Here is a 288358-nt window from a genome sequence, read left to right as displayed (position 1 = left end):
TTGATTGTCTTCTAAAAGAACGGTGTCGTATCCAGCTTTTCGTACTTCTAATGTCTTAAGATTCTTCTGTGGTGTAATCCATGAATATAAAGCTCACTGTACAACATGTTTCCAGCAGATTCGTGTTCGGAAAGCTCATGTCTGATCTTTAACTCTCACCATGACAATCATGACAGATCTCAGCGTTCAGTCCAGACACATTTCTCTCTTTTGCTGATTTATATCATTTGAAAGATGAAGAACAATGTGAAAATAAACAAAGAAGCAATTTAAGTGAATAGTTATCAAGAATATATTTGTAAAGAATGTCCTGTAGGCGAGTTGAACTGAACCCAAGTGCAGATTTACTGAATCCAAAAGTGAACAGACACAAAATAAAGAGCCGACATGGTTTGACTTGATTTAGAAATATGAACTCATGGACATGAACAAATTAAAACATGAACTCATGGACATATGAAAACATGAACAATGAAACATGGGGCTGTTGATACACAAAAAGCTGCACTGAAACTCACATCTGGACCTTCAACCCGTTGGACCCCATTGAAGATCCTGGAACGTTTTCCTCAAAAACCTTCATTTCTTTATGACTGAAGAAAGACAGACATGAACATCTTGGATGACGAGGAGGAGAGAAAATTATCAGGAAATATTAATTCTGGAGTGAACTAATGCTTTAAGTAGGGGCCATTTAATGCAATCCTATATTTGTCCATTGGGTGGCGCTCTCACGTGGTGAATTAGGGCACTTGGTTAATGAGACACAGGTGTGTGTGTGTGTGTGTGTGTGTAGCTCACAGTTTTTGACTGTACAGGATCGTGCTTCATCATGATATAACATTGATTAGTTTTATGTACATTTGCTCACCTGTCTAATAAAGTACATGCAAGAGCGGCGTCTCTGTCAAGAGGAAGCTGCAAAGCTCTCGGCATCTCGAAAACGCCTTTTCTCCTTTTGTCCCAAAGTCTGCTTGCCATGATCCATAATATTTGAACGAAACAACAACAATGAAACAACAACATTGTGTGCCGCTAGACGTTACGCGGTTGTCCATGTCTGTCGTCATGGTTACTATGGCAGTACAAGCGGAAACCAGGGATAACGCGGATATTACGTCATTGGCAGGCGACAAGTGAACAGGGACGGGCACTACTAAAATTGTGAATTTCTCAGAATTTACTAATTCTTGGAAATATTTAAGATCAGGCCCGGGGTGGGTAATCGGGAGAATCGGGAGAATTCCCGGTGGGCCGCTTCACTTTTGGGCCGGTCAAGGATTTTTTTTTCACATTTGTCACGTTAGCTACATTAGGCTACACACATTCCGCATTCTGATACCGCAGCGCGCAGCCTCTGCATGGGTTGTACCATGTGAGGGAGTTCTCCCCTCCCCTCCTATAGGCTACAGTTGGTTGGGTCCATAGCCCGTCTTTTCGAAAACGTTTTCTCAGGTAGGCTACCGCGGCCGCGGCACCGCCGGCGCCTACCGATAGCTGGGCCGGCCCTACCGCAACGGTGCGCGTCAGGGAGGATATGGGAGGAAGAGGCCAGGAGGTATGGAAGCTTGTTTCCGTCACAGAATAAAACATTTTAAAAGATAATTGCGACTTTTTATCTCACAATTGCGAGTTTACATCTCGCAATTCTGAATTTATTTATCAGAATTGCGAGATATAAAGTCAGAATTGCGTGAAATAAATTCACAATTGCGTGTTATAAAGTCAGAATTGCGTGAAATAAAGTCGCAATTGCTTCTTATAGAGTCTAAGTGAATTATTATTTGTGACCCTGGACCACAAAACCAGTCTTATGGGTATTTTTTTTTTTAAATTGAGATTTATTCATCATCTGAAAGCTGAATACATAATATTTCCATTGATGTATGGTTTGTTAGGATAGGACAATATTTGGCCGAGATACAACTATTGAAAATCTAGAATCTGAGGGTGCAGAAAAATCAAAATATTGAGAAAATCGCCTTTAAAGTTGTCCATTTCTATTAACGATAGTGCTGTATCCATTCACAAACAATAAATGTTTTATATATTTAAGATGGGAAATTTACAAAATATCTTCATGGAACATGATACTTACTTAATATCCTAATGATTTTTGGCATAAAAGAAAAATCTATCATTTTGACCCATACAATGTTTTGTTGGCTATTGCCACAAATATACCCGTGTGACATAAGACTGGTTTTGTGATCCAGGGTCACATTTAACCTTTACATTATTTGTTGAATCATGGTATTAATACAAACTACACAATAGTAAGAGCTGAACTGTTGCTTCATTTATCCAATTTGGAAAAAGTGCTGGAATTCCACCATTGAAAAAGTGGGCCGGAAACTCCCGGGCTGAAAAGTGGCCCCACTCCGGCCCTGTTTAAGATAATGTAAGCACACAATTGCAAGAAATGTATAACACTGTGTAAGTAGTTTTGGGATATTTTGATACAAAATGCTTACATATTGTACCTTTAAAAGCTCCAAAAGATTATCAGTCATTTCCAACAGAAGAACACAATATTAATGATGATAAATGCTGGTCTTGCACTGGCTGTGATGGGTCACACATTACATAATCACGCTGAAAGGTCACGCGTGACGGAGGCGGAAGAACCGACCCAGTGTTTACAAAGCCAACGTGCAAAGACTAAGTCAAACATCGATGTCATCAGAGAAAATTATTTAATTTAACGTGATTACATAATGCGTTAATTCGTGGACGTGCAAGACGAGCATTTGTGGTTAAAAGTATATAAATGTTTATTTTGTTATAAAATGTCCGCTGGTTTGTCTAGATAAGACTCTTATTCCTCGGCTGGATCGTGTTGAGACTTTGAAGCTGCACTGAAACTCACATTTGGGCCTTCGACCTGTTGGACCCTAGCCTACGTCAGACTTCGTACTTCCGCTCAATATCATTTCGCTTCTGTACTCAGTCTGAGACAGCGTAATAGCTTTCCGTTTTCCTCCGGCCTGAAAACAGCCGGCCAATCAAGAACAGAGGGCGGGCTGAGAGCCGTGACGTAGACGCTGATTGTACCGTGGATGCGTAGATTTACTTCACATAATCTGCAAAAGTCGTTCACAGCCATGTTCACTCCGGTATTTCGCTCGATGGTTTTGTTTTCGCATCATACATGTGTTTACAGTGGAAGTTAGATGCGGCTGAGCATGCGCATAACACACGCCATAACCAAACGTTATGTGATTGGCTTGTGAAAAATGTGAAATACCTTCATTTGTTTTCCACTGTAGAAAGACAGACATGAACATCTTGGACGGCGTGGGGGAGAGTAAATTATCAGGAAATTATAATTCTGAAGTGAACTAATCCTTTAAGTAGGGGCCATTTTATGCAATTCTATATTTGTCCATTGGGTGGCGCTCTGGCATGGTGTATTAGGGCACTTGGTTAATGAGACACAGGTGTGTGTGTGTGTGTGTGTGTGTGTGTTTCATCATGATCATGCTTATGGGATTATAAATTGTGTCTCAATGTGGCGCGATGACGGCCTTCAAATACGACCTTCCAAGGATGCAGCCTTTGAATTGGGACGTCCTTCGTTACGCCGCTGTGACGCAATCAGCCTTCAAATACGGCCTTCGGAGGATGCAGCCTTCACATTGGGACACAACTTGTTTGTGAATCTCTGAGCAGTGTGTGTGAATCTCTGAGCAGTGTGTGTGAATCTCTGAGCAGTGTGTATTGTTGTGTGTGTTTGACCTTTAACACTTAGTTTGAGTCATAAGGAGATTATTTATTTTATTTATTATGTCTAATTATATTTACATGTGTCTTTATAAGTTTTTAATTACTTAAATGTGTTGCAGTGAGGGTTTATTGGGCTGTATTTTCCTGATATTTGTAGGCAGTTGAAGATTAAGTTTAGCAGGAAAACTGTGACATGAAACAACAGATGAAAAGTCCTGACACATCTTTTCCCTCTTCACTCCTCCTCTCCTCTCCTCTCCTCTCCTCTCCTCTCCTCTCCTCTCCTCTCCTCTCCTCCTCTCCTCTCCTCTCCTACTCCTCTCCCCTCCCCAGGCAAATCTCCATCAGCTCCTGATTCAACAATATGACAAACTCAGATCACTCATACATGCATTACAATCATGAGTCTCAGTAGAATATGTTTTCCTCATTTAAAAGCTCCTGAAAGATGTCATTTCTCTAGAAGATGAAAATAAATCCACACATTCATTCACACAGAACATACCTTAGTACTTCTTCAGAACAATATCTCCTCTGAATATCTGATGTGAGACGCAGCCGTATTGTTTCCTGAAGAGTTTCAAGAGTCTGAATGTTAAATGTAAAACTCAGATCTGATAAACTCCATCAGCTGCTCATTTAATCATCTCTGATTTATTAACACTGATTTCCATCAGCAGAACATTAGTGACTTTAACAGACGAACTGAAGCTGTTCAGAACAACAACAGATCAACACTTACTCAATACTCAATATCTACTGTTCACAAACACATCATAGTATACATTAAAGCAGAAGTTGCTAGAAGTTCAGTCATTCACACAAAATGTAAAATCACATTATTATTTGTGAGTTGATAATGAATGTCATTCAGTGAATTAAACTGAGAGAATGTCACTTGTTTAAAATAGAAATGAAGGCATTGTAAATAAATCTGTATGAGTGTGTGTTTTCTATTCCTCCTAACACACAGAATATGATCTGCAGTTTTCATCTTTGTCCACTAGATGTCAGAAGTAGATTTGAGGTGAAACTCAAAGGCCTTTAGTTTCAGGATCAGAGACAGTGAAGAGAAATCAGAGAATCTGATCTGAAGCTCAATGAGGATCATCATGTGTCTCATATGAAGCAGAAAGAGACTCTCATCTGATCAGATTATATTACAGGATCAGAGACAGTGAAGAGAAATCAGAGAATCTGATCTGAAGCTCAATGAGGATCATCATGTGTCTCATATGAAGCAGAAAGAGACTCTCATCTGATGTGAATCTGGAGGACAAAGTGTCCCAGTAACGGAGGATAAACAGTCTGAGGATCATATCTAGATCTCTTCTTCTAAGCTTAAAGAACAGAAACGACCTTCAAACTTCAGCGTATCAGCAAATCACTTTAGAGATTAGAATGGCCTCTTGATTTCAAGTCTCTTTATAAACCTCCCTTTTTTCTTTAGTATATTCATTCTTTTCTTTGGTTGGTTTTACTCATTTATATTTGAGTCTTATATTTGCTACTCCTGTTTAATTGCTGTTATTTTTTTAATTTATTTGTCGTTATGCATGTTATATCTTCTTCTAACCTTGTTCTTCTGTAAAGCACTTTGGTCAGCCTAAAAGAAGCTTCCTACTAAAGTCTCTTATAATGAGACGCTGCCCCAAAGTGATCATACAGGAGCGTATATTCCTGTTTCTTAAAGGACCCACACAGAGGAGGAACAAGCTCAGCCTATAGAGACATAAACTGAGACATAATCTGAAGAGCACGTCCACCGGGGGGGAACAATCCAACCCAGCGAGCAAACAGTTGTCTATTAGACGCTGAATAGACGTAAATCTTCAACGTCTAATTACGACTTTTCAACGTTGAAAACAGGCCAATCTTCAACGTCTTGATGGAATATGTAAAACTCTTTAAATTTATTTGAGATAATAATGAACATGGTTTGGTAGTTTGTTTTTCTCAGTTATTTTAGCATGTATAACAGACTTATCCTGTCTTAGATGATCAGATGAAGACATGTAGTCAAACAGTCCAGCCGAAACTACTTAGTTGAAATCACGTCGTGAACCAGTCCAAGGCGGACCGACTTATTTTCAACCATATTTCAACGTTGAAAGACGGTAATCGTTTACTGGGAACCGTCTCCATTGACTTTATATTGTGTGAAGCTTCCTTCTTGTCATTTCTGACTTATAACAGAATTTACACACAGTCTAAAAGGTGTACAGCAAACAAGCTAAAAACAAAACAGAAATAAGTTTTTGTAAGCTGTAGACCCCAAAAACACGAGCGTTTAAGGAGACAAAAGTGGATCCAGGCAATAAGACGTGAAGCATCAGCTGGAACGAATGGGTATAATTGTGGGAAACTCAGTATGCACTAAAAATACACGTGTGCAGAAAACATTTTGTCACTAGTAAGTAAATATCTGAATGTCAGTTTTATATATTATATTTCTGTAAGATTAGCTAACCCTGTCCCTGATTATGTTCCCCTCAGTGGTGTAAGTCAGTTCTCAGAGTAATATGACACTGTCCCAATTGCCTGTATCCACTTTTGTGTTCTTAAATGCTTGTTTTGGGGGTTATTTCTAGTTTTTTAGCTTGTTTTCTGTACACCTCGTCACATAGCAGCTTTTAGACATTGTTTTGTTTTTTGTTCTAAGTCAGAAATGTCAAGGAGGAGCTTCACACAATACAGAGTCAATGGAGAGGGTTGGATTGTTTATTTCCCCCGGTGTGGCCTAAATGTGGTCTCTATCTTCGAGATCTTAGAGAGCGATGTTGCTGATATGAAGCTCAGGTGAGCGGACGCCTCAGAAGAACGAGTATCTGTAGTGAGAGGAGGACAAACAGGAGCATCTTAAAGACATCTATAATACATCTCATCACTGCAGAGAGAAACCCCCTTCATATCTCTGTCTAGCTGGAGCTCTACTGTACAGATACAGTAAACAGCAAAAGCACAAAAGATCAATGAAAACTGTAAGACTGCAGAATCAAAGTGTGTGAGAGGTTGATGATCAGAGTCACGTCTTCATGTTGGTCCTCAGGACTCGCTCCACAATGTCACGAATGACACACAACGGCTCAAAAGTGTTCACACTTGATTCTAATGATGTGATCAAACCAACTGTGCAGAATATGAGCCGTTCAGAAAAGCTCACAGTGTCATTGTTAATAAGAGCATCATTGACCAGTGAGCATTGTGAGAACTCATGACTGGAATATTTGTGGAAGAGTTGTAGAAAGGCTCGGGTTGAAACGGATAAAGTGCTGGTTCACTATAATGAACAGAAACCCTTGGCAGTGTTTGAGACTCTTGGGCTTCAGGCTTTATTCCACATGGATCTTGATGGATGAATTATGCATATTGATAATGAAGCTTTGGCGAATGTTTTTGCTGTCAGAAAGTTTCACCAGTATCTCGCCGGCGCATTTCGTGATTTTTACGAACTATAAACCCTGAGACTCCTGCACTATTCCCAGCCAATGCCATCCTTTCAACACAGATCATTAGAGTTTGATCACTTACGACTATATGATTCCATCACCCTGTTTTCAAGCGCATTCTGAAGTATCGCATCAGAAATAAGTGATGCAAATGTCAAATTTCTTTTTCACAAAAAGTTTTTACGTTTTGACTTGTGTGAAAAAGAGTTAATGGGAATAATGGGAGATGGAAACGCATTTGCCAAATAAATTCTGATAACGGATAGCCGGTTCAGTATCTTACAATGCCTACCCTAGAATACAGACAATATATTTTATAACAATTTATAACCCTCATTTTTATTCATAACCACTGACAACCCCTCCCCTATTGTAGAAATGCTAGTATCACACAATAGAAATGCACAATGTCCCCTTACTTCAGTCTGTATAGAACAGATAAAAGTGTTGATCTCTAGAAGGATTGTGTGAAGATAGAAGATCAGAAGAGCTGCAAAGTTATTCAAACACTTGTGAACTAATAAAAGAATGTTCAAATCGACTGTCAGCCAAAGAGTTGATGCCAAGATTGGGGATTTATGATCATGTCTTCAGGTTATCAGGTCTGGTATTCAGGGTGTAACTCTGGCAGTGAAACTAAACTTGCTGAGCATGAACAATCTTGATCCATGTTGCAGGTTTAAACACACACACACACACACACACACACACACACACACACTGCACAGAAATACACCAGGGGTTCATATCAGGGTTAGTAGAAGCACTGGGAGCCGATTATAGCACTTACACACGGGAGAAGTCTGAGTTTCATGATATGTCACTTGTAATGACAGATGCAGACGTGTGTTTGGCTTCTTCAGAAAGCAAGACAGTATTGCACTATTGCACTATGAACAGAGTAAAGTTGAGTCTGTTAAACTGCCTCCTTGTTTTATTAGTTACCTGTAGCATTACAGAATTCATTAATGAACGTATTATTAAGGACAATATAGACTAAAAACCTCAAATAGTGTTCAGTGCTCGTCTTGCAGCGACGACAGGACCGTTTACATGCTTTGTTTGAACTTTTGAAAACCAAATAACGTCACCGTGAGCAGAAACCTGCAGAAACGTGCAATCCTATTCATTTCCTGATTCTTCAGCCTCTGGGAATCACCCGCCAATCTCAAAATCAAAGCTACGCCTTGAATTGGAGAGGGAGAAGAATACGTGTGTGTTTTCTGCCCCGGTGATCTTGACTTTGAGCTCATTGAGTCAGAGGAGAATCTCTGCAACTCTTCCTGACTCTGGGATTCTCACTCTGGACTTTTCCTTTATATATATTCAGGGATTTTATTAACAAATCATTCCACATCTCTCTTCTTCTCACAGGTGAGATATATGTTTGGTTTTGAATAGGCTACATAATTTAATGATTAATTTTAGCCTACTTAATTGAAGAGTTTCATTTTCATATATGGATGACTGGATTATTTGCCATTTTATCACACAATGTTTTAATTGCTTAAACATTTGTCTCAGGTTCACAGTTTAGATTATGAAGAAATGCATGAAAACACAACGAGTGAAAACATGAATCTTGAGAAGTTCAGACGGAGCAGCTGCAGTGATAAAGACTGTGAGTAGATTAATATCAGTCATTCATATCATCATATTTCATCAGTCAAGATACAAACAAGGAATATTTCAGGGAATCTTCTGCACATCACTAGTGTTTGTGTTGATGATGCAAATGCCATTGAATTTGTCCTTATTTGTAGATTTTACTAGTGGAAACTGGAAATGACTTTTATTACAGAATGAATGCTGATGTTGGTGATTAATGTTGTGGTGAACAATTTCACTCTGATAAGAACAATTCTGACTAACTCAACCCTATCTTGATCTACTTTAATGGTGTATTAAAGGCTTTAAAAGCTGAAAAACATTTTACAACAATAACATGAACTAATCTATATCATCAGTTCAGTCACTGTATTATAATTATGATGATAACGGGTTGTTTTCTTCATTTCCAGTCTCTGTTGATCCAGTCGGAGCTGTAAAGTGTCGTTCTGATGAATCAAATATGATCAAACATGAGGTGAGAAGAGTAAGATCTACTGAACAGATTCAGATGGAGATTATAAATGAAATCACACATCCAGAAAACTGCAGGAGCCTCAGAAATCACAGATCAGCAGAAAACAAGAAGACTGAGAGAAAAATGGAGGACAGAAATGAGACACAAACCAGTGAATCACCAGAGGAAAGAGGACAGAGACGTGATAAACGTGACAGTATGAAGAGACTAAAGCCATTCTGTGAGTGTTTGGTTATTCTTGAACTTAATTTAATCTTTCATCACATTTTAGTCGGTTTTAAATTATCACATAAATTTATGGAACATAATCCAAACAACATATGAGGATAATCTAATATGTATATTTCTAGTGTCCTGTGATCCAGACGAGCCTGTAAAGTTTGATTCTGATGTCAAAACTGAGGAGAGATTCTCATCAAACCCTTCATCATCATCATCTTCATCATGTTCACTCCTGGACTCTTTTAGTCTCATCTGATCACACACACACACACTCATGAACAGTGTATTTCTCAGATTCTCCTGATGTTGCTCTGCTAATGAACTTCACTGACAACAGTTTCACACCATGGACATTTCATCTTCATCTTCATCTTCATCTTCATCTTCATCACACACTGACTCGATGCACACAATATTTCGCTGCTCATATATTTAAGACTGAATAATTCTGCATTTCTAGTGCTCATTGTTGACAGCAGTGTTTTCCAGCATGATTGTGGCGAGCAGGACGAGGCGAGGGCCGTGAGAGAGCGGCGTGAGGCCGGTGGTGTGATCACTGATGAGCGACTCCTGTGAGACGCACCGCTCTCGTATCTCTCACGGAGGAGCGACGACAGTGGAGATCGAGAGAGGACAGGCCTGGACTTATGTTGTGTTTTTTATGTTTTATTATATGTGACTGCAGTCGTCTGTGAGAGGCTGCTGTCTCTTACTTTCATTTTGTATTCGTTTAATTTATTGTATTAAAGTCTTTGAATGTGCGCCGGTTCCCGCCTCCTTCTTCCCACAATAATGAAGTTTGCTACAATGTTGATCTACAGGTTTTGTAAACTCAGTGTGGAAGGTTTTGGCTGTTGATCAGTACATCTTTCATACATTTGTGTGTGTGTGTGTGTGTGTGTGTGTGTTTGCTCTTTTACTGTCAGATGTTGGCACACACATCATAAAGATAAAATTTCTTCCACAATTACAAAATGTAAAAATACAATAGAGTTAAATGTATTTAAAACTAAAATTAAAGATCAGCTATGAATACAAATGTAGGCTATGTAATCCTTGAGATATTTATATAAAGAAACATCATTCAGTCTTTATATTGATTGTGAAAGTATTTTTAAATAAGACAAAAGAGTGTCTGAGAAGTGCTTCTGTTTTTAACCTGTTAATAACCTTTCTAGATGTTTGACACTGAAACACAAGAGATGAATCTGGATCATCACTTCCAGTCCAGAACCGCATTACCACATGTATTTATCACAAAGCTCATAGATCATTGTAAACTCACAGTTCTGATGCACAAACACACTGTAATCCCACAAGCTTGCTTCCACCTGCACATGTCCTGACACGGTCCAACATTTACGTGCGTCCCTCCATTACACACCTGACTTCTCTTCCTCTCTGGTTACCTTTATATTAAAGCTGCAGTCGGCAAGTCTGGCAGATTGAGTGGACTTAGCCAAAATTTTGAATGTTTACAACTCTCATGCCCCTCCCCCACTACCAACGAGCACCCGCCCATCGTCAGTGCGTGTGTACCTGATTTTCTGTGAACGCGTCCGTCTCTTCAGCATCGATCAACACCATGGACTCGGAGGTAGGCTGCCCTGGCTAATCTATCCATAGATAGCAATAACCGAGGAATTGGAAGCTTGTTAGTAGATTTTCTCTCCGCCATCACGCTTCGTACAATCTTCAGGCGAACTTCAGGCGTGTCGTGTGCATGTGATATTGTAATGTGCGCGTCAGAGCGAGGGAGAGGGGATCTGTGGCGTGCGTGTGCATGACCTGTGATTGACAGTCAGATCTCACACCCCCCTGCGCTGATTGGACCTGATGAAGCGGGAGCGGTGGATTTTTGCAAAACAAATAACACGCTCCAGGTGGAGTTAGAAGCTCGGTTTTTTTTCTAAAACCACCTTATTTATGTTGTTCTGTCGGATTATAGTGTCGATTTCACTGAATATGATAAAAAAAATGTTGCCGACGGCAGCTTTAATTAGACTCAAACTCCACCCGGTGTCCAACAGTGGAACTACAACAGACATTCAATAGAGCATAGTGGCTCCTACAAGTATAAAGTAGACAGGCAGTCATTTATGTTTCTGGAAACCGGTTTGCTTTGAGCTCATACTTGCAGATATTTTCAGACATATTCACTGAAAAAACAAACAAACAAACAAACAAAACAAAAAAAACACAGGGAATGTTGCACATCTTTCCTCAACAGAGGAGAACTGGAGAGATGAGGAGTTGAGTCAGCACTTTTACATCTGTTGTTCTCGACTGCAAACACATATTTAGAAAAATGCACTACAAATATCCAATACACCCTCATTACAACATATTTAACTAATAAAAAAATTTATAAGGATACATTCAAATATAATTAGATATAATAAATTAATAAAATTACTGGATCTCAAGTCAACACACAAAACTACAACATAATGCTCAGACATGAACAACATTTCTGTAGTTCTTATTATTAAACAAATACCTTAATCTATCTTTCTACCTAATGGTACACACACACACACACACGGGGTGAGAATCAGAATTCGGTACAGAGGAATATCAGATTAGGAAGCTGCTCTTACAGTGACGTAAAACACTTCATAGAATATAAGTTTGGGTGGTTTAAAGGACAATGACCACTTTGTAATTCATTAAACTCTAACAAGCTGGGTGTCTGAAAAACATGACACACAACAAACAAACAACAACAAGATAGCAAATAGTTACATTTGGCTTATTAAATCTTTGTCCAACTGTAATCACTTGACATCAACACAAAATATATGGGCAGAATTTGAGGAAAGGCGGAACGTTTTCTACTGCCGGGTGGACGACTAGATGATAATCACTCAAAAGACAGAAAGCACGGCTGTGCATCGACTCTGTTCTCAGTCTCTGTGTGCGCTCTCAGGAGCCTAATGAGAAGCCTTTTATAGCGCAGGTAGGCTTCGCTCAGGTGTGGCTCGTCATCTGTAATTAAGACAAGGGGAAGAGACATTGCACTCATACATGTGTAGGAACAAACACCAGGGCTGAGGGACGTAACACCTACCAACAGATGCCTCGATCGTCCGATTGCGGCAGCCGTCTGTTTGGTGGCCTGGGTCAACTCAGCCACCGCGTCTGGGGTTAGACCCTGACCCTGGTCCAGGTCCCTCAGCAGGTCAGCCTGGTACGCCTGCAACACTTGTGTGCAGCACAGCACCAGCCTGACCTGTCACCGCGTATCCATACTCAACGTCTGCCGGGTCAACTCAGTGAGTGCTCAGCTCGGCCCTTCTCGTGTCTGTCCTTGGTTGAGCTTGGCATTGCTTCAGTTGTTTGAGTCACGAGCCAGTTATGCCATCTGTATACAAATCTTTGATCGGGGGAATGCACGTTTTAAATTGTTTCTGTACAAATGATTTACCGTCATACATAAACAGTAGGTTGCACGTTACGTGCAGATTGCTCACAGAATCATTAAGAACCTATCGTTAACACTGTCCTGCAATTTATCTTCAAAATCGTGTAGAATCTATATTTAAAAAAAAAAATAAAAAAAAAATTTGTACTTCACTAAATGAACTTCAGACAATCAAAATTGTTCTAAACGCAAACTGTTATCTTTGCTCGGTCACTTAAACTTCAATGTGCATAATCCTGCAAGGATTTCATCTCACCTCCTTTTCCTCGCGTCTTTGATTTAACCCTCTGGAGTCTGAGGGGTTTTTGGGGTCCTTGAGATGTTCTGACATGCCCTGACATTTGTGCTTTTTTCAGTTGCTTATAAACATATTAATGGCAAAGGTGTAAATTCACTCTATTTAGCACAAACAGGGCTACCATAATATGTGAACAACTTGCATGTACATGTTTGTATTTTTGATAGAATAATGTTTATGCATGGTTTTTTAAAAAACAAAAAAATAAAGTTTCTGAAATAAGGCCATAAAACACATTCTAAATATATGTAAATAAGACTTTTGACTAATGGATGTCGTTGCCTAGTATTTTTTCTTCAAAATTATGTGAAAATCGTCCTGCCTAATCATTCCCATAACACAATACATTGATTTAAATCTTGTAAAACACTTTTTGTTTGGAAAGGCCATATGCGGGTGGGCGTGATTCACACCTATGGAGTCAATGGGGCCGCATAATGAGGCTGCATAGGTAATGAGCCTTTCATTCAGGTGTGTGAATGAGCCACAAGAATGCAAGGACAATATATAACTGGTTTGTTGTTTTTTCCACAAATTTTGCTTGCAAATTGTACAATATCCAAGGTAAACATTTCTAGTAATTGTGCAGTTAATTGTTCTCATACTGTATTTTCAGATTTGGAATATATTCTCTTCCCAAATGTGTCACTAATAAAGCATAATAAAATTATTTAAAGATAAGGCTTATAATGACCTTTTAAGATTTTGTTTACATCTATCCTTATATATATATATATATAATTTTTTTTTTTAAGGTTATACAATTACAACAACATTTATAATTGTAACAATATTTCCAGTGTAATCTTTCTTTGTATTCGCGATTCATATTAAAACAGTATTTTTGCCAGCTGTAGTAACTCCACAACAGCACGCATCTTTGCGTTCATTCATTCATAGTAACGCGATTCATATTAAAACAGTATTTTTGCCAGCTGTAGTAGCTCCACAACAGCACGCATCTTTGCGTTCATTCATTCATAGTAACGCGATTCATATTTAAACAGTATTTTTGCCAGCTGTAGTAGCTCCACAACAGCACGCATCTTTGCGTTCATTCATTCCGATTAGAACAAAGCAAACAGAACTGACCTAATTCCTCAGCGGGATCCGTTTGCTCCTCGAAATGATACTTCCAGAACTTCTGAGGTAAATTTTTGCAGGATTATTATCAAGACAGTATTATTCCTCACAGCATCGTAAAGTACATAAGTCTGAAAGTGAACTCGCGGTGTGTGTTATCCAGCTGATGGGCGTTTTACAGGTTTGTTTGGATCGGCTCACATTTGCGTTTGAATAGCGCGTGCTCTCCGTGGGCGGAGCACATTAAAACTTAATTAGCTGAGATGAGAACGACTGACATCTCTCTCTTTGCATACATATTACATAAACTGTGAATATTTGTTTTTTATAAAAATTACTTCGTTTAAAAGATGAGAATTCAAGCTTCATGCCGGTATGTCTGAATGCCTGTTTGACTGAGTATTCACTGAGTTATGGTTCATTTTCGGACGCGTTTCAGAATGGACTACACTGACAGAGAGGAGGCAGAACTCGCTTCGTGTTTATTTTTCTTTATTTGGCAAAAAGCACAACACTTTGTTTTTATTGTGAGTATACACAAAAATAATACACATTTAACAGAATCGATTGATGTATGAAACTCCAATGGAAAATCAAAGTCAACCGAGTATTTTTGAGTTTCTTTTACACTGCTAAAAAAAAAGCGAGCTGGTATCGCCGGCGATACCGTCGACCTCTGGGGGTTAAAGCACAAGAAGACGAGCATCGGCCCACTAAGCCCCACTCTCCTCCTCCCTTTGTTCAGCCACACACCGCAGGAGCTCAGTTTCTCCAGGTAAGTTTATCCACTGTCACAGCAGTGATGTCTCCTCTGGTCCTGGAGGAGCTCAATTTCTCTGGCTAATTTTTCTCTAATATTGCAACAGTGATGTCTCCTCTGCTCCCACAGGAGCTCTGTTTCTCCAGCTAATCTTCTCCACTGCCACAGCAGTGATGTCTCTTCTGTAGTACTTCTCTATTCATAATTAAAGAGCACTCAATCTCCTCTTTCTCCTCTTTCCTGTCTCCTCTTTCTGTCCAGTGAGCATTGGTCTCACAGCGGACGGAGTGAGAACTTTCCCGGTAGAGCACTTACGTTTTCTCTTTCATCCAGCGAGCATTTGGTCTCACAAAGGATGCAGTGTGAGAAAATTGGGTTTTTGCCACTCAAGTGTACCGTTTCAATAAACTCAACAAAAAAGGAACAGTTCTTGACATAACATGCATTTTTATTTTAGTGGCGGAAATTGAGAGAGGATTGGAGTCACTGCACAAGCCTAGGGAGCAGATCCGGCAGGCCTATGCAGACGGTGATCCAGAGTTAGCAGAGTTGCTGAGGGAGGATGCTGATGCTGTAATTAACATCGGTGTCTCTTCTGATGGCACCTGGCAAAAAAGAGGCTTCACTTCCCATTATGGCATTGGCATTTGCATTAATATTCTAACAGGACTGGTCATTGACTTTGAGGTATTATCCTCTTACTGTCATGCTTGTGTCCTAAAGCAAAGTGCCAAGAATGAGGGGAAGATTACTGTGGAGGAATCTGACAGCTGGAGGGAGACGCACACTGACTGTGCCAAGAATTTCACAGGGTCTAGTAAGGCAATGGAGCAGGAGGCAGCAAAGAGGATGTGGGGTAGATCAGTCGCCACCAGCTGCGGTACACCGAGATGCTCTCAGATGGGGATAGCTCTGCTTTCAAGGAAGTACTGTCACTGAACCCATACCCTGGGCATGAGATTGTAAAGCTGGAATGCATAAACCATGCTCACAAGCGAATGGGCACAGCGCTCAGAAAATTTAGTGCCGAGCGCAAATTGGGAGGCAAGAGTTTGGGGAAACTGACCGCAAATAAATGCAAAACACTGCAAAATTATTACAGGGGGGCAATTTTGAATAACCAGGGGTCACTGGATACAATGAAAGCAGAGATATGGGCAGGCCTTCTCCACTGCATGTCAACAGACGAAACACCATTGCATACTAGGTGCAATCCATCTTGGTGTTGGTATCGGAGGGCAGAAGACAAAGATGAGACCCCTGAAAGCCACACTCGACATGCTGCAAATTACCTATCCCATGAGGTGGGCCAGAAACTTCTCCCCATCTATCACCGCATGTCAAGCGACAGAATGCAGCATGGTGGCACGCAAAATGCAAACGAGTGCCTTAATTCAGTGATATGGGCTCGCTGCCAGAAAACTGTTTTTGTGGGCAAGAACTGGGTCAAGGCAGCGGCAAGCATGGCCATCTCCTCTTTTAATGAGGGTGCCTCAGCTATGCTTAATGTGATGGCAAACTTATGGCTGGAGAGCACACTTATTACAGTGAACACCATTAAAGCAGGCAGACCTGCTCAGGGTGTCCAAAGCAAACGCCATTCAGTCCGCAAGTGCAAAACGCAAACGAAAACTTGTGAGTACAGACAAGAAAGTGAAAAGGCACCAGCAAGAGATGTCAGAGGGACCTACATATGGTGCTGGAAGGGATAATTAGAGTTTATAAAGCTGTGACAGCTACTGTTGGTCTTGTTCTGTGTACATACAACTGTCTAGCGTGGGTTTTGTTGGCAAATTTGTGCATGATACGCCAATGTTAATTAATTGAGTTACTGCAGTTGTAGGCCTTATATGCCTGCCATGTTATTAAATAATCAGTTTTCATGAGCTTGTAATATTATATATTATTATTACTAAAGGCCTGAGAATTTATTCTGTTTTTGAGCAATTTTTTCCAATAGAAATGTATTAAATTCCCCTATTTAAATCTTTAAATGCCGTTTTCTCAAAATAATTTTTTTGTCATTCTTCAGTACAAATATCTCAGCCTATGTAGCACCTGTGTACACCAAACTCTCCAGTTATACACTTAGCAGTATTCTGAAGATATTTTCAGAGGGATTTGTTAATAAATCATTCCTGGCCTGATTTATGTGACATTTTAATCAAAAAAATATTGCGATAATCGATTTTTTAAGGCTATGGACAGTATATTTTGATTTCCTAGGTAATGAAAGCATATATCCTGATATCCCTCTGAGTTTTAATTTTCATCTTGTGTGTAAACAAAATGAAAAAAGAATTTTGCACCTGGCTTTATCATATGTTCAGATCTATCTACCGAAAATATATGTAAAATCATGCATATTTAATTAGATAATGCCTAATTTGCATAATTAAACATACAAATTTCAAAAACTTGTAATACATTTTTTTTTTATATACTTGTGTAAGTAATCAACTGAGGAAGTTTCATGGTGATATCTATTATTTTAAAATGTTACCCTATTCACCTGTAGTGTCTCGCCTTAACAGGTTAAAGACTGTATGCTCCAACATCAGATAGCGCCCTAGGCAAGATAAGGGCTCCTCTGGCAGCGATGGAGCAACCCAGACAGCACTCCAGGCCACCGGGCGCGCCTGTGCAGTTCCTCTGGCACCGTGGGACAGTCCTAACATCAAGTCTGTACACTGAGATATGTTGATTACACTGGAAATCAAATGTTTGAAGTTATCTATCCCTTCAGAGTGATGATCCGACAGAAAGGTGAGATCTTTTACTCCACTCCAGTCAAAGGGGGGTGGAGATGTTTGGTCTCACTATTCCTCCAGAGTGTACCTTCGTGATGAAAGCCTATTGATAAGATGGATGGTCTATATAGGCCATGATTGATAGATAATAGAGAGAGGTTTATTCATGAAGAGACATTCTGGGATAAAAGTGAAGGTGGGACTACAGTTGGTCCCAAAGAGGGGATGTGTTGGAGAATTTCCCTGTCTCATGTAAAGGTCTGAATGCTGTAATGCCCAGCAGAAAACAGGTCACAAGGATAAGAGAATGGAAAAGTACCCAAAAACCTGTAGGAGGGATGCAGGTGTTGGGAGGCACTGGAAGAAAAATGTGTTATATAAGATGTTTTGAGATGTTCCACCAATAGAAGAAGGTCTAGAGGAAGATGTTTCTAATGGTGGCAAGGACACAAGGAGTGACACAGAAGAAGAGATAGATATGAGGGTGCAGTTTGGGCATCTAGCGATAAGAAAGAGGTATAAGACATGAGGACTGGGAATGATATCCTCAGATGTCCAGCTGGCTTCTCACTTTGTTGCTTGTCAATAAAGTTAATTCTTTTGACCTGGAACTTCGACTCTGAGAGCTTTTTTGAGACCTAAACTAAAAATGACTTTTTGCCACAACATGATCAGCTGCTGGTTTGAGGTTCGAGTTTTCCCGGGGGTCTGCTAGCGCTATAAGTGGCAATATGCTAATGTTTCCTCTTGACGTCACAACGAAACGGCTTTTAACTCGTTTGAAAAACTATTCATTTCATTGACTCAGAGTCGACTCTTACTTTTGAAAGACAATAACTTTATATATGGTGCATTTTCAGATTTAAAACTTTGCAGGAAGTTTTCATTCACTCAGAGCTGTGTTACACACTACACGAAAGGCCATTTTCAAATATCCATAATAGGGGCCCTTTAAGGACAAAAATGTCCCCATTGAAACACATTAAAACTCACATTATTAATCCCAGGGCCATTTAACTATAAAATGATGCAATCTTTGTTTAAGAGGCTTTCATTATGTTGGCAAATTCTTCAAAATTTACATTTTTACTATTTACCAGATGATGCCATTTTCTCAGATTTGCTCAGAGCCTATAAGCAAACACTCGCTTTATTCCTGTTTTCTGTTTCTGGATATTCAAACTCCTCCTCAAACTCCATCTTTCAGTCGTTTCTCCTGTGGGAAGATGGGAATAATCCCAGGATTTAATCTCTCATGGCTTCACTGACTGAAGGAGTGAACATCACACAATCCTCTCAGTTATCCAGCTTTAAGTGTTTCACTCAAACAGTCATTTACAAACTATTTCATTATTTCAGTTTCTAACTCATCTAGTGTCGCTTTTACATCATATTTATCATAGACTGATTCAGTTAAAGAAATAGGGAGATTTATGCTTCAACAAATAAACATTATTGAACTCAAAATGTCTTAATTATATGGTATTTCTGAAATAACAAATTCTTCAGTTGCTCATATTGTGTTACATCTTGTCTATCAGGTTTCATTTATTTATGATTGAAATATTGAAATAAAGTGAAAATAAGGTGCGCTGCTGCCATCTCGTGGTTTAAAGTGGCACTACATCCCTAAATATCAGATTCTCTTTGAACAGATCTCTCACAATTTTTTTAATGTAAATGAATATATTTCGAACATTTTAGATTGTATTATATGTAGGCTGTTTCTAAAGATCCTATTAGATTAATACATGTCCATTATGTCTTGATAAACTTTCCTGTAGTTTCCATGTTCACCACACGATGGCGCATCACACACGGGTTCAGTGTAACGAAAGACGTGAAAATATATTTATAAACGATTTATTTATACGAGTTCACTTTCCTCACATTTTTTTGAACATACATAGCTCAATGACGTAATGGATATTAAAAAAAAAGTGAGCAGAGCACAACCTAACACTTTTTAACTTTCTCAGTTTGTGTAGGCTAAATCTACTTAGGGTTCAGACTATTTATTTTCCCCACATTAATTTCCCACATGTCTAGTACACTTCTGTGGTTTAAATCTCTTATGTGGGACACGCATGTTAATTGGGTGTGTGAAAGACTTCAGCAGAGATTGTATTTTTTACGAATAGCCTATTTATGGAGTAAAACACAACCTAACACAGGGCTCGCTGTAACACACTTGTTTTAAATACTTCCACACATGCTAGCATGACGAAGCCGACATGTCCGTTTAGGTTAAGTTCTTCTGTGTGTGGGATGTTGTTGGTTTCAGAATCTCTGTTTCTCTTCCTCCTCATACGCTGGTAGCCTACTATGTTATACGTCTTGTCCTGTGTTACCAGCCTCATTGCCATTATTCTGTCTGATTTCCTGGTTGTTTCTATCACTTTATCCTGCCATTCCTCACTCAAGCATATTCCCACGCCGTTCCATGGTCTTAGCCCTCCACTAGTACAATGTGTGCCCTTCTCCTAGATTACTCGCTTTTCCTCCTGACTTCCCTCTTTTCCATCTCGTCTCTTGAAGGCAGAGGATATCGATGTTCCTCCTCTGCCTCACATCTGCTATCTCTCTGCTCTTTCCAGTGAGCGTCCCGATATTCAGGGTTGCCACTCTAAGTGTTGTCTGCCTCGCTCGCTTACTTCTCACAGCGCCTGCACGTCGCTTAACATGGGGGACGCTCTAGCATGCTCTGATTGTCATTGAATATCATGCATAATTATCTATGTGGCATAGGTTTTACAGGCCTGATGCTCTTCCTGACGCCCAACCCTCTGTCTTTACCCGGGCTTGGGACCGGCAGGAGACTGTGCTGGCTTGCACAGGACAAAAAAGAAAAGAAGAAAAAAGTAGCCTATACACTGTATTAATTAAACAACACCATATAATTGTACTAGACATGTGTGAAATTAATATGGGGAAAATAAATACTCTGAACCCTAAGTAGATTTACACAAACTGAGAAAGTCTAAAAGCGTTTGGTTGTGTCCCGCTCTCCTCTAGAAAGTGTTATTAGATATGGCTTGTCCAGCTGGGAATCTTTCTGTAAAATCTAAATCACAGATACTGTATATTGTTTGAACTATGAAAATGATTATCACATCAGTGTATGAATATTCTGTGTAATTTTTAATGTATCAGGATCTGTTGAAATGCTGGCGAGTCCATTACACATTTCCCTATCAGGGACAATAAAGTATATTTCATATTTCAAAATGCTTAATCTCACTATTTCCCATATTCTGAAGACTAGGGCTAGACTCTTTTACTGCAGTGAATATCCCAATGAAGTCAGTTTATGCACACACTCAAATATTACAGTCTTGACAAATAAATATGAAAATAAATTAAATAACAATTTTGACCAAAATAGTATATAGAAGGAGGTTTAGCCGGTGCATAGATTTGAGATGAATTATACGCTATTTATAATTCCATGAGAGTTTAGTTTCTGCTGTACGAAGCTCTCAGTAACAGTAGATGGAGCCAGAGGGAAAGCTGAAGATAAAAAGCTCAGCACTGGAAGTCTCTTCATCTTAACAGTGTCCATCATGAAGAGCCGAGCTGAGACCAACACAGAAGATTACTCAATCTGATCCAGAAGAGACTGTAGTTCCACTGAGAAATGCGAGATAATGAAGAAAAAACTCTAATCCCAAGATAATGAAACTGGTCTCTGACTGGAATCGCAGTGGGAAAGCCTGAGTCTCTGATTTAGCAGCTGTTCCTGAGCTGAGTTAAGGGCAGAGGTACGGATAACTTTAACTCCTGTTGCGGGGCATGTTGTCACACTATGAGCCTCATGTTTATTGATACTGATTGATAGAATGATATCTAAAAAACATCTTTCTCAACATATTTGTATTTAATGTATTACGGGCTATTTAATGGCTTTTCAGTGAAGTTTAAACAGAAAAACAATTACGAAACAAAACAGCAAAAATATAACAAATGATTTATGTATTTTATGAGTTATGGTATGTGTATGCGATGTAGATATTTTTTATTTTTGACTGTGCAATGAATTTGTTTTTAAATGTGGTGTTGTAATGATTTATGATTGTATTTACAGTATGTGAGTGTTTTGAGCCCAAGACAAATTTCCCTCATTGGGACAATAAAGTAAACCTGAACTTTAACCTTAAAAATACAAAACGATAATTTTGTCCAAATACAAATTGTATATTTTATTGTAAAAAAAACAAAACAACAAAATAAAAAATAAAAACTTTTAATGTGCTTTGTGTTCACTTGTTACCCAACAGATATCACAAAAAAGTATGATACTGGATTTAAATTTTTGATAGAAATCACATAAAACCTCTCCTCTACATTATTCTGTAATCTCTGATATGATGTTGGCAGTAAATTGAACTGAAACCAGGCACTAGTGCTTAAAAGTATTAAAATATACAGTGAGGAAAATAAGTATTTGAACACCCTGCTATTTTGCAAGTTCTCCCACTTAGAAATCATGGAGGGGTCTGAAATTGTCATCGTAGGTGCATGTCCACTGTGAGAGACATAATCTAAAAAACAAAATCCAGAAATCACAATGTATGATTTTTTAACTATTTATTTGTATGATACAACTGCAAATAAGTATTTGAACACCTGAGAAAATCAATGTTAATATTTGGTACAGTAGCCTTTGTTTGCAATTACAGAGGTCAAACGTTTCCTGTAGTTTTTCACCAGGTTTGCACACACTGCAGGAGGGATTTTGGCCCACTCCTCCACACAGATCTTCTCTAGATCAGTCAGGTTTCTGGGCTGTCGCTGAGAAACACGGAGTTTGAGCTCCCTCCAAAGATTCTCTATTGGGTTTAGGTCTGGAGACTGGCTAGGCCACGCCAGAACCTTGATATGCTTCTTACAGAGCCACTCCTTGGTTATCCTGGCTGTGGAATCTGTGGCTCTGTTATCCTCATTGTCATGTTGGAAGACCCAGCCTCGACCCATCTTCAATGCTCTAACTGAGGGAAGGAGGTTGTTCCCCAAAATCTCGCAATACATGGCCCCGGTCATCCTCTCCTTAATACAGTGCAGTCGCCCTGTCCCATGTGCAGAAAAACACCCCCAAAGCATGATGCTACCACCCCCATGCTTCACAGTAGGGATGGTGTTCTTGGGATGGTTCTCATCATTCTTCTTCCTCCAAACACGTTTAGTGGAATTATGACCAAAAAGTTCTATTTTGGTCTCATCTGACCACATGACTTTCTCCCATGACTCCTCTGGATCATCCAAATGGTCATTGGCAAACTTAAGACGGGCCTTGACATGTGCTGGTTTAAGCAGGGGAACCTTCCGTGCCATGCATGATTTCAAACCATGACGTCTTAGTGTATTACCAACAGTAACCTTGGAAACGGTGGTCCCAGCTCTTTTCAGGTCATTGACCAGCTCCTCCCGTGTAGTTCTGGGCTGATTTCTCACCTTTCTTAGGATCATTGAGACCCCACGAGGTGAGATCTTGCATGGAGCCCCAGTCCGAGGGAGATTGACAGTCATGTTTAGCTTCTTCCATTTTCTAATGATTGCTCCAACAGTGGACCTTTTTTCACCAAGCTGCTTGGCAATTTCCCCGTAGCCCTTTCCAGCCTTGTGGAGGTGTACAATTTTGTCTCTAGTGTCTTTGGACAGCTCTTTGGTCTTGGCCATGTTAGTAGTTGGATTCTTACTGATTGTATGGGGTGGACAGGTGTCTTTATGCAGCTAACGACCTCAAACAGGTGCATCTAATTTAGGATAATAAATGGAGTGGAGGTGGACATTTTAAAGGCAGACTAACAGGTCTTTGAGGGTCAGAATTCTAGCTGATAGACAGGTGTTCAAATACTTATTTGCAGCTGTATCATACAAATAAATAGTTAAAAAATCATATATTGTGATTTCTGGATTTTTTTTTTTAGATTATGTCTCTCACAGTGGACATGCACCTACGATGACAATTTCAGACCCCTCCATGATTTCCAAGTGGGAGAACTTGCAAAATAGCAGGGTGTTCAAATACTTATTTTCCTCACTGTATATATAAACGGTTGTCTTTCTCTTTGTTTGTAAAGGGATCTTTGACCCATAAATGATCATTCTGTCCTCATACTCGCCCTCATGTTCAAAACCTGTGTGATTTTCTCTCTTCAGTGAAGCATAAAATATGTTTTGAAGATTCTTCTTTTGTGGACAGCAGAACAAATACATGCATGGGACGTCCCTTAAAAGAGCAGATGATATCCGGCAGAGCGTTTGAGCATTTGGCAGAGCATTTGTCATAGATTACAATGTGTGAGTTAGTGCTCTGGTTATGAGTCAGACTCTCTCACTCTTAGCCCACGACTGAATGACAGAAACTGGAGAACACACAAAGGTGTCACTGCAACTGACAGGAATAAACCAAACTCCACTGAGTAACACTTCATTTGTATTGTTCATAGACATTATACTAACTATAAGTAACGGTAACACTTTACTTGAAGGGGTGTGCATAAGACTGACATGACACCTTCATAATCATGACATGACACATGTCATGAATATGAAGGAGGTTTTATGCATCTTTATGACAACTGTCATTAAGTGTCATTCGCTCAATTATGACATTTTTAATGCAAATATGACATTGTTTGAGATGTCTTTGTTATGACAACTTGACATAAACCAATACATCATAACCTGTCAGTGTCTTGGTAATGACAACTTGGCATTACCAAGACAACATAAATTGTCTTGTCCTCAACTACAGTGGTACAAATTGAATTTGTCATTAAAATGTCACTTTAATGACAAATTCAATTTGTACCACTGTAGTTGAGGTCAAGAAAAGTATACATGACACTGACTGTTATAAAATAATTTGACAGAGTATTAACACTTAATGATATTTTAATGACAAATTAAATTTGTACCACTGTAGTTGAGGTCAAGAAAAACATTCATGACACAGTTATAATGGCCTCATGACAGCCAATGTCAAAACCAATCACATGACAGTTTAATGTAATGTTAACCCATAAAGCTAAGTGGTTTCTTAAGTTTGATAATTAATCTGCTATGTCATGTTTATGACATATTTATGACAATTTATGTTGTCTTGGTAATGCCAAGTTGTCATTACCAAGACACTGACAGGTTATGATGTATTGGTTTATGTCAAGTTGTCATAACAAAGACATCTCAAACAATGTCATATTTGCATTAAAAATGTCATAATTGAGCGAATGACACTTAATGACAGTTGTCATAAACATGCATAAAACCTCCTTCATATTCATGACATGTGTCATGTCATCAGGGACGGATTATGGTGATGATGTGGGCACAGATGTCTCAAAGGCCCCCTTCACCAATTTTTTGGGCAACAGTGTGGCACCTGTATGCACAGGCGCGCAATAGGGCAGGCAAGCCAGGCATTTTAAGGGGGCTGATCATTTAAACAATCAGAAATGTTAATATAAAGACGCAGCAACATCTCTGCATCCCCCTTAGTGGAGCCCCTCTCTCGTTACGCTCGTTATGCTTTTACCTTTTTCAGACTGGTGCAGCGCTTACTCGCGGTAGGTAGAAAATGCATGATTTGATTTGTTAAACATAGGGTTGGGAATCGTAAGACATTTTCCGGTTCCGGTTCCGATTCCGCAAAACGATTCCGGTTTCGGTTCCGGTTCCCATTCAATGCAAATTATTAAAACAACTAATAAAAAAATTGTAGTAAGAAAAAAATCCTTTTTGTGTTTATTTCTTGTACTTGTCAAATGAGTTTAACAGACTGGTAATGTCAACAAATTCAACATATTATTTAGCAATTTTGGCAAAAATAATTAATTTTTCTGAAGGAAAATAAATATTTCTGCATTCTCTAGGATAATTTGGGACCTCTCCTATAGCTTAAGCCTTATTGTATCTCCAGCAGTGGAGAATACCCTCTCAGAAGGGGTAGAATATGATTGAACACACATGTAAGATCTAGACAGGTGAAACATAATATTTCGATTTGAATGATTGATTCATAAAGACTTCACTTCATTACTGGATGAATCAGCGCTCTAGCAGTTAAATAAACAGAACGTGCGGAAGAACATTGTAGCCGGAGCTACTTCTCTGTGTTTATTTCTATGACGCGGGTGAGTCACTCAGGCACTGTGCTACTCCGCAGCGGAACCGGTGTAAAGTAGTCCGAGTATAAACGCTTATTACAGGCTTGCTGTAGTGATTCAAGATAAGACAAAAACACGGTTTGAAAAAAGGCATTCATGATGTACTCGCTCATTATATACATTTAAATTCTGAAGCGTATTTTCGCTATTTGAAGCGACTTTCAAAAGGTGATTTACTCAGTTTTGGTTGCTACCGTAGATATCAGTGTTTATTCTCGAACTATAAACTTTTATTTCAGTACTTCTGTGGTCATTTGAATATTTGTAACACCGAAATACCGATACTGTGTTGTTGAAAAGATTGTGAAAGTAAAGCTGTTTCATATTGGCAACTGCTCTCTCAGCGACAGCGCAAACAGATTTGAATGTTCCAGTGTTAAGTTTTTGTCATTTAGGAATAAGATCGCGTGAGTGTTTGAATCGAGATCGTCTCTCTCTCTCTCTCTCTCTCTCTCTCTCTCTCTCTCTCTCTCTCTCTCTCTCTCTCTCTCTCTCTCAAAACGTATATGAGTAGCGCGAGTGCTTTCATTACTATTTTAATATTCATGAGGTGAGTGTGAGACGTCGCTGAAGGATAAGCTCCCAGCACTTCGCCCACACATCGGCCCAGAACCGTTTTTGGAACTGAAACTTAGGAATTTCGCACGGTTCCGGTATTTTTCAAAAAACACTACCGGTTCTGGATAAGAACCGGTTTTCGGTTCCCAACCCTAGTTAAACATGAAAAGGACTTATCCATCTGGCATGGCAGCTCGCTCTAACTTTAACCTAGATAAATGCATATCCAAAGTGTTTGTGCGGAGTGTGCAGCGTGCACTGCATGGCAGGCGTCGGCGCGAACACTTGCATTTTCCTATCAACAGTGGAAACAACTTGAAATACTTCTGGTCATATACAGAAAAGAATAATGCATCAGTCGCAAGTAGCTACTTTTATTTTTGTAAACTCACAATAACAAGAAAACGTTGTGCTTTTGTAAAATAAAAGAAAACAAACAGGGCGCGCTTTCATGGTCTCCGTGGCGTGAACTGGAGCGTGTCTCAAAATATTAACTGAAACACAGTGTATAGCCTCACAGATATGATGAATATTTCTATATAAAGCTTGAAATGTCCACTTTTAATCGAAAAAATTCGAATCGAAAGCAAATACCGGCTGATATGATATGAAAGGTGCATTTCTCTCTAAAGGTGCATCCACTTTACAGTGGAGATATAGATATGTTTGCAGCCGACACTGATTATATAATCTATCTATATTTCTCCTCTGCTCTTGCTTGTCTCCTAATCTAGCTTTCTAAAGTTACTTATAGTTAGTAGAATGTCTAAAGTGGACTATTGAAATAAAGTGTTACCATGAATCCTAATCATTCAAGTAAACAGAATATTGACCTGATTCTGTCTTGAGTCGTGAGTCCTGCAGTGAATGCAACATATTACCAGATAACGGAGTCATTCCTGTCTCTAACACTAACAGTAAATCTCTGGGCTGGGTTTCCCGAAACCTTCTTAAAGGGACTGTAAGTAGGAATTTCTCCCATCTAGTGGTGAAATTGTATTTTGCATTCAAACGAATAATGCTCTCCAGCGCCTCACTTTTTCAAATGCGCGTTGCATCTACGGTAGCCGTTATGTACCAAAAAGCTATGACAGGATGTCTTATAATAGCACTTCGAGTTTTTCTTCGGGTGAACATGTTTGTTATTTAAAACAAACTGAAACTTGAAACAATGAAATAAAGAATGCTACAGTATGAATTACTGACTGTGAAAAACATTAACTATGGTAGTTAGTAGTAATGCCGCCTTTATTCGTTATATTTTTGAAGTACGTGCATTGTTAGATATCATCATCCGTGCCTTCTCTAACGATACTTTACTCAATAGCTGCTATTCATCAAAGAGCCTGTTTAACTTACTATGAATGGAATAGATAAATAGATATAACTATAAATGTTCTACTGTCTATAATAATAAAGTTCACAACCAAGCAATGAAAAATAAGCTTGTAATTAAGACCGTAACATTGACTTACCTGTCAAAAAGAAAGCAGGCAACTTCAGCGTCTCTTTTGAAAGCTTTCTCCTGCATTAGCTATCCCGACATTAACCCTTGTTTTTGTAATCTCCGGTCACGTTTCCTTTTACAGTCTATTTTGGACTTTTTCGATGACGAGGACTCCTTGTCCTGTGACTCAGCATATGTATGAATGAACGGTGTATAAATAACTGTGCAGTGCAGCCTTTTAAACTTGCCGCGGCAGTGACAAGCGCCTCTCTCTGCTCTGCTTCTCTGCTTCTGCTGGCTTCAGTCACGTGATGCTGGCTCTGAACGAAACGCGTTGTGGAAACGCGTTGGCCTAGTACTTTTTGTCCCTCTCTGCTATTATAGTTTTTCAAGATGGCGGAACTACATGGAAGCCTCCGTGGACCTACCCGTCCCATGTATATAAAGATAATAAATTCTTCGTTTACGAGGATTAGTCTGATCATTGGCATAGGTATTTGTACACCATTGAGGGCATATTTATGAATAAAAATATTGATTTTAGATAATAAAATACCTAAAAAGCTACATATTGTCCCTTTAACGCTACGTCGTTCTTAAGTTGCACCTTAAGCTGTACCTTTTATCGTTAATACTTGTTTCCCGAAACGTTCTAAGTTAAGTATACCTTCTGTAAGTCACACTTTCGTAAGGTTGGTCTGGACCGCTCTTAGCTTTACCTTATCACTGTTGCAGGGCTATACGAATATAACTCTGAAGCTTTAATACACCCAGACAGTGTTCAATTAGGCTAATTCAAGTGTTTTCATGGAAAGAATAAAATTGTCATTACACTGATTGTTGTTAGATTTTTAATTACATTATTATATATAATAAATTTTTATAGATTTATTTTAATTAAAGAGCGCTTTTAAAGGCCAGTGAAAGCATAGGCTACTGTCCGTTAAGTCTAATTCGGATGCTAATATTGTTTCTCATGGGCTCGTACAGTATTTTAAACATTTATAGTGGTGAGTCTGTGATTTTAGTGCCGTCCGAATCAATATCAGTGTTTTTCTCACCCAACCCGCGTAAAAATCCCTGGCCAAACTAGTACCTACTGTTTTTTGACAAACAGGTAATTGGTGTGGTAATTTAACTGCCGTCTGAATCCACATCTCTGAGTTTACAAGAGATTCAAAATTCACTGTTTAAACCCTTTTTGATCACTGCCGAGCACCGTACGTGACGTACACTTTTATTACTAAAATGCTGGAAAGTATTTACAAGAACAATATTTCATCGCAGCTCCACCCCAGCGAACAAAAATAGGAAAGAGAAGAAAGCACATAAAACATTTAAATGGTTATTGTGGCAGCAATATATGATACAATTTTAAAATATGTAGGCAATGCTATTTATAGGCTATTATAGTTTGGATTATTTTTTATAATATCCAACAATCATAATAAATGTAATTTCAACTATTTCTGAAGTGCTTCTTTAAAGGGGCTATATGCATCTTTTTCCCCAAAATAAACGTAACAATAGCCTTTTTATTTGACCATTTATGACTCAAACATCTCCTGATGAGCATACTGACACCTTGTCAGCTCACAGTGGGTGCACCTATAAGCCTGTATCCTATTTTTCCTATTTTCTGTCGGGTCGGATTTTTCGCGCGCTGTCTGCGGATGTGACGTCAAGCGCGTTCATGTTAAACGTTTCAGATCACTCTGCCACCACCGCTAGTCAGCAATTAGCCTTAGTTTCTCAAACAATATATGTATTTGACTGTTCTTACCTCTGTAAACATAATGTTGACTTCTTTGCAGCGGATGACTTGTGAAGTGTGCACGTACGAGAGCGAGCAGAAAGGAAGAGCAGTTCCGTTTTTTGACCACAGGTGTCAGTCGCGAGTTTAAATTTCAGAAAAACGCATATAGGCCCTTTAATAAAGAACAGCTCTTTCTCAGATAAACAGCCCCTGCACGAGAGAATAACTGATTCTCGAGTCATCGATATCAGCAGATTCAGCAGCATCGCCACGGACAGCGCCGGGTAACGTCGCACGTAAGAAGGAATATCTTAAGCAGCTTCCTAAGGGATAGATCGGGGAACACACCTAGAAATGGTATACCTTCAGTTAAGTTATACCTTAAGAGTCTTCGTAGCGCGCTAAGAGACAACGTTATCGGGAAACTCAGCCCTGGTTACTACCCGAACCCCGAAGTTACATAGTGCCAGTAAAAGCGATACAGACCCCGTCAGGCTATGGCAGACGTGTCATTCAACCTATTGTAAGTCGATGTACCATCACAAGGATCTTGGAAATATATTATGAAGGTTGAAAAGTTCCATGTTGTTGCTTTAAAAGAAGATAAGGTTGGACAGTATTAAAAGCAGACGAGAAATCCATGAAGAGTATTCGAACTCTTCGAACAGAAATTAGTGTCTCTAAAGGACACGCAAGTTCGTTCATCAAATAAGAGCTCAGAGACGTGGGTAACAGTAAAAAAAACAAAAACAATTATCTTTAGTAATAATATTTTATCACCATGTCAATCTGGCTTTATGTCCAATCATTCTACAACTACTGCATTACTTATGTGTTTTATGTGATGTGCTTTGAGCTGCAGCTGATGGTAAACTCACAGATGCAGTTTTTCTTGATTTATCTAAAGCTTTTGATTTAGTTGATCGATATTTACTTTGGACAAACTCCATGCCATTGGTCTTTCTAAAAATTCAGTTATGTGGTTTAATTCATACCTGCATAATAGAAAACAATGTGTAGTATTATATGGGAATAAATCAGATTTTCTGGTTTAATCAAGAGGTGTGCCCCAAGGCTCAGTATTGGGACCACTTCTTTTTTCATTTATGTCAATAATTTACCGTTCATTTTCAAAAACTGTGATGTTCAACTTTATGCTGATGATACCGTCATATATGTATCTAATTCTGATATTTCACAAATTCGACTATCTCTTCAGTATGATTTTAATATTTTACAAGATTGGCTTTTGGATAATAAATTAGTGTTTAATAAAACTAAGTCTTATATTATGATTTTAAATTTAAATATTTATTTGCAAATTACATATTAATCATATTTTACATAAAGTCAATTTTTGAATTAGTATTTTACATCGATCTCGAAATTGTTTCTCATACAGTGTTCGTAAGAAAGTTGTTTCTCAACTCATATGTCTAATCATTGATTATTGTGATCAAAATCAGATCTTGCTCCACTTAATACGGTATATAATAGACTTTGCAGTTTTGGAATGCTCTTTTTTAACTCATCACTGTACAATGTATTATGCACTTCAGTGGCCATCTTTGCATTTTAGACTACATTGGCTTTTTATTTATATTAAAATGTATTTATTTTAAATATCCTAATTATTTACAACAATATTTAGTACCTTTCTCTTTAAATTATCAAACGAGACAGTCTGTCCAGACTTATTTTTTTGTTCCTCGTGTGAAAAGAACAATTGGTAAAATAGCTTTTATGTTCAAAGCACCAATAGACTGGAATAATTGACAGATATTCGATCTATTACATCATTTTGGATGTTTAAACAAACTCTCGTTTTGCGGTGGACTGTACATGCTATCATTGAAGGTGACTGTTTAGTTCTCTTACGAGAGGTTCTCTCGTATTGCGTAAGCTGTGCTTACGCAGCGGGAAAAGCCTTCTTTTCTCGAGATACTGAAACCAAAAATTATCCTTAATTTCATATATTGTCAACGCAGTGCGGCTGCAGGCAGCTGAGCTAGAGCGGCATACTGCGCGCTCATTGGCTGCCGCGCGGCAACTGCTTAAGCCTACCAGTGAGCCTGGCGTGACGTCACGCCCAATGAGGGCGCGCGCGACCTCGCGCGTCACAGCCCGCCAGAATGGGCGGCGTCAGAGCGTATATAAGGAAGGCTCGTAGGCTATATTCTCTGATTTCTGTCTTTTCAGCGAAGCACTCGCATCGCTGATCTCTGAGAGGAAACCGTCGCCGTGGCCTTCTTGGATCAAGCTAACGAGCCAGCTTAGGACAGCCTGAGGAAGCCGGACGATCTCTTCGCCGCCTTCAGCCTGCCGTGCCAGCTCAGCTATCCGGCGATACATATCCTTCATTAATAAGCTCTTTTTGTGTGTGTTTGCCTTTTCTCCGCAGCACTCTAAAAGAGCACGAGGCGTTGTTACAAATGCCTCGCACCACGTGCGGCTCATGCCGCTCGCCGCTCAGCGACAGAGACCGCCATCTCCTCTGCGCTCTCTGCCTGGGACGGGACCATGCAGCCGTCGCGTTTTCCTCGGGCGGCTCCGAATTCTGCGAAGAGCTGCAGATGTCGACCCTGCGGGCTCGACTCGCCCTCTTCACAGACACCGCTCCTGCCGTTGCTGGGCCGCGTAAAAAGAAACGCCGCTCACAACGCCCTCCGGAGCCTGAGACACGAGCCAAGGCCTCGCCGGAGCCTCTCCCGCGAGCCTCGCTCTCTCCCTCTCCGCCCCTGCTCCCCGACGCGCAGCCGACGGCTCTCGCCCTCGATGCCGTCGACACAGCGGATGAAGCGGATGACAATGATCGACTGGACACGTGCTCTTTGATGGCGTCGGACAGCGAGGTGTGGTCCGGCTCCGCCCGATCTGCTTCACACAGAAATAGCGAATTTGCTGCACAAAGGGGCGATAGAACGGGTTCTCCCTCTGGGTTCCGAGGCAGGCGTATACAGCCGCTATTTCCTCGTACCCAAGAAGGGCGGAGCACTCAGACCTATATTGGATCTGAGATATTTGAACAAAACGCTTATGAAACGGCCGTTCAAAATGCTCACAACCAGTCAAATCCTCGCGCAGATTCGCCCGGGGGACTGGTTCATATCTCTCGACCTGAAAGACGCGTACTTTCAGATTCAGATTATACCCCGTCACAGGCCATTCTTGAGATTCGCCTTCGACGGCCAGGTATATCAGTACACCGTCCTGCCGTTCGGCCTATCCCTGGCACCCCGTACATTTACGAAGTGCATGGATGCGGCTCTCGCACCCCTGAGATCGAGGGGAATGCGAATCCTGAACTATCTGGACGATTGGCTCATTATAGCGCACTCAGCGGAGGAACTAGTTTCCCACAGAGAAGCGCTTCTCGGTCACCTGCAAAGCTTGGGTCTTTCCGTGAACTGGGACAAGAGCTCTTTAGCCCCCAGCCAGTCTATCACTTTTCTGGGTATAGATCTGGACTCGGCGGCGATGACGGCCAGACTGTCCGCACAGCGCGCGCGCTGTGTTCGACACCTCGCCGCCTCCTTTCAGGAGGGAAAAGTTTTTCCATTGAAAACTTTTCAGAGGATGCTGGGCCACATGGCATCAGCAGCAGCTGTCCTGCGGTTGGGTTTACTCCGAATGCGTCCGCTTCAACGCTGGCTAAAAACGGAAATGCCCCGCAAAGCATGGATTTCAGGCCGTGCTCCAATCAGAGTGACTCAGCGCTGTGTTACAGCCCTGCAGCCCTGGCTGGCGGCCGAATGGTATCAGCGGGGAGTGTCGATGGGAACCATCGCACACCGCAAAGTGATCTCGACAGACGCGTCCAACATGGGTTGGGGAGCGACTCACGAAGGCAGTCCGATTTGCGGCCCGTGGTCGAATACGGAGAAAGACCTTTACATAAACTGTCTAGAGATGCTGGCGGTCGAGAAAGCGCTGAAGCACTTTCTACCGCTTCTACGGGGACACCATGTGCTAGTTCGCTCGGACAACATGTCAGTGGTGTCGTACGTGAACCGCCAGGGCGGAATCAAATCCAGAACCCTGTGCGCGCTCGCAGAGCGCCTCCTATCCTGGGCTCAAGGCCCGTTGCGCTCCCTAAGGGCAGCTCATGTACCCGGTCGTTTGAACGACGGCCCGGACAGACTGTCCAGGGACAACGTTCCCCCAGGGGAATGGTCTTTACACCGCCAGACGATACAGACGCTTTGGCGTCGTTTCGGCGAAGCGGAGATCGACATTTTCGCCACGAGCGAGAACGCTCAGTGCCAGAGGTTTTTCTCGAAACAGGAGGACGCGCTGGCCCAGACCTGGCCCAGCGCTCCGCTGTACGCGTTCCCACCGATCTCGATGCTACCTCAAGTGCTAGCGAGGATCAGGGAGGCGAACTGCGCAGTGCTCCTCATAGCCCCGCGCTGGGTAAACCAACCATGGTTCCCCGAGCTAATGAGACTGGCAGACACAGCCCCATGGCCGATTCCGGTGAGGAGAGATCTCCTCTCTCAAGCCCGAGGCTCGATTCTGCATCCCCATCCAGAGCACTGGTCTCTGCATGCGTGGATAATCAACGATTACTCGTTGGCCTGCCAGAAGGGGTAATTAACACGATCACGCAGTCCAGAGCCCCCTCGACGAGGCGGCTCTATGCGTCTAAATGGTCAGTGTTTAACAAGTGGTGTGTGAATATGGGTTCTAATGCTCGGACCTGTGGAGTTCCACAGGTATTGAAATTTCTCCAAGAGATGTTGGACGCGGGCAGGTCCCCCTCCACGCTCAAGGTTTATGTCGCGGCCATAGCAGCGTTCGCTGAGTCGGCGCGCGGCCGTGCACTGGGCAGAAATGAACTCATTACCCGCTTTCTACGCGGGGCCAGGAGAATGAACCCTCCGCAGCCCCCGTCGGTTCCTATTTGGGACCTGTCTCTGGTCCTGGAGTCCTTAAAAGCGCATCCCTTTGAGCCTTTGGACTCTGTGGAGTTGAAATACTTAACGCTTAAGACCGTTTTTCTGCTAGCTCTGGCTTCAGTTAAACGTGTGGGAGATTTACATGCGCTGTCCGTCAGCGCGTCGTGCCTCGAGTTTGGACCTAACGACTCGTTAGCCATTCTCAAACCGAAGCACGGCTATGTCCCCAAAGTGTTAGGCACTCCCTTCAGGACTCAGGTCGTTACCCTATCGGCCCTGCCGTCCTCCAGCAGTGAGGAAGGGGTTAACCGCCTTTGCCCGGTCAGGGCGTTAAGGTGTTATGTGACGCGCTCTGCAGCCTTCAGGTTCTCAGAGCAGCTTTTCGTTTCGTTTGGCGGGCGCACCAAGGGTCGCGCCGCTTCGAAACAGACACTATCCAGATGGATAGTAGACGCGATTGCAGCAGCTTATGCGTCCAAAGACCTGCAATGTCCGTTAGGCATACGGGCTCATTCCACCAGAGGCATGGCCTCATCGTGGGCATGGTCCAGTGGGGTTTCCATTGACGACATTTGTAGGGCGGCGGGCTGGGCGTCCCCCTCCACATTTGTTAGGTTTTATAACCTGGAAGTTCCCGCTATGCAGGCTAAACTTCTGTCAGTCTAGTCGTGTTTCATGTCCTGCCCAAGGGTCAGGCTGTATTACCGATTAGCTTGTCTGTTGAGCTGCACGCTCAGGGTATCAGTTACATGAACCGGCAGTGCTGTTCTGTGTTTTTTCCCTATGTGTGCTTATGAACATGCGCTGGCCCGCACCGCTGGCCACCTGTTTTAATCACCTCTATGTTTTTTCTATGAGTCATATGTGATTGTTAGGCTCGCACGGCGTGGACAAAGGGTTCCCGCTGCGTAAGCACAGCTTACGCAATACGAGAGAACCTCTCGTAAGAGAACGATACTTGGTTACTCACGTAACCTCGGTTCTCTCTAGAGAGGGAACGAGTATTGCGTTCCCTGACCGTGCTGAGCCTATCGCTCGTGTCGCTTCAGTCGACAGAAAACAGAGAATATAGCCTACGAGCCTTCCTTATATACGCTCTGACGCCGCCCATTCTGGCGGGCTGTGACGCGCGAGGTCGCGCGCGCCCTCATTGGGCGTGACGTCACGCCAGGCTCACTGGTAGGCTTAAGCAGTTGCCGCGCGGCAGCCAATGAGCGCGCAGTATGCCGCTCTAGCTCAGCTGCCTGCAGCCGCACTGCGTTGACAATATATGAAATTAAGGATAATTTTTGGTTTCAGTATCTCGAGAAAAGAAGGCTTTTCCCGCTGCGTAAGCACAGCTTACGCAATACTCGTTCCCTCTCTAGAGAGAACCGAGGTTACGTGAGTAACCAAGTATCGTTTTCTTTATATATTTTTGGTTTATATCGGATGTTTATTTATTATTAGATTAATTGATGAATATACTTTATTGTACATTTATTATTTGTTATTATTTCGACTTTGTGGTTTTATTTTTCAATTAATGTTTGTGTTTTGTTGTTTGTTGATGTATTGTTAATTTGTATTTTGTTAAATTTTAGTTTATGTTGTGTTTTTGAAATAGTGACTGTTATACACTGTGTGGGACCCCCTCGAAAACGAGATGATTAAGGGGTTAATCTTAATAAATGAATTTCTAATAAATACATTTCTAATGTGTAACTGCATTACTCATCACACATGTATTGGAGTAAAAAGTACATTTACTTATTCAAATTTGTAGTCAAGAGAGTAAAAGTTGCTAATTTATTTGATACTCAGTAAAACTACAAAGTAGCCAAAAAGAGACTTAAGTAGAATTACTAATTACATTTACTCCAATACTTTACATATTACAGAACACTCCGAACATGCAACATGAAATAATGCTTGAAAGAGGATTGAGTAGTAAAAAGGAAGCAGACTGTTGTATGAACCTGGCTCGTACACACACACACACACACACACACCGCCCGTCACTCTCCCCTGCCAAAGTGAAGAAAAGAGGAAAGTTCAAGATTACCAGAAGTAAGATTAAGCTCAGTTGACAAACCCACTCACACCGCGAACATGATCACTAGTCGTAATGAAACATAACTGAACACTAAAAACTTAATCATTTGTTTCTCAGAGTATGGGAAGCTTCAAGCCTTGGATTCCCCAAAAGTCTTTTAGCGTTGTGGTTCAAGCATCTACCCTTCTGTCCTTCAAAAACCTCTTAGAAACACATTTTATCCCTGTATATTACTCTTTATTAATTAAATTACCTTGTTATGGATATGTTATGATATGATATGACCTCTGTATTACTTTCTGCCCTTGGTATCAGTATTGTGCTTTAAAGGTGATGTTCATTTTGTTCTATTCCTGAACCCATCTTTGTAAAACGACCTTGGATGTTGGAAAAGCGATATATAAATATAAATTATTATTATTATTATTATTAATAACCACCCAAACACAATTTAACACAAACTACAGGATACCAGTGCTCTGTGAAAAAGTCAGTAATTATTTAATGCCAATATTAAAAGGTTGAGGCATTCTTACAACATATTGCACAAACTTTCCATTTGCATTTGAAACTGAACTCAAACTGTTCTTCTTCTTCTTCTTCTTCTTCTTCTTCTTCTTTTCTATTGGCGGTAGGTATCTAACAATTTAGAACTGATAAAAATAAATAAGTAATAATAAATAAATAAATAAAATGTATTTCTTTTAGAAAAATAAATACAGCTTTATTTATCTATTCTTCATTAAGTATATTCTTGAGATTTAATATTGATAGTTTAAATTGATTGTTTAAATTACAGTAGATGGAAACTAGGGGTAACACATAGAGAGAGAGAGAGAGAGAGAGAGAGCGAGAGAGCGAGAGAGAGCGAGAGAGAGAGATGAAGACACAAACCACTGAAAACATGAAGCTTGTGAAGATTGTCAGATGGAGAAGCTTGAATGATTTTAGACCGACCTGTGAGTAAAACAATCACTCATAATTCAATCAGTAAATGTTTGAGGGAATCATCTGTGTTTCTGAACTATATATGCCATTGAATGTGTCCATATTTGTGTTAATTCGAATGCACTATTAAAGCTTGTGATGAATGATTTCACGTGTTCTCCTGATATATGATAATTCCTTGACTTTAATTAAACTGACTTGATGATAATGACTAATGATTTCATGATAAACCAGTGGCGAGGACACAGAAGGGCCAGAGAAACTGCCAGAATATAATGGTCTGAAAATAAAACTGCAAATAAATAATCATATCTGTTGTGTATATATAATTTGTAAACAGCCTGTTATTAAAAATACATAGCGCCTATCCACCTTATTCACGATCTGCGTGTTGAATTATCTGAGGCACTTATGGTTCGGGAACTTCCATTTAAAAAGACTGAAACTAATCATTTCAAATCATAAGTTTTCCGTCATTTGACTGATTGAGCTGTCAATTTTCCTTCATGTTTTATTTAAGTATAACATGAGAATAACGTAACACTTGGTATTTTAACATGATATGGTATAACAAGAATATCTAAGAGCTCTTTTTCAGTCACTTTATTCTTTCCTCAGGATTATTTTCTTTTTTCCTTTTGCTTTCAGCTGTAATATTATGATAAAGGACAACATATACTGCACATCTGTGCTCTGTTCTCCCGATTTAATTTATGATATACATTGGTGGTCAGAATCAATGGCACCCCTGGTAAATATGATCAAAAATGACTGTAAAAAATAAATGTGAGCTGCATCTGGATCAACTTTTGTGGTGATCGCATAAAGTACTCAAAAGTTACAGCATTTGGAACAAACGTAGCCTTTTTGTTTAGTCCTCACACATTGAACATGAAGACTAAAATGTCTTCTTTTATATAATTTCATTATTTTATTATCAAATATTATGTATCTGTACTATTATTCTTTATTAATATTCATAATCAGTTGTATTATCTTATGGAGTTTTATATGCATGTGTTGAATGCATGCGGAGACTATAGATAGCATGGATCCATGTGAGGATCATATGTCAGACAGAGGAAGCTCCTGCCGAGAAACTGCTGATAAAGACAAAAAATATATGTAATTTTTATTATGATTTTGCATATATTTTCTTATTTGTCATGGAATAACTCAGGAAGGAAATAAGGTAGGAGGAAAAGTATTTTTTGGTGAAGTCCCTTTTCATGTGAGCTGCATCTGGATAACATTGTGGTGATTGGATAAAGGAATCAAAAGTTACAGCATTTGGAACAGAGATAGCCTTTTTGTTCAGTCCTTGACGGTCCATTTTTAAAATTGTTTCTCCATGAAGAATATCTTCTCATAAAAGCAATAGATTATGTTCATTTTGGGCTCATTTTAATTGTAATAATATGCTGTAAAAAATGAAGTACCATTTTCAACGATCTGTGAATGTTTCATGAGATGTATGATGTTTTTGACACATTGCAGTAAATAGTACAAAAAAAATATTTTATAGATTATGAAAAAAAAATTCTATTTATCAGCAAATAAGTCAGCAATACTTTTTTCAAATTGGCTACATTTCATTGTAATTTTCAGACTAAGCTTTCAAATGACACTTATTTTAAGTTGATCAAGGTAAGATTTTTGAAAAATATTATGATTATTTTTTTAAGGGGTTAAGGAGTTAATTGTATTCTTACCAAAAAAAGACTTCATTCAGAGTGATCTGACTTTACCACCGGCACTTCATATATATTTCCCTCTTGAGCTGTAGAGAGAACGGAGAAGCATATCAAACAATAGTCCAAAACAGATGAATGAACTTTACACTGCAGTGTGTAGATCCAAAAATAACTCAAATCAAAAAATGACAAGATCTGCACATGAAAAATAGGCCAAAAATCTCACATTAATTTATCGTCCAAGGCCCGGTTTCCCAAAGCGTTCTTATCTCTAAGTAGTTCTTGACCTATTCCTTAACCTCTCTCTTAACCTTATGGCACGATTCCCGACACGTTCGTACGCTAAGTATATCTTCTGTAAGTCACACTTTCGTAAGGTTGGTCTGGACGACTCTTAGCTTTACCTTATCACTGTTGCAGGGCTATATGTTGCAGGGCTATATGTTGCAGGGCTATACGTAAAAATCCCTGGCCAAATTAGTACCTACTGTTTTTTGACAAGCAGGTCGTGTGGTGATTTAATTGCCGTCTGAATCCACATCTCTGAGTTTACAAGAAGAGATTCAAAATCCACTGTTTAAATCCTTTTTGATCACTGCCGAGCACCGTACGTAAGATGTAAACTTTTATTACTGAAACGCTGGAAAGTATTTACAAGAACAATATTTCATCGCAGCTCCACCTCAGAGAACACAAATGGGAAAGAGAAGAAAGCACATACATTTTTGAAAAGGTTATTGTGGCAGCAATATATGATACAATTTTAAAATATGTAGGCAATGCTATTTATAGGCTATTATAGTTTGGATTATTTTTTATAATATCCAATAATCATAATAAATTGCAATTTCAACTATTTCTGAAGTGCTTCATTTATAAAGATCACCGCTTTCTCAGATAAACAGCCCCTGCACGAGAGAATAACTGATTCTCGAGTCATCGATATCAGCAGATTCAGCAGCATCGCCACGGACAGCACCGGGTAACGTCGCACGTAAGAAGGAATATCTTAAGCGGCTTCCTAAGGTATGGTTCAGGGAACACACTTAGGAACATAAACAACTTTGGTAAGATATATCTTTCGAGCTTTCTTTGCGCGCTAAGAGTGAGTGTTATCGGGGAACCGGGCCCAGAGCACAAAAAGAACTACAAAATTCGACCGCTTTACGGCATACGTCACTTCCCCCACCACTTCCTCAAATGTGGACGTGAGAGGCCAACCACAGCGTTTGTTTTCGGCTTTCGTGCGTATGTTTTTGTCATGGGGGCTGTTTACACCTGGCCACTTCATGCGTTTTCTCAGATCGGATAGCTATCCGATCGTGAAAAGACCAGGTGTAAATGCCCTCCGAAACGCATTCGAGAGACAGCGTCGTCTGATATCCCTCAGGACTACGTGAGAAATACACCTCACAACACCTGAGTTCAGCTGGCAAACTAATTCGTGAGGCATAGCTATCTGATTTATCAAAACGATTCCATTTACACCTGGTCACATAAATGTATTTTTGCGAAACGGATTTAAATCCGATCTTCAATTCTCGCGCTATATGCAGATTTAATGGAGTGCACGTCACCGAAAGCAACATATGAGCTGCATTTCATAGATCATCAGCTAAAATTTCAAAGTCAAAGACCGCAATAGCCTAAGAGAGAGCAGTAAGCCTGGTAAGATCATTTCATTTCATTACTTTTAATCAGAGGTGGAAAGAGTACTGAAAATTTGTACTCAAGTACAAGTACCGTTACATTGCTGAAACAATACTCAATTACAAGTAAAAGTACTGGTGTCAAAAAAGTACTTAAGTAAAAGTACAAATTACTCTTCTCAAAAACTACTCAGAGTACTAGTTACTAGTTACTTTTTAGCTGGCGATAGTTAATGTATTACCAATAAATATTCAACCAAATCATAGATTTATGTAGAAAATAGCTACTTTTAACATGTTTTACCTTATTGTCGAAGGACATTAGTGGTCATGATACTGGAATTTCTAACTTCAATATGACACCTTGAAATATGTCAGTATTCAGTAGGCCTAGCCTATAATTTTTAATACCATCGGGAAAACTACCACATACTAAATATTTTAATATATACATTTTTGTCCATCCATTTTGTCAAGGCAATCATTATTTTCAAGCATCGAAAAACACAACACTCATTGTAACAGTAATCTATTTGAATGGAAAAGTTTAATTCAAGTCTTCTGAAGAGACGCGTCCACTTTATACGGTGAGATTTTAATTCAGGCTTTTGTTTACATATTTAAACATTGATCAATAACCATTACAATAATCTAACTTAAATATTTACTCACTCAGTGTATTTGTCTTTACAATAGGGTAACGTTCACTGTTGCAATAGCTCACACACAGCACAAGGAAGCTTGATTTCAAACTGAATTTAATTGGCAAAAAAGACTAGATTTTTAGATTCGCGACTGCACATGATATGACACAGTCCGAGAGCGCACACGCAATATCCGAGTCCAGTTCATTCATATATTTGAGAGCTCGCGTCCAGTTTTCTGCGATTACATGAATGTACCCTCGCGTTACAATATTGCACTCGTGACATTTGCCATTAAAAAATGCCATAGAAACTTGCAGGTATTTATAAAATTATGCGTAATAGGCCTACCTGCAATCCCGCGCTGAGAGGAGGCGGGTGTGTCAAACTCGCTGTCGTTGAGATGAGAGAATGCGAACGCGCAGCTGGTATCGTATCGGTGTATAGGCCTATACGCCTATACTGCAGAAAATGAGTATTGACTGACAGATATTTAAGTATTGATATGTATCAAAATATAGATATTTTGACAATACTACTATGTAGTTTGTTGTTTCTCCAAATGTTCAGTCCAGCCATTAATCACTCTGAGCTCCTCGCCTCCTTCACTTATGATCAGCTCTTCAAAACCTGCTGCGACTGCGGCGGTTTTAATTCAGTCCAAATATCAGGGGTTTTATTGGTCCGTTTACGATCAAATATTTTTATTGGCTACCGAAATGCCGGTCTAAGATTTGAATATCAATTCAAATAGTAGGCCTACTCAGTAACGAAATGTGATTTTACAAGTAACGAAGTAGATTACTTAGCTTAATATGAGTACAAGTAAAATTACAGATTTAAAAATATACTCAAAAAAGTACAAGTACCCAAAAAAAACGACTTAATTACAGTAACGTGAGTAGTTGTAATTCGTTACATTTTAACCTCTGCTTTTAATGATGAAGATTGTGTGTTAAGCGTCTGCGACTTACTTTCACTTTGATTTGCGATAGTTTGCACGTTGGCTTGATGCAGTTGCTCATCTGCGGTGATGCGTGTTCCAGCACATCGTCATATCTGGCTATAACATATAGCCTATAACACGCTCTCACACGTTTTTATTTTTATTTTTTTTAGCATTTTTGGGAGGAGTACAATATACATAAGTGGTTTCTTTCAATATGCATTTACACTTGTCCAGTTTCGTCTGGGATGCGTCTCAGATCTCCTCCTGAAGTGGTTTGAGGAATCGGATTCAAATCCGTACGTTGATTTCTGCGATTATCATGAGAACAGTTTTCAATATCTCACATAATTATCAGGACATAAATAAGCCTATTTGCAAACTATTATGATAAATTGCAATAATCATGTCTAATGACATCATAACGGCCAATGTTATGAAATAATGCGACATACATTTAACTTAATTGATGTTATCTGGCATTTTGTAATGTTTACATTCCAATAAAAACAACACAAATTAAATTATACAGTAGGCCTAGACTATAGACTATTTACTTTTGATTTAGTTGCAATCATGTAAAAACGTTATAATATAGGCTAATATATTTACGACAGTGCAAGTACTCCACAGCGACTCTAGGGGTCGCTGTTTGACAAAAACACAATTTCTACTTAGTGTGGCTTTAAAGCGCCTCTACGATCCATAAAAAGGCACGACAACGTTTGGGTCTCCTTAGGAAATTGAGAAGTTTTAACAATAGCATATCGATCAATGATTGAGAGTATTCTCACATATAATGTTGTTTCATGGTACGGCAATCTAACATTAAAACAAAAGAACAAACTCTCACAAATTATTAATCAAGCAAATAAGATTATTGGACACAAACAACAGCCACTTCAGGGCTTGTTTGATAATTTTATGGGAAAATGGCAATTACAGTTTTTAAAGATAATACTCACACTCTTCACTCTACTTTTGAATTGCTCCCATCTGGGCGAAGACTCAAAATTCCCTTGGCTAGAAGAAACGTGTATAAAAAAACATTTTATCACCATGTCAATCTGGCAATTTATGTCCAATCATTCTACAACTACTGATTATCTTAAATCGTATAGCTTTCTAAAGTGATTCAATAGAACGGCTGGCATTATAGCGTGTGTTTTTTTTTTGTTTTTTTTTAAATTTTGTATCTGTGTTGTTAATGTGTGATGTGTTTTTAAGCAGTAATGTGAATGCATCTATGTCACCAGTGTCAAAGATACATTTCCGCTCTGTGACAAACAGACTGGACAATAAAGTTCAAGTTCTCTGAGTGGAATTCCCAGAGTGGCGTAGTTGTGGGAAATTATCTTTTAAACTCGCCTGTGGGTTTCTGGATCGACACAAGAGAGCTCTTCTCATCATTGCCTGTGATGTAAATAAAGTGACAGTAGTGTGTAGGAGTTTAAACACCTCATTAGTTCTGATTAGACATCAAAATTGGATTGTGATCCAATCGACCAAAGCGAATCTTACAGTTTTTTGTTTTTTTTTATCCTTACACACAATTTCTGAAACAATGGCTCCTCTTGTCAAAACTACAGAGCCCCACACATGCAGGAAAGAGTAGTAGGCTAAATCATGCGCACGATTTACTTTTTTTTCTTGCATGTCACGTCCAGGGCTTCGTATAAAACTCTACACACACACCACATGATCAGACACATACACACCAAACTACACACTGATGTGAATCATGTAAAACACTTCTCTCTCGTGTCTTTAGCTTGTTCAGTGCAGTGGAGTTTCTCAAAGCACTCACTCGTACATGTGCACAAATACACTGTATATACAGTATGTGACTGATGAATTTTACAGTTATGGAGCTGAACTGAATCAACACTGAACTGACTTGAATTGAATGGCTTGTTTGAGCTGCTTTAGCAGAATCTGAATTTGTTACTATTGTGAAGCTGCTGCGAAACAATCTATATCGTATAAAGCACTATATAAATAAAGCTGACTTTACTTGTAATATTTAGTATATATTTTTGATTTCTTAGTGATTAATTTAGGTATACTTACACTATAAATCAGAAGTACAAGAAGGTAAAAATGTTTTTTGTTTTCTTCTGAAAACATTGACTTTTTCTTTCTAAGTTACTGATTTATGTACAAATCAACGGTTGTGATTGTCCACATTTGACTCTCAAACATCAGTTGAAAGAACAGCATGTTTAGAGTGTATTAACTATTGACTATGAACAGTGTTTAAACAGTGCTTAAAATGACTACTTACAATATTTGTAAATGTAAAAAAGTGCATTAGGTAATGTATGATTTTAATGACACATGTTAGCATTCAAATGTAGATTTTATTCATCAATCTGTTTAAATCATGTAGATTTTTAAGAACTACATGATCATATGAATTGAAAGTTTAATGACATTTGTAAGCATAGCAATTTACATTAAATAATGATCTGTTAATGATCATGATAAATAATCTAATGTTTAATAAGTTCATTAGTAAACATTATGTCACATTTCTAGCCTGTAAATATAGATTATAGTTTTTCAGCCGGTCACGTGATTATCACTTTCAGCGGAGATGCAAAGCTCTTGCCCGCGCACAATATAACAAACTGTGCAGTGTATTTCTCAATAAAAAAATTTTTTTTTTTAATTTTGACCACATCAGTTAGCCTATTTTTGCTACTTTTGTTTTGCTTTTCTTTGCTTTACCCCGGGCTTAAAGTAAAAATATGATGTGAAAAATAGTAGTATAATTTAATTAAATGCATTTATGGTGAGATTACTACATTTTCATGTCTGTCTGTGTTAATTGAGCACGAACCATGCGCTGTCACTGTAATTCAGCACAGCAGAAATAGACGATCGCTGTAAATGCACTAAAGCTCTAACCTAAACATGGGTACGGGAAAAACACACACCACATATGGCCTACACACTGCAGACAGAGTGTGTGGGAAACAGGCGTAAGTGTATTTGTGCCAGAAATCACTGTGTACTTTACATTTGTCCGTACAGTCATTGCCTAGTTGTTCATATGTTGGTGTGTATGTTCTCTGTTTATATCGTCTTGTTCTGTCGTCCTTGCTGGAGTTTTGATCTGTTATCTTGCTCTGTAATCCTTACTATCATTCATGTCCTTACCTCACACAAAGCTGTCAGAATAAAAGCAAAGTAGGTTTACAAAATAATTCCACTGATGTGAGAAGGTTATGAGTAGCAGGGGAATACCTCTAGCTCTAACAAGACGACAGGGCCGGTGACACACTGGCTGCGTGGCGTGAGCGTGGCGTTTCTGTTGCGTGTCAGCTGCGTGGCGTTTTCCATGTCTTTGCACACCAGAAGCGTGTCAGCTGCTGCTGCTAGGTGACATATGATAAGCCTCATTGGTGATATATTTGACATATGGGGAGAGAGTTGTGGAAGGCCTATACTTCGTGTTAAACATAAATATATAGCAGCAAAGACAACGTCGGCAGTGTTGACGGCAAAATAGGCTACAGAATAACCCCTCATTTACACTGCACACATGTGCGGTGCATTACGTCTGCGACAAGGTTTTATTCCGTCCTCCACGCGGTGCCAACTCACACCAGGAGCATTTCAGAAGCGGAGCGACTGGATGCGCGAGACCACGTGATTTGCCTGTCCAACGTGTTTTTTCTTGATTTTTGGGTTTCTACCATACAGTCTATGGTTTCTACCAAGGATATTGGTGTGTAATACGTTTGGGTTGTTGCACAGGGTGTTTATTTTGAAATTGACAGGATTTTTTTTGACTTTTATTTTGTATTCCCGGTGCGACTTGGACGCGCGTCCGTCAAAAATAGACTAGGCGCCTATATTTAGCGAAGCGGCGCGGAGAGCCGCTTCTGGGAAGCTTCTGAAACGTGCCGCGTCGCGGCCGGTGTAAACACAAGCATTGACTAGAATGGGCGCGATCAGCTCCGGTAGCCGTGTCGCAGCCGTAATGCGCCGCAGACGTGTTCAGTGTAAATGAGGGGTAAGGACAACAGAGCTGGGGTGCGTTTCCCGTACGTACAACGTAACTTGATGCTTCACTACCATAGTACGATGCATCGTTGAAGAAATCAACTAGCTAGTCACGACTGTTTCCCGAAACCTATTGTCGCAAAGTGGTCGTTCAACCACGTTGGTTTATGACGTCTCGCACATGGTGGAGTAATAACTTATTTTAATGAATCTGTTTGAGATCGAATCAATGCTAGATGTTTTGATATAAATTACAGACATGGCATCTGAGGACTATTTCTCATTTTTCTCAGTTATTTTGTTTTATTTACAGATTTGTTCATTGGCTCGTAGTGCACTTAGTAGAGCTCGTTCGGGCAGTCTTCAAAGACGGTGATTTAAATCTCTTGACAAACTCAAAGACGTAAATGACATTTGTATGTATTCTAAATAAAAGACAGTACTGAATGTCAGCTTGCTTATTTTACTCAAGATTATGATTTATTAAGTCCACATGTCATGCAATCTAGAAACTACTTCTAACCACAGGACGAGATCTAGATCTGTCGTTCCAACTACTAATTTATGAGTTATATTATGAGTAGCTGGGGAATACCTCTAGCTGTAACAAGATGACAAGCAAGATCACAGAACGAATCGACATAAACCAAGAACATACACATGAACATATTAATTTATATGAAAAAGTAGGTACAATACAGTAAAGACAACAGAACAATAGACTATAAACATGGAACATGAACATATTAATTTATTTGAACAACTAGGCAATGACTGTTGACAAGGATAAATGTAAAGCACAAAGCAGTGACTCATTTCTGAAGATACAGGCAAATTATCAGTGCAGGAGTTTACAAGTGAGAGGCGTGGTCTACATGTGAGGGGAGGAGTTTACAAGTGAGAGGCGTGGTCTACATGTGAGGAGAGGAGTTTACAAGTGAGAGGTGTGGTCTACATATGAGGGGAGGAGTTTACAAGTGAGAGGCGTGGTCTACATGTGAGGGGAGGAGTTTAGAACTGAAGATTTGCCACTCTGAACACTCTGATCTCTCAGCGCTGCGCTGGATGTTTCCTCTTATCTGCTCATCACAAGGTCAGTAAAACACTTTCTTTTTTGTTTTGTGAAGATATTTTATTTATTTATTTAAATCTGGACATTTATCTTTCTATTTTAGTGAAACTGAAGTGGAATTTTTAACGAGAAATTAATGCATTTGAGAATATAGGCTATAAAACCCATATATCACAAACTATTAAACATACAGACAAACAGATGAGAGAAAGAGAAAAATGGCAAGCAAAAAAGACTAAATATGCTAAATAGCTAAATATGATCTAATACAATATGTGTATATATGTATAATGACTGTATATATATATAATAACTGTGTGTATATATATATACATACAAATCCAGAAATCACAATGTATGATTTTTTAACTATTTATTTGTATGATACAGCTGCAAATAAGTCTTTGAACACCTGAGAAAATCAATGTTAATATTTGGTACAGTAGCCTTTGTTTGCAATTACAGAGGTCAAACGTTTCCTGTAGTTTTTCACCAGGTTTGCACACACTGCAGGAGGGATTTTGGCCCACTCCTCCACACAGATCTTCTCTAGATCAGTCAGGTTTCTGGGCTGTTGCTGAGAAACACGGAGTTTGAGCTCCCTCCAAAGATTCTCTATTGGGTTTAGGTCTGGAGACTGGCTAGGCCACGCCAGAACCTTGATATGCTTCTTACAGAGCCACTCCTTGGTTATCCTGGCTGTGTGCTTCGGGTCATTGTCATGTTGGAAGACCCAGCCTCGACCCATCTTCAATGCTCTAACTGAGGGAAGGAGGTTGTTCCCCAAAATCTCGCAATACATGGCCCCGGTCATCCTCTCCTTAATACAGTGCAGTCGCCCTGTCCCATGTGCAGAAAAACACCCCCAAAGCATGATGCTACCACCCCCATGCTTCACAGTAGGGATGGTGTTCTTGGGATGGTACTCATCATTCTTCTTCCTCCAAACACGTTTAGTGGAATTATGACCAAAAAGTTCTATTTTGGTCTCATCTGACCACATGACTTTCTCCCATGACTCCTCTGGATCATCCAAATGGTCATTGGCAAACTTAAGACGGGCCTTGACATGTGCTGGTTTAAGCAGGGGAACCTTCCGTGCCATGCATGATTTCAAACCATGACGTCTTAGTGTATTACCAACAGTAAACTTGGAAACGGTGGTCCCAGCTCTTTTCAGGTCATTGACCAGCTCCTCCCGTGTAGTTCTGGGCTGATTTCTCACCTTTCTTAGGATCATTGAGACCCCACGAGGTGAGATCTTGCATGGAGCCCCAGTCCGAGGGAGATTGACAGTCATGTTTAGCTTCTTCCATTTTCTAATGATTGCTCCAACAGTGGACCTTTTTTCACCAAGCTGCTTGGCAATTTCCCCGTAGCCCTTTCCAGCCTTGTGGAGGTGTACAATTTTGTCTCTAGTGTCTTTGGACAGCTCTTTGGTCTTGGCCATGTTATTAGTTGGATTCTTACTGATTGTATGGGGTGGACAGGTGTCTTTATGCAGCTAACGACCTCAAACAGGTGCATCTAATTTAGGATAATAAATGGAGTGGAGGTGGACATTTTAAAGGCAGACTAACAGGTCTTTGAGGGTCAGAATTCTAGCTGATAGACAGGTGTTCAAATACTTATTTGCAGCTGTATCATACAAATAAATAGTTAAAAAATCATATATTGTGATTTCTGGATTTTTTTTTTTTTTTTAGATTATGTCTCACAGTGGACATGCACCTACGATGACAATTTCAGACAATCCTAGAGATTGGCATGGTTTTATTTCAGTTAGCCTAAAAGCTAGTTTGATTTGCATTGAGAGATGATCTTATGGAAAGTACCCCATGCCAATCTCTAGGTATGGTGAATGCTATGTGATGATGTGGGGCTATTTTAATTCCAAAGGCCAAGGGAACTTTATCAGGATGCATAGTATCCTAAAAATTAATTAAAAAAAATACTTAAACATAAAAATCTGCCTGCCTCTATGGGAATTTAACATAGGGGTGTACACACTTATGCACCATGTATTTTAAGGAAGAACATTTATTTATTTAAGATACATTATTCATTCACAAAGAAAATTGGTGTCCTAAAAGGTTGGATTTTTCCTAATTTTTTAAATTAAGGCATTAAGTTCAATTTCCAAAATATGATTTTTTATTCCTCTTTTTAGTCAACTTTAGCATGGGTGTATTAACTTATGCATTGCACTGTATATATATATATATATATATATATATATATATATATATATATATATATATATATATATATATATATATATACAGTCATTATACATATATACAGTCGTTATACATATATATATATATATATATATATATATATATATATATATATATATATATATATATAGACTAAGTTAATTCAGTCTGTTAGGAGTAGCACCCATAAATATGCTACTCTGACTCATACATACACATATATATATACACATTTACATATATAGTTTGGTCAAACCTATGGGGAAGGTCCTGACCCCTATATAGCCTATATAGCACAATAATCTACACTGAGACTCTGAGCCTCTATAGCTTGAGTTCACCTGTCCTGACTTGATGTAACACAAACATACAGGCTTGTACACTTGCACCGCACATGATGAGAGATAAATCTCTAATGGACTTTAAAATACGTATTTGTAAGAGAAGTTTCTTTCATCTCTGACATCTCTTGTCATACGTCTTTAACAACTAGTTTGTTTCGTATACAAAGCGTAGAGTTCTTGTAAATGCAGTTGTCCCCTGCTTTTTTTGGGAGTTAATTCGGTTTTCACTCTTGTAAATGACTGAATTGTGTGTGTGTGTGTGTGTGTGTGTGTGTGTCAACACCTCAGTAGGATCAGTAGTACATGAACTGTAGGTTAATTTTATTTTAGTGCCTAAGAATCAGAAACGTTCATCAAGCCATAGAGTCCTCATTAAACACACACACACACACACACACACACACACACACACAGTACTGTATTCTTCTCAACAAGAAAAGGTGTTGTTTTTCTAGAACATCAGTTTTCCCGACACCGACAGGATCAATGTTAAAAAGACAAAGATCAAAACGGTTATTTAACTCCGAGTGAAGGAGTTTGGAGTCGAGCTGGCGGGGGAAGAGTGTATCCTACATGTGTTTGTTAATGGTTTGTTAACAGTTGCTCAGGCTAGATGATTAAAGAATGACACTTCATCAAAAGCTTTCCTCTGATTCTCTGGGCTCGCACACAAAAACCTCTCATACTGATTTTAGTGTATATACATTTGTCTTTACTTTTGTTATTTCAGTATTTTTTAAAGAAATGTTTTAGTTTTTACCCCAACCCATAGTGTGTGTAAATAGTTGTGCTAAAATCTTTGTGCGTATTTTACACTCAAAACAACTAGTCTACACCTGTTTCTTGTTTCTGTTTTCCTGTGTGGTTTCCAGCGCCTTTTTAAGAAAGTTGCAGGTTAACTTTGCTCATTCTTGTCTATTGCATAATAAGTGCTCACTAAGGTTTGGTTGAAAGTGATTCATTCGGATGTTTCAGAAATGAAGTGAGACTCACACATCATATACAGAGACTAATAAGGCTAGTTCTTGTGACACTGTTTTCTGTGTTTCTATGACCGAAACTCAGTGAGAAACATTCGTTTTTTCATCAATGAAGCCCGGTGGTGTGTCGGCTGCTCGTCTTGCTCAGTTTGCTTTATTGTTTTTACTTTTTATTTTATATAACATGCAGACCCCACAACAAGAGATGAAAGACACAGAGAGAAACACAGAGACTCGTTTCCTTAAAGAACTTCCTGTGTGGTTTCTGTATATTCGCTCAATATCATGCACTCTTTTTACAAATCTCTACACACGTTCTTACTCACTAAACTTTGCACTGCAATGCACTTGTGCTGCAAACCTGTAAATACAACTACAGCACAACTAGAGTTAAATACAACTACAACAAGCGTCATCATTTACACACAATGGCTCAAAATTATTCACAATTGTTTCTAATGATGTAATCAAACCAACTGTAGAAACTATGAAGTTTCAGAAGAGATCAGAAGAGTTCAGAAGAAGGGTAAAGGTGGCACCCGGTGGTGTGTCGGCTGCTCGTCTTGCTCAGTTTGCTTTATTGTTTTTACTTTTTATGTTGTTTGCTAAAAACCCGCCGCGTGAGCTTTTTGCTGTTATCAATAGACTGCTTTGTCCAAGTACAAAACTTAGCTTTACTTCATCATCAGCAACGTGCGATTTATTTTTTACGTTTTTTGTTGAGAAAATAAATGGAATCAGAGCAAGTGTTTCATCTATGGTTGCAAACCCAGTGCTAACAGATTTAACTGGAATGTATTCTTTTAGTCAGTTTGTCACTCTCTGACATTAGAGATGCAGTTGCACCATCCATTCTTAAGGAAGGTGCTGATATATAGTCGGCTCAAGTATCTTATCTATTATTATTAGTGGTCTACAGAATGGCATTGTACTACTTTGCCTAAAGCAAGCTGCCCTATCTTCTAAGTCTGGACCCACATGATTAAAAAAATTATCTACCAATTTCAAAATTGCCTGGCTTGTCTAAGGTACTTGAAAATGTTAATAAAAGTACCTTAAAAAGAATAATATTTTGGATAAATTTCAGTCTGGTTTTAGGGGTGGACACAGTACAGAATCAGCCCTTTTGAGAGTTGTTGGTGATCTTCTTTTAATTACGGATGCAGGTGATCATGCAGCATTCATTTAATTGGATTTGTCAGCAGCCTTTGACACCATTGATCACCGGATCCTTATGATTCACTTAAAGCAGTATGTGGGTATTCAGGGGACGGTCCTAAAAATGTAGATCCTTCTTAGTGAAGATTGGTAACTACTTCTCTGCTCCATCACCTATTTCCTATGGGGTCATCCTGTTCTCATTGTATATGCTACCGTTGGGAATAATTTCCCATTCATTCATTCTAAATACTCATGTTTAACTGTTGTGCTCGTGTCTCGCGCATGACACAGCATTCTCAAAACGCAGCCCTCAAGTTAAAATAAGATCAACTAAAACGCGCCTCGAGACCTTGCGTTTTCCCCCGTTCCACTGCCTGTGTTTGGCGTCTTGCGTTTTCGCTTTGAAAGATTATGCTTTCTGTGTGAACCGGCACTGAGTGAGTATCATAAGGTAATATGCAGATTTGTGTGCTGTGCTTTTTAAAATGTATCATGAGTTCGAGCGTTCTCACAACTCTGTACTCATTCATTTGTATGTTCATCTTTTTGTTTGGGCTGTTTAATATTAGGATTTTGTTTAAAAATAAACTCTACCATAGCTCCGCCCCACAATATCAAGCCCTGCCCATTAATCCCGCCCCCAGCACCCCCCTGGTAAAATATGTTCCCGCGGCTGGCGTGCGTCTGGCAAATCCGCCGTTATAATAGCAATCCGCCATGGAACAAGCGCGCCTGCTCTTAAAGGGAATGTGAGATGTCGCTCTGATTGGTTTATTTCACGTTACGCCCAAACCACACCTATGAGTAATGAAGCGACTTCAGACCAACACATTTTAGATTTTCGCAAGACCCGCCCACAAAGTTACTTGCGTTTCGGGCTTGATACTTGCGTTTCAGATCGTTAAAATAGGGCCCAGAGTGTGTGTAAGAGGAGGAAGAGGATGATGAGGAAGAGTGTGTGTAAGAGGAGGAAGAGGATGATGAGGAAGAGTGTGCGTAAGAGGAGGAAGAGTGTGTGTAATAGGAGGAAGAGGATGATGAGGAAGAGTGTGTGTAAGAGGAAAAAGATTGTGTGTAAGAGGAGGAAGAGTATGATGAGGTGTCCTTCACCATGTGTCGTGCTCTTCACAGACATTAGTGTGTGTGTGTGTGTGTGCACTGTGATTGTAGTGATTTCCTAAGGCTGATTATCCTGAGACTGAGAAGATGAGAAGAGTGTGGCTGCATTTTAACGCCTTCTTTCTGTCGGTAAAAGTGTTGTTGTGTGATTACCTATGTCTCTGACTCTCATGGTGTTACACCCAGTGGTGTAGTGGTAAAAAAAGAGGTGGGTAAACTATAAATTCTGGTGGACCACGACGTGGTCACCCGGTAAGGTGGGCCACTGCCTTCCGGTGTATGTGTATCCTGATGACATCGCTATAGGCTATCATTTGATGGTACTACCAAGGGTATCACTGGTTGTTCCCTCATCATAGGTCACACAATCACTATTCAATTCATACATTAATCTAAGTTCTTGTTAAAGAGACTCAAAAAGGAATAATATGGTTGAAATTGAAGTTTACTAAATGACAAAACAGAGAGAACAAAAATATTTAAGAGAGATTGAGAGGGAGCCTTTTATCCAGGGCTTCCAATGCAATGCACTTGTGCATAATGATTAGGGATTTGGGATTATTTTCATAGTTGATTAATCTGTTGAATATTTCCTCGATTAATTGATTGTTTGGTCTATCAGAAAAATGTGGATCAGTGTTTCCCTGTAGAGGGAAAAGTCTTAAACCTGGTGCAGGCTTGACTCCCTCTGAATCTCTTGAACAGTTGGGTTTTGACATGCTCCCTACATTAAACCAGCTGCCTGTAATGAATAAAAAACAACAACTTTTTTTGCATCATTTTAATGATTTCTTGTTGCGGCTGCGATCAAGTTTCATTCTCGCGCAGCTTGTTTAGTAACTTCACGAGCGTGTGTTTTCTGCTACGTGTGTGCGCCGTTCTCTTTGTTCCGTGTGTGTGTGTCGGCGCGCTGCCCTCTCTGCTCCGTGTTTGCGCGCTGAGCATTCTGCTCTGTAGTTAACGGCTCAAATGCTCGAATCATGTGCCGATCGGCGATCACGCACTGGAAAAGCAAAGTCCGCTCACATAACGTGAAATTCAGAGGTGGATAAACGCAATGTAGAGGTGGATAAACGCACTTTGGAGGTGGGCAAACGCTATTTCCAAATTTTGGGAGGTGCGTAAACAGCGTTTACGTGCGTTTAGCCTCCACTACATCCCTGGTTACACCTGTGTGTGCCTTTAGAGGGCTGAGGGCTTAATTCTGTGGGTGAAATTCCCAAGGTGGCGTAGTCGGAAAGTAATATCAAACTGTTTATGTTGTCTGTGTGATTCAACAGATTCAAATGGAGTGGAGAAAGAAAATCACCGGCAGGAGCCTCAGAAGTCACAGATCAGCAGAAAACAAGAAGACTGAGAGAAAAATGGAGGACAGAAATGAGACACAAACCAGTGAATCACCTGAGAAAAGAGGAGAGACACGTGTTAGATGTGAGAGTATGGAGAGAATAAAGCCACTCTGTGAGTGCTGTTATAGTCTTGCTAGATTTACTATTATTGTCTTCACACATACCAGATGTGTGATTGTGTTTAATATGTTTTATAGATTGAGAATATAAAAACAAATACAAGACAATATGAATAGTCTGATATATATTTGTGATTTCTAGTCTCCTGTGATCCAGACGAGCCTGTAAAGTTTGATTCTGGTGTCAAAACTGAGGAGAGATTCTCATCAAACCCTTCATCATGTTCTGAAGATCACACAACATCAGTGACGTCCAGATACCAGAAGACCTGAACATCTTCATCATCTTCTTCATCATCATCATCAATCTGTGATGCAGAAAAAAACTGCATATTTGTATTTTAACCCTGTTCTTGCTGCTTCACTGACACACTAGTGTTTCCTACCTCTGATAGTGTGTATAGCGAACACTTGCACATGCTTATATATATATATATATATATATATATATATATATATATATATAAATATAGGCCTACCTCATCCAGGTCTTACTCGAACCAGGGCCCAGTTCCCCGATAACGCTCACTCTTAGCGCGCTAAGAAGACTCGAAAGATATATCTTACCAAAGTTGTTTATGTTCCTAAGTGTGTTCCCAGAACCATACCTTAGGAAGCCGCTTAAGATATTCCTTCTTACATGCGACGTTACCCGGTGCTGTCCGTGGCGATGCTGCTGAATCTGCTGATATCAACGACTCGAGAATCAATTATTCTCTCGTGCAGGGGCTGTTTATGTGAGAAAGAGGTGATCTTTATAAAAGAAGCACTTCAGAAATAGTTGAAATTACATTTATTAGGACTATTGGATATCATAAAAAAATAATCCAAACTATAATAGCCTATAATAGCCTAGCCTACATATTTTAAAATTGTATCATATATTGCTGCTATAATAACCATTTCAAAAATTTTACATGCTTTCTTCTCTTTCCCATTTTTGTTCTCTGAGGTGGAGCTGCGATGAAATATTGTTCTTGTAAATACTTTCCAGCATTTCAGTAATAAAAGTTTACATCTTACGTACGGTGCTCGGCAGTGATCAAAAAGGATTTAAACAGTGGAGTTTGAATCTCTTCTTGTAAACTCAGAGATGTGGATTCAGACGGCAATTAAATCACCACACGACCTGCTTGTCAAAAAACAGTAGGTACTAATTTGGCCAGGGATTTTTACGCGGGTTGGGTGAGAATTATATAATTATATTCGTATAGACCTGCAACAGTGATAAGGTAAAGCTAAGAGTGGTCCAGACCAACCTTACGAAAGTGTGACTTACAGAAGATATACTTAGCGTACGAACGTGTCGGGAATCGTGCCATAACGTTAAGAGAGAGGTTAAGGAATAGGTTAAGAACTACTTAGCGATAAGAGCGTTTTGGGGAACCGGGCCCTGGTACTTGTCCCCCAGGGTTGGGATGTCTGTGTGTGTGGTTGTTTTGCCACATCACTACATCACATCATGCAGTAATTCAGAATTCGGCTTCACTACGGATGCCTGGCTTCTACTTTACACTCCTTTTGTATACGTTTCCTTTTGATAATAAATATTTTACTTTAAATGTTTGACTTTCTTGTGTCTCAATTTTGTTGCTCCCTCCTGAGCCAAGTAACAAAACTGAATTTACCTTTAGAACTCCGGATTTCACTGCAGCAACTGCAGCAAACGTGCGTGTCCGAGTTTCTTAATTAGTGATTTGTAGAACAGGATTAGTCATCTGTGCTCCTGCAATGAAGAACTGTTGTGTTTGTGGGAGAGAGAAAAAAATCTTCAAGTTCTCTGTGACTTCAGATGTACTGATACACATGTGTGGCTCTTCTCTACAACTACACATTCCTACGGTGGCCCAGTAGTCCACAACACAACGAATTTTAAAAAGCAAACATAAGTTCACAACACAACGAAATGAATCCACAACTCGTCGGAGTCGGCAGTCTTAATATATCAATACCACGATTAGTTTTAACAGTATGTAACCATTGTATATCAACATAAAATATACTTCAAAATCACCTACATGAATTATAGCTGCATATTTATACTGGAGAATGCTTTGACGCGCTACCACAGCGTATCCCTAAGGGAACGTCTGGCAATTCCACCAAGTGGTTAAGAGGCTTATCTTCAGATCTGTCTCCAGCATGTTAACCATTCCTCTATTGATACTGTATTCTGACGAACTGTACATGAAGCGAACAGCCTTAAAAATTAATCATCTGTTCATCTCAGCTGTAAGGTAAATCACATTTTTATTTTGGTAGCAGTTTTCATGAGGTCTTTGAGATAAACTCAATCTGTTCAGCTTGAACCACTACTGGTGTTTGTCAAAGACCTGATCTGTGATATAAAGGGAGATAGCTCATAAAACTGCTGATAATCATCTGTCTGTTTCTGTAACACACACACAATGAAGAGAAACTCTCTTTTCTGCACTCAATGAAGAGGATTCCCTCAGTGTTTGTCATTCGAAGGTGATGAGAATCAGATGCTCCTTGTTCTTGTTATGATTGTATGTGTCAGAAGTTTTTTTTGGACTGACGATTTTTGAGCTTTTTTGAACTCTTTTTTTCACAGAAGAAACATTTTTGGTTCCTCAAAGAACCTGTCAGTGATTTTTCTTAGTTTGAAGAACGTTTTAATAATCTGAAGAACTCCTTCAGCTTTTGTGGAATGAAAAACCTTTATTTTTAAGAGAGTATCTTGTAACATAAATCAAATAAATGTTACATGTTTCCACGATTTTATATATAAATACTGTTTATGGAAATCTTTCACAAACCGCCTGAAGCCAGTGCAGATATATTTAATGTAATTTCACCTGTCTTAAAAAGTCAAATAGACCTTTTCTATTGAACTTACTCTGAAGTGCAGCAAGTTTTCTATAATGAGTCAACTTTAATCATCATAACCAGCTGAAATAGAAGATTAACATCATAGTTTGATAATAGTGACTACTGGACACCAATACTAACATTTTCTAAATGTCATAATCATTTGTTAATAAACAAGTATTCATTACTTCAATGAGCTCATTGTTTCTGCTTTAAATTATTACATAGTTTCAAGTCAAGTCAAGTCAAATTTTATTTCTATAGCAAATAAAATTTGCTATAGTAAACTGTTCCAGAGTTTAGGTGCCACAGCAGAGAAGGCCCGACCACCCTTGGTTTTACAGCGAAAGCGTGGGACAGTTAAAAGAAGCTGATTACAAGACCTGAGAGTTCTTTGGGGAGTGTACAAAGTCAGAAGGTCAGATAAGTATTTTGGTGCAACACCGGATAGCGCCTTGTACACAAAAACTGCAATTTTAAAATCGATTCTGAACTTAACCGGAAGCCAATGTAAAATTTCTAGGATAGGTGAAATGTGATCTCTCTTTTTTGTACCGGTCAGAAGTCTCGCTGCAGCATTTTGAACAACTTGCAGGCGAGAGATTGTAGTTTGAGGCAGACCACAGTACAGGGAATTACAGTAGTCCAGCCGTGATGTAATGAAGGCGTGGATTACAATCTCTAATTCTTTCCGAGACAAGAAATGTTTTACTTTTGCAATCGATCTCAAGTGAAAGAAACTGCCTTTTACCACTGAGCTGACTTGTTTTTCAAAATTAAGTGCCGAATCCAATGTAAATCCGAGATTCCTTACATGAGGTCGAGCACTGACAGGGAAGGAACCGAAATTAGAAGTAGATGAGAAACTAGATGGGCCTAAGATCAAAATTTCGCTCTTACTTTCATTTAATTGTAAGAAATTATTTGCCATCCAACATTTGATCTCCTCAAAACAGTCACACAGTGCTTCCAGGGGATAGGACATATCAGTTTTTGCCGGTAGATAAAACTGTGTATCGTCAGCGTAACAGTGATAGCATATCCTATGTTTCTCAAAAATGGCACCCAGTGGCAACATATAGAGTGAAAAGAGGAGCGGGCTTAAAATGGACCCTTGGGGCACACCACAAAGTAGGGGAACAGATGTAGAAGTAAATTTCCCCATATTTACTGAGAAGGTTCTGTCTTTGAGATACGAGGCTAACCACTGCAAGGCAACGCCCTGAATGCCCACCACTTTTTCCAACCGATGCAGCAAGGTACTATGGTCGATCGTATCAAAAGCAGCGCTTAAATCTAGTAAGACAAGTACTGCGTGCGATCCGGTGTCGAGGATTTGCAAAAGGTCATTGTTGACCTTCAACAAAGCAGTTTCTGTACTGTGCATAGATCTAAAACCAGACTGAAAAGTATCAGAAATATTGGATGTACTGAGGTAGGTATTCAACTGGCTATGCACAACTCTCTCTAAAAGTTTAGAAATAAAAGGCAACTTAGATATAGGTCTAAAATTATTGAGGAGAGATGGATCCAAATGGGGTTTCTTAAGCAGAGGGTGAACTACAGCATGTTTAAAACTAGCAGGGACAATTCCGGTCGCTAGAGAACTGTTAATAATATCTGTTACAGCTGGGCACAAAGTTTCGAACACTTCCTTAAAGAGACGAGTAGGAACAACATCAGACTCACAACTGGAACATTTTGCCCTAGAAACAATATCAGCCAGCTGAGAAGAGGAAACAGGGTGAAAACAAGTTAGTGAATCGATTGGTGAACAGGTCAAAGGTGGAGTATATATTACTGGCTTAATGGAACCCTTGATCGTCAGAACTTTTTCATTAAAAAACTGTGAAAAGTTCTCACATGTTTCTCGAGATAGAACAAGAGTAGGGGCTGGTAAGGGTTTTAGCACAGAATCAATTGTCTTAAACAGCATTCTCGGCCGATTTGCATTTTCTGTGATGAGTTTTGAGAGGAATTTGGACTTTTCCTCTTTCACTGATTTTTGGTAAGTGATTAAGCATGCAGTTAAACATTCATATGAAATTTGAAGTTTATCTTCTTCTGTAGTTTGTGATGGTCCAGATATATTCCTGTCATGCATTCATTTCTCTTGTGTTCAGATTCTGTGCAAGTTCAGTTTCACTACAATACTTTGTACACTAACATCTCTGTTCATAATTAATATCTAAAAATACTCTTACAAAATGTTTAAAGATGGAAGTGTTTAATTACCTTGTGATGATCTGGACAGAGAGAAGCTCCAGTGTTACTGAGAGTCTGAGGAGCAGGACTGACTTTATACACTTACACACGCCACTCCTCCTGAGATATTACCGCATTATATCTGACATTCCACAGGGAGACTTTAAAATAGACACCTAACAGGTTTTTTAACACCTACTCCACCCACTCCTGCTGAAATATATTTTTACGTCACTTATCCAACTACACACTAAATATCAAAGGCTCAGAGTTCACACATTTGTTCAGTTCTCTCTGTTGCACATTTCTCTATAAATGCTTGTTTCACACATCAGTAGTTTAACAGATTCCCAGTGTAGAGATGGTGAAACTGGTGTTATATGATGATATTGTCTTGATCTGGTAATAACTCTAGCTGCTGTATTTTGCACTATAACTGTAGTTTGTTGATTGATAATGATCAGGATAATCTAGTAATGCATTACAGTAATCCAGTCATGAACGCTTTATGAGCTTTTCTGCCTCAGAAACATGTTCTGTATTTTGGTGTTTCTGAGGTGAATAACGCTGAAGGATCAGCCAGATCTTTAACTGGACATGATGAAGAAACACACACTGATGCAGATTGTTTACAAGAGATTCTGTGGACAGGATTATGGCCAATCAATAATATCATGTTATTTATGATTATCATCATTTATTATAAGAACATTTCATCCATATCTTTAACACACTCTGGCAACTTGAATAATATAGAAATGTAATTTTGTCTGTAAGAAATATATAGTTGATTATTAATAAGCATAACAGGATAAACTAATCTCATGTTTTCTAATAATTTTACAGACCCACATTTGACACACAATAACACTTTACATTCAAACACAAGCTCTTCTTTCTGCTCAATCTTTATCAGCAGGAAATATTTACACATCAGAGTAAAGTTGTAAGTTTTTACTGTATTATTCACAGTTTTCATGAATCTTTTATTATTCAGTCAGATTTGTGTCATCAGCTCTTCCTCTGCTCTAAAATCATTTTACTCATTTTATCCTCATGAAGTTGATCATGTAGAGAATAACACTGGATCATCTGAGCCTCATTCAGACACATCAGATCCTAAACTTGTTTTACAACAACTCTTTCCTCTCAATTACAGTTCCATTCAATCTCTCTCTTGATTCTTGAATAATGAAATGCCTCGAGTAAGACACACACAACATTGTATGAACATCAGAACGAACGGGGGAATAAAGGATGTTTAAGTAACTGTGCTTGAGTCATTATTGTTGAGTTCAGAAACTCTTGATCTACTGGGAGTTTCACAAACAACATCTCTAGAGTTTACAGAGTAAAAGTGTGTTACTGTAACTGTGTGTGTTATTGTATGTTCTGTATTATATGAGGTATTATTTCTATATGTTGACCAATTGGCCTGTGTTTCAGTGACCGACACAGAAACGCCTGATGTAATGATGAATTAATGATGACATCAAATGACGGAAATATAATTTGTACAGACAGTTGAATATTTGATATATAATATATATCTATTTGAATATTAATATAATAGTTGAATTTAGATCTGATTAGAGGGAATTACAGGATTTAATGTTGCTTGTGTGACTGCAAAGTTACTTATAGTTAGTATAATGTCTATGGGCAATACGAATGAAGTGATACTCAGCAGAGTTTGGTTTGTTCCTGTCAGTTGCAGAAACACCTTTGTATGTTTTTCAGTTTCATATCATTCAGTCGTGGCCTAAGAGTTAGAGAGCCTGACTCAAATTCAGAGTATATGAGACATAGGGTTGTGCCGATAGACGATAGTATCGTGTATCGACGATAGACAGAGATATCGCCGATGGCAGATGCCTTTGACGATATCAATACGATAATTGGCTCGTTTTTCCATTAATGTATTAAATCATTATTATTATTATGAAGCTAGTATAGTTATTAAATTAATTAGGAACTACAATTATATTTGCCTTGCCTAAATTCATAACGACATCACCACATAACCACACTTGCGCCATATCACGCGCGTATGAGGACTCCTCAAAGAAAATGTTTTTAAAACAGACAAAACAAAAACTACATCCCACAACGAAATTTCATTGCAAGGTGATCCATTCACAAATTGTCAAGAGTGCTTTAACAGACGCATCATTTTTATACAGAGCCTAGATGAAGACGCGGCATCGTTGTTCGTCAGTATTTTGTTTCCATAGCACATTAACAAAATATTTAATGACACTAATAACACTAAAAACAATACAATTACAAAATATGAATTATAATAATAATATCAATAAAATGATATAGGCCGCCTAGGCCTAATAAAAGTCTTTAGTTCACGAAGCATCTGTGAAACTCTGCCATCTGTGAAAATCACAAGCAACTTCAAACTTGTTTAACAAGAAATATTCTTCTAATTTTTTCGCTGTCAATAATGTAAGTCCACAAGAGAAATATTCAGCCAGTAAATTAAGATAGTTGCTGTAGCCTACCGTTATCCACCGTCGTCTCTGAGAGAACGCGCCGTTAATGCAGCGAAAGCTCAGTCCGTTTCTGCTTTCGTTTTCAGGGATTGAGCACGTTTACATGCACGTTATTAACTCGATTATGCTGAATAAACTGACAATGCATGTGGTCATGTAAACGGATTAACCCGTTTTCCTTTATCAGAGTCAAGTCATAAGTTTAAGTCGGCGTATAACCGATCGACTTTTAGATTGTTGCCTCTGATTTCTCCTGGCATTTAAAACACCTGCGTTATTGAAGTGCGGTGCGCATGTGAAGTGCATCCAGACAGAGAGAGCACTGGTAGGAGGACATATATCGCAGACTCCGACTCTTTCTTGAATCAAGAAATTAAAACGTGTTCACATCTCGTCAAACAGTCAAAATGCTGCATCTGTAACGGCATGAGAGGATAATGTGTGTCCGTAAATTTCCCGCTGACATGTTGAAATAGCCTACTCCGAATCAGATACAAGAATGATTAGGATCGTTTTTTTACCTCACTATACCAGGAAATAACCTGATTTAGCCTATTAATAAACACTCCACCTTTGCTAGCAAAATAGAAAAAAGATTCTCATTTAAAACGAAGTAATAAAACAAGCAAATTTATGAGTAAATAAGCAAGTTAATAATCAAATAAGTAAGCCCCGCCCCCTCACGATAATATCGTGTATCGCCGATCTCACAGGCTGACGATAGGACGATATGAAAATGGAGCATATCGCGCAACCCTAATGAGACACATTGTAATCTATGACAAATGCTCTGCCAAACACCCGTGTGCATTTGTTCTGCTGCACAAAAGAAGAATCTTCAAAACATCTTTTATGCTTCACTCACTGAAGAGAGAAAATCATACAGGTTTTGAACAATATGAGGGTGAGTATACTGACAGAATCATCATTTTTGGGTCAAAGATCCCTTTACAACAAAGAGAAAAACAATCATTTATATTTATTTATTTTGAATACTTTTAAGCACTAGTGCCTGATTTCAGTTCAAGTTACGGCCAACACCATATCAGAGATTACAGAATAATATAGAGGAGAGGTTTTAGGTGATTTCTATCAAAATTTTAAATCCAGTATCATATTTTTGTGATATCTGTTGGGTAACTAGTGAACACAAATCACACTAAAAGTATATATTTTTTTATATATACTTGATATATAAAATGATTGTTTTATATTTTTAAGGTTAAAGTTCAGGTTTACTTTATTGTCCCAGAGGGAAATTTGTCTTGGGCTCAAAATACTCACATACTGTAAATACAATCATAAATCATTACAACAACAAAATCTCATACACATATCATAACTCATAAAATACATAAACCATGTTACATTTTTGCTGTTTTGTTTCATAATTGTTTTTCTGTTTAAACTTCACTGAAAAGCCATTAAATAGCCCGTAATACATATTAAATACAAATATGTTGAGAAAGATGTTTTTTAGATATCATTCCATCATCAATATCAATAAACATGAGGCTCATAGTACATTTACATTTACATTTAGTCATTTAACAGACGCTTTTATCCAAAGCGACTTACAGATTAGGACTAAGTTAAGCGAGTCATCATGAAGAGGCAAAAACAACGCAAGAAGTGCTCAAAATACGAAGTTCAGGCATTATTCAGAGTAGCATAAGCCTGATAAGCGAGGTTTTTAAAGGGAAAGGGAAGGGGTTTTTTTTTTTTTTTTTTATGAGGTTAAGTGCTCACAGAAGAGATGGGTTTTCAGTTGTCTTTTGAATGTTGTCAGGGATTCTGCGTTCCGGATGAGGGTGGGGAGAGCGTTCCACCAGCATGGAACTGTGAATGAGAATGTTCTGGAAAGTGATTTTGTGGCTTTCTGTGATGGAACCACGAGACGTCGCTCGTTGACCGATCGTAGGCTTCTGGTAGGGACGTAGACTCGTAGGAGTGAGTGAAAGTAGGAGGGAGCTGAGCCTGTGATAGATCTGTAAGCAAGCGTCAATGCCTTGAACTTGATGCGAGTGGTAGCCAGTGCAGAGAGATGAACAGAGGAGTGACGTGGGCCCTCTTGGGCTTGTTGAAGACAAGACGAGCTGCAGCATTCTGGATCATCTGTAGGGGTTTAGTTGCACATGATGGAAGTCCAGCCAGAAGAGCATTACAGTAGTCAAGCCTAGAGATGACCAGGGCCTGGACGAGAGGTTGTGTTGCATGCTCAGTAAGGAAAGGCCTGATCTTCCTGATGTTGTGCAGTGCAAACCTGCATGATCGAGCTGTCTTTGAAATGTGATTTGTAAAAGTCAACTGGTCATCAAACGTTACTCCAAGATTTCTGGCCGACCTTGATGGGGTGATTGATGATGACTCTAGCTGGATAGTGAAGTCGTGCTGTAGAGATGGATTGGCAGGGAGGACGAGAAGCTCAGTCTTTGCCAGGTTGAGCTGCAGGTGATGTTCCTTCATCCATGTCGAGATGTCCGCCAGACAGCTTGAGATCCGTGCAGCCACTGTGGGATCATCTGGTTGAAATGAGAGGAAGAGCTGTGTGTCATCAGCATAGCAGTGGTAGGAGAAACCGTGTGCCTGTATGATGTGTCCCAGTGATATGGTGTAGATGGAGAAGAGGAGGGGACCAAGAACTGAACCCTGGGGAACCCCTGTGGTCAGCTGATGTGCTCTGGATACCTCGCCTCTCCATGCGACCCTGAAGGACCTACCTGTGAGATAGGACTCAAACCAGTGGAGAGGAGTTCCTGTGATGCCCAGTGATGAGAGGCTGGACAGAAGGATCTGATGATTCACAGTGTCGAAGGCAGCAGACAGATCCAGGAGGATGAGTACTGAAGATTTGGAAGCAGCTTTTGCGATCTGTAGGGCTTCTGTGACTGACAGTAATGCAGTCTCAGTTGAATGCCCTTTCTTGAAGCCGGATTGGTTGACATCTAGCTGGTTGTTTAGAGACAAGAAGGATGTTACTTGGTTGAAAACCGCTCTTTCAAGTGTTTTCGCAATGAATGGTAGGAGAGAGATAGGTCTGTAATTCTCTACAGATGATGTGTTTAGTGTTGGTTTTTTAAGCAGTGGAGTAACCCGAGCCTGCTTGAATGCTGTAGGGAAAGTGCCAGTATGGAGGGATGAGTTGAAGATGTGTGTGAGTGCTGGTAGAAGTGTGGGAGAGATGGCTTGTAGAAGGTGTGAGGGGATGGGGTCTAGAGGACAGGTGGTAGGGTGACTGGAGAGGAGAAGTGTAGATACTTCTTCCTCGGTTAGCGGAGAAAAGGAGAACAGAGGGATATTGGCTGTGGAAGGGGTCAGTCTGGGTTCCTGTGTGTGTGGAGCTGAGAACTGACTGCTGATAGATGTTGTTTTGTTGGTGAAGAAGTTCGCAAAATCATCAGCAGTTAAAGAGGAGGTGGGTGGTGGTGGAGGTGGACAGAGGAGAGAGTTGAATGTCTTGAAGAGTAATCATGTGTTGGAGGAGCTGTTGATCTTGTTGTGGAAGTATGAAGATTTTGCAGCATGAACATCCACAGAAAAGGAAGAGAGGAGAGATTTATACGTACTCAGGTCGGATGTGTCTTTTGATTTGCGCCATTTCCTCTCCGCTGCCCTGAGTTCGGTCCGGTGTTCCCGAAGAACCTCAGATAACCAGGGGTTAGAGGGAGTAGCGCGTGCAGGCCTGGAGGAGAGAGGGCAGATATTGTCTAGAGAAGAGGTTAGAATGGAGCATAAGGTGTCCGTTGCGGTATTCACATCCAGAGATGAGAATTGTGAGGGTGGGGGAAGAGAAGATGACACGGCAGAGGAAAGGTGGGAGGGAGAAAGTGAGCACAGGTTTCGTCTGAAAGTGACTGGTGGTGGGGTTGGAGGTGCAGGGGTAGAGAGATGTAGACTGAAAGTAATGAGGAAATGATCTGAAACATGGAGAGGTCTCACCAAAATGTTGTCTGTGATGCAGTTGCGTGTGTAAACCAGGTCCAGTTGGTTGCCTGATTTGTGAGTTCCTGTGGTGATGAGTCGTTTGAGATCGAAAGAGGCTAGGAGAGAGATGAAGTCTGTTGCATGCGGCTTTTCAAGATGAATGTTGAAAAGTGTTGTCATAGTGTGACAACATGCCCCACAACAGGGGTTAAAGTTATCCGTACCTCAGCCCTTAAGAGCTTCGTACAGCACTAACAAAACTCTCATGGAATTATAAATAGCGGATAATTCGTCTCAAATCTATGCACCGGTTAAACCTCATTCTATATATTGTTTTGGTCAAAATATTAATTTATTTTATTGTCATATTTATTTTATTTTATTTATTTTCATTTAGTCTTATGGTTTTGGGCGGATCTTGGGCTTTGTTGTAAATAGTTATACACATAAAATGTTTAATAAATAAAGAATCACAATAATAATAATAATAATAATAATAAATAGGTTAAAGTGTTCCCCCTAGGCAATAATTGAAAATGTTCAATACATATTTGTTGTCAAGACTGTAATATTTGAGTGTGTGCATAAACTGACTTCATTGGGATATTCACTGCAGTAAAAGAGTCTAGCCCTAGTCTTCAGGATATGGGAAATAGTGAGATTAAGCATTTTGAAATATGAAATATACTTGATTGTCCCTGATAGGGAAATGTGTAATGGACTCGATAGCCAGCATTTCAACAGAACCTGATACATTAAAAATTACACAGAATATTCATACTCTGATGTGATAATCATTTTCATAGTTCAAACAATATACAGTATCTTTGATTTAGATTTTACAGAAAGATTCCCAGCTGGACAAGCCATATCTAATAACACTTTCTAGAGGAGAGCGGGACACAACCAAACGCTTTTAGACTTTCTCAGTTTGTGTAAATCTACTTAGGGTTCAGAGTATTTATTTTCCCCACATTAATTGCACGCATGTCTAGTACACTTATATGGTGTTGTTTAATTAATACAGTGTATAGGCTACTTTTTTTTTTTTTTTCAAGCCAGCACAGTCCCCTGCCGGTCCCAAGCCCGGTAAAACCTATGCCACATAGATAATTATGCCAGATTTTCAACGACAATCAGAGCATGCTAGGGTGTCCCCCATGTTAAGCGACGTGCAGACGCTGTGAGAAGTAAGCGAGCGAGGAAGACAACACTTAGAGTGGCAACCCTGAATATCGGGACGCTCACTGGAAAGAGCAGAGAGATAGCTGATGTGAGGCAGAGGAACATCGATATCCTCTGCCTTCAAGAGACGAGATGGAAAGGAGGGAAGTCAGGAGGAAAAGCGAGTAATCTAGGAGAAGGGCACACATTGTACTAGTAGAGGGCTAAGACCACAGAGGCGGCGTGGGAATATGCTTGAGTGAGAAATGGCAGGATAAAGTGATGGAAACAACCAGGAAATCAGACAGAATAATGGCAATGAGGCTGGTAACACAGGACAAGACGTATAACATAGTACCAGTGTATGAGGAGGAAGAGAAACAGAGATTCTGGAACCAACAACATCCCACACACAGAAGAACTTATCCTGGAAGGTGACCTAAACGGACATGTCGGCACAGATAGAGAGGTGTATGTAAGATGGCACGGAGGAAAGACAGGAGGACAGAGAAATGAAGAGGGAAAGACAATATCGGACTTTATGAGAACAACAGACCTTGCGTTGGTGAACGCCTTCTTCGCCCATGGAGAAGAGCAGACCTACACATTCAAGAGCGGACCAAATCAAACCGTGATTGACTACATAACTGTGAGAAGAGAAAACATGAGCACCATCAACAACTGCAAAGTGAAACCCGGGGAGCCAATAGCTCCACAACACCGACTGCTAGTCATGGACATGTGTACGGCATAGGAAGAGGAGAAGAAGGAAAAGAACAAAGAAAACGAACTGGTGGAAACTAAAGATAGAGGAGGGTGGCGAACTGACAGCGAAGTTATCGGAGATGTTAGAGGAGAAGATGACCGATGGCGATTTGAGATGGGAGGACATGTATCCCGAGGTAATGGAAATGGCAAAGGAGGTACTTGGAGAGAGCCGAGGAGGGCAGTATCTGGAGAAAGAGTCGTGGTGGAGGAACGAAGAGGTACAAGTAGCGGTGAAGAACAAAAAGGAAGCATTCAAGCTGTGGAAAAGAACTAGAGATGAGCAGGATAGGGAGGAGTATAACAACCTGAACAAGATATCAAAATTAGAAGTATCTAAGACAAAAGACAAAGCGTACGAACAGCTTTATAGAGATATCGAAGAGAACAGGCCGAAGAAGATCTAGAAACTGGCAAAGACTAGACAGAGGAGGGCAAAGGATATCGATCGGCTAAACTTCATTAAGGACAAGGAGGGAAAGATCATGTGTGAAGATGTCAAGATCAAGGAGAGGTGGAAAGAGTACTTCAACACCCGACTAAAGACAAAGAACGACAGGAATGAACTGCCACAGACGGATCCTGTCCGAGGACCGACTGAGAACATCACAGACGCAGAGGTTAGCTCACAACTGGAAAAGATGGCAGCTAACAAGGCACGAGGACCAGATGAACTATAGAGCTAGTAAAAATGATGAAAGAAACAGGGATTAAATGGATGACATCTTGTTTGAGGGAATTTGGAAAGGCAGGCATACCATCTGAATGGAGGAAAAGCAAGATCACACCCATATACAAGGAGAAAGGAGACTCGCGAAGCTGTGGAAACTGCAGAGGAATTAAGCTCTCTCAAGCTGGAGAAGCGAGAATAAGACGTGTAGTCCAGGGGTGCGTTTCCCGAAAGCATCGTTGGCCAACTATGGTCGCAAGTTCATCGCAATGTCCATTGAACTCTATTGGTAACGAGGGAACTTGCGACCATAGTTGGCTAACGATGCTTTCGGGAAACGCACCCCAGATCAGCGACAACCAATACGCATTTGAGAAAGAAAAATCGGCCACCGAGCCCATGTTCTGCCTGAGGATGTTCCCGGAGAAATATAGAGAATTTAACAAGGAGCTACACATGGTGTTCATAGACCTGGAGAAAGCACATGACACTATACCAAGAGACCTGATTTGGCCCTGCCTACGGGAAAGAGATATACACTGATATCATCAAAGATTTGTGCAAGGACTCACGACGCAGGTTATTACCAGTGTTGGAGACACAGAGGAGATGGAGACTGAAGATGGACTACAGCAAGGTTCAGCACTCAGCCCACTACTATAATCATGGATGTGATCACGGAAGATATCCGAGAGGAGACACCCTGGGCAATGCAGTCTGCGGATGACGGTGTTATAAGTGATGAGGATAGAGAGGAATCAGAGAGGAGATTGGAGATATGGAGGGAAATCTAGAAGGAGCTGGACTGAAGCTAAGCAGAAGCAAGACCGAACACCTGCCACCTGAAGAGAAGAGAGTATAAGATGGAGAGAGACAGCACAGAGAACACGAATCTCCCCAACAAATAGCCTTCAGATATCTGGGATCCACCATCCACCAAGATGGAGGCTGCGGGAAAGAGGAAGAGTTGAGAATAAGAAAAGCATGGAGTAGATGGAGGAGCTGACAGGAGTTCTGTGCGATAAGAAAATACCAACAAAGTTAAAAACACTCATCTATAGGACAGCTTTAAGAGCGGCCCTACTGTACAGAAGTGAGACATGGCCCATAGCAGGAAACCTGGCAGACAAGATAGGATCCTGTGGGATGTGGATGCTGAGGGACTGTCCTGAAGTCTAGAGGAACACCAAACTAATGAAGAGATAAGGAAGCAAGCACAAGTAATGCCAATACAAGATCTGATGAGGAAAGGAAGGTTTGGACACGTGTGCCGGAGAGATGAAGAGGCGGACATGAGGAGATGCCAGTCGGAGGAAAGAGAAAGAGGGGAAAGACACCGCTGGAAAGACACCATCAGGACAGACGTGGAGTGGTGTGGCGTAGAGAAGATGCAGACGATCGTGACAGATGGAGGAGTCTGGATGAGATCAAGATCAGGCAGAAACCCGCGACCCGAAAGGAGGAAAGCGGCGAAAGGGGAGAAATAGGCCACTTTTTTCTTGATATTCCCCGAAGTGAAATGTGACAACATGGTTCATAGACCAGATTAAAATGCTATCTGATCTAATAAAAAAAACAAAAACAAGACAAACTAAACTATTTTATCAATAAAATACAATTATTAACTTTTTAATATAAAATAATGGCATTTTTTAATAATTCAAAATAAAATAATTTTTGAGTTGAATGAACACATGGGAAACACAGATATACAGCCATTCAGAACACAATAATACCTGCACAACTGGGGTTTAAACCCAGCTAGTGTCTTCTGCTAGTTAGTGAAGCTTTAAAGAACTAGCTCAACTGTTAAATAACATATCAGAGATTAAAATAATATCAGATTTGTCTAATTTAAAATAAACACCAAATATAGAGATGAAAAATTACATAAAATATAAGAAATTTACTTTTGCTATGGTTAAATAAATGTTCGGTGATATCTTCCAAAGATTTCTGATTTTTTTTCCTCTAAATAGTGTTGAAATGGCATCTAGTAAATACACTAGGTTTCGTCATGCTAGCATGTGTGGAAGTATTTAAAACAAGTGTGTTACAGCGAGCCCTGTGTGTTAGGTTGTGTTTTACTCCATAAATAGGCTATTCGTCAAAAATACAATCTCTGCTGAAGTCTTTCACACACCCAATTAACATGCATGTCCCACATAAGAGATTTAAACCACAGAAGTGTACTAGACATGTGGGAAATTAATGTGGGAAAAATAAATACTCTGAACCCTATAAGTAGATTTACACAAACTGAGAAAGTTAAAAAGTGTTAGGTTGTGCTCCGTTATTTATTTAAACTTTATTTTTTTAATATCATTAGGTCATTGAGCTATGTATGTTCAAAAAAATATGAGGAAAGTGAACTCGTATAAATAAATCGTTAATAAATATATTTTCATGTCTTTTGTTACACTGAACCTGTGTGTGATGCGCCATCGTGTGGTGAACATGGAAACTACAGGAAAGTTTATCAAGACATAATGGACATGTATTAATCTAAAAGGATCTTTAGAAACAGCCTACATATAATCTAATATAAAATGTTCGAAATATATTCATTTACATAAAATTTCTTTGAAAGATCTGTTCAAAGAGAATCTGATCTTTAGGAATGTAGTGCCACTTTCAACCACGAGATGGCAGCACACTTTATTTTCACTTTATTTCAACTTTATTCCATTTAACTTAGTTAATGGCAGCAACATTAATCACACTGGTTAAGTTTTTTATACTACAAACAGTATTTTAATTTGGAACCTGAAATCTAGTGTAGCTCATATTAAATCAGTGTGTGTTAATGAGTTTGTCCACAAGGTGTCGACACTGACCCGAGCCGCTGCTTTCATTCACAGTCAGAGGAGACTGGGGGACAAGAACACATAGACAGTAAAAGAAGCCCGTTGATGCAGGCTCTAAGCAAAGCAAGTGTGAGCGATACACAGAAAGTGCTGTAAACATTATTCGAACAGGAAGATGTGCACTAAAAACACCATACTATTGGTGATGGAAAAGTATTAATTTGTTCATCCTCCTTCTCACAAGAGCCCCTGTTACTTTCTCAGTTTCTCGCCTTGCCAAATGATGAAGGCGTATCTTGCAGTACATGGAGGCTGCCATCTTAACCAAGGTGTGAACATGATTGTCCTCAACACTGGTCTCAAACATGTGGTTGTGCAACTCTGAAAAAATATTCTTGTCAGCACAATCACTCAGAACCTGAATTATAATGGCAGCTGTCACTCCTTTTCCTTGAGGAAGCTTTCCTCCACTGGTGTTCAGAAGTCTTTGAAAGCACTTTTCAGAGGCTTTACACACCTCCACAATGCTTGTTGATGGATTCTGTAAGCCTCCCCTGTTTTTCAGGGCAATAAAAGCATGCATGCTGGAATCTGAACTCAGTGCAAGAGAACAGGGCATGCACAATATTTTCTCCTTCATCTTTTTCACCACAAATCCAGCAATGTAATGGATAGCAGCATCCTTGAACTCGGATATTGAATCGACATAAAGAAGGATGCTGTAGTCGTGGTCAGAATCCAGAGGGAGTGCTGGTGTGACATCAAATTGACGAGAAGCTGGAACAACTGTCACTGCCAACATGTTGGTTCCACCTCTAATGAGACAGTTCCCTGTTCCATTTTTCACTTGATGTCTCACTAGGAGGCGTTTGTATGCAGCTTTGAACTGTCGGGCAGTTGGGTTGTTGTTGTAGCCTCCGCGTGCCCTAACTGCAGAAAAGAACAGCTCAAGATGATCCTGACTGAGTTTGTAAGTAAGGAGATACTTACAAGGGGCCTCCTGTGCTTCAACCAGCTCTTTAAAAATGTTGGAAATGCTTCTGGAGCTGGCAACAAATCCAATGGGACCCGTTTTCTTAGGACCTGCATGAAGATGTCTCCCAGAGCTATCTCTGAGCTGCAGAAGGAAATTTTCAGCTCTCTCCAACAGACTCAGCATGTGAAGTTTATTACAACTTCTCAAAGGAGCTTTGGAACCCTTTGCCAGAGGGTTCCTGCTGTTGAGAACATCAAAAGCTAAATCGATTGTTCTCAGAAATTCAACGGTTTCCTCAGAACCATGAAACTGAGGCAAGTGGAGCTCCTTGTTGCAGAATTCAAGGGCATCTGCAACACTGCTGCTGAAAACTTGAGCGGCAAGATTTACCTTCATCTTCTGATTCCTCCACTGAATATGTGCCATTTTCAGCTTATTACCCAGCCTCAAGCCCTCCGTCTCCTGAAGTTTGTTGAGGTCTTCTAGGTATTGCCACCTAATCTTTTTGCCACTGCCTGTCTGGAAAACACGTCCATCAGCAAAAGCGTTCCTCAAGAGTTTCATCATGTGGCACACGTCAAAAACCACATGTACAGCCTGCATTGGATTTGCAGGGTGAGGAAAAAATGGCCTCATGTTTCCAACTGTGATATTGGCTCCAAGAGCCTGCATCATGGTGAAGTGACAAGACGGTCCATCACATGTCAGGGAAACAACGCACACTCCAATGTCATGCAGCTTGTAAAGACACTGTGTGACAATATTTGCTCTCTCTTGTCCGCTTAACCCATCAAGCATCCTTGACCAATGTAGCATGACCAATGCATCCTTGGCTACTGGTAAAGAGTCATCAACTTTGCCACATCCTACATCAACATACCCATGGAATTTCCCTTCAGCATATTCAACATGCTTTCTGATGGCCATCTCATCCATCATAAGGGCACAAACAGTCTCCTTACCATCTTTCCTTCCGTCCTCCACATGGGATTGTAGGGCAGCGAATGATGCCTCTGTAAAGCCTGGGTCTGCAGGAATACTGCTGTACCAAGACCTGATTGTTTGAGGATGAGGCAGAACACAATCAAAGCTTTCACAAACAAACTGATAAGCTTTTGGAGAGTAGAAATGGAGAGTTATGGCAAAAGATCTCAAATTATCAGAGATTCTTTGAGATTTAGTCTTGCACTTGGCCCTTGTAAGAATTTCTTTAGCAACACCGCTAAAGGATGCCTCCAGCATATCAGCACAGCTGGTGGAAATAAGCAGCTTCTCTTTCAGATCAGTGACAACTAGGGTTGGGAATCGTAAGAAATTTTCCGGTTCCGGTTCCGATTCCGGTTCCGCCAAACGATTCCGGTTCCGGTTCCGGTTCCCATTCAATAAAAAATATTAAAACAACTAATAAAAAATAGTAGTAAGGGAAAAATCCACAATCCTTTTTGTGTTTATTTCTTATACTTGTCAAATGAGTTTAACAGACTGGTAATGTCAACAAATTATATTATTTAAGCAATTTTTGCAAAAAAAAATATTATTTTTTCTGAAGGAAAATAAAAATGTCTGCATTCTCTAGAATAATTTGGGACCTCTCCTAGCTTATTGTTTCTCCAGCAGTGGAGAATACTCTCAGAAGGGGTAGAATATGCTTGAACATCCATGTAAGATGTGTGTACAACAGATTATTTTTAAAATCGTTTTGAATGATTGATTCATAAAGACTTTACTTGTTTCATTAGTGGATAAATCAGCACTCTAGCAGTTAATAAACAGAACTGCACGCGTCTTGCGGAAGAACATTGTTGCCGGAGCTACTTCTCTCTATTTATGTCTATGGCGAGTCACGCAGGTACTGGGCTACTCCGCAGCGGCTGCGATCCGCCAGTCTAAAGTATAGTCCGAGTATAAACGCTTATTGCAGGCTTAACGTAGTAATTCAGGATAAGACAAAAACACGGTTTGAAAAGAAAGGCATTCATGATGCACTCGCTCATTGTATACATTTTGTAAATTCTGAACACAAAGAAGTTACGGACTGAGTCTTTATGAATGTTTGGAAGCATCAGATGTAATCGATACACTCGTTATCTGAAGGCAGCGACTTTCAAAAGGTGATTTACAATATTTTGGTTGCTACCGTAGACATCAGTGTTTATACTCGAATTATAAACTTTTATCTCAGTACTTCTGTGATCATTTGAATATTTGTAACAGAAATATCTGTGTGATTGTAAAACTGTTTCATATTGACAACTGCTGTCTCTCGGTAAACGAAAGCGCAAACAGATTAGAATGTTCAGGGGTGAGATTTTTGTAATTTAGGAATAAGATCGCGTGGGTGTTTGAATCGAGATCTTTTAAAGATTAATCGTGCAGTAGAGGTGGGCGGATCGATCCTAAAATATCGATACTTCGATACTGACGTGGTATCGGAAAGGATCGATCCTCACTTAAAAATATCGATCCAAATGTGTGGTTTTTTTTACCAGTAATTTTTATTAATTTAGCACGCAATTCAGTGCGTAAAATAAGCTTCTAAGTGGAAAAATAAGCGAATGTTAGCGGATAATTGTGTAGGATAGAACTTTTTCTCCTAGTCATCTGGATACAAGACGAAACCAATCAATCACAGAGAGCGTTCGATGCTGGTGCTTCACTGAGCTCACAGGCACGTTTGGGAAACGAAGCCTTGCTTAGATGACAGAGAAACAATCGGGAGTTATTTTGCAATAAACAAAGCAAAAGTGTATATAACGGTTAAAAATGTTGAGGACAGTAAGATTTTTTTTAATGAAATTAATATTTTTATTCAACAAGGATCGATGCATTAAATTGATCAAAAGTGACAGTCAAGGGTTCCCTTTCAAGGGAACTCCCGTTGCGTCGAGAATGACGCTATGGGGAACGCTTTGCGTGATGACGTCTTGAAGCACATGTAAAATCAGTCCAATGGTGTGGCGGAACGTCAGAGGCGGGTGACGTCACGTACCAGGAAACTATAAAAGCCGGCCCGAAACAGAAAACGAAAGCTTTCTGAGTCTTCAGTCGCGCTCTGTGTTGAAATCTGTCCTTGTTATTTGGTGTTGTCTGTCTATATATATATATATTTATTCAGATATGGCGAGCAAACAGCAGTATCGAGTGTGTGTCCATCCCTGCCCGCGTTATTTAACGGGAGGTGACACACACACTCTTTGTGTTGTTTGTTTGGGAGAGGAGCATGCCCAGTCAGCACTCGAGGGTGGTGACTGTGTGCATTGCTGTGCGCTTCCATTGCGGACGCTCCGATCCCGGTTGGCTCGGTTCAATCCCGACGATCTCAGACCTGGGGTTCGCAAATGGATCTGTCAGTGGATGTTGAGACGGGCTCTGCCTTATCTCAGCCTCTTACTGACAGATCCAGTGCCTCTCATCAGGGTGTGGAAGCACGCGCTGCGGTTTCTTCCCCCCCGATAGAGGCACCAATACTGCAACTATCCAGCTCTGAGGAGTTGGATGTTGTGAGTATTGAAGCTGAGTCTGAGGATTCGCCACCTCAGTCTTATGCATTCGAAGAACTGCTCGATGTAGTTACAAGAGCAGTTGACAGACTTTCTCTTGAGTGGCCAGAGGATAGGCAGGACGTTCGTTCGAAAAGCAAGCTCGACGAACGCTTCCTGCCATCTCGTACACAGCCTCAGCGTAGGAGTCTTCCGTTTTTCCCCGATCTCCACACCGAGGTGTCGAGATCGTGGGGAAAACCTATGTCATACAGAGTATATACACCTCAAACATCACATTACTCTTCCATCTACAAATATAAAGAGTATGGTTATGGGGAGATGCCGAAGGTGGAAGAGACGCTTGCGAGCTATCTCTCTCCAGCAACGGCATCTTCCCTGAAGGCTCCTACACTTCCCACCAAACCAGTTCAATTCACTTCCTCCCTGATTCATAAATCGTATGCAGCCGCTGGTCAAGCTGCAGCGTGTCTGCATACGATGTCCCTTATGCAAGCATATCAGGCAGAATTACTGGGTGATTTAGAGGAGGGCGGGGGTATTGGTCCCGACACAGTAGCCGAACTGCGTAGAGCCACAGATTTGTCTCTCAGGGCCACCAAGGAGACCGCTAAATCAATCGGGCGGTCTATGGCAGCCCTTGTGGCCACTGAGAGGCATCTGTGGCTCAATCTGAGTGACATCAAAGATAGAGAAAAACATGTTCTTTTAGATGCTCCGGTTTCTACTGTTGGGCTATTTGGAGATGCAGTGAACAGTGCGGTAGCTAAATCGCAAGAAGCTTCAAAACAGGCTGCTGCACTCCAGAAACTTCTCCCCCGCCGCTCATTCATTGAGGCTGCTGAGCGGGAGCAGCCTCACTCCTCTAAAAAGAGCGCTGATCATCGTGCCACTCAAAAGCAGAGTGTGTCCTCCCGTGCTCCCCCACAAAAATCTCGGGGACACGGAGGGCGCGCTCAAACCCAGCAGTCTTCGAGGGGTAGAGCGGATCTGCGGACCGTTATTACTGCCAAGAAGGCTGCTGGGAAGAAATCCTGACGTCCGAGGGCTCAGGACAAATGAGGGTAGTCCCCCCCGAAGCAGAGCGGTTAACACCTCTTTTTACGGTGCCCGTCTCTCTTCGGTACCCTCAGGGGACCGTTCTGCTAACCCTGCCGCCTCCGGTGTTACAGGGTGCAGCGGTCTCCGGCGAGCACATATCTCAAGGACCACCCGGAAACGTAGTGGCCTCGGGATGCCGCCCCCTCCGAGGAGGGTGTTAGAGCAGTCTGTTCGATCGTTCCCTGCCGGTGCGCCGTTACAGGGCGACGAATTGACTGCTCAACAACAACAAAATCCAGAAACCAGTCTCGAGAGGCTGGTACCTCTAGTAGAATCTTTGACAGCGTGGAAGCTACTGTCAAATGTTTCTCGTTGGGTCCTGCAGACCGTGGAAAAAGGGTATCAGATACAATTCAAAAAACGCCCACCTCGGTTTATGGGGGTCCTGCCCACAGTGGTGGGCCCCGAGCAGGTTCTGGTCATGGAACAGGAAGTGAACACTCTGTTAGAGAAAGGGGCCATAGAATATGTACCTCCCTCCGACAGGGAAACCGGGTTTTACAGCCGGTACTTCATAGTTCCAAAGAAGGACGGGGGATTGCGTCCCATTTTAGATCTTCGAGTTCTGAACGAGTCAGTCATGCAGCTCAAGTTCAAAATGTTAACATTGAGACAGATCGTGCCACAGATCAGGTCCGAGGACTGGTTTGTCACGATAGACCTCAAGGACGCATATTTCCATATTTCCATCCGTCCGTGTCATTGGAAGTTCCTGAGGTTTGCTTTCGGGGGCAAAGCATACCAATATCGTGTTCTTCCATTCGGCCTAGCTTTATCACCCCGCACTTTCACCAAATGCATGGATGCAGCTCTGGCGCCGCTGCGCCTCCAGGGTATTCGCATCATGAACTACATCGACGATTGGTTGATTTTAGCTCAGTCGCATCAGTTGGCGGTTCAACATCGAGATGTTGTTCTCGCCCACATGAAAGAGCTGGGGTTACGGCTGAACGCCAAGAAGAGTGTGCTTTCTCCTCTCCAGAGGACCACTTTTTTAGGCGTGGTTTGGGACTCAGTGTCGATGCAGGCGCGCCTGTCACCGCCACGTATAGAGTCCATCCTTGCAGCTGTGAAAAGTGTAAAGCTAGGCCAGCTACTCACTGTCAAACAGTTCCAGAGACTGTTGGGTCTCATGGCAGCAGCTTCCAACGTGATACCTTTTGGACTGCTGCACATGAGGCCCCTGCAGTGGTGGCTCAGGACCAGGGGGTTTTCCCCGAGGGGCAACCCATTTCGCACAATCAGGGTCACGCGGCGATGCTTACGTGCCCTGGTTATGTGGAAGAAACCTTGGTTCCTGTCCCAGGGCCCAGTGTTGGGAGCTCCTTGTCGTCGCAAACTGCTAACGACGGATGCTTCCCTCACGGGTTGGGGAGCGATCCTGGAGGGTCGCTCATCTCAAGGTCTGTGGGAAGACCATCATCGTTCCTGGCATATCAATCGCCTAGAGATGTTAGCTGTCTTCCGGGCTCTGAGGAGCTTTATCACAGATCTCAGGGGACACCATGTGTTAGTACACACGGACAACACGTCGGTAGTCGCCTATATCAACCACCAAGGGGGTTTGCGCTCGCGCCCGTTATCCAACTTGGCACGCCATATCCTCTTGTGGTCCCAGGGGAAGTTACTGTCACTCAGGGCAGCTTACATCCCCGGGGTCCAGAATATAGGAGCAGACACTCTGTCGAGGCAGGGGCCGAGGCCCGGGGAATGGAGGCTCCACCCCGAGGTGGTGGAGCTGATATGGAGGGAGTTCGGCCAAGCACAAGTGGATCTGTTTGCGTCTCGAGAGACGTCTCACTGTCCACTTTGGTTCTCCCTCACGCATCCAGCTCCTCTGGGACTGGATGCTATGGTGCAGACGTGGCCGAGGCTACGTCTGTACGCTTTTCCCCCAGTTGCTCTGCTCCCGGGAGTTCTGGAGAGAGTTCGCAGGGACCGGGTTTGCCTGCTTCTTATAGCCCCGCGCTGGCCGGGCAGAGTATGGTTTCCCGATCTTGTGTCGCTCCTCGACGGGCCTCCTCTGGAGCTACCCGTCAGGAGGGACCTTCTGTCCCAGGCGGAGGGCTCGATATTTCACCCCCGCCCAGAACTGTGGAACCTGTGGGCTTGGCCTCTGAGGGGGCCCAGCTCATAGAGTCAGGTCTCTCAACTGAGGTTGTGGAGACCATTCTACAGTCCAGAGCTCCCTCCACGAGGAAACTTTATGCCCTGAAGTGGAGAGTCTTCACTTCTTGGTGTAGTGACCGTCGGTTGGATCCAGTCAACTGCCCAATTGGTACAGTTCTGGAGTTCCTGCAGGACCGGTTCACTGCAGGTCTGACCCCGTCCACCTTAAAGGTTTATGTGGCGGCCATAGGTGCTTACCACATTCCTTTGGGTGGAATGTCTGTGGGGAAAGACCCTTTGGTATCTCGTTTCCTTCGTGGCACTTGGAGGCTGAGGCCTGCAGTTCGCTCTAGGGTGCCACCTTGGGACTTGTCCATTGCACTTCAAGGCCTGTCCCTGGCCCCCTTTGAGCCCATTGAGGAGGTTCCTGAGAAGTTTCTAACTTTGAAAGCTCTTTTTCTTCTGGCTATCTCTTCTCTCAAGAGAATTGGGGATCTTCAAGCATTGTCGGTTGCTCCGTCATGCTTAGAGTTTGCTCCGGGTATGGTGAAAGCTTTTCTACATCTGAGACCGGGTTATATCCCCAAGGTCCCCACTAATGTGGTCAGACCTATTGTCCTGCAGGCCTTCTGTCCTCCTCCCTTTCAAAATGCTGACCAGGAGGCTAATAATTTGCTTTGCCCTGTGCGGGCGTTAGACGCGTATGTCCACAGAGCTGCCCTGTGGCGTAAAAGTGATCAATTATTTGTGTGCTTTGGGTCCCCTAACAAAGGAGGTCCAGTGTCTAAGCAAAGGATGAGCAAGTGGGTGGTCGAGGCTATCTCACTTGCTTATGAGGCGGCTGGGCAGCCTTCTCCTTTGGCTGTCCGGTCGCACTCAACGAGGAGTATGGCGGCCTCTAAGGCCCTTATTTCAGGAGTTTCTTTACAGGACGTCTGTGATGCGGCAGGCTGGTCCTCACCGCACACTTTCGTCAGGTTTTACTCTCTGGATCTAGACTCTGCTCCAGGGTCTCATGTTTTGTCTTCCTAGTGCTGCTCTCCAGATTACACACAGGACAGACATTCGTAGCTATGGAGGCGTTGGTATAGACGTTCCCCATAGCGTCATTCTCGACGCAACGGGAGTTCCCTTGAAAGGGAACGCCTCGGTTACGACTGTAACCTCGGTTCCCTGAAGAGGGAACGAGCGTTGCGTCGCCTTGCCATATCTCCTTCATGCCTGTCAGCTCGACTTCAGACTTTTACGAAGCTTTCGTTTTCTGTTTCGGGCCGGCTTTTATAGTTTCCTGGTACGTGACGTCACCCGCCTCTGACGTTCCGCCACACCATTGGACTGATTTTACATGTGCTTCAAGACGTCATCACGCAAAGCGTTCCCCATAGCGTCATTCTCGACGCAACGCTCGTTCCCTCTTCAGGGAACCGAGGTTACAGTCGTAACCGAGGCGTTTTTCACTGTTAAAAAAATCTACTTCATATAAATGCTGTTCTTTCAACTTGGTTCATCAAATAATTCTGCATCATGGTTTCCACAAAAAAATATGAAACTGTTTTCAACATTGATAATAATAAGAAATGTTTTCTGAGCTGTAAATCAGCATATTAAAATGAATTATCATCATGACTGGAGTAATGATGCCGAAAATTACGCTTTGATCAATTGAATAAATTACAGTTTAGTATGACATAGAAAACAGATAGCCTATGTTAAATTGTAATATTACAGTTTTTACTGTATTTTTGATCAAATAAATGCAGAAGAGAATTAAAAATCTTACAGACCCCAAACTTTTGAACAGTAGGCTAGTGTACAATAGTACTTTTACTATAATTAGGGTAGTTTTGTAAAAGTCACTGACTAATAATTACAGGCGAGTTGAGAGCACAAATCACAAAATATTTAGTAGTAATGAAAACGTTTTCAGATTTAGCATATTAATGATGCATTCACCTCATAAATCATGACACACTGCTCTAGCACAGGAAAGTGCATATAAGTTCAAGTGCATGCTTTTAAAATTAAAAAGTATTGGTATCGGTATCGATATCGGCGATACTGGCCCTGTATTTACTTGGTATCGGATCGATACCAAAATTTGGAGTATCGCCCACCTCTATCGTGCAGCTCTACTGTCTTTAATTCTCTCTCTCTCTCTCTCTCTCTCTCTCTCTATGCGTTGATATCTGACGCAAAACGTATTTGAGTAGCGCGAGGGCTTTTCAGTGCATTCATTAGGCTACTATTTTAATATGAGGTGAGACGTCGCTATTAAAGGATAAGCTTCCAGCACTTCACCCAACAGAACCGTTTTCGGAACCGAAACTTAGGAATTTCACAGGTTCCGGTATTTTTTCAAAAACAGTACCGGTTCTGAATAAGAACCGGTTCTCGGTTCCCAACCCTAGTGACAACTGAAGAGAGAGACTTCACTTTCCGTTTCAGTCTTCTGACTCTCTGCGTTTGAAGCTTCAATTTTTTCTTGTAAGGACGCAAGCTACTTTGACCAAATGACACCTTCCTCTTTAGAGGACTGTGGGATTTTTGCTCTGTGTATGCACCATGATCTGCAGAATGGCTATGGCTGCAGCTGGCTACACTCATCTCGACTGTCAGTGGTTCACTGCGAGTGCAACTGATGTAATCATGGTCATGACTGAAGTTCCTGCATTTAACAGCTTGTGTGTCAGAGTCAGTCTTACTTACCGTTGTGTTCTTACTGACTCTGGTGTGCCTCATCTTGACCTTTGCCTGGCAATGGGGGTAGAAGATGGTTGGCACCGCATCTGCTTTAAGGGTGTTTCGTCCCTGGACAGGGATGAAACAGTCCTGTGTGAAGTGAAGGGAGCAGAGGCGAGAATACTTCTTTGGTGTCCAGTTCTTTCTCTTAACATTGTGTATCCACTGCTGCAACCTGTCTTTATCATTGAAGGGGAACCTGACAAGAAAAAAGCATATCACATTGTTCAAGAAAAAGAATTAAATGGAAATTAATGTCATTTACATTTAATGAATGTTATATCATTCATTTCATCCAATGAATTTAATGGAAATTAAACCAAAAGGATGAGGAGTGATGGATTTTTTTTTTTTTTTTCATAAAATATCTGCATGCCAGGCTACCCAAAAATTATCTCACTACCCCCCACCCCAGTTGAGAATCAATTGCAGTGACAATGCAAAAGCTGATCTGTCACTCACAACCAACCAAAACAATAAAATGTGGCTGTGGTGGTATATTAAAATTGATAGAAAGCATTCAACTGGGCACTATAGGCTATTGTATGACACACACACACACCCATATGAATGTGCACGTACAGACATGTGCATGCACAAACACACACATTATGCACATACACTCCCTATATTAACAAATATTTGATTGTTGCAGCCATTCATTTAAAATAAACCTGTTGTTGTGGCATATCACTTGGAGTACAATTAGTTTTTGTGCTTGGTTTCTGAATTGCAGGTATTTGATTTTGGAGATGAGTTCATGACCTATGGTCATGACTGCAGCTGGCTGCTGATGAGGCCGAAACCAGCACATTCAGTGCAAGCAGACTTTGACTAGTTAATTTTAATTTACACTATTTTATATATCCTCTATATTGACAAGGCCTTTTTGAAGGATGATGGTTTACTTATAGCATTTTATAGAAAATAAACATGATTGAAATCAGATACTCTAACTGTACTTTTACTTAAGTATGGTTTTCAGGTAACGTTACTCTTTACACCTCTGCTTAGGCCTATATAATGATGATTTAAAAAATCATAATCTTGCATTATACAGATGGAGACAGTGTACTTACCTGAAAAAGCTTAACTCGGAAGAAGAGCCTTGCCTCTTAGAACACATGTATGCTACACAGCAAGACATTTTCGCACAAGGGACAATATGCTAGCAACAAGTAAATTGAAGTAAATGGGAAGATGAAATCACGAAAAAAAAGGCAACAAACAGTTAACACTGAATTAACAAAATACCACCTATAACACAATACTTAGATGTCTTGAATGATGATCAGAAGTTTCCAAGGTCGAAGAATCAGGTGTAGGCCTATACGTTAAGTGCAAGCAAACTGAACTCGAACGGTCAATGACGCATCAGAGTAAACTCACATGTCTGTGTGTGTGTGTGTGTGTTTTGGAAATCAAATCGTATACTATAGTAATAACATAATATAACATAATATAATAATTATATATATATATATATATATATATATATATATATATATATATATATATATATATATATATACATATATAATATCTTACGCTATATATAATTACAATATGACATCTTACATTAAAACATTATAGGCCTGACAAAAGAAGTGGCTAAAATCGACTTTTATTATCAACGTACTCTTAAATATAAGTTATTTTATTATCGATGATCTTAAATTATAATTATAACAGATAATAAAGTAATAAAGAACATGTACAATCATCCAAAATTATTAAAAGTAATTCAAATAGCACATGCACACATACATGCATAAACGCACACATAAAAAAAAACAAAAAAAAAACGTCCTTCTTCGTTTCCTTCTATCTACATCAAACCGAATAGTAACCCATCCAAAACAGACATAAGCCCAAGAACCATACTGTCAGTATACAATATCCCTTCGAGTCATTTTCGTATCTATTCAATATAGGCTATTCATTTACAGTCTCTTAAAATTGCTTATTGTTCTTTCATCTCTTCACGTAAAACATTTGCCCATAGGCTAATATTCAAATATAGGCTATAAATAATTGTGAGCTAGGTGATAAATCATGCAGTTTTGGCTAATAAATCATGGTCAAAAACACTTGAACAAAAAAACATTTTTCTTTATTTCACGTTATGTAGGCTATGACATTTTGTAGATGGCTTCCGACCAGGATGAAAGGGATCACATTCATCTTCAAGCGTAGATCTGTAAATAAATAAAGGAACGTTAACCGCGATTGACATTGAGATTGTTTTCATTTCTTACATTGCCTGTATAATTTCCAGATAATTTCTTCTTTCCATTGTCAATATACCAGCCGTTACCCATTATTTAATGAAGTAGATAAATTATTAAAGTTCATGGATAAATGTTACTTAATATGTATTTACTTGCCACATACCGAATTATTTCCAATTCCCCAAAAACGTTGTTGAAATATTTTGTCTCGTTGCTTTTATGGACTTTATATCTATGGGCTTCTCCCTTGACGTCCCCCCGACTGCCTGCGAGCTTCTCCTCCTGTCTGTACGGTAATTTCTGTACTGTGCGACAGAGAGTCGAGTGGTTATGACGCAATTGTTAGCCTATTTTTACAAAAACTGTTTCTACAGGGCCATAATGTAACATAGAAGGTAATGGAGCCTTTTATACATTGTCGTGTTTCTTTAGAAATAAATAATGGACAAATAGAGTCTTTAAACGCCTCAGATGTAAAGTTATTCGCTGTCAAAGTGACGCCAAAATGAACGGGAGTCAATGGGAATGCTAACGCAAGTGAAGTTCTGCTACAAGATGGCGGCACGCGGCCGGCTTCAACTTCCGGTCGACTTCCTTCCCGCTTGCAAGAACATCACGCTGCTGTAAATCTGCTGTTTCAAACTGTTAGTACATTCATTGTGTTAATTATATTAATTACCAGGTAAAATATAAATATCAAATGTTTGGTCAAACTCTGAGTTAATCAGAATCAGAGTTTAAAAACGAATTATTTTCTTTAGTCGTCATGTCCGATTTAGATTTACGCGCGTAAACTCAGCTCTGACTGGATGATCACATCACAAATTTGTGAAGGTTATGAATTGTGTTGAGCAATAATAAATTAATGAAACCTGATAGACAAGATGTCACACAATATGAGCAACTGAAGAATTTGTTATTTCAGAAATACCATATAATAAAGACATTTTGAGTTCAATAATGTATTGTTCTAGCAGAAAACTCCCTATTTCTTTAACTGAATCAGTCTATGATAAATATGATGTAAAAGCGACACTAGATGAGTTAGAAACTGAAATAATGAAATTGTTTGTAAATGACTGTTTGAGTGAAACACTTAAAGCTGGATAACTGAGAGGATTGTGTGATGTTCACTCCTTCAGTCAGTGAAGCCATGAGAGATTAAATCCTGGGATTATTCCCATCTTCCCACAGGAGAAATGACTGAAAGATGGAGTTTGAGGAGGAATCCTGCAGAATCAGAGATGAAGATACAGAGGAACAAACAGGTTGGTCGGGTTCGAAATTACTTAGGACTCTTGGGGGGTCCCCTAAAATTTAATTATTAAATTATTAAAAATTGTACCTTGCTACACTATATACTGTAGGCAAAATTATATGGACCAATGGTGAAGGTGGGATAATGGTCTTGGGATGTTTTTCATGGTTTGGGCTAGGCCCAGTATTGTAGTGGTGTCTGGAGAAGTGGCTATAATCTAACAGGTAAACCTCTAACTCTGGAGCAACAAAGTTACAGCACCTCATATAAATCTAATCCCTGACATGACAAAGTGAATAACAGGTCATTCTGTCCTTGAGCAAGGAAGTTAACTCTAAATCCACCAGGTGTACTCATTATGGCAGCACCATGCACCTGCAAGGGGTTTGATCAAATACAAAAGGTAAGGTAAAACTTTATTGTCCCACATGGGGAATTTTTTCTTGGGCCATCACCCATGCTGCAGTCAGTACACAATTAACACACAGTAATCAACAGACCAGACAATAATAATAAAAAAAATAAATAAATATATATATATATATATATATATATATATATATATATATTTATATATATATATATATTTATTTACAATTACAGCTCCATACACCCATTATTTAACATCTTTACAGGAACAGGGATAAATTAATTGTTAAATCTGTTCAATCTGCAGCGACGGGCCCTAAACCTCCTCCCAGAAGGCAGCAACTCATACTCTAAGTACAAGACATGAGATGGATCACATACAATCTTTTTAGCTTTTGTTAGAGTAGCCTGTTCATAAATAGTCTGCAATGATGTCTGTTCTTTCACATCAATAATTTTCCAAGCAGTGTGGATCATCCTGAACAGTTTAGTTCTACGTTGTACAGACAAATGACCAAACCAGACTGTAATACTGTATCTAATTAAGCTCTCAAAGACTGCCTGATAGAAGATTAGCATAAACTTTTGATTGACACCAAAAAGTCTCAGACGACGTAAGAAATGCAACCGTTGTTGTAACCTACTACAGAGATTATCTACATGGATAGTCCATGTCAGTGAATTATCAAAAAAGACACCAAGATATTTATATGAAGGGACCTGTGTGATGGTTTCATTATGGATGATCACCGGCCTGTGATCCCCAACTCCTCTAGGGTCAAACACATCTCCTTTGTCTTATTGACATTCAGAGCTAGGTGGTTGTCCTCACACCAATTCACAAACCTTCCAATCTCTGAAAGATATTCAGACAAGTCCTCTTCCTTTTCCAATAAACCTAAAGTTGCAGTGTCGTCTGAGAATTGAAAGATGTGATTATTAGAGTAACGCCTTCTGCACTCATCTGTATACAAAGTAAACAAACCCGGTGAACTAACACAGCCCTGAGGGATGCGGATGGTGTTCCATTAATACTGACCGCCTACGATTGGTCAAAAAAGAATAATACCATTTTATAATAAATGGATGAACTTTAAAATCATTCAGTCTTGCAATTAAGAGATGCGTCTGCAACACATTAAAAGCAGAACTAAAATCTACAAATAAGAGACGTGCATAAGAGCTAGAATTCTCTAAATGCCTATTTATAAAATGTGTTATGGCTATAACAGCATCATCTGTACTTCTATTACTCCTATATGCAAATTAAAATGGGTCTAATAGACCGCTGACCTCTGTTTTTACAAAATTAATCATAATTTGATTATGATTAATTATCACGAGCGAGGGCGGGTCTGTGTTGAAACGCTGCTGTCAATCAACAATCGTGGGCGGGGCGTCCGATCGTGTGATGTCACAAAATCGAACGGCTTGATTTGAGACAGGGGGAAACATACAAGGAGATTAAAAATAAAACCACTGGATGGATTTTTATCATTTTATGATGGTTGTGTACAGGCACTGCCAACACACACTTCAGTACAATCAACTTGTAAAAGTGCATGTACCATTATATGACCCCTTTAACATGCAATATAAAAATATCTGTGGGGTAAGTCTGTCTGTAATAAATATATAGCTGATTATTAATAAGCATAACAGTGGAAACTAATCTCATGTTTTCTAATAATTTTACAGACCCACATTTGACACACAATAACACTTTACACTCAAACACAAGCTCTTCTTTCTGCTCAATCTTTATCAGCAGGAAATATTTACACATCATACTAAAGTTGTAAGTTGTTGCTGTATTATTCAGTTTTCATGTAATAGATTCATGTATCCTGTGACAAACAACATCTCTCGGGTTTACAGAGTAAAGGAGGTGCTGATGTGTCCTGACATGCTCAGACAGTCATGGTACAGCAGTGAGAGCTTTGAATCAATAATGTCACATGGTTGCACAGTGCTTTCCCACAGAGCAGAGACACACATCTCAGTAGGCTATATCTCAGTAGCACAGGAACCTCTTTAGCATGACCTGTGACCTGATAATAGAAACATGAAAATAAGTCTTTGCTGCACAACAATTTTACATTTCATTGTTGTAATTGAACAAACTTAAGGATTAAAGTAAGTCTATGAACTTTGAACACCAACTTTATTTTAACTTCTCACACAGAATATTTCTCAGGCTTCATTGTTCCCAAACGACCTCTTCTGTTTTTACATGTAAGGTTGTCATCTAGAGTTCAGCGCCACACACTCACTGACATCAGGCTGAGAAACACACTGAACCACAGTGGACTTTACAAACTCTCTGCAACCGCAGCAGAACATGAACATCCTCAGTTTAGCTCACAGAGACTGACTGACCAAAGTATTGAGAAATGTGTTGAGAAAACTGTAATTCGAGACATGGAAGATTAAAGTGTGTTACTGTGTTTGACCACTAGACGGTGCAACTAGATTTTCACTGCAAACTCAAAAGCTTTTAGTTCAGATCAGAGACAGAGGAGAAATAGATCTGATATGAAGATGAGGAATCTAGTGAATTTAGGAGGCCGGGGAAACACCTTGAACTCTTCATCATGTTGCTGATCAGTGTGTGTGTGTGTGTGTGTGTGTGTCGTGTGTGTGTGTGTGTGTGTGTGGCGCTTTATCTTGCTATAAGATCCACTTCACCTGTGAACACACTGCTGTTGCTCTGGCCTCTGAATACCTCAGATCACAGTCTAACTGAGCTTCTGTAAGAAGTGCTGGACATCATGATCCACAGCTCCACCTCACGACCTGAAGCTCTGAGGATCTGAGGATCTGAGGATCTGCTGCTCACGTCACGGTGACGTCAGTAACCGAATATTCTCCACTGGGAAAATGATTTTAATGATAACTTTAAAACTTTTAAACTAAAGACAGTCCTACTGTGAGCTACGAGCTTGTTAATCGATAGTCATTGCTTTTGTTGAAGCTGTTAGCCTGCATTATTTCAACTTAGTTTTAAAATAATTGTTTAACATATACATAGGCCTACACACACATATATATATATATATTTTGCACACACACATGTACTCTGCAACCGCAGCAGAACATGAACATCAGGAACACCTGAAGGCGACGAGCCTCCTCTCCTTCTAAACATATTAAAGTCATGCAGAAAGATTAGAAATAAATATCACCAGTGAGTCTCAGTGAGTTTTGCTGGATAGTCAAGCGAAAAATATATATATATTTTTTTTTTTTGTCTCAAACCTTCCTGGATAAACAGGTTTTCTCAGACATGCTTCAGAGACTTTGTTTTCTAACACATAAATGTCTTAGAAATGTTTCCTGAATGCATTACATTACACATTATTATTATTTTAATGCTTGACTCTGATTAGTCTCTGTCTTTTCTGCAGCGCATGAACAATAGTCTGATCAGAAACTTCTCAGATTTCATCAAAAATATCTTCACTTGAGATCCGAAGATTAACTAATATCTTACAGGTTTGGAACGACATGATGGAGAGTAATTACTGACAGAAACTTCATTAATGGGTGAACACACACTTTAAATAATCTGTGAGATTAGACTGTAAATTATACTCAGATCTCTTTAGTACAAACACACAACTGATCATGTTATGCATTTTATTTATAATAGTGTGTTTGTATCTGGACTTTTACTGCCATGATTAATTCAGTTTTTAGTTTACTCTTACAGTAAATGTGTCAAAGACATGAAGAACTTGATTTAAAGAATATTCTTAAACAGGGAAAACAAAATGACACATAATGCAGATAATGACAGAAACAGCAGGAGTAAATGATGCAAACGTGTGTGTGTGTGTGTGTGTGTGTGTGTATCAGAGAAACTCACATGAGGAGGATCATATTTAACATGGAAAACACAATACTGTCACAACCAGATGAAAATGCAGTATTTCACTGATAAATAAACGTATAAATTAATTACATAAATAGATTGTTTTAACTATAAGAAAATATAATAGCATTTACACACTTATAATATTTACACTTATTCCAAAGCCTACTAACGGACACAGTTGATTTCTCCCGCTGGTTTGTTTTCGAGGAAGATTTAAGGTCTGGAAACATTAGTTCATCATGTTCTGTTATGAATGAAGATGCTGTCCGGATCTCCAGAGTCCAGAAGAAACTTTATAAAGAGACACATGCCGTGTTCATCATCATCTTCATCAATATTCACTGAAATATGAATAAAATATTGCTCATCTGATCATCAGAGCTGCAGTGATCTCAGAAATGATGGCCAAACATGATCGTACATTAGTTTCAGGCGTCCTCACATCATTGATTCAGATATCATGATCTCAGCTCATGTTTGATCTTCTCTGATGATTCAGATCCACTCTTTACAGGTGTGTGTGGATCCACAGAAACTGTCCATGAAGAAACATAATATTATCTTCAGTTTAAAGAGGGACAGAACAAACACATACAACACTAAAACTGCACACGATAATAATAATGATGATGATAAAGCTGATAATCTGTTGATGACAGGCAAATGAAGATTTACTTCTGATGAAACGAGACACTGACACTGTTTTCATCTTTAATACTGTAAAGCTGCTATAAAATAATAGTGACGTGTTCAGATGCTTTTCTTCTGGTTTATTAAAAAAGCTTGCAGTTTTCTCATTTTTGTTGTGTATTTATTCAGTTATTGAGAGGAAAGCGCAGCACATATTCACATATTCATCTAAACATCACTCTCAGCGGTCTGGATGTTGTGTACTGTACAAAAGGCCCTCAGTGAGTTGAGTATGCACTAGGTGGCAGCTTACTCTCACTCATCGCTGTGTCTGGTGTTATTGGGTAACTTATTGGTAATTTGGTTTCTTTGCGGTTAATAGAAATCCAGCACAACACCAGCACAGTATTATATGAAACAGTATGTTATAGGCGCTATGTATTTTTAATAATAGGCTACACTTTACAAATTATATATACACAACAGATATGATTATTTTGCAGTTTTGTTTTATATTCAGAGCATTAGTTTTATATTCTGGCAGTTTCTCTGGCCATTATGTGTCCTCGCCACTGGTTTATCATATCAACCATTACAAGTCAGTTTAATAAAAGTTGAGGGATTATCATATATCAGGAGACCACGTATGAAATTATTAATCACAATATTAATCAGAGCAACTTCCATTTGCAGAATTAACACAAATATGGACACATTCAATGGCATATAGTTCAGAAACACAGATGATTCCCTCAAACATTTACTGATTGAATTATGAGTGATTGTTTTACTCACACTTCGGTCTTATATCATTCAAGCTTCTCCATCTGACAATCTTCTCAAGCTTCATGTTTTCAGTGGTTTGTGTCTTCATCTCTCTCTCTCTCTTCGTGTGTTTACTCCTGGTTTCCATCTACTGTAATTTAAACACACAAAATAAAACAAAGAAAAAGAAAAACGATCAATATTAATCTGTTCTCTCACGGAGAAATAAAGACAGTGTAAAGTCACGTTTAGTGCAGCTCATGCTTGAGGGATTGGCCACACACTCCTGCTGGAACGCCTCATGCAAACTTTCACTTTCGTTTTTTTTTTTTCTATTGACTTCAGCATTGAGAAGATCCCTGTTGCTCTCTCTAATGTCCACAAACAAGCACTATTAGAGAGGTCTATGACTTTCAAACAGAATTGTTCTCCAACCAATTACTTCATTTGGAATAATAAGAATATTTGTTATAAACATGAGTTCTTATTTTTTGAAAACTGGTTTAAGAATGGGATAAATTTTCTTTAGCGGAAGCAATACAATCGTTTATAAATCAATAAACTCCTTTTTAAATCAATATTTTGTGTCAAATTATTGATTTATTTGGTAAGTAGCCATGTAATAAGCGGGATAATGTAGAGCGAGGCGGTTGTTATAGCGAATACAGTAGCTCCGCTTCACATCGGGGTCCTGATCAGCCTGTCGGGGTTGTATTCGCTAATAACAACCGCCTCGCTATACAGTATCCCTTACATAACTTCTGACTAGCTTGTATGAAAATGTGAGATGAATTTAGTGAACATGGTCAAAAAAACTGCAAAAACAAAACATCTTTTGGATATATCAGTTTAAAAATACTGGTCTCTCTCTAGTCTTAACTATGGCATGCATCAGATTATTTCACTAATATAAATGTCCTACATTAGAAGAGAATGAGTTGCTGGCTCACAGGATTATATTATAACTCTGTGAGAAAAGCTCATGTGAGTTCTGACTGCAAACACACTCAGGGCAATTGACTTTATACACAACGCATGTATCATTCCTATCATTCCTATCATTCCACAGCGGACTTTTCCCTCGCACGTCGGTAAACTAGGGAATGAACTTGCGCTCCCAGGGGCGGTTCAGCGAAAAGAGGAGGCGTGTTCCAGCGCAAACGTTCCCTCATGCTATTTTACAGGTTTAGAAAACAATTCCGCCACAGACCAGGAGAAACCTAGTTTAGTCAGTGGCACGTTGCGCATGTTATTCAGATGCTATTTTAAGGGCACTAACTTGGCCATTATGTAGCATGTGCACAACGCGCATACACTTTGCTTCTCTCATCTACACACAGACGCAGCAGTTTTCATTTTTGCAAACCATACATAATTACAAGGAAAAATATTAACACGAGGGAAATCATTGTGGTGTCCATGAAGATGTGAAAACACACCTATGAGTAATGAAGCTACTGACCAACCCATTTTAGATTTGCAAGCTCCGCCCACAAAGTGTTTGATACTTGCATTTCAGATTGTTAAAATAGGGCCCCATATGTTATGATGAGCTTGAGATGTAGAGACACACAGTTCAGTGTATCAGTGTCTCTCTCTACTGGAGATCTTCAGTATTACAGCAGATCAACAGAAGATCACATGATCATCCACACAAGGGTTTTCAAAGTGTGAGGCGTGCCAGAGCATGAGTGGTAAAAAATATAGCCTAATAATTAGTTTAAATTAATACATTTAAAAAGTTAAATTGTTATCATTCTGAAAATAGGCCTCGTTTACACTGTCAGTGAAATGTGACCCAATTCCGATTTTGTGTGACACAGATCAGATGTGTATGACAGAGTAAACAGGAAAAGAAACGCATGCATTCAGATATTTCGAGATCGGTTTCAGGCCTCATTCATATGTGGAAATAAATCAGATATAAATCAGATATGTGCCAATATGACTGGCATGTAAACAGGCAGATCGGATTTTCTGAGGCATTAGGTGACGTCTCCGCGGTTTAATGACGAGAGAAACCCCGACGCGCTTCTGCAAAGGGACGGATGGCCTGTCGAAATGTTGTGTTGTCGTAGGAGAGGAATGTGGACACACGCTGACACAACATATCAAAGGTTGGCTTGCTCATCCTAACATTTCAGACCCACTGCTCTTAAAGCCCGCCACAATATTCTCCCACCGGTCCTGAGATCTCTCTCGCACACAATAACTGAAGCATATGTGCAATGATGCACTCTTCGTCGACCTTCGCCTCATAATCATGGTGATGTTTGGCGAACTTTGCATATATCGCAGAGCTAGCATCAAGCATATTTCGTGTTAAGAGAATTTAACCCTTTAAGCATGTGCAACGTTTCAGATAGTATAGCAAGTGTAAACACATGAATCGGATACAGTTGAAAGAACGTGTAAACAGACGGTCAAAAAAATCGGATAAACGTAAAAAAACTGAAATTGGGCATCAAGACCTGCAGTGTAAACGAGGCCAACCTTTCATGTCAACACAAACAATGATAAAAGTGAGGAGTTAAGAGTCTGACATTGCTATGTGTGTGTGCGCCATTGGGTAAGTTGTGTCAAAAGGGAGGCCCACTCTCTTAGACTTTGAAAACCCCTGATCTACACCATATTTTTTTATTTATCCTTTATTTTTCCAGGAAGGTCCCATTGAAATTGAGAAATCTCTTCTTCCAGGGACTTCTGGTTAGCCATACTAAAAATATTCTAAAATAATTCACTAAACAATTTCTAAGATTTAAATAGAGTTTAAGAAGTTTATCTACATGAAAACTAAATTACTTGGAGTGCAGGAGTAACTTTATATTTTGATCAGCCTCAATTTCTTTTTTAAATGAAGTTTTATGAAACAAAATTCGGGAGGAGCATGTTCAGGTAATCATCCAATCAGCACAAGAAGAAGCCAGTATAAATGAAGCCTTCCCTTCCCTCCTGTCTCATGACTAATTTCTCAGCATCCCGGCACCACCCCATCACCTCACACTCGTCTGGGTCTGCTCATAGATACCTATGATCTATACATTCATAGGGGGGAGTACTCTGGGGTCCCCCCGGACAGCAAGCCAAATACGCATTATAATATTACATCAGATTTCATTAACATGTGAACTCGTGAAACAATACTAAAGTGATCATTCATCACACAGTATTATGATCTCCCTTTAATTTGTGCTGATTTTAATAAAACTTTTTTTGTAGAAAAACAACAACAACTATATTCCTATGACTATATAAAATATAAAACCTGTGGACACAGTAGCTACAGTAATGAGAATATGGAGGCCAGTATTCATATATTCAATATTCATAGTAAATCATACAGCAGATGGTGATTAATATTCAGTGCTGGCAAGGGTTATTATTCCCTGTGAGCAGAAGGAGGGATTATGGGAAATGTAGTGTTTATGATTGACTGAGCAGCTGACCATGACAATTATATTTTCAGTGAATAAATTGGGTGTTTATGAAATGCCTTTTAAATTTTTGGATGCGTCCCTCACATGAGAATGATATTTGGGGATACGTGGCATCTAAAAGACTGAAAAGCCCTGAGATGGTGCATGTTCTTATGGTTGAATGGTTGTCAATGAATGGTAATTATTATTATAGATTATTAGATTAATGGATAACAGCAGAGCACTACAGTATTGGTTACCAAACTTTTTGAAATCAAGGTATCACTTCAGAGTGTTTTTTTTTTCCCATGGTACAACAAACCCAAATAAATAAAAAATAAAAAAAAATCCACATCATCTTTTTGTAGCATTATTCTCTATAGTTTTTAAGTGAATTGTGACTACATTCTTCCTTTTTATATATAAATATATTTTCATATGATGTTGTTTCTTTCTATCATTTTCTGGGAGTTGTGTTTGTCTGATTTTTTCTGTCCTCTTTCAGTTTTTCCGCTCTTTTCTTCTCTGGTATTTCAGAGGCTTATCTTCAGTGATCTGTCTCCAGCATTTTAACCACTTTCTCTATTGATACTGTATTCTGACGAACTGTACATGAAGCGAACAGCCTTAAAAATTAATCATCTGTTCATCTCAGCTGTAAGGTAAATCACATTTTTATTTTGTTAGCAGTTTTCATGAGGTCTTTGAGATATCTGTTCAGCTTGAACCACTACTGGTGTTTGGAAAAAGGGAGATAGCTCACAAAACACGATAACATCTGCTGTATCTGTAACCCACACACAACTGAGAGGGATTTCCTCAGTGTTTGTGACCTGATGGCGATGATAAGCTGTTGCTAATTGTTCATGAGGTTATGATTGAGTGAATAATAAGTCTTTTGGACTGATAATAAACTGTGATGTTACAGAAGAACTTTTCAGTGATTTTTCTTAGTTTTTTTAAGCTTTTGTGGAATGGAAAGATGTTAAAGATTCAAGCATCATCAATGCCAACAAAGAACCTTTATTTTTAAGAGTTGTACCATAAATCAAATGCTACATATATCACCCCGTTTTTTTGTTTGTTTAGATGTATAAATACTGTTTATGGAAATCTTTCACAAACCTCCTGAAGTCAGTGGAGATATATTTAATTTGATTTCAAATAGATATTTTCTCTTGAAGTTACTCTGAAGTGCAGCAACTTATGCAGTTTTATTTATTGAGTTTGTTTAAACGTCATCCTCTGTGAAACACATCACTTCTGATAAAACTGTACAGGAAACATAATGACAGAAATCATACAGACATAAGAAGAAATAAAACATCTGGTGAAGAAACAGGGAACACACCTGAGCCTCTAGATTCATGTTTAAGTATTTATTGCATGACTGGTTAGGGCTAAGACAAATTTCCCAGGGAAGGGACAATAAAGTAAGTAAGTAAGTAAAGTAATATAGTCAGTAGCTCTTGTAACTGCGCTTATTTCCGTCATTGGTGAGTAGCAGTGGGTGATGATAGACAAGAACTGTACAGTTTTCTACCATCTTGCTAATAACGTTTCTGAATATCTGCTGGAAATCTGCCCTTACAACAGCTTATCTTATAAGTGAAATATCTGCTGGAAATCCACCCTTACAACAGCTTATCTTGTAAGTGAATGTAGAGAATGTGAAAACTAAACACAGCAGCTGTAGGTGTGTCTCATTCAATGTGTGCAGCAGTGCATTAAAGTGCCTGAGTGTTGACACAAATATTGACATAGGTCATAGATTGTAAACACTTTAACATCTCTATTACATTCAGCACAGTTATGTTCAGTTTATAAGCTGACCAAACATGATGTAGTTCCATGTTAGAAACACAAGTAGATGAACAGTAAAGCAGATCATGTTTGCTGTGAAGTAAATGATAGACGTGTGTGTGTGTGAGGAGTAAGAGACTCCAGACAGAATCAATAGACCCAATGGTCCTCAGTCAGCTTTTTGATTATTCCTGTGTATTAGATAAACATTACTGTGATGATGAAGACTGTTGTTAAAGATATTACTGATAAACTGATGTAAGTATTCGCTCAGAGTGAATCTGGAACGAAACACTACAGAAACACTACAGGAACACTACAGGAACACTACAGGAACACTACAGGAACACTGCAGGAACACTACAGAAACACTGCAGGAACACTACAGGAACACTACAGGAACACTACAGGAACACTACAGGAACACTACAGAAACACTACAGGAACACTACAGGAACACTACAGGAACACTACAGGAACACTAAAGAAACACTACAGGAACACTGCAGAAACACTACAGGAACACTACAGGAACACTGCAGGAACACTACAGGAACACTGCAGAAACACTACAGGAACACTACAGGAACACTACAGGAACACTGCAGGAACACTACAGGAACACTACAGAAACACTGCAGGAACACTATAGGAACACTACAGAAACACTGCAGGAACACTACAGGAACACTGCAGAAACACTAGAGGAACACTAGAGGAACACTGCACGAACACTGCAGGAACACTGCAGAAACACTGCAGAAACACTGCAGGAAAACTGCAGGAACACTACAGGAACACTACAGGAACACTGCACGAACACTGCAGGAACACTGCAGAAACACTGCAGGAACACTACAGGAACACTACAGGAACACTACAGGAACACTGCAGAAACACTGCAGGAAAACTGCAGGAACACTACAGGAACACTACAGGAACACTGCAGAAACACTACAGGAACACTACAGGAACACTACAGGAACACTACAGAAACACTACAGAAACACTGCAGAAACACTACAGGAACACTGCAGAAACACTGCAGAAACACTACAGAAACACTACAGGAACACTGCAGAAAAACTACAGGAAAACTGCAGGAACACTACAGAAACACTGCACGAACACTGCAGGAACACTGCAGAAACACTGCAGGAACACTACAGGAACACTGCAGAAACACTACAGGAAAACTGCAGGAACACTACAGGAACACTACAGGAACACTACAGAAACACTACAGAAACACTACAGGAACACTGCAGGAACACTGCAGGAACACTGCAGGAACACTGCAGAAACACTGCAGAAACACTACAGGAACACTACAGGAACACTGCAGAAACACTGCAGGAACACTACAGGAACACTACAGAAACACTACAGGAACACTACAGAAACACTACAGGAACACTACAGGAACACTGCAGAAACACTACAGGAACACTACAGGAACACTGCAGAAACACTGCAGGAACACTGCAGGAACACTACAGAAACACTACAGGAACACTACAGGAACACTACAGGAACACTACAGAAACACTACAGGAACACAGGAACACTGCAGGAACACTACAGGATCACTACAGAAACACTACAGAAACACTACAGGAACACTGCAGAAACACTGCAGAAACACTACAGGAACACTACAGGAACACTGCAGAAACACTACAGGAACACTACAGAAACACTACAGGAACACTACAGGAACACTGCAGAAACACTACAGGAAAACTGCAGGAACACTACAGAAACACTACAGAAACACTACAGGAACACAGGAACACTGCAGGAACACTACAGGAACACTACAGAAACACTACAGGAACACAGGAACACTGCAGGAACACTACAGGAACACTGCAGGAACACTACAGGAACACTGCAGGAACACTACAGGAACACTGCAGAAACACTGCAGAAACACTACAGGAACACTACAGAAACACTACAGGAACACTACAGGAACACTACAGGAACACTACAGGAACACAGGAACACTGCAGGAACACTACAGAAACCATCGTTTAAACCAGTCTCTGGTTTGTTGTCATCTTGATCAGATGATGCTGATCTGCACAATAAAGAGAAGCAATTATTAAAATAATAATAATACACTTGTGATATATTGTGCTTAGAAGGGTATAAGACGCTAAAATTTTACAGGTTACAAAAATGAATATGAACAAATCTGTTGAGTGTGAACAGTGTAAAAGGTTGGTGATTTAAATCCGACACTACAAGTAAAGTAAATAAAGAACAAATAATAAAATACTGCACAGACTGTATAAAGTAAGATCAAGGTGATTATGATGATTTGAGTATACAGTGACTGTATGAAATAATAACTGATAAATCAGCTGATATTTGCCTATTTAAGTCAAGTCAAGTCAAGTAAGTCAAGTGTATTTATATAGCGCTTTTCACAATACAGATTGCATCAAAGCAGCTTCACAGCATTAAACCAAAATAACACAACAAGGTTGTTTCTAGTGTAAATTTATTGATTGATAAAATTAAATTAATATCCCCAAAATATCCCCAACTGAGCAAGCCAAAGGCAACAGTGGCAAGGAACCGAAAACTCCATCAAGTGACCTAATGGTGTCCTAAAACTCCATCAGGTGACCCAATGGAGAAAAAAAACCTTGGGAGAACCCAGGCTCAGTCGGGGGCCAGTTCTCCTCTGGCATTTATGAACTAGAGGCCAGATTGTAGTTTGAACAGTAAGATTTAAAATGTTATATGAATGCCTGGCTGAAGAGATGCGTCTTTAATCTAGTTTTAAACTGGGAGAGCGAGTCTGAGCAACGAACAGTATCAGGAAGACTATTCCAGAGTTTCGGAGCTAAATGTGAAAATGCTCTCCCTCCTTTGGTTGATCTGGATATCCTAGGTATGACCAAAAGCCTCGAATTTATTGATCTTAAAGAGCGCGATGGGTTATAGGGTGATAGAAGATCCGTTAAATAGACTGGAGCTAAGCCGTTTAGGGCTTTATAAGTCAGTAGCAATACCTTGTAATTGATACGGAACTTTATAGGTAACCAATGCAGTGATGATAAAATCGGTGTTATATGATCATATTTTCTTGATCTAGTAAGAACTCTAGCGGCTGCATTTTGGACTAACTGTAGCTTGTTTATTGAGGATGCAGGACAACCAGCTAATAAAGCATTACAGTAATCTAGTCTCGAGGTCATGAATGCATGAACTAACTTTTCTGCATCGGAAACTGATCGCATATTACGTAGCTTAGCAATGTTTCTAAGGTGGAAAAAGGCTGTTCTTGTAACATATGAAATATGATTTTCAAAAGACAGGTTGCAATCGAGTATAACACCCAGGTCTTTTACTGTAGAGGATAAAGTAACAGGACATCCTACGATGTTAAAATTGTATTGTGAGAGGTTTTGTGGGTGGTTTTTTGAACCGATAAGTATTACCTCTGTCTTGTCTGGATTTAATAAAAGAAAATTACGCGTCATCCAATCTTTGATATCTTTAACACATTCTGTCAATTTGGATAATTTAGCGTTTTCATCCAGCCGTGATGAAATATATATTTGAGTGTCATCAGCATAACAATGGAAACTAATTCCATGTTTCCTTATAATATTTCCAAGTGGCAGCATATATATTGAGAATAACAGAGGGCCTAACACAGATCCCTGCGGCACTCCATAGTTTACTGGAGTTATGATCGATTTTTCTCCATTTAAAGAGACAAAATGGTAGCGGTCAGATAGGTATGATTTGAACCAGCTTAATGCTTGTCCTTGAACACCAGTATAATTTTGTAGTCGATCTAAGAGTATTGTGTGATCTATAGTATCGAACGCAGCACTTAGATCAAGTAAAACTAGTATTGAGAAACAGCCTTGGTCAGAAGCTAAAAGTAAATAATTTGTGATTTTAACGAGCGCAGTTTCAGTGCTGTGATGCGGTCTGAATCCTGACAGAAACTTTTCATAGATATCATTTTCTTGTAAGAAAGAGCCCAGTTGAGCGGACACAACTTTTTCTAATATTTTAGACATAAATGGAAGATTTGAAATGGGTCTATAATTTGCTAGATTTTTAAGATCTAATTGTGGTTTCTTAATGAGAGGTTTTATAACTGCCAGTTTAAATGTTCTAGGAACATGACCTAAAGATAAAGACGAGTTAATAATATTGAGGAGAGGCTCTTCCACTACAGGTAACACTTCTTTCAGTAATTTAGTTGGTATAGGATCTAATAAACATGTTGTTGTTTTAGATGAAGTGATAAGTTTATTTAACTCTTTTTGTTCTATAGTTGTAAAGCACTGTAATTGTTCTTGCGGGGGGATAATTGAGGCTGAATTATAAGGTGCGATTGAGGATTGAACGTTTACAATTGTGGTTCTGATGCTTTCTATTTTCTCAGTGAAGAAGTTCATGAAATCATTACTACTGAACTGTAACGGAATATTTTGTTCAGGTGACGTCTGTTTATTTGTTAGTCTAGCCACGGTGTTAAATAAAAACCTAGGATTATTTTGATTATTTTCTAATAGTTTGCGGAGGTGCTCAGCCCTGGCCGCTTTTAGGGCCTCTTTATAACGTGACATACTGTCTTTCCACGCGATTCTAAAGACCTCTAAATTAGTTTGTTTCCATTTACGCTCTAAATGACGGGTTTCTCTCTTTAGAACATGCGTAGTATTGTTGTACCATGGTGCTTTAATTTTCTCTCTGACCTTTTTTAATTTAATAGGTGCAACAACATCCAATGTTCTAGAGAGAATGGTGCTCATAGTGCTAGTTAGTTCTTTTAGTTCATCTGTTTGTTTGGGTTCAGGCAGCAGCTGAGACAGATTAGATAAGCAATTTGAGAAATTATCTATGGTGGATGGAAGGATTGTTCTACCAAAAAGACTCAGAAGGATTCTCGAATGACAGAATTTATTTTATGAAAGGATTATACAGACAAAGTAGATGCCCGACAAGCTCCGTCTCAGAGTTCTTTGGCGTAGGCCCCGTCCTCCGTCCGGGTCTGAAAGTTAGCTTGTAGGTCCTGCCTGATGATAGAGGCAGGGGCGGAGCCTACCCCCAAAAAGTAAGGAATATGAGATGAATTCCGTACATACCTATAAGGATTCTGAAAAGCATGCAGGAGAATTAGTAAAAATAGGAAAGACAATTTAGACGACTTCTTTATTGCTTATCTAAAGTGAGTATCCGTATGTGAGAGATTGAAATTACGAGATATACTGAGATAAAGATAATTGATTAGAAACTTAAACAAGATTGAGTGTGGGAATGTCACTATATATGTGAACTGAGCTTATCTTTTAAACATGAACAGAAGCCACGTCTGGCCGCGAAACTTGAGGTGGAGATTTTAAACGAAGCCTCGATAGGCTGAGATTTTAAGATGCATACATCCGGGGTTTGAAGATAGAGAGAAAATAAAATATAAATAAGAACAAAATGAAATAGCATATGCATCAGTCCCCGTCTTTCTTAAAATTAGGACCGCAATTGACCTTATATTTATAAATAAGGCTGTCGCACGGCGACTTTTCCTAGTAGCCACGATAGGCCGAGATAACATATTGGGATGATGGCAATTGGGATGATGGCAATCAGGGAAGCTACGATGTGCGTTAATGTAAAAGCCGCGATTGGCCATGAATATTTGACTTTGAAGTACAATCATAAAGCTTGTTCAATAGTGATGCCACGATAGGCTAATGCCTCGATAGGCTGATGCCTCGATAGGCTGATGCCTCGTTAGGCTGAGTTCATGCGTCAGAACCAAGATTAAATGTAATTTGCATTAATGAAATAGGCCACGATTGGCCGTAAAAATGGCTGTGATCGTAGGGTTTCAGAAGTCACGATAGGCTTATTGACATATAGACATATTGCAGCTATCAAAAATGAAAGTCAAGATAGACATAAGCGAGCAGGGATACGAATAACCTTGAAGCGTTAAATATGGTATTTTCATCAAAGCTATTCTACATTAATCAGCTATGGGCTGAGTTGACGTAAAGATCGAAATAAAGCAAGAAAGCCACGATTGACTGCGATGATCATGAAAGCTTGTTCAATAGTGATGCCTCGATAGGCTGATGCCTCGATAGGCTGATGCCTCGATAGGCTGAGTTCATGCATCAGAACCGAGATTAGTCGAAAGCTTCGATAGCATTAATATAATAGGCTACGTTTAGCCATAAAACAATGACAGTGATCATAAAATAGGTTCGTGATTGACCATATATCTATAAATGATGAGGGCTGTTGCCAGGGCGACTTTTCAAGGAGCCACGAGAGGCAGAGATAAGACATTGAGATGATAACATTCAGGAAAGCTACGATTTGCGTTTATGAATGAAGGCCGCGATCAGCATGAAATATTTGGCTTTAGGGTACGATCATGAAAGCTTGTTCAATAGTGATGCCTCGCTAGTCTGATGCCTCTCTAGGCTGAGTACATGCATCAGAACCGAGATTAGTCGGAAGCTTTGATAGCATTAATATAATAGGCTACGTTTAGCCATGAAACAATACCAGTGATCGTAAAATAGGCCCATGATTGACCTTACATTTATAATGATAAAGGCTGAAGCCAGGGCGACTTTTCCGAGGAGCCACGATAGGCAGAGATATGACATTAAGATGATTACAATCAGGAAAGCTACGATATGCGTTTATGAACTAAGGTTGCGATCGACCATGAAATATTTGCCTTTAGAGTACAATCATGAAAGCTCATACAAGTGATGCCTCGATAGGCAGAGTTCATGCGTCGAGAACAAAATTAAGTCGAAAGCTTCGATAGCATTAATGAAATAGGCCACGATTGGCCATAAAAAAAATGGCAGTAATCATAGAATTTCAGAAGCCACGATAGGCTTAGAATTATTGCAGCTATCAGAAACGAAAGTCAAGTCAAGTATATTTGTATAGCGCTTTTCACAATACAGATTGTATCAAAGCAGCTTCACAGTATTAAATTAAAATAATACAACTAGGTTTGTTTCTAGAGGAATTTATAGATTGATAAAATTTAATTAAATATCCCCAAAATATCCCCAACTGAGCGAGCCAAAGGCTTGCCAAAGCCAAAGAAAGAAAGCAAGCCAAAGAAAGCCAAAGAAAGAAAGCAAGCAAAAGAAAGTCACGATAGACATAAGCAAGCAGGGATACGAATAACCTTGGAAAGTTGTTATTATGGTATTTTCACAAAGCTTTGCTTCATTAATCAATTATGGGCTGAGTTGACGGTAAAGAACGAGATAAAGAAATTGACTGCGTGTATAACTAAACAGATTTAGCAGCGAAAAGCAGACGTATGATAGATGTATGGATCGTTAACCACCACCAGGAGCTAGCGAAGAAAATTACCTCGATTATGGGTTGAGAGGGCTTGTTGAGCATTTAGTAGGCTACAATCTGAATATGAAAATAGGAAGAGTAGAGACCACTACGGATGGGAAGTCATAAAAGAAGGGTTAAATGGATTTAACTTTTCTGTAATGTTGCTGTTAAAGCATAAACAACATCTGCAAAGTTACAACGCACAAACTCAAGCATGGAAGACTTAATTTAAAGAGAATGCTTTTTAAGGACTGCAACAACGCTGAGAGGGACTGCGCGGCACTCCCTCTGGATTAGTGGCATCACAAACCCCAAAGTCACATAAATCCAGCCCCCGAAATATGATCTATAGCATATCAAGACAGAATGAGCCAATTAATGACTTGAAGACAACCACATAATTCATCAACCAACCATCCGGAAATGGGGTCTACATTTTGACGCTTCTTGAGTCTCTCCATCCTTGTCCAACTCGGGTTTGAACAAAGCTAAAAGTTTTGAAATGGTCTGTGAGAGGTAATCGAAGCTACAAAACGAGCTGTTGAAACTTCAGCCCTGTGCCGGGAGCAGCAGCCCGACTGCATCCAAAGGGGCAGACAAAAACTATGCGCTTTACTCACCCTCAATGACAATTCCAGCATAGTATATGAAAATATATTTACGACATTCCAAGCCAAACCCCTAACACACCATGGGGACACTGTAGACCCACCACACATTTCGTAATTGTAGACGAGGAAGGAACAACAGGCCGTGATCAGGATGGGAAATAAAGAAATCTGAAAAGAAAAGCGAAACATTATAAACAAATACTGCAGAAATATAAGCTTTTAAGGTGTAGGGAGCCACGCCTTCAGTGATATACAGTCTATCTGGATTGAGCAGAGCGACTAATTTACATGATCACTGTTAGAGGAGGGCAGGATGATGGATAAGGGTTGCTGAAGGGCAGAGCCACCTGAAGACTAAAGTGCGTAGCTATAGCAATGCAGTTTTTCAGGAATGTTCTCACGCGACCTTAATCATGAAATTGGAGACTACTGATTGCCAGATAAACGTCTCAAGAATAGCATGATCATCTAACAAGATCTGCCTTAGTGATGGACCTAGCTTCGTTAGCACATACAACATAAGTTTTGCCACCACTTCGAACCCAAAAGGATGTTAGCAGCCGCTATAGGATAATTTCTGTGAAGCGTGATTTTTTTTTTTATTTTTTTATTATTATTATTATTATATATATATATAAAAAACTACTAAATCTTAATCTTATTAATCTTAGTACAATACTTACCTGAAGTAAGGTGACGGCATACCGATAAGATACAACCTCAATCATGCTTGATATTCTGTTGTTAACTTTTGAGCGTAGAATCTATTTCTCAGCTGCACGGCGAACACCTGACATTACTCTCGAGTTGATCTTGTAGAAATGAAGTTTATTCACGGCCGAGAGATCGCTGGCCATGCAACCAAGTAAGTCCCTTGAGTAGAAAAATATGTGAACATTTAAATCATACAGATGAGTAAATATAATGTCACTCGAGTCTTCTTGACTGTGATTTGTCTGGTGATTGGTTTGAATTATATAATCTAAACTTATAACTGTTAGTTCTACTGTGTGAAGCACATTTTGGCAAAGTCTGTGACCTTTGACCTGAGCATCCTTAGTCTGCCTTGTACATTTAATATCGAATACCCATTACATAAATATTTCTAAGACACATATTGGTGGATTAAAGTAGCCGCCAAGAACATTTGTGTTACAGTGATTGTACCATATTTCTGTTACTGAAGAACTTAGATGTAAGTATAAAAGGATCTTGATGATATGAAGAAAAAAAATAAATAAATATATGGAGTGTGGAACGGTTTATAGAGAATTATCAGCACTGTAAATGTATCATTTACTTCCTTTTTATTGTATACTCCTGCTACATATACCCATATAAGCTACATATACCCTTCATAACCATGTCTACTACGGCAAACGCATAACGTCCAACGACCAACTTGCTTCCTTTAAGGTCAGCTTCTTACTTTATGATATGGTCATATTTACATGTATCATTTACAATTTTTTTTTTTTTTTTTTTTTTTTGTAAAGTTATAATTTAACGGTATTAATTGCTGTTGTTTTATGTTTGAAAAATAGATAGTTATATTACAGAAAACGAGCTGAGATATAGGCCTACGTAAAATATATGCCCCCTTTGATTGGTCGAAGTCTGTATAAATCGAGATCTTCCCGGCGGTCGGGAAGTGAATGACAAAAACATCTCCGTAAATGCCGAAACAATAACGAATTCAGAGAAGGGCGTAAAACAAGTTGAATAGGTAGGCTACTGCTCCTTTAAGATGGAAGGCACTCTCACAATGGTGAGTGAGCAGATGAGGAGCGCGAGCTGTAATATATGGCATAACATATAAAGCCGATTTAATATCTTAATTGCACTTATTTTGTTTTAATTCTATTCAGTAACCCAGTTGTTAGTTTTTTGCAACTGCCCATGAGTGCGTGGGATCGACGACTCTGAAAATAGATTACCACTGCGCTGTGGGATATCAGTTACGTGAATCTTTGTATACACTTGCTACAATCATTTCAGCGAGCTATCCGGCCCCGTTTAAAAAGCGTTACAATGTTGCGTTGCAGACTGCAGTATGTATCGGGAATTTTTTTTTTTTTTTTTAAACAGTAGAGTAGCAAGTTAATATACTTACCTGAATGAAGTTTATTCATAGTAAAAAAGGGACATGTAAGCAGTGGCCGCTGGAAACGCGTACCTACGTAAAAGCCTTGAAAGTGGAACTTGAACTTGAAAGAAACGCTGTATGGAGATCGACTCTCATGAGATTTAAAGCTGCCACAGTCACACGCTTGTTTCTTACACGAGTGTGTCGCACTCGTGCATCGCGAAAGTTGCTGAGATCAAATCGACGATGTGACTTTTGTTGTTATGTTTGGAATCGAAACGCGAGTAAGTGAACGCCGGCGTCTGTTTCTGCGAACTGAAAGGAAGCGTAAATGGCAGCTAAAACTTTACTACGACACCTGCAGGCAATAAAATGGAACGGTAAGATCAGTCTTTTATATTTGATGTCAGGCTGTGATTGGAAGCGTGGAATTGTAAATTAATGACGTGGCAGAGAAGTCTTTCCGGTAGAACTTTCGCTTACGCTTTCATTTCTGCCTGGTTGATAACGCGGCGCTATTAAGAGCAGGCGCGCTCAACTCGCAAAATAGTTTATGGGTGCGAGTAATAAAAAACGTTTATCAAAAGTAAAGATGAAATGGCTTAGGCCGAAACGCGTTTGTGAGGACATAGTAATAATAAATGTATGAAAATAGAACCTGAGAGTGCGGTTTTTCATCTTTACTTTTGATAAACGTTTTTTATTACTCGCACCCATAAACTATTTTGCGAGTTGAGCGCGCCTGCTCTTAATACTATTTGAAGACTTTTCGTCGTTTGACGCTGCTCCTCCATAGTTAATCACCATGTCCTATGAAGATATAGACAAACTTACAGACACAAGAGCTTCCACTCTGGCCTTCTCCGAATTAGATTCCGAAAGGATTCTATTTCCACCGGATTCGACACTTTCTACTGACTTCCTTGGGTCTTTATCCCAGCGTTTGGAATTTCTGAAGAAGAAGGAAATCCGCAATTCGCTTCATGGCTCAACCCTTTCGCAATATTGGAGGAATAAACGTATTCCAAGGGGACTTAGAATCAACAAGGAACCTACTATAGGACGACTCAATGAGAGATTTTGTAAAAAGTGGTGTGATATCTTGAACAAATGCTCACTGGACCTTATGCTTTTGGTCATTGAACACGCGAATGAAGAAATCTCAAAGGTGCGGGTGGAAATTACCGACGTCCAAAATGAAATGAAAAGTAAGTTTGACACTCAGCAACTAAAAGATATTGATGATCGTTGCACCGCTCTTTTGGATAGCTACAGAAAGGAAATATCTGATGTGAAAATACGGAAATACCGCCGAGACACCTTGGATTATAAAAATGATCGGGTCTACCAGTGGCTGTCTAACCCTGTTCATGTGCGGAAAATGCGTTCTTCACGCCAAATGACTGACTCCCTTTCCAGTGGTCTTTCTACCGATGAATCTGGAAGCGACAATGCATTAACAGGTACTGCATATCGTTTTTTATCTCAAGGGGGGAGACAGGGACTTCGGTCGCAAAACAGAAGAGGAGACCTACACGGAGGGGCGGTAAGAAACACAGAGCCTGCAGCACGAAGGGGGCGGACACAGAGGTATCCAATGTAGTAAATTTGTCTAAAAGACCACTTAGTGTCGAAGAGACCGACGTTCTGTCAAAGGGTCTTTCCTTTGTTCCCTCGAAATATACTGATCCCTTTTTGACAAAAATTGAACTTTTCAAATTTTTCAGGTTAATAAAATTGAAGTCCTTTTTTTCCTGTGGAACTAGTCCTTTGCTTTCAGTTCAGCCTATAGTTAGAACTCATCCTAAGGTACATTTGGAGAAGAGCCGTTTCCGGCCTAAAAGTACATTTATGCCCCCTGTATCAAACCCTTCTGTCCAGACTTTTTGCCGGCTGGTTGATCAGGATGTTTTTCACCTATTCACAAGAGATCGACATTTCTTCCCGACCCTTTCGATCAGAGAACGTGAAGCTTTGGGGGCTCTTAGTGAAGACGTTTCAATTGTGATCAAGCCTGCCGACAAAGGTGGTGCTGTTGTAATACAAGACAAAGATTCATATCGTAATGAAATTTTTAATCAACTTGGAGACCAGGAATTCTACTCCTCCCTGAGTTGCGATCCCACGAGTCGCTTCTTTAATATGATAAAAAAAACTTTGATTGGTGGCGAATCAGACAATTACATCACTAAGGAGGAATCTGACTTTTTATTACAAACTCATCCAGTACGACCGGTTTTTTACACCTTGCCGAAAATCCACAAAAAATGCGAGGGAACTATTCCAGGCCGTCCAATCGTGGCCGGTTGCCAGTCCTTAACTGAGCCTATCTCTCAGTATGTAGACTGGCACATTAAGCCAATTGTCTGGACATTACCCTCATATTTAAGGGACACTACTGATTTTTTGAGTAAACTGATGAATGTCAATGTATCAGATGATGATTTGTTATGCACTATGGATGTAACTAGCCTATATACTAATATTCCACATGATTTAGGTTTATGTGCTTTAGAACATTATTTAAAATCTAGAGATGTTGACAAGCCTCCAACAAAGTTCTTATGGGATCTGGCACATACGGTGCTGACCATGAACTATTTCAAATTTGAAAACGGTTTTTATCATCAAGTGAAAGGTACGGCTATGGGTTCTCCATTTGCCCCTAATTATGCAAACTTGTTCATGGGCAAATTTGAAGCAGACTTTGTGTATTCTTCAAGTAACATTTTTCATCACTGTTTGAAGTGTTGGTTTCGATATATTGACGATGTGTTTTTCGTTTTTAGTGGAACAGTTGAAGAACTTAATCAATTTCACGAATTCTTAAATTCCAGACTTGACTCCATACGATTTTCATTGGAATACAGTATGTCTTCTATATCGTTTCTTGATGTTAAGGTTTTTAGATCTACTGGACAGACTCTTCAGACGACAGTATATCGTAAATCCACAGATAAGAATAATTTTTTACATTCTAAAAGTTATCACCCTCCATCTATGAAAAAAAGCCTCCCGTATAGTCAGTTTTTGCGTATAAGAAGGATTTGTAGTACTGATGAAGAATTTGAAAACCAGGTGAAAGTAGTATATAACCGGTTCCTTTCAAAAGGTTACGATAATATGAATCTCGACTCGAGTTTGGACAGGGTACGTGGTATTGAACGTGAATCACTTTTTAAGAAAAAAACAGTCATTTCAGATAATCGAGTTGTCTTATCTACGACATTTTCTCCCCTTTCGGGCAAAATCAAATCAATAGTGAATAAACATTGGCATATTTTATCGAGTGACACACAGATCGGCCAGACTTTTCAAAACCCTCCGCTTTTTGCTTATAAGAGATCACGTAATTTGAGAGATATGCTGGTTAGAGCTGATTCTTACACTTCGCCTACCAATTGGCTTACAGCCCTAGATCCGGGCAATTTCCCTTGTAGGAGTTGCATTAATTGTAATGCGATGATTATGGGTAATTCCTTTTCACATCCACGGACCGGCAAGACATATTCTGTGAGAGGGAGAATTTCTTGCCGTACGTCCTTTGTTGTTTACTTGCTTAAATGCCCATGTGGGCTTTGTTATGTTGGTAAAACAAAAAGAGAGTTAAGAACAAGATTACACGAACACAAAAGTAACATACGCAATCACGATATTAAGTCACCCGTGGCGAGACATTTTAATGAGTTTGGACATGATATCTGTACTTTGAAATTTCAAGGCATTGAGTTAGTTAAACCTTTTCAACGGGGTGGAGATAGGGAGCGTTACCTTCTTCAGCGAGAGGCATTTTGGATTTTTACACTTCAAACAGTATACCCTAATGGTTTAAATGAAGAATTGCCTTTGAATTGTTTTTTATGAAATCATGTAATTTGTCATTGAGATCATGTAAAAATGTATTTACCATGTATTTTGAAATTAATTTGTTTATACAGTTCAAATAGTATACCCTAATGGTCTAAATGAAGAATTGCCTTTGAATTGTTTATGTAATCATGTAATTTGAAATTATTTTTTATATATAATTTTTTTTTTTTTTTTTTTTCTTGTATAACTTGTTCATAAGGGTCACATGGACATTACATATGGTATGTTGTGTTATTCCTGGTGTTTCCATAATGTTGGTAACTTGATGCACCTGAAGGTGCTGATGATTTGCGGAATGAGGTTCACCTGCGATGTGTTTCTTTTAAAAAACTATTTTTTCGGTGTTTCATAGTACACACTGATGATGGCTTAGGCCGAAACGCGTTTGTGAGGACATAGTAATAATAAATGTATGAAAATAGAACCTGAGAGTGCGGTTTTTCATCTTTACTTTTGATAACGCGGCGCCGCATGACATATTACAGCAGTACGTAATATGCAAGTTACCATGTAATGGTCAGTGACATCATCACTTTGTGGAATGATATCTATATCAGTTGGATCGGTTCCATATGATATAATTAAATCGAGTGTATGATTAAGACGATGAGTTGGTCCGGTGACGTTTTGCTTGACCCCAAAGGAGTTTAATAAATCTGTAAACGCAGCCCCTAACGCATCATTTGGATTGTCTACATGTATGTTAAAATCTCCAACAATTAATGCTTTATCGACATTGACTAATAGGTCTGAGAGAAAATCTGCAAACTCTTTTAGGAAATCAGCGTAAGGCCCAGGCGGTCTATATACGGTAGCCAAGGCTAGAGATAATAGGGATGTTTTTCTAACATCTAAGAGCGTAACATTTAGTACAAGTACTTCAAACGAAATAAACTTATAACCCGTTTTCTGAGTAACATTGAGAATATCTCTATAGATTGTTGCAACACCGCCGCCACGACCAATCAGACGGGGCTCATGCTTATAGGAGTATCCAGATGGAGTAGACTCATTTAGACCGAAATAATCATTTGGTTTAAGCCAGGTTTCAGTAAGGCAAAGTACATCGAAGCTATTATCTGTGACTATTTCATTTACAATAACTGCCTTAGGTGCGAGTGATCTAATGTTTAGAAGACCTAGCTTTAAAAATTGTTTTTGTTTACTAATAGCAACATTTTCTGGTTTAATAACAATTAGATTGTTCCTAGATCCTGCAGTAGATTTATTATTTGGTCTCACTAAACGAGGAATAGACACAGTTTCTATGCAATGTTCAACACTAGTATTTATATCAGTTAAATTGGTGCAGCAGAGACTATGATTTGGACTTTTGGTTACTAGTCAAAAGGTATTTAACATTTTGGAGATGTTATCCGACAAAAGATCTGCTCCGAATCTGCTTGGGTGTAGGCCATCAGCACGGAAAAGCCTAGGACGCTCCCAAAACAGATTCCAATTATTTAGAAAGAGCAGTTTCTGCTCACTGCACCATGACATTAACCATTCATTTAGCGCGAACAATCTACTCAACTTTTCATGTCCTAGTCAGTACGTGGGAAGCGGTCCTGACACAATGATCGTTGTTTCGGGCGATGTGCTGCGTACCGTATCGATGAGTAGTATGAAGCTGCAGACTCGGAGCCTGCATCTACAGTCCCGCACCCAGAGTCCCGCATTCTCAGACCCCTCGTTTTTCGAGACAGCGCCTCCTATCAAATTGGATCGGATAAACATTTGAAGAACTTAAGCCGAAACGTGAGTATCGTCAATTTTATTTAGCGAATCATACTCATTCGATTTCTTTTTTAATCAAACTACTTTATAGCTCAACGATACACCAACATATGAATAGTCCATTTAATATTTAGTTTGTAACAAAATTTGAGCCGTTAATGTAGGCTATGTTTTTTCGCCGAAAATATTTTGATAGCTAACGTTAGCCTTTAACCTTGGACTTTTTGTAGACAAGCCATTGTAAAAATTTGATTAAAATTAGTTGATATAAAGTAGACCAATTAAATACATTAAGTGTGTTAATATTAATTATTTTACTTTATATAATTTATGTAGACTACTTAAATTAGTTTTTATTAAACGTAAGTATTAAAATTAATCAATATTAATTTAACTGTGATATGAAGTTGTTGCCAGCCATTTACAACTCATACAATTGCCTAATAATCAAATTTACTATGCCTTCACTATGTATTAACCAGTATATATTAACATGTGAGCTAGAATGTGTCATTTGGTCTTTTGTTTGGGTTCCTTCTTTTAATTTGTATTGACTGAAATGTTTTATATATTAATTAATTTATTTATATGGACAGGCCATCATTCATGGCCTATATGAGATGCAGGCATTATCCTGGCAAGAGGCTGAGGAGGTGTTCCTCTGTGGCCCTATTCACACTAGGTATGCTTGTAATTTGCATTTGCAAAAAAATATATTATTTATTATTACACAATATTTTTGACAATGGCATTCATCTTTTATTTTAGTGAAGTCGAGGAATTTGACAGTGATTGCAAAAAAAGGAAAAAAGAAGGAGCATTCGCCCACCAGAAAGTAATTATTATGCATTTACATTACATTTTACATTTATTCATTTAGCAGAAGCTTTTATCCAAAGCGACTTATAAATGAGGAGGTTTTTTTATGCAATTAAAGACGAAAAGTAAAGTCACTAACACAAGTCTTTCTTCCTTTTTTCTTTGCTTTGTCCTGTTTACAGCAAGATGATGTTTAGGTGATCGTTAAATAAAGTACAGAATTGTTTATTATTGGTGTTTTGTCTGTTCTTATTTGAGTTTTGCTTTGCATTCAAAATATCAAAAATGTTAGCAATGTTAGGTTTTGTAATGTTAGCAAGGTATAATGTTAATTAGACCATTATAGGTTGAACTGAAAGAAAAATTCGAATTTGAATAAAAAAAAAACATTGTAGCAATATTGTAGCAATATAATATCACATAATATTTTTCAGAAGATACTTCAATCTGTAATTGTATCACTTCCATCAGTAATTTTCTTTCAATTTCACCCACGCTCAAAAAATAACTAAGGGGTAATTTGTTAGTCAGAGAACACAATGAGTTTTTTTGGCACATGCATTAAGCAGGGAACGCAAATATTTATTTGGATAACTTTAAATAAAACGAGACCGTAATATAATATTGCATCCTATTGTTTTCAATGGCATTTGGATTAGGGTGTTATACGATCTTCGGAACAGCAGGAGGCGCTGTCTCGAAAAACGAGGGGTCTGAGAATGCGGGACTCTGGGTGCGGGACTGTAGATGCAGGCTCTGAGTCTGCAGCTTCATAATGTTGGTATCGATCAGATTCCTGAAGTCTTTTTTCAGAATCTCCGTCTGGCGCAGCCTGATGTCGGCCCCTCCCGCGTGCAGGACCACAGTTCCGACGCGCTCGTCATCGTTCAGAATCTCGGGAACGCGAGCAGCGATTTCAGAAACACGAGCACCAGGAAAGCAGTGACTGTGCACCTTACTTTTACCTAACGTAGCATGTACTTAACTATCTATTCAACTGTCTGTACAAATTATATTTCCGTCATTTGATGTTATTATTAAATCATCATTATATCAGTTGTCAGCTCTGGATCTCTACATAACAGTTTCTGTGTCGGTCACTGAAACACATCTATTGGTCGAGATATAGAAATAATACCTCATATAATACAGAACATACAATAACACACACAGTTACACTGACACACTTCTACTCTGTAAACTCTAGATCAGTAGATCAAGAGTTTCTGAACTCAACAATAATGCCTTAAGCAAAGCAATAAAAGCAAAGCAAAGGTTTAAATAAACCCCATTTCTTCCCCATTCTGACGTCTTTACAAATCTGTGCGTGTTTTGAATAACAGAATATGAAATATACGAAACTGGTTTGGCAGGACTGATGTGTCTGAATCTGGCTCAGATCCAGTGTTATTCTCTACATGATCAACTTCATGAAGATAAAAATGAGTAAAATGATTTTAGAGCAGAGGAAGAGCTGATGACACAAATCTGACTAAAAAAAAAATGATTCATGAAAACTGTGAATAATACAGTAACAACTTTACTATGATGTGTAAATATTTACTGCTGATAAAGATTGAGCAGAAAGAAGAGCTTGTGTTTGAATGTAAAGTGTTATTGTGTGTCAAATGTGGGTCTGTAAAATTATTAGAAAACATGAGATTAGTTTCCACTGTTATGCTTATTAATAATCAGACGAATGACATTTATATCCAAGTTGCCAGAGTGTGTTAAAGATATGGATGACCAGTAATGTTCTTATAATAAATGCTGATAATCATAAATAACATGATATTATTGATTGGCCATAATCCTGTCCACAGAATCTCTTGTAAACAATCTGCATCAGTGTGTGTTTCTTCATCATGTCCAGTTAAAGATCTGGCTGATCCTTCAGCGTTATTCACCTCAGAAACACCAAAATACAGAACATGTTTCTGATGCAGAAAAGCTCATAAAGCGTTCATGACTGGATTACTGTAATGCATTACTAGATTATCCTGATCATTATCAATCAACAAACTACAGTTATAGTGCAAAATACAGCAGCTAGAGTTATTACCAGATCAAGACAATATCATCATATAACACCAGTTTTACCATCTCTACACTGGGAATCTGTTAAACTACTTAATTATTTGAGAAATACACTAATTTATAGATGAAAACAATGCTGAAACAACACAGAGAACGAAACCAGTCTGTGTTCTGTTGATACACGCCTATAATGATAGTACATGACAATACATGTCATGCTGTCAGTTTAGCTAGTGTGTTAGCAGCCCAATAACAACAAGTTTAATATCCAAATTGCAATGATCATGTTTGTTTTTTCAAATTTGTAATTGTGCAAAACACATTGTGAATAGAACACAATTTATAGTTGTTTGTGCTACATGTGCACATAGGCTAATTACGTTTATTCTTTAAGACACATGATTGCTTTACTGTAAGTGTTGTATGAAACACTTAGGTTAAAAGGTTGTAGATAATATGCATTCTAGGCCATGTATCTTGTGTAAACTGGAATAATTGTTTTACATAGCAATTTCAAGTTGCATGTGTGACTATGTTAAATTTGTTTGTCTCCACTCTGCTATTTTCCATATAGCTGCAGTAAAACCACGTAAAGGAACAGAGAATTACCATGTGGCTACAGTGTGATTCACAATTGCATTAACCACGAAAATGTTTTCCTCACAACAGGATTCAGTAACTCTGAACTTTGCACTTTATCATTCCCCTTAACTGAAACATTGGTGTTGGAGATTGAGCCAGATCACGCCTCATACTCATTCTCAGGCTGGCTCCGTTACAACCACAGGACCACATCTGCATCACAGTTGTAAAACCTCCTCACCTCTGGTTCTGGGGAATGATGAATTTACACACAGCCACAGCTAAATGCAGCCGTATAGATGACACATCTTCACACAAAGTCAAATCTGCATCTGATTCTGACTCACAAAATTAATGCATACAATAAAATTTAAGTCTTTACATCTAGACTGAATTATAACTGTCAATATCATCCAGTAATTGTTTGTTTTGTTTTTCTTTGGATTTACTTTATCACTTAAGTAATCATTTGTCTCACCAAGTTAAATTTTAAAATGTATGTCAGTTTTTCTCATTTTTATCCAAGTACAAATATTTGTATTCCCATTAATGCTTTTGAAACATTTCTGAAACTGATATGATTTCTGCGTATTTGTATTTTGTCCATTTGACTTGTTTTTGGACATTAATTCAATTGAATCTCTGTGTTTGGTTACACTGAATATTTTGCTGATACTCTTCATGAAAGGGAAGTTGTAATTTTCTGATTGGTCAGTTTGAACTTCTTACATTTGGGGTTTTAGTCACATGGTCAGAAAAGGATAAAAGAAGATTGTGACTGTTGCTCTCTCTCTCTCTCTCTCTCTGGTAAGATTTTTCATATATGCTGGGTAAGATTATTGGTATAAGTTATCGTCATCTCATACATCTATTTTGTAACTATTTTAAGTGTAACCATAACCATATTTTGTCCATAATAACCATAATGTGCTAACTAGTTTTGATTTGGTATTGACTTTGAAGTGCTACCTTGCAATGCAATATCGTCACTCTCTATAGCAGCGCTCTCCCACATATTTAGCTCTTGTAACTGCACTTATTTCCGTCGTTGGTATAAGTGGCGGTGGGTGGAATAGACAAGAAATGTGCAGTTTTTAAAGATTTTGTCAGGTTTTGGTCACTTCTGGGTACAAATTTGTCCCCAAAATATAGTACACACACACCGGGCGCCAACTGTCAGATGTGCTGATGACACTGTGGTCCATGTTTCCACTAAAACACCCAGTCTGCAGATGAACACCTGACAAAGGCATTACAGAAGATCTCTAAATGGCTTGAGTTATCTCATTTATCTCTTAATGTTAAGAAAACAGTTTCCATGTGTTTCTCCAAAGGAAATAGGCCTGTAAGCGATATATTTGAGGTGCAGATCAAAAATGAAGTAACAGAAGCAGTGAATGAAGTCAAGTACCTTGGGATTATTCTGGATGCGAATTTCAAATTTGATAATCATGTTAAGTACATCAGAAGGTTAAACCAAACATAAATTATTTTCGTTTTATAAGAATGGATTTGCACTCAAAAAAATGAACTAGGAAGGTTGTGCACTTTACATAATATATTTATGTTTAGTTTACTTATAATAATTGTGTTTGTTGACTTGAAATGTTTTTTTCTATTAAGGTCCACGTAATTATGTCTCAACTTAACAGTACAAAATCCTAACGTGTTGTCTAAACACAAACCATTTATGTTAAGTAAAAATTTCTTACATGGCAGTATAGTGCGACGCCAGCTGCCATTTTGCCCTAACTTAATTTGATTGTGTTCAATCTGCTTAATATGTAAAATTTAAGTTTACTTAATCCGTTTGTGTTGGATTACATGAATGATTTGTGTTGCATTAACTGAAACTGGGCAGTGCTTGTTAGTTCCCAGCATGCTTTGCATATGGTTGAATTAAGGTTAAAAATTAAGTGTTATTTTATGTTTTTTTGAGAAAATGAGAAAAGGGAAGACTTGATAGTGTGTAATTGTGTTTAATGTTCAATTACATTGGAATTATTAGAACCATTTAAATTACAGTGGGTTACCATTGTGGAGTAGTGTGGAGCATTTTGTTTGGCTGTGGACTGATATGGTTAATTTTAACTGCTTTGGTTGAAGGAGCATGTAAATCTTAGCATTTAAAATGCTAATATGTGCTGCTGTTAGCAAATAGCTAGCTATAGTCTATCAATTTAATTATGTGTCACTAAAATAAATGAAATATTAATGGATGAATGAAAATAACAAACACATAAGTTGAATGCAAATTAAGTAAATTAGTTGGTCCAAAACATTGCAAATTAGTTGGGCTAACACTATTAAATTAAGCTGTGTCCAACCATAGTAAATAAGTTGAATCAACCTTAATAAATTCATTTGACCCAATGTAAGTACATTAAATTGGAATAACAGAATTGGATAATGCTGAAATGAAGCAAGTTCATCATGTGGGAATCATTTCCATGATTTTTTTATGTTCATTCAAAGAGTTATTTTTTTGAGTGTGTCATGTGACACTGCAAAACTATACATGCATGCAATGATATTTTCACATCTATCATATTGCGTCACATCACGGTGTAAGGGTGGATCTCCTGCAGGGTTTCAGTCTACAAGACTGATGAATGACTAAAGAAACGTTATCAGCAAGATGGTAGAAACCCTCCAGTTAGGAACGTCCTCATTTGTAAATCTGGTATAAAAAAAAAGTAATTAAAGGTTTTTTGAAAATGTAAAAACAGAAAGTTGTGTGTGATAGGTAGGTTTAGGGGTCGGATTAGTGTGTGTGTGTGTGTGTGTGTGTGTGTGATGGGTAGGTTTAGGGGTCTGTTCACCCATGAAGCTTTAAGAGCTGACAAAGAGAAAGACTCACACTAACACACACACACACACACACACACACACACACACTAACAGCACTGGACTGAAAACTGCACTAACATGTTAATAATGCATTCTGAAGATACACTTTCACTCTGTTTTTTTCAAATATAATCCAATAAAGAATGATCTCATGTTTCTCTTTGTCTTTTGTGATCAGACCGTGTGTGTGGATCAGTGGACTGATCTAGAATCAGTGTTCATCTGAATCTTAATCCTTCTAATATTCATTATGGTAAATCACTTTTGGAAAAACGGACAGGGCTGATTATGTAAAATTAGTGAATTATGTTGTTCATATGGAGAGAATTTTAGGCTCAAATGAATCCTTTGAACACCAACATTAATGATTAATGTCTGAATAAGAAATTCAATTTCAATAAATGTATCTGCAATATAAATTCTCAGATTACAGGTTACGAAATATATAAAACAGGCATTCTGGAATATTTAATATTTTGTCAGACATTATTTTAAGAGCTGTCACTTAAAAAGTTATAAATTGCTTTTATGTTGTAATGTCGTTTAGACGAGATTATCATGAAGATCTCATGAACACATGAAGAAAAGAGATTTTCTAGCGAAGAGGTGATTATATTAAAGTTATACAATCCAAACTGTGCATTCATCACTGTAGTTTCTCTATGTTAGAAGACGCTTCAGTGAAATTACTAACATGTTTCACATGCTTTCAAAAGTCCTTGAGTCAGTTTGGCAAATAACAAACAATACGACCTGGAAAGTTGTCAGACTTTTGCATATAATGTTCATGTTTCAGTTAATCAGAGTAAAACTGTCATCTTTACTCTCCTCTGGTCTTGAGTGTCAGTCCATCTACTGTAATAACTGATGAAGATAATAACCAGATCTGTGTGTTTCTTGATTTACAGTCTCTCGTGATTCACACAGAGTTCAGAAGAGTTGATCTGAGGAATCAGAGACGAGCAAACCTCTCGATCAGACACTAAATGAAGACAAATTCATTTCAACTTCATTATAGTCATTATGTTTAAGATGATGAATAGAGTTGAAATATTTTGCATCAGCTGATCATTTATTTAATATCATAGCTTGCACTTTTCTGAAAGATGCATGAAACTTTATATTATCTGTTTATTTCCTCTTCATTCCTCTCGAATTTAATTCTGTTTGCATCATAGATCTTCACTGGTTACTGTAACGCTGCTTTATCAGTCTGTATTGTATAAAGCGCTAGAGAAATAAAGCTGATTGACTTGTATTCATTTCTGCGTCTGCTAAATAAATGTAAAGTAAATGCCAATGGTTTTAAAAACAAAAATGATAACATTCGATAACTTCTGTCTAGCTTGTCTGAAAATGTGAGAGGGATTTAGTGAACATCGTTGTCAGAAAATTGTGAAAACACTAGTGAGATTCCAGCATTTTTATAATGATAAATCCTAAAGATGTTTTGTTCTGCTGTCTATGGCATATCATATGATTTCACTGATATAAATGTCCTACATTAGAAGAGAATGAGATGCTGGCTCACAGGAGGATATTATAACTCTGTGAGAAAAGCTCATGTGAGTTCTGACTGCAAACACACTCAATGTTATGATGAGATTGAGATGTAGAGACACACAGTTCAGTGTATCAGTGTCTCTCTCTACTGGAGATCTTCAGTATTACAGCAGATCAACACAAGATCACATGATCATCCATATTTATTTTATTTTTATTTATCCTTTATTTTTCCAGGAAGGTCCCATTGAGATTAAACTAAATCTCTTCTTCCAGAGAGTCCTGGATAGCCTTTCAAACTATTTCACATGAACATAATAACACACAAAACAGATTCTAAACAGTCAAAGAAGAAGAAGAAAAGTTCAGATTGAGATTTAAATATCAGAGTTTGAGAAGAGTAACTTTAGCCTATATGTTTTGACCAGCCTCATTTTTTTAAAACAATACTAAAGTTATTATTCATCAAACATGATCTCCCTTTAATTTTTGCTGCTTTTAATACAACCTTTTTTGTAGAAAACCAACAATAAATAAATAAATAAATAAATAAAAATTATATATATATATATATATATATATATATATATATATATATATATATATATTCCTATTACTATCTATATCAAAAATAAAATTTGCGCACACAGTAGCTATATGGAGGCCAAAATTAATTAGCATGAATTAATGTCACAATTAAAACAAATGAAATCGATTATTTATGGCTACTGAAAATACCAACAAAGTTAAAAACACTCATCTATAGGACAGCTATAAGAGCAGCCCTACTGTACAGAAGTGAGACATGGCCCATAGCAGGAAACCTGGCAGACAAGATAGGATCCTGTGGGATGCGGATGCTGAGGGACTGTCCTGAAGTCTAGAGGAACACCAGACTAATGAAGAGATAAGGAAGCAAGCACAAGTAATGCCAATACAAGATCTGATGAGGAAAAGAAGGTTTGGACACGTGTGCCGGAGAGATGAAGAGGCGGACATGAGGAGATGCCAGTCGGAGGAAAGAGAAAGAGGGGAAAGACACCGCTGGAAAGACACCATCAGGACAGACGTGGAGTGGTGTGGCGTAGAGAAGATGCAGACGATCGTGACAGATGGAGGAGTCTGGATGAGATCAAGATCAGGCAGAAACCCGCGACCCGAAAGGAGGAAAGCGGCGAAAGGGGAGAAATAGGCCACTTTTGTCTTGATATTCCCCGAAAGACTGGAAGTGAAATGTGACAACATGGTTCATAACATTAAAATGCTGTCTGATCTTATATAAAAAAATACAAGACAAACTAAACTATTTTATCAATAAAATACAATTATTAACTTTTTAATATAAAATAATGACATTTTTTAATAATTAAAAATAAAATAATTTTTGAGTTGAATGAACACATGGGAAACACAGATATACAGCCGTTCAGAACACAATAATACCTGCACAACTGCGGTTTAAACCCAGCTAGTGTCTTCTGCTAGTTAGTGAAGCTTTAAAGAACTAGCTCAACTAACATATCAGAGATTAAAATAATATCAGATTTGTCTAATTTAAAATAAACACCAAATATAGAGATGAAAAATTACCACAAGTAAGAAATTTACTTTTGCTATGTTTAAATAAATGTTCGGTGATATCTTCAAAAGATTTCTGATTTTCTTTCTCTAAATAGTGTTGAAATGGCATCTAGTAAGTACACTAGGTTTCGTCATGCTAGCATGTGTGGAAGTATTTAAAACAAGTGTGTTACAGCGAGCCCTGTGTTAGGTTGTGTTTTACTCCATAAATAGGCTATTCGTCAAAAATACAATCTCTGCTGAAGTCTTTCACACACCCAATTAACATGCATGTCCCACATAAGAGATTTAAACCACATAAGTGTAATATACATGTGGGAAATGAATGTGGGAAAAATAAATACTCTGAACCATACCCAGCAGGCAATAGCCGTCATTTCAACGTCTGGGTTAAATATAGACCCGATATAGTCCGGCTATGTGTAACCCACTTTAAGCCCAAATAACATTTAATCTGGATAAATGTATTTTTTTCCAAAATAACTTGTGAGATGTATGATATTCCATCATGTAAGCAAAGTCAACTGTGATTACAAGTTGTTTAGTTTGCTTTATTTTACACGTTATATGTGTAGTGTAGGCTGTGCGTAGCCACGATTTAGCTCGTATTCAGACCCGGCTAATTGTAGCCCACTATTATTCAAAACTGATTAATTATAGTTTTTTGCCAGGAAGTGCATGAAATGGTTGATATTTCATCACGTTCGCATTGGTAATGATATCTACAAGGTTCAATGTGTCATTTCACGACATGGTCGATCTGTAGTCACGATTTAGCTCTGAATTGGACGGGCTATATGCGGTCTGCTTTAGCCCACCTGGCGAAATCAAAGCAATAGACCTATAGACCTGATTCAGACCAGCGAGCTAGTATAAGAATATTAGTCTTAAAAATGTTTTCGCTCACACAGCTTAATGTTTGTTGTCACACATAAACATAGGCTAACATAATCAATCTACGATATGACTGTCTATCATTTCAAATTAAATCAAATGCAATGGCATTTCTCAACCGCTAGATGGCACAATCGAAACACTACTGAGACATGACTACTGGGACTACTGGCATTGCGCGACTAGATCACTTTAGCAGATCTCGCGATACACATTTCCTCCATTTTCATTTTTATTTTACACGAGGCTCAGGCTGCTGTCAGAGAGCAACGGGCGAGCAACACTCTGAAAACCTTCAAATTTCTACTTCGATCTTGTAAGTATGCGTGTTATTTTTGTTATGTTCATTGTTTAAATTAGTTAGTTGTTATAATGTGTAGAAACCGTGACATTTTAACATTACCGTTGCAGAGTACTATTTTTCTCCAACAAGTTAACGTTACCTGCTGCACGTGTTATTGCAACTGTGTGCTCATATCTAAATTCAAGGTGGTAAGCATGAAACTATGAATATTATCATTACTATTTTTTATTATTATTAAAGCTACCAATATATTTTTGTTTTTAGATTAGAGTAAGAAATAATAGTTTTTGATTTAATGCAAATTTTCAAAGTAGCCTACTTTACATAAATCTTAACAGCAACATAGTGCAACATGAAAAGAAATTATAAAAAAATATTTTTTTCCTTTCCAATTAATAAAAGGTAGTGGCAAACAGTAAAGTCTTTAAACTTGATTTAAAAGAATTAAAATATGCAGCATACATTCAGTTTCCAGTGAATTTGTTTCAGAAATGGTGCATAAAAACTGAATGCTGCTTCTCCATGTTTTGTATTTTGACTTATAAATTTGATATAAAAGTAGCTGGCTACTGTCCCAGATGACCTGAGAGGTCTGCTCTGGATGGTTCATAATGCATCAGAAGATTAGAAATTTACTTTGGCCTTAAAATGTTAATTAATTTAATAACCAGCTGTAGTATTTTGATATGAATTCTTTGACAGACAGATAACCAGTGTAAAAACCTCACAACTGGAGTGATGTAATCCACTTTATTTGATTTAAAGACACTGTTTATTGCAAATTATCCAGCAATCAGTCAACAAAGTACAGCAATTGAATATACAGAAGACTTGTCACTGACTACCATTAAATGTCTTGTTACCAACATTCTTCAAAATATATATTTTTTGTGTGTGTTCAACAGAAGAAAGCCATACAGGTTTGGAACCAAGTGAAAGTGAGTAAATGCTTACATGATTTTTTTTAAAGTGAACTACCCCTATAAGTATCTTTTTATGTTCATTAGAGTTATATGAGTAAGTGATAAAGAATGATTTATAGGGATAGTTCACTTTTTTTTGGCATGTTTTATCTTACCTTAAGGGAATCCAAGATGTAGGTGTCTTTGTTTCTGAAGTAGTTTCAATTTTGATATTTTTAAGTCAAACTGTTCTTGTCTGTCAGTCAGTCATATAATGCAGGTCTATATGGTCACTACCTGAAAGAGCACGATTGTTGTCACGATTTGTTATGATTTCTCTTACATTTGAGCGCGCTTTTTGACGTGCCTACATTTGTAATTAAAAATTTTTGGTCAGCAGTAAAAATTGTCTAACGAACAGTTCTGTTTAAAAATCCGTACTGAAATCGAACCGAAAGCCTCGTACAGAATGGCTCAATACGTGTATCGTTACACCCCTAAAATATATGTATGTGTATATATATATGTATGTATGTATATGTGTATGTGTATATATATATAATTAGTGCATCACCATTATGCAGGCAAAATTTTTCAAATATTGTTATTAATTTATTAATAATATTGATATAAATTATTGTCTATATTGATATAAATTATATAGTCTCAATCTATATTCCGTTAACTCTATATTGGTCAGCTCTAGTGTGCATCCTAGCAAAAGTGAATGACTGTAATTAGTTCAACATGATTGTCATCAATGCTTTTCTTGAGCAATAATTTTTTTCTTTTTCTCATTTGGCAGACGCAGTGATGACCAACTTTCCTTCGGCGACTGAATGGGAAATAAAAAATGCAATTTCTGGTCATTTTAAACAAGCACCAGGGAGAGCAGGCGGTGGTGGTTATGGATATAAAGCTAACAATTAATTCTTAAAAATGTTAGTATCTTAAGTTGTTTTACATATTTTCCAATATTTTTTTTGTTCATTTTTATGTTTGAATGTTGTCTAAGTTGTTAATATAATTGTTCTAAATAAATCCTTTATATTCAATTAGTTTGGATGGATTTTCATTTATGAGAACCTGTTATATTTGAGTGAAAAGAATCCTTATGCCTCATTTTGTTGTCTATTACATGTATATGTAGTGTAATTGATGACTAGTCTATTCTTGGGCTATGGCTAGACGTCTATTAGATTTTCACTGACAGCCCAAAATCAGCCTTGTTTTAGCCTAGACCCATATTGCCTGTCTATTAGACGTATATATGTAGTCGTTTAATAGCTGTCAAATTGATGACTGGTCTATTTTTGGGCTATGGTTAGACGTCTATTAGACGTATAAATATAGTCATTCGATAGCTGTCTATTCTTGGGCTATGGTTAGACGTCTATTTGACGTATATATGTGGTCATTCAATAGCTGTCTATTCTTGGGCTATGTTTAGACGTCTATTAGATTTTCACTGACAGCCCAAAATTAGCCTCGTTTTAGCCTAGACGTCTGGGCTGTGTTTTGACGGCTATTAGACGTCTATTAGACGAAAAATTGCTTGCTGGGTAAGTAGGCCTAGATTTGCACAAACTGAGAAAGTCAAAAAGTGTTAGGTTGTGCTCCGCTATTTATATTAACTTTATTTTTTTAATATCATTAGGTCATTGAGCTATGTATGTTCAAAATATGAGGAAAGTGAACTTGTATAAATAAATCGTTTATAAATATATTTTCACGTCTTTCGTTACACTGAACCTGTGTGTGATGCGCCATCGTGTGGTGAACATGGAAACTACAGGAAGGTTTATCAAGACATAATGGACATGTATTAATCTAATAGGATCTTTAGAAACAGCCTACATATAATCTAATCTAAAATGTTTGAAATATATTCATTTACATTAAAAAAAATTGTGAGAGATCTGTTCAAAGAGAAACCTTTTAACCACGAGATGGCAGCAGCGCACCTTATTTTCACTTTATTTCAACTTTACTCCATTTAACTTAGTAAATGATAGCAACGTTAATCACATTGGTTAAGTTTTTTTTACTACAAACAGTATTTTAATTTGGAACCTGAAAACTAGTGTAGCTCATATTAAATCAGTGTGTGTTAATGAGTTTGTCCACAAGGTGTCGACACTGACCCGAGCCGCTGCTTTCAGTCACAGTCAGAGGAGAAACGGAGGAGACTGGAGGACAAGAACAACACGCTGCTGGAAATCTGCTGTTTCAAACTGTTAGTACATTTATTGTATTAATTATATTAATTACCAGGTAAAATATAAATATCAAATGTTTGGTCAAACTCTGAATTAATCCGAATCAGAGTTTAAAAACGAATTATTTCCTTTAGTCATCATGTCCAATTTAGATTTACGCGTGTAAACACATGACACATTTGTGAAGGTTATGAATTGTGTTGAGCAATATTTTATGTAATAAGTTAATGAAACCTGATAGACAAGATGTAACACAATATGAGCAACTGAAGAATTTGTTATTTCAGAAATACCATATAATAAAGACATTTTGAGTTCAAGAATGTTTATTTGTTGAAGCATAAAACTCCCTAATTCTTTAACTGAATCAGTCTATGATAAATATGATGTAAAAGCGACACTAGATGAGTTAGAAACTGAAATAATGAAATTGTTTGTAAATGACTGTTTGAGCGAAACACTTAAAGCTGGATAACTGAGAGGATTGTGTGATGACAGTTCACTCCTTCAGTCAGTGAAGCCATGAGAGATTAAATCCTGGGATTATTCCCATCTTCCCACAGGAGAAACGACTGAAAGATGGAGTTTGAGGAGGAATCCTGCAGAATCAGAGATGAAGATACAGAGGAACAAACAGGTTGGTCGGGTTCGAAATTACTTAGGACTCTTGGGGGGTCCCCTAAAATTTAATTAATCCCCTTAAATTATTAAAAATTGTACCTTGCTACACTATATACTGTAGGCAAAATTATATGGACCAATGGTGAAGGTGGGATAATGGTCTTGGGATGTTTTTCATGGTTTGGGCTAGGCCCAGTACTGGAGAAGTTGCTATAGTCTAACAGGTAAACCTCTAACTCTGGAGCAACAAAGTTACAGCACCTCATATAAATCTAATCCCTGACATGACAAAGTGAATAACAGGTCATTCTGTCCTTGAGCAAGGAAGTTAACTCTAAATCCACCAGGTGTACTCATTATGGCAGCACCATGCACCTGCAAGGGGTTTGATCAAATACAAAAGGCAAGGTAAAACTTTATTGTCCCACATGGGGAATTTTTTCTTGGGCCATCACCCATGCTGCAGTCAGTACACAATTAACACACAGTAATCAACAGACCAGACAATAATAAAAAAAAAAAAAAAAAAAAAATATATATATATATATTGATTATATTATATTTATAATATAATGATTATATTTATTTATTTACAATTACAGCTCCATACCCCCATTATTTAACATCTTTACAGGAACAGGGATAAATGAATTTTTAAATCTGTTCAATCTGCAGCGACGGGCCCTAAACCTCCTCCCAGAAGGCAGCAACTCATACTCTAAGTACAAGACATGAGATGGATCACATACAATCTTTTTAGCTTTTGTTAGAGTAGCCTGTTCATAGATAGTCTGCAATGATGTCTGTTCTTTCACATCAATAATTTTCCAAGCAGTGTGGATCATCCTGAACAGTTTAGTTCTACGTTGTACAGACAAATGACCAAACCAGACTGTAATACTGTATCTAATTAAGCTCTCAAAGACTGCCTGATAGAAGATTAGCATAAACTTTTGATTGACACCAAAAAGTCTCAGACGACGTAAGAAATGCAACCGTTGTTGTAACCTACTACAGAGATTATCTACATGGATAGTCCATGTCAGTGAATTATCAAAAAAGACACCAGATATTTATATGAAGGGACCTGTGTGATGGTTTCATTATGGATGATCACCGGCCTGTGATCCCCAACTCCTCTAGGGTCAAACACATCTCCTTTGTCTTATTGACATTCAGAGCTAGGTGGTTGTCCTCACACCAATTCACAAACCTTCCAATCTCTGAAAGATATTCAGACAAGTCCTCTTCCTTTTCCAATAAACCTAAAGTTGCAGTGTCGTCTGAGAATTGAAAGATGTGATTATTAGAGTAACGCCTTCTGCACTCATCTGTATACAAAGTAAACAAACCCGGTGAACTAACACAGCCCTGAGGGATGCGGATGGTGTTCCATTAATACTGACCCGCCGCCTACGATTGGTCAAAAAAGAATAATACCATTTTAGAATAAATGGATGAACTTTAAAATCATTCAGTCTTGCAATTAAGAGATGCGTCTGCAACATATTAAAAGCAGAACTAAAATCTACAAATAAGAGACGTGCATAAGAGCTAGAATTCTCTAAATGCCTATTTATAAAATGTGTTATGGCTATAACAGCATCATCTGTACTTCTATTACTCCTATATGCAAATTGAAATGGGTCTAATAGACCGCTGACCTCTGTTTTTACAAAATTAATCATAATTTGATTATGATTAATTATCACGAGCGAGGGCGGGTCTGTGTTGAAACGCTGCTGTCAATCAACAATCGTGGGAGGGGCGTCCGATCGTGTGATGTCACAAAATCGAACGGCTTGATTTGAGACAGGGGGAAACATACAAGGAGATTAAAAATAAAAGCACTGGATGGATTTTTATCATTTTATGATGGTTGTGTACAGGCACTGCCAACACACATTTCAGTACAATCAACTTGTAAAAGTGCATGTACCATTATATGACCCCTTTAACATGCAATATAAAAATATCTGTGGGGTAAGTCTGTCTGTAATAAATATATAGCTGATCATTAATAAGCATAACAGTGGAAACTAATCTCATGTTTTCTAATAATTTTACAGACCCACATTTGACACACAATAACACTTTACATTCAAACACAAGCTCTTCTTTCTGCTCAATCTTTATCAGCAGGAAATATTTACACATCATAGTAAAGGTGTAAGTTGTTACTGTATTAATCAGTTTTCATGTAATAGATTCATGTATCCTGTGACAAACAACATCTCTCGGGTTTACAGAGTAAAGGAGGTGCTGATGTGTCCTGACATGCTGAGACAGTCATGGTACAGCAGTGAGAGCTTTGAATCAATAATGTCACATGGTTGCACAGTACTTTCCCACAGAGCAGAGACGTAGGCTATATCTCAGTAACACAGGAACCTCTTTAGCATGACCTGTCACCTGATAATAGAAACATGAAAATAAGTCTTTGCTGCACAACAATTTTACATTTCATTGTTGTAATTGAACAAACTTAAGGATTAAAGTAAGTCTATGAACTTTGAACACCAACTTTATTTTAACTTATCACACAGAATATTTCTCAGGCTTCATTGTTCCCAAACAACCTCTTCTGTTATTAAATGTCAGGTTGTCTTCTAGAGTTCGGCGCCACACACTCATTGACATCAGAAACACACTGAACCACAGTGGACTCTACAAACTCTCTGCAATCGCAGCAGAACATGAACATCCTCAGTTTAGCTCACAGAGACTGACTGACCAAAGTATTGAGAAATGTGTTGAGAAAACTGTAATTCGAGACATGGAAGATTAAAGTGTGTTACCGTGTTTGACCACTAGACGGTGCAACTAGATTTTCACTGCAAACTCAAAAGCTTCAGTTCAGATCAGAGTATGAGGAGAAATATAGATCTGATATGAAGATGAGGAATCTAGTGAATTTAGGAGGCCAGGGAAACACCTTGAACTCTTCATCATGTTGCTGATCAGTGTGTGTGTGTGTGTGTGTGTGTGTGTGTGTGTGTGTTTTGGTTTATATTACATTATGGGAACCAAATGTCCCCACAAGGATAGTAAAACCTGAGATCACCTCCATTGTGGGGACCAGCCAGCGGTCCCCATGAGGAAAATGGGTAAATAAACATACTAAATTATATTTTTTTGAAAATGTAAAAATGCAGAAAGTTTCCTGTGATGGGTAGGTTTAGGGGTAGGTTTAGTGTAAGGGGATAGAATGTACAGTTTGTACGGTATAAAAACCATTACGTCTATGGAGAGTCCCCACAAAGATGTGTGCGCCTGTTTGTGTGTATGTGTGTGTGTGTGTGTGTGTGTGTGTGTGTGTGGTGCTTTATCTTGCTATAAGATCCACTTCCACCTGTGAACACGATGCTGTTGCTCCAGCCTCTGAATACCTCAGATCTCAGTCTAACTGAGCTTCTGTAAGATGTGCTGGACATCATGATCCACAGCTCCACCTCACAACCTGAAGCTCTGAGGATCTGCAGGATCTGAGGATCAGAGGATCTGCTGCTCACGTCACGGTGACGTCAGTAACCGAATATTCTCCACTGGGAAAATGATTTTTAATGATAACATTTAAACCTTTAAACTAAAGACAGTCTTACTGTGAGCAACGAGCTTGTTAATCGATAGTAATTGCTTTTGTTGAAGCTGTTAGCCTGCATTATTTCAACTTAGTTTTAAAATAATTGTTTAACATATACATAGGCCTACACACACACACACACATATATATTTATATATATATATATATATATATATATATATATATATATATATATATATATATATACATATACAGTGAGGAAAATAAGTATTTGAACACCCTGCTATTTTGCAAGTTCTCCCACTTGGAAATCATGGAGGGGTCTGAAATTGTCATCGTAGGTGCATGTCCACTGTGAGAGACATAATCTAAAAAAAAATAATCCAGAAATCACAATATATGATTTTTTAACTATTTATTTGTATGATACAGCTGCAAATAAGTATTTGAACACCTGTCTATCAGCTAGAATTCTGACCCTCAAAGACCTGTTAGTCTGCCTTTAAAATGTCCACCTCCACTCCATTTATTATCCTAAATTAGATGCACCTGTTTGAGGTCGTTAGCTGCATAAAGACACCTGTCCACCCCATACAATCAGTAAGAATCCAACTACTAACATGGCCAAGACCAAAGAGCTGTCCAAAGACACTAGAGACAAAATTGTACACCTCCACAAGGCTGGAAAGGGCTACGGGGAAATTGCCAAGCAGCTTGGTGAAAAAAGGTCCACTGTTGGAGCAATCATTAGAAAATGGAAGAAGCTAAACATGACTGTCAATCTCCCTCGGACTGGGGCTCCATGCAAGATCTCACCTCGTGGGGTCTCAATGATCCTAAGAAAGGTGAGAAATCAGCCCAGAACTACACGGGAGGAGCTGGTCAATGACCTGAAAAGAGCTGGGACCACCGTTTCCAAGGTTACTGTTGGTAATACACTAAGACGTCATGGTTTGAAATCATGCATGGCACGGAAGGTTCCCCTGCTTAAACCAGCACATGTCAAGGCCCGTCTTAAGTTTGCCAATGACCATTTGGATGATCCAGAGGAGTCATGGGAGAAAGTCATGTGGTCAGATGAGACCAAAATAGAACTTTTTGGTCATAATTCCACTAAACGTGTTTGGAGGAAGAAGAATGATGAGTACCATCCCAAGAACACCATCCCTACTGTGAAGCATGGGGGTGGTAGCATCATGCTTTGGGGGTGTTTTTCTGCACATGGGACAGGGCGACTGCACTGTATTAAGGAGAGGATGACCGGGGCCATGTATTGCGAGATTTTGGGGAACAACCTCCTTCCCTCAGTTAGAGCATTGAAGATGGGTCGAGGCTGGGTCTTCCAACATGACAATGACCCGAAGCACACAGCCAGGATAACCAAGGAGTGGCTCTGTAAGAAGCATATCAAGGTTCTGGCGTGGCCTAGCCAGTCTCCAGACCTAAACCCAATAGAGAATCTTTGGAGGGAGCTCAAACTCCGTGTTTCTCAGCGACAGCCCAGAAACCTGACTGATCTAGAGAAGATCTGTGTGGAGGAGTGGGCCAAAATCCCTCCTGCAGTGTGTGCAAACCTGGTGAAAAACTACAGGAAACGTTTGACCTCTGTAATTGCAAACAAAGGCTACTGTACCAAATATTAACATTGATTTTCTCAGGTGTTCAAATACTTATTTGCAGCTGTATCATACAAATAAATAGTTAAAAAAATCATATATTGTGATTTCTGGATTTTTTTTTTTAGATTATGTCTCTCACAGTGGACATGCACCTACGATGACAATTTCAGACCCCTCCATGATTTCTAAGTGGGAGAACTTGCAAAATAGCAGGGTGTTCAAATACTTATTTTCCTCACTGTATATATTGCACACACACATACATATGTACTCTGCAACCGCAGCAGAACATGAACATCAGGAACACCTGAAGGCGACGAGCCTCCTCCTCCTTCTAAACATATTAAAGTCATGCAGAAAGATTAGAAATAAATATCCACAGTGAGTCTCAGTGAGTTTTGCTGGATAGTCAAGCGAAAAATATATATATATTTTTTGTCTCAAACCCTCCTGGATAAACAGGTTTTCTCAGACATGCTTCAGAGACTTTGTTTTCTAACACATACATTTCTTAGAAATGTTTCCTGAATGCATTACATTACACATTATTATTATTTTAATGCTTGGCCTCTGATTAGTCTCTCTGTCTTTTCTGCAGCGCATGAACAATAGTCTGATCAGAAACCTCTCAGATTTCATCAACAATATCTTCACTTGAGATCCGAAGATGAGCGAATATCTTACAGGTTTGGAACGACATGATGGAGAGTAATTACTGACAGAAACTTCATTAATGGGTGAACACACACTTTAAATAATCTGTGAGATTAGACTGTAAATTATACTCAGATCTCTTTAATACAAACACACAACTGATCATTTTATGCATTTTATTTATAATAGTGTGTTTGTCTCTGGACTTTTACTGCCATGATTAATTCAGTTTTTAGTTTACTCTTACAGTAAATGTGTCAAAGAAATGGAAAAACTTGATTTAGACAAAGAATCTTAAACGGGGAAAACACAATGACAGAAAACAGCAGGAGTAAATGATGCAAACGTGTGCGTGTGTGTGTGTGTGTGTGTGTGTGTGTATGTGTGTGTGTATCAGAGAAACTCACATGAGGAGGATCATATTTAACATGGAAAACACAAAACTGTCACAACCAGATGAAAATGCAGTATTTCACTTATAAATAAACGTATAAATTAATTACATAAATAGATTGTTTTAACTATATGAAAATATAATAGCATTTACACACTTATAATATTTACACTTATTCCAAAGCCTAATAAACGGACACAGTTGATTTCTCCCGCTGGTTTGTTCTCGAGGAAGATTTAAGGTCTGGAAACATTAGTTCATCATGTTCTGTTATGAATGAAGATGCTGTCCGGATCTCCAGAGTCCAGAAGAAACTTTATAAAGACACACATGCCGTGTTCATCATCATCTTCATCAATATTCACTGAAATATGAATAAAATATTGATCATCTGATCATCAGAGCTGCAGTGATCTCAGAAATGATGGCCAAACATGATCCAAATCATGATTAGTTTCAGGCGTCCTCACATCATTTATTCAGATATCATGATCTCAGCTCATGTTTGATCTTCTCTGATGATTCAGATCCACTCTTTACAGGTGTGTGTGGATCCACAGAAACTGTCCATGAAGAAACATAATATTATCTTCAGTTTAAAGAGGGACAGAACAAACACATACAACACTAAAACTGCACAAGATAATAATAATGATGATGATAAAGCTGATAATCTGTTGATGACACGCAAATGAAGTTTTACTTCTGATGAAACGAGACACTGACACTGTTTTCATCTTTAATACTGTAAAGCTGATATAAAATAATAGTGACGTGTTCAGATGCTTTTCTTATGGTTTATTAAAAAAAACTTGCAGTTTTCTCATTTTTGTTGTGTTTATAGTTATTGAGAGGAAAGCGCAGCACATATTCACATATTCATCTACACATCACTCTCAGCGGTCTGGATGCTGTGTACTGTACAAAAGGCCCTCGGTGAGTCGAGTATGTACTTTACTATAGTAAACTATGTCCACTAGGTGGCAGCTTACTCTCACTCATCGCTGTGTCTGGTGTTATTGGGTGTTATTGGGTGTTAATTGGTTTCTTTGCTGTTAATAGAAATCCAGCACAGCACCAGCACAGTATTATATGAAAGAGTATGTTATAGGCGCTATGTATTTGTAATAATAGGCTACACTTTACAAATTATATATACACAACAGATATGATTATTTTGCATGTTCGTTTTATTTTCAGAGCATTAGTATTATATGTTCTGGCATCTAGCCCTTATTTGTCCTCGCCACTGGTTTGCCACATCAACCATTACAAGTCAGTTTAATAAAAGTAAAGGAATAATCATATATCAGGAGAACACATATGAAAACATTAATCACAATATTAATCAGATCAACTTCCATTTACAGAATTAACACAAATATGGACACATTCAGTGGCATATTTCAGAAACACAGATGATTCCCTCAAACATTTGATTGAATTATGAGTGATTGTTTTACTCACAGGTCGGTCTAAAATCATTCAAGCTGCTCCATCTGACAATCTTCACAAGCTTCATGTTTTCAGTGGTTTGTGTCTTCATCTCTCTCTCTCTCTTCAAGCGTTTACTCCTGGTTTCCATCTACTGTAATTTAAACATACAAAATAAAACAAAGAAAAACGATCAATATGAATCTGTTCTCTCGCGGAGAAATAAAGACAGTGTAAAGTCACGTTTAGTGCAGCTCATGCTTGAGGGATTGGCCACACACTCCTGCTGGAACGCCACATGCAAACTTTCACTTTCGATATCAAGAATTTCTCTCTCAGTAAATATTCCTGTTACTCCAAAGCAGTTTGCCACTGTATTTGGCGCTCTCCCTAATGGTATCCTTCTGCTATAAGGGCCATAATAGTTTAATGCCTCTCCCAGACCCGGCTGACACGTGTGTAGGCAGGATGTGTTTTAAATCTACATTAAAAAATAATAGAGATATTCATTTTCTTTTTCTCAATGATTGTTACAAAATTGAACACATTAGTGGAAAATATTTCATGAAGAAGGTTTGGACTGTCCCTCACAAGTACCTAATGGAAAATAAGGTCAATGAGATTTCTTTTAAGCGTATTCATCGATATTATCCTGTCAAAACGCTCATGGTGTCAACATTTAAATTAAGTAGATACAAATTACCAGAAACTATCTTACATCTTATCATCTTTTTTTTTTTTTTTTTTTTTTTTGGCTTTGTGATCATACATAAAAACTCTGACAATGCATTTGCCAGTTCATTGTAAAATATAATATATATATATATATATTTTTTTTTTTTTATTATTTTTTTATTATTTTATTTTATGTTTTGTGGGGAGAATTGTTTTTAATTGATACTTCCTCATTTATTTATTTTTCTTTCTTTCTCTGAATTCTAATGTGATGTAATATTTATCGGTCCCTGAACCTCTGGCTCTCTGGCTTATGGCTCTTCACTTTTGTATTTTGTAAGTACATTTTTAATTAAAAAAGAAAACTTTTGTTATTTCTTCACCAGAGAACACATTCATATTGATAGTTTTTCATTTAATTGGTTTTATTTTTTGTTTAAATGAAGCTCAACTGCCTGTAACGCAGTGCTGGTCTTGTGGAAACACTGCAGATGTTGTTCCACATATTACACAGTTTTCTTTCAGTTTTTCCGCTCTTTTCTTCTCTGGTATTTAAGAGGCTTATCTTCAGTGATCTGTCTCCAGCATGTTAAGCACTTTCTCTATTGATACTGTATTCTGACATACTGTACATGAAGCGAACAGCCTTAAAAATTAATCATCTTCTCAGCTGTAAGGTAAATCACAGTTTTATTTTGTTAGCAGTTTTCATGAGGTCTTTGAGATAAACTCAATCTGTTCAGCTTGAACCACTATTGGTGTTTGGAAAAAGGGAGATAGCTCACAAACACGATAACATCTGCTGTATCTGTAACCCACACACAACTGAGAGGGATTTCCTCAGTGTTTGTAACTTGATGGTGATGAGAAGCTGCTGCTAACTGATCATGAGGTTATGATTGAGTGAATGATAACTCTTTTGGACTGATAATAAACTGTGATGTTACAGAAGAACTTTTCAGTGATTTTTCTTAGTTTGAAGAACATTTTAATAATCTTATTATATAAACTATATGTTTATTTTTCCATTTTTTTCTTTTTCCACTAAAAAGAAGCTTTTGTGGAATGGAAAGATGTTAAAGATTCTTCAAGCATCATCAATGCCAATAAAGAACCTTTATTTTTAAGAGTGTATTTGTACCGTAAATCAAATATCACCGTTTGTTTGTTTGTTTGTTTGTTTTTTATATAAATACTGTTTATGGAAATCTTTCACAAACCTCCTGAAGCCAGTGCAGATATATTTCATTTTATTTCACCTGTCTTAAAAAGTCTAATAGATCTTTTCTCTTGAAGTTACTCTGAAGTGCAGAAACTTTTGCAGTTTTATTGAGTTTGTTTAAATGTCATCTTCTGTGAAACACATCACTTCTGATAAAACTACAGGAAACATAATGACAGAAATCATACAGACATACGAAGAAATAAAACATCTGGTGAAGAAACAGGGAACACACCTGAGCCACCAGATTCATGTTTAAGTTTTTATTGCATGACTGCTGAGGGCTAAGACAAATTTCCCAGAGATCGGACAATAAAGTCAATATCATCAATATCTGTTGTAACTGCGCTTATTTCCGTCATTGGTGAGTAGCAGTGGGTGATGATAGACAAGAACTGTACAGTTTTCTACCATCTTGCTAATAAATTTTCTTTAGTCATTTGACAGTCATTCAGCCTGAATATATGTTGGAAATCCACCCTTACAACAGCTTATCTTGTGAAAGTGGAGAATGTAAACACTAAACACACCAGCTGTGGGTGTGTCTCATTCAGTGTGTGTAGGAGTGAATGAAAGTGCCTGAGTGTTGACACAAATACTGACATCGTTCATAGATTGTAGGCTATACATCTCTACTACATTCAGCACAGTTATGTTCAGTTTATAAGCTGACCAATGACTGTATGAAATAATGACTGATAAATCAGCTGATATTTGCTTATTTAACTGTCTGTACAAATTATATTTAATTTATTATATGTCATTAAATCATCATTATATCAGTCGTCAGCTCTGGATCTCTAGATAACAGTTTCTGTGTCGGTCACTGAAACACAGGCCTATTGGACAACATATAGAAATAATACCTCATATAATACAGAACATACAATAACACACACAGTTACAGTAACACACTTTTACTCTGTAAACTCTAGATCAGTAGATCAAGAGTTTCTGAACCCAACAATAATGACTCAAGCTAAGTTACTTAAACCACCTTTCTTCCTAATGTAAAAACTCAAGAAACACTAGAGAGAGAATGAACTGATTTAGTGAGTTTTTCACAAATCAAATTTGATGTGTCTAAATCTGGCTCAGATCCAGTGTTATTCTCTACATGATCAACTTCATGAGGATAAAATGAGTAAAATGATTTTAGAGCAGAGGAAGAGCTGATGACACAAATCTGACTAAATAATAAAAGATTCATGAAAACTGTGAATAATACAGTAACAACTTACAACTTTACTATGATGTGTAAATATTTACTGCTGATAAAGATTGAGCAGAAAGAAGAGCTTGTGTTTGAATGTAAAGTGTTATTGTGTGTCAAATGTGGCTCTGTAAAAGTCTTCATCATGTCCAGTTAAAGATCTGGCTGATCCTTCAGCGTTATTCACCTCAGAAACACCAAAATACAGAACATGTTTCTGATGCAGAAAAGCTCATAAAGCGTTCATGACTGGATTACTGTAATGCATTACTAGATTATCCTGATCATTATCAATGAACAAACTACAGTTATAGTGCAAAATACAGCAGCTAGAGTTATTACCAGATCAAGACAATATCAAGACAACAAAGCTTGCCTATTTCCAAATGTAATGGCGTGCATCTCTGATGATTATATTTACTGTTTTTTTTGTTGTTTTTTTACAGTCTATGGTTGAAAACAACAGATTAAACACTCACTACACACACACACACACACACACACACACACACACACACACTACAGCACATCGAGCTCTGGGTGGGTGGAGTTAGAGTGTGTCTAGACAAGGCTAGTTTACCCTGGCAGAGCTACAGCCACAGCGACGGTGCTTCACCTGAGCCTAGAGATCCAGTTATCTAGAGATCCAGAGCTGACGACTGATATAATGATGATTTAATGACATATAATAAATTAAATATAATTTGTACAGACAGTTAAATAAGCAAATATCAGCTGATTTATCAGTCATTATTTCATACAGTCATTGGTCAGCTTATAAACTGAACATAACTGTGCTGAATGTAGTAGAGATGTATAGCCTACAATCTATGAACGATGTCAGTATTTGTGTCAACACTCAGGCTCTTTCATTCACTCCTACACACACTGTCATAGCAGCACATTCTGCTGAAACAGGAACTGCGATTGGAATGTGAGCTTCACACAGAACTGTCATTGGCCAAGGGCTCTAATGACGAGAATATGTAGGCTATATATGCTGTGAAAACCCCAGCGGAATGAATCACTTTTGTGGAGCTCATTAACTTTGACTTTTCACTTTCTTTATTTCTTTTCTTTATTTACAGTAGATGGAAACTAGGAGTAAACGCTTGAAGAGAGAGAGAGAGATGAAGACACAAACCACTGAAAACATGAAGCTTGTGAAGATTGTCAGATGGAGCAGCTTGAATGATTTTAGACCGACCTGTGAGTAAAACAATCACTCATAATTCAATCAGTAAATGTTTGAGGGAATCATCTGTGTTTCTGAACTATATATGCCACTGAATGTGTCCATATTTGTGTTAATTCTGCAAATGGAAGTTGCTCTGATTAATATTGTGATGAATGATTTCATCTGTGTTCTCCTGATAAATGATAATTCCTTTACTTTAATTAAAACTGACTTGTAATGGTTGATGTGGCAAACCAGTGGCGAGGACTAATAAGGGCTAGATGCCAGAACATATAATACTAATGGTCTGAAAATAAAACGAACATGCAAAATAATCATATCTGTTGTGTATATATAATTTGTAAAGTGTAGCATATTATTACAAATACATAGCACCTATTACATACTGTTTCACACTGATAAAACTGGATTTCTGTTAACCGCAAAGAAACACCAATAGCACTCAATATCAAGAGTAAGCTGCCATCTAGTGGACATACTTCACTAAACTAAACTCACTGACTCACTGAGGGCCTTTTGTACAGTACACAACATCCAGACCGCTGAGAGTGATGTTTAGATGAATATGTGAATATGTACTGCACTTTCCTCTCAATAACTCAATAAACACACAACAAAAATGAGAAAACTGCAAGTTTTTTTAATAAACCATGAGAAAAGCATCTGAACACGTCACTATTATTTTATAGCAGCTTTACAGTATTAAAGATGAAAACAGTGTCAGTGTCTCGTTTCATCAGAAGTAAAACTTCATTTGCATGTCATCAACAGATTATCAGCTTTATCATCATCATTATTATTATCTTGTGCAGTTTTAGTGTTGTATGTGTGTGTTCTGTCCCTCTTTAAACTGAAGATAATATTATGTTTCTTCATGGACAGTTTCTGTGGATCCACACACACCTGTAAAGAGTGGATCTGAATCATCAGAGAAGATCAAACATGAGCTGAGATCATGATATCTGAATAAATGATGTGAGGACGCCTGAAACTAATGTAAGATCATGTTTGGCCATCATTTCTGAGATCACTGCAGCTCTGATGATCAGATGATCAATATTTGATTTATATTTCAGTGAATATTGATGAAGATGATGATGAACACGGCATGTGTGTCTTTATAAAGTTTCTTCTGGACTCTGGAGATCCGGACAGCATCTTCATTCATAACAGAACATGATGAACTAATGTTTCCAGACCTTAAATCTTCATCAGAGAACAAACCAGCGGGAGAAATCAACTGTGTCCGTTTATTAGGCTTTGGAATAAGTGTAAATAGTGTAAGTGTGTAGATGTTGTTATATTTTCATATAGTTGTATAGTTATTTTTTTCTGAATCTAAAATTCTATTGATGTCATTTATCAGTGAAATACTGCATTTTCATCTGGTTGTGACAGTATTGTGTTTTCCATGTTAAATATGATCCTCCTCATGTGAGGTTCTCTGACACACACACACACACACACACACACACATATATGTTTGCATTATTTTTTAAAAAAAAAGTATTTTTCGCTTGACAGCAAAACTCACTGACAGACTCACTGTGGATATTTATTTATAATCTTTCTGCATGACTTTCAATATGCTTAGAAGGAGGAGGAAAATAAAGTTGGTGTTCAAAGTTCATAGACTTACTTTAATCCTTAAGTTTGTTCAATTACTCCAATGAAATGTAGAATTATTGTGCAGCAAAGACTGATTTTCAGGTTTCTATTATCAGGTTACATCTCATGCTGAAGAGGTTCCAGTGGTAATGAGATGCATGTCATGTAATTCTGTGGCTTAGTAAATATTACAGTAATACACTCACCTAAAGGATTATTAGGAACACCATACTAATACTGTGTTTGACCCCCTTTCGCCTTCAGAACTGCCTTAATTCTACGTGGCATTGATTCAACAAGGTGCTGAAAGCATTCTTTAGAAATGTTGGCCCATATTGATAGGATAGCATCTTGCAGTTGATGGAGATTTGTGGGATGCACATCCAGGGCACGAAGCTCCCGTTCCACCACATCCCAAAGATGCTCTATTGGGTTGAGATCTGGTGACTGTGGGGGCCATTTTAGTACAGTGAACTCATTATCATGTTCAAGAAACCAATTTGAAATGATTCGAGCTTTGTGACATGGTGCATTATCCTGCTGGAAGTAGCCATCAGAGGATGGGTACATGGTGGTCATAAAGGGATGGACATAGTCAGAAACAATGCTCAGGTAGGCCGTGGCATTTAAACGATGCCCAATTGGCACTAAGGGGCCTAAAGTGTGCCAAGAAAACATCCCCCACACCATTACACCACCACCACCAGCCTGCACAGTGGTAACAAGGCATGATGGATCCATGTTCTCATTCTGTTTACGCCAAATTCTGACTCTACCATCTGAATGTCTCAACAGAAATCGAGACTCATCAGACCAGGCAACATTTTTCCAGTCTTCAACTGTCCAATTTTGGTGAGCTCGTGCAAATTGTAGCCTCTTTTTCCTATGTGTAGTGGAGATGAGTGGTACCCGGTGGGGTCTTCTGCTGTTGTAGCCCATCCGCCTCAAGGTTGTGTGTGTTGTGGTTTCACAAATGCTTTGCTGCATACCTCGGTTGTAACGAGTGGTTATTTCAGTCAAAGTTGCTCTTCTATCAGCTTGAATCAGTCGGCCCATTCTCCTCTGACCTCTAGCATCAACAAGGCATTTTCGCCCACAGGACTGCCGCATACTGGATGTTTTTCCCTTTTCACACCATTCTTTGTAAACCCTAGAAATGGTTGTGCATGAAAATCCCAGTAACTGAGCAGATTGTGAAATACTCAGATCGGCCCGTCTGGCACCAACAACCATGCCACGTTTAAAATTGCTTAAATCACCTTTCTTTCCCATTCTGACATTCAGTTTGGAGTTCAGGAGATTGTCTTGACCAGGACCACACCCCTAAATGCATTGAAGCAACTGCCATGTGATTGGTTGATTAGATAATTGCATTAATGAGAAATTGAACAGGTGTTCCTAATAATCCTTTAGGTGAGTGTATTTAACTTTATTAACTTAATAAAATCTCTGAATATCTTTTACTTGATTGTTTGAGTTAAACATACCAAAATAATTGACTTAAAATCCAACAGTTAATTTTATCTAAAATTTACAGTTATATTTAAGTTTTTTCACAAAAAAAATTAGTATTTGACTAACCAATTATTTATTTATTATACACTTAATATATATGTGAAATTTCTATCAAAATATTTGAGAATGGAGAATTAAACTGGTCTGTTTCAATATAGTTAATATATTTAACACTCATAAGAAATTGAGTAAGTTTACTAAATTGAGTAAGTTTACTCAATTAAAACAATGCACCCCTCCCCCGCCCTCTGACGTGACGACAACTCAACGGTTGAGTGAGCGCGGGCTGTTTGAACCATAGATATCATATAATAAAGGCTAGATGTCTCATCCGCACTGCTGGCCAATGGAGGTCGACGTCCGCACACGGCGGCCATCTTACCACAGGGTGCTCGCTCACTCGTAACATTGTTTTAATGCTGCATGTACTTTTTAAATAACCATAACTTGCTCAATTTTCTACCGATTTTCAAACGGTTTGGTTTGTTATAAACATCAGAGATGTAGTTATGACACTATGAATAATTATAACATACATGTTCAAGCATATTGGAATTATAGCCACGTTAATAATGTTTGTAAGAAACCAAACCGTTTGTAAATCCGTCAAGATTTCAGCGAGATAAGAGGATTTGTGTTTGTGCTGATCACTCACCTTACTTCAGATACCACAGAGCTTGCCAGAAAGCTTCCGTGTGACAAGATGGCTGCCGGTGATGCCGTTCGAGACTCTGCCGTAAGACATCTAGCCTTTATTATGGATATCTATGGTTTGAACTCTCTCCAGTCCAGAACAGTTCTCCTCTTCTCTCTTCTCAGCGTCACAGAATTGGTGCATTTTCTCTGTGAAATTCAGGTTTGTGTATGTTTTATTATATCTATAAAATCATTACTGTGCTTTAAATCATTTTATTTAATGCAAAACAACATACAGTGGCGTAATTCGAGACCTAAACGAGAGTTGCGCCTGTCTTTTCACGTGATTGAAACGCCTTGCATAAACACACGACTTTATTCCTAATGATAATGAATATAATTCATTTGGATGATAAAAGGTCCTGTGCACTGTTTGTTTATTGGCAGGTTATGGAGTCAGTCACTCACAGTATCTTTCGGCTGTGAGCAAGGCCTAATGCACGGGCTTACCTGAGCTGAAGCCCAAGGACCTCCCAAGTTCAGGTTCATGATGAGCTGAAAAGGTCATATTGTTTTGTAACCTGTCAGGTTTTCTGTCAATCACTCTAATCGCACGTTACATGTCTGCTGATTGAGTGACCCACGTGGCCCCATAAGCCCCGTTCACACAGCCAGCGATTTTGTCGCTAGTCTCTATACTGTGAAGTCGCTTGTGGGCGTTGGTAGTGCTGTCGCTCTAATGTTATTGGTAGACTGCTCGTCTGGCCACATCTATACAAAACACCATCACAAGTGATATATACAACTATATTATTTAATTTGACTAGGAATTAGGCTCAAAAGAAACAGAATGCTGTTGGGAGAGTGTTTTTATATTACCACAGCAGTGTTCAGTGGATTAAATCATTTACTAGATTAACGATCGATCAATCAACAGATTAACTCATACTGTCATAAATTACTAAAACGTCATCCGAATTTGAAAAATGATCAATTTTCTTGTCCCTAATAGTCAACATAATGCAGGGGAAACTGTAAAATGAACTGCAGCAGTGCTAAACTTGCATCATAAAACTACAACACTCGAACTATAAATGTATGAATTAAACTCACTGAGACTGTCGACAGTTTCTTTTCCATGCATCAATTTTTATATCCATGTTTGTGGTTAGTTACAGTCAAATCATATAAAACAGTGAAATCTCCTGCACTCGAGACGGTGACGGGAGCTGAGCTCCACAGGCTTCTTTCCTATTGGTTGTCACTCGCGAAAATCGCTTCTCATTTGCATAAAGTTGAAATTTCTCAACTGTGATGTAGATTACCTAGATATTACACTTTTTGAAAAATGAGACTCTATAAATCGAGGGGATGGGGGCCTACAAAACCTCTCAGCCCCAGGGCCTAACATTAGGTTAAGGCGGCTCTGGCTGTGAGTGAAACTAAGACAGTCAGAGCATGTCAGAACACATCCAGAAAACACCTCAGACCAGAAGAGGAACCTGACTACATTAAAGTTGTTATTCTTAACTGTCTTGTTCCTACAGGTAAAAGTGTTTCTCAGAGCTGATAGGAGAACAGATGTTTAGATGATGACAGTAACAACAGGAGACCAGGGCTGCCAACTCACACGCAGATTCACCGTGAGAGTGAGACTGACACTTTTCACACGCTCTCTCGCCACACATCCATTCTCTCACGCACAGAAAAATCGTGAAGCAAAGAGGACACAGAGACCGACAGACTAGACAGAGCAGGTTACTTATGATATAAAAAAATCTCAGCTCTCAGATTCTGTCAATTTTATTACAAAATTCAAAAAATAAATACCGTTTTGCCACTTGTAAATGATTGACAGATCCCTAGCGGCACGTGACCCGATCATCTCTACTTTATTTACTAATAGTAAATAAACACGAACACTGTTGAAAGATACAGTACAACTTACAGAAATGTATATTGCTCATACATAATATCGACCAATCAATCAAACAAAGGGGTCAATAAAACAGCTGGAGAACAATTAGCCTATAGGTATATAGGCTATATATAGGCATATATGTCACATAACATTTACCTCAGGAAAGCCGTTTAATAGACTATATAGCATGTTAGTTGGCTAGAAAAAAAGAGCTATAGAGAGTATTTTGCTAAATATGTGTACTATATTACATATTTATTAGCCTATATTTTTACTTATATCATTAAATAAAGTTGTTATTATAATAAAAAAAAAACACATTATATTTAATTTGAGTAATTTTTAACCTTAAATAATACAGCCAGCTGATAGGGCTCTCTCTCTGTATGTTTACAGCATTAGGTGAGATTTTTTTTTATTGAGAAAAATGTATCTATCTTGTCTACCTAATATTTATCCAAATTAGTCAATATTAAATCAAATCACAATAATTGAATTGAAATAATAAAAAAGCGTAGCTTACCAGAAATTGTACCATGTAAACATTGTAACATGTTGTCACTAAACCTACATGTAATAAAATTCAGTTTATGTGTTTTGACATTCACAATACACTTATTGTGATGCTTTTTTTTGCATTCCTCCTCCTCCCTAGAGATGTTGTTTGTCACAAGATACATGAATCTATTACATGAAACTGATTAATACAGTAACAACTTTACTATGATGTGTAAATATTTACTGCTGATAAAGATTGAGCAGAAAGAAGAGCTTGTGTTTGAGTGTAAAGTGTTATTGTGTGTCAAATGTGGGTCTGTAAAATTATTAGAAAACATGAGATTAGTTTCCACTGTTATGCTTATTAATGATCAACTATATATTTCTTACAGACAAAATTACATTTGTATCCAAACCAGAGTGTGTTAAAGATATGGATGACCAGTAATGTTCTTATAATAAATGATGATAATCATAAATAACTTAAATATTATTGATTGGCCATAATCCTGTCCACAGAATCTCTTGTAAACAATCTGCATCAGTGTGTGTTTCTTCATCATGTCCAGTTAAAGATCTGGCTGATCCTTCAGCGTTATTCACCTCAGAAACACCAAAATACAGAACATGTTTCTGATGCAGAAAAGCTCATAAAGCGTTCATGACTGGATTACTGTAATGCATTACTAGATTATCCTGATCATTATCAATGAACAAACTACAGTTATAGTGCAAAATACAGCAGCTAGAGTTATTACCAGATCAAGACAATATCATCATATAACACCAGTTTCACCATCTCTACACTGGGAATCTGTTAAACTACTGATGTGTGAAACAAGCATTTATAGAGAAATGTGCAAAACAACACAGAGAACAAAACCAGTGTGTGAACTCAGAGCCAGAGGCGGAATGACATTCTTAGTATAGAGCTAAAGAGCTGTGGTATCTGTAAGAATTCCTGTCTTGTTACAAGGCGTTCCTCAATCTGACATTCCACCATTATTAGGGTTATAACGCTAAGCTATGTTTGGAATTCTCTGGCGTGTTTGTAAAGTCAGTTCTGTTACTGCTGTACATGTAAAAAAGTGGCGTGTGGCGTTAGTATAAGTGTATAGTCTCAGTTCTGCTCCTCAGACTCTCAGTAACACTGGAGCTTCTCTCTGTCCAGATCATCACAAGGTAATTAAACACTTTCATCTTTAAACATTTTGTAAGAGTATTTTTAGATATTAATTATGAACAGAGATGTTACAGTACAAAGTATTGTATAGTGAAACTGAAAGATAAATATGTATTAAAAATTGTGCAGAATCTGAACACAAGAGAAATGAATGCATGACAGGAATATATCTGGACTATCACAAACTACAGAAGAAGGACTTTATCTTTATATATTCAGTGTGATTTAATAAACTCTGGATTATTCTACATCTCTCTTCTTCTCACAGGCGAGAAACATGTTTCATATTTCATTTCTCATCTTTACTGAGGAGCTTTATCTTCATATGGATGACTGGATTATTTGCTATTTTATCAGAAATGTTTAATTTCTATATTTTAAGTGCATGTTATCTGTTAGATGATCTGAGTCTATATCATCAGTTCAGTCACTGTATTATAATTATGATGATAACGGGTTGTTTTCTTCATTTACAGTCTCTGTTGATCCAGTCGGAGCTGTAAAGTGTCGTTCTGATGAATCAAATATGATCAAACATGAGGTGAGAAGAGAAAGATGTTTATTATCAGGACTCACACATAAACTCACATTTCTATATTTGTCATTTCTCATCATCATTGATTATTGTGAATATTGTAGAGTTAATCTGAGATGCTGTAATAACACTGAGCTCATGCAGATGTTGATCAGGAGTTGATCTGATGTCTCGTGATATGATGTTATATCGCTTTAATGAAACTCTGTCTGTGTGATTGAACAGATTCAAATGAAGAGGAGAAAGAAAATCAGCAGAAATCACAGATCAGCAGAAAACAAGAAGACTGAGAGAAAAATGGAGGACAGAAATGAGACACAAACCAGTGAATCACCAGAGGAAAGAGGACAGAGACTTGTTAGATGTGACAGTATAGAGATACTAAAGCCACACTGTGAGTGTTTGATCATTATTACTCTTACAGTGTTGCTACACAGCAAAATCCCCAGTGTTAAATGAACACTGCTCTGGTTATGTTAAACACAACCAACACCATCAGATCACCTTTTCTCATTGTTCATCTGGTTGTTATTACTCAGGTACATCAGCCAGACAAAATCTAAAGTTAATAATTTAAGGGTCATGAGCCCAACTAAATCAAACACCGATCACCATAATGGTGACGTAACATTCAGTGATTCTGCTTGTTAACATCAGGTGTCTTCAATAATGCTCAGTCATCACTCAATTATTCACTTAATTATCAGATTAACTTTAACACTGCTTCAGTGTTACTTATAACACTCTGAGTGTGGACTCTTATAAACACTGAGCAGTGTTCATTTAACACTGGGGATTTTGCTGTGTAGATTTACTATTATTTTCTTCACAATCCTGTAATAAAGTTCCACATTCAGAGAGATTCATCACTTTCTACAGTCTCAGATCAATGTTTACAGATGTGTGATTGTGTTCAATTGACAGAATGTGTCATAGACTGAGAACATAAAAACAATCCAAAGCAATGAGGATAATCTGATATATATTTGTGATTTCTAGTCTCCTGTGATCCAGACGGGCCTGTAAAGTTTGATTCTGATGTCAAAACTGAGGAGAGATTCTCATCAAACCCTTCATCATGTTCTCAAGAACATCTTCATCTTCATCACTGACATCCATCAGCAGCTGAAGACCTGAACATCATCATCATCACCATCTTCATCATCATCATCATCATCATCATCTTCATCATCATCATCATCATCATCATCATCATCATCATCATCATCAGTCTGTTCACTCCTGGACTCTTTTACAGACTCTGTGTCTCAATCCTGCACTTCTGCTTCACTGACACACCAGTGTTCTCTGCCTCTGATAGTGAACACTTGCACATGTATATATATATATATAAAGGAGTAGTTCATATGGGGGACTATGTGTCAAAAATGATTTATGACCCCTTGATTTATGGCTTTATGACATTTGTTTATGACAGGAAGTCCTTATATGGGGGTTTTATGACCAACAGGTGGTCAAATTTGGCCATGTGTGGATCCGGTGGGGAGGGGTTTATGACTGTGTGTTTTATGACGGCAATAATGCTTGGTGTGACTGTGAATGTTTTTTCAGGGGATGTTTTATTATTGGTGGAATTAATAATAAAGTCCACAGAATGACAAAATTATGAACATGACAAAATCTGTCATGGATTTGTTTTTTCAGATGATGGTGCTGCTTCCATAATGTCTGTGGGACAAGAATGAAAACGGGTTTAAGAAATAGCATTGACAAACACATAAAATAAAATAAGATGACATTTATTTAAGTATATGCATTTAAAATTAAGTTTTAATCTTTAAACATGAGTAGAACATAGTTGAGATGAAATGAGAATGTCTTTGTGGTATCCATCGGCTGGTGACCATGGATCTTTGAATCTTTCTGTGTCACGAAAATGGTTTTAAAAATTAGCAATGATGACAATAAAAATATCAGATAAATGATATAAGAAATACAAATATCAAGTATTTAAAGGTTAGGCTTAAGCCTTTAAACGAGCTCCGAGTGAACTCAATGTCTCAAACAGACAATCGCGTGCTGCACGCAACCATTAGTGGGATTTTAGGATCAGAAAATATGGCATTGTGAATTGTTTTTCAGATTACACAGTCACAGCTATAATAAAACAATTTAGATTATATGAAACAAGATGTGATTTATTTAAGTATAAATATTTGTTTAAACGTTTAAATCAGCGTAAGGTTGGGTGTGCCCTACTTACAGAAGGGGTAAATTCCATCTTATGGGAACATCTGTATCCCCAGTCGTGACCCGAACTCCGAAGCTTGAGATGTGAACTCATGGAAACAAACGCAGAGCCCGCAACCCGAAGTCCATGTCCCAAACTGGAGCGACGCGCTCCGTGATCAAATTAATGTTTTCTGTGCCGAGATGCGCTCGTGGGTGAGCCAGGGTGAGAATGAAAATTGTCCCAACACAGAGTTCGAGACGCGAGGATCCACAGACCCCATGTCGTGTCTGACCGGCGTGGGTTTGCTTTGATCAAGTAATTAAAAGATAAGTCCCCGGACACATCCCCGTTTACAATCAAATATCAAGGTTGTTTCATATCTGATGCCTTCCTGTCTGAGGTAATGTGTATTTGGTTCACAATGGGGAATAACACTTAGTTTTATTATTGTCCCGAACAAATGTGTAACCCATTTGGTGAATTGGTCTGGGACGGTGCCAGGCTGTCTGACTTCACGGCCGCTGATGCGACACCTCCGAACGGAACTGTGAAACACTAGCTGCCCAGACTCACTGGCGTCTGTGGCCGCGTGAATAAAATAACCTTATACGCAATATACTTTTCACGATTTGGATAAAATTAAAAACTAAATAAACTAAATTACATCATTCATGTAGCTAGTATAAATTATTAAGCTACCATAAACATTATTTAGTTAATTTTGATTGTTGCAATACGAGATATTTTTATTTATAAAAAATATAAAACTATGTCATTGTTGATAACGAATCTATACTAATAATCCATAATAAACCTACGATCTTTTATATTGTCCTTTTAAAGTTTAAACTGAAATAAAAATACGAAATAAGTTTCTGTGAAACAAATGCGTTTTATACGTCTTGAAAGCGTTATGATACTGCAACGATTGCTCAGTTCAGGGAGAGATGGCGGCAGGCAGGTGCAGCGGGTTTGGTGTGCTAGTTGCATTTCTGCTTTATGTGTTTATTTTAACACTATCAGCTCCAAAGTTTGGAGAACGAGTATGGCACTTGAATCAAAATGGATATAGTAACCTGGTGGAGGCAAATGTTTCCCTCAAGTTTGGGGGAAAGCATTTTGGCTACGGAAAGACCATTGTGGCTACTACATTCGTGTTTCCTGGCCTCATGACCTCATTCAAAAAAAGACTCAAAAAACAGCCTGAGCGCAGTTCGCAAGGCGAAACGCTGATCATTATCCTGTGTCTCCTATTATCGGGAGACGTTCATCAATGCCCAGGCCCTATCTCCAATAGCGTCGATTCGGACAAAATGACGGGCCGCGGCGACGCTGTGTGCGCCCACCCGGCTGGATCCAACGCTGCGAGTGTCTCCGAGCATTTTCACCTGGATTTACCTAGCCAATCGGGACATGGAGATTTGTGTTTTGGGTGCACTAGGCAGGATATGCGTACAACGGAAAGTGCACTACACGAGGATAAACGGTGCGAAGGAGCGATGAATGATCAGCCTGGCTTTGAGTCGGATCAGCTGGGATACAGCCGAGATGCCGAGGGAGAGCGAAGTGGAGCTGTGGGGAGCACGCGGCGGAGGAACGCCACAGAACGGATCAATCTACGACAAAAGAGAAGTAATCTACCTCACTCAAAACCACAGGCACGGAGGTATGACTTGACACTCTTTCATACACTCAACCACGCTAAAGTTATCTGGGACGCGAAATCAAAACCTAGAGGTCTGCTGGGGGGACATTTAAATGTTAGGAGTATTTCCTCTAAAACCGACCAGGTGGAAAAACTGCTTACTGACTCGAACTTGGACTTTATTTGTTTATCGGAGACCTGGTTAACAAAGATATCTCCTCAGGCAGCCTACTGCATTCCAGGCTACAGCATATTTAGAAGGGATAGGCCTACTGGAAGAGGTGGTGGACTGCTTGTATATGTTAAAGAGCATTTACAATGCCATCAGATAAATGTGCAAGATAAATTGGATACAGAGATTGAATGTATTGCTTTAACTATAAATGTGTCACCTCAGATGTCATTCATTTTAGCTGGTTTTTATAGACCACCTTCTGCAGATGCTAAATTTTATACATCATTTAAGGAGATTTTAAAACAATTAAATACTCTTGGTAAAGAAGTAATTGTACTAGGGGATTTCAATGTAAATTGGATTGATAAAAATAGTAGGAAAAGGTTAAAGGAAATAGTAGGTCTTTATAATTTTGAACAGCTAATAAAAGGACCGACAAGGATAACCAAAACATCTAAAACACAAATCGACCTGGTCTTTTCAAATAAATCTGACAGAATAATAAAATCTTTTAATTTTATCACAGGTATGTCAGATCATAATCTAGTTCTTATAGCAAGGAAATTAAACAAAAATAGATTTACATTTAGAACAAATAAGAAAGAGGTCTTTTATAAAATACCCAATAAAGATTTGGCACATTTTGACCAAGAGTTGGAGAAGGTAGACTGGAATATTTTGAACTCTAATGATGAAATAGGCTCATTTTGTGGGAGCTTTTTAGATCTAATAAATAACGTTAAGGTGAAATTTATTAAAAAGTGTGTTAACTTGAACAAAAAGGCACATTTACCCTGGTTGACAGTAGATATTTGGAAATTGATGAGGAGAAGAGATTTTCTACTTAAAAAGGCTTTAAAATCGAACATTGAAAATGATATGCGTCTATTTAAGGATTATCGGAATAAAGTAGTGAAAGAACTAAGGACCTCGAAAGCAAACTTTTTTATTGATTTGATAACAAATGCTAAAGGAAACAATCACTTAGTCTGGAAGCACATTAATACTATTTCTCAGAAAAAAACGTCTCAAAAATGTTATGAAATTAAAATAAACAATGCTTTAACGCAAGAAGAATCAAAGGTAGCTAGTGCTTTTAACAGTTTTTTTAAAGATTCTGTTAATGATTTGGTTGTTGTATTTGGTAACAGAACAAGGGAAATTAGATATGTAGATTCAACTAAACCAGTGTTTCACTTAAGTGAGGTCTCGGAGCAAGAAGTCCTTAAAATTTTACAAGGACTTAAAATTTCAAAGTCACAGGATGGTTATGGTTTAGATTCGTGTATGATTAGAAGGAATGCTGCTACCCTCTGTCGCCCTACTACTCAGCTAATCAATCGATCCATCAGAGAAGCGGTCTTCCCCGATTGTCTAAAAAAGGCAGTGGTTACTCCTTTATATAAGGGAGGAGATAAAGCTGAGCTGGCCAACTATAGACCAGTGAGTATCCTACCTGTAATATCGAAGGTAGTCGAGAAAGCAGTGGCCATGCAACTGATGGATCATTTGAATTATGGAGAGCACCCCCTGAATCCACTTCAGTTCGGTTTCAGAAAACACCATTCGACTGAAACGGCACTGTGTTATTTTGTTGAACAACTCAAAGTCATGTTGGATAAAGGGGGGGTGGTGGGTGCCATATTTTTAGATCTGAAAAGAGCATTCGACACGGTAAACCATAACATCCTGTTATCTAAATTGTCCGCTCACAATATTTCTGACGAGACATTACAATGGTTTAAATCATATTTAGAGAATAGGAAGCACTGCACAAGAATTAAGAGTACTATGTCTTCTTATTTGGATTGCTCAGTTGGGGTGCCACAAGGCTCCATTTTGGGCCCTCTCTTGTTCAGTGTTTATATAAATGATCTTCCAGCTATTTGTCCTGAAGTTCACGTACAAATGTACGCCGATGACGCTGTGATATACGTCCATGCAAAATCAAGTCACGAAGCAGCAACTGTGCTCCAGGGAGCGATGGAAAAAATTTCAGATTGGATGGTGCAATCATGCTTGACACTAAATTATAGCAAAACTCTCTGCACATTTTTTTCAAAAAGGAATACTTCTCACTCTGCGCCGGAAATTATTGTAAAAGGAACAAGGATTCACGAAGCAGAGTCTGTGAAGTATTTAGGCATAGTGTTGGACAGGACACTGTCATTCAAAAAGCATGTTTCAAAATTGATAAAAACTGTCAAATTTAATTTATCGCAGTTTAGATATATTCGCCCGCAAATGAGCACAGATGCAGCCAAGCTTTACATGCATGCGATGATATTGTCACATTTTACATATTGCATTACAAGTTGGTCTCTATCAACCAACTCTTCGTTACAGCCGCTCCAAAGCTTGTACAAACAGGCACTCAAAATTTTAGATAAAAAACCTGTTTCATACCACTACTGTAATATTGTGAAGAAATATAAATTGTTAACTTTTGAAAACTTCATTTTGTTTTCGAATGTCAGTTTAGTGTATAAAATTTTTCATGATTTGGCACCACAGTCACTGAGAATGTTTGTGAAATCGTTTGAAGAGGTAGGACTTAGAACAACGCGAGCCTCCTCCAGAGGAGACTGTTATGTCAACTTTAGGTCCTCTACCTTTGGACAGAATTGCTTCTCTGTGAAAGCTGCAGGGATGTGGAACTCGTTGCCTTTAACTATGCGAGAGATTAGCACCTTGCATCAGTTTAAACTTAACCTGAAGAAGTGGTTGAAAGACGGTCAGATTTGTGATCATTAGCACAAAATTGGTTATTTATGGTATTGTTAAAAATGTAAGAAGGTAAATTTAAAAGGGAACTGTAAATAGTTGTAAATACTGCATGTATTGCAATTGCATGGTTGTTGAGATGATCCTTTTGTATGTGTTTTATCTGTATTTTGTATTGTGAATGGACTCATTAGTGGGAATGTGCATTGTCCACTGTATTAACCTGCTGTCACTTTGCCTCTGTCCAGGGACTACAGATGAAAATTAGCTTGTAGCTATTTCTGGTCTGTGCAACACATTTGTTGTGCAATGTCCCTGTCAAATAAACAAATAAATAAACGAAACGTTTCTAAATAATAATAAAAGATTTTAAAACAGAGGAAAATTAAACCATATATAATTTAAACATTTATTAATTAATTTACCATTGGATTGTCTGATTACGACCCCGCTGTTAAATAGACTACAGAATGTCTGTAGGCTATATTTAAACTATGATATTTTATAATTATCCTTTTAAAAGTTTAAACTAAATAAAATACGAAATAGCGAAGTTTGTATGTAGCCTACGAAGCAAATGTGTTTTTAAACGCATCGAATGTGATATGCTTCTGTAACATTTTTTTTTAAAATAATAATATTAATACGATTTTAATAATATTAATACGATTTTAGGGGTTGAATTAAATAACACAAATCAACATTTTATTTTTATAGAATTTATTTACGATGTATCGTTAGTTTTCATTTGGGGTTAACTGTTAAAGGTCCGCCCCTGGCCACCTGTGGTGCAGTAAAGCTTTAAAACGTGCGCAGCCGGTCTGTTATTCACTAGCGTTAATAATTGCGGAGACTGCAGACCGTTTTCATAGTCCCTGGAATCATGGAAACATCTAAAGGTATGACCAATTTTATTTAGTTTATGCAGTGATTTTGTAGTAAATTATTTATTGAAAAAGTGATGCGTTGTTAGCTATTGTTGCATTAAGTTTTAATTATGTTTACGAGTTAGGTCTATAAGGTATAGAGGCTTCGACATCGACCGAGACATCCAGCAGTTTTATTTTAACTATATTTATTTGGAAGAAATTTTAATGATTTTACGTAGTTATCATGGTTTTTGCGACTCTGTTAAAAACGTAGCAGTCGCCTCGAGGCATTCTTTATCTTTAATATTTTGTTTATGGTGTAACGCTGGGGATTCCATTCATTTTATGTTTGATTGGTAGGTTATGTTATACAATTGTGTTTGCTGATTGTAGTAAGTTAAATTGTTAGCGCGATGTTGACGTGTATTATCTAGATTTTGGCAGACCACCGTCGGCGTTACTATGGTTTCGCTTTTCATACGGTCTGTCCGCGCCTGATGTTTGCATATTTTAAAGGCTATTGATGAATACAATCGTATTTCTGGGGCCAATGGCAGAGTTTCACATGTTCCAACCCAGTCTATATCACTCTAAGCATTCTATGACGTTTATAATTTGCTATGTAATATTAACGTATTTGTTGTAGGCTATACATATGGCTTTTGATGCGGTGTACTATTTGTGTGTTTGTTTGTGTGTGTGTGTGTGTGTGTGCGTGTGTGCCCAGTGTGTGTGTGTGTGTGTGTGTGTGTGTGTGTCTCTGTGTGTGTGTGTGTGTGTGTGCGTGCGTGTGTGCCCGTGTGTGTGCGTGTTTCACGATGTACCTCAATATTGGCTTATTTGTACATGGGTTTTGATGCGGTGTACTATTTCTGTGTGTGTGTGTGTGTGTGTGTGTGCGTGTTTCACGATATGTACCTCAATATTGACTTATTTGTACATGGTTTTTGATGCTGACATAATATTTTTGTGCGGGCGTGTGTGTGTGTGTGTGTGTGTGCATGTGTGTGCGTGTGCTATGTTGTTCTTTAAAGGTTGCAGAGTTTCGAATCCTGCATTTCTCAGGCAAATGTTTTGATATTATATTTCAAAGTAATACTAGTTATCTAGCTGATTGCATATGTATGTATTGACCTACAGGTATGCTATTGAGTCACTATTGAATTATTTATTGTGACCATCAATCAATTCAATTGAACTGTAGCTTTGAAAATATTTGCATCGCAGTTTTTGGTTATGAGAAAGGATTGAGGCCTGAGTGTCCCTGTTTATTATTTATCTGTCTGATTGTACAAACATTCATAGAATATAAAATTTGATCAACAAATGCTTATTTAAATAGGTCTTTTTATGTTATAGAATCGAACATCGAGTTGCTCGCTTTTCAATTGATTGACAATTGTAAGTATATATTTTTACTCATATACACATATAAATATCTGCATAAATATTAAAAATTAATTTAGAAATGTAATTTTAATTTTTATTTATTTATTTTTATACAGTGACTACTGCTCAGCGGACCGTTATAGATGTCTCGAACGCAGGTAAATAGTCTTATCTTACGGTATCAATATTTCAAATACCATTGGATTGAAATATTGTTTTGATATATACCAAATATTCGACTACTTTACATCTTTTCGCAGATCTGTCGCCGTGGATTACCCCGAACTGTTTCGTGGATTTGACACAAGAACCTGAAGAACAGGCCTCCGGTGATCGCTGTATGCATATATTTTCTATTCTTATATGGATATAAATATCCACATAAATATATACAAAATTAATTTTAGAAATTTAATTTTTATTTATTTTTATACAGTGCCTCCAACTCTGCCGCCCGTTATAGATGTCTCGACCACAGGTAAATAGTTTTATCTTATGTCCCCAATGTTAAAATACCAAAGGGTTGAAATATTGTTTTTGACATTTGTCAAATATTCGTCTACTTTACATCTTTTCACAGATCTGTTGCCGTGGATTACCCCGAACTGTTTCATGGATTTGACACAGAAAAATCCTGAAGAGCAGCCGCCGACTACCTGTCATCCAGCTAGAATCAATAACTCTTATTCCCCAGTATCGACAAGTTCTGACGATCAACTTATGAGATGTGCAGATCTGATTGATCTTACGACGGGTTCTGAAGATCAGCCAGGCCCAAGTTTTCGTGAACCATCTCGAAAACGGCACAATGTGTCAGACCCTCTGCTAACAACTTCTCCTAAACCGTCGCAAAATAATGGTAAATCCACCATTTATTATGTTTCATTTAATTTGATTATGTGATCTGTTTTGTTATGCTAATCATACTATCAAATATGCTATATGTATTAGTATTTAAATTGAGTTTGTCATCTCACATTCTACACAGGCACGCAAGTAGACAGTACGACTGATTTAGCTGACACCCCAATTGTCATCGACATCTCAACAACCGGTAAGCGTATGCTATCATATTATAGATCGCAAGAATATAATTGTTATGATATTTGTTAAATATTCTGTTGCTTTTCAGATTTGTTACAGCTGTCTATACTGCCAGAATTTATCGATTTGACACGGGGGGATACTGAAGAGCAGCCACCAACAACCTGTCATCCAGCTAGAATCACCAGCCCTATTTCCCCGATCTCAACAAGTTCTGGTGAGCGGCTTATGAGATGTGCAGATCTGATTGATCTTACAACGGACTCCGACGACCAACCAGGACCGAGTGGTACACCCTACAGCTGTACAGAATGATCAGCCTTGTTGCGATAGGGCTCTGACACACACCCTCATTAACAGACTTATTGCCCAGGGTGAAGAGATTCGTCATAGAACGATAGTGCTACACGCAGAGTACCGTGCACAGGCGGAGGTATACTACACATCGCTATGTCGCAGAATAGAGGAGGGTTTCAATGCGATTCATGTTCGCATGGATGCTCAGGACATAAAGATTCGTGAATTACAGACTATTATATACGAGCAATATCAGAGATTCGAAAATTCTATCCACAGATTGCAAGTGTTGGGGAATGAGAACACCGAACGAGTACTGTTCATATTAAACGAGCAACTTAGGGAACGACGTTTAATTGTCAATCTTCTTGCAGTTATGAGCAGTGATTTACGCCAAAGATAGGGTACATATGTATATGCTATTTTGTCTTCATGTTAACGTATTCTATTAGTTTTGTATTCTGTATTATGCTACGGGCATGTAGTAGCATTACCTTACTTGTATTGTTATGATTTAAATTGAATTTTTATTGTCATAAGTTGATTTCTCTGGTTTTTGATATTTCATAATTTTTGTTTGTTAAAAATAAAATTAAAATGGACGTCGACAAAAAAAAATCCACAGCCAATGCACAATGCTGTCTTCCAGACCAAAATTGCACTGATACTCTACAGCAAATGTTTGAAATGCAAATGTACGGTACCCCTGATTTGTGCGAGGGGTTACAACAAATGATAAATATGTATTCGGAATTTGATCCAACATCTTTTAATGTAGAACCGACGTCACAGTCTTGTAATTTAGAGAAACTAGAAATAGCATTATTTGAGCAGCGGTACGTTGGCACTGACCCATAACAATGCATATGTTCGACAGAGTAAGACCTACTCAAGCGTCTCAATCGAATGGCTGGAGTATGTGAAAAAGACTCGAAACGTAGATATTTGCCACGCCGTTAACCGCGGTGAAGTGTCGGTCGGTCGCTACTTTTTAGACGGGTACTACGAGCAGGGTGGTGTGCGACACGGGTTAGAATTTAATGGCTGCATGCATCATGGACATGAATGCATGTTTAACACCTATGAGACACACCCCTTGTCAGGAGTCACCTACGGGGTTCTCAGGAGACAATTTGCAGATAAGGTTGAAATTCTACAGAAAGCCTATGGTTTGAAAATTGAGGTTCTTTGGGAGTGCGAATGGCTCCAAATGAAAAAGACAGACCCCTCTGTGATAGAATTCATGACCACTTATTCGAAACCCGATCGGCTGAAACCACGAGAAGCACTGTTTGGCGGACGTACTAACGCTTATAAACTCTATCACAAAGCTGCGGTTGGTGAGAAAATAAGTTACGTCGATTTTACCAGCTTATACCCTTTCTGTCAGGCCCGGAAGAGCTATCCTATCGAACATCCACAAATCATTTTCAAAGATTTCGAACCGATTGAAAATTATTATGGTCTTATCAAAGCGACTGTCTACCCCCCGCGTAAATTACTACATCCTGTTCTCCCTTACAGATGCGGTGGAAAACTCATGTTCCCATTATGCCGTACTTGTGCGCACAACCAAAACCAGTTAACAAACTGTACCCATACGGACGAAGAGAGGTCCCTCTCAGGGTGTTGGGTTAGTATCGAACTTTTAAAAGCAATCGAGAAGGGGTATGTGGTGGCCAAGATAGACGAAGTGTGGCATTTTCCACAACAGTCTGTTGTGGAACTTTTTTACGTTTACGTTTTTACTCTTATTTACGTTTAAAACAGCAAGCGTCGGGGTATCCGTCGAACGTCGTCACGGATGCAGACAAAAAAGCATACATTCGCGAGTATTTTGAAAAAGAGGGGATACATCTCGACCCCAAAAAGATTGAGTACAACCCCACGCAGAGGGCTATTAACAAATTATTGCTTAATAGCCTTTGGGGGCGGTTCTCTATGAGGGAAGACCTCCCAATAACCATTATGGTGAACGAACCTGAAGAATTTACCAAAATTGTTTTTGGCAAAACCGAATCATTGACGTGTTTCACATTTGTCTCAGAAGATGTTGCACTTGTACAGTATCGCGACCCCAAAGGGAGTGTTCGTAAGACTAAAGATATCAATGTGTTTGTAGGAGCGTTTACAACGGCCCATGCTCGGTTGGAGTTGTACAACCTGATGGACAAACTCGGCGACAGATTGCTATACTCAGATACCGATAGCGTTATTTTTGTGTCTAGGGAGGGTGACTGGGACCCCCCGTTGGGTGATCATTTGGGGGAGTTAAGACGATTGGGATTACATCACAGAGTTTTGCTCTAGCGGTCCTAAATCTTACGGTTATCGGACTGCCAGAGGCAAAACGTGCATGAAGGCTAAGGGCATAACGTTGAATGCTAAAAATTCCGAAGCTATACGCTTAGACACTCTGATTGGTCTGGTTGACAGCTATGTGACAGAGAACGATGACACGCAATGCATCATGGCTCACACTGAAAACATTGTGAGGAATAAAAAGACTCTCACATTGCATAACAAATCAGATGTTAAAAAGTTTAAGGTGGTGATGACAACAAATGTAGACTATTGTCCGATTTCACCACTCTCCCTTATGGCTACTGATCCGATGATGCATAGAGGTTCCCAAGAAGCTTCTGATTTTGATTTCAGGCTTCAACATCCATTTAGTTGTGTATTAAGTGGGCCATCCAATTCTGGAAAGTCTTATTTTGTAAAACTTTTGTTGGAAAATGGCTTGAGTTTGATTTCTAAAAAAATTGAAAACATTGTTTTTCTGTATGATTGTTGGCAACCGCTTTACGATGAATTGCATAAAATGTATGATATTAAATTTGTGGAAGGAATACCTCTGACTCTGAATGATGATGATTTACTACCCGTCAACAAAACTAACCTGCTGATTGTGGATGATATGATGCGTCAAGCTAGCGGGAACGCTGAGATTGAACGGGTATTTACGCAGTATGTACACCATCGTAATCTCAGCGCTATTTATATAGTTCAGAATTTATTTGTTCAGGGCAAATCCAGTCGTACCATCAGCTTAAACACCAACTACTTGATTCTGTTTAAAAACCCCCGGGATGTCAACCAAGTGGCTGTGTTAGGGCGACAAATGTACCCCGGAAATGCAAAATACTTTATGGAGTGTTATCACGATGCTACCAGTCAACCTTTTGGATATCTGAACAATATCGCCTCAGAACAGGTCTGCTTTCCGATCGTCAAGTGGTTTATCTCCAGAAAAAAAGAAGAACGTGATAAATAGTCATGTCCGCAAGACTTTGTAAGCATCTGCCTATGTTAAAACTGTTACATAAAGCCTCACCTAAACAACGACGGCTTATTTTACAATCGGCATCCGACGAATTCATTTTAACGTTGTGTGAAGTGGCTCTTAACATCCTATATGGAACGATTCCAGTCAGTCATCAACAGTACCGAAAACTGAAAAAGAGAAAAGCTGAAATTAAATTTGTTGCCAGTAAAAAATTTGGAATATTGGCCAAGAAGCGGATCTTCAACCAGAAAGGGGGGTTTATTCTCCCGCTCCTGAGCATTGCAGTACCCTTTATCTCAAGCTTAATAGCCGCTAGACGGGGGTGAGGATGGAGCATGCTGAGAAAATGTACTTAGTCCCACACCATCAGTTGGAAAAGTTTAAAACTGGAAATGGTCGCGAGAATATTCAACAGGTCGTAGAGAACGATCTGGATAATTCTGTGAGAAATATTTTACTCAGGACTGATTTGAATCAATATGAAAAAGCCAAGCTTTACACAAACATCCTGAGCAGGTTTTTGACAATCGTTAAACAAGGTGATCGGGAGACCAGTGTGCTAACGTTGTCATTACCCAACCCACCCCCCGGTCGTAAAGACGATAGCGTCGCCGTCAATGTCGAGGACAGTGGTACTGTGGAAGATGTTGCTGGGGAAGTTCTGAAGAATGTACCAGCGAGAAGTGTGAAAAACAGTAGATACATATTAGACAAAATGTCTAAAGCTAAAGGAATAAGCTCTTGGACAGAGTCGGGAGAGTTTGTGTTCAGGGGTAAAGCTGTACAAGGCTCCCACATGGTAGATTTGATAAAAAATGTCACGGCGCCACAAAAGGTTCGGGATGACCGAAGACCTCCAGGCTGGTCTGAGTTTCTACAGGCATTTGCTGAATTAAACATCCCTTTTTCTATGGTTCCGAATCATCATGTTAGACGTATGATCAGTGGACTAAAGAGTACACCTGCTACACCAGCATCTCCACAAATTCGACCGTCTAAAAAACCCCGGCGATATCCCCGTTCTTCATCGAGATCGTCAGAAGATGCCATTTTTAAATCACCGTCTATCGATAGAAGGCAATGGCTAGAATTTTAAAGCATCCGTTTTATTTTCATGCATGGAATATATGAATGCATTAAACGCTGTGTGTGTGTGTGTGTGTGTGTGTGTGTATGTGTGTGTGTGTGTGTGTGTGTGTGTGTGTGTGTCGTCTGTTTGATCTGAAATAAAAAATATTGAAAATTATGGATTTTATGAATTTTTATTGATTTTAGAAAATACAATATAGAGTGATTACTCAATCATGATTCAATGACATATTACATGTCTGCACACAATGAATACATGAAAACATTTTTTCATTACAAACATACGGTCTTAATCTCTGCACAAAGAGCGAAACCATTTTATCATTTTTAATATAATCATAACTATATAGTTTCATCACGTCGTGATAGTTACGACCCTTGACTAAATGATATAGAAAAAACACACAGTGCTGGCCGCAAGTATCTGATGAAAAATCCTGAACACGTCTGTCTGAATACATCACGTCGACATTGTTGGTTGTTAGGAAGTTTTCGATGGTGGATGGAAAATGTTCGCTGTAGGGGGGATTACCGAAACTGTCGAAAAAACATGCGGGTCCATCTTGAGGCAAATAAATAGCAAGTCAATGCTCCCCTGGTAGGTGTGCCGGGTGCGTATTAATTATACACAACGCTGGTAAGTTCCTTAAAGATTTTTTAGGTAGTTGATCGCTTGGGAGAACTCCAAGAAAAAACACTTCAACGATACTGTCAAACACAGCATAAACGATCAAGTTAATAGTATGTGGCAGCGCTTGTCTGAACCGTACTTCGAGTCTGATATTTCCGGATTTGATGAGGGATATGTGCTGCCCACAGTCTTCAGGTTTAGGTTAAATGCATAAAGCGTGTACCCGTTCAGAAAATCGGTCCTGTCGATAGAGAGTGCCTGGTTTTTAAGATGTCTTCCGGTTGTCATGGCCAACTGGTAAAATTCGCGAACGGCCAAACCCGCTTCAAAATTGGGTTGTAGAGGTTTTGCAGGGAATTGTTGACCGTCGACGTAGACCGCCAGGAACTCCAAATCGTAATGTTTGAACGCAAAAGGGTTTTTTTCATAGGACCCTGTGAAATCATCATTATCGACCATAGCTAGGACGATAGATTTTGGTAGAGTCCCTAAAAACAGGTTTTCTTGATTTGAAACTCGTGACCCCACGGGTATGGAGAAATTCTTTAGACATACCCTATCTATGGGGTACTTGGCTGTTGTAGAGAGCAGTGCCTGGGCATGCCCCAGTCTCACAGGAGGTGATACAGACACTTTCTTGACATATAGGGATGCTGACACAATTTTTAATTTGTATGCCACGTCATCAGCCCTCATCAGACAGAACTCATCTTTACCACGGGTCAGGCGTATTTTGATGTCAACGCCATTCAACATTAATTTTTCTTGAAAGAAAATATCGCTGTGAATAGGTGCCAGCAGCTCCACCACCTGACTGCCTGTTGTGTAGTGCGAACGTTACGGCCTCCAGGATCATTCACGTCCATGTGTCCGGCTGTGTCTTTGTAAAACAGACCGGCTGAGAAAAGTGATTCCAACGCATCTTTACTGTAGTTAATCAGACTCTCTATGATGCATCGATAAGGATACGTGCTCGAACTCTGGGATATCAGCCGATCACCGAGGCTCACATCAACTTGTGAAAATATAGTGGCTCCAGGGTAGTTTATTAGACCCACCCTTGCAGGGGGTGCGATATCAGTTCCGTCAGGACCTGTGATTTTAAGTTGTAGATATAATAATGTATTATTTAGGTCCACATAATCCTCACCGGTCCCTGCTATGAAAAACTCCAAAGGTGCAGAGTCCGATATAGCGGATAAAGGGGGGACTTCCAAATACCCGTTTTTCTCAATAACCGTTTGCGTCAGTGGTACCGTAAATAAGTCCAACTCAGACTTAATGCATTCTCCCGACATGCGATGCAGTAGCGCCATGTTAGAATATGGTTTTTATGGATCTCTTAACCACTGGTTTTCGTCTCGCAGGCTTCTTACGCTTTCTACTTACAACTGAACGTGCCTTAGGGCCACGCTTTGTTTTCTTCTTTATCCGATGACCACGCCTCCTTACACCCGGCGGTTTAGACATTCTCTTACGAGCCATGACCATCAGACCAGATCCGTCTTGAGCTTTAGCATTCTCGTTATACGATCTCGAAAATGCATTTGAAACGACGTCGGATACTATATTTTTGGCCGCAGATTTTAGGTGGGGTTTTGCGATGCTAAATCCTCTTTTTAGCAAAGGTATGGCCATCCTAAACAGACCTCTGAAAAGACCTCCAAGCCCCGCTCCATACATAACCCCACCCCCTGAATACCCTGGTAGACCACCAGCTTGATTTTGGTAATAGTTAACATATTCAGCGGCATTCGTTTCGCGAGGGTTATAATAATAACTCATTCTAAAGAATAGAATGTTTCGATGGCTTAAAGTGAAGTTTTGCTACGACTTTCCCGTAAGAAAATGGTATTTCACAGTTTTGGTCGTCCTTTAGCTCTATGGTGATATCAGTGATGTGCCCCTTGTTGATCGATGCGTAATGGGGGTTGTCGTATCTGACACTGATGGTATCATTGTTTTCGCCAGATATATGTACACATCTCAAAAGGGGGACATAGGAATCCCCAACTGATTGATATTGGATAATGTCTGTGTATATGTAGAATGTATAGAACCCCGTGTTTATATCAGCTTGATGAGGGGCATACGAGATAACGTTCGTTGTAAAATCAGCTTTTTCATGATAGGCCGAGCGCCCGAGAGCATCATCCGGTTTCATTCCTAAAATAGTAGCGAGTTTTCCATAGAATGCCACAGATATGTTAGGTTTCGATTCCAGAAACACTTTGTTTTTTAAATTATCATAATTCAATATGGCGCTCGGTGCAAGAACTTGATTTATCCCCCATATCAGTGTGCGAATGTTCTCATAATATCCTCCTTTTATATGCAATTTCCTCGATACTGTAAACCGTGATAACTTGTTAATCGGGAAGGCATTGCGGTTATTTGCATCATTCGTGGGTGTGGGGGATGTGTATAGGGTAAAATATCCGTCGTCGTCTCTGAATGAGTACCAGCTTCTAGGATATTCAATTTCTGCGAGTCCTACTTCCCATTCCCCTTTCAAGTTTATAGTTTTTGCTAACCTGGTTGTATAGCTGGATATGCGATTTTCAGGATAAACCCTCGATGAAGCATTACACGGCAGCGTGACATAGAACCCGTGGTCATCCATGGTTATCCAGCACCCGTATGATCTCATCCGGTAAGCGATCATATGTTTTAAGGCATTTGTAAGTCCACCAGTGCTTTTTTATCAATATAACTATTGAATTTAGCTGGCCATCCTAACCATTTCACTAAAACAAGCGTAGATTTTCCTTGTTTTTTCTGACCTAAAATTTTTTCCACCTTAAAAGATCTGTTTTTACCCACAATTATTTTTTGCAACTCTTTTTCATAAAAAACACCTTCGATGGATTCCCCGTCATAATCGGCCAATCTATAGACTGGTGGTTGCCGCGGAATACATGCTGATACGGTGAAAAATTCATCTGTATAGTTCTGTTCATAACCTTTGGTGAACGGGCCTCTTACTTTGGAGATCCTCACAACATCTCCAACTTTGAAATTAAAGTGACATTTCTCAGTCTTCTTTATAGTTCCGTACAAGTTTTGAAACACCAAAGTCTCGTTTACTTTATCGACGTCCACCGGTCTCATTTTAATACTTCTATGATAACTGGTATTGTAACTCTGCACTATATCTTGTAAAGCATCAATGTAGCGCCGGGAATTTGTAGCCGTTAAAAATCACCACATTCGACTTTTTAATGTTCTGTTAAAACGTTCCACGACACTGGCCTTCAAATCGGTCGCGGTAGCGAAATGATTAATTTGATGCTTTTTCATCACATCTTGAAAATGTTTGTTAAAAAACTCCTTTCCCTGGTCCGTCTGCAGTTTCTGTGGAACACGTCCCTCTTCGAGTATAGACACAAACGCTTTAGTAACCTCAATACCGCTCTTATTCTTTAGAACGCGTACTTACTAAATAGGTCGATGCATGTCAGCAAATATTTATTATTATCATTCTCCTTGGAATAGGCTGACATGTCAACAAGATCCGCTTGGAACTGAGCATCTATCGCATACACAACAACTCTATTGCGTGTGTATTTTAGAGGGGCAGTTCTGTGTAATGTATAGGCATCCTCTCCGGCCAACCATTCTGAGACGTCTTTATCGCTTAGTCGAACTCCATTATCCTTTAAGACCGCATCTTTTAAACGTTTTTTACCGCCTAAAGATCCGGGGTTAGATGGTGTATAATAAGCTTTTTTCATAAGCTCCGACATGGTGCCAGTTCAACCTCTGTAAAAGAAATAGCTCACACATGCTTAGTGGATCACCCTTTTATTAAAAAACAACACATCTAATATCACAATAAGTAAAACATTCTAGATAATGACCACATGATACAGGTAAAAATAATTAAGAAAAGAAATAATGGTAGTACAAAACTCTAAACGATATAATGGCATTAGAGGCTAGTGAAAAATGGTTACAATAACATCACTGATAGTCTAACCAGTAGAGGAAATTTCTGCAGGCCATCATGTTACGATCTAGGATATGATTGACAAACATTTCGATAATTCTACCGGCGTCGTCCTCACCATTGAATTTTAGTTTTGGAATCAATAGCTTACATATATCTGCAACATACGTACACATACAGAGTACATTGCGGGTTGCAAACCCAGCACTGCATTCATCCATCATAATCAGAGCATCTTTTACCAGTACGCACGGGGGCTCAATACCACAGACACATATGTTTGTTAATTCAACCCAAGAATCAGGCGTACCTCTTATCAAACGCATTTGTTTCTTGAGATTTCTTGCACGTTTGGCATCAACATCAACGTCGTCATCATCATCATCATCATCATCATCCGATTCACTTGAATACTCGATGACTCTTCGCATTAATGAAATCAGCTGACTTCTGTAATGTCCTTTAAACATGAATTCCATGAAACTCTTTCGGCTACTGGCTGCAGCCATACTGGTGGGTTCTTCGTCACTCTCCATTCGCAATTGAGAGGCCTTGCCAGAGATCGACGACGTCGTAGACGATCTCCTTGCAGGATTGATCCAGAAGTTTGTCCCTGATTTCTTGTAGTTTGGTACCGATGAATGGTTCGTCTCTTAATTCATGCAGAATAGACCCGACTGCTCCATGAATCGCCTGAGGATGGGATTTAAAGCCGCAGCGGTTTAGGACAAACGCTATGATGAATCGAAGGTTAGGTTTAAACAGTTTGCCGGTCAGTTCGTCAAAGTGGGTTTCGAAGAAGTATGTGGGGGGTTCGTACAGGCAGGAATGCTGTAATTGGCTCGGATGATCCGTTGCACAGCCCTCACACTCCTCCTTCAGTTTGTTTTCAATGAGGTGTTGTAGTAGCAGCACTATTGAGGCTTTTAAGATTTTGAATCCAATGGTGCTGAAACATCCGTCTGTAGCGTCGAAACCGGGTTTATCAGAAGACGGCAAAATACTACACGCATTAGTCAGGAAAGTTAGGTTGCGGCATCCAAGCTCAGTGCAGAATTTGTCCAGCCATCCTTTCTGCGTATCGGACGTATCGGCCCCGTCTGCTGGAATATGATCAGTAGCATTGTCATCAGGCTCAGCTAGACAACTGACAGAGGCATCATAGCTATAGACACACTTCGAATCTACGTCTTGAGACATGGCTTATAAAGACAAAGTGTGAGGAGGGGAGGACTTACCTTGGTTTTATAATGGCTGTAGTAGATGGGCGGGGACGGATGGGTGTATGTCGCACTGCGGGCACATCTCTCAGGGTAGAACAGCTGCACTTTGATTTTATTGTACCCGGCGTACATGTCGCACCACTTGAACATTTTGTTTATCGTTGAAAAAAGGAGACTCAGCAGACAGGCGTCGCGCCATTTGAACAAAAATTGCATCACGTACAGATCATGATGATCATTTTGTAGAACAGTTCCTGAACTGGCACAAAGCTTTGTCTTATCTTTACAACTGAATATGTAAACACAATCATCCTCTTTCTTTTTAGAATGATCCCCGACCACCCGGTACCGAACATTCGGGGCCTCACCGTCCCACTCGGCAATGTACAATGGTTCGTTTCCCCCGTCATTCAAATATTTCCAGATCCGGTTGTAAAATAATGTCCAGTCTTTATCAGGAAACACCAGGCATGGGTCTTCTCCCGGTACAAATTGATCTGGAGTATCGGATGTGTAGAGCGTAACAGTTCGAAAATGTTTATGAAATATATAGCTGAATATACGGTTACTATTCAGTATAAATTCCCCTTTTACAATGCGTGAGTCAGCATGGAGAAATTTTGTCAGATTTACATGTCCTGGAGCTTTTCGCGGAGCCATCGTCAGATATTCTGTCATATCGTTGTCCTCTCTACGCTCTGGAGTTTTAGGCGATCTTAAACAATCCATATCGATGTTTCACAAACACGCATCTGTCTTACAAAAGATGCTCAACTATTTATACAAACCTGAGAAAACTGAGACTATAAGACAGACAATGGTATTCCAAACATCCCCTGAAAAAACATTCACAGTCACACCAAGCATTATTGCCGTCATAAAACACACAGTCATAAACCCCTCCCCACCGGATCCACACATGGCCAAATTTGACCACCTGTTGGTCATAAAACCCCCATATAAGGACTTCCTGTCATAAACAAATGTCATAAAGCCATAAATCAAGGGGTCATAAATCATTTTTGACACACAGTCCCCCATATGAACTACTTAAAGGTGTGCGCTCCCTGTTCAACAGTCTGTGCGCCTCGAGTGGGATGTGGTTGTGTATGTGGGTTATTTCTGTTTGATGCTCATTTTTAAGTTATTTTGTTGAATCAGTAACGCTGTGAACGCTAGAGCGTGTGACAGACAGATCCATGAGATCCACTGGAGAATAAAGTGTGTGTTGTGAAAAGCCAATCGCCTCTGAGAGTCTGTCTGGCCTCTAATAACTCAACTCACTGAGCTTTCCATATTTCCTCCAGACACAACGCGTTACACAACAAACACACTTCATGTGTCTTCAGTTCACATCTGTAAGAGACTGAAAAAAGAAAAAAAAAAGACCAGAAAACATAGAGCTCTTTATACACACACACACACACACACCTGTTGTTCACTTCTCTAGGGCCTTTAAAAGAAGATGCAGAGCGTGTCTGAGTCTCTCCAGCTCTACAGCGCCACCTTGAGGCTAAATAACTCAAGAACACTAGATCTCTGACAGAAGTGTGTGTGTGTGTGTGTGTGTGTGTGTGTGTGTGTGTGTGTTCAGTCTTAGTAACTAGAGATCACACAGTTTGAGTTATGAAGACTTCAGATGATCATAACTCTGAGTCAACACATCATCATCTATATACTGTAATCTGAACAATACTGTATAACACTGTAAGATTATATACTGTAATCATCTTTAATGTGTTCATTGTGTTCAGATATTGAGTATTGAGTAAGTGTTGATCTGTTGTTGTTCTGAACAGCTTCAGTTCGTCTGTTAAAGTCACTAATGTTCTGCTGATGGAAATCAGTGTTAATAAATCAGAGATGATTAAATGAGCAGCTGATGGAGTTTATCAGATCTGAGTTTTAAATTTAACATTCAGACTCTTGAAACTCTTCAGGAAACAATACGGCTGCGTCTCACATCAGATATTCAGAGGAGATATTGATCTGAAGAAGTTATTACTTCACAACTGTTAAAGGTAGGCTATGTTCTATAGACTGAGAATGTGTTGATTGATTTTCATCTTAGATTGAAATTCTTACACATCTTCTGTACAGAATTTAATTTAAAATAATTTCCATTATTTTGCTGAAGCGCAACAAGGCAATATTGGAGTCGATCAAATGCCACGTGTTCTTCCTCCTCATGGTGATCCCCTGCTTGAAGTCATAAAAACGCACATCCTCGTATCTTACCAAAAAGAGAAATCCCAGTCTTTGATGGTGACCCATCATTTAAAAGCATAATTAGAATGGAAACACCACTTTTAAGTTTGACCGTATTTTAGTTTTCAGTCAAGTTGCCTTTTGAATGGGAGTGCTTGAGGCACTTCTATGAATAAAGCATCAAAAATCGCTATTTTTAAAACACTAAGAAGGCTCGACACAACATGAAACTCTGCTGGAAGTATCACCTGGGGAACTCCAGCATTGAGAACAGTGTTTGTGTACACAGAGTTTACTAAAAAGAAAGATTTTGAACAAATCACAGAAGCTGTGTCCGCCGCCATTTTGTCAGTCAAAAATAGTCGATCTCCGAATGCGAATGAACTGACTCTGAATTTTAGTATTGTTTCTTATGAGGATCCTTTTTCAAATACAAGGTCAATATTGAGTTTCACTAACGACAAAACAACAAATTATCCGTGAATTTACATGGAACAACATGGAATGGAATTTACATGGCTTTCAATGCGGCAGCATGTGCCATAAGTGCAGCCTTTTCTGCCTCCGCTTGAATATGCAGATCATCTGTAGATGAACAGATTAACTCCTGTGTGTTTACTAAGCTTAGAGACACATTTGAGATGCTGCTCCAGGACCAACATCACTACATGCTTCACCCACTTCAGAGCTTTTCTGATCTTTTGCTGTGTCCGATAACCATTTATCCACGCGTTCAATGAACCCATTATTTGGTATCATCTTTGCTCTAAACCATATTTCATGTTTTTCAGGTTCATCTACAGGTAAAATACCCAACAGTGACTCATGTGCTTCTTTAGCCTCAGAACATTACCTCTTAAAATCTTCAAAAGCCAAACGTACCTCAGGTTCATATTCTTTGTCGTCATAGATTAACCTGTTAATTGACTCTATTAGTTTCTGGGCCTTGTTTAACTTAGCCTTTCTTAACTTTTGCAAAGTGTCAAGTTTTTCCATTAAAGCCTTAGCTGTTAATTTAACAGGTCTTTTCCCTCTTTCAGACTCGTTTTCAACATTAGGCATGTTTTGATTTGACTCATTAAACCCTTTAGTATTCATACACTTTTCATTTTCTGTTTTGCAAACAAACATACAATTCAAACACACAAACAATGTTCGTCAGTCTTTATCAACCAATGCATTGGAATTACGCGATTGTGTGCACACAATCCCACATGGCCATGTTAATGCTGCAACAACGTACCTACAATCCAATCGATCGGCCCTTTAACATCCAGATGAGCGCAGCAGAAACCCAGCGATGAGACCAGCAAGGGGGAAATATCATCCAAAACGAATTTTGGTAGATTTTTCCCTCAACCTTACTATCTGGTGCATCTACAAATCGACACCCAGTACCTTTATCCTCTAGCTCTTGCGTCTTCAGTCGACAACTGGCCGAGTCTAACCGAGTTACTAACTTGCTTCCATAAACTAGCCTACTTCCTGCACAGGAATAATCGACAAACAGACTTAAGCAAATGTCCTTCAGATGCTTTAATCGGCCAGGAGATCTTCCCGAGCAGTTCTCAGGGAATCTCCCAAGAAGAAAACAAATTCCTAACAAATTCCATTGAGAATCCCACCAGAAAATACAACAGTTTTTATAGGATCGAGACAACAAATAAGATTATCGTGACTAAACATGTCACCTTCAATATGATTGGTTCAATTGGTTCAAAAGCCCCAACCTTTTCCCTCTGTCACTGGCACAAGCAAACTCTGATTTTGTGATTACTCATCACAAGGTTTGAGAACTAGTCATCTGTCTAGTTTCACTTCCCTTAATTGTTATTTATACACACACACACACACACACAAAATTCAAAGTCACAAGTTTTCCCCTAAAGAGTTTGGAAACATTTAAAAGCATATGAATGTCGTTCCTGCAAGAAAAACAAATGTTAGTTGATTAATTAAAGTTGATTAATTAAAAAATCCATCACAGAATCCACTGAGTCAAACCCCAAAGCTTGAATCCAGCTAGACGTCTTGATGAGATGATCCTCACATGCAGCGACACAAAGACTTTATCCAAACAGCCTCCTACTGTCCATCAAAAACGAGTTGACTTTTATTCCAAACGATCTCCTTTATCCAGTGACGCAGTTTTTGACTTTATGTATTGGCTTTCCAATGCTGTTGCCGTTGATAGTAGGAGTAAGCAAGTTTATAACGCGTAAAAACAGACTCCATGCAGATGGATGTAGATACAAACAAATGTGACCGATCACGGAAAGTAGGAACACAAGTCGGTTCTGGGGCATTTTGAGTTATTCACCGATTCTGAAAGTGTAGTCTCCAAGCTTTCCAACGATGTGTAACACATGGAAATCTGATAATATTTGGAGAAGTTATGGCCATTTGAAGGTAGGCACTCAAAAAAACTCAAAGGGGAGAAAATGCCCTCTAAAGATTGTGAAGTTCTCACCTCTCTCTTCTGCTGGGAGTGACAATAGGGCTCATTTACATCTCATTTAGATAAGCCATACCCCCTGTAAAGCTGTAAAGAACAGGGGGGAGCAAAAAGGTCAGGAAAATAAGCCATCAAAGAAAAAAAGGAAAAAAAGTTTGCAAACAGGTAATATATAAATAAATGTCTCTTACATTTATTGTGTACACTGAATAAAAAATAAGATAAACTCTAGACAATGTTCAAATCAAAAACAGGATGTGCTATGTGATATAGGCTATATATATATATATATACTGTATATATATATATATATATATATATACAGTATGAGTATGAATCCAAGTATGAATCAGAATCAGAATAGATTTTATTTCCATTGTCAGTGAAAGGTTTCACAGACTAGGAATTTTCTTCGGTGTACTTGTGCAACATGAAACAAACTTTTGCTAATGATAAATAATAAGCAATAAACTATGGAAATAGGCATAGGCGTAATTTGCGGATGGGGCATGTTCCCACCACTTTTTCCCAGGGTCGATATTGTCCCCACCACACCAAAACATCTCGCGGCACGAATGTACCAATTCTACAAATAAATAAAACATCTCCAGTTAACTGGCAGAGCATTCATTTCGTTCGTTTTTTTAAATAAGAGACTAGCGCTGAAATGTGTTTTTTAAATCAAGTGATCAAAGTGCTCGTTGCCGCTGCGATCAGTGGCGCGGATACAGTGTTTTCTCGTGTGGCTCGCGCACACACCGCACTGTCTTCACTCTAACGCGCGCTTCAATCCGTTGCGTTGCGGATACTCTCTATTCGTTCTGGTGAAACCACAAAACATAATGCAAACGTTTGTGTGTCTCTGCTTGATATACAACCACTGATGAACATAATCGTTTTGATGAGAGAAAAAAACTCTACAAGAAAAAAAAAACCTACACGAGGTTAGATTCGAACCATGAACCTCTGACACCATTGACGAAAGGTCTACCACTGGACCATTAAGATACACATTGGTTAATTAGGCGGATCTATGTATTGGTACTGACAACATGTATTAGGCTACATCTCATTAAACGACAAAAAAACCCATGTAACCTACTATTTAAATCGATTGCTGGACATCGTAATGTTATTGGCGTCCATCTTCATTGAATTTTGAAATCAGATAAGTAATAAGTAGCCTCGCTGTTCCCTTGGAGGGCGGGGGCAATAACAAAAGAAACAAAAGCCGGCTTATTCAGTATGGAAATTATACGCACCGACAATGACACGCCCCCACTGCGTGCTAGAATCTCTGAAAAACAAGCCGATTTCATCCTCAAAATGTACGCTTTTAAATATACCAATACTGCTATCTCAAACATGGAGAGGCTTCTTCGTGATCTCAACTAACAGATTCTGCAAAAAATGAAAATCACCAATTTTGAAAAAAACAAAAAAAACGCTTCTTTCTCATTTTGCTCGAAAGTTGTGCTGCCGACTTGTGTCACTGGTTTCTGTGACGGGTCACAAATGTCTTTTTTATTACTTGTGCTCCATTAAACATGATCTCAAAACCTGTATCACTTTTAGCATAACTTAGCATTTAAAACTTCTTGTGGCCTTTCCTTGTTCACACGTTCACATAAAGCCATGCCTTGTGGACAGCATAAGACTAAAATCCCACTGCCATGCGGTCAAAACCTGTGTGCTTCCCAATAACCAACTGCACACCTGTTGCTCAGGTGCTCTAATTATACTCATCTATTATATTATATTACATCTAATTATACTCTAATTATACACAGCCACAGCACCACCCAGTGGACAAAAACTTTAGCATACAACAACTGGCTCCTACACACAGTGTATGATTTGTTTCTTTATAAGTAAGATCAGTTTTATCTCTAAAAGCAAAGCACTTATTTCCATGATTACTGTTATTAGTTCTAGGGAATAACAGCTTTGTCAATGAGTTGCTATGTATGAAAATGTCATTAATAAAATAAAAAAAAATAAAAATTCTGTCATTTCTACATTACAACTACTGTATTTGACAAGTCAATAGAAATGGTTAGATATACCACGGAGCTGAATGATATCATTACACATAGAAGAGCTGTTGCATGTGCAAATCTCACAACTATTCTATTGTTAACTTGACTCAGATCCATTCATTCATCAGTTCAGCGATGCAGAATATTTCTGATCAAGCTTTAGATAACCCATGCAGTGACAATATATAGAATATGAGAATTTAATATGTATAACTGTTGCGTATGCTATACATAAAAATCATATTCAATATTCAGAAAAACCCTTAAAAAAAAAAACCCTGAAAAAGACACCAACTATCACAGAATGACTGTTTACATACACATAGTAACAAAGCTAATAAAGAGTACATTTACAGTGTAAAACCTTCAGTTGAAAAGCAGATATAACAGTTGTACAAATAAATAGGAGACATTATAAATGCATTTGAACAAGCTAAGTCTTTCGTCCTCTAAATTTAAAAGTAGACTGTACTGTATTCCTCACCAAGCTGTAAATAAAGACTAACGAAAAATTCAGGAATTTTAGTTTCTTCAATTTTTGGATGTTTCAGCAGAATCAGACCTTGAATTATCAATAAGACCTCTTTTAAAAAAACCCTAAACAAAATAGTTTTAACCTCTGCTCTTATACTGAGATATCTTAGTGAAGATCATACATTGGAATAATAGAATGAAACAAAACATTTAATGTATATTGAGAATAAATTTGACGACATCCGCAATCCCCTTAAATAGTTTCTGAAAGAAACCATTGTTTTGCTCAGCTCGAATTCTTGCATTTTCCTCTTGAGTCTTTACTAATTCTTTTCGCATTTTCTCTAGTTCCTCCCCTCGAAATTTGTGCTCTAGAGCCTCAATTTCCCTAATTCGTTGTTCTTCATTCTCTTTCAGGATCCGTTGTTTCTCTTCCTCAATTGCTCTCTCTGCCTCCTGAAGCATGTCATTAGTGTAATAATCTCCACCATTATCAAGGACCATTTTATCAATCTTGTGTAGCAGCTGCATAACCTGGTTTGAATCCTGCTTTGTATTATCAATCGCAAAATATTGTCCTCTGCATCTCCTGACAAATTCTAGTAATTCTGGACTGTTGTGCACAAATGTTCTAATGTCCTGTCCTCTAAGTTGATCTCCATGAGTGAACAGTACCATGGCGTAATTCAATGCCTTTTTACCAAATAATCTTTCAATGTATTCTATTGCGTCTGCATTTTCTTTTGTGTATCTTTCCAGTTTAAGAACAATCAGAAAGGCATGCGGACCAGGAGCAGAATACGATATACACGTCTTAATTTCTTTCTCTACCTCTTCTTCACTCAAACTTGTGTCAAAAAGACCAGGAGTGTCAATAACTGAAATTTTTCTTCCATTAATAATCCTAAATTTCTTTTTAGAGTCTCGAGTTACAGATGAAGGTGAAAAATAGGATATGAAGACTTCTTCTCCCAGGATGGTGTTTCCGGTGGCACTTTTCCCAGCGCCGGTCTTTCCAACCAGGACAATCCGGAGCTCACTTTGTTCTGTTAAATAACACAAATCACCACATTCAAGGCTTATTTTTGATTTTCTGTTATTCAGGACAGATAAAATAATTTCATTTTAAATTAAAGCTGCAAGCAGCATTTATCAGGGTTCAAGCAGTTAAGGCCTTTAAGCACAAAAACATCAAAAGTTATTAAAGGTGCTCTAAGTGATGCGACACGTTTTTTAGGCCAAAACATTTTTTGTCACATACAGCAAACATCTCCTCACTATCCGCTAGCTGCCTGTCCCCTGAACACACTGTAAAAAAACGCGGTCTCTCTAGACACCACAGGCTCCACAAACGGCAACAAAAAAAAACTGGGCTCACCCGCACCCCGAAACATAATAAACAGAGTTCCAGCCAATAACTGGCAAGAAGTATTTGAGGGTGGGGTTTGGGGGGTTAGTGCGCGTGCACGTGAAGGGGGTGTGTGGAGGAGAGAGGAGAGAGAAACATGAAGAGGGAAGTTTGAATTATGGCCGACACACGACCAAAGTGACGACGTTCCGATGAACAAATTGCAAAGAAGAGGGACAAGGATAAGGAACGCACGAAGTCCCGAATTTACATCGGAAAAACCTTTGAAAGGTGGCGAGAACTCCGCCGGCAGAAGGGCTTCCAATCCGACATAGTTGGTCTGTTTTTGCAGAACAGGTAAATCCATTTTTCTTTCTAAACTGACGTTCATGTTCGCCAAACCAACACAAGGATGTAATTAGCTCGATCTATGCAGTCAGTGTTAACTTTGGTGAATACAACATATATGTTTCTAGCAGCGATCAATCTCTATTGTAAATGATCAAGCAAATTCACAGTAGGGCGACAATTTGTGTGAATGATTGTTTTCATCCAGTTTGTTATGAATTTGAATGTTCATTTATAGGCTGTTGACAACTTTGACTAAATTTGTTTACGACGCCGCCGTTGTTTATGCTCACTGGGAAACGCGAAGCTAGCGTTATCTTGCTATCATTGCGTCCTTGTATGGGAGCTATAACGTTAGTTATAACCTCAGGTGGCGAAGCGATTTTAAGATAATGTTTCTTTTTTTCTGCATTCTGTTCTGCAATATATAAGTAAGGAATAATTGACGACAGGCCGTTGGAATTATTAGAAAAATAATGCACACCCGAGGTGGTAATGCCGTCACGACGCGAAGCGGAGGGTGTGCATTATTTTTCTAATAATTCAACGGCCTGAAGTCAATTATTCCGCTTATACTACAGTTACCACACCTCGAAACATTGTTCAGATTATGTATTTCAAGACGTTTGTAAAGTTTTTGTCATTAAAACGCTCTTGTATGTAGGACTAATTTCTTACGCATCTAATCCAATGCCTCCGTTGCTAATTCCAAAACGTCATTTTAGAGTTAGTAACGGAGGTTTGAGCCACTGATAGCAGATGCTGGGGACACACGCAGGGCTTGACATTAACACCCGCCAACCCGCCAAATGCGGGTGGATTTTGCTCGTGGCGGGTAACACAGTCACTCCAACTAGACATTTTGGCTGGTTGAATAATTGTAGTCTTTTCAAAACGCATCTGAAATAAGTGTGACACTACGACACTACAACTCCCATAGGGCTGTCAACAAATATTCTAAATTCGAATATATATTCGAATAGTTTTAAAAAACAGAATTTCGAAGGTGAAAATGAATATTCGAATGTGGAAAAACGCCCGCGGTAGCAGAGGCGCGGCTGTCTGCTTTGCGAGTGGATGCGCTGCCTGAGGGGTCAGGGACAGGTAACAGGAAGAAGTGTTAACGTTAAACAGAAACATTACTAAAGTGTAGGCTACTGTATTGACTGAATAGATATTGCATGAATAAGGTAGGTTAGATACAGTAGTTTCATGCACTGCAGGCTTCCACTGGTTTGATTATTTACTGTTTCATGTCAAGGAAAAGTTCCATGTTTACCACAGCACAGCTCGCTCGGAGCGTTCAATGTCGGTTTTATATAAGCTACTGTAAAACTTAAATTATTGTAAATAATATTTGTTTCAATCACTGAATGAAGCCTGCTATATAAGAGTCGCGACCTTAAATTGCTTGCACAAAACTCTTGATCAGCACTCAACATTTGCTTATTGTTGTTGTTCATTTAAACCGTTATGCGCAGAGAGCGTGACGCCTCATTCGCGCGCAAGACCTCCAGACGCGCGTAAACGAGTCTTTACACTCGCGCCAGATGCTATTCACATTTGGTGTGAACGCAGCATGAGGGTGAGGCCCTATGGGGTGAGGGCGAGAGAGAGAGTCTGCGAGTGCGAGTGAGTGAGCGAGCGAGAGTGAGGTCTGCGGTCTTGGCCATTAGTTGATTTACTTGTTTTTGTGTAGGTAATACGTTGTCAAATATGTTTAAACTTAAATAAACTACCTATACAAGTAGTTATGTCTCTTTGTATTAATTTGTCCTATTATTGACGTAATGCGCGTCATTGACAAAATGCGCAACCAGATGTTCGAAATCACATTAAGCTATGGAATGACTTCAGATGACTTTGTCACCCAAACTGACGCGGTAGTCTTCTTCGTCTTCTTTCTTAACTTCTTTTGAAATTGTTGACCGACGGGCACGCGCTGAGCTGTTGATGTCTGAGCGCGCAACAGCGGCATGGACGGAGGGGCGGGGGCTATTTTTTTACAGTCTATGGGCGGGGGAGTACTGGCTAGTGTGTGCGATCGAAGGTCTAGAGCGGCTTGCCTGCCTGGCTGTGCATTAGGGATGAAATGCATAACTGATGCTACTAAAATTTATACTGGCCAGCAGGGTGGCCAGTGGGGTGGCCAGGAGTCGGCCAAGGGTGGCCACGGCCACCCCTGGCCACCCCCTGGTGGCGCCATTGGTTCGAATAGTTCGAATATAGGCTGTGGTTTTTTTTTTAGAGGGAATATTCGAACGTCATTTTTGAGCAATTTTGACAGCCCTAATGAGTATTACATGCACACAGTGTTGCCTTGCGCTTTTGCGCTTGTGACCGACAACACAGAAATGAAGAGACAGTTAGCTGCATGCCCTGCTGGAGTTACGTCGTATGCCGGTGTGGAGCTATGTGGCGACATATAATAAATAATACATGGTTTTATTTAAAAAAAAGGAGCTTTACACACAACCTTATCAGACCTAATGATAATGACCTGTATTGTTATATATTTATGTAGTCTTGATTTGGGTGAGTACAGTGGTTTTACATTTAAAAGGGTTGTAAATCTAGTTTAAGTAAATTTTAGCACGCCACAGTCAACTTTTATCAGGTAATTTCACAAAAACAAAAATGTGGCTAGTAAAAATGCTGTGTGGCTAGTAACTTTGGAAAACCACTAGCCACATTGGCTAGTGAGCAAAAAAAGTTAATGTCAAGCCCTGGACACACGACTAGCTGACACATTCTCTGACTCTTCATCGACTGCAGCAGATTTTAAACACCGACTTTGAACACAGACTGAACGCGCTGAACACGCGTTTGGGCATGATCAGTCATAACAAGTATCAAATTACATTCATAACTGGCCTTAAAGTGTGTCCCCGGCTTTATGCAGTTATTAATGCAGTTATTAGAGAGAGATGTTGCAATAATGAGACAGAAAAGCATGTGTGTCAGTATTATTATTTATTTATTAATTCAATTCGTTTTAATTAATTCGTTCATTCTTTTTTTTTTTCTATTATTGACAGATGACAGCACTAGCCAAATAAATGAAACACAAAGCCCTTTTAACAAGTAGGCCTATCAATACTTTATTTGTTATATTATCTGCAATAAAAATCCGTGCTGCAGGACTATCCATTTATTTAGCCTATAGTCAGTTTAATTTTCTATTGATTATAGATAGGAATATACTTTATTTATTAAAATTAAACTGCATGTTTCCATTGATTTTGAAGATCAAGCGCATGGGGCTAAATGTTTTTTCTTGTTATGAATTGTATCCTATTTTCCGTTATTACAGTTGACTACGCGAAGTGATATGGAACTGTAATGCGGTCAAGACCTGCCTGGAACTACTTTAGCTGTGCGTTTCCCTGAAAATAATGCACACCTTAGAATGTTTGTCAACCAATCAGATTCAAGCATTCAACGGCCCTGTAGTATAAAAGCATTTATCTAACTTGGCGACATTACACATTGAATGAAGTATCAGTAAAACTTAGCCTAACTTTGTTTGTAGTGACTATTTTGACTTTCCTTTATGTCGGAAGGGAGGGGAGGAGGGAGGAGGGAGGAGACGGGATGAGGAGGAGGGAGGGTCTAGCTAGCCTCCGTTTTGTTTGACAACTAGTGATGTGCGATACCACTGGTTTCCTATCCGATCCGATACCAAGTAAAATGAAGGCGAGTATCGGCGATACCGATCCGATACCGATACTTTGCCCAAAAATTACTGTTTGGGAAATTAAAGTAACAAGTAGTTACTTAGATTTTCGTTATTGAATTGATGTGCGATTATCTCAGGGACACATTTTACTAAAATAAAGTAAATAAATAAGTAATGAAATAATTAAATGACCAAAATGTCTGCAATAGTTCAGCTTGGAGTAAAATGTGTCCCTGAGATAATCGCACATCAATTCAGCCGGCCCAGATTTAGTTAGGTAAGGTTATCTGCAGAGTAGATCATTTAAATTACATTGACAAGGCTGCATTGGACTTTACAGTATGTTTGCCAGGAAAAGTATTTGATAGGTAAGAAGACAGATAATATTGTATCAGTAGAATAATACTCAGTTGTATTATTCTTCGTCTCATTTGTTTTGACTGATGGTTAAATAGAAATTTCAAAATGTGGGTTCTGACAATTATGAAGTTATTATGGTACTTCTCTAATTATGTATTGTACTAGCCATTTCAATTTGAGTCACAGCATTTTTTTTATAAAATAGAAACTGTATGTATAACCAAAGTTCTGAAACAAATTTGTTTTAAAGGAGAAGTTCACTTTTAAAATGAAAATTCTGTCATCATATACTCACCCTCATGTTGTTTCAAACCTGTATGAATTTCTTTCTTCTGCTGAACAGAAAGGAAGATATTTAGAAGATTATCAGTAACCAGACAGTTTTTGGGTCCCATTGACTTCCATAGTATTTTTTTTCCTACTATGGAAGTCATTGGGACCCAAAAACTGTCTGGTTACTGATAATCTTCTAAATATCTTCTTTTCTGTTCAGCAGAAGAAAGAAATTCATACAGGTTTGAAACAACATGAGGGTGAGAATGATGACAGAATTTTCATTTTAAAAGTGAACTTCTCCTTTAAGAATTCAGGGAACTGCTGTTGTTTTTTTTTCATTGTCACTAAAACCCAAGCCCCCAAAATACAGCCACATCGCCTCATTTTCTCCCTAGTCTGTACCTGGATAGTGCCTGCCTGCTGCACCAAAGGACTCTGAAAGCGATGTCTGTCTCGCCCTAGCAGCACCTGTACCTCTCCTTTCCTCCTCCTCTGACCGCCTCGTCATGACGTCGTCATATTCTGTCTTGTGATTTATATGTAGATGTTTGATTAGGTTTGTGGTATTACCACAGTACCTGACTGTTTTGTTACACGTGTCACAAACCGCATCGTTTGAGTTTATGGAAGTGAAGTAGCTCCACACATAACTTCGCTTGCGTTCAGCCATTAGGCCGGACTGACAGCGTGACTGAACAACATGTGCCAGCGGACTGAGTGGCTAGCGTGCTCTGCAGTTGTACAGTGCCATATTACGCTCATGACTTGGCAGGCGGAAGAACAAGTAGTTCCGACTAAGTTGGCATTATTCAGATAAACGAGGGTAATTGTGGTTACTTTCCGCTGTATTTCTATTTCCAATAAACTACATATTTGCTCCAAATTACTGAAATATCGATATTTTGATAAGATAATCGATTCTAGAACATACAAAGCTGGTATCGGAGATATCGATATTTTAGTATCGATCCGCACATCACTATTGACAACAATTCAAAAGTCAACAAGAAGTAACGTCTCCCGGGATCGCTTTGAGCACCTTTAAGTTTTATTTAGCAAGCATGTAACTGATATAATAGATGGAAAAGACCATTTACAGCCAATACAGGCAATTTACCATGGGAAATATATGGTTTTAAAGCTTTTTAACAGTTATAGCGCCACCTATGATCCGATCTCCATAAAATTGTGCACGCTTGTTCAGAATGTTATGTCACATATCAAATTAATCCAATCAAAATTGGAGATACACATTTTGTCCGCCTTGAGCCAGCGATCCCAGTGATGTAAGACACTTGAGTCTAGGACAAATGGTCTAAGAGTTATGAGTGATTTTGTACTTTTGGTTGCTGTAGCGCCACCTATGGTCCAATCGGGGTCATACTCTGATTTTTGGTCATAGCCTACTCTCAAATTGAGGCCTAACATCTGGCCAGGTTTCAAGTCTCTAGGCCTTACGATTTGGCCTGCATTTCATGCTTGAACCCCTAATTAAAGCTATGTTTTGTTAATGCATACAAAGCACAAAAATAACCAACATTTGAGGATAGGATAATGATTTTTACCAATACAGTTTTCTTTGAGAACACACTTATTGAGGGAAGTTTCGGTCTCAGTCGTCCAAATCTGCAAATAAATATACATAATGTGGTTGAAAGATATTTAGGTGTGAAATTGTCTGTCTATGTATAGATATAGGATGGAAACAGACACACACACACACACACACACAGACAGAGAGAGAGAGAGAGAGAGAGAGAGAGAGAGAGAGAGAGAGAGAGAGAGAGAGAGAGAGAGACTCACTCACTAATTAAAGCTGCAAGTCGGCAAGTCTGGCAGATAGGCCTATGTCACGAAAAAATTGAAGACCGGAAGTACGTCTTTTAGTAGGGATACGGCTCTTCTGGTTAGCTTTTTACAATGGCACAGAGTCCGATAGATACCGCTGGACCAAATCTCTCAACAACCTGCCTGAAGTCACATATGACGATGTGGTTCGGATGGTAAATGAAAACTCTCAAGTGGAAACGTCAAAACTGAGGTCTACGTCCTGATGCAGAGCAACCCGGTACACTACAACAACAGCTGCGGGTGTAGTTTGCCGTTCGCCAGTAAGGTAAACGTTTCTATGGTAACAGCGAGTTGGACCAATCAGCAGACGTTGCTGCTATGCTTAGGATTGTGGGTAGTGTAGTTTTTTTCATAAGATCGCGGATAAAACATGTTTTTCTTAAAACAAGGTTGATTTCATACAAACTTATATCTTCTACAGGAGCAAAAACCTTCGTTTCACAACCTCATAGCTCCTGGTCAGTCTACCTCGGATGGTTTAGACATTATGGCTGATAATCTAAATCCTTATGGAGAAATACTATTGACCGGAAGTTCTGAATCCCTACTCCGCGTTCCGGAAGCAGGAAGTGTGACAGAGGCCTATTGGGTCGACTTAGCCAAAATTTTGAATGTTTACAACTCTCATGCCCCTCCCCCACTACCAACGAGCACTTGCCCATCGTCAGTGCGTGTGTACCAGATTTTCTGTGAACGCGTCCGTCTCTTCAGCATCGATCAACACCATGGACTCGGAGGTAGGCTGCCCTGGCTAATCTACCCATTGATAGCAATAACAGAGGAATTGGAAGCTTGTTAGTAGATTTTCTCTCCGACATCACGCTTCGTACAATCTTCAGGCGAACTTCAGGCGTGTCGTGTGCATGTGATATTGTAACGTGCGCGTCTGCGCGAGGGAGGGGGGATCTGCGGCGTGTGCACGACCTGTGATTGACAGTCAGATCTCACACCCCCCTGCGCTGATCCGGGAGCAGTGGATTTTTGCAAAACAAATAACACGCTCCAGGTGGAGTTAGATGCTCGGGTTTTTTTTCTAAAACCACCTTATTTATGTTGTTCTGTCGGATTATAGTGTCGATTTCACTGAATATGATCAAAAAAATGTTGCCGACGGCAGCTTTAAAATGAAATATAAGTGGATTTGGGGAAAGGGATTGAAAGTAGATGGTATGGTAAATAATTTCAGACAAGTAAATTTGATAAATTTGATTAACAAAAATAATAGACGTACAAAAAAATTAAATGATGTCCATGTATTTTTAATAGTATAACCCCTGGTGAAAGAGGTATTAGGACATCCCCATCATCACTGCATGAACACAGTTTTTTATTAGTCGTTTAATTTTATCATTTTTAAGTGAATATGAGTGAATTTTAAATAATGTCACATATGGTGAGCAGATGCAGTTTTAAAATAAAAATCTTGTTAATTAAGAAATGTTTTTATTTTTACTTGTTCTCTTTTCAAAATGTTTTATCAAAAAACGTGCCCTAATTTCACTTTTAATATTTGTATTAGCAGTGGAGTGAATTCTGTGACGATTTGTCAGATTATTTAAGATGTTCAAGCCTGTTTGATGAAATTACAAGATATCAACAAGAACCTTCAAAATCCTAAAGATGATGAAAATATGAAAATGAACATTACGTTGACACACTCAGATAAATATTAATTTCTCACCTAGCAAACTCTAGGTATTTATTTCAATTCTATTAGGTTTGATCTGGTAAATTGACTTATTTTGTGTAAATAAGCAAATCATTAGTATCTAGTGTCTGGTGTAAATACACATCTCTATAGAAATACTTGAACTGCAACATATTCATCTTATAGTTGAGAAAGCACTGTCTAACAGGAATGACAGGAATATTCCCTCTGTGCCTTGAGGCTTTTCATATTTGAATAGTGACAGAAAGACTGTGATTGTTGGTTGAATCATATTGTAGCACTAGTTCTCTTGTCCTAATATTATTTCAGTCTATTCTGAACATACAGAGCAACAGACAAAACAATATGCAATTATATTTTCATAGTGATAATTACCTGTGAACCAAATGCAAAACCACTGCAGAGATACAGAAACCAGGTTCTGGATACAATCAGTTTCATTTTAGCTGTAGTTTGAGATTTGGATGTGTTAAAAAGCTGTAAATATAATGTAATTTATGTATTAATGTAATACATATAAAGCATTATTGACAGTTTATTTATAAAACTAATTGCATTTTGTATTTTTTTTTTTCATGCTAATAGGCAGTTCTGTGTAAGTTTAATCCTACCTTTCAGTGCAGATGTGCTGATCAGAATATATCTCTTCAGCTTTGTTCAGTTTTAGTTTCATCGCTGTTATTTATATCAGTTCTCTGTGAAGGGGAGGAGCCTGATGACGACTGCATGCTCAAAGACACAGGTTTACTTTCTGTTACTGATGTCTCCTGACAAAAAGTTAATATAGCTCAATGCAACACTGTTTATCTTCAAGCAACTTATGCTGGCTTTTGTTTGCATTCCCGTGAATTACAACTGATGAAAATCATTGATCGTCCTTGCCGTTTTGAAATGTTGAAAATAAATGAAATCCTTTAAACAGGTTCAGGGTTAGTAACTAGTTGTGACCAGTTATTGCAATTTCTATCCACCTTATTCCTTCGCCACATGATGCTTTGTGTGAATTATGAGTGTAACTTCAGCTGTAAGTAAACAATCAGTGAAACCCTCGCTCTATGAACGCAATAATACGTTTAGGGTCTACTCACTCTTTATCCATCGAACATTAAAAACACATTTAAAAGTGTAAAAGCATCAACAAGGTACTTTCAACAGACCAGGAATAACCCCAAATGGAGGGTTAAATATCACTGTAGTAATATATATATATCTTTAATATGTAACATATGTTGCCTCAATCAAAAATGTTCATTAACTTCAGCTATTTCAAAGTGATATCCTTCATTTTGACAGATTATAAATTGTATTTACCAGTGAAAACAAATCTGGAAAGAGACGTGAGGATTTGAGGAGAATAAAATTCCAGTGAATAATTAATGTAATATATCTATCTATTTAAATTAAATCGGGAGAACAGACCACAAATGTGCAGTATATGTTGTCATCACAAGGAAAAGAATACAGTGCCTGAAAAAGAGCTCTTAGATATTCTCGTTATACCATATCATGTTAAAATACCAAGTGTTACGTTATTCTCACGATGTCTGAAAATAGATCATGAAGGAGAATTGACAGTCAAATGACGGATCAGCTTTATTTGTAGGACAACCTTATGATTTTAAATTATTTGTTTATTATTTAAATGATAAATTATTTCAAAAACAGTAAGATCATCAGGAATAAGTACATAGTATGTACATGGACTGTAAAATAAATTGATACCATTATAATATATATATATATATACTCTATCAAGAATATATACAAAAAAAGTTAATCATTAATAAACGGAATTAAAAAAAAGTGATACATAATGTATGGATACAAAAGACAACAAATGAGAGCAGAAAAGCACAATGTAAATCTTTAAACCAGAACTTTATAACATATTCCATTAACATCCTTTGCTCTAAAGTAAATTACTGACATTACCCTTTCTCATGACACTGCTGACTTTGTACTGTAATTTTGTAGTTATGGTTATGGTTATGAAATTAAAAAACACAGTTTGATAACTTCTGTCCTTGTCTGAAGATGTGAGCCACATTTAGTGAAGATTGACGTCAAAACATCCTGACAACTGATGGAACCAGCAGAACAAATATTAGTAGTAAAAGCAAGTGCTGTATCGTGTGCACATTTACTAACACATGAACCTGATGCTAATGCTTCATTTACATCCGTTCGATTCATCGCTCATGACCACAGATTTGTTTAACATTTGTTTAACATGACCTGCTCTGCAGATGCTATGGGCGTTTACCCTGAAATGTACCTCAGGTTTGGGAACCGAAGCCCAAGTATGTCGTTAAACTTGCTTTCCAGAATACTCCCTGAAGAGTGTGTGAAGATTCAAACTAACACTATACAGAAACCTGCATGAAACTATAGATACTTCTTCTAAAGTGTGTGTTTGTGTGCAGGACTGACTGACTGAAGGTGGCGAAGCAAATACACAAACCCTCCTGTCTGAACAAGACAGAGGATACATCTGCGTATATACACACACACTGCACACATTTTACCCTAAAGCTACACTATGGGTGTGTCTCAAACAGAAGGCTGTGACCTAGTTAGGCTGCATATCTCGGCTGCCACGCCATCAAGGGTTGTTGAAGGCCGTATCAATTTGAAGGATCCTTGGAAGACAACGTTAGTTTCGTGTCCTTCCTTTGTTTTGAAGGATGCATCATATCCTTAAAATCTAAAGATAATAAGTCCAAAACTCTGTATTTAGTTAAATGTTTTTCAAGACCATGTCAAATGACTTTATTTTGATTTGACTCTAAAATGCAACTGATGTTTATTGTCATCTTCTAACCATCTATCCAGTATATTGTCTCTATTGTTTTGTGGTGCAAACGATCCCCATTCAGTCTCAGTCTCCCCCTGCACACATTCACACCTCTCCAGCCTGGTTATGGCTCTAAATATGCATTTCTTTTGTCTGCATTATAGTTACTAACGACTGGCTATTCACAGGCTATTCATAGGTTTTCAGTCCCTAATTTCTTTTCTCAAAGTTCACCTCACATTTTAAACTGTATCAAATACATTTCTTGAATAAAGAAACATTTCAGTAAGCATTCAAAAAATCATAAAAGTATAACTGCTAGTGGCAGGTGCACCTAGGGCTAGCTAGCATGTTAGCTTAGCACACCATCAATACACGACAATTTATGAGATTAAAACCAAGTTTGTGCTCCAAACTTACTTTATAACGCAAGTCAAGTATTTTAAATAATCTTCTGTGATTTAATTTGGCTTCAGATAAAAAAATCAGACAGAAAATATACTATGGTATAGTATTCTGCACAATAGTCTATAGATTAACATTACATTATAAATATAATCTATCATTATGAAAATACCTGGCATGGCTTGAAAAACACAGGTAACTCAAATATCATTGCAATCATGTTTATTGTCTTCAAAACATCTTTATCTGCATGTTACAGCGCGATCTCTGTAGCTTTGTGTGTATCAGTGACGTCCTGGAATTTCACATGATTATGGCTCTTCTTCATGTTCCATATATGGACTATTATTGTGCATATAGCGCCATCAGGCTATTGGTATGAATTGAAAACACAGTATCAGAGTATCCAACTGCTCATAATGATTACATCGACGCATTTGGGTATAAATTCAATAAATATTATTCCTGTCTATAGAAATCTGATGTAAACCTATGAGAATATATCAATATTTCTCCAAATCTGCACATTTTTGAGCTAAAAGCCCTGAAGGACGTTGTTTTGTGAATCGCTGTCATGACGACAGCACGGGAGTTTTTTTTTATGAATGAAAGCGGCTGACGCGCATAATTCATGTTAAAGGTATCGACTCATTTTTTCATTTCATAACTCCTGACACAAATTAAGAAATAACTGTCGCTATAAGTTTCTCAGAATACAATAGTGGTCAAATACTGAAATTTGAGTCTTATATCTTTTTAATGATGTATAGTTTGTCAAGGTATAACATTAAATCTGATAGTAACTTTGAACTATATATATAAAAAAAACGCTTCAGTGCGCCCGCGCACTGGCAATGGTTAACAGGTTAAGTCAGCTTCCGTCAACGACGAGGACAACTCAGCTAGCCAGGACTTTTCTACACTGCCAGCTTACGTTTACAGCCCGGAGAGCGAAGAGCCAGCAGCAACTTCAAGCAACAACCCAGAGGCAGCGAGTCTGATCGTAGAGGGAAGCGGTGATGGCGGGTCTCCAGTGTCACCGCCGGCGCCACCTGAGCCGCTTGTCGAGTCTGGGAGCAGCCCCTGCATCTCAACGCCTCTACTCCCTGGGGATCCTGCACTGTGGGGTGCCGTTACGGAGCGGCTCCGGGAAGAAGCGATTTACAGAGGGCCTGCAGCTTTCCAGAACCGGGCCGCCAAGTATCCTGCATCAGTAAGGGAGTCCGGACTTGGAAGTAGGACACGCTCCCTCACCAACAATTTGCTTCACTGCCGGCTCTCAAACAATCAAATTGTGCCAAGGGAGTGGCTTCTTTACTCGCCATCAACTGGATCAGTTTATTGTTATGCCTGCAAACTTCTGTCATCCCAAAAGCATGCATTTATCATCGGATTCTGTGATTGGAAACATCCAAAGAGGGTTAGTGATCACGAAAAGAGTGCAGAACATAGACAAAACATGCTGTCTTTATTGCACAGATCTAAATATGCATGCAGAGTGGACGCTTCTCTTGCCTGACAATGTGAGTCAGAACAGCAGTACTGGAAAGAAGTCCTCAGACGTAAAATTTTTGGGAGCGAGAGGACTGCCATTTCGAGGCGACAATGAACTGCTGAGCTCTGCGCACAATGGGAACTATTTGGGACTGCTTGAATTGATAGCGGAGTTTGACCCCTTTTTAAAGGAGCATCTTGAGAAACATGGCAATAAGGGTAGAGGTAAGCCATCTTGTCATCAACTGTGTGCGAATAATTTATTTCATTAATGGGTGAAAAAACTAAGCAAGTGATTGCAGAGGAAATCAAACATGCAAAATATTTCTCTGTAATCGTTGATTCAACACCAGATTTAGCATATGTAGATCAGCTCACATTTGTTTTTCGTTTTGTCAGTGCAGATGGCAGAGTAGTGGAAAGATTCCTCGGGTTTGAGCCCATCCACAGCCACACAGGTGTCAGCCTAGCTGAATCTGTGATTGAAATGGTGCGTCGCTTGGGGTTAGACTTAAACTGTCATGGCCAAAGTTAAGATAATGCTAGTAACATGGCTGGCAAATACAGCGGGCTCCAGGCGCACTTGAAAAAACAAAACCCGCTAATTCATTATACACCGTGTGCTGCCCATTCTCTGAACCTCGTAGGTGTTAACTGCGTTGATAATTGCTGTGAGGAGGTTAACTCTTTTTTTGAACTGCTGCAGTCTCTGTATAGATTTTGTAGTGCATCAACACATTGCTGGAATACAGTTTTCAATAACAGCGAACATAACATTAAATACACTTTTAAATCCCTCAGCACCACCTGATGGAATTGCAGAGCAGACTCCACAAAAGCTCTCAAAGAAAATTACGGGGCAATTAGAGATATATTAGCCAAAATATCTTTAGACTGTGATGAGAAAACACAAACTAAACTCGAAGCTGCTGCATTGGTCGCAAAACTTGATAAACTGGAGACGGTAATAATGACTATGCTGTGGGACCGGGTACTGCATAGATTTAAGGCAACAAGTGACCAACTCCAAAAAAGTGATATGGATTTAGCTACTGCTCTTGGCCTTTTGCGCTCACTGCTTTCATATGTTGGCACTCTACGAGAACAGTTTTCAGAGCTCGAAGAATCGCGGTCAGTGTGACAAAACTACCAGTTAGACACTAAACGTGTGAGAAAAAAAAGATTTGCAGATGAGTCTGCTGATGACAGCAAAGTAGATTTTAATGACAGCAGTCAGAAATTTAAAGTTGAAACATATTACGTCAATATTGACAGACTTTGTGTCACGTTCTCACACACAGGAAATAGGGCGAAGATCCAATCGCAGTAAGTATGTTTATTATAAGGGTAATCCGTTACTCAGAAACAGTCCAGGCAAAAGGTCAAAATCCATAAAGGCAATCCAAAAACATAAACAGGAACAAGACAACGGGCAATAACAGAACTCAGAAGAGGCATGAATATACAAGGACTCCGTGACACATACTAAAACAGACAGGGTTATATACACAGGGAAATGACAATGCTAATGGGGAACAGGCTGAGTGCAATGATCAGTGATAAGGATCATGGGGGATGTAGTTCAAGAGTGTGGACACCGTGGGGAAGGAGGACATCTAGTGGTGACCCAAGGAACATAAACCAGACACTGTGACATAACCCCCCCTCTGCGGAGCGGCTACCAGACGCTCCAAGACGTGACAGACAAACAAGAGTCCAGGCGGGACGTGGACTGGTGGAGGATCAGGGGGAGGGATGGGGGGCCAGGTCCATGGAGGGAAACGGGGACAGGGAGTGACAGTTCATCTGGCGGCCAGGGCAGAGACGACAGTCCATCGGGCGGCCAGGGCAGAGCAGACAGTCCCTTGGGCGGCCAGGGCAGAGCAGACAGTCCATCGGGCGGCCACAGTGGAGACTTTCCCTCGGGCGGCCAGGGCGGAGACTTTCCCTCGGGCGGCCAGGGTGGAGACTTTCCCTCGGGAGGCCAGGGCGGAGCAGACTGTCCATCGGGCGGCCAGGGTGGAGACTTTCCCTCGGGCGGCCAGGGCGGAGACTTTCCCTCGGGCGGCCAGGGCGGAGACTTTCCCTCGGGCGGCCAGGGCGGAGACTTTCCCTCGGGCGGCCAGGGCGGAGACTTTCCCTCGGGAGGCCAGGGCGGAGACGACCCCTCGGGTGGCCAGGGCGGAGACGACTCCTCGGGCGGCCAGGGCGGAGGAACAGACACCACCGGCTCAGGAACTGGAACAGACACCACCGGCTCAGGAACTGGAACAGACACCACCGGCTCAGGAACTGGAACAGACACCGGAACTGGAACAGACACCACAGACACCACCGGCTCAGGAACTGGAACAGACACCACCGGCTCAGGAACAGGAACAGACACCACCGGCTCAGGAACAGAAACACAGACACCACCGGCTCAGGAACTGGAACAGACACCACCAGCTCAGGAACTGGAACAGACACCACCGGCTCAGGAACAGACACCACCGGCTCAGGAACTGGAACAGACACCACCGGCTCAGGAACAGACACCACCGGCTCAGGAACAGACATCACCGGCTCAGGAGCAGACATCACCGGCTCAGGAACAGATACGGACACCTGTTCAGGAACAGAAACAAACACCGGCTTCAGCACAGCGTCCGGGGTTCCAACCGGACTGGAGGCTGCCATCTTGGTAGTGTGTGCAGCCCAGGCACGCCAGACAGTAACCAAATAAAAAGTGAAGACAGCCCTCTGGGCCGTGGCAGGGCTGACGGGTACAGTCTTCGGCACAGGAACAGTCTCTGGATCGGCAGACGTGACGTGAACTGTCTCTGGATTGGCAGACGTGACGTGAACAGTCTCTGGATCGGCAGACGTGACTTGAACAGTCTCTGGATCGGCAGACTTGCTGTGTCTCTTCCACGCATGCAATACCGCCACTGCGTAAAAGATAAAGACAGCCCTCCTGGCCGTGGCAGGACTGATGGTGGGCAGCTCCGAGACAATCCTCTTGTCCGAAGACACAGGCTCGGCGGCGGCCATCTTGTCCGAAGACACTGGATCCGGCACGGCAGCGGCCATCTTGTCCGAAGACACAGGCTCAGCGGCGGCCATCTTGTCCGATCACAGGCTCGGCAGACGTGACGTGAACAGGCTCGGTGGCAACCATCTTGTCCGCAGACACTGTATCCGGCTCGGCAGCGGCCATCTTGTCCGAAGACACAGGCTTGGCAGACGTGACGTGAACAGGTTCGGCGGCAACCATCTTGTCCGCAGACACTGGATCCGGCTCGGCAGCGGCCATCTTGTCCGAAGACACAGGCTCGACGGCAGTCATCCTGTCCGAAGACACAGGCTCGACGGCAGTCATCCTGTCCGAAGACACAGGCTCGGCAGATGTGCGTCTCTTACCCCCTCTCCGTCTGCGACGGTGAGACGGTGGCTCCAATTCATCCCTCACCATCCCAGAGTCGAAGGGGGGCCATGGTGGAGAGTGGTGTTGGACTCCCTCTCGACCCACCACTCCTCTGCGACCTCCCCGGGTCCCCCGAAAAATGACCAGACGGGTTCCCTCAAAACCCTCTCTCCTCTCCCGCTCGATGGCAGGGGAAGAGAAGTTACTGAACATACTGCTGGATCTTTGAGTGTGACGGAGTCCTTCTGTCACGTTCTCACACACAGGAAATAGGGCGAAGATCCAATCGCAGTAAGTATGTTTATTATAAGGGTAATCCGTTACTCAGAAACAGTCCAGGCAAAAGGTCAAAATCCATAAAGGCAATCCAAAAACATAAACAGGAACAAGACAACGGGCAATAACAGAACTCAGAAGAGGCTTGAATATACAAGGACTCCGTGACACATACTAAAACAGACAGGGGGTGTTTCTCAATATGCGTTCTTCAGCGATCTTGCGTCCTTGTGTTCTCGTTTTACGTCATCATTAACCGTCGAAGTTCAGACCCAATTCTCAAGAACGCAAGTACAGAGGACGCATGAAAGAACCCGGATGTGTTCTTGATACCGAGGATGCATCGAATGCAGACTTGAGCTAGTATTCGCCTGGTGTCCCAAAAGTCATTGCGGCCAGTTCCGAGTTCGTTCTTCCAAGGAAGCTTGGCAAGACCGGTCTCCACGAGAACACAAGTCCGTTCTCTGCGTTCTTGGAATTGAGAAACAGCCAGGGTTATATACACAGGGAAATGACAATGCTAATGGGGAACAGGCTGAGTGCAATGATCAGTGATAAGGGACAGCTGAGTGCAATGAAAGGACAAGGATCATGGGGGATGTAGTTCAAGAGTGTGATGGACACCGTGGGGAAGGAGGACATCTAGTGGTGACCCAAGGAACATAAACCAGACACTGTGACACTTTGTTCATGCCTATCCAAGCGCATAGAAGCCTACACACATGTGTGTGACCTCTTTGGGGTTTTATTTGAGAGGGACTGTGATGATTGTGATGTGCGTGTAAGAGCTGCTAAGCTGAGCTCCACTTATCCAACAGATCTGGATAGTTCCTTGTCAGATGAACTTATTCAGTTCAAGCAATTTGTGCAGCATGAGACTTCACCTGTACAGCTGCTGCAAGCTCTTGACAGACATGGACTTAAGACAACATTTCCGAATGTTTATGTTGCATGTAGCGTTTATGGTAACAATCGTAATTAGGTCATATATGAAATATATGAAAAATTACACACAAAGGATTATATGCATATAGGAAGTAATATAGGCTAATCTACGTACGTAAAATTACACAAGACCCACGAACGTTTAGACAAACAAACATAAAACATGACTTGATCAAAATGAAACTAGGAAGAAAGTGAGGGAGAAAGTATGGTAATTTACAAACAGAACCTTTTAAGAGACAACTGTGAAAGCAGCTTCGAGAGAGATCATTTGATACTTGCGATTCTGTTCCTTTGTCTGTGTGAAGCTGGGCTTCGGGACCACGTGCGTATCTTGGCTGGACCGTGTCTCATCGATTTGTAGGCTTGCGTTTCGCGTGAAGTTCTTAAAAGCTTACTTGAAAGTAACATTACCGAGTAAAGAATTCTTTTCCCTGTACGGGAAAGGCGAGAAAACTTAGTTACAGGACGAAGCTGGATTTTTACATCCGCGGTTCGTTTGGATGAAGGCCCTGTGCCTTCTCCCGCTCCGCTGCTGGTGCAGGGAGGGGTGAGAGTGCAGAGTTCAGAGTTCGGAGTCGCGAGGGTGAGAGAGTATGAGAGCAGAGAGAGAGGTCTGCTTGTGTTGTGGTTTTAAAGCAGCGCGGGGTAACGCCCTGTTTGATGACGGGACCCAATGAAATCTTTCGGTTCTGAGGCGGGAGCGTTTCATGTTTGTGAAGGAACGCCTCTTCTGATCGTATGTCTAGGAATAAACATTTGTGCGGAATATAGTTTCTATTTCTGTATCAGGAAGCTCATTACGATCAGTAGGATATCACACCCGACATTAATATCAGTTAATGAAACAGATACATCTCAAATGTATAAACACACGTGTCCATTACATCTGCAGAAGGGCATAAATATCTCAATTTATCCCATCACATCCCATAAACAAGAAAACTACATAAAAACATTTTGATAATGATTCATGCGTGTGTGTAACTTGTGTTTTAGGAGTTTCAGAGTGGTTTGGTGTGTGTGTGATTCAGAGCGGGTTTTCTGTTGAGATCGGAATGTCAGTAATGTCTTTGAAGCTCCCACTGTGGAAAGGGGGAAGTGAGTCGTAAAAAGGGGGTTCAGTTACAGACTTTGCCAAGTCTGTGGGAATTAGAAAGTGTTTTCACTTTTAATTAGTATATAAATTAAAAGTCCATTTTTACCCATCGAGCCATAGTCGCTACATGCACTAAGACTGTTTTTAACCTTACCTGTGTCTAACTGTGAGGGCGAGAGGTCATTTTCTGTTTTGAAACGGGTTAAAAATGAGCTGAGGACCACAATGTCACAGACACGGCTCTCTGCACTTTCTCTCTTAGCCATTGCACATGAACTTGTAAGTGGCCTTGATTTTGAAGATATTATACATCAGTTTGCACAGTCAAAGTCCAGACAAAAGACAGTATAAGATGCCAAATGAAAGCAAACATGCACTTCCTCATTATTTAGGATTATTTACATTTACATTTATTTACATTTAGTCATTTAGCAGACGCTTTTATCCAAAGCGACTTACAAATTAGGACTAGATTAAGCGAGTCATCATGAAGAGGCAAAAACAAAAACAACGCAAGGAGTGCTCAAGATACGAAGTTCAGGCATTATTCAGAGTAGCATAGGCCCGATAAGTGAGGTTTTAGAGGGAAAGGGGAGTTTTTTTGTTTTTTTTTCATGCGGTTAAGTGCTCACGGAAGAGATGGGTTTTCAGCTGTCTCTTGAAGGTTGTCAGGGATTCTGCATTCCGGATGAGGGTGGGGAGAGCGTTCCACCAGCATGGAACTGTGAATGAGAATGTTCTGGAAAGTGATTTTGTTGCTCTCTGTGACGGAACCACGAGACGTCGCTCGTTGACCGATCGTAGGCTTCTGGTGGGGATGTAGGCTCGTAGGAGTGAGTGAAAGTAGGAAAGAGCTGAGCCTGTGATAGATCTGTAAGCGAGCGTCAATGCCTTGAACTTGATGTGAGCAGCGAGAGGTAGCCAGTGCAGAGAGATTAACAGAGGAGTGACGTGGGCCCTCTTGGGCTCGTTGAAGACAAGACGAGCTGCAGCGTTCTGGATCATCTGTAGAGGTTTGGTTGCACATGATGGAAGTCCAGCCAGAAGAGCATTGCAGTAGTCAAGCCTAGAGATGACCAGGGCCTGGACGAGAAGTTGTGTTGCATGCTCAGTTAGGAAAGGCCTGATCTTCCTGATGTTGTGCAGTGCAAACCTGCATGATCGAGCTGTCTTTGAAATGTGATCTGTGAAGGTCAGCTGGTCATCAAACGTTACTCCAAGATTTCTGACCGACCATGATGGGGTGATTGATGATGATTCTAGCTGGATAGTGAAGTTGTGCTGTAGAGACGGATTGGCGGGGAGGACGAGAAGCTCAGTCTTTTCCAGGTTGAGCTGCAGGTGATGTTCCTTCATCCATGTCGAGATGTCCGCCAGACAGCTTGAGACCCGTGCAGCTACTGTGGGATCATCTGGTTGAAATGAGAGGAAGAGCTGTGTGTCATCAGCATAGCAGTGGTGGGAGAAGCCGTGTGCTTGTATAATGTGTCCCAGTGATGTGGTGTAGATGGAGAGGAGGAGGGGACCAATAACTGAGCCCTGGGGAACACCTGTGGTCAGTTGATGAGTTCTGGATACCTCGCCTCTCCATGCGACCCTGAAGGACCTACCTGTGAGATAGGACTCAAACCAGTGGAGAGCAGTTCCTGTGATGCCCAGTGATGAGAGGCTGGACAGAAGGATCTGATGATTCACAGTGTCGAAGGCAGCGGACAGATCCAGGAGAATGAGGATTGAAGATTTGGAAGCAGCTTTTGCGATCCGTAGGGCTTCTGTGACTGACAGTAGTGCAGTCTCAGTTGAATGCCCTTTCTTGAAGCCAGATTGGTTGACATCTAGCTGGTTGTTTAGAGACAAGAAGGATGTTACTTGGTTGAAAACAGCTCTTTCAAGTGTTTTCGCAATGAATGGTAGGAGAGAGATAGGTCTGTAATTCTCTACAAATGATGTGTTTAGCGTTGGTTTTTTAAGCAGTGGAGTAACCTGAGCCTGCTTGAATGCTGTAGGGAAGGTGCCAGTATGGAGGGATGAGTTGATGATGTGTGTGAGTGCTGGGAGAAGTGTGGGAGAGATGGCTTGTAGAAGGTGTGAGGGGATGGGGTCAAGAGGGCAGGTGGTAGGATGACTGGAGAGGAGAAGTGTAGATACTTCTTCCTCGGTTAGCTGAGAAAAGGTGGACAGAGGGTTATTGGCTGTGGAAGGGGTCAGTCTGGGTTCCTGTGTGTGTGGAGCTGAGAACTGACTGCTGATAGTTGTTGTTTTGTTGGTGAAGAAGTTCGCAAAGTCGTCAGCAGTTAAAGAGGAGGTGGGTGGTGGTGGAGGTGGACAGAGGAGAGAGTTGAATGTCTTGAAGAGTGATCGTGTGTTGGAGGAGTTGTTGATCTTGTTGTGGAAGTAGGAAGATTTTGCAGCATGAACATCACCAGAAAAGGAAGAGAGGAGAGATTTATACATACTCAGGTCAGATGTGTCTTTTGAATTGCGCCATTTCCTCTCTGCTGCCCTGAGTTCGGTCCGGTGTTCACGAAGAACCTCAGACAACCAGGGGTTAGAGGGAGTAGCGCGTGCTGACCTGGAGGAGAGAGGGCAGATATTGTCTAGAGAAGAGGTTAGAGTGGAGCATAAGGTATCCGTTGCGGTGTTCACATCCAGAGATGAGAATTGTGAGGGTGGGGGAAGAGAAGATGACACGGCTGAGGAAAGATGGGAGGGAGAAAGTGAGCGCAGGTTTCGCCTGAAAGTGACTGGTGGGGGGGTTGGTGGTGCAGGGGTAGAGAGATGTAGACTGAAAGTAATGAGGAAATGATCTGAGACATGGAGAGGTCTCACCAAAATGTTGTCTGTGATGCAGTTGCGTGTGTAAACCAGGTCCAGTTGGTTGCCTGATTTGTGAGTACCTGTGGTGATGAGACGTTTGAGATCGAAAGAGGCTAGGAGAGAGATGAAGTCAGTTGCATGCGGCTTTTCGAGATGGATGTTGAAGTCACCGAAGACTAGAAGTTGGGTGTCGTCCTCAGGGAAAGAAGACAGCAGCACATCCAGCTCCTCTACGAAGTTACCCAGCTGACCTGGGGGGCGATAAATGACTATAATATGGATCTTATTGGGAGTTGTAAGTGTAATAGCATGATATTCAAATGAGTTGTTGTTGCATATAGAGGAGAGCGCTGAGTATTTCCAATTGTTAGAAATGAGAAGCCCTGTACCCCCACCCCTCCCAGACTGGCGAGGAGAGTGAGAGAAAGAGAAGTTGTTAGAGAGAGCAGTAGGGGTTGCTGAATCTTCTGGACGAATCCAGGTCTCAGTCAAGCCCAGGATACTAAGAGTAGAATGAAATGCAAAGGCTGGAATAAAGTCAGCTTTATTGACTGCTGACTGACAATTCCATAGACCCACGGAAAGAGAGAGAGAGAGGTGTGTGTGAGGATGAGAGAATGGGACGCAGATTAGCAGAATTGCGCTGCCTTTTGCGTGTGATGAAGGGGCGTTGCCGAGAGATAACAGGAATGTTTTGAAAACACATGTTGATTAAGTTGTAAAATAAGATTAAAGTGGGAAGGGAAAGGGAAAAACGAAATACTTAAGTGCCTGTCTGGTGTCCTTGCTCGGTGGAGTCGCGCAGGTAGAGTCGCTGGTCTTTACCCGAGTCGGTCTTCACACAAGGAGGCTGAACACGAGAGCTGAACGCTTCCGCTGACGCTTCCGCGACAGCGCGCAAATTACATAGATATAGATATAATGCTTTCACCGCTTGAGTGAGGACAGCTGTCTCAGTCGGCCAATTAAGTCAATAAAGCGAAAATGGGGCAAATCGAAACTGCTAGGAGTCAATACTTAAGTGCTATTAGAATTGCAATAATAATAATAGTTTCCACGCACGGCCGTTGATTAATGTAGCAACGCGTCTAAATAAAATACAGAATTATGTGAAGTTAAAAATGAAAAATAAACAGAGAATCGAAGATAGTCTTACCTTGAGTCAAATACAACACTGAAATAACAGGAGAACTGAGTATTCTGAAAAACCACTAGCGCGCTCTTGCCTCGCGTCCTCTTATGCTAGCCGCTGGTCCTGAAGAAGTGACCTGAAACTCCTCTATTTATATCTATTCTTACAGTTGCTGTCTCAGTCGGCCAATTAAGTCAATAAAGCGAAAATGGGGCAAATCGAAACTGCTAGGAGTCAATACTTAAGTGCTATTAGAACTGCAATAATAATAATAGTTTCCACGCGCGGCTGTTGATTAATGTAGCAACGCGTCTAAATAAAATACAGAATTAATTGAAGTTAAAAATGAAAAATAAACAGAGAATCGAAGATAGTCTAACCTTGAGTCAAATACAACACTGAAATAACAGGAGAACTGAGTATTCTGAAAAACCACTAGCGCGCTCTTGCCTCGCGTCCTCTTATGCTGGCCGCTGGTCCTGAAGAAGTGACCTGAAACTCCTCTATTTATATCTATTCTTACAGTTGCTGTCTCAGTCGGCCAATTAAGTCAATAAAGCGAAAATGGGGCAAATCGAAACTGCTAGGAGTCAATATGTGATACACACAAAGTATGTACACAATTGTGTTTTCTTTTCCCTTTTCTGAACATGTAGATGTGTAAAATGATTGCATTATTTTCTTATGTTGTGTTGAAATACTAATTAACCAATGTATATTAACATTTATATGGAGAGAAATGAAGGACTCTTATTTTGACATTCTGGCTGGAGAGTCGCGAACGGAGCAGTGAATTGCGCATGCTTCCTCATATCTGCAGAGGAGCTGTATCAGAGCAGACGCGACTCTCTTGTCTCTTTCTTTGAATCCTGTTTTGCAGGTAAAAATATTGATATACAAAAGAGAAACCCTTGAAATATACCACAACAATTGCACTACTACCATTGGTAAACGAATGGAGAATGTAAAATGTTAAATGTGTTTATATGATGACGTTTTGTTTGCCTTGATGTATGCTCTCTATAACGTGAAGAAAATAAGTTAAGTTATGTTCCAGTGGTCATTATAATCGAACTAGTATTGTATTAATGGTTGTTTGATCATAAAAAGTTTGTTTGCTTGTGTTAATCAGTGAATAGGTCGAGTTAAGTGTATATTTGAAGCTCACTCTGTGATCACATTTGCCGCGCATGCCAGTCACGTGACCAGGCACTGAGGGAAGCATGGAAAATTACTGAATCTCTCTATATTCATTATAATCTATTCCTGTGGAGGTAAAAGTGAATTGTGTTTCACAGCTGTTTTAAAAAGCAAGTGCCTTTTGGAAAACAGTATTTCCCAGTATATATGAAGTAAATTCATATTAAATATCATTGTGTTAATGAATATTTCTATTACTGTTTATAAAATATAATACATATAAGTTAAATGTTAACTAAAGATGGTAAAGTGAAGAAATGAGACTTCTGATTCTGAAAGTGATTTATTTTGATGTTGGTGACAAAAGTGATGTGATGAGACAGACAAAAGAATGTGAATTAATGCTTTAAAAGCAACTGTTGTGCTAAAATTGACTTATTGTGTATAAAATAAATATATCTGCAGAGGAGCTGTATCAGAGCAGACGCGACTCTTGTCTCTTTTTTTTTAATCCTGTTTTGCAGATATCACAGTAATCTGTCAGCTGGGTCTCCTGAGCCGGGGCCTGCAACAGATTCTTGGGGGCTCGTCCGGGATCCACTCCAGGTGACGCTAGGAGGCGGATCCAGAGATTCCAGGACCGTGGGACCAGGTGGCACTGGGGCTAGAGGCCGGTGGCTGCTGCACCAACGGTGACGACGAGGCGCACACAGAGGGCTGAACACACGCTGTCTTCATCCTGAGGTTAAGACAGTTCCGAGAAGGACAACAGAGAACGACGCCATGGCAGATCGTACAAGGAAACGTTTGGTGTGGGACATCAGACAAGACCTGATCACACTGCCTGCTGATGAACTGTTTCGCATCACCAAGGTCATCGGGCCTGTATGAGGTAAAGACCCATTTGAACTTGACCTTGAAGACAGTGAGGGTTGTTTCGAGTACATCGATGCCTTCATGTCAAGTGAATCTTTGCTCGAGACTGAGGACCAAGGTATGAGTGCGTGAAAATCCCAGTAACTGAGCAGATTGTGAAATACTCAGACCGGCCCGTCTGGCACCAACAACCATGCCACGCTCAAAATTGCTTAAATCACCTTTCTTTCCCATTCTGACATTCAGTTTGGAGTTCAGGAGATTGTCTTGACCAGGACCACACCCCTAAATGCATTGATGCAACTGCCATGTGATTGGTTGATTAGATAATTGCATTAATGAGAAACTGAACAGGTGTTCCTAATAATCCTTTAGGTGAGTGTATATATATATATATATATATATATATATATACTGTATATATATATATATATATATATACTGTATATATATATATATATATATATATATATATATATATATATAACGTACAGCTTGTGAAATTACCATCAATGAATGAATCAATAAAGATACATTTTTATTTAATTTTAATGGCAATTTTAAATTTAATTTTAATGGCAATAGCTCCTTCCTTTTCATTACCATTAGTGAAATAACTGAACATAAATATACAAGCTTGATAATGTTTTATCAAAACTTGATTTTAATTTTTAATATTTTAATAATTTCTCCTATAATTCTAGGAGAAAATTTCAATTGACACAGAGGCTTTTAAATCTGATGTCTTCATTATATTTATAATATATACACACATACATATATTCAAATACATCATGCATAAGAAATGGATTGTATACATATAAATACAGACATACTATATTTATAAATAAGCCAACACAAGAAACAAGTATCTTGTTAATTCATGTTGTATTCTAAAATAAAACTATATACACATTTACAGATTGTGAGCCCTACAACCTACTGCCACCTGAATGCTGCTGTGCCAATTCTTCGGCTGTATTTTGAAGATGGAGCTGACCTCCGCACCAACCTCCGACTTACGGCAGTCCATCCAGTCCTTGATTGCTGCAGTGAAACCTGATTGCGACCATGGCTGGGAAAAGGACGTTGAGGTGCTGGTTTTCCTCTACTGGCTGGCCCATGTAGCATCATACCAGGTAGTGTCACTCGCCTTTGACATCCCGAAGTCTACTGTGCACGACATTGTGCACAGAATGAGCAAGGCAGTCATCAGGATTTTGAGGCAGCTCATTGCTTTCCCCAGCACAGATGACCTGGAGGCGGTGGGAGCAGGTTTTGCTCAACTGGCAGGGTCTCCAGCTTTCAGAGTAGTAGCTGGTGCAATAGATGGCTGTCACATCCACATCAAACCACCAGCAAGTGACGTGCAGTGCTACTTTAACCGGAAGCTGTTTAATTCTGTACAGCTGCAGGCCATCACTGACCACCAGGGGAAGTTCCTCGACATTTTTGTTGGTTATGCTGGGTCGGTGCACGATGCCAGGGTGCTGAAGAACAGCCCTGTGTACACTGGCCGCCTGTTTCCACCTGCAGGAAAATGCATCCTTGGAGATGGTGGGTATCCTTGCCTGAGTGCGCCCATCTGCCTCAAGATACCATATAGAGAGCCTGTACAGAATGCTGTACAGGCTCGCTACAACAGGATCTTTCTCGTGCACAGAACATCGTCGAGAGGGCCTTCGGGATGCTGAAAACGCGCTGGCGTTCCATTTTTTTCAAGGCACTGGAAGTCAGCCCTGCTTTTGTGTCAGATGTCGTTGCATGCTGCACGGTGCTCCACAACCTCTGTCTTCTCAGTGGGGACCTAGTTGATCCAGAAGTTGCGGAGGATGACGATGGCCCACCTGAACCCCGCAACACAGAAGCCAGCGCAGGAGAGCACGTGCGGGACAATTTAGCTGCAGCGGTGTCTGCACCAGGCAACTGTGTGCCTGCTCTTCATGTTAGTTATGTTAGTTATTATGTAAATAGTTAGGTGTGTGTGTGTGGGCACAGCCCACAGGGTGCTGTAATGCGTACAGTACAGTAGTAGTAGTTAGAGAGGTGCATGGCCATCTGTGTGCATCCCTCTGTCTTACAGCTCACTGCCGCTGGACAACGCCTCTCCATCACCAAGACTCCTGTCGGGCCTCCTCACGGCTGCACATGGTAACTGGGGATATTGCTGACCCAGGCTAATCGACAGGGGATCCCAGAGCTACAGTGGTCCCTAGAGGTGAACACCCACCAACCACTGGCACACTGCCTTAGGCTGTGTGTGAATTTGTATACCAAATCTTTAAAATTATAACTACATATCACATACTTGAGCTTAATTACAAATTATTTACTTCAAGAGGAAATCCAAATCCAAAATTATCCAAGGCATGAAGTCCTCATCTTGTACACATGCTTTGAAAGATATATATTAGATATATGATAGATATTATATTGAATTATTTTAAAGTGATGTCCTACAAATGAGATTGCTAGTATCAAAGTCCCTTTAGATCTTTTAGAAACCTGTTAAGGTTGCCTTACTGAAGCTGCTGACGTTAATTTTCTTTCCTCATCATGACACTATAATAAAAATGTTTTAATACTTTTCCTTTTGGTGGTGCTTTAAGCTCTATTATACTACTTTATGCCAAAGTTACGTGATTTTGTTTTAAGCTTTGTATTCTGTGTCCATTTAAAAGTTATATACACAAAAATAAAACAAATACATTTTACCAGTGTCTGGAGAGTGGGGATATTTCTCTATAGTGCGGCGCTTGCTTCAAAAACCATCTGGAATCTGCTACAAAATACACAAACAAAAGACTTAAAAAATATTAATTACTCAATGCCACATATTAATCACTTTACAACCGACAATCTAGCTACTGTAAATCCCTGGGAATTAAGTGTTTTGTAATAAAACTTGCAAAAACAGCATGCCACAGTGAACTTACTAACAAATAAATGAAAGGAGTGTGTACCATTTGATTCCTTTATTATTATTTTGCAATTATTTCTAAAAGCTGAAGAAATCGTTCCTCTCTCTCTTTTGTCTCCCCTCTCTTACTTCTCGGTCTCTTCGTTCTTCTCTTTCTCTGGCCTCCTGTTCTAGTCTCTTCTCATGCTCTCGTCGCGCTCTTTCTTTTCTTTCCTCATTTTCCTCCATCTCTCTCCATCGCCTCTCCTCATGTTCAAAAAATCTCTTTTTCTTTCAGCTTGCCTCTCCTCCATCTCTCGGATCAGCTCCTCAAAATCGTTCCTTTTCCTCCCTACTCCTTCATGCTCTGACCTCACTGAGGATGGAGAGGTAACAGCAACATCCGGGCCAGATGAGGCAATAAGGGTGGGTGGTGTGATGGAGGGTCTGCCCCCTATTGCCTCATCCATGGCAGAATACCATTTCCAGGATGCTGCTGTTTTTTATAAAGTACTTGAATAGAGCCGCGTCTCTGCTTTCCGCCATTTTCAAATATAACGAAGACAACTCCTCCCCCGTGGCATCATGGGATACTAAAGTGTCCATTGTTTGCGCACTTCGGAATCTCGCCGGAAGTAGTAGGTCATCCGGGTACTTTTTGGCTACTGTTTTTCGAATTCTATGATTTCGGACATACTACTCTGCTCGCGTATTGTTTTTCGCATACTATATAGTAGGGACTAGGGAAGTATTCGATTTCAGACACAGCCCATTCTTGTACTCATTGCGAAGTATTGCCAGTTTACCTGCCTTACCGAGCGTTATTTCCTGTTTATCCTGCCCGTCTACTGTGTATGATTCTGCCTGGTTCTCTGTTTTTTGATTTTCTGGATTATCCCCTTTGTTTTGGTTGCCTGATCGGACTAATGTTTTTGCTTGGACCTATTGCCTGCCTACTCACTCTTGCCTTTTGGAATTCCCCTTTGTATGTTGAAAGATCTGACTGCTACCTTGGTTTTGACCCTCTGCCTGCCTTATCTTTAATAAACTTCCGGCCTCCTCAGCCTCAGCGTCCTTGTTACATCACAGAATGATTGTTTACATACTGTTTTATGGTGCGTAATTTTAAACACCTTTAACCTTATTTTAATTATTCTCAGGTTAGGTAAAGTAAGTCAAATCTGTCCTAAATAATAAGCATTTGAATTTCCATACTTACAATATTTAGATCACAGAAGACTTCTCCGTGGTCAGTTCAGCTCAATCTTTTGTAAAACAGAGACTTAAATGGATACTTCACCTCTGGGAAGATGAATGTGTATTTAAAATAGGTCATTTAAGTAGAAGAAATGTGAAGAAATTTTTGAATTTGGAGCTTTCTAGACTGAGAAAAGCCAGAAAATGTATTTTTGGCTTATGTGGATGAAAGACAGCAACTCCCAGAATGCACTTGCTTCGCTGCCTTAGGAGGCCACGCCTACCGGTTAGAGTGTGCAGTTGAAAACAACAAGGCTAGCCTAAGTGATGAGTTTGCCAGGGATATAGAGATCGACCAAAATGTCCGGGATTCGGCTTTTGCGTTCTACAGTCGCCATTCATTCATCATGTTTACTGTGGCGAGCAGGACGAGGCTGAGGGCCGCGGGAGAACGGCGCGAGGCCGGTGGCGTCATTACTGAGACGCGCCGGGTCTCGCATCTCTCACGGAGGAGCAGGAATTTTCTTAGCAATGCTAAAACGCACATCAACCGATCACTTGTTTAGCGTTCATGTAAACACTACATTCAGATTCACCAATCGGAATGAATTCGGTTAGATTGAAACAAAAGGTGTGCATGTAAACAATGAATGGCGACCGCAGAACGCAAAAGCTGAATCCCGTACATTTTGAACGATCTCGCCCGCCGGACAAGTCCGGGAAAAGGAGGATGGTAACCCCTACTTACTCAGCTTTCTCCTACTATTCAGCTTTCTCCACAGAACAAGAGCCTGCTAGCTTAGCTTCCAAAGAAAGACGGCTGACACTGTGTACATTCTGTGAGTGAGATCCCACCCTCTATGGGCGGGCTGAAAACATGCGGAACAACGCCATCTACTGGCTGTAGTCTTTAACGGAGGATTTTTTCCAGACAAAAAATACATAAATCTCTTGTCTCAGGGGAATATGAGGGTGGAAAGCATGGTAATTCGAAAATACTACAGGTTTTCTACTAATACAAAGCTTAATGCTAAATCCTGAAGTATCCCTTTAAGGCAGGCGAGATTCTTAAAGGGACAATGTGTGAGAATTTCTCCCATCTTGTGGTGAAATTGTATTTTGCACGAATAATGCTCTCCAGCGCCTCACTTTTCCAAATGCGCGTTGCATCTACGGTTGCCGTTATGTACCAAAAAGCTATGACAGGATGTCTTATAATAGCACTTCGAGTTTTCCTTCGGGTGAACAGGTTTGTTATTTAAAACAAACTGAAACTTGAAACAACGAAAAAAAGAATGTTACCGTATAAACTACTGACTGTGAAAAACATGAACTATGGTAGTTAGTAGTAATGCCTTCTTTATTCGTTATATTTTTTAAGTACGTGCATTATTAGATTTTATCATCATCCGTGCCTTCTCTAACGTTACTTTACTCAATAGCTGCTATTCATCAAAGAGCCTGTTTAACTTACTATGAATATAATAGATAAATAGATAGAACTATAAATGTTCTACTGTCTATATAATAAAGTTCACAAGCAAGCAATGAAAAATAAGCTTGTAATTAAGACCGTAACATTGACTTACCTGACGAGAAGAAAGCAGGCAACTTCAGCATCTCTTTTGAAAGCTTTCTCCTGCATTAGCTATCCCGACATTAACCCTTGTTTTTGTAATCTCCGGTCACGTTTCCTTTTACGGTCTATTTTGGACTTTTTCGACGACGAGGACTCCTTGTCCTGTGACTCAGCATATGTATGAATGAACGGTGTATAAATAACCGTGCAGTGCAGCCTTTTAAACTTGCCGCGGCAGTGACAAGCGCCTCTCTCTGCTCTGCGCCTCCGCTTCTGCTGGCTTCAGTCACGTGACGCTGGCTCTGAACGAAACGCGTTGTGGAAACGCATTGGCCTAGTACTTTTTGTCCCTCTCTGCTATTATAGTTTTTCAAGATGGCGGAACTATATGGAAGCCTCCGTGGACCGACCCGTCCCATGTATATAAAGATAATAAATTCTTCATTTACGAGGATTAGTCTGATCATTGGCAGAGGTATTTGTACACCATTGAGGGCATATTTATTAATAAAAATATTGATTTTAGATAATAAAATACCTAAAAAGCTACACATTGTCCCTTTAATTTCAATTATTTATATTTTTTATTAAATACAGATTAACTAGTTTACATAAAATGTACTAATATATCAAATAAAAATAAAAGTAAATCAAAACCAAATAATTTACAAGCTTTTAACTTCATGAGGCACAATGGCAAGGCATCTAACACCGGAGAGGCCGTCCTTGGTGAATCAGTGTTTGACTGGACATGTCATTCCAGTCCTTTTAAAGTCCATCAACTTTTTGACATGTTCAGAAATCCCCTCCTGGATACTCCCTCTGTATTCATTCAGTCTTTTACAGACAATCGGTCAAACCCAAAGTCTTGAACTGTCATTAGTTTTGGAAAACCCCTTAAGACTTTCGCATATAAAGCTCTCCGTCTCTTTGTCCTCTGTTTACGGGCTTTCATCCTCTGCCTTCTCCTGCGTCCAGTCTGCAACACATCAATCGGTAATACTTGCATCCTTCTCTTAGTATTCAGTTAAATGCTTTCTAATACATGTTACATTTCTCTCTACTCTACTTTTTTGCTTACTAAATGACTTAAACATTCAGTGTGGTATTTTTCTTTATAAACCATTTTCTCAATAAATGGTTACAATGATTATTACAAGTGTCTTACAGTATATAACACTTTCTTAATAAATTGTTTAACAACAACTTATGGTACATTTCTTTATAAAACCACTTTTTAATACAGTTACAATTGTGGTTTACTATGACCCATAAGTACTTCATATACCAAAAGGCATAATTAGAATAGAATAATTGCATATTTCACAACAATACACATAGTAATAAAGCTAATAAAAAGTACAATATTTACAGTGTAAAACCTTCTGTTGAAAAGCAGATATAACAGATTTACAATAAATAGGAGAATTAACTCTAAATCCTCTAAATTTAAAAGTAGACAGTCTTTATTTACAGCTTTGTGAGAATTACAGTACAATCGAAAAATTCAGGAATTTTAGTTTCTCTCTTCACTTTTTAGATGTTTCAGCAGAATTATCAATAAGACCTATTTTAAAAAAAAACCTAAACAAAATAGTTTTAACCTCTGCTCTTATACTGAGATATCTTAGTGAGGATCATACATTGGAATAATAGAATGAAACTAAATATTTACTGTATATTGAAAATAAATCTCATCATCTTTATATTGTGAAAGAAAACATAGTTTTAGTTTGAATTCTTGCCATTACCTCTGGATACTTTGCCAATTCTTTTCGCATTATCTCTAGTTGTTCCCCTCGAAATTTGAGCTCTAGAGCCTCCATTTCCCTCTTTCGTTGTTCTTCACTCTCTTTCAGGATCCGTTGTTTCTCTTCCTCAATTGCTCTCTCTGCCTCCTGAAGCAAGTCATTAGTGTAATATTCTCCACCATTATCAATAACCATTTCATCAATCTTGTGTAGCAGCTGCTTAACCTGGTCTGAATCCTGCTTCGTATTATCAATCGCAAAATATTGTCCCCAGCATCTCTTGACAAATTCTCTTAATTCTGGACTGCGGCGCACAAATGTTCTAATGTCCTGCCCTTCTAGTTGATCTCCATGAGTGAACACTACCATGGCGTAATGCAATGCCTTTTTACCAAATAATCTTTCAATGTATTCTATTGCTTTTGCATTTTCTTCTGTGTATCTTTCCAGTTTAAGAACAATCAGAAAGGCATGCGGACCAGGAGCAGAATACGATATACTCGTCTTAATTTCTCTTTCTATCTCTTCATTACTCAAACTTGTGTCAAAAAGACCAGGAGTGTCAATAATTGAAATTTTTCTTCCATTAATAATCCTAAATTTCTTTTTAGAGTCTCGGGTTACAGATGAAGGTGAAATATGTGATTTGAAGACTTCTTCTCCCAGGATTGTGTTTCCAGTGGCACTTTTACCAGCGCCGGTCTTTCCAACCAGGACAATCCGGAGCTCACTTTGTTCTGTTAAATAACACCAATCACACATTCAAGGCTTGTTACTGTTTTTTTTTGTTATTCATGACTGATAAAATAATTTCATTTTATATTAAAGCTATGTTTTGTTAATGCATACAAAGCACAAAAACTTGAAAAATAACCACCATTTGAGGATAGGATAATGATTTTTACCAATACAATTTTCTTCGAGAACACATTGATTGAGGGAAGTTTCGGTCTCAGTCGTCCAAATCTGCAAAAAGTTGATTTGAGGAAAGGGGTTGAAAGTAGACGGTATGCAAATCATTTTGGACAAGTAAATTCTATTAATTTCATTAATAAAACAAATAAATCCTGAAAAAATTGATTACAAAAAATAAACTGATGTCCTTGTATTTTTAATAGTATTACAACATCCCCATCATCACTGCATGAAAACAGTTTTTTATTAGTCGTTTAATTTTATCATTTGTAAGTGAATATGAGTGGATTTTAAATAATGTCATTTTTATGGTGAGCAGATGCAGTTTTAAAATGAAAATCTTGTTAATTAAGAAATGTTTTTTTTCTCTCTTCAAAATATTTTATCAAAAAACGTGTCCTAATTTCACTTTTAATATTTGTATTAGCAGTGGAGTGAATCTTGTGATGATTTGTCAGATTATTTAAGATGTTCTAGGCTGTTTAATGAAATTACAAGATATCAACAAGAATCTTAAAAATCCCAAAGATGATGAAAATATGAAAATGAACATTATGTTGACACACTCAGATAACTATTAATTTCTCACTGAGCAAACTCTAGTTATTTCCATTATATTAGGTTTGGTTAATGGACTTACCATTGTGTAAATAAGCAAAGCATTAGTATAAGTGTGTGGTGTATATATACATCTCTATAGAAATACTTGAACTGCAACATATTCATCTTGTAGTTGAGAAAGCACTGTCTAACAGGAATGGCAGGAATATTCCCTTTGTGCCTTGAGGATTTTCATATTTAAAAACTGACAGAAAGACTGTGATTGTTTGTTGAATCATATTGTAGCACTAGTTCTCTTGTCCTAATATTATTTCAGTCTATTCTGGACATAAAGAGCAACAGACTAACAATATGCAATTATATTTTCATAGTGATAATTACCTGTAAACCAACTGAAACAGCTTTGCAGAGATACAGAAACCAGGTTCTGGATACAATCAGTTTCATTTTAGCTGTAGTTTGAGATCTGGATGTGTTAAAAAGATGTAAATATAATGTAATTTATTTATGAATGTAATACATATAAAGCATTATTGACAGTTTATTCATAAAACTAATTGCATTTTGTATTTTTCATGCTAATAGGCAATTGTGTAAGTTTAATCCTACCTTTCAGTGCAGATGTGCTGATCGGAATATATCTCTTCAGCTTTGTTTAGTTTTAGTTTCATCTGTTATTTATATCAGTTCTCTGTGAAGGGGAGGAGCCGAATGACGACTGCATGCTCAAAGACACAGGTTTACTTTCTGTTACTGATGTCTCCAGACAAAAAGTTAAAGGAGCATTTCACCCCTGGGAACATTGATCTTTATAGAAAGTGGGTCATATATGTAGTCGAAATGTATTAAAATTTTCTAATTTGTTGCCTTTTTTGACCGAGTTATGACAGAAAGTAACTTTAGGGCGCATTTGTATGGAAAACCACAACTCCCACCATGCAACACTTTTGCACAGCTCCACAAGCCACTCCCACTAATCCAGAACACCACCTATGAGAAATCCGCCTATCAGAGAAAGCACTAGGCTAGCTACCGCTTGAGTTTGAAATTCATTTCACATAAAAAATGTGTTGTTTGGTGAACTCATTATTGAATTATTCCTTGTTACTATTTATTTTGAAATGTTGAACTATTGCATAGTACCGGGATGTTCAGTCCCCCGACCCGCACCCGAAATAAAATCAGTTTAGCCAATCATTATAGACACAATTACAAAAATGTTTATTGCCAGGTCATACAGAAGTTATTACACGACAATTAACACAAGGACAACTTCAGCCGAAGCTGTCAAAAGACCCGTACATGAAGAACAGGGCTAACGTTACCACAAAACTGAGTAGCCTTATCACATTTTACCAGTCGAACAGACGTGGCTACAACACTATATCTGCCACGCAATTTCGTCTAGCCTACATCTGACCATTTTGGGTTCAAACACGCCCTGCACACCACACATACTTAACAGTGTTAAATTTGAAAAATACTGTTCGATAGAACTGCTTTGTTATCTGCGTGCTTCCTCGGCGATTAAGTTCCACATTTGCAGCTATCCAACACGAAAATGCATGCAGCAAAGCCTTTCACAATATTTTCTTCAGATTACTCCAAATTTCTCCCACACACTGGACTTGATTTTTGATGACGTATTGTCGACAACTTAATCTCCACTAGCTATTCTTTTCTTCAACTTCTCAGCATCCATCTCGAGACTGCAAGCAGATCGCGCGCGCGGTTATGAGGAATTTTTAAAAGTGAAAGTAGCCTAGGTAACGTTATAGATTCCTGGGAGGGCGTAGCGCGTGGGCACAACTTTTTATCAACTTAAAATACAGGCATATTTTTGTAGATGTGTTCCTAAATTAAATCTAAGCCAGTGTCCTCGGTCGCGACAGGCAGGTCTCCTGCCTCGGCTGCAGCTGCCGCCTCCTGTTCCTCCATCAGCCTCAGCAGCTGCTCTTCACTATATTGCAGCTCGTACAGATAGCCACGAACATCTGTTTCGAGCAACAGACTTTCAAAATCCTCTTCTTCCATATCTTGTGTAGTTCCTTCAGCCATTCTCGTAAATTCCCATCTGACTCCATAAGCGTTTATAAGTGTAGTCCCACCCACTGTTTTGTAATAGGCCTGTAGAGTGAGTGGGCCCCACCCCCTGGAATAATGAGGAGCTAGTGTTTGTAGTCTCATACACTATTCAATGAAATGTGACTTCCTGCTTATAATGACGCAAAATTATGATTTTTACGTCATTATAAGCAGGAAGTGAAACACTTAAATCCTTATTTCTCCCATCTCAGGGAAAAATAAAGGAAAAATCCACGACCATTATAATATATGACTAATATATATTTATATATATTTATACTAATATAATATATTCTAACAATACAAAGATTAATGCAAATGGGTGAAGTGTCCCTTTAATATTGCTCAATGCAACACTTTATCTTCAAGTAATTTATGCTAGCTTTTGCATTCCCGTGAATTACAATTGGTGACAATCATTGATCATCCTTGCCGTTTTGTGATGTTGAAAATAAATGAAATCCTTTATAGAGACAGAGCGTATTTAGGCCACGCCCACACCAGGAGGGAAAACGTACTCGGTTACTAACGTAACCTCGGTTCTCTGCGCACGCGCATAAATACACAGATTATTTCTTTGCCGACGTTTCCAGACGTTCCAGCTTCATGCAGTGCGAGTGAGTTCAATAATTTTATCATTCCATCAATTTGTACAGTAAGTAATATTTCATATTATGTATTACTATTTATTACAGTAAACCATTGGTTGACTGTACTAAGAATATAAATTGCTCTGGTTCAGAACACATCTTCCACAGACAATTTTCACAGTGACCAACCGTCACATAGGCCTACGTTGCACGCGCACGTAATTTTACACATTCCCAATTTTATGTTATTGGAATGTACTTTTAGGATATTTTTAGGTAAAAATGTTGCTTATTAAGCTTCAAGTATGGTGTTAGTTTGTAAAGATAGCTTCTTTAAAAATTTCTTCAAAGTTTTCTGAGCTCCAGGCCGTCATCGGCCGTACCCTCCGAGAACAGTCCTTCAAGAATCTTCCATGGCTTCTAATGCATCTTTGGTGGTTACACATGAGGTATAAATAGTTTTGCACGGGTAATATTTTATCTTAATAATCTATTATTTGTTCCAGGACATTTTTTTTTTTGAGGGCAGTGCTAGCAAAAAAAAAAAAAAAAAAAAAGACACGACCTAAAGCATGTCTATTTAGCATGTGTATACATAGAAAATCAATGGAATGGAAAACGTGTTTTGTGTGAAAGGCCTCTAATTGTTACAGTTTGCCTGTTACCGAAAAAATTTAACTAAAGTTGCAATTATGGGTTTAAAGCAATGAGGAAGAGATTGTGCTTCCTTGTACTTTGTCAGTCGACTACTGTGTTTGTGTGTTTTTGCACAGTAGTATTTTATAATATGTAGAGAATTTCCAGAGTTTTTCCTATTGGTAAAGTTCACAGTATAGCATATGATTTCTGAATCTTTTTAGTGAAGTTAACAATAGTGATCCTGTAATTATGTACACTGAAAAAAATGATTCGTTGAAATTAATCAAAAGTTTTTATCATAAGTGGTTGCACTCAATTGATTTTATCTACATTTAAACAAATGCATTAAGTTGAACTTAATTTTATTTAGTTACGTTAGTATAAAAAAAATAGTAATTCCACCCCTATTTAATTGTTACTTCTACTTAAATTATTGATTTCTCATTTATTTAATTTGAGTGTTCAAAATTATCCAGCTTAATCTACTAGTTAAACAAATACAGCAGTATTTAATTGACAGTATGAGAGGTTGTTAAACGTCTTTCAAATACACAAAGAAATTACTTTGTTTTAATCTTACCTTAAATGACTGCAATAAAAAAAAAAAAGCGAACATGTTTAATAACAGTCAGTTTTAGTTGTGGGTACAACACCCTTTCTGTAGACATGTTAAAACTCACATTGTATAATTGGCCACATAAATATCCAGCATATCAACATTGCCCTTATGTGGCAATAGGCCCCAATACAGTTGTTTAAATCCTTACAACAAGTGCTAAAACTCCACTAATGTTAAAAACAGAAGTGCTGAGTTTCATTAGTTTCATAACATTGCACATTCATATAAGAAAACAAAACCAAACAGAAGGAACAGGCAACAGTACGTTTGTTTGTGAATCATTGTAACAAGTGCCAAACTGCTAAAAGTTTCTAACAGCAAGTTTCTTTCAGGACCACAACCGTCAAATACAATTGACAATTAGTATACAGTTTGGATTGGCGGTATGTTTCCGTTCTGGGCGAGAACTCCCTGTGCATCCATGAGGCCTAACATGGATAAGAGCAGTGAGAGCAGCAAACAGAACAGAACCAACATGAATGTTTGCAAATATATTTAATTCAAGATTTTAAAGTACAACATAATTCGAGAATTTATTCGGATTCAAGGGGAATCAGAATGCCAAATGCTGACTAGGTGAGAGGAAGAGCTGGGGACGGAGGAGGGTTATCAGCTCCTGAGAAACACGAAAGCTGTTGACAGAGCCGTCGCAATGGGGTAGGCAAGGTAGGCAGCTGCCTAGGGCCCCCAGCTGAAGGGGGCCCCCGATGGCCGCATGGTCGTTTAAGTTGTGTATCTGCCCTCGTCAAACAGTATCAACCACAACAAACCACCACAGTGAGACAGCGCTATCACTCTCCAGTACTGCTCCGTGAGAGGGGCCCCCCAAACTAGAGGGATTCCCCCTATGCAACAACAAACACCATGAGTGCCCTAATCACTGTAATGTTGAAGTGACATCCACCGTCGCGCACCCCCCATCAGGTCCCCCACTAGCTGTCAGTGGAAGAGAAACACTCAGCGCTACGCGGGCATTTCAATTTAAAAATGTCATCATGAAGCGCTCATACCCTTCAGGATTTTCCAAAAGACAGAGAAAGAAAGAAGAAGAGGGAAAACGCCAAAGACACAGCGGCAAGTAAACCATATTATCTCCAAATACAACTGTCTTACGTATTTTCACATCTCTGCGAACATAAACCTTGACATCAGTGACCAAACACAACGTTAGATGAGAGCGTTGATGTACGAGGGTGAAAAAGTTCAACTAATAGTCATACACAACTTTGTTCTGTTTGCAGAATTTAAGCATAAAATACACACTAGACCAGCCATTCCCAAACTGTGGTCCGCGGACCACTAGTGGTCCGTGGAAAGGCAAAATAAAATATAAAATAATAATTTTTTTTACCTTCATTTTAGCAGGAAATTCCCATAAAAAAAGAAAAGTAAAAAGAATATGTAGGCCTATATTGATATAACATTTTAATTAAATAGTCAAGTTATTGTGTGATTACTAAAATAGCCTAGTGGTGTTCGGCCGTGACATTCAAGTTCAGTGCCGTTAGAACCACAACATTGGTTCGGTGGATAGCAACAGGTTCTCTGAAGAGAAAAGGGCAGAGGCAAATTAATATGTTCTCATTATCACATCACACGCATAGACTTTAATGGTGCGTTCACACCGGACGAAATTTCGCTTTAAACTTTTGTTTTTACGCGCGTCAATTTCGCTCTTGACGCGCAAATTGATACAAAGTGGTCAAGCGTATCACTAGACGCGGCAGGCGCGAATTTGACATAATCCCTTTTTGAATTTGACGCACTATTCGCGTCCGGTGTGAACGCACAGTTAGGCATAGGCAGTTTATGAAACGAAATGTTTATAAATGGAATGAATAAGGCCTGTTATTATTTTAATTTCCAGTTAGTTTCTTGATCTCGCGTTTCTGAAATGTTTTGCAGATGTGCTGTTAAGTGGACAAACTCAAGCCTGTACTTTTTGAGGACTTGTAAAACTCTGAAGATTAATAATCCCCTAAAATCGCCAAAGGTTTTGGAATGTTGACTATATTCCAGTGTTCTTATTACTGTATAGATTTCAAGCCTGTTGTTCAAATGAACCTGATTATGCCCCGATTGCCCTCGATCGGGCGCTTGAGTAAATAAATAAATTAAATATGTGGCAGTCGTTGTGTGCAGTAAACTTTCTTTTAACAAGCCTGTTGATGTGATGACCAGTTAGGCTATAGTTTTAGTGCTAGTAAGCCTATGTAGAGGTGCAGATTAATTCAGGTAGGACTCTGTGTAGACATATTTTATTGTGTATTATGAGGTGGTCCGCGAAAATTCTTAAATACAAATAGTGGTCCACACATACAAAAAGTTTGAAAACCCCTGCACTAGACAACTTCTCGCCCCTTTACTGTTGTAGCTACAGCGTTCGAAAACTTCCTTTGAGCTAAATCCTCTTGATGCACGAGCCTAGATTACGATCGCATGACATTTTTTTGCCATGTATAAACGCAAAAGCTAGAGAAGTGTTGTCACTTAAAGTGTAAGTTGCAAGTTAAATTTTTCACGAAGATAATGCAATGTGTTTATTAAACATAAAGATAAGAACCGCCCACCATTGTTTTTTATAGCAAAAAGCTGATATAATATGAAAAGTTGGCACTTTTAACAGTGGTTTTAAGCACTCCCGCTCCCTTCCACTAGATGGGGCGTGACGTCATAAGAGGAACTCACTAGTAGAGTTACCGTACGCTAGCAGCTATATTCGCCTTACATAACTTCAGAAAAGTTGGTTGTATGTTTTATTTGATAAAAAAAAAAAAAAAATGGATAAAATAACTCCATTGTAAACATACTTGTGTGTGCTGACTTCAAGGGGACCGTGATCCTGCCTGAAATGAGAATAAGCTATTCGCAAAACAAACGGGTTCAGGCACCGGGTTCAGGCACGTCAGATCAGCCGGTCGCAGGTCGAGCTGTTCCACTAAACTCCAAAACGCGTTCACCTCACGGCAGCACACACTCTCCACTGCTGATTCAATTGGGTGGCATAGCCCACACAAACACAGTGATGGGGACATCGATCTCTCTTTTCCTTTTCTGACAATAAACATCGCTAATTAAATCGTGAGAAATTGATAACGCGTGGATTGAGGAAGGGTATTACATGACGTTTGAGGCGTCGATGAGACTAGCGATTGGTGCCTGTGCAGTGTGTGCATCTCTAACGTTACAGCTCTGATTTGGACTGACTTACTGTAAGTATATAATGTCTTCAGTCGTTGTCCCTCCTTGCTATTCTACATGACGGCAATATTTTGAAAAGACTTGCTTGTTCCGTTATATTATCCAGGTTAAGTTTGCACCAGGCTAGACTAGCTCTAACGTAGCTAACGTTACTCACCAGGACACCTGGCCAACCCTCCACTAATTCTCCTCACACCAAGCATTGATAACTATTTGAGTGCAATGGCTCCCCTCTCTCACGCCTGACCGGTTAAAAATTGTAGGGCTGTGGTCCATAAAGAATTTGATGGTTTTCCGCATCCTCAGTCGTTCTCCAAATAGCCACAATACAGTGGGAATCTAGCAGAGTATGGGTTGCGAGTTCCTCTTGTGACGTCATCACCCAGTAACTGAAAAAACACGCTACCTTTGAAGAAACCCCAATAAATGTTATTTTAACGCATTTTAAGACAGAAATAATTAAATATATACATATAGAGCACTTTAATTTACACATTAATTGGCTGTGGTAGTTAACCTGCAACTTACACTTTAAGGCCATTGCACACTGAGTCCGAAATTCGCATCCGAAATTTTCGCACATTAAAAAAAAAAATCGACCTCACGTTATGTCAATCACGCTTGCACACTGTCTACGAAACTTTCGTCCGTAATAAAAAAAAAATCGGATCGGGTTTGACTTTCTGCGTTTTTCGCATCCACATCCAGTATTTTGAGAGTTTTTTTTGACAATTCAGAGCCACCGTACAAGTGAACGACAAAATCCAGAAAAAACGTATGGCTATTCACCAAATGTTTTTTTTTTTTTTTTTTTTTGCTTTATTAGGTGCTAAATTTCCAAATTTCTGTCTGCCAATTGATAATTCATGACTCTTAAAATGCACCAGAATACAAGAAATCCCATCTGAATTTTTAAAATTTTCCTGAGGGAGGACTTGGAACCTCACTTCACTCTTTTGCCTAGGGCCCCCAAATATCTTGAAACGGCCCTGGCTGTTGATAATACTGAAGGAGCACAGTATATGTATACAGTGATAGGCGTCGTATTCCTATAGGTAGATGTGGATCAGCTGAGTGTCATTGATGTGAGCTTGACTAACGTGACCTGCCAGAACTAACCCTACGCTTGATTTCTGTCAGGACCACTACCGTCAAATACGATTGACAGTTAGCATACAGTTTGGATTGGCGGTATGGTTCTGTTCTGGGCAAGAACTCCCTGCGCATAGCATGGAAATTTGTTGCCCATTCGCAATGGGAAAGTGCCCAAGCAACAATCACGCAGCTACATTGCCCAGCAACATCGCTCAAAAGGTCACCTTTGCAACAGCTTTAAAAACGGCTCATCCTATACAACTATCAGCTGTTTAAACAGAGACAAGCTGCCAGGCATGACCTTTGAATATGCAAAATGAGGCAACTGAATTCTGAAATAGCGTAACCGCAACTTACTCAACCCAGACAATGAGTGATGATGAAAATATAAGGCAAGCATTGCAAGAGCTTTAATAGTTTCACCTGAGCTGGAAATGTCACATGACCGACTCTAGAGCTGCAGGGAAATTACATATTGTCATCACTGATTGGCTGATGAATCAACACATCATCATCTATATACTGTAATCTGAACAATTCTGTATAACACTGTAAGATAATATACTGTAATCATCTTTAATGTGTTCATTGTTTCTGCCATAATGAATATGTGTCGTTAACCACTGTAACTGTATGATTGTATTATCTGTGTATTTCTGATGTATGGACGTTACTTTGTCACAGTATGTATAGATGAATATCAGATGATGTCACCAACGTCTCCTCACTGACGTCACTCACTTCTAAAACTTATCTGCCGCCATCTTGAGTACCTGATTCACGTCAGTCACAAAGGAACTAGCTAGCCATGCATTCAATGTTGTGCGGTGGGGTGCAACAACAAAAAGGAGACCCCAAAATATCCTTACAGGCTACCTCAGGACGAAAAAAGATGCCGTAATTTGCGGGTGGGACATGTCCCCACCACTTTTGAAACATCTCGCTTCACGAATGTACCAATACAAATAAACAAAACATCTCCAGTTAACTAGCAGAGAATTCATTTCGTTCGTTTGTTAAATAAGAGGCGATCTAGCACTGATATGTGTTGTTTCTGAAATAAAGTGATCAAAGTGCTCGTTGCCGCTGCGATCAGTGGCGCGGATGCTGTGTTTGTTTGTGGCTCGCGCACAGTCTTCACTCGGACGCGCGCTTCAGTGTGGAGAGACTCTCTAGCCTATTCGTTCCAGTGAAATTACAAAACAAACTGCACACAAAGGTGTCCCTGCCTGATATACAACCACTGATAAACATAATCGGTTTTGATGAAAAAAAAACAAAAACTATATGAGTGCAGATTAGAACCCAGAACCTCTGACACGCTTGGCAAAAGTTCTGCCCCTGGACCACTTAAATACACGCTTAAAATCATCAGATCAGCATATCATTGAATGCCAGGATTGGTAGTTCGGTAGCAGCAGACAGAGGCTGGAAGTACACATCAGGTATCGCGTAGGAATCACACCCTAACAATATTATTTTTTGAAAGTAGTGTTTCTTTTCATGGCAGTCGAGGTGCGAAATGTTACCTTTCGTAGCCATTTACTGTTTCCGTACGAAGCTGTAAATAGTCGCAAGCTAGCTAGTTAATGCTTGCCAGTACCTAGACAGTACTCGGTAGGTACTCAAGATGGCGGCAATCAACTGGAAAAAGAGCGGATGACGTAAGAAGTCATGTGACTGATATTCATGTATAAGCATTATACAAAAAAACCTAAAAGTGAAAATAAACATTTTTCAACAAAAAAATCCTAGTAAAGAAAAAAGTCATTCAGAAAGCATCTTAACCCTTAAAAGAGGTCTTAAGGTCAAAATTGACGAGGACTTTTAAGAGGCTTAAAATTTTCTTTACCAGAGGAGAAAATGGCAGAAAGACGAAGAGGGAGAAGAAATGTGTTGCAGACGATGGATGACAGTGAGTTAATAAGAGCTATAGATTAGATCGTGCAGGGATCATGTTTGAGACTGATCTTATTATGCTAGATTTCCTCCGCTGCGTGTCGGCTCCGTGCTCCGCCGTCCTTCAATACCCACTAGGTCCGGATTTGTTGCAGAACGGTTGCGGCCATGACTGACAGCTGAAGTCACAAGGACCCACGAGATCTCGCGAATTCACGTTTTATCGCGCGATATAAGTGCTGAATTGCTGTGGAGCTTTCCGGCATCCGGCAAAAATAGAAGCTCTGCGTCAGTGAAAATACACACATTGACTTTAATGGAAACCTATTGACTCCGCCGCCGTTCCGGAGCGGATCCGCAGCCGTTCCGCAGTTGGTGGAAATTAGTGGTTAGAGACACGCTAACATCTCCGATACAGCACAGAAATCCCATAGCGCCAGAAATGAAAGTAATCACTACATTATGATATTTGGCAACTGGGAAAATTCCATGTTTGATACATTAAAACCAACATTCAAACCACCACTTAAATAGACACGCCAGCAATCAGTGTAACTGGAAAGAGTGGAACAATTTTTATCATTCTAAGCCAATCAAATACCTTATAGGAAATTAACAGCATGGTAAAAAAAAAAAAGGATTTATATACACATATATAATGTGTGTGTGTGTGCGTGTGTGTGTGTGTGTGTGTGTGTGTGTGAGAGAGAGAACGATCAAATAGGAAAAATTATGCATGTAATTTCAAAGTGAAGGCTTAGAATAGACCCTTTTTCACTTTTTTTTTCTCCACAAAATCACTTTTTTTTCCCCTTCTTGGACAACCAGCCAATCACAGTCTTTAAAAGATTGTGTCACACATAGCAACGGGGTCAACCCCGCCTCCTCACTAAGATGAAAGTTTTTGTCTTTTCCTTACTCAGAGTTGCTCTCAGATCGGTCCCGAACCGCTCTTAATCTAAGACTCCTACGTAAAAGTTTTTAAGCTAAATTAAGAGTTTTCTTAGAGGATTCTTAGAATCTTTATGAATACGGGCCCTGAACTAAACCGGATCCAGAGTGCCCTTTGACCCTGTCCTGCAGTCTTGTGTCTCCCTCTACAGGAGATCATCAGAATCACAGCAGAGTTAAAGAAGCTACAGATGAAAATGTGTTTTACAGCAACAAATGAAAACACTTACAGATTTCAGTTCATCAGGGAATATGAAAATCAACAAGTTGTAATTTGAAGGGAATCATTATTGAAGTCAAACACAAAGATGTCAAATGTGCGTCACTATAAAATATGACTTCTGCTGTTTTGATATTATTCTGAAGGTTTGAATGTGTAAGGCCTGTCTATATTGGTCCAATCTGCCGGTTCGCCAATACACGGGGAAGGTCTCACGTGTTCTGTCCTCACTCATGCAAAGTATTGGTTGGTTAAATGCAATACATTAATCATGTATTCTCTCGTAATTTCATCTGACTCCATAAATGAAAGGTTTTAATAATATCTGTGCCTCACTAAAAGTGAGCGAATGTTTGACTATTCCTTTTAACCATTAAACGAACAATGTCAAAATCAGTTAGAATAATCACATTAGGATTTATTATGTCAGGTAAATGTATCATGCCAATTTCATAATCAATTCAAAGATAATCAATACAAAACATCAAATGCTCTGGAATAGAGAGAAGATGCAAACCCAACTTTAAGAAATACGTGAGGCTGAGAGATCTATCTCTCTCAGCCTCACGGACCGATCTGAAGTACAGAAAAGGCCCCGAACTCTCTGCTGCATCTCATTAAATAGTCAGACCTCTTTCACATGGAAACATGTGCTAACAAAAGAAATTTGCATGCAGTGGTCGCACCTTCATGGGGGTGGGTGACCATTTGCTTGAGAGACCACCTTCCTTTGTAAGTCAGTTATCCATAAACTCTTAAAACCTTATTACCTTTTATTTTATCTATCTGGATATGAGATATCTGTACCACTCACTTTGAGACATTTCAAATGACACCAAAAACATAACAGTCAATGATAAACATTCACATTAAACCATATTCTTGTGTGAGTTCTCAGTAGTTTGCGGAAGTGAGGTTGTATGGGGGAGGTCAAATGGTAATTAGACCTTTGTCTCAGACCAGGGCCTCAACCAGAATTTTCAGTCTTACAAATGGTTTGATCAGAATCAAGATCTCTTTAGTTCCAGTGAATTCTGTGACGCTTCCAGCTTTAATATCATAAAGCAGCCTGTGATTATGATGATGAGTTTATGACAGAATCACTTTTATTCTCCGCTTTCTCCATCATGTGCTTCATCTGTCGTTTCACACAGAAGATCTCTCTGTTTCTCTTTCTGATAGAGTTAGAAACAGGGAATAATTGATGTTCTTCCCAGAGACTGTGTTTCTGGATTCTTCTGTTAGCAGAAGCTGATGATGATGTTTCATATCAGGCAAATCTCCATCAGCTCCTGATTCAACAATATGACAAACTCAGATCACTCATACATGCATTACAATCATGAGTCACAGTATAATATGTTTTCCTCATTTAAAAGCTACTGAAAAAGCTACTCCAGGGAAAGGAAAGGCGACAGCTGATCCAAGATGAGGTCCGAGCTGGGGTGGAAGAGGCCCGCTGCAGTAGGATAGTAGGGATGCGGCAGCAGGGGGCATGGACCCGATGGGAGCAGGTGGCAGACCGAAAGATATCGTGGACAGAATTGTGGAAGTCTGAGCCACACCGGATAAAATTCCTGGTTCAGTCTGTCTATGATGTCCTCCCCAGTCCATCCAATCTTTTCCGCTGGGGCCTGGCAGATACACCACTGTGCCCACTCTGCCAGAGAGGAGGTTCATTGGAGCACATCTTGAGCAGCTGCCCAAAAGCACTGGGAGATGGGTGCTACCGTTGGCGCCACGACCAAGTGCTGAGGGTCATTGCTGAGGTCATTAGTACTGGGATCGTCTGCAGTAAACACCAGCAACCAGCAAGACAGAACATCGCCTTTGTTAAAGCCGGGGAGAAGCCACATCAGCGCTTGAAGGAATCAGGGGGGCTGCTCGCAACAGCAAAGGACTGGCAGCTGAAGGTCGACCTAGGGAGACAGCTCAAATTCCCAGGAAACATCGCGGTGACCACGCTCAGGCCAGACATTGTCCTGGTGTCAGAAAAAAACAAGGCAAGTGGTCCTGCTGGAGTTGACTGTTCCCTGGGAAGATCGGATGGAGGAGGCATTTGAGAGGAAGAGGGCCAAGTACGAGGAGCTGGCAGGCGAATGCTGAAGCAGGGGGTGGAGGACCCGATGCAATCCTATCGAGGTCGGGTGCAGAGGATTCGTCGGCCAGTCACTCATCAGGGCTCTCAAGATGCTTGGAGTGAAGGGACTGCACATCAGGAAAGCCACCAAGAACATCACGGATGCCGCTGAAAAGGCGTCAAGATGGCTGTGGATCAAGCTACTCAGACACAAGCCAGGGTCTGATCAACCCTGGCTGGGTCGCCTGGGCGAGGGTGTATGATGTTGTGAGACCCGAAACACCCAATGAACCCAGGATACATCACTGATGATGTGTCTGAGTTGCACCAGAGGTGTATTTCAAGAACGAAAGATGTAATTTCTGTAGAAGATAAAAATAAATCCACACATTCATTCACACAAAACATACTTTAGTACTTCTTCAAAACAATATCTCCTCTGAATATCTGATTGTCACAGTGTCTGGTTGTGTTTCCCCGGGTGTCCACCAGATGTCCTCCTTTTCCCCACGGTGTCTTGCACTAGAACTTCATCCCCCACAATTCTGTCTGTGATTTGCACCCAGGTGTGGGTATTTGTAATCACCAGCTGTCTCTCGTTATCCCCTTGTCAGTCATGTATTTAAAGCCCTGTTTGTCTTGTGTTCTTTGTGTATCAATGTTATACGTCACACTGTGTCTGTTTCCTGTGTTCCCTACCTGAGTCTGTTTATTGTTTTGTACTGCCTTACTGGATTTTGAACCCTGCCTGTTTTGACCACGACTTTGGATTACCCTCTAATAAAGAAACCTCGTTTGCTGCAATTGGATCCTGAGCTCTCTTCTTGTGCGGTACGTGACACTGATGTGAGACGCAGACGCATTGTTTCCTGAAGAGTTTCAAGAGTCTGAATGTTAAATGTAAAACTCAGATCTGATAAACTCCATCAGCTGCTCATTTAATCATCTCTGATTTATTAACACTGATTTCCATAAGCAGAACATTAGTGACTTTAACAGACGAACTGAAGCTGTTCAGAACAACAACAGATCAACACTTACTCAATACTCAATATCTACTGTTCACAAACACATCATAGTATACATTAAAGCAGAAGTTGCTATAAGTTCAGTCATTCACACAAAATGTAAAATCACATTATTATTTGTGAGTTGATAATGAATGACATTCAGTGAATTAAACTGAGAGAATGTCACTTGTTTAAAATAGAAATGAAGGCATTTTAAATAAATCTGTATGAGTGTGTGTTTTCTATTCCTCCGAATAGTCAGGGGGCCAATTCTGAAAAGGGCTTCCGTTAAGACTTTTGCGGACATGTTTTGGTACAAGCTGTCACCCTATTTTTTTAGTTAGAAGACACCCATAGGTAAGATATTAGGTTGGTTGTCAAGCTGAATTTTTTTTTTTTTTTGTGACTTGTACAAGCAATTTCAGGCCATTTTTTTGGTTTCCTGCTCAACACGACATGCCAACAGTAAATGTTGAATATCTCAACAACCACAAGGACCATATTCATAAAAATGGTATCAAATGAAAGCCAACACTCATGGGATGTCTGCTGAAGTGTCATAATGAACATTTATTGTACAGTGTAAGAGACAACAGAACTAGAACATGAAAAAAACAATCTCCGCCTAAAGAGAACCAGTTTTCAAAGTGAATATCAGCTTGGAAACATAACCTAGTATCCCAAAACCTCTATCAATCAGTACCCATATCTATGGGAATGAGTCAAGCCAAGTTTAAAGCTTGTAGGGAGAGACAGTGCAATGCTGCACAAGTTATAATACTTTAATGTCAAGGCGGAAATTTAGAACTGTAGATGATGGTCTATGGTGCTATTTGACTTAGTGTACCAGGTTGTAACACAAATTATATTTAATTCACATATCACTATAGTTATTAATTCCATCCTAACAAAACTGCTCTCTCACTTCTTTAGGGTTAGGGGTTAGTAACTAGTTAGTAGTAATAACTATGTAATAGTCGTATGGCAAAGGTATGTTTTTCCCCATCAAAGCAGTGGCTCTCAGGTTGTCAGTCTCATCCCTTTGAGACTGAATGGATTAAATAAGCAAGGTCAAGCTAAGCGCAATGCAAATAATGGTGTGTGTCTATTATATTGCAAAAATATTGCACAATATTATACTACAATAATCTCCAGAAAGAGCACAAAGACACCACTTCCTGAAAAATCACTTCAATCAAAGGGCTTTATCTTGGCTGTATTTTCCATATTTGTCTTGACAAATGAAACATTTTTCCCAATCAATATCTCTTCCTATTTGTTTTTCTTTGGACGCTAGGCTTACAGCTCCCTCTGGATCCATGTTATCTCATCTGAAGGCAAAGAAATTTTTCACTACACTAGTCTGATTGGTTTCTGAGTGGATCACTACAATGTCCTCTGACATAAGCTGAGGGCTTTGCTATCTAACAAACTTATTAACACTTTTAGCTATAGCAGACTGTAAAATAGGCTGCTGTGCAGCAAATAAATTAAAAACATAATATTTCCATTACACATCTGCACAAAACTTAATTTACCTATTAGTAAGTAAGCTAGTAATTATGAAAGTAAATTAGCCTAGCTATACACTCACCTAAAGGATTATTAGGAACACCTGTTCAATTTCTCATTAATGCAATTATCTAATCAACCAATCACATGGCAGTTGCTTCAATGCATTTAGGGGTGTGGTCCTGACAATCTCATGAACTCCAAACTGAATGTCAGAATGGGAAAAAAAGGTGATTTAACCCTCTGGGGACTAAGCCCTTTTTGGTCTGTTTTCTCTATTTTTACATTTGGGCTTATAAACCATATTTAATGGAGATGGAACACCATGTGTTTGGTATCTATGGATTCAGAAGACCCTAAGCTAACATAAGAATGCATGTAATGTGTTTATAAAGGAAGTATGAGTAAAAAATGTACAATAAACTAGAGAATTTCAAAAACGAAAATTTTATTTTAGTCATTTATTACTGAAAATCACACCTCACAAAACAATAGTGAACAGTTTTTGAACAAAATATATATTTCAAACCCTTTGCTAGACAGATATTTGTAATTGTTCAATCAAAAGTGTAAAGAACAATGAAATAATGAACTTTATATACAGCGTTTTTTCAAAAAGCTGTCAGCTTCGGATTTCTCCACGTCACTTTCCAGTAATTGTTCCAGAGCTTGTTCTGAGGTAAATCTTTTACTGCTTGCCATCATACAAGTGCTAAAACTATAAAATAATAATGCTACAATTGCTAATATGCTATAAATATTAAATATTGCTAATATATATAAATATTATAATCGTTCTGTCTCTCTCTCTCTCATATAAATCTCTGTGTGTAATACGCTGCTCCGTTCGCTCTCTATCTCTCCTTCTCCACTCGACGCGGCTGTTTGCATCATATCACTTACTATAGTCCCACCCCTTGCAAGGCTACAGAGTCCTCTGATTAGCTAGAATAAGTCATGGTAACCTTCTTCTGATTGGGTAAGAAAAATATTCCTCCCAGCGGCAATTTTTCCATTGGTCTTTGCGTGTGGAATATTCCTAACAACATCGATTTAATTGGCCTTATACGCAGTGGTATTACGCAACAAGGAAGTGTGTATACCATATACCATTGTTTTCAGCGTAATCTGAGGAAGACGGCAAAAAAGACCGCATCTCTCTATCATTAAAAGTTTTTAAGATAATTACACATTTGTAAAAGGATGCCATTTTGGGCGGTACCGCCCAATTCGTCCCCAGAGGGTTAAGCAATTTTGAGTGTGGCATGGTTGTTGGTGCCAGACGGGCCGGTCTGAGTATTTCACAATCTGCTCAGTTACTGGGATTTTCATGCTCAACCATTTCTAGGGTTTACAAAGAATGGTGTGAAAAGGGAAAAACATCCAGTATGCGGCAGTCCTGTGGGCGAAAATGTCTTGTTGATGCTAGAGGTCAGAGGAGAATGGGCCGACTGATTCAAGCTGATAGAAGAGCAACTTTGACTGAAATAACCACTTGTTACAACCGAGGTATGCAGCAAAGCTTTTGTGAAGCCACAACACGTACAACCTTGAGGCGGATGGGCTACAACAGCAGAAGACCCCACCGGGTACCACTCATCTCCACTACAAATAGGAAAAAGAGGCTACAATTTGCACGAGCTCACCAAAATTGGACAGTTGAAGACTGGAAACAAGTTGCCTGGTCTGATGAGTCTCGATTTCTGTTGAGACATTCAGATGGTAGAGTCAGAATTTGGCGTAAACAGAATGAGAACATGGATCCATCATGCCTTGTTACCACTGTGCAGGCTGGTGGTGGTGGTGTAATGGTGTGGGGGATGTTTTCTTTGCACACTTTAGGCCCCTTAGTGCCAATTGGGCATTGTTTAAATGCCACGGCCTACCTGAGCATTGTTTCTGACCATGTCCATCCCTTTATGACCACCATGTACCCATCCTCTGATGGCTACTTCCAGCAGGATAATGCACCATGTCACAAAGCTCGAATCATTTCAAATTGGTTTCTTGAACATGACAATGAGTTCACTGTACTAAAATGGGGCGGCAGTGGCTCAGTGGTTCATGTAGGTTGTCTACAAACAAAGTGGTTCAATCCCCGGTTCCACCTGACCAAGTGTCGAGGTGTCCATGAGCAAGACACCTAACCCCAGCTGCTCCCGACGAGCTGGATGGCGCCTTGCATGACTGACACCGCCGTCGGTGTATGAATGAGTGAGTGAATGGGTGAATGTGAGGCTATATGTACAGCGCTTTGGTGGCCATAGGTCTGTGAAAGCGCTATATAAATGCAGTCCATTTACCATTTACCATTTAAAATGGCCCCCACAGTCATCTTGAGGTAAATGTTTGTGCAGACAAATAGATCAAGTTAATCTGTTGTGTGATTGTGTGATTCACTCCTTTATAAAGTTTTGTTCAGACTGTACTGTTGACACCTGCTGTGATCATCTTCTCTGGATCTGCTGCCTCAATCTGCTGCCAAATCACAACTGTGCTGACACAACAGTGCCCCTTGTGGTGTGATACTCTTGTGGTATTTATTGATTATTATTTTTTTAATGATCATGCTTGCACATAAGTTGGATTATATTGCACATTTGCCCAAAATTACAGTAGGTAACATGGAAGAAAATGGAAGCACTTTGGGGAAAAAAATCCCCTTTTACCACTTTTAAGAATATAGTGTTAAAATAGACAAAAAACATTTTCTAAGCTGCCAACCTGGCTAGAACACATGTTGAGGGGTTAAATATTAATACTGGATAGGTTGTATACTTGTACAAAAAAGTGTCCAACAAAGTTTTAATATCAGTTCCCTTTCGTAAAGGGAACTCCCGCTGCATCGATACTCGATACTTTGGGGAATGCCCTCGGCATGACGCGTCTGAAGTCTGTAATGGAACTATTCCAATCTTGATTGGTGCTCGTCACTCGTGACGTTGCATGTGACGGTGATCCGGAAGCTATAAAAGGGCAACGGAACATAGCCGTATCAGCTTTCTGTCTTCAGCAAGCGTTCTGTGTGACTGTATTGTCTTATTTGGTGTTGTTTGTCTATCTCAATATATATATGGCGAATATAGAGAAACGACTCAGGCGGTGTGCGTCCCCTTGCTCGCGCTATTTGAGCGAGGGTGACACGCACTCGTTTTGTGTTGTTTGTCTGGGAGTGGAGCATGCACGGGCAGTGCTCGAGGGCGCTGTCTGTGCAAACTGTTTTCAGCTATCTATGAGAGAGCTCCGCTCCCGTTTGAGCTTGTTCGATCAATCAGATCAGGCTCGCGTTTCCAGTGCATCAGGCCCCGCGTCTGTTGAGGCAGCGCGCCGCTTGTATGCATGGGATTCGCACGTGGAGCTGGCAGATAACACTGAGACGGTTGCGACCCTTTCTCAGTGTTTATTAACCAGCTCCACTGGTCTCGCGCACGGTTCGGAAGCCCGCGCTGCGGCTTCTTCCGACCGTGTTAAAGACACAGCGTTTGATTTATCTGGCTCCGAGGGGTTAGATATTATCAACACTGAATCACATAAATATGGGGATTCGCCACCCCATATTCCCGTTATTGAGGAATTGCTGGAGGTTGTGACCAGGGCAGTGGTTAAATTAAATGTTGAATGGCCATATAATAAGCAGGAAGCGACTAAGAAAAATAAAATGGATGAGCGCTTCCTGCAGACCCAGTCACAATCTTTGTGTCAGAGCCTTCCCTTTTTCACTGATCTTCATACTGAGGTATCGAGATCGTGGGAAAATCCATGTTCATCTCAATTATTTTCCCCCCATGTATATATTTACTCATCTATTAGGGAATCTAATGAGAATGGTTATGGGGTGATGCCTCGGGTTGAGGAATATTTTGCGAAATATTTTCTCCCTGACGTTGCGTCACCCCTGATAGCTCAGACACTTCCCTCCAAATCTCGTACATCGAATTTGTTAGGGAAAGCTTATATGGCGGTGGGTCGAGCCGGTGCATGCCTACACACGATGGGGTTATTACAGGCATACCAGGCTGACCTCCTCAAAGAGGTGGATGATAACTGGGAGGTCTCACTCAACGGTATTACTGAATTTCGTAGAGTAGCTGACTTATCTCTCCGTATTATTAAGGAGACGGCTCGTGCTATTGGCCGTTCTATGGCAGCAATAGTCGTCACAGAGAGACATTTATGGCTTAATCGCTTGGGGATCGAGGAGAAAGACAGGGCTTTCCTTCTCGATGCCCCCCTTTCACCTTCTGGCCTCTTTGGCGACGCGGCGAGAACCGTTGTCGAAAGGTTTCAGGAGGCAGAGCGACAATCAGCTATCCCCAGTTGTCAATCTAGGTCTCATGGGGTTGCTGCCAGGGGGCAGCCTCAGGGGACAGCCGCCAGTTCAACATATTTTGAGAAGGTTTCCTCTCGTGCCCCCCCGTATAAGGCTTGGGGCCAGAAGAGACATTCTCGTATGAAGCCCTCTATATCGAGGACAGGTCTGAGGACTGTCTCTCGGGCTAAGATGGCTTCAACTAAGAGGTCTTGTCGTAACACGCAGACCCTTATGGCCGTTCCCCCAGGAGAGCGAGTACAGGCGAACACAAATCGCAGTATCTGCCCGGAAACGTTGCGGCCCTGTCGAGTTCGCCGCCTCTCAGGAGGTCTGTAGAGAGCATATTTCGGTTAGTTCCTGCCAGTTAGCTGCTTCAGGTCACCGAAACCATTTGAACATTTTTAGCCAAGGCCAGTCTCGAGGGACTGGTCCCCATAATAGCATATTTAGACACCCCGAGGGGTCTTCAAAATATAGCCTGGAGGGTCCTGCTTACAGCGGAGCTAATATAAAAATATTATCTACTAAGGGTGGTTCACATGTCTGCCAGCCCCGAGCAGGGTTGGTTCTTGGAACAGGAAGTCAAGTCTCTCTTAACAAAGGAAACCTCAAGGTGAGCTCTTCCTCGGTTTCGGGAGCCCGGGTTCTACAGCCGGTACTTCATAGTTCCTGTGAGGGAAGGGGAGTAAGGCCTTGTTTCGGATCTCAGGGTAATGGATCAACCTCCGAGGGGGTTCAGATTCAAGATTCCGACTGTCAGTCAGACCAGCTCCGAGGACTGGTCTGTCGTGATAGATCCACAAGGCCCTTAACTCCTCATTCCCTTCTAACCCCATCACGGGAAGTTTCCGAGATCTGCTTTTGGGGGAAAAGCACATCAGTTCCGGATTCTTCCATTCGGCCTAGTATTGTATCCCCGCACCTCCTCGGAATGCATGGTCACTGTCCTAGCTCCATGGAGTCTTCAGGGCATCCTCATTCCTGTCCATTGACTACTAGAGCAGACGGTTCAACACCGAGGTGTTGTTCCGAGTCTCGTGAGGTGCTAGGGAATATGGCTCAGAGTTTAGGAAAAATCACCAGTGCCTCTTCAGAGAAACCGATTCCTGGGGGCGGTGTAGGTTATAGTCATGATGCAGGCACAATTGTCTCCAGCTCAGACACTCATCTTCCTTACCATAGTCATGAATATCAAGCTAGGCCAGGCCACCACTACGTGACCTTATTAAAGAGTGGGCTCGCTGGCAGCAGTGTTCAACATACTATTCTTTGGCCTGCTGTACATGGGGGCCCTGTAGTAGTGGCTCAGGACCAATGGGTTTTCCCCGAGAGGGAACCCACTCCGCATGACCAGAGTTACGCGCACATGCCCTCGTTTTCTGATCATGGGGAGGAAGTTATGGTTCCTGCTCCTAGTACCTGTGTTGGAAACACAGGGTCTGAGGAAACTTCAGAGAGACCATTAGGTTCTATTTTTGACAGACACTATGTCGATGGTCTCTCTGATCAAAGAGGGGGCAGTCATCCTGTCGAGGCAGGGGCTGCAGCCCGGGGATTTCGAACTCCACCCCAAGTTGGCTTTAGCCGGGATGGAGGTCGGTTTGTCAGAGGTGCTCCTGTTTCCCCTTTATGTGGACGGCCACCTTCTGCGCCACCTCTCCCATGCTCTTCCAGCTCTGCTGGGTTTGGATATCATGATACAGACATGGTTGAGGCCATGTCTGTGTATACTTTCCCCGATTGTTCTGCCCCCGGGGGTTCTAGAGTACAAGAGGGTTCAGCAGTACGGGATCAGCTTACTCTTAGTGGCCCTGTACTGACAGGCCCAAATATGGCTTCCAAACATCTGGGCCCTTCTGGCAGGCCTTCCGCGGTGAATCCGGATCAGGATGGTCCTCCCTCTTCAGCCCAAGGTCATTATATTTCACCCTTGGCGGTAGCCCAGGAAGCTACTGGATTGGCCCCTGAGGGGGACCAATTCATAAATTCTGGTCTCTCAACCGAGGTTGTTGAGACCATTGTAAACTCTAGAGCCCCCTCCACGAGGAAACTTTATGCATTTAAATGGAAAATTTTTATTTTATGGTGCAGAGAACATCAGTTGGACCCAGTTAACTGCCCAGTGGCTTCAGTACTGGAGTTCCTCCAGAATCGTTTCTCTGACGGGCTCTCCCCGTCCACGCTTAAGGTCTATGTGGCGGCTATATCAGCCTTCCACACGCCTTTAGGGGTGGGCACGCTGGGGACACACCCACTCATAATTCGTTTCCTTCGTGGAGCCAGGAGGATGAGGCCTGCTATCCAGCCTAGGGTCCCCACGTGGGACCTGGCAGTGGTCCTCGAAGGTTTATCCCTGGCACCCTTCGAACCCCTGGATAAGGTGTCTGAGAAATTTTTATCCTTTAAGGTAGCCTTCCTGCTCGCTATTACTTCCCTGAAACGAGTTGGCGACCTGCAGGCGCTATCTGTGGCTCCCTCTTGCCTCGAGTTCTCTCCTGGCAGAGTGAGAGCCATTCTCCACCCTAGACCTGGCTACGTGCCTAAGGTGCCCACAAATGTGGCACGGTCTATAATCCTTCCGGCCTTTCATCCTCCACCGCATGTGTCGGCTGATCAAGCTAAGTTACACTTGTTATGCCCGGTCCGAGCTCTTGAGGCCTATGTACATAGGACCTCGGGCTGGAGGAAGTCGGACCAGCTGTTTGTGTGTTTTGGGTTATCCAAGAAGGGCTCCCCGGTCTCCAAGCAGACTATTAGCAAGTGGATAGTAGAGGCTATTTCTTCAGCTTACGAGGTGCGCAATCTGCCTTCACCTCTCCTGATAAAAGCTCACTCAACCAGAGGAGTGGCATCCTCTAGAGCCTTGCTAGCAGGGGTTTCTCTTCAAGAGGTCTGTGATGCCGCTGGCTGGGCCTCCCCACACACCTTCATCAAACATTACAGTCTGGATCTGTCCTCTACACCAGGTTCACAAGTTCTCATGTCTTGAGTGTGCCAGATTGCTTCACACCAGGGCAGGGTCTCTCAGTGTGGCGGCGTGGGTATTCGTTCCCCAAAGTATCGAGTATCGATGCAGCGGGAGTTCCCTTTACGAAAGGGAACGTCTCGGGTTACGTATGTAACCCTCGTTCCCTGAGTAGGGAACGAGACGCTGCATCTCTCGGCCACACTTTTCGTGCTCCTGAGAACGACTTGCTTCGACCCTTTAAAAGCTGATACGGCTATGTTCCGTTGCCCTTTTATAGCTTCCGGATCACCGTCACATGCAACGTCACGAGTGACGAGCACCAATCAAGATTGGAATAGTTCCATTACAGACTTCAGACGCGTCATGCCGAGGGCATTCCCCAAAGTATCGAGTATCGATGCAGCGTCTCGTTCCCTACTCAGGGAACGAGGGTTACATACGTAACCCGAGACGTTTTGGCCCCCTGACTATAACACACAGAATATGATCTGCAGTTTTCATCTTTGTCCACTAGATGTCAGAAGTAGATTTGAGGTGAAACTCAAAGGCCTTTAGTTTCAGGATCAGAGACAGTGAAGAGAAATCAGAGAATCTGATCTGAAGCTCAATGAGGATCATCATGTGTCTCATATGAAGCAGAAAGAGACTCTCATCTGATCAGATTATATTACAGGATCAGTCGCATAATCAGATTCATCAGAGAGATCATTACATTTCACAATATAAACTGATTCATATCAGATGAGTGTGAACAGAATAACGGCTGAAAGTCAGTGTAAAACAATTAAAGAGTTTTATTATGTATAGTTATATACTGTTGTTATATGCCAGATGTAATGTTTGCCTGAGGTGAAGGAGTAACAGTGGAAAAGTAAAAAGATTTAAGTTGAGTTAGTGTGCCGTTCCTCTGTCCCGAACGACTGACAGTAAATCCCAGATCAACAAGGTTTATTTATAAAGTATAAATGAAGCAACTCAAAAGAAAGCAAAATATTCTTCAGGAGGAGGAAAGGCCGAAACAGCAAAAGTACTCTGGACTACTTTGATACAAAGTAAAAATACTCTGTCAGCAAAAGTACTCTGGACTACTTTGATACAAAGTAAAAATACTCTGTCTCATCAGAGAAAAGAAATGAACAACAGAAATGTTCACTAACTCCCTAAACAGCCAAAAACAGGAGAAAGCGGTTTTACAGAAATAAAACAGTTTCCAGTGCATTTAAACACATATATAGTGGCGACAAGAACAGTGAGTTAAAGTTCAGTAAGCTACAATTACCCGTAACTTTAAAAGTATTTCACAATATCATCTCTGCAACAACACGAGGCAGGCGAGGGTTAAAGTCAGTAATCTGGAAGATGAGCTTCAACCAAACTCAAACATTGCTGAAGAACAGCTGAAGAAAGTGAATAATAATAATAATAATAATAATACATTTTATTTATAATGCGCTTTTCTGAAACCCAAAGCGCTACAAACAATAAAACAAGTAAAATACAAAGTACAAGAGTAAATACAAAATAATCATTACAGTGCAACCCAATAAAATTCTAGGCATGACAGTTCAAGTAAGCAATTTTAAAAAGATGTGTTTTTAACAACTTCTTGAAACTGGCTAATGTAGGAGCGTCTCTAACAGTAAGAGGAAGTGCATTCCATAACCTGGGTGCCGCAACAGAGAAAGCTCTCTCCCCCATAGATTTTAATCTACAGGGAGGCTGCTGAAGAGTAAGAGAATCCGTAGACCGAAGGGAACGAGAAGGCGCATACAGGCTGACTAAGTCACAGATATAAGAAGGAGCGATTTCATGCATAGCTTTGTACGTTAGTGTAAGAGTTTTAAAAGCAATACGTGACTGGACAGGTAGCCAATGCAAACTATAAAGCACACCTGTAATGTGCTGACGTGGTGAAGTGTATGTAAGCACACGTGCTGCTGAGTTCTGAATGTACTGCAGGCGTTTTATAGATTTAGCAGGTAAACCAACAAAAAGTGCATTACAATAATCAATCCTGGATGTAACAAATGCATGAATAAGCCTTTCAGCATCAGGTAGAGTAAGACAGGGCCTAATTCTTGCAATATTTCTTAGATGATGGAATGCAGATTTAGTAATACTCTTAATATGAGAGTCTAGTGTTAAGTGGGTGTCAAAAATCACACCAAGGTTACGAGCACAAGAAGATGGAGATAAAACACTATCATCGATAATCAAATTAAAATGTCTCCCTTTGTGGGTAGCCGCAGGTGTGCCAATAAGTAAAATCTCTGTCTTAGAGGAGTTCAATTTTAAAAAATTATGATGCATCCACGTTTTTATTTCCTGCACACATTCCGAGAGAACTTTGGAGGTGACAGTAGGATCAGATTTAGAGCTAATATAGATTTGAGTATCATCAGCATAAAAATGATACCCCAGACCATATTTCCTGATTATTTGCCCCAAAGGAAGCATATAAACACTAAACAATGTGGGACCCAAAACAGATCCCTGAGGAACGCCAGAACGGACTTGTCCAGTATCGGATTTGTTGTTTCCCAAGACAACAAACTGGGAACGATCAGTGAAGTAAGATTTGAACCAGTTTAGTACAGTACCAGTGATACCAAGCCAGCTCTCCAGCCTATTTAACAGGATAGAATGGCACACTGTGTCGAAAGCTGCACTCAGATCTAACAAGACCAAGATGGTAGAGGCTCCAGAGTCAGCTGAGACAAGCAGGTCATTCATAACACGAACCAGGGCTGTCTCTGTGCTGTGTCCCTTTCTAAACCCCGACTGAAAAGGTTCGAAAAGCTTGTTGGATGACAAGTGTAATTGAAGTTGTGCCACAACAACACGTTCTAAAACCTTGGAAAGAAAGGGGAGATTTGAGATAGGCCTGTAGTTTGATAGGTCTGACTTATCACATCCAGGCTTTTTAAGGACTGGTGTAATAGCTGCGACCTTTAGGGCTTTAGGGACAATACCAGTTGTAAGAGAGGTGTTCACAATACTACAAATAAGGGGACTAATTGAAGAGAGACACCCCTTAAGAACAGATGTTGGGATAGGGTCAAGGATACTTGTAGTAGTATTCATTCCCATCACCAATTTTGCAATACAATCAATAGTGACTATGTTAAAATTGGAGAAAGCAGATTTAGGAAAATTAACTGGGTAGATCTCAGGAATTGCAAAGCAAGGTAGCAGACTGATAGACTTATAGATAGTTACAATTTTTTCCGTAAAAAACATGAGAAATTTGTTACACTCCTGCACAGAAGAACAGATTGATGGCTTAATTGGTGCAAGCATTTTGTTGATCGTCTTAAAAATCTTGTTGGGATTTGCAGCACCATCCCTAATAATAGACGAGTAGTACTCTGTTCTTGCTGTTTTAAGTGCTTCAGCATATTGACATAAGAAATCATCATACATTAGCTTATGGACAGTTAAACCTGATTTCTTGTATTGGCGTTCAAGCTGTCTGCTTTTCACCTTAAGAGCCCTGAGCTCAGTGGTATACCAAGGAGATGATTTAGCAAATGAAACAACACGTTCTCTCCTAGGGGCTAGTATGTCCAAAGCAGAAGACAAAATAGAATTATAGTGATCAACAGTTTCAACAGTAGAGTGCTCTGATATCATACAAGAAAGACTGTCAAAATTAATATTCTTGACATTTCTAAAACTAATGACCCTCTTTTGAGCATTTCTTAAAGATGGGACATTTAAGTTAAAAGTGAGAAGCCTATGATCACTAATACACAAGTCACTGCTGTCTAGCTGGTCAATGTCCACCCTTACAGAACACACCAGATCAAGTGTGTGACCCTTATTATGAGTGGGAAATTTCACATGCTGAATCATGTTAAAACAATCTAATACCTCCATAAATTCCACAGTTAGATTACTTTTTAAATTATCCACATGGATATTAATATCGCCAATGAGAATCATTGATGGACAGACAGAGCTAACAGATGTAAGTAGCTCTGAGAGCTCATTAAAAAACAAAGAATTAGGTTTTGGAGGTCGATAGATGAATACAATAAGAACAGGAGAAGTACCGTTCATTTTAAAAGCAACACACTCAAATGATGATACGCAGGGAATAGTAATTTCCGTAACAGATAATACATCTCTGTATATAACAGCAAGACCCCCGCCTTTACCACTTAGACGTGGCCTCTGGATATATGTATATCCTGGTGGAGTACACAAATTTAAGTTTATGAAGTCATTTGGTTGGTGCCAAGTCTCACAGATACAAAATAAATCCAGAGCATTGTTCAATATGGTGTCGTAGAGTAGAGCAGTCTTATTGTTCAAAGAACGAACATTTAGATGTGCAAATCGCGCAGTGTCGAGTCGTATTTTTTGAGGAGTCATTTGTAGATAACGCAAGTTTGCATGGCAAACACCGCGTAAAGAATGCTTTTTTGTTTCTGAGTCCATCGACCGAGCGCATACAACTTTAATGCCACTCCCAGTCCCAATAGTGTGAACATTCTGCCGCGACCCTCTGTGCAAATATTTCGGGCGACGTAGAAGTCGAAACGATTTCAGGGTCTTTTGAACACAGACATCAGGAAGTAAATGATGTTCCAACAAGAGAAGTTCAGTGAAAGAGTACCTTATCATAATGAAATCCAAATGTTGAAGGACCCGCTCTCCACGAAGCCCAGACAGGGTCGAAATGATGATGACGATAGATAGCAGGGAAATTCTCATGATAGAAACAGAGAGATCCGATTTGAGTTTCTTGAAGTAGAATCCATATTTTTTCCTGTCCGTTAGAATCCAGAGTCACACAGCAGCGCAGATAGCAGCACAGACAACAGTCACGCGCAGCGTTCCCGGTTGACAGGATCTGCGTTCCCACGGTCTGCGTTCCCACGGTGTTAAACCCGATCAAACAATAGAGGAACGCACCGAAAGACTCCACAATAGAACTCCAGTGTCATTAGAAGCAGTGTAAAAACACACCAACTAATACGTGTAGTATACTATTTAAGAATAAATAGTTAAAATATTCATTTAAAAAAGTAAAATAAAACGTAAAATAAAACGGACAGAGAAGCGGCAGCCAACATGCGCCAGCGTACTCTCCACCGGAAATCAATGTATGAATGATATAGTCAAACCTCTTGATGCAAGTCCTAATACAGTATTTCTCTGAAAGACACTCGCCAACTGGAGATCACGTCGGGGTCACCAATGTAAGGAATGTATAATGGTATAATCAGGTATAATGTGTGAATGTCTTTTCAGTGTTCTGTGTTTCTTATTAGAAAATAATCATAAATATTGATTATGAATTAATTTTGATCTTTGAATATTCTCAGTATACCTTACTATCAATTATTCGTTCATTAACCCTTTCACATGTACGATCACACAGCTGTGATTAGAACGGTCAGTCCATCACGTGATCAACTGAGAAATTCAAAAGTGTGTTTGCGTGTTGACTGGCGCTGAGCTGTCATATATCACAACTATTCAGTGTTTAAGACATTTAAATTCACATAAGTACTAAACAACTATTTAGAGTTTGTAAAATACACACTGATGTCTATGGAAGAGGCAATAATAAATCTTTTCCATTAAAATTTGATGACACGTTTTATTCATATCAGAAACACATTGTGTAAGTAACTTTAAAGTTTACTCTATTCTTCTCCCAGTTCACCGGCCGCTTACTCTCATGTATTTCGGGAGAAGTGGATGAATTCACGTGTTGTAAATCCAACAGATCTGATTCTCTGAACTGCAGCACAAACTAACATGGCGGTGCCCACCGCGTATATACGCAATCATTGTTGTAAAGGTGTTTAAACAACAAAACACATCCACCTTTCCCCTGCTAAATTATTACCCTCCTTGTTGAAGTCAGTACCTGATTGCCTAATCCTAACCCCACCCCACCCCTAATCCTAACCCCTCCCCCACAACTAATCCTAAACCTACCAATGGTAGGGGGGTAATAATTTGGCGGGGGTTGAAATTCGGCACACCGGTAAACTTGAACACCGCATCACCGCATCTGTGGCTGAGTAACTCCGGCGCTGGTCCGCCAAAACATTTGTTTTTATGTGAATGCTGTTTTACATGAATATTATGACAGGAGTGAAGCAGAAAGCTTTGTTTACAAAATAAATAATAGGTTAGCAATTAAATGTTACATCACAGCCGTGGAAACGTTTGGATTCGTGACGAATGAGAGAGTCGTGCGTGAGCCCATAATTTAAGCTTTGTCGGCTTTATATTCTGGTTTGTGATCTGGTCTCCAGATTATCAGCGAATTTAACACTATTCCATTAGTTATTCCACTGGATGATCCCGCGGGTGATTTTAGTTTCGCTTTCTCTGGCAGCGCAAAATCAAACAGCCTAAATGTCTTGCCCTTGCGGAGGATAAAATTCGCTCTTCAGACCTTTTACAACAAGTAGAAAACATGAAGATATCAGAAAAGAGATGGTCTTTCTGCTCGTGTCCCACATCTCTCTCAAAGCGCAGAGCGGTAGGATAAATCACGCGTCTGTGTGGAAATATAAAACAAATGTTTTTTTAAATATTCAACTTTGTTATATTATTAAGTTGGCTTGAGAGAGCCAACTTACTGAAATCCTATTTAAACTTATTATTATTATTCTTTTTATGAGCGGAAAAATTTACAACTCTAACTCCTCCTAGAGCTTTAACTCTACATACTCCAAACTCGGCACAGACACTCAGACTGTTATGACTCGGTGTGCTATATCTTTTCAGACTGATTTGAATTTTAGTTTTCTTAAAAATTAATATTAAAAATCATAAAAATCCCATAGACTTACACTGCAGAGTGCTCAAATTGAGCCAAGACTACGGTGGCCCATTAGTGCACAACCCAAAAACTCAAATCTAAACTCCCTGAAGCCCTAGACTCAATTAAACTACCATTCTAAATACCATTCTCATATCTATCTATCTATCTATCTATCTATCTATCTATCTATCTATCTATCTATCTATCTATCTATCTATCTTTATTTCTTACTAATCTATCTATCTTTCTTTCTTTTTAACTAATCTATCCATCTTTCTAACTAACTTATCTATCTTTCTTTCTTTTTACTGTAACTAATCTATCTTTCTAACTAATCTATCTATCTTTCTAACTTATCTTTCTTTCTTTTTCTTTCTTTTTAACTAATCTATCTGTCTTTCTAACTAACTTATCTATCTTTCTTTCTTTTTAAATAATCTATCTTTCTAACTAACTTATCTATCTTTTTTCTTTTTAACTAATCTATCTATCTTTCTAACTTATCTTTCTTTCTTTCTTTTTAACTAATCTATCTATCTTTCTAACTTATCTTTCTTTCTTTCTAAGTAATCTATCTATCTTTCTAACTTATCTTTCTTTCTTTCTTTCTTTCTTTCTTTTTAACTAATCTATCTGTCTTTTTAACTAACTTATCTCTTTCTTTCTTTTTAACTAATCTATCTCTTTCTAACTTATCTATCTTTCTTTCTGACTAATCTATCTATATATCTTTCTAACTAACTAATTAACTAATCTATCTTTCTAACTTATCTATCTTTCTTTCTTTCTACCTAATCTATCTTTCTAACTAACTTATATTTCTTTCTTTCTTACTAATGTATCTTTCTAACTAAATAACTTATCTATCTATCTTTCTTTCTTACTAATCTATCTTTCTAACTTATCTTTCTTTCTTTATTTTTAACTAATCTATCTGTCTAACTAACTTATCTATCTTAATTTCTTACTAATCTATCTTTCTTTCTTACTAATCTATCTATCTTTCTAACTAACTTATCTATCTATCTATCTATCTATCTATCTATCTTCAAACTATTTCTATCAATCTATCTATCTTCACACTGTTTCTATCTATCTATCTATCTATCTATCTATCTATCTATCTATCTATCTATCTTCAAACCTCTTCTATCTATCTATCTATCTATCTATCTATCTATCTATCTATCTATCTATCTATCTATCTATCTTTCTAACCAATCAATCTTTCTTTCTTTCTTTCTTGCTTTCTTTCTTTCTTGCTTTCTTTCTAACCAATCTTTCTTTCTTTCTAACCAATCTTTCTTTCTTTCTAACCAATCTTTCTTTCTTTCTAACCAATCTTTCTTTCTTTCTTTCTAACTTATCTATCTTTCTTTCTTTTTTAACTAATCTATCTCTCTTTCTAACTAACTTATCTATCTATCTTTCTTTCTTTCTTTTTAACTAATCTATCTATCTTTCTAGCTAACGTATCTATCTTTCTTTCTTTCTAACTAATCTATTTATCTCTCTAATTAACTTATCTATCTATCTTTTTTCTTTCTTTTAACTAATCTATCTATCTTTCTAACTAACTTATCTATCTTTCTTACTAATCTATCTATCTTTCTAACTAACTTATCTATCTTTCTTACTTATCTATCTATCTATCTTTCTAACTAACTTATCTATCTTTCTTTATTTCCTACTAATCTATCTTTCTAACTAACTTATCTATCTTCTTTCTTGATAACTAAACTATCTTTCTAACTAACTTATCATTCTTTCTTACTAATCTATCTTTCTAACTAATCTATCTCTCTTTATAACTAATCAATCTTTCTTTCTTTCTTTCTTTCTTTCTTTCTTTCTAACTAATCTTTCTTTCTTTTTTTCTAACTAATCCTTCTTTCTTTCTTTTTCTTTCTTTCTTTCTTTCTTTCTTTCTTTTTAACAACTTTTCTTTCTTTCTAACTAATCCTTCTTTCTTTCAAAACTAAACTATCTTTCTATTTAATCTCTTTCTTTCTATAAATTTTTTTTTCTTTCTTTCTTTCTAACTATCTTTATTTCTTTCGTTCTAACTAATCTATTTATCTTTCTTTCTAACTAACCATCTTTCTTTCAAAACTAATCTATCTTTCTATTTATTCTCTTTCTTTGCTTTACTTTGCTTTCTTTCATTCATTTTTTTCTTATTTTTTTCTTTCTTTCTAACTAATTTTTCTTTCTTTCTTTCTTTCTTTATTTCTTTCTTTCTTTCTTTCTTTCTTTCTTTCTTTCTTTCTTTCTAACTATTCTATCTTTCTTACTGTTCTTTCTTTTCTCCTAACATTTTCTTTCTTTTTTACTTTTCTTTCTTTCTTTTTTCTTTCTTTTTTCAAACTAATCTTTCTTTCTTTCTTTCTAACTAATCTTTCTTTCTAACTAATCTTTCTTTCTTTCTAACTAATCTTTCTTTCTTTCTTTCTTTCTTTCTTTCTTTCTTTCTTTCTAACTAATCTTGATCTATCCATCCAACCATCCATGGTCATGTTAAAACATGGTAAATCATGCTAGCAATGTGGTAAACCATACTAGAAACATGGTAAATCATGGTAAATCATGGTAAACCATGCTAGAAGAGTTTAAAACCTTTTCAAACTTTCTGGCTAGGCTTTTTCAAGCCAACTTAAAGTTTGTCTACGAACTTTACCATCTAGTTTAAATTCATATTATATACTGATAATTATTTTGTAAGGGTGGATTTCCTGCAGGGGTTCAGTCTGCAAGACTGCCGAATGACTAAAGAAACGTTATTAGCAAGATGGTAGAAAACTGTACATTTCTTGTCTATTCCACCCACTGCCACTGATACCAACGACGGAAATAAGCGCAGTTACAAGAGCTTAATATGTGGGAGAGCGTTTCTATAGAGAGTGACAATATTGTGTTGCAATAGGTAGCACTTCAAAGTGCAAAGTCTTCAAAGAGAGAGAGACTTTAAAAAACACTTTTAATTTACAAAATAATTTACAAATAAACTAAGACATCAACCAAAAGAAAAAACATTGACAATTACAAATCTAATTACCAATTAAATACCAGATTCCCTGATCCACTTATAGTCACCAAGACCGCTCCAAAACCCCATCTCCATTCAAAATAAGAGACATTATTAGTGTGCCGATAATAGGTATATTCAATGACCACTCTTGACTTCACCAAAGACTTAAAAAGAGGCACCATGCTTACATCCTCCCCAGCATTCTTACACTGATGTGTCTTAAAAATTGCTAGTTTAGCTTGCCCTATTAAAAAATTGGCAAATGTACACTGTTGCTGCCAAGACTTCTTATATCGGCAACCCAATATAAATAGACTATTGGTATACGAGAAACCCAATTTTACAATGATTTCTCCCAACAATTCAAATAATGGACAGAGTCTAAGACACTCACAAAACATATGAAAAACAGTGTCAGTTGTATTACAAAAAGGACATATAGGTAAAACAGTCTAATTAAGCTTTGAAATAAAAGAGTTTGAGGCAATAATACAATGCAATAACCTCCACTGAAGGTCCCCGCATCTCTTAGAGATAGGGGGTTTGTACAGTAATCTCCAGGATGGATATACCTCATCAGAAATAGAAAGCCAAGTCCTCCATTTAGTGTCCAGTCTTTGTTTCAATGTCCAAGATGTACAGACTTCACACAAAAATTAAATAACTTTTTTTCTCAATACAAAAAAATACCAAATCCCCATAACCTTTCAGTAAGTTTGTTAGACTTGTATCATCAACTGATTCCCAATCTTTAAGACCCACCTTAAATTCAGGAAATGTCTGAGGAATAAAACCATTCAGAAGAACATTATTTATAAAAGAAGTCAACATCGGAGGAAAAGAGGCCTTAAGATTCATTAAGTTAGCCCAACTTGATTAGCAAGTTCATGTTCAGTTCGCCATTGACCTCTTGTTAAATCAGTCAAGTCCATAACTTTCGTAATACCAGCATTCAAAAATTTGGTGATTAAAGATGACACATTAGATGGCATTTCAAAAAGAGGATTAAAAAAAAGAGGTTCTGCAATACCATAATGCTCATCTTCTTTTCTTAGCAGTTTAAAACAATCCCATGATTTAATCATTGATCCATAGAAACTGAAAGGCAAAAAAAGCGTCTTCTCCACAAAGGATTTCTGCATTAGGAACAACTGCTTGACAAGACCAATTCCTACAAGACTCTTGAGTATATGCAGACCAATAACAACCCAAGGCACTTCATCTGAACAGTACAGGAGTTTTTGCAATGTATGCAATCTCATTGCCATAATCTTAGATTCCAGATGTATTAATCCCTGCCCTCCCTCTGCCACAGGGAGATACAGGACACCTGGAGGAAGCCAATGGCAACCATCCCAAAAAAAAAATAACAAATGCTTTTTGAACACCAATAAGTAGTTCTTTGGGAGGATCCAAACCAGTACATTTATGCCACAGCATTGAAGCTGCCAAGTTGTTAATAACCAAACATATCCCTCTATAAGAGAGTTGTGAAAGAATCCATCGCCACTTCTGGATTCTAAGAATCACCCGATCAAATAGCCCTTCCCAGTTCTTTTCTGTATAACTAATAGCCCCAAAGTAAAGACCAACGACTCTAAAGCCATCTTGGGCCCATTTACATTGCTGTGGCAGCTGGGGTGGTCCTCCACCCGGCCATTCTCCCAACAGCAAGGATGCACATTTACCCCAGTTGATACATGCAGATGAAGCTTTTCGAAAGCTATCTAAAGAAGAGATAAATCTTGAAACATCTTCCGAGTCTTTTATAACTACTGTTATGTCATCTGCGTTAGCTGTACGTTTAACTGGATCTACACTGGGGAAAATGGCAAACCAGGGGAGGCTCGATAGATATTGCATACAGGAGACCTGACAGTGTCAGGGTTGTGCAGGTTGCTGAAGACGAGGGAACAGAATTTCAATGCAGCTGATTTATTCACAAACTCAGGTTACAGGAAAATACAGGAACTCAGGAAAATACAACCATACAAAGACAAGAACCGACAAACACTGAGGGAAAACACAGGGCTTAAATACACTGGGGCTAACAAGATAATTAACGAGGTGATTGACAGGACACAGGTGAAAGACATGACTAATTAGAACATAGGAGAAACTAATTAACAGGACTAAACCAAAAAAAAAAAAAAAAGACAGGGGAAAACTAGATAACAAAACTACCGTAAAACTTCAAATAATAGCCCGGGCTTTTATTTTCCCAAATCGCCGAACTGCACCGGCTTGTATTTGAGACAGGCGTCTATATGAGACAGGCCTTTAATTTAGTGTTGAGACTTCACCCTGTGCTGCAATATACATTTAGTTTTACATTCATTTACAGAAATCAGCTGGTTGAATGAAAATTGCTGATGTTATCGGATTTTCAGGTGATATTCTCAATTCATTCAGTTAACGGACGCTCTGAGGTAAAGTGAATTCAGACTGCAGACTTAGCAACGATTGTATTTAATTGTAGAGTACAATCATAACATAGTACAGGCATGATCTTAATTCCATAATGTCCTTAAACATAACAATATTGCTGGCCATTAACTGACAAAGTGCGCGTCCGGTGTGCGATACCTCGAGTTGTCATAGACGCGACGCAGCGCGGCGCTTCTCGTCCGGTGTGCGATACCTCGAGTTGTCATAGACGCGACGCGGCGCTAACTCTCTCTGCCTGCCTTGTTTGCGCTAACAGCTCCCGCCCAGATGCGCAGGGCTCTCTTGCGTGCGCAGTCTGCACCATAGAACTGGCTTAAACAGACGATCTGACGGGTTTTAGAAGATTAAATACAACCCGAAACTAAAAAACAGACCAGGCCTCTATTAGAGACCGGCCTTTATTTATCCAAACCTGTAGACACACCAGGCGTGTAAAAGAGACAGGCGTCTATTTGGGACTCGGCTATTATTTGAAGTTTTACGGTAAACCAAAACACAGAAACGTGACAGACAGAGGGCACCCTTGTCTTATTCCCCTGGTTACAGAAAAAGGCCTAGTTAGGGAACCATTAAGTCTTAACATGCTGTAAATTTCATTATATCTTAATGAGAGAAACAAAATAAGGACCAAAACCAAAAGCTTCCAGGGTCTTAAATAAATATAGATGGTCCAGCCTGTCGAACGCCTTTTCTTGGTCTAGCGGAAAAAAACAAAACAATGTCCAAATGATGCATTTTATCAACAGTAATGATATCTCTCAACAAAAAGAGATTGTCAAAAATCGACCTTTTAGGAACACAAAATGTTTTATCTTTAAGAATGACTGATGCCATACATTTTTTAAGTCTATTAGTCAATGCTTTTGACAATATCTTAAAATCAGCACAGATCAATGATACCGGACGCCAGTTTTTTACACCCAAGATCACCCAAGATCACCCAAGACACCCAAGATCACCCAAGACACCCAAGATCACCCTTTTTGGAATTAGAGTTAAAATTGCCCTTCGACAACTCAAAGGAAGAGTTCCTTGCTCAATACATTCAAGAAAAACACCATATAGGTCTTCTCAAATTAAATTCCAGAAAGACTTGAAAAACTCTGCTGAAAGACCATCCAACCCAGGTGATTTCCCTGAAGACATCTCCTGAACAGCTTGAGAAAGTTCGCCAAATGATAAAGGACTGTCCAAGTCATCATGTTCCTCTTCAGATAGCTTAGATAAATCATATAAAAATTCATCAGCTACAGCTCCATCACATTCCTCGGCACAGTATAAATCCTCATAAAAGGAAAGAGCATATGCTTGAATTTCCCGCTGATCAGTTGTAATTCCACCACATGGCATCTTCAATTGATGAAAGATCTTCTGTTCTCTTGACTTTTTTCAAGTCCAAAAAAGAAAACTGTTGGAGCATCCATGTCATTCATCTGAGCAAACCTGGTCCTTAGAAGGGCTGTTTTTCCTCGTTCCTCCAATAAGTTCTTTAAAAGGATCTTATCTCTTGCAACAAAGGAGTCAATAAAGGATGAATTATTGTGGGTAGAGTCACTGCTTTGCCCAAGAATATCTTTTTCAAGAGACTTCATTTTTTATTTAAGGGCTCTAGTACTATGTGCAGTGTACTGTTGGCAAAAAGTATTAATTTGAGCTTTACCGATGTCCCACCATTGACTCAGTGACTGAAAACTGCATCTCTCCTCTCTCCAAGTTTTCCAGAAAAGATTAAAAGAGTGAATAAAGGTGCAATCCTGCAATAATCTATTATTAAAGTGCCAATGTGATTTAGAGAATCTAGGAATAGAGACAGAAACTTTAATAGATACATAGTGATGATCTGATATAAAAGATGGCGAAATTGAGCTATTAAAGAACCTTCCCCTATTGCCTTTTACAACATAGAAACGGTCGAGTCTAGCTCCTGACTACTCAAACCATTAAGATAAAGACCAAAAGAAGAAAAAGATGTTAAACTATAATCTATATAAGTCTAACAATAAGAACACAATAACCAATAGTAAATTAGTAAATTAACAAACATGAGAAATGATGGGATACTATACTACACTACAACAATACTGAACATACTGAACATTCAAACCCCCGGCAACGACTCCTCTGTGCAGGAAACCAGGAGAAGGAGAACTTTCTGAGAGAATGCATCAGTTGGGTGGCAGGCTGCTGGAAGTATCTGTGCACCTCAAAATTGAATCAGGACTGCACTGAGGTAGTGCAACACACAATTACTTTTCAAATAAAAAGTAGCTTGCTGAAACTAGGATTTTGACCACCTGTTTTTTATTTTTTGGTGGAACCTATTCTCCTTATTTCCTTAGACACAACCAATAGTAAATAAACAAAAATGAGAAATGATAGGATAGGTTACTATACTACAACACTAAACTAACTACAATTAAAGAATTCAGGAGTATGTGTGTGTGGGAGGGGGCATCTCAACAGAACAATAACCAAGAACAATAACAAGTGGAAGACCTATCAATAAGAGCAAGTGGAATACCTAACAATAAGAACAATAATAACAAGAACAATAACCAATGGTAAATAAACAGGAGATTGCTGGATGATGTAAATAAAGTCCATGAAGTCTGTAACACAAAGGGGGTTCAACAATAAAAAGGAGCAAACTGCTAGTGAAGAACCAATATGTGGATGAGGAAAATTATGATTCTAATCCAGGTTTCAATTTTCAGGAGAAAGAAATGGCTCATTAACATGAGTTAAAATGACCTCAGACTCTCCATGTCACGCGAGGAGTTAATGCAGGGGGGATATGTTGTATGTGAAATGCATTTTGACGAATGCTTCCTTGTAAAAGTGAGTTGTGCATTTGGAAGGAAGTGACAATTTAAATAAAAATAATACAATAAATAATACAATTAACAGAATTACTGATACATTGTGCTGTGTGCTTCAAATACCACAATGGAAAGGTGGCACTCACCAGTGATTCCATCCCTACATTGGTGGATTGCGACAACCCGCCACCACTTGCCTCCTCACCTCTAAAAAGGTGGAAAAAAACTGAAGGTAACAATGACAACTGAGGCCAAGACCATACAAATAATTAAGACACAAGACCATGAAATTACATTTACATACATTACATTAAATTAATTAACTTTTACTGATCCTTTGATATTAATTGACTGATTCAATTCTCAAAAGCTAAGCAGAGACAATCTGAGGAGCAGGAAGAAGAGAGGGATATAATAGACACAGAGGGAGGGACAGGAAAAAGCACAGAGGAGACACCAGAAATTATAGAGGAAAGGCCAGATGAGACTCTGGAGAGACCAGTTGAGATAGAGGAGAGGACAGAGGAGAGCGCAGAAGGGACAGATAATGAGTCAAATGGAGGCACAAAAGAACAGGCTCAGGTGACCACTCAGCAGTCTCCAACAAATGGACCAGGTGATGTTCTGATCTTCAATTTCAAGATTGTGACTGTAGCATTATCACAGACACACATACGGGATGCCTTTTTTGTTATTACAGATAATTAAATTAAATTAAATTCATTTATGAATTTAATGCAACTAGAGGCACGCCTTGCACGGCTGGAAAGGCTAAAACGGAGGAAAAGGAAGCCAGCTGCCAGGCCTAAAAACCCAAGTAATGTCAATAAAAGGCAAAAAAAAGCTGCCTTTAGAATTATAAACCATTGATTTATCAAAAAGGGAATGCATCTTGAATCTTAAAATCTACTTACTTGTTCTTCCGTAGTCCCCATTAAATTATGGCTGAGATGCTCCAGAGGTGTCCTGAGGGCTGCCGTAACTTCATTAAGGCACAGCTGTCAGAGGCAGGGAAAAAAGACAGAGGAAGAAGGTTTGACCAGAACATGAAGGATCTGGGGCTGCAGCTTTTACACAGCAGTCCAAAGGTGTATCGTCAACTGAAGACGATATTTGCTCTTCCCTCTACAAGAACACTTAGGCGTTATGTCACTGGAGGTGTGGGATATTTCTCTGTAAATACCAATTTATGAAATTAGACTACTCAACTTCGACCAGTTTCATAATTTGAAGATATAACAAAATCTGATTATTCAACTTACTTTTCTGACAGCCTGGCTTCCTGCAGGGAATCATCTCCCAAATGGGAGTCATCGCCACCACTATGACCCCTGTGGAAAGAATGTGCACAGTAGTCCTGGACGAGATGGCAATCAAAAAACAATTTGATTATGACCGGAGAAATGATGCCATTTATGGTGTATCAGGATCAGGAGCTGCTGCCAAACAAGCAATGGTCGTCATGGCTAGGGGCATTTTGGGGAAGTGGAAGCAGGCAAGCCATACTTTAGAAAAAACATTTGTTTTGATATTGCTGTGTATATTCAAACGCATTTACCTAAACCATGTCTTTCAACAGACCATAGGATATTTATTTTCCCCAAGTTCAATGCCAGCAGAGGAAATTGCGGCCATCATTAAAGATGCCATTCGCCACCTACAACACATAGGGCTGACAGTATGTAGTGCGCAGAGTTTAAATAGCAGCATTAACAAATGCATTACTGCATTGTGTGGACTTCCATTCCAACCTTGTATTGACAAAATGTATTAACCAATTTCAAAGGTGCAGGCAATAATATGTGACCAGGAGGCCAACCTTGGGGCTAGCCTGGACCCTCTGGGAGGTGAAGAGTCTCACTGCATCCTGGTGGGGGTTCAGAGGGTTCCAGTGATCTCTGATGTACCTCACCTTCTCAAATCAATCAGGAACAACCTGTACAAATATGGCCTACAGGTAAGCACAGTAAACAAAGCAATCACAATTGCAATGACTCATACTGAACATAAAAGATATCACAATGATTCACACACCAGCTCGTATTTATTTATATCCTTAGACACAAGCAAAAAATGTTTGTTGGAATCACATTACCAAATTCTATGCGCTGGACAAGCTTCACGCCATTAGAATGGCCCCAAAGCTAACCGAGAGGCACATCCACCTGTCCCCATTCTCAAAGATGCGCGTCAGTTTGGCTACGCAGGTGTTTAGCCACACTGTCTCTGCTGGTAAAGTTCCATCTTTAAAGTTTTCATCTACTTTCAAAAACTTTTCTTCAATAACTAACTGCAGATTGTAATGTGATACTGACCACCTATTCAGTTGTCGTATCTGTTGTGACCCAGGCATTTCTGCGATGGTGACATTGCAGAGACTGCCAGCAGAGGCAAAAGATACAGCTGACTTTGTAGCAAAATTAAATCACCTCTTCGACGTGCTAAATTCTAGGTAATTATGTAAAAAAATAGCACCTTAAGTTACACATTCTACATTGATTAAAAAAGAAAATCAAATGTGTTTTTAATAGTAGTAGTATTTTATACAGAAATAAATTATCTATAATTCAGATGAAAATAAAGTTAAAGTTAATTAAAATTTTAAGGAAACAAATATATTGATCTGAAATATAGCAAATTAATTTTAAATTCATTCAGGTGCAATTACCAAACATATCTCAAGGTCTTTTGAATAAAGGGTGGCAGTCTTTCATTATCAACTGTTGTTGTAGACTACAGTATATACTGGATAAGTATTTGTTCTCCATTTGAGTGAGATGTTTTTATGTGGCTAATTGAGCAAAGTGCTTCCATATATTTTATTATTATTACTATTAGTTCAAGAATAAAATAAAAATATCGGATTGATATCGGTATCGGCAAATAGCCAAAGCTGCGGCATCGGTATCGTATCGGAAGTGAAAAAGTGGTATCGAGACATCCCTACAATAAACATTGCTCAAAGTCTACCTGTTGTGATTTAATTAAAAAAAAAAAAATTGTGTGCAAAACATACAGAGATGACATGACATACAACTTTGAATACAATATACAACATTTATTAGCAATATGTTGAATGTCATCAGAATACAAATGAAAAAAGAAGAGTTAACAATGAGCTGAAAAAAAAAAGATAGAGAAAAAGAACGAGGGTAAGATATTAATCTATACATCAGTTACATTGGACAATTTTTGTCATCTTATGTTTAAATTAAAGTTGAGTTTCATAAGAAATGTTAGGTAATGCAGGGTCCAAAGATGAGAAGGCAAGTTTTAAAGCTGAGACACTCACACACAGATATAATGCATATTTTATAAAAAAATAATATTAAAAGGAATGAAACTGAAAATATTAGTGCTTGCTCCTCAAATCGCACCACGTTTAATGGATTTTTTTTTTTTTTTGAAAAAGTAATGAAGTTTCAATGTTAAGCATTAACTGCAATAGTTCACATTTTCAAAACAATAAATAGTTTATTGGCATTGGGTGACTACAGTAACCTACAGCAGTGTTGACAACAGTGCCTGAAATAAACCTCTACAAACTGTAACGACACTGACCGTCTGTCCGGTCAGATGTTCTGAAGTAGCTACACGTTCATATTCACTACACGTTCATATTCAGAAAGCCCTAATTGACTAGCTTTCTGACACAAGTCTCTACAAGCAGGCCCTGGTTAATGTTTTACCCGACCTAATGAAATCAACGAACAGGCCCCTGTTTGTTTCTCATACTATCACGTGCTGCGACCACAATTCCCTTACTGTGTCTAACGTTTGTTCTTTGTGTACTGAAGGAAAATTGCAAGACTTACCCCATTCAGTTGTTTTGGGACAACTAGGACTATCTTGCTTCTCTCAGCAAAATTATATGACGCCTCAGGCTGTCAAGTTAGTCTGCCCACAGAACTACCTTTGTTTTTGCCGAGTAACACATTCTCAAATAGCCCCCAACCCCTCACGTGGTATGCACCACGAGATGCAACAGATGCCGACCTCACAGATACACACACACATTGACATATATGGACTTCCACTAGTAAAATTTCATTTTACTAACTATTAAAAATGTACAAAGAGTGTTCCAGGTGATTTGCATGTTCACCAGTGTGATATTAGAATAGTTGTGTTTTTGAATTACAGTGATGTAATCTTTAAGTGCCTTGGTTCAACAAAAGAATGTATCTCTATGTTGCTATCTTTGTCAATATACGTCCTTAGTATTGTTTTGATCTCCTCTGCATGACGAAGAAGATTTTTGATAAGAGACTGTGATAAACGTTATGGTTCCATGCGTTTTTAATTCCCTGAGCATAATATCATACTTTGCCCCCTCGTGATTCCACACGAGGGTCGGGCTACATTAACACACAAGAAAATCTTCTGCTCGGAATGCTCTAAGAGGATTCGTCGACCACGAAAAAGGGGACGGTACACGGGACACTGATAAAAGCCTAAACCTTCAGTTTCCTCACCCCTCTTCTCCCTCCTCAAAAACTTTGGAAACCCAAGTCCGGACCGGCTTCGGCCTGCTTCTCTTTTCTTCTCTTTTATTTCTTTTTATGTTTTTCTATAGTCTAGTTTCGTTTTCCTATTCGCCTCTGTTCATTCACGGGCTGAATGAACTTAGCCTGAATCATTCCCGGCAACTTCACCTCAAAGAAAGAGACTCTTTGAACCTCCCGCGCTCGCGCTCGCATGGAAGACACAGCACGCGCTCACCGAAGCAAGCCCTGCTTTCTTAAAGAGACACACGCACGACTCTGCGTTCTTCAGCAACAAAGAGAACCATTTTGCAAGATAAGTTTATTGAACTTTTAATGTGATTTGATTCCTTGCTGTCTCTCAAGGTTACTGTCTGTGATTTTTGCCATGCTGAGATCATTTCGGTGATCTCTCTCATCCTGAACTTTAGTTTCACTTTCTCCCTTTCATCCTCTCCCTCTCTCATCTGTTATTCGTTTAGTCTTGTATTTTGTTTACGTGTCCTGTACATACATATTTACTCGTGTAAATTGTAGTATTTTGTATTCATTAGTTCCATGTATAGTCCAATTATTAAAATTCATACTTGATTGATTCTGTCTGCCTGCTCATAACTAAAGTCAATGAGATGTTTTCGATCTTAAGCTACAAAGCTGATTTGTTACTTTAAGTAACCTAATCTTATAAGAACAGGAGAGTTGTTTTTATGGCCAGAAAATAGCTTTCTTCAAATTATAAGAAAGAGATAATTTTTGTTGGGAAATTGTTAAGTTAATCTTACGGCCGTTTTGCTGGACAAAGTTTTCCCGTTTGATGATTATTCATTTCCATTAAGGGTTATCTCATAATCGATCTGGAATAGGATTAGTATATGAATGATGAATTATAATTAGTTGTGATTGATTATTCAGATATACAAATCGATCTATTTTCAACTTCGAATAAATTAATGTAACTGTATTATGCAAAATATTAATCATATTCATGATTAATTATTAAAATTCCCTATAAATCATTTGAGCTAATGTTAAATGTACTACTAATGCCAGTGCGGTTACAAAACATATCTGTGTCCTTAAATGTATATAAGTTAGGTTTACCTCACACCGACATGCACTGGAAATGTCAATGTTTATGTTCAAACTGGAGTCAGACAAAGATGGAGAGGCTCAAGAAGAAGAGACAACATGTAGAAGCAACAGGACATTTCTGAATGGTTAGTTGATGAATTTATGTAGTTTATGTGGTTATCTTCTAGTCATTGATTAGCATATTCTGACATGATAATCTATAAATCTCATTCCCAGGGGCGGGGTTTATGTAAATTACAGGGTTAGTGATGTCACTTGTTTATGTATATAAACTTAGTAGTCTTCTTTTATATTATTTGCACTTTAAATCAAGTCTTTTTAGGGATAGTTCACCCGGAACTCAAAAAAGAAAAGTCAAATCATGATCAACCACCCCTTTAATTTATTCTGTAGGCTATAGCCAGTGTTTCCCAGCCTCCACAGTCCCGTCAGTAATGCTCAAGTTCCCTTTATCAACACCAGAATACTCGTGTTTCTGTTTCCTGAATACAGGACAGTCTCTGACTCGATGACATATATGAAACACTTCTATAAAAGACACAACAATATTACAAATAACTCCTCTTCTGATTTTCATGTAAGCTCTGCTTAATATTTGTATATAAACTTATTACTCTTCTAATATATTATTTGCACTTTATTATTTGTCTTTTTAGGGATAGTTCACCAGAAACTGTCCACTGACTTCTAATGTATGGACAAAAAAATCTCAAAATATTGTCTTTTATGTTCCACAGCGGAAAGAAAGTTATCCAGCTTTTGATCGACATGAGGGCATATTTACATTATCAATTTTCATTTTTGAGTGAACCATCTTTTTAATACATTTACATTTTATCACTTAGCAGACTTACAAATGAGGAGAACAATAGAAGTTAAACTAACAATATTCAAGTGCTGTGAATAATAGCGTGAATAGTAGTTATTTGGTAAAAGAGTATAATGTACATGCATTAGGAACACAAGCAAGACTATGACATTAAACTACTTGATGTTGTTGATCTGTCAGTCTATCGGGGGAATTAATGAGAATAAACCGTGATTTATACAACCCTCCTCTCCATCGTATGATACAGATCGTCAGCAGAAGCACCAACGGCACATCAATACATCTTTAATAAAACTCTGTTTACCATATGTGTTTAATGGAGCGCAAGCAGAGCAATTGAGTTTTGAGTTTTATGAATCAAGAGTTCTCTCTAATAACCCTAAATGTCACAGAAAGGAAGGGTGTGTGCAGTGAGAAGAATGACATTGACTTCATTTATTGAGTGCAGATGTTTAGACTGAACTGCAGGCGGTCTGTGAATGAGACGCAGGCATTTGCATTGAAACACTGCTGGCAAACGCTGCACTAGTGTCTCGAGAGTGTTCGCCCCGGCTGTGTGTCGAACTCTGATGTGTGTCAGTTCTACAACAGCAATTCATTAACCCTCCAACATCAGGCCTCAAGAACATGTACAATACACAGTCAGCCAGTGGTTTCAGAGACATGAGAAAATAAGAAAACATGAAAAATGTAAAAGCTACACTGTTGTGAGCTCCTAAAATATCAATTATATTACTCATGATTATGAAGGGGAGAATGAGAAAAGTGTAAGTCAGAAGCACCACGAACAAACTACCCAAAATTTGTTTGCGCTTTAGAGGAGTAAGTGATATTGCGCGTGAAAGACCGCGACAGTAGTACTTATGGGACGGCATGTGTCAAAATGATTTACGACTTTGACCTTTGACCTTTTGACAGGTTGAACTTCCGGTGACCTTTATGATTGACGGGTTGAACTTCCGGAATGCGGTCATGGGATTAACCTTTGCCCTATCGATCATGTTTTTGACAGTTAGTTTTGAACTATGACCTATCTAGGACTAAATCATAGTTTTGACGGTTAGTTTTTGACCTAAATCATAGTTTTGCCGTTTGTTTGAACTTTGTCCCAGTTATATGTGTGTGTGTGTGGTTATATGGCTTGTGTCAGAGACCTGCGCCCCCACCGCAGTGAAAGTGAGAAGCGTATGTCACACAAAATAATCTCATCCTTTAAAATAAAACATACATTGAAACCAATTATTTTAGATGAATAAAAGTGTATAAAATAAAAAGCTACTAAAACCAATTATTTTAGATAAAAATTACATAAACATTCTATCTTTTATATAATTTATATAATTTATATAATCTAAAGCAATTTAACTAAGGTTGAAAATATTCTGTTCTTTTAAAAGCTTACTAAAACCAATAGTTTTAGCTGAATAAAAGTGTATAAAACATTCTATCCTTTATATTCTATCCTTTATATAATTTATATAATATAAATTATATAATCTAAGGTTGAAAAAAAACATTCTATCCTTTAAAAGTATATAATGGAATGCTTACACAGTATATCTTACAAAAAAGAATAAAAATAAAAATCTTCTTACATGTTTGTAAGTCGGACGGTCTCTGACTTCAGTGATCAAGATATCAGGGGGTGAAATTATAATCCTAAAAGTTTAAAAATGTTTTAAAGTTGTAATAATGCTTTTAAAATCAATGAATTATTAAAAGTGGTAAAACAAAAACACTCCTTTCCTGTATGAGCTCACCAGCGTCTATGCACGCCCCCTCTCCGTCTGAGCTTTGACCCCCTCCTTTGCATACTCCTTTGCATCGTGAAATCTCACACTAACAAAAGTTGAAAACATACCTTTAAAAGTGTATAATATAAAATAAAATATCTTGCTAAAGTTGAAAAACATACCGTTCCTTAAAAGTATAATATAAATATCTTATTGATCCAATTATTTTAGTTTTAGATGAATAAAAAATGACTGAGTTAAAATTAACACATCAATGTCCATACCACTGATGCCCACAAAAATAATTAAACTAAAGTTGAAAAACATACCTTTAAAAGTGTATAATATAAAATAAAATAATTTTACTAAGTTTGAAAAATATTCTGTTCTTTTTAAAAGAATATAAAATAAAAAGCTTACTAAAACCAAGTCATTCAGCTGAATAAAATCATCTTACCTTATTTTAGAAAGTTGAAGTATACCATTGATGTCCACAAAAAATGCAATGTATGAATGGATTCAAAATTGTTTTACACAACTGAATTCACATAGTCATTCCTGAATGACCTCACACTGTTTCAAAACATAAGGAGCGCGTGTCTGTGTGTGTGTGTGTGTGTCTGTGTGTCTATGCGCGCGTCCTCTTCCTGCGAGCTCTGACCCCCCTCCTTACAGTGTAACTGTCAAGTGAATCTCACACTAACAAAAGCTGAAAAAACATTCTATTCTTTATAATCTACTAAAACCAATTCTTTCAGTTTTATAAAAAATCATCTTACATGTTTATAGAGAGTTGAAGAAGCTCTTAACACATCAATTCCATACGAATGGGTCACAAAAATAATTTAACTAAAGTTGAAAAAAATATTCTGTTCTTTTTAAAAGTATATAATGAAATACTTATAAAATCTACCGAACCAAGTATTTCAGTTTTAGATAAACAAAACTGTCTCAAAACATAGCGCGTCTAATGTATGTGTGTCAAAAAGTAAAGGAGCCGTGCGCGTTTCTGTGTGTGCATGTGTGTGTGTGTGTGTGTGTGTGTGTGTGTGTGTGTGTGTGTGTGTGTGTGTGTGTGTCTGTGCGCGCCCCTTCACATGTGAGCTCTGACCCCTCTCCTTCGCATACCAGAGCACGGTGAAAGTGAGGAAGGGGTTTCCTAATATCACACTAACAAAAGTTGAAAAACATACTGTTCCTTAAAAGTGTATAAATAAAATGGTTATAAAAATATACTGAAACCAATTATTTTAGATGAATAAATAAAATTCATCTTACATGTTTAGAGTTACAACTCTTGAACTTACAAGTTCAAGAAGCTCTTAAAGACATAAATCACAGAGTGGTTCTCTCTCACACCAGCGTCTCTGACTCAGAGGGTTGTATTCAGTGATGGGATGAGACATTGTGTTGGGGGTAAATTAATTTCAAAGTTTAAATGATATCTTTTTAAAAAAATATTTGTTTCATAACATATAGATGTCCATACATCCTATGAATGAGACTGCAGTTGTAATAGAAAAGACTTTTTTTTCCCTGACTCTGCTCCTTCGCATTCCTGAGCACAGTGAAAGTGATAATAATGTTTTAAATTTCACAAAAATAATATAAAATAAATACCTTGCTAGAAATCTACTGAAATGCTTGTAAAAAGAATAAAATTCATCTCACATGTTTAGAGAGTTACGATTCTTGAACTTATGTGTTCAAGAAGCTGTTGAGAGCCATAAATCACAGAGTGGTTCTCTCTCACACCAGCGTCTCTGACTCCTAGGGTTTATTCAGCGATCTGAATGAGACATTGTGTTAGGGCTAAATTTATTTCAAAGTTTAAATGATATCTTTATAAAATGTAAATGTAATGTATAAAAAATGTATAAAAAAGTCTCTCAAACAGAGGCCCTCGCTCGTGTCTATGCTGCATTCTGACATCCCCTCCTTTCATTTCCAGAGGTAACAGTGACACTGTGAAGTGTATCTCACACTAACTAAAGTTAAAAAACATTCTGTTCTTTATAAGTATATAAAAAATATTCTCTCTCTCATCTAAAAGCATAACCTTAAAAAGTTTGCATTAGATATTTTAAAAGATTGATTAAATTAAATCTTTAAAGTTTCAATACATACTCATCTTCTATTTATCTGTACTTATGTATGATATAAATTATTATTTTTTGCTTAACGGTGACCTAAAGTATAATTGTTATTAAACAATGTCTGTTCAAAAACTGTACTTGGTCAAGATTCAACCAGCATTTTTTGTCCATGTGGGGGTTTCAACTTTTATGGTGGGGCTTTCCATAGCTATCCCGTACATCTAAACAGAACCATCACAGAAAACTACATTTTCAAAATGTAAACAAAAGTTTTAGCTAAATAAAAACACCTTATTTCCAGAGAGGCAAAGTAGTTCTTTATGCAATGATAAAAACGATCCAAAAAAGCAAATAGTTTAAGTCGTCCTATAACAGCCCCAGGCCCTTCAGTGATAAACTACAGTGTGAACTGAAGCTTCAGGATATAGGGCGACAGACCAGAGTCTCGGGGGGAGTCTCTCTGCATTCCAGACTACATCCAAAGTTTACACTAATTTCATTTAAAAGTTTAAATCAAATCTTTAAAATCATATCTTCTTAGAAGATTTATGTATTATTGTTACTAAGCAGCGTCTGTCCAAAAACTTGAGATCTTAGATCTTTTGTCCATACAACATGAAACATGTTGTCAAAGTTTGTCACAATGTTTTTAAGAAATCCTAGGACTTTACATTGCTCTTATTTAGACAAAGTTGTATCATTTGGAAAATCATCACACAATTTGAGAGATGCAATGTGTGATAAGTAAAAATCACCCATCGTATAAGATCATTTTTACTTGTATCTCCCGAACTAGGGTGAAACCCTTTACTGAGAATATACCACCGGCCATCTACTCAAAATATATGTAGAAGTTTCAAATGTTAGCATTTGTTGATGGTGGTCGCATGAACAGACTTTGGGGAGAGCTATATCAGGAAGCTATGCCCTTTGACCTCCTCGATTTTGCAGGCCTTTTTTGGTAAAGATTTTAGAAGATTCCCATCTAGCGGTGAAATTCTATTTTGCATTTAAACGAATAGTGCTTTCTAGCAGTTCTCCCATCTACTCGTTTTTTTTTTCAACTTTGGTAAATGTGCCAAGAATCTATGACAACGTGTCTTCCGATAGCGCTTCATCGAGTTTAATTGTACATGTTCTACCGTTATGATGTACTTGTTACATGTTCTACCGTACATGTTCTACCGTTCTATATAATGATTTACACAACCGAGCAATAGACCGTACCTTTGACTTACCCGTCGAGAAGAAAGTAGATTCCTAGATAAAAGCTATCCCGATATTTATTTACATACCGATAAATTAAATTTGAATTTAATTAAAACTTCTCCTGTGGCTCGGCTTAACTATGATCCAGCATTATATTGTACCGTGCAGTGCAGCCTTTCAAATGTGGCGGGGGCAGTATCAACGCCTCCCATATGGTCTAGCGGTTAGGATTCCTGGTTTTCATCCAGGCTGTCCAGGCTGCTACTCAATAGTCGAATAATCATCAATAATAATTTTTAGTAATTCATAGTCTTAGAGGCCTACACGAACTGCAGAAACAAGCAGAATGTGTGAAAACTCAGTTTCAGTACCAAATCATTTTCACAAATACAATTATATTGAATTCAGAAAATTTCACTATGGAATACTTTATCTATCATAATTTCAATTTAGTACGTCATCATTTCAACTTTTCATCTCATAATTATGACGCATAGTCATAATTTCAACTTTTTAAGTCATCATTTCGACTTTTTGTCAATTACGCCTTTTTAATGTTTTAAAGTCATAATTTGGTTGTTGACTATAGTAGTGTTGCACCTGCATGTCCACTATAACTCGCTTGTGAGAGTCAGAGTGTGTAAAGTAAGCTCTCATTAGTGTTAGTAGAGTATTACTGGACTGGTAGGGTTAGAATAAGTAATATTACAATAAAATATCTGTTGGTGGGCATCGCGATAAAGAGTTAGCAGATATTAAGCACATATTAAAATTAACATTTTTCAACCGAGCGAGTCTGCGCATGAGAGGCCTTCTTCAACTTTTTAATTCAGAATTACAATGACGCCTTTTTAATGTAATGCTTAAAACGTTTTTTAGTCATAATTTGGTTGTTGACTATAGTAGTGTTGATGATGAAACGTGCTAGTGCTTTTTGTACCTCTCTGGTATTATAGTGTTTCAAGATGGCGGAACGACACGGAAGCCTCCTTGGACTTACCCGCCCCATGTAAATAAAAGATAAGAAATGATCTGATTTTAAGAAAGATCATTTTACACCCATGAGGACATATTTATGAATAAAGATGATGATTTTAGCTAATAAAATACCATTTTTCAATCTACACATGAGAGACCTTCAGAAGTCAGAACTTCAGCGGTTTAGGCCCGTTGGCGAAAACACTGCATGTGTAAGGTAGTTTTCCAGATTTTCACCCAAAATCAAATACTGTATGACACTTTTCAAAGTTAGAATAACCTGTTGTGTTCTGACACAAGGCCATTAACCGGTTCTTTTTGTTTTATAAATGTACTTTGCTTATTTCTAAATATCAACCTGATAAATATGAATTCACGATTAAACAAGATAATTTTTAAGAAAAAACATTTTTAAGAAAAATACAACTAAACCATGATAATGTTTAGTTTAGGTGTGGATGATTAAGTTTCAGGCGTAGTGCAACCAGATTTCTCTAACATCTCACTCACAACGCAAAACGTTGTAAATAAACATTTTCAAACTGTAATTTTATTTTATTGATTATGGTGATTTAAAGTTTTTGTTATTAACTAATACCTTTATCTTTTAACTAACATCTAACCCCAAATAAACAGATAATGGAATGTTCACAATCTACATTGTTAGATATTCTCCTATGTATCTAAGTAGTTGTGCTTAAATCTTTGGCTGTATTTTGTCACACCGTAGTGATACAAAGTTCCAGACTTTGGTAAAACCTGTAGGTAAAATTCCACAAAAGTAAATTCTAATTCTTCATCATCATGAGCCATTTAAAACAAATACAGGAAAGCCACTATAGTGATCCGTTTTAGCTTTTGAATGTCTGTCATTGACATCTTGTTTCTTTTTGTACAGTTTGCAAAAAGTACATAGACTGTGGTCAAACATGTTAGGAATGTATCCTATACATTAGAGGTCCTTCTACACGATAGGCCTTTAACCGGTTCTTTTTTGTTTTATAAAAAAAAGAAAACAAAAAATATGACTAAAAAAAATGACTAAATCTTTCTGCGATGCCTACGAAACATCGAAGTAAAAGATGAGTATGGCTGTTTTTCTGTTACCTATTACGCTATAACTCGTCTAACTATTACACTTATTTTGTTATTTTGTGTGTGTGTCGCTAAACAACGGTTAAGCTAATGAATTACGGTTGATACGTGGTATTTTTACGTGAATTGATTCATTTTTTTATTCCGACCACACTTTGACACCATTGTTTTATTCGGCAGAATGCCGAAATATTTAATCTATCGTCAATTTCAATGGTTAGATAAATCATCTAACTATTATATCTAACAAGCACAGTCGCATTAGAGTCAGATTCTTGTTTATTTTGAACATTGTTATTGAACCGTTTTTCAATATTATTGAAAATAATTGTTAAATAAAAGCGCTATTGTTCTCGGCCTCATCAATGTCCACATAGTTTTCACAGGAGCGTACCGTTTTTGAACAAGACTTTGTTTTAAAGATTTTGTTTGCATTTCTTCTGAAACACCCTGTTTTGAAATTGTTTAACATCGCTAGCGTAACACTTACCGTACTGCCGGTTGTGATTGTATGGCGTTTTCTTTACACTTTTCCTACAGTTAGCTGTAATGTTAGTGAACTCTAGGTCTTCTCTTTGTTCATATACGACGGTATTCGCATGAATTGGCTTGAATTGTATCTTGATTTGATACGAGAGACATTTATTATATTATATTATTATACCATAAATAGCGCTAGAATGTATATTTTAATATTTTAATCTCTGGTTCTATGTTTTTAAAGACAAGGACGCCTCTTTCTATAAGCGACCCTCAAAATCTGTGCATACAACAAAATTACTTTTGTCTCATTGTTTGAAGAAAAACTCAGCGGGTGCTTGATCACTATTGAATCTATTAAACACCCCTGAATTCGGTAATGTTATCACATTTTAATTTCAACTAACTTACTTTTCAAATAACATCTTGTTGGTCAAATTAACTTAAAAATGAAATACATCCTAAATGTTTGTAAATCCAAAAACTGTTGTCACTGTTGTCACTGGATTGTTTTTATGCATCAAGTTAAATGTAAATTTGCAAATCCAAATGATAGGAAAACTTTATGATAGGAAAGTACGGACGGCGTCTTTGACCAATCCTCTACATATGGGGCACTTGCGCAGAGAAGGCGCACATTCTTTGCACACAACTAGGTGACCACAGGGGATGAAGACAATGTTTACTTCCTTATCCATGCAAACTTTGCATGTGCGCTCCTCTTGAAGTCTTCTTAACTGTTCCTCCATAGGCAAGTCTGAAAGATCTTGACTCGGGGATGCAGCTTCATTTGTCTGGGCCGTCAGGCCACACTCAAATTCCATCTCCAAAGCAGGATTGTTCTCTTGTTCTCTCACAAATTCTCTCGAGTCACTGTCTCCATGAGTCAATAGCCGCTCAAATAGTCTTGGAAATCTTGCTTGAATCTGATGAACAAACTCTTGGCCCTTTTCTTGCAGCAGGTATTGACATCTTGGAAACCACTTGGCATGTTCTACCCATGGATCATCACCAGACTCCCAACATCTGAGTCCACCATCGCATGAAAAGCACTTCACGTCATCATTACGACCAACATAGTAAAAACCAGCCTTAGCCAATTGGTCTGGTCGAACAGTTATTCTTGAGGGCCAGTAGACAAATGTGAGCGACCTTTCTTCACACCGTTGCATTGCCGATGCATTGAAAAGGCTAGATAAAGGTACATTATCTGCACGGTCACCTCGAATGAAGGGGCAGTTGGGGTAATGTCTCTGGTGCTCTGATACTGCACGATCTCCCGGTTCCCAGTTGCTAAGCTGGCCTCCACAACTGAAGCAAGCCACTCTGTCGCCCTGACCAAGGTAGTAGAAACCACTTTTGGCAAGCTCGGCCGGACTTACTGGTGCAAGAGTCCAATTCTGAAAGGTGTCAAGGCGTTCCTGTTCCCGACGCATGCCAGGATTGTGACAAGCCGGAGGTTGCTGGTGAGACATATCCATGTTTAAGTAAACTCCTCCGTTTGGCCTGAAACGGATGTCGCAGGGGTGGAAAGCTCTCAGTTGCGAAGCGGGGAAAAGGGTGAAGACATAAAAATGTGACCACAGGGCGTCCACTCAAGCCCTTCTCTCTGCCGGACTAGTGTCTAGTCATCCATGGCAGAACGCATCATCTTATTAAAAAATGTAATGAGAACAAGAACAACACCACAAAATGTCCTTTCTTCTGTACACGGCGGGCAAAACAGTTGTATCATTTGATACAACTGTATTGCCGCCTCGGGAATATGGTAATTAAAATGCAGAAAACAAATATTGAAATATTGAATTATTCTAAATATTATGAGCTCAGACATTTTTTACCAGAATTTTATTTCAACATTATACTTTCATACATTGAAGTAAAACGACAATAACGACATTTACAGATGGTCTAACCAGAATAAAAAATCTCTGCAGGCTATCATGTTTTGCTCCAGGCTATAGTTGACCAGACTTTCAACTAATTCACCAACGTCAGTTTTTGCATTTTTTGACACCAGTGACACACAGAGATCCGTTACAAAAGTCCATATAGCGAGTATTTCTGTGATTTCGAATTCGTCACAACATCCACCCAACACATCCAGAACTTTTCTGAGGATTACGCCGTTCGGCTCTTTGCCGTTAAAAAACATGGGCGTTACATCAGGCCATGGCTTTGTCAAGCCTCTTACGACGTCCATTTCATTTTTGAGATTTGTCACACGTTTGGTATCCTGCGCACAATCTTTTTTCATATCACGCGCAGCGTCGATGATCCTGTGCATCAAGCCAACCATTTGGCCTCTAAAATAATCTTTAAACATAGAGTCCAGCATATCTCTTAAACGACACTCTTTGCCCGTGGCACACTCACACACCGGAGGATAATTGTACCCCGTATCGCCAGAACTCAACGGGGAGTCGCTCTCCTTTAGGTTTTGCGTCGCCATTTTTTCAGCTTTTCGAAGAGTCTACTGAATCTCCTGCAATGTTCCTGGAATCTCCCTTGCGGTACAATCGTGCCTTGTGCGTTAATGCGCAGAAGTTTGTGGGTCAGAAGTTTGCGTCAGGTTCAGGACTTTCAACTTTTGTTGCAGTGGCGCAGCAGTCCGAGGCTAGTAGAGCTAGAGTAGAGCGTGTAATGTCGTGAAATATTTATCAGGCTGGGGTCCACCCACCCTGTTGTGTAGAATGTATGGAGGTTGGCCTCAGGAAAGCCATAAATAACTAGTTCCTGCATAACCAACAAGTCCTACATGTCGCCAGAGAGAAGTTTGAATCGTTCGAGTCATACACACAAGTGCAGCGATGGAGCGCGTGAACACGAGCAGTGTGAGAGGATTCCTGAGATCTTGCGACGATCTGACTGAGAAGATTCGCTGTTTAATACAGAAGAAACTCATCAAGAAGTACTTGAGCAGGTATAAAAACCTATTTTATTTGTGGATTAAAGAATAGAATAAAGAATAGCCATTTCTATAATAAAAGTATTTCTCTCACTATGGACAACCAATCCCATGCATGCCAAACTATCATTTGGCATAACTAATCATTATCAACATATATTTTTTTGATAAAAAGAGTTCCAAATGGCACTTATTTTTGACCCGCTAAGTGCTCCAAAGTTCACTTTGTCCATAAAAAAAAAGGAACTTAGTCTTAATTTAACGAAGGCTATGGATGTTAGGTAAATACGTTTATTAAATTGTACACATTCATTCATGTACACATGTTATGTGTTTCTTCTCCTTTCACATTAAATCACAATTTAGAAAAAAAGAAATTAGAAACAAACTGATTATTTTTGTAGTTGTTTAACATTTCTCAAAACATTTGTCAAATATGAAATGTTTAGTTTAGCTACTTGCACCTTATCTCGCACTTTGACCGTTATCAGCTATTATCAGATACTATTGTCCTAACATAGACTATTGTTTTAACTCTGGTTTAACCTGCTGTGCGTCTGTTCACCGTCCATCATGTGCTCTAACACCTGCAGCATCAGCCGGTTCATTGACTTTGGTTGCCATATTAATCTGGTCTTAGAAAAAGTGAATGTTTGAACTCTGGTGTATGCTAAATGAAAACAGACGAACTGGTGTATGAATGTGTTTATTTTATGTTAACTTTATTTTTGCTGTACATACATTTGATTCTTCTAACTGCTTGTCTTTGGTTAATACAGCTGGAGAAGAACAACAGGGAGGTTGGAAGATACAGTAGAGGAACTACAGAATAAATATGGAGAGAAAACAGCATTAAAAAGGATCAAGTCCATAGTGAAAAAAATAAGAAAAAAGAATATCAAACGTAGGAAAAGATTTATAATTTTACTTTGTTAGTAGTGAATATGTTTCTCAATCTTCAATCTTCTTAAAAATTTTTTTTTTTTAACAGATGGTGACGTTCAGACGCTGAGCATTCAAACACATTCTGGAAACATGACAAACCAACAGCCTAACAACCATCTACAACGACAGCATAATAATAATAATAATTCTACATCATTCGGACGGCTATTCATTCAGATCCCTAATCAGCTTACCTTCACAATTGACCAGAAGAATGGTGGGACAATAGTTGCTCCAATCATGGTAGAAAAGACAATATATGGTGATGTTAACATCAGTGTGGTGAGTGTCTGATAAGTTAGTCCATAGAGTGTGGAACTTTGCATCACTACGGTGTGACAAAATACAGCCAAAGATTTAAGCACAACTACTTAGATACATAGGAGAATATCTAACAATGTAGATTGTGAACATTCCATTATCTGTTTATTTGGGGTTAGATGTTAGTTAAAAGATAAAGGTATTAGTTAATAACAAAAACTTTAAATCACCATAATCAATAAAATAAAATTACAGTTTGAAAATGTTTATTTACAACGTTTTGCGTTGTGAGTGAGATGTTAGAGAAATCTGGTTGCACTACGCCTGAAACTTAATCATCCACATCTAAACTAAACATTATCATGGTTTAGTTGTATTTTTCTTAAAAATGTTTTTTCTTAAAAATTATCTTGTTTAATCGTGAATTCATATTTATCAGGTTGATATTTAGAAATAAGCAAAGTACATTTATAAAACAAAAAGAACCGGTTAATGGCCTTGTGTCAGAACACAACAGGTTATTCTAACTTTGAAAAGTGTCATACAGTATTTGATTTTGGGTGAAAATCTGGAAAACTACCTTACACATGCAGTGTTTTCGCCAACGGGCCTAAACCGCTGAAGTTCTGACTTCTGAAGGTCTCTCATGTGTAGATTGAAAAATGGTATTTTATTAGCTAAAATCATCATCTTTATTCATAAATATGTCCTCATGGGTGTAAAATGATCTTTCTTAAAATCAGATCATTTCTTATCTTTTATTTACATGGGGCAGGTAAGTCCAAGGAGGCTTCCGTGTCGTTCCGCCATCTTGAAACACTATAATACCAGAGAGGTACAAAAAGCACTAGCACGTTTCATCATCAACACTACTATAGTCAACAACCAAATTATGACTAAAAAACGTTTTAAGCATTACATTAAAAAGGCGTCATTGTAATTCTGAATTAAAAAGTTGAAGAAGGCCTCTCATGCGCAGACTCGCTCGGTTGAAAAATGTTAATTTTAATATGTGCTTAATATCTGCTAACTCTTTATCGCGATGCCCACCAACAGATATTTTATTGTAATATTACTTATTCTAACCCTACCAGTCCAGTAATACTCTACTAACACTAATGAGAGCTTACTTTACACACTCTGACTCTCACAAGCGAGTTAGTGGACATGCAGGTGCAACACTACTATAGTCAACAACCAAATTATGACTTTAAAACATTAAAAAGGCGTAATTGACAAAAAGTCGAAATGATGACTTAAAAAGTTGAAATTATGACTATGCGTCATAATTATGAGATGAAAAGTTGAAATGATGACGTACTAAATTGAAATTATGATAGATAAAGTATTCCATAGTGAAATTTTCTGAATTCAATATAATTGTATTTGTGAAAATGATTTGGTACTGAAACTGAGTTTTCACACATTCTGCTTGTTTCTGCAGTTCGTGTAGGCCTCTAAGACTATGAATTACTAAAAATTATTATTGATGATTATTCGACTATTGAGTAGCAGCCTGGACAGCCTGGATGAAAACCAGGAATCCTAACCGCTAGACCATATGGGAGGCGTTGATACTGCCCCCGCCACATTTGAAAGGCTGCACTGCACGGTACAATATAATGCTGGATCATAGTTAAGCCGAGCCACAGGAGAAGTTTTAATTAAATTCAAATTTAATTTATCGGTATGTAAATAAATATCGGGATAGCTTTTATCTAGGAATCTACTTTCTTCTCGACGGGTAAGTCAAAGGTACGGTCTATTGCTCGGTTGTGTAAATCATTATATAGAACGGTAGAACATGTACGGTAGAACATGTAACAAGTACATCATAACGGTAGAACATGTACAATTAAACTCGATGAAGCGCTATCGGAAGACACGTTGTCATAGATTCTTGGCACATTTACCAAAGTTGAAAAAAAAAACGAGTAGATGGGAGAACTGCTAGAAAGCACTATTCGTTTAAATGCAAAATAGAATTTCACCGCTAGATGGGAATCTTCTAAAATCTTTACCAAAAAAGGCCTGCAAAATCGAGGAGGTCAAAGGGCATAGCTTCCTGATATAGCTCTCCCCAAAGTCTGTTCATGTGACCACCATCAACAAATGCTAACATTTGAAACTTCTACATATATTTTGAGTAGATGGCCGGTGGTATATTCTCAGTAAAGGGTTTCACCCTAGTTCGGGAGATACAAGTAAAAATGATCTTATACGATGGGTGATTTTTACTTATCACACATTGCATCTCTCAAATTGTGTGATGATTTTCCAAATGATACAACTTTGTCTAAATAAGAGCAATGTAAAGTCCTAGGATTTCTTAAAAACATTGTGACAAACTTTGACAACATGTTTCATGTTGTATGGACAAAAGATCTAAGATCTCAAGTTTTTGGACAGATGCTGCTTAGTAACAATAATACATAAATCTTCTAAGAAGATATGATTTTAAAGATTTGATTTAAACTTTTAAATGAAATTAGTGTAAACTTTGGATGTAGTCTGGAATGCAGAGAGACTCCCCCCGAGACTCATCTGGTCTGTCGCCCTATATCCTGAAGCTTCAGTTCACACTGTAGTTTATCACTGAAGGGCCTGGGGCTGTTATAGGACGACTTAAACTATTTGCTTTTTTGGATCGTTTTTATCATTGCATAAAGAACTACTTTGCCTCTCTGGAAATAAGGTGTTTTTATTTAGCTAAAACTTTTGTTTACATTTTGAAAATGTAGTTTTCTGTGATGGTTCTGTTTAGATGTACGGGATAGCTATGGAAAGCCCCACCATAAAAGTTGAAACCCCCACATGGACAAAAAATGCTGGTTGAATCTTGACCAAGTACAGTTTTTGAACAGACATTGTTTAATAACAATTATACTTTAGGTCACCGTTAAGCAAAAAATAATAATTTATATCATACATAAGTACAGATAAATAGAAGATGAGTATGTATTGAAACTTTAAAGATTTAATTTAATCAATCTTTTAAAATATCTAATGCAAACTTTTTAAGGTTATGCTTTTAGATGAGAGAGAGAATATTTTTTATATACTTATAAAGAACAGAATGTTTTTTAACTTTAGTTAGTGTGAGATACACTTCACAGTGTCACTGTTACCTCTGGAAATGAAAGGAGGGGATGTCAGAATGCAGCATAGACACGAGCGAGGGCCTCTGTTTGTGAGACTTTTTTATACATTTTTTATACATTACATTTACATTTTATAAAGATATCATTTAAACTTTGAAATAAATTTAGCCCTAACACAATGTCTCATTCTGATCGCTGAATAAACCCTAGGAGTCAGAGACGCTGGTGTGAGAGAGAACCACTCTGTGATTTATGGCTCTCAACAGCTTCTTGAACACATAAGTTCAAGAATCGTAACTCTCTAAACATGTGAGATGAATTTTATTCTTTTTACAAGCATTTCAGTAGATTTCTAGCAAGGTATTTATTTTATATTATTTTTGTGAAATTTAAAACATTATTATCACTTTCACTGTGCTCAGGAATGCGAAGGAGCAGAGTCAGGAAAAAAAAAGTCTTTTCTATTACAACTGCAGTCTCATTCATAGGATGTATGGACATCTATATGTTATGAAACAAATATTTTTTTAAAAAGATATCATTTAAACTTTGAAATTAATTTACCCCCAACACAGCATTCAAAATGTCTCATCCCATCACTGAATACAACCCTCTGAGTCAGAGACGCTGGTGTGAGAGAGAACCACTCTGTGATTTATGTCTTTAAGAGCTTCTTGAACTTGTAAGTTCAAGAGTTGTAACTCTAAACATGTAAGATGAATTTTATTTATTCATCTAAAATAATTGGTTTCAGTATATTTTTATAACCATTTTATTTATACACTTTTAAGGAACAGTATGTTTTTCAACTTTTGTTAGTGTGATATTAGGAAACCCCTTCCTCACTTTCACCGTGCTCTGGTATGCGAAGGAGAGGGGTCAGAGCTCACATGTGAAGGGGCGCGCACAGACACACACACACACACACACACACACACACATGCACACACAGAAACGCGCACGGCTCCTTTACTTTTTGACACACATACATTAGACGCGCTATGTTTTGAGACAGTTTTGTTTATCTAAAACTGAAATACTTGGTTCGGTAGATTTTATAAGTATTTCATTATATACTTTTAAAAAGAACAGAATATTTTTTTCAACTTTAGTTAAATTATTTTTGTGACCCATTCGTATGGAATTGATGTGTTAAGAGCTTCTTCAACTCTCTATAAACATGTAAGATGATTTTTATAAAACTGAAAGAATTGGTTTTAGTAGATTATAAAAAATAGAATGTTTTTTCAGCTTTTGTTAGTGTGAGATTCACTTGACAGTTACACTGTAAGGAGGGAGGTCAGAGCTCGCAGGAAGAGGACGCGCGCATAGACACACAGACACACACACACACACACACACAGACACGCGCTCCTTATGTTTTGAAACAGTGTGAGGTCATTCAGGAATGACTATGTGAATTCAGTTGTGTAAAACAATTTTGAATCCATTCATACATTGCATTTTTTGTGGACATCAATGGTATACTTCAACTTTCTAAAATAAGGTAAGATGATTTTATTCAGCTGAATGACTTGGTTTTAGTAAGCTTTTTATTTTATATTCTTTTAAAAAGAACAGAATATTTTTCAACCTTAGTAAAATTATTTTATTTTATATTATACACTTTTAAAGGTATGTTTTTCAACTTTAGTTTAATTATTTTTGTGGGCATCAGTGGTATGGACATTGATGTGTTAATTTTAACTCAGTCATTTTTTATTCATCTAAAACTAAAATAATTGGATCAATAAGATATTTATATTATACTTTTAAGGAACGGTATGTTTTTCAACTTTAGCAAGATATTTTATTTTATATTATACACTTTTAAAGGTATGTTTTCAACTTTTGTTAGTGTGAGATTTCACGATGCAAAGGAGTATGCAAAGGAGGGGGTCAGAGCTCAGACGGAGAGGGGGCGTGCATAGACGCTGGTGAGCTCATACAGGAAAGGAGTGTTTTTGTTTTACCACTTTTAATAATTCATTGATTTTAAAAGCATTATTACAACTTTAAAACATTTTTAAACTTTTAGGATTATAATTTCACCCCCTGATATCTTGATCACTGAAGTCAGAGACCGTCCGACTTACAAACATGTAAGAAGATTTTTATTTTTATTCTTTTTTGTAAGATATACTGTGTAAGCATTCCATTATATACTTTTAAAGGATAGAATGTTTTTTTTTTTCAACCTTAGATTATATAATTTATATTATATAAATTATATAAAGGATAGAATATAAAGGATAGAATGTTTTATACACTTTTATTCAGCTAAAACTATTGGTTTTAGTAAGCTTTTAAAAGAACAGAATATTTTCAACCTTAGTTAAATTGCTTTAGATTATACACTTTTAAAGAGTACATTGTTTATGTAATTTTTATCTAAAATAATTGGATTTAGTAGCTTTTTATTTTATACACTTGTATTCATCTAAAATAATTGGTTTCAATGTATGTTTTATTTTAAAGGATGAGATTATTTTGTGTGACATACGCTTCTCACTTTCACTGCGGTGGGGGCGCAGGTCTCTGACACAAGCCATATAACCACACAAGCACACACATATAACTGGGACAAAGTTCAAACAAACGGCAAAAAACATCTGTTCTATTTAAATAGGACAAAACTAACCGTCAAAATTATGATTTAGTCCTAGATAGGTCATAGTTCAAAACTAACTGTCAAACAACATGATCGATAGGCTAGCAGGGTCAATAGGTTAATCCCATGACCGCATTCCGGAAGTTCAACCCGTCAATCATAAAGGTCACCGGAAGTTCAACCTGCCAAAAGGTCAAAGTCGTAAATCATTTTGACACAAGCCGTCCCATAAGTACTACTCGCGACAAGTGCCAACAAAACACAGAATGATTATCGGGTAGGGGATTAAACAGATGATCGGTATGGTCAGTTCGCTAAAGTCTGTGACTGTTAAGAACAGAGGAACAACCCAGATGATCACAGAAACGAGACAGCAGACGTTTAGTGAATGATCAGATCTGTACCAGATAGGATGAGAAACCAGAAGATATCGTTCAAAAGCAACACATGCCATAAAATACAGACCCACAATCAAACTATACAATAATGCATAACTCACATCCCTTATGAAAATCGATATTAATATACAAATCATCTGAATGAGATCTGAAAGAATCAAATGAATAACAAACACTGGAGTGGAGATTTGATCAGATTTGATAAGAGCACACAACGCAAACAGAGTTAAGATCATGACTAGAATCTCAATGGCTGGAATGATCATGATAAATATTACTGCTGCAAACGGATATTTCATGATAAACTCTTCAGTCTGACGGGTTAATTCATCTTCATAATCTACTCCACTTGATCTGCTGGCGTTGATATAATAATTTACTCCACTTGATCCGTTGATGCTGGCCATTGTTTCATGAAATCTTGACAGGCAACACTAAATAACAAACCAGTCATTAGTTAAAAAAAATTATAATTTACTATTTACTAATTTATTAAAAACATTAGGGAAAAATATATGACATAACTTGTTTTCTGTGTGACTGTTGAAATAAAGTTTCCTCAGTTTGCTTTAGAGGAGATGTGTGTAATGTTAGAAAGCTTTAAATACGTGAAATGTAAGATTAAAGTTTGGAAATCCTCCATTTGAACAATATCACAGAAGCAAGAATATTCTGAATGCTGTTGTTCTGAATATTCAGTCCAGCACAGCTGCAAGTGTACAATGGTTTATTAAACTAGGAGTAAATCTTGAAGAACTTACGTTACTGACAGGAGTGTGTGTTTCGTCTGCAGGTCAAGAAGAGAAGTTTGTGGAGCAACACACAGACTGACAGATGTTTCACAAGTTTCCACTGCTCTTCATTCACTGTACACACTGTAAAAACACACATCTTAAAGCTTGTGGATCTAATGTAGGAAAACTGATACTGATACTGTTACTGATAATCTTCTAAATATCTTCCTTTCTGTTCAGCAGAAGAAAGAAATTCATACAGGTTTGAAACAACATGAGGGTGAGTATATGATGACAGAATTTTCATTTTAAAAGTGAACTTCTTTAACTAACAATGGTGGTTTGAGTAAAAAAACAGTCTAACTTTCACAAATGCTTCAGCTCAACTACGACGACTGAATATGAAAACGCTTTATATCTGATGCTTTCATTTTTAAAGTTCACTCAGTGTTTATTGATATCCTCAGTAGAATCAGAAACCCATGAATGATCGCGAGAGAAAGCACAAATACTCTTTCTACTACTTTCTTTAAGAAATGGAAATCTGTGTTGCTGACTGACTGAAATCACACTCAATGTTAATTAAAGGAAACTAGTTTATGTGCAAATGATCACAGTGATACCAGAGGCTGAAATACATAGTTGACTATATAAACTCACGGATGAGATGATCTCATTATCTTACCTGGAATCATAATGAACATCAAACTACAAGACAGATGATGAAGTTTAAGGGCTGATCACATCATCATCAAATTAATCTCAAGAACCTGAAATGGGAAGTGGTTCCGACAGGACCTTAAAGAAAACTTCCAAACCTGCTTTAACCCTCAGAGAGTCTTTGTTTAGCAGTCACACTCAGTGCCTTCCCGGTCAGAAGTGACCGGACACCTAAAAATGAAACTTCCTCCATCCCAGTAAAAACCAATGCAATTTATTTTTGTTCTATAATATTTATTCTTTTTAATTTAGTATTTTGAGACAATTTGACTGAACTTATTAATATTTATGCATTATTTATAGTCCATTTTTTGCCATTGAAAATAATGATTAATTTTTTTTTTTTTTTTTTTTAATTTTCTTGTCAAATAAATCATGTTATTGCATGGGTTTACCACTAGATGCCTGTACAGCTCTAAATGGAGATGCTTGTGAATTCTAGTTGTTTTTGGACCAAATTTCTTACTTTTAAGATGTGGATTGAATGTATTTTTTTTGAACTTCTCAAATAATACTTTTTTGCCAAGGTTTATAACATTTTATTAATTATTATTTTAATAATTTTAATAATTATTATATATATATATATATATATATATATATATTAATTATAATTATTAATTATGTTATGTTTTTCACTCTTGATGTTTTAGAGTTTCACCCCTTCATTGCTGAGCACTTTTTTTCTGCATCGTGGCCGATTTGTAGAGAATTTTTGTGTTTTTGTCAATTTCCCATTCATTTCCTATGGGGGTCATTTTTGACCGAAGACCACGAGTGTGACTATTTTTTTTTATGACCACTTAGCATGCTCGGATCATGAACTCAATTTTTTTTTGTGCTCACATACCTAATGCCAGAAAAGTCACCAAGTTTCGTAACATTCTGATGAAGCTGTGATTTTTAAAAATTCAAAACAGATTTTTTGTAATCTGAATTTATTGGTGTGTATGTGTATAAAAGTGTGTTTGTATGTGTGTGTGTGTAGGTGGGTGTGAATTTTTTGCACTCTTGATGTTGTAGAGTGTAACCCCTTTGCTGCGGTGTACTTTTTTTTAGAATCATGGCCGATTTGTAGATTGTACAGACAAAAATTCAGAGAATTTTTGTGTTTTTGTAAATTTCCCATTCATTTCCTATGGGTCGGTCATTTTTGACCGAAGACACTGAGTGTGACTATTTTTTTTACGACCACTTAGCATGCTCGGATCATGACCTCAATTTTTTTTTGTATTCACATACCTAATGCCATAAAAGTCACCAAGTATCATAACCTTCCGATGAAGCTTTGATTTTTAAAAATTCAAAACAGAAACTTTTTCAGTCAGAAGTGACCGAGGACTCTCTGAGGGTTAAACAATTCAATCTTAATTTCTTTAGTTTATTCTACACATAATCAAGCACACTAGAGAGTCAACAAGCTGAACAACATGTGCTAACGTTTGAATAAAGGCTGAAACACAGTGACACAATAAATCCCACATGAGACGACATGATCTTACCGGGACTCAGACGGAAGACGGAAGACGCTGCTCATCAGGAGATGCTGGTGTTTATGAGCTGCTCACGTTCTTTTATAGCCTGAATTAACTCCAGAAACACCAAACAAAGATGCATTAAACACCATTAGCAGTTAATGCACATGCAACCGCATCAGCAATCAGCCAAACTCCACAATATAAACCCATTTAAAGCCACAAGTGTTATAGAAAGGAAAATGTGAATAGCCAGAAATACAGTGATATAATACTCAGATTTTGTCATACTGTAAGTTTATCAAATTATGATTAAGCAGTAAGGGCTAAATAAAAACATCAGTAAAGACAAAATATTATAACAACTTTTACTACTGAAAACAAAATCACTACATGTTTATTTGCAGTTTCATTCCAGACACTGATGTTTGTGAATCACAGCATCAGTCCGTCAGTAAACGTTGAGTTAGTTTGATTCTGCACTACGCTTTAATAATGTTCCACTATTGTGTGTGATGTAGTGATACATGTAAAGTATACTAACTGTATCCAAACGAGAAATGGGCATTTGAATAGAATAGGCATGATCACATCCTGAATATTAATGGTTTTACACCTGAGAAAGACAAAGACCCTCCCCTAATGGCCCTATTAGGAGTTATCAGGCCCTGTCATTCTGAGCAACCTTGCACAAAGAATGAGGAGATTTAAAAAAGAATGGCTTTTTAATTTGTTTGGATTTATTTACAACACAACATAATCCATAGATAAACAACAAATGACAAAAAAAGCACATTATTGAAAACAATGATACAAAGACAGAGACCTTTGTGCCATTCCTAAAAACATTGTACATACCTTTCATTTCCAAGGTGTTTGATTTTTCAATTTACCATGTTCATGTACAGAGACTCATGAGAATGTTGAAGTCAGCAGGACTCATCAGTGGGGCCTCTGGTCCCTGTATAAAAAAAAGAAAAGAAAAAAACTGTGAACATACTGATATCAAGAGAAACTATAGGGCAGCACGATTTTGGGAATACATTTTAGATTTTTCTGGTTAAAATTGCTTTTTAAAATTCACAGAATACACACAAATGTTTCCAACAATATATAATGAACACCAGGTGTGTTGTGCCTTGTAGGCATAGGCTACGTGCAGTGCTGCATAAAATAATAATAACAATAACATATAGCAGCCTATAAATCGTTAAAAATGAACACTTCAGTAACAACTACGCTACAGAAAAATATATTGATTATCATATGTTACAATGTTTCCATTCATTATGATGTTATGAAATGAGATTGGAGTAAAAACATGAAGCCTAATGTTTGGTGCGTTTTGCTTTTCAAACACACAGCGCGCTCCAAAATATGAAACATTATGGTTACCATATTATACATATCTACAATGGCAAATATCAAATATCCACAAACACAGTATTTAACAGTAAACACAGGTCTAAATATTATAATATTCACCATTTATCTAGCACCAGTTCAACTGCAATGTGAAGTTTATGCAACAATAACATTAACAGTAACTTACAACAAAGATGAAAGACTTATTTTTGTTTAATAGAACAAAAGGAAAGTGACTGTCTCAGCCTTCCTTTGGGGGGCACTGGTTAAGTAGACTTACAGCCTTAAATGTTATGCTACAGCACAAGCCATTCACTCATCCATCCTCTATGGGTTATGATGTCTGCTATGACTGATGTTTTCATTGAAAGATGGAGATGTTGCACAGTAAAGTTTGCAAATCACCTACAGGGACAGAATAGGACACACAGACCAGTGAGGAGCCCAGGGAAGAACCGAATGCAACAGGCTTCGGGGGCCAACCCTGCGGTGAAGACTCCCTCATAGGCTTCCCCCATCCACTAGTCCATCCTTTCCTCACTGTTCTTTAGGTGTCGCAGAAATTAAGAAATAGGGAAAGAAGGAACAACAATAGCAGACTCAGAAAAGGATACAACCCTAGTGTTTGAACAAATACTGCTCTGTCTCTTGTTTTCTTTCTTCCTCTGTGCAGATACCACTTGATGGCTGTCCCGAGACCCATATGCACCGACCTCCTCACCTGCATATGAAGCCACAACCTCTAGAAACAACTAGACCCACTGCCGAGCCAACTATCACAAAAGAAAAAGAAAAAAATACACAACGCAGAGACTCACATACGGAACCTTCAGTCATCCATCAACATGATCAAGATTGTCGTACTACTAACCATCATGGACAACGCACAAAGTGTAGACTCCAGAAACAACATGTTCTTAGAGCTGATGAATATGTCAAGAAACGCACTTGTTGCTGAAAAGAATGTTTGCATGCCACACCCGCCTTCAGTAGGAGCAGAAAACCCATCCCTCTACATCTACAAAATTCAGCTCCTACCAATGATGCGCGGGTCAATGTATAAACAAACCGCACCCGACCGACGTTTTCAACTAACCCGCCCGCAACTCGGACCGCAAAAAACGAAAAAGAAAATATTGTACCCGACCCGCTTCCTGACCCGCATTTTTTTAAAAGTAGCTATAATGCTCATCGTAGCGTCTTAATATAACTTAATATTCTAATTTTGTCAAGAATTATAAAAAATCGTCAATATAAGCTCATAATTTGTACTAAAATAGTCTAAATGTTTAGTTTTAAAAACAATTTTAAAAAGCTGGCTATGTCTATTTTGATGTTTCTGCGCAAGTTCAGCAGACAGTGAGGTTCGGGTTTGTTCCGATCAGAGCTCGTGAGCGGAGAGCGCATTTCTGAATATTCCGCTCCGCTCACGGTCGCTCGCCCAACCCAGATGGCCTGCTGGTATGAATATGTGGAATAAGGGTTGCCTCCGACTAATTTTTTTTCTAGTCGACTAGTTGTTCATTTAAGCCATTCGTGGACATATTGCCCCTTTATATTAAATTAATTACTTAAATAGGCTAGCCTATAAGCGTAATGACCGCACGCATAAAGCTTGCCACAAAGAACCGGTTAAAGTAATGATTATGAATGTGTCTAAATTAGCAAGGAGACATTTAATTGTTTATTAATAAACTGGTGTTTTCTGTGTCGCTGCAATGCGGAGATTGCGGACTCGCCATGAACGCCAGAGAGAAATGCACATTTCATATGGATTTTAGCCTACATAATCAGAGAGTAGGCTAGCCTATTTATTTTGGTTTTCTGTAATATATAGCCTATATTTATCAAATCTGTGAGGCACAAGCTGAGTTTCGGCGCCCTCCAGTTCACATGCAGTGATCGTACCGGCGCCTTATTTTGTCTGCTATATATTTGCTTATTTAATAAATACGGGCAATTGATTGATAAAACATTGTTCAAAATTAAGATACAATTTATACAAAACGAAAATCTTTTAAAAAGAGTTTTCTATAAAACAAAACTTAATGAAGTCGTCAAAATCATGTTTTACCAAAAACAGCGCCGTTGCTAGGAGGGCGCCAGCGCCTCTGCCTTTCAGCGCCTCTGCCTCGCGAGTGGATGATAGCCCTGAAGACGCCTAGCAATGATATACCTTTAGTGGTAGTACACCTTTAGTTAAGTTATCGCAGCGCGCTAAGAGACAAAGACTATCGGAAAATGCAGCCCAGGTATGCATAATGGAGATTCCAAAGCGCTCTTCTTTGGTCAGAACCATGGAGAGCGATCGCGGATTTACTTTAACAATGCAACACAATATTTAAAGAGCATCAAGCTATTAAAATCTATATTATGTATACGCACAGATAATATAACAGTAGGCTATATTAGTCAATATTTTTTTATTAGGTTAAGCAGTGATTGGGTAACGTTTTTTATTTATTTTTTTATTTAACGTTTTTAATTTAAGGCCCACCCACAATTGGTCTGGCTTATCCAAAACTGGAATCCTGGCGCCGTGCCTGGTTGGTCGTGCCAGTTTTGTGGTTATCAAATGTGTAAATAGCATCGCAAGAAGTAGCCTACACATGACAAAGCCAGCACTTTGGTCATCATCTTTCATTATTTCGGCAAATGTCTCCCACACTTTGCTCTTTCTATTTGTGTATTTGCGGAGCTTCCACTCCCCAGTCTTCACCTTTTCTCTTGCCGCCTCCATCTCTACCTGCAGACTGAGCTCGTGCGTCATCTTCGCGCCAGTTATTCAGCCAATAAAGTGTAAATTAAATTTAAAACGTATTCATAGAAAATTGTGTCTAGAACTATATAAATTACAAAGGTTTAATTGGCATCTTTATTTCAAACGACCCGACCGACCGCGACCCGAATATCATTAAAAATATTTTTTTGGATGACTCGTAACCGCGGGTAACCGCGGGTGACCGCAGGCACCCGCTCATTTCAGATCAACCCGCGCATCACTGGCTCCTACCACAAACTAAGAAGATGGCTGCATTCTAGGACTCACTTGTGCACAAACATGGTGGTCAAGAACTCTTGGAGCATTAATCCCGTCATATGGTGTCATGGAGGCCCTTGATCAAGTCAGAAGCTTATCGAATTCTGTACAGAAATTGGCCAATGATATGGCTTTGGCCCGGGGTAACATCACGAACACTCTCGCTGATAATGATCTTACAAAACAGAGTGGCCTTGGATTACATTTTTACAACGCAAGGGGAAGCCTGCACCATTATCGGCCCTGAGTGCTGCACCGGGTTAAAGGGATAGTTCACTTTGAAATTAAATTTTGGTATGTTTTAGCTTACCTCAAGGGCATCCAAGATGTAGGTGTCTTTGTTTCCGCAGTAGTTTCAATTTTTATATTTTTAGGTCAAACCGTTCTTGTCTGTCAGTCATTTCATGCAGGTCTGTGGTCACTGTCTCAAAGAGCATGCACAAAGTCCAAATTAAAACAATTCCCCATCGTCCAAATTAAACAATTCCCCATCTTAAGTACACATTGATGGCATAAGACACGAAACGAGCGGTTTGTGTGAGAAAACGAACAGTATTTATATAGTTTTTACCTCTTATACACAGCACACGTCCAAGTGATCTGGTGCAGACTGGTGCATAGATATATACACTAGATGTCGCCTTGGCTACAGCATTCGTTAACACCTACATTCTTGATCTTTCAGAAAAATTACACCAGATGACTGAAGATAATTCTTCATGGTTCGTAAACTTGTTAGGGTAAACCCTGCACGCGCGCCCTCAGATCACTTGGACGTGGCTGTGTTACAATATAAATACTGTTCGTTTTCTCACACAAACCGCTTGTTTCGTGTCTTAGGCCATCAATGTGTACTTACGATGGGGAATTGTTTTAATTTCGACTCTGTGCATGCTCTTTGAGACAGTGACCACCAGAGGTGGGAGACTCGAGTCATATGACTTGACTTGAGTCAGACTCGAGTCGCAATTTTCTGGACTTGAGACTTACTTGACTAGATCTCAGAAAAGACTCGACTTGACTTTAGACTTGCTCCTTGTGACTTTAGACTTGACTCGGACTTGTGCCTATTTACTTGAAATGACTTGTGGAAAATAATTTATTTCAATTATTGTGAATTATTTTTATTTTTTTACGGAAACTCGTTTTCCCCCCTCTGTGGCTGTCAATCATTCTCCATTCAGTATTCTTGATCTTTCAGAAAAATTACACCAGATGACTGAAGATAATTCTTCATGGTTCGGAAACTTGTTAGGTAAACCCTGGCTGTGGATCAAGGAAATAGCAATTCTGCTGTTGTTTCTCCTACTGGCGTACATGCATCCACAGTATCAAGTGTTTCATTCAACAGATGACTCACGCCTCTCACGAGAAAATGACAGTCCCCTTGAAATGTATATAAACTACAATGTCTACTTCCCTAGTTAGACTTGATGACTGCAGCGATAGACTTGATGACTGCAGCTACGACAGCTCGTGTTCTCAATAAAGAATCCTGCTGAAGAAAGAACCAAGTCTCCTGGTCTCTGCTTTGATGAAGGAAAAGTTTCCAACACCTTACATATATGACATGTGCTTACCATAGTAATAACAGTAAATTATGCATAATTACATGCAACTTACCCTCAACCAAACCCTAATCCTACCCTAACCCTATAGTAAGTAGCCTACATGTAGTTGCTTAATATCACACAGTGCTTAAAAAAGATCTAAAACTAGACAGATTGGTGTCTCTTGGTGAATTTAAAGGCATCATAAAGACAGTGGTAATGAAGGCTTGTGATTGTTTTTGTTGAGAGGATACTATGTTCTAATATAGTATTATTATTATTAATTTTTATTTTTTCATTTGTTGTATTTATAATGTTGTCTTACTGTAGGTTATGGCTGCTACCTTGGCCAGGTCTCTCTTGTAAAATAGATTTTAATCTCATTGAGACTTACTGGTAAAATAAAGGTAAATAAAAAATAAATATATAATTACACTGTAACACTGACACCTTAAAATAAAGTGTAACCGAAAAATCTCTTTACAAAACAATGAAAGATGAAGTGTTTTAGTTACCTTGTGATGAGCAGAAGAGAGGAGACATCCAGCGCTGAGAGATCGTTAAGCTTGTATACAGTGTGAAGGTTAAACTCCTCCTCTGGCTTCTTATATAGGCTGATGCAGGATCAGTTTCAGTATCAGTTTAGCGGACACTCATCACAGTCAGTAAAACTACAAACACTTCACCTCAATTAGACACATTGTGATGAGCAGATAAGAGGAAACATCCAGATAGACACACAGCTCAGAGTGGTAATGTTCTCGGCTCTTCTCCTCGCTCTTACACAGATACACACGCTTCCTCTGGCTTAATGTGATCAACACACACGTGATCACTAATGGTGAGGAATCAATATATAACTGTTGACTTCCTTCTTCTCCGTGATAATTAAGATATTTCGGGGATGAGCTCATTCTAATATATACTTTGCAGTTGAATCTGGGTTGAGGCAGACTCATTTCTTAGTTTTAAAGCTGTTGAGATCATTGAAAAACTTTTGTCCAGTGATTAGTATGTCAGAGTGGCAGAGCTGCAAATATGGCTCTTTTATTAATAAGGTAATTACAATAAAGATGATAATGCATCATCCAGAGGAGCTCAACTGATCCTTATGACAGTGAAAAGGTTTAGATGCATTATCATACAGCACATGAATAATTATTAGAAATTTGACCACTTCAAACCATCCATCTTAATATTTACTGTCAGGACTGTATATAATCATCTATAGATATACAGAAAACTGTTATACAGAGGAAATTGACTAGTAAGTTCCATGACATTTTACACTGAGGGCCCTATTTTAACGATCTGAAACGCAGGCATCAAGCGCGAAACGCAAGTAACTTTCTCTCGATGCAAATTTAAAATGTGTTGGTCTGAAGTCGCTTCATTACTCATAGGTGTGGTTTGGGCGTAACGTGAAATAAACCAATCAGAGCGACATCTCACATTCCCTTTAAGAGCAGGCGCGCTTGTTCCATGGCGGATTGCTATTATAACGGCGGATTTGCCAGGAGCGGTTCACAGCCGAGGAGACCGACGTTCTCGTCAGGGCCGTAAAACACAGAGGAGTGACATTGGGGATGGAGAAACACGCCCAGATTAGCTTCGGTTAAACAGGCGTATGATAATTTGGGTAAACGTGTAAGCTAGATTTATGCCTATTTTTTCACATCTTCATGGACACCACAATGATTTCCCTCGTGTGTTAATATGAATGAATCAAATCAAATCAAATCAAATCAAATCAAGTATATTTGTATAGCGCTTTTCACAATACAGATTGTATCAAAGCAGCTTCACAGTATTAAAATAAAATAATACAACAAAGTTTGTTTCTAGTGGAATTTATTGATTGATAGAATAAAATTAAATATCCCCAAAATATCCCCAACTGAGCAAGCCAAAGGCAACAGTGGCAAGGAACCGAAAAACTCCATCAAGTGACCTAATGGTGTCCTAAAACTCCATCAGGTGACCCAATGGAGAAAAAAAAACCTTGGGAGAACCCAGGCTCAGTCGGGGGCCAGTTCTCCTCTGGCATTTATGAACTAGAGGCCGGATTGTAGTTTGAAACTGTGAGATTAACAATATTATATGAATGCCTGGCTGAAAAGATGCGTCTTTAATCTAGTTTTAAACTGGGAGAGTGAGTCCGAGCAACGAACAGTATCAGGAAGGCTATTCCAGAGTTTTGGAGCCAAATGTGAAAATGCTCTCCCTCCTTTGGTGGATCTGGATATCCTAGGTATGACCAAAAGCCTTGAATTTATTGATCTTAAAGAGCGCGATGGATTATAGGGTGATAGAAGATCCGTTAAATAGACTGGAGCTAAGCCGTTTAGGGCTTTATAAGTCAGTAGCAATACCTTATAATTAATACGGAACTTTATAGGTAGCCAATGTAGTGATGATAAAATCGGTGTTATATGATCATATTTTCTTGATCTAGTAAGAACTCTAGCGGCTGCATTTTGGACTAACTGTAGCTTGTTTATTGAGGATGCAGGACAACCGGCTAATAAAGCATTACAGTAATCTAGTCTCGAGGTCATGAATGCATGAACTAACTTTTCTGCATCAGAAACTGATAGCATATTACGTAGCTTAGCAATGTTTCTAAGGTGGAAAAAGGCTGTTTTTGTAACATACGAAATATGATTTTCAAAAGACAGGTTACAATCGAGTATAACACCCAGGTCTTTTACTGTAGAGGATAAAGTAACAGGACATCCTACGATGTCAAAGTTGTATTGTGAGAGGTTCTGTGGGCGGTTTTTTGAACTGATAAGTATTACCTCTGTCTTGTCTGGATTTAATAAAAGAAAATTACGCGTCATCCAATCTTTTATATCTTTAACACACTCTGTCAATTTGGATAATTTAGCGTTTTCATCCGGCCGTAATGAAATATATATTTAAGTGTCATCAGCATAACAATGGAAACTAATTCCATGTTTCCTTATAATATTTCCAAGTGGTATCATATATATTGAGAATAACAGAGGGCCCAACACAGATCCCTGCAGCACTCCATAGTTTACTGGAATTATGATCGATTTTTCTCCATTTAAATAGACAAAATGGTAGCGGTCAGATAAGTATGATCTAAACCAGCTTAATGCTTGTCCTTGAACACCAGTATAATTTTGTAGTCGATCTAAGAGTATTGTATGATCTATAGTATCGAACGCAGCACTTAGATCAAGTAAAACTAGTATTGAGATGCAGCCTTGGTCAGAAGCTAAGAGTAAATCATTTGTGATTTTAACGAGCGCAGTTTCAGTGCTATGATGCGGTCTGAATCCTGACTGAAACTTTTCATAGATATCATTTTCTTGCAAGAAAGAGCCCAGTTGGGTGGACACAACTTTTTCTAGTATTTTAGACATAAAAGGTAGATTTGAAATGGGTCTATAATTTGCTAGATTATTATGATCTAATTGTGGTTTCTTAATGAGAGGTTTTATAACTGCCAGTTTAAATGTTCTTGGAACATGACCTAAAGATAAAGACGAGTTAATAATATTGAGGAGAGGCTCTTCCACTACAGGTAACACTTCTTTCAGTAGTTTAGTTGGTATAGGATCTAATAAACATGTTGTTGTTTTAGATGAAGTGATAAGTTTATTTAACTCTTTTTGTTCTATAGTTGTAAAGCACTGTAATTGTTCTTGCGGGGGGATAATTGAGGCTGAATTATAAGGTGCGATTGAGGATTGAACGTTTACAATTGTGGTTCTGATGTTTTCTATTTTCTCAGTGAAGAAGTTCATGAAATCATTACTACTAAACTGTAACGGGATATTTTGTTCGGGTGACGTCTGTTTATTTGTTAGTCTAGCCACGGTGTTAAATAAGAACCTAGTATTGTTTTGGTTGTTTTCTATTAGTTTGCGGAGGTGCTCAGCCCTGGCCGCTTTTAGGGCCTTTTTATAACGTGACATACTGTCTTTCCACGCAATTCTAAAGACCTCTAAATTAGTTTGTTTCCATTTACGCTCTAAATTACGGGTTTCTCTCTTTAGAACATGCGTAGTATTATTGTACCATGGTGCTTTAATTTTCTCTCTGACCTTTTTTAATCTAATGGGTGCAACAACATCCAATGTTCTAGAGAGAATGGTGCTCATAGTGCTAGTTAGTTCTTCTAGTTCATCTGTTTGTTTGGGTTCAGGCAGCAGCTGAGACAGATTAGATAAGCAATTTGAGAAATTATCTATGGTGGATGGAAGGATTGTTCTGCCTGGTCGAAAACGCGGCACAGCATGACATATTACAGCACTACGTAATATGCAAGTTACCAAGTAATGGTCAGTGACATCATCACTTTGTGGAATGATATCTATATCGGTTGGATCGGTTCCATATGATATAATTAAATCGAGTGTGTGATTAAGACGATGAGTTGGTCCGGTGACGTTTTGCTTGACCCCAAAGGAATTTAATAAATCTATAAACGCAGCCCCTAACGCATCATTTGAATTATCTACGTGCATGTTAAAATCTCCAACAATTAATGCTTTATCTACATTGACCAATAGATCTGAGAGAAAATCTGCAAACTCTTTTAGGAAATCAGCGTAAGGCCCAGGCGGTCTATATACGGTAGCCAAGGCTAGAGATAATATAGATTTTTTTTCTAACATCTAAGAGCGTAACATTTAGTACAAGTATTTCAAACGAAATAAACTTATAACCCGTTTTCTGAGTAACATTGAGAATATCTCTATAGACCGCTGCAACACCGCCGCCACGACCAATCAGACGGGGTTTGTGCTTATAGGAGTATCCTGATGGAGTAGACTCATTTAGACCGAAATAATCATTAGGTTTAAGCCAAGTTTCAGTAAGGCAAAGTACATCAAAGCTATTATCTGTGACTATTTAATTTACAATAACTGCCTTAGGTGTGAGTGATCTAATGTTTAGAAGACCTAGCTTTAGAAATTGTTTTTGATTACTAATAGCAACATTTTCTGGTTTAATAACAATTAGATTTTTTCTAGATCCTGCAGTAGATTTATTATTTGATCTCACTAAACGAGGAATAGACACAGTTTCTATGCAATGTTCTACACTATTTATATCAGTTAATTTGGTGCAGCAGAGACTATGATTTGGACTTTTGGTTACTAGTCAAAAGGTATTTAACATTTTGGAGATGTTATCTGACAGAAGATCCGATCCGAATCTGCTTGGGTGTAAGCCATCAGCACGGTAAAGCCTAGGACGCTCCCAAAACAGATTCCAATTATTTACAAAGAGCAGTTTCTGCTCATTGCACCATGATATTAACCATTCATTTAGCGCAAATAATCTACTAAACTTTTCATGACCTAGTCGGTACGTGGGAAGCGGTCCTGACACAATGATCGTTATATCAGGCGATGTGCTGCGTACCGTATCGATCAGATTCCTGAAGTCTTTCTTCAGAACCTCTGTCTGGCGCAGCCTGATGTCGGCCCCTCCCGCGTGCAGGACCACAGTTCCGACGCGCTCGTTCAGAATCTCGGGAACGTGAGCAGCGATTTCAGAAACACGAGCACCAGGAAAGCAGTGACTATGCACCTTACTTTTATTTAACGTAGCGTGTACGTGTCGAACGATGAAATCACCGATGATCACAGCATCGCGTTCTGTTTCGCGAAGAGGGGAGAAGCGGTTTTGTGTGGATATCTCGAAAACTGGGAGGGTCGGAGAGAGTTTTCTTGGTCTAGACCTGACTCGCGTCTTCCGCTGCGGAAATATCCAGGCTTCGTGGTGGCATGTTGGAGCCGGCGTAAACGAGACCATAGCTGATCGCGGCCTCGACGCTCGTGACCGATGCTGAGTAACGCACGGAGTAGACGAGGTCGGAGTCAGCGGGTTAGTAACGTTGATCACTGATTTGTGTTCATCGGCGCGTGATGTTTCAAGAGCTAACCGCCGGTCTATCAGCTCGGCTTTTCTCACTAAAAGGTCGTGGATCTGTTTCTCAACAGCTTCCAGCTCAGACTGCGACGCGTGTAGCTCAAATGTGTCCTCACCTGCACCAAAAGGTAGACTACTTACATCTGATATATTCGCCATTTTAACAGATGGACAGTAAGTTAAGTTAGCAACGATGCTACCAGTGATGCTATCAATATTAATACTAATTTATGACTGAAGTCTTGGATATAATCCGTCTTTTTAGTGGTACAGGTGTAGAGTAGACGCACGATAGGCAAAAAATGTTTGTTTGTAAGTGAGTGTGGAGAAGACGCGTTCAGCCGTGATCCACAGGAGTAACCTATAAGAGTATCCGACGTTGGATCACTAATAGGCTTGAGACGCGTCTGCTCAACAGTCCGCGTTGTAACTATGAGGTGAGGAAAAATAGAAAATGTTCGTTGTAAGTGAGTTTAAAGAGAAATCAAGAATTATAAATCAATCGATGGAGCTCCAAAGACAACAACGCGTTCAGACGCGACGCATGCGCATTCGAAACAGGAAGTCAGTCAAGATATTTTAAATGAACAAAGATATTTGCTTGACTGTTTTTCTACCCCCTCTTTCTACCACAAGGACCATTTGGAGTTCCTAAGGCACAGGGGGGCTGATAGTGATCAAGCCCGCAGGCCAAATGTTTGTACTTCGGGGGTCGATGAATTGTCACACCTTTAGTACAGTGGGGGAAGTGTAATTATCTGATTGGTCAGTTTGAATGTCTCACAGTTGGGTTTTAGTCACATGGTCAAGGAAAGGATAAAAGAAGATTGAAACTGTTGCTCTGCCTCTTTGATGCTCTGGCTATCTTCTTCTCTGGGTCCCTTTCTTGGGGGCTCTTCTTTTCTTTGTCTCTCTCTCTCTATCTCTCTCTCTCTCTCTCTCTCTCTCTCTCTCTCTCTCTCTCTCAGGTAACATTTTTCATATATGCTGGGTACAATTAATAATATAAGTTATCATCATCTCATACATATATTTTGTAACTATTTTAAGTGTAACCATAACCATATTTAGGGCCCGAGCACCGATGGTGAGAGGACCCTATTGTTTTTGCTCCGTTTATTAGGGCCCAAGCCCTGAAAGGGCGAAGGCCCTATTGTTTTCGGTAGGATTATTATTAGGGCCCGAGCACCGATGGTGAGAGGACCCTATTGTTTTTGCTCCGTTTATTATTAGGGCCCGAGCACCGATGGTGAGAGGACCCTATTGTTTTTGCTCCGTTTATTAGGGCCCAAGCCCTGAAAGGGCGAAGGCCCTATTGTTTTCGGTAGGATTATTATTAGGGCCCAAGCCCTGAAAGGGCGAAGGCCCTATTGTTTTCGGTAGGATTATTTGTTATTATTATTATTATTTTTTTCTACTTCTCGGGCACTTTTGGGGCCCTTAACATGCTCGAAAACTCTTGAAACTTTGCACACGGGTCAGAACCCGCGGCCATCAGGGCCGGGCTGAAGCTGGTACCCGGACGTGGCAGGGAGGCTCGACAGCGCCCCCTGGAACGGGGTCCGAAAACTTGGTCCATAAATCAAACACGCTTGCATGTAATAATATGAAACTCGGTACACATATAGATCTTATCGGGCCGAACAACTTTCGTGCTCTAAGTTTTACGCCAGCCGAACAGGAAGTCGACTATTATGAGTTGTTTGGAAACGCATGCTCAGGAATTTGAAACACTTCTCCTAGGGAATTCATCCAATCGCCTCCAAACTCGGTGTGCATGAAGTCAAGACATTGAGGATGAAAAATTGCCAGGGGATTTTTGATATCTCGAACGGTTTGCCCGTGGCGAGGAAACGAATTTATGGCGAATAATGGAAACAGGAAGTGTGTTATAACTTCTGCATACATTAACTGATCTTGATTAAACTTCCGCAGTGTGTTCGTTGTAAGAGGCCGATCACATGGATGTAACTATTGTGAGTAAAAGTTATAGCGCCACCAACTGGCAGCAGGAATGTGTCACTTTCAAAATGCTTTGAAATCACCCTCTTATTTTTACCTGATTTGCTTCAAACTTTATGTGTACAATGTAGACACACGGCAGATGTAGACCTGTGAAAGGATTATTGATATCTTAGATACTGTTGCCGTGGCAACGCTTCAAACTTTAA

The 288358-nt window shown here is 38.9% G+C and overlaps 3 protein-coding genes and 6 long non-coding RNA genes across 10 annotated transcripts; 6 read left to right on the top strand and 3 right to left on the bottom strand.

The window, feature by feature from the left end:
* The first annotated feature begins 8408 nt into the window (after positions 1 to 8408).
* Positions 8409 to 10244, top strand: LOC311097671 (uncharacterized protein). The gene is made up of 4 exons (XM_084137514.1): positions 8409 to 8549; positions 8700 to 8796; positions 9197 to 9481; positions 9612 to 10244. Exons 2-4 carry the CDS (start codon positions 8724 to 8726, stop codon positions 9737 to 9739), a joined length of 486 nt encoding a protein of 161 aa, XP_083993640.1. The 5' UTR covers positions 8409 to 8549; positions 8700 to 8723; the 3' UTR covers positions 9740 to 10244.
* Positions 10245 to 47596: 37352 nt separating this feature from the next.
* Positions 47597 to 56471, top strand: LOC311098137. The gene is made up of 3 exons (XR_014609383.1): positions 47597 to 47645; positions 54728 to 54908; positions 55058 to 56471. It is a non-coding gene; the product is annotated as an uncharacterized lncRNA (long non-coding RNA).
* A 55640-nt stretch (positions 56472 to 112111) lies between these two features.
* On the top strand, positions 112112 to 113295 carry LOC311097075. The gene is made up of 4 exons (XR_014609186.1): positions 112112 to 112247; positions 112823 to 112908; positions 112995 to 113061; positions 113228 to 113295. It is a non-coding gene; the product is annotated as an uncharacterized lncRNA (long non-coding RNA).
* Positions 113296 to 122722: 9427 nt separating this feature from the next.
* Positions 122723 to 124852, top strand: LOC311098226. Its single transcript, XR_014609413.1, has 3 exons — positions 122723 to 122808; positions 123702 to 123734; positions 124504 to 124852. It is a non-coding gene; the product is annotated as an uncharacterized lncRNA (long non-coding RNA).
* Positions 124853 to 126480: 1628 nt separating this feature from the next.
* LOC311096850 lies at positions 126481 to 249036 on the top strand. Its single transcript, XR_014609154.1, has 3 exons — positions 126481 to 126554; positions 248096 to 248325; positions 248441 to 249036. It is a non-coding gene; the product is annotated as an uncharacterized lncRNA (long non-coding RNA).
* Positions 138377 to 140120, top strand: LOC311097992. 2 transcript variants are annotated; one of them, XR_014609351.1, is made up of 3 exons: positions 138377 to 138502; positions 139374 to 139487; positions 139568 to 140120. It is a non-coding gene; the product is annotated as an uncharacterized lncRNA (long non-coding RNA). The 2 variants fall into 2 exon arrangements; XR_014609352.1 differs by having other exon boundaries at positions 139618 to 139726.
* On the bottom strand, positions 173800 to 184269 carry LOC311096810 (GTPase IMAP family member 7-like). The gene is made up of 4 exons (XM_084136202.1): positions 184224 to 184269; positions 183988 to 184089; positions 181658 to 181718; positions 173800 to 175127 (listed from the first exon to the last, which is right to left on the bottom strand). Exons 2-4 carry the CDS (start codon positions 184051 to 184053, stop codon positions 174292 to 174294), a joined length of 963 nt encoding a protein of 320 aa, XP_083992328.1. The 5' UTR covers positions 184054 to 184089; positions 184224 to 184269; the 3' UTR covers positions 173800 to 174291.
* Positions 207117 to 209545, bottom strand: LOC311096811 (GTPase IMAP family member 7-like). Its single transcript, XM_084136203.1, has 4 exons — positions 209508 to 209545; positions 209280 to 209364; positions 208328 to 208388; positions 207117 to 208159 (listed from the first exon to the last, which is right to left on the bottom strand). Exons 2-4 carry the CDS (start codon positions 209343 to 209345, stop codon positions 207375 to 207377), a joined length of 912 nt encoding a protein of 303 aa, XP_083992329.1. The 5' UTR covers positions 209346 to 209364; positions 209508 to 209545; the 3' UTR covers positions 207117 to 207374.
* Positions 249037 to 271033: 21997 nt separating the features above from the next.
* LOC311096839 lies at positions 271034 to 281074 on the bottom strand. Its single transcript, XR_014609139.1, has 5 exons — positions 280787 to 281074; positions 275175 to 275277; positions 274344 to 274431; positions 272149 to 272262; positions 271034 to 271821 (listed from the first exon to the last, which is right to left on the bottom strand). It is a non-coding gene; the product is annotated as an uncharacterized lncRNA (long non-coding RNA).
* Positions 281075 to 288358: the final 7284 nt, after the last annotated feature.

This window comes from Abramis brama (assembly GCF_963993115.1).
Source record: "Abramis brama genome assembly, chromosome: 15".
Taxonomy (NCBI): Eukaryota; Metazoa; Chordata; class Actinopteri; order Cypriniformes; family Leuciscidae; genus Abramis; species Abramis brama.
This window is presented reverse-complemented; position numbering and strand designations above follow the sequence as displayed.

What these genes read in the sequence shown, in the direction of transcription:
- LOC311096810 (XM_084136202.1), bottom strand. Translation starts at nt 184,053, where the DNA reads ATGAAACTGATTGTATCCAGAACCTGGTTTCTGTATCTCTGCAGTGGT. An exon ending in GTTTTGCATTTGGTTCACAG is followed by an intron (nt 181,719 to 183,987) that starts GTAATTATCACT and finishes ATTTATTTGCAG; the next exon opens with ATTTGGACGACTGAGACCGA. An exon ending in TCTCAAAGAAAACTGTATTG is followed by an intron (nt 175,128 to 181,657) that starts GTAAAAATCATT and finishes GTTATTTAACAG; the next exon opens with AACAAAGTGAGCTCCGGATT.
- LOC311096811 (XM_084136203.1), bottom strand. Translation starts at nt 209,345, where the DNA reads ATGAAACTGATTGTATCCAGAACCTGGTTTCTGTATCTCTGCAAAGCT. An exon ending in CTGTTTCAGTTGGTTTACAG is followed by an intron (nt 208,389 to 209,279) that starts GTAATTATCACT and finishes AACTTTTTGCAG; the next exon opens with ATTTGGACGACTGAGACCGA. An exon ending in TCTCGAAGAAAATTGTATTG is followed by an intron (nt 208,160 to 208,327) that starts GTAAAAATCATT and finishes GTTATTTAACAG; the next exon opens with AACAAAGTGAGCTCCGGATT.
- LOC311097671 (XM_084137514.1), top strand. Translation starts at nt 8,724, where the DNA reads ATGCATGAAAACACAACGAGTGAAAACATGAATCTTGAGAAGTTCAGA. An exon ending in CAGCTGCAGTGATAAAGACT is followed by an intron (nt 8,797 to 9,196) that starts GTGAGTAGATTA and finishes CTTCATTTCCAG; the next exon opens with TCTCTGTTGATCCAGTCGGA. An exon ending in GAAGAGACTAAAGCCATTCT is followed by an intron (nt 9,482 to 9,611) that starts GTGAGTGTTTGG and finishes GTATATTTCTAG; the next exon opens with TGTCCTGTGATCCAGACGAG.